The sequence below is a fragment of the Culicoides brevitarsis genome, chromosome 1, assembly GCF_036172545.1.
Source record: "Culicoides brevitarsis isolate CSIRO-B50_1 chromosome 1, AGI_CSIRO_Cbre_v1, whole genome shotgun sequence".
NCBI classification, from domain to species: Eukaryota; Metazoa; Arthropoda; class Insecta; order Diptera; family Ceratopogonidae; genus Culicoides; species Culicoides brevitarsis.
The window spans coordinates 18,220,339-18,464,131 of NC_087085.1; the positions used below are offsets into that span (position 1 = coordinate 18,220,339).

Consider the following 243,793-nt stretch of genomic DNA (forward strand, 5'->3'; position numbering starts at 1 on the left):
AATAAAGCGAGCGTGAAATGACCTTCGAGTCAACTTCTAAGGCAATGACTGTCATCATCGCTAGACGGACAAGTTAGACAGGAAAAGCTCCTCTGAAATCATTTCAAGTCTTATCTATTGAGCATAGCATTCATTGTCTGGCGATCAAATCCACCTACTGAACTACTTTTTTGATGCAATGATTATTTTATTGAAACTATTTCAAATTGGGTTGATTTTAATTTTTTATCATTTGATGGTTGTAAGTATTTAATGAGCAAAAAAATAATGAAAATGTCGCCACTAGTTGAATATGGTAAAACATCGGGAAATCAATAATTTCAATTTTCACGGTAATTTTATTATTACACGTCGATTACACCATGCCAATTTGCGCAAATTTTAATAATAATGAATTAATTTGTTTGATTTCAGGTATGTAACTCGATGGAATTGGATACTTTATGGACATCAAGCGACATGCTGACTATGAGGGATCGTCAATTGTCTAACTGTTGTATTTTCGTTCATGATGTTCTTAATGATAAAATCAATTCTAGTCATATCAATGCATTTGAAATTTAGCCATCGGTCTTCCATCTCAGAAGACAACGAACAAATTCAGTTCTGAATTTTAATTAAAAGAAGTAATTTAAAAACATGTTCCATCATCTTTATGCGAATGCAGTGAGATTCAAACAATGATACATATCGTTAAAGACACACAGATTTTGTATCTTTGAAGGATTATCAAAAAATTACCCCAAAGTTTAACCTTAGACTTATGAAGTTTTTTAATTTTTCTGACAAAAAAAAATCAAACGATAAATAGGTTTATTTTTGCTCCTCGTGAAAATATTTTTGTCAAATTTTTCAAATTTTTTGCTTGGATTGTGCTTGTTTGTATTTCTAATAACTATTTGAGCCAGGCACTTTTGGAAAAGAAATTACTCAGATTTAGAAAAATGCTGAAAATTGTCAAAATTAATTAAATAATAATTAAAAAATGTAATAGAAATTAAAATAAACTTTTTTGAAAAGCTTCGAATTTCTTATAAAAAATTATCAAAAACAACTAAAACAATTATTAGAAGCATAAAAGCACATTCTAAACATTTGAAAACCTTGACCAAAATCGAGATGCCATGAGGAGCAAAATGACTCTCCTTCAAAATTTTTAAAAAATCATAAAAAAAATAATTTTTGTTAAACAAAAAAATCTTAGTCAATATTTTAGTCCTCTATTAACTCCAATAGGTTTCAGAATTGTTAAGAATTTTTTGAAATAATTTTTTGGACCATGTTATCAGAAAATTGAATAACTTGACGATCTCCACTTGTCAGTTTGGGATTTAATTTTTTTTTTTTTTTGACAAACGATAAATGATTCAACCTGTGATATTTTTGACATTTCAAAACATACCTTGAAAAAAAAATTTAAATTTTTGAAAATTTCTTGAAAAAATAATTTTTTGGTATTTTTTGGTCAATTTTGTTGAAATTTTCACTCTTCCAGTCTCCTGTATGATGTCTGAAAGTTTCTTGTGACTCACAAGATATTTTTTAATAGAATGAGTTCATTGACCTTGAGTTTTCTATTTTGAAAAAACTTTTATAATTTTTTCCTAAAATATTTTAATTAATTATTTTAGTTAAATTTTTTTCAATTAAATTGCTTGCTAACATTTTGAGCCTAAAACTGGCCACATTAAGTTGCTACATCTCTGTTTAAACTCACATCAAACATTCATTAAATTACTAGAGGCAAGCAACTAATAAATTTAATTTCAAAATACCACAATTTTCCCGTTAATTATGAGTAATCAGGTGTGAAATTTAATTCGCTATTTACCAATAGTTGAAATTTTATCTTTCATATTTAAATTTTTAGAAAATTCTGTCACTCCAACAGCAAAGGGCAACAATCTATCACGAAAAATCAATTTATTCTAACTTTTTAATTCACCCACCACATACGCGATAATAATTATAATTATTAATTAATGATGAAACACTAACATAATTACATTGAAGTCTCATTATTAACGAACGAACGAACGGTTTTTTTTATCATTTCTCGTGTGTTCGATGATTGCAACATCATAGAGTGTAATGTAATCACAATATAATGATAATAGTTTCGAATGATAATTAAAAGTGTGTCCCTGTAATAATGATGATTACCATGCACATAGCGCGGCGGTGATAATATTATTTTAGGGGTATTGCGTTGAATTTAATCGAACATTATCCAATTTCAGTTGATGTCAACCTAATCGCACTGCAACAGTCCAAAGAGTGTGATAACACGAACGTATCTAAAGCCTATTCATTGATTGGATTGTTGTCATTTTTATCAGCGGAATCAGCAGAAATCTATTTCCTTTGAGACATTTTTTTTTAAATTTCATGTTTTTTGAATGTTTGTCTGTCTAACTTTTGTTTTTTGCTTCAATATCGGTCAGAAAAGCGCTTTATTGATTTTCATGGTCAAGGATAATAATAATTGAATATCTTTGAAAAAGGTCGCCTGCCCGAAATTATCACGCAATTCTAAAAGATTATTATTATATTTTAGGATTAGATAATGACCGTCAATTAATACGCCAAATTTTTGTCATTTTTTTTGGCTTGGTCAGCACCGTCTGTGATAAGATGTTTTTTAGATTAGGTGCCATAAAAATTTTTTTTTTGCTACGTAGTTCAAGAACGTTTGCCAAACAACTTTTTCTCCCCAAGAACTTCCATTAATAAAATTAATGTGTCGTCCCCTTCTCCTCTTTTTTGATTTAAAATTTTTCTAAACGACGAATTTTCAAATTCTTTCATCATCTTTATTGACTATCAAGTAGCTATAAAAGTGCTGTTTTATTGGTTTCGCAGCTACTTTAATGGCCAATTAAAAATGTTGTTGTCGTCGTCGTCGTCGCACTGAAAATTAGCAACTTTGGTAGAGAGAAATTTTGTTGTTCCCAAATTTAATGGAACGAAAAAATAGATTTTAGCAGGTCAGATTTGACGCTGTAATTTCGCTGTAAACAAAACGCAAATAAAATTTTACAAAATAAACAGCTATAAAAAAAAACCAGTTGCTGCTGGCATGCGACAGTAAATTGACGAGTTGCTTAGTTACACCATCCACCGCCAAAATCCAATCGATTTTATGTTTTACTTGAAATTTTATGACACAGAATTCATGGGGAGTTACTATCGCGATTTAATATTTAATTTAATTCTCTTTTAGAAAATACAATATAATCATTGAATGAATGACGCCGGTGTCACCCAGTTCGACCTTTTCCGCAATAAAAGTGTGTCGATATCAGAGAAAAAGGTAATAAACTCGGATTCTTAAATTTTTACTGCTATCACCGGGTTTATTGAAAAATTTTTATTCAATAATGAAATTATTTAAATTAAAGTTAATAAAAAAAAATATTTGATAAGCGTTAGAGAGGAAGAGAGGGAAATTGCCAAAAAACAGTTCATTATCAAGGTTGTTTCGGTACAACGGCGAAGAAGAAGCAAGGTCAGGTATTTATTTATTTTTGTTGTTCTTATGTCCCCCCTAACTACCGTGGGTGTGTATGTCGTCGTCATTTGATTCTCGTTAACGTTAATTCATTTTTATTTATTTATTTATTTTGCGATCGCTCGTTGATGCCGATCGACATGCAGACATGCGACGCGATTTCTCGACGCTTTCTTATCACAAGACACATGAACTTTAGACGCACACTTCAATGCGGACTCAATGCCAAAGTTCTATCGTCGTCATTCGTCTTTGATGCGCGATAGGTAAATAATTATTTTGAATTGCTTCCGGATATTTTTCCGAGAGAAATTGCGAAGAAATTGTTTTTTAATGACACGAAATTGCCAAGAACTGCCAATTAAGATCTTCGTCGAAAAGGCGCTATGGCGAAACGTGTCGTGCATTAATTTCCGTTAAAAAATAAACAAAATTGCAAAATTTTATTTTGCATCTAATTACTCCACATAAACAAATTTATCATCAAAACGACAAACAAATTAAAGGTCAAAAGAGCACGTTCCTTCTATGAACTTTGACAATTTAAAGTAAAGTCTCGCCGCACTGATAACTTAAAGGACTGAGTGTTAAAATGTAAATAGGATTAAACTTGACATTAATTTGTTTGTAATTCGAGATGCCATTACAAGTTCTTTGTTTTTATTCAAGAGTATCACCCCAAGTCGAGTGGCAGGCAGAGTAAAAAGTTTCAAATCCTTTAAGTATACACTACGCTCGAACGGCGCGGCACCACTTACTTAAAATATTAAAATTTTGTTGGGTTTTGTTGTTATGAAGTGTCAGTTACGAACGGAATGCTCGGAGGACGTCATTGTCACAGATTGCATCAAGTGATTGTGAAATTGGCTTACGTAAAAGAAGATTTACGCACATACGAGGGTGCAAGTCTTGGAATGAAAACAAATATTTGAGAAAAGTTTATAGAATTTTTGTTGTTCATTTGGTTCTTTAATCCTTTCAAAATTCATAAGAATTTGTATTGTGAATGATTTGTTTGGTAATTTTTTTCAGATATGATTCATAGGCGGATGTCAAGGAAAAATTCAGATGTGTAAAAATAATAGATTGAAATAACAAATTTCATCATTTTATAAAACGGAGCAAAAATTTTAATCTTTTTTTGTGCGTTAATTTTATAAATTTCTGTTGATTTAAAAAAAAATATTTTTTTTCCATTTTTTTAACGGATTTCAGTTTTTTTTTATAATTCATAATTTTTCTGAATATGAAATTTCTTATGAACTTTTTTAAAAAAGATGTAAAAAAATTTTTCAAAAAATTTTTTTTAAAACGGTAAAATTTCAAAAATAAAAACTAAAAAAAAAGTTTAAGCTTAAGTTTGAGAAAAATTATTAAAAAAAAAATTAACTTAAAAAGTTCTTTAAAAAAATATTCTCATATTTTTAATTAATTTTGGGAAAATTTTTAATTTATTTTATTTTTTATTTTTTTTGATTAATTTTTGGAAAATAATTTTTTGTACTATACTTAACTTAAGTTAATTGACGTAAATTAACAAATTTAAAAAAAAATAAATTATTCTCAGTTTTGAATCAATATTGAATCAATTAAAAATTTCTATTGAATTTGAAAAAAACATTTTAACCGCATTTAAATTAAATTTAAATTTTAATTAAAAATTTCAATTTTAATTAAAAATTTAATTTTTAAAAAAATTAAAAATTTAATATTATTTTGAAATTAAAAAAATTGAATTTAAAAAATTTTATTTTTAATTAAAAATTTAAAGCCTTGAAATTTTGATGATCTTAATAATTTCATCATTTTCAAATTTAACTCTTTCTACGAATTTAAAAAAAAAATCATAAAACTGATACAAAAACTCACATGTTTCACCCATCTCTGCCAAAAAAGACATGAAAATTCGTCATTTGCAAGTCAAAATGTTGATTTTACTTTATTCAAATGTACTTTTCCAGTAAAGCTCACAGAAAAGTTATTGAAAAGTGTACGATGCCATGAATGATGTTTACTTAATTTGTTCATTTTTTGATACAGACAGACAGATAGGTACAAAGTTTATTCAAGAGAAAATGACATGAAAAGATAATTTTGCACAGATTTTTGATTTTCTAATTTTACAGATGCACAAACTTTTTATTTTTTGCTACAAATTCTATTAATGATAACAAAATTGTTTGAAACAGAAAACGACTAACTTGTGCCAATTAGTGACTTGTGCTGAAATGATAGCAGGTGGAAAGTTTTTAATTATATTAAAATTGTAAAATACTGAAACGTAAAATTATTTAAAATTATAATAAATAATTTTCCGGAAATCAAGTTAAAAGTTTTTTGTTTGTGTTTTGATATTTTAAGCATTTATCTGCTTTTCGAATTACAAGGTATCATATCAATGTCGAGATGTCTCTTTTTCCACGAAATCTCGAAGAAATTCAAAAGCAGACAATTAATCGCCAGGGAACCCACATTAGACATTTTTAACCCCGCATGATCTCTTGCATCATCATTTTAATACAAAACGAGAGTTGTTTACCGCGAAATGACATTTTTAGCGTACACTATTTACTTTTTTGCACAAAAAAAAAATTATATTTAATCGCATCGCTTGTTTATTTATGATTATTAAATTATTTGAACAATATTTTTGTTTAGGGATTCTGCGAGCGATCGAGTGATTGACGTCAATATAAACAACAACAAAAACACAAGAAATTGAAGCGGATGGCGAGGAATCCGTGCAAGTGAAGCTCTTATCACTTTCTTCGTTTCGCTCCGAACAAAAATTGAATCATTGACATGTGGGTGTGTAATTGCTGGAAAATTTACTTTTATTTATGCTCGTTTCGAGAAGTCACTTTATCGCATTACCAAAGGAAAAAAAACCGGAGACAAAAAAAAATAAGTACTTGAATATTTATCATGAGAAGTTTTGATCTTCCGTCCAAAACAAAATTATATTCGACCCTTTTTTATTATTTTTCGTTGTCTCTCTCGTATCTTCTCGAATATTCAATCAATCACTTTAACGCCGCACACATAAAAACACTTACACTTATGGTTGTTTTGTTCAAAGGACAGTGACATCCGATCTAGATTTACGTTGAAAGAAATAATTCCGATGAAATAAGAGGAAAAATATTGTGGTTGGAAATAAACTTTCAATCTTGACTTGATAGGATCACTTGACGTAGTAATGCATTTTCCTGCTAAAAAAATGTTGGGTTTCCGAGAATTAATCGCAAAATAAAACAATCGAGAATAAGGTTCGAGCCAGACGAAAGCGACACACGACGCTCATTATTCTGACAACAAGCAACAGCAGCAGCAGCAGCAACAACACACGAAATCAGTGTGAAGTTTTAATTAAAAAAATATTTACTCACTCATCTCTGCTGCAAAAAGAGTATTAAAAGGATGAAAAGTTGCTGACAGCGGAGAGAATGAGGAGTTGATGGTAATGTGTATAAGGCACCTTTGCCACATAGTGGTAAATGTACGTTACGTAGCTTGAGATACGGTGCGAGACGTGAAATATTCACATTTTTTGGTTTTCTATTAAACTTTCTTATGAAAAATAAGCCCTTCAACTATTCAAAAGAAGTTTTTGCAAATTTTAATTTTTTTAAAAATTATTTTCCAAAAATTAAAGAATTTGAAAATCAAAGAATAATATTTAAAAAAAAATTTTAAGAGTTTTGAACAATTTTTAATTCATTTTTTTTTTTATTTTCAATTAATTAAAAACTAAAATTTAAATTTAAAATTAAAATTAAATTTTAAACTTTAAAATTGCCCAAAAATTAATTTGTGGCTTAATTTTTTTGTAAAAAAAATTAAATTTAATTATTTGTCGTTTAATTTAAATCCTTTTTCATCATGAAGCATATTCCCGAGAAAAAATCCTACAACTTGCTCAAATCTTGAATTGGTTATTCGGAAATTAGAAACAACAGTTTTCTATGAAGTTTCAACCAAAAATTCGAGTTTTATGTTTATTTCAATATTATCAATAAAAAATGGTTTGAAATAATCTAAAATTTGAAGAAAAAATTAAAATTTTAAAAATTCTCAAAGAAAATTTATATTTTTTCCCCAAAATATGCAATAATTAGCTAATTAATCAAAAATTTTAATAAAACTGAAATCAAATTTTAAAATTAAAATTAATTAATTAGGAATTCTCGAAAAAATTGATATTTTCATAAATTTCGAGGCACCTCGAAAAATAAAAATTCTTTAATTGCTAAATTTATTTGAATTTTTTTTGGGACTGAACTCCAAAAAACCCAAAAATGTAATTTTAGACATCTCGCATCACGTCTTATGCCGCGTAACGTAGATTTTTTACTGTGAACCATGATTACAGAGCAGATTTAATGTGTGTGTGTGTGAAAAGTGCTTTTTTCCGTAATTGATGATGCTCGAGGTCTGTTGTGCGGTGCAAAAGTGAAGATAAAGAATTTTGCACTTGATTTTTTTTTATAATTGAAAAATAATTTACTATCATCTTTTGTTCTTCTGCTTAATTAGATGAAATTTTACTCACTTTTTTAATAGACGAGACAGCATTCTTGCAACAATAAAACCCGATTGCGGTAACAAAAGTCAAACAGACGTGCACTCTTCCAGCAAATTATTACACTAAAATTGTCATTTAACTGTCCACAAACTTTGAACTTTCTTGATAATGTTGTCCAGAAAGGAGAAACTTGCATGCGAGTGTGTGTCTATGCGTTGATAACTATGTGTCGACTAACGACATCGTCAATGCATAACAATTACTTTTGAAAATCAAATTGTTTGGTTTCACTGCTGTCCACTTCAGAGAACTTGTTCATGGTGCGAGAATATGTTTAATTGCATTACTCGTAGACACATTAAATGTGTCTCTGTGACTTTATTGATTGAACATTATCGTGCGTTTCCTTGTAAATTTCTGCCATTCTAATTAAGGTTTTATGGTAGAATAAGTAATTTAACAATTAATTTTTGTCAGGGTTTTAGTGAAATGGAAAGTATTAAAGAAATTTAAGTTAAGAACATGTTTTTGTTTAAAATTGCTATTTTTATTGCAACAATTAAAATAATTAATTTTTTTATGATTTGATCAAAAATATACATTAAAATTAAATAATAAAGCAACAAAAATCACGCAAAAAAAATATTTTCATTTTTTATTGTTTAAATTAAAAAATTAGCCAAATAAAAAAAAAATTGTAAAAAAAAAATATTTTTTCATTAAATTTAAAAAAATATTTTTAAATTCTACTACTTGACAAAATTATTTAAATTTACTGGTAATTTAATAATTAATTGAATTAAAATATTTATAATTTGAATTATTTATCAACTTAACATTATTTATTATTAAACACTTTTGATTATTATTTAACCATTCAACTAAATTAAATAAACTCACCATTCATTAATGAATTTATTTAAAAAATATTGCGATATAAATTTAAATTAAATTACATCAAAAATGAGGAACTCCATTTAATATTCATTACACCAATAAAAATTACAAAATGTAACAAAAATGATAAATTACAAAAATAAACATTAAAATATTTATTTTGAATTTACATATTTTATTTGTCTTACGCATAATAATCGTAAAAAAAGAGTCCTTTAAAACATTAAAATAAATTCAGTCGTTAAAAATATTTATTTTTCTCTTCTTTATCGCTTTTATAAAACGTGATAAAACGAAATTTTAATCAAAATAAACAAAATGACATATTTACACTTGAACATCCTGCCAAATAAAATAATAATTAATTACAAGCAAATGTTTTTAAACTAATTAATTATGATTGTTCTAATTAAGTAACTAAGGACGCATTGTCCTATAATTAATTGGGGCATGTAATTTAAGATAATTATTACATTAACATATATCTACAATGAACATAAACAGTTATTTAATTATTTTATGTGAAAATGTATCGAATAGCAGGGTTTTCTTGAAAGAATCGTGTTGGCGGAATTTTCTCAAATTACTTTTCGAAAAAGTTTTGTGAAAATGCATAGTTTTGTTATCTTTAAAAGTTTTCTCATACTCGTAATTTGAGTTAAAGAATAAGAAAATCAACATTTAATTTTTTTTTCATTTTTTTAAGTGAATTAAATAATTGAAAAACATAAAAAAAACTCGTTTTTAATTAATTCGTTAAATAAAATGTATTATATTTCAAATTGACACTTTATGTTGCTTAAAATTTTTTTATACAATATTAACGGTCAAATAAATTGAAAAAAATCTGTCGTCACGCCATTAAGTATAATGTGGTAAAATGTTGAACTAACGAGATACTGTAAAATTTCTATAAATGAAGCATAAAAATTTAAATTTATTTTTACCAAATTTTTTAAAATCAATGAAAATCTTGAATTTTTCATAGGAAATTTGTAATTGAAGTTTATTTTAAATATTGAGCTAATTGCTTTGAAATTTTACGTTTTCATCAAAAATTTTCAAAAGTACAAAAATGATGAAAATTTAATAAAATATTTTTAAAAAAATTTCAAAACTTTCAATTCTTCCTCTCTAATGAATGATTTTTAGATAATTATTCTTTTATTTCTATTAAAATAGTTCAAATTATTAAAAATTTCAAATTACTTTGATTGAAATTTCATAATAGAAAATTAATGTGCCCATTTAGAGAATTTTCACTGTACTTGAATTAACGTCAACAAAACAGTCCATTATTTACATTAAAAAATCCTCGAGGAAAATTGAGAAATGCATGTTATTTTGCATTAATTGAGCATTTTTACATTAATCAAAGTACATTTGAACATTTGTGATAGTTTTTAAGTGTTAAAACATGGAAGAAGAGTAAGTATTTCCCCATTTTTTGTGAAATTTATCCATCGTTCTTTGTTACGCGACGTCATTAATATTTTTTGTGTCACCAATTTTGATAAACGAAGTGTGTTTTTGCAAATTTTTACAAATATTTACCTTAAATTCAGTTGAAAAGTCTGACTAATGCATTAATTATTGCAGGGTTTCAGCTGCCGTGGAACAGACATCGATTACTCCAGCTGACGATCCGGTTCCGTCAACGTCGTCATCACCATCGACCACCACTGCAAAGCCCGAAGAGGCTTCCAAAGGCGGATCTTGGGGTTCCTGGGGATGGGGACTCCTCGAAAATGCCAAAACGAAGAGTTTTTCCGTCTTGGAAGCCGTCAAAGCGGATCTCGGTGAGCTGTCGACAGTTATCAAGGAAGAGGCTTCCGTCGCTTCCGAAGTCCTGGGACTCAATCAGGAAGATTCCACGGTAAATGTCATGAAAAAGAGCATCAGTAGTTTCCTCGGACAGGTATCGGATGTGCTTGTGCCTCCGGTCGAAGACGAGGAAGCTGAAGCAATTATGATCACGAAAGACGGCTCCGTTACCTTAACTGGCTTCGCAAAGCATTTGGCTGAGTTGCAAGCGAACGACGCCACGTACGTGCAAGAGCCTGTTGACGAATTGGCACCGCAATACAAACGCTGGCTCGAAATTGTCGAGCAGGAGCAGTTTACGGAGCCTCGTTTAACGAAACAACTCACAAATAGTCAAATTTTGAATGAAAAGTATCTTAGTCTAGTGCCTGATAAAGTGTCACACATGGAGTTTTGGAAGCGGTATTTGTTCAAAAAGGCATTGTTGGAAGATGCGGTTGCCAATGCGGAGGCGGTAGCACGCAAGGCTGAAGCGGAAGCGAGTTCCACGAAACCAACGGTACCCGACACGATTATTGTCCAAACGGAGCAACCAAAAGCACAGCCACCGTTGACTGAGGAAGGTAAGAAATTTTATTTATTGGAAAAATGCCTTTAAAAATTTATTTCATAATTATTTTCTTTAATTTTAAAGTCAGGCAAAAAAAAAAATAAAATCAGAAAATTTAATCAGGCAAAAAAAATTTTTTTAGAAAATTTTTACCATATTTTGAATTTTTAAAAACTTATTGATAATTAATTAAACAAAAATCTTATTGAAACATTTTTTATTAATTTTTTAAATATTTTTATCAAATTTTATTTGTTTACTTAAATATTTTATTTTATTTTATTTATAATTTTTTTTAACTTGAAATGTTCGAAAATCAATTTTTAAAAAAATTTCAAAATATTTAAAAGTCACAAATATTTTTTTTACTCCATTAAAAATTGATTAAATTGTCATTGATTGTCATTTTATAAAATTTTTGCACAAAAAAATTAAAATAAATTTAGAGCGATTTAATTTTCAAAGAAAATTCACTCAAATTTTCACTATTTCAGAGGAACTTCAAAAATGGGAAGAAGACATTTGCGCTGCCAACATTGAGTTGTCCGAAGAAGAGCAAGCTCGACTTCTCGAGGAGTACGAGCAGGAGATAAAAGGTCAACAAAATTCCAAAAAACAAGAAAAAACTTCCAATAACAAGAAAAACCCGACAAAATCCACGCCCGCTAACAACAGCAATGCGTCACAGGCATCGAAATCCAACCGCAAATCGAATAACGGCAACCAAAACAACAAGGGAAACAAGCAAAATGCTACCAATGCAAACAACAAAAACCAGGGAAAGGCTCAAACGACAGGCAAGAAGAAGGAAGTCGATCTGTCATCCACCTCGGACGAGAGCTGGGAGAAAGACTTTGAGTAAATTACAGGACTAATCAACATAATATGACATACAAAAAAAAATAAATTAAAAATTTTCTATTTTTCTCTTTTTTTTCCTTCATAGATATACTAATTAAATTTTAAGCTGAATGTTTTACACATAAAAACACTATAATAACATTACTATGTGAATTATATAGAACGCATGTTATCATTTAATAATTTAGACAAAATAAAACTAAACGAAATATTGCTCTTAAAAAACGTTTGCCACAGCAGCGATAATCTGTACTAGTGACTTGAACCCTTCCGCAACTGCATGACATAATTTTGACACGGAATCTGGTTCTCTTTTGTATTTTTTCGCTCCACGCTTCTCCCGATTCGCGTCTTCGCTCTCGAAAACTACATGGGCCGGTTCATCTTGTGACGCTTTCTCGAAGCAACTTGGCACGAAGGTGAATCTGTTATGCGCGTGATCTTCGGGATCCATGATGCCCATAAGGTAGGTAGAGTTGCCGTGTCCTCGCACAACAAACGGAGCTCCATTTCGATAGACTTGGTTAAGTTCATTTTTGGTATAGAAGTAAACTTTGTCCATGGCGAGAGTGTTATCAGCAGGTTGGTCTGATGGTTTTACGTCGTAGTAGTCGTAAGCGACTTCAGTTCCTGGAAAAATTTTTTTTTTAATTTCGAACTTTTTTTTCTTAAAAATTAAAAAAAAATATTTTAAATTTGATTCGGAACATTTAAATAAAAAGTTTTAAAAAAAAATTAAAAAATTTCAAAAAGCAGTGCTAGAAATAAGTTGAATTAATTCACAAAGTTTGACAACAAATTTAAAAAAAAAAATCTAAAAAATGGTCAACAATCCAAAATTTTAGTGTCTTTCTTAATTTTTAAGGTTAAATCAATAATTTTTTGCTTTTGACTTAAAATTTTTTCAGCTGATAAAAAAAATTAAAACTACAAAAACTTTAAAGTTTTACTAAAAAATCTTAAAAAATTAATTAAGCCCTAAACTTAAACTAAGTTAAGTTAAAAAGATCTTTTAACTTAAGTTTAAGTTCAATATTAAACTGAAATAAGTCATAAACTAATTTTATTTTTAGATTTCCAATCGAATTCTAGGAAAAAAAATATTAAAAATATATGATTTGAAAAAAAATTGTAATATAATTAATTCAACTTAATTTTGACTTAAGTGACTTAATTATTTTATATTAAATTTTATTAAAATAAAATTATTTTTGATTAAAAAAAATGTTAAAAATAATTTTTTTAAAATATTAAATTTTTCAAACCAAAAAAAGTTAATATTTAATGAAATTTTCTGGGTTTTTAACTTTTTTAAATAGAGGTCAAAGGAAGAAAATTTGCAAAAACTTACCATTCCAACTCACGACGAATCCCTCGAGATTTTCCAACTCACTGACAGTGGCAAGCGGATAAATAATTGGCAAAATCGTGTCTTCCCCGAGCTCAAATTCCCGATCTTCTCGCAACTCAAACAACGAAATATCCTCAATCGCCACCACTCGCAATTCCTTTTGTTCATCCTTCGGCGTTTCCGTGAAATCCACTCCTGGCTTGTATTCGTAATGCAAAGTGCGACAATCTTTTTCGTTGTATTCATTCACATATTTAGCGTGGTTATAGCAGATTTCGTAGGTGACATTATGTGCCTTGTCTTTCTCGAAAAATGTACAACTCGGGGCACAAATGACGTTCGTTGGAGTAATCACGGCAACGCTGCATTCTTTCGTTCTGTCGCCACTTTTGGTGCGGATTCTTCCGAGAAAATCGTGTGGCGGAACAGGAGCCTCGGTAACGGTTGGAAGTGGTGTCGTTGGCGCAAAAGTTGTCGTTGGAGCTGAAGTTGTCGTTGGAGCTGAAGTAGGAGTTGTTGGCGGCTCTGAAGAATCTGGCACTGGAGAAGCTGTTTGATTTGCCAAAACAACAAAAATCACACTGAAAAGTACCAACAATGTCTTCATTGTTACTAGAATCACTGAAAAATTTAATTTAAACAGAAATTTTAAGTAACAACTGCTTTTATACCGTTTTTTAGTGTTTTGACAAGGATCACGTAAGACATTTCTTTCATAATTTTTATAATTTTTATTTATATTTTGACTCGCGTTTCTTGCGTTTTTTTTCATTTAGAAAGTTTTTTGTTTATGAAATTCAAGAAGATACGCGCCATTTTCCGTTTTTCAAAAGGGAATTTTTCCACAATGTACCAGAAGTCAACTACTCGCGCACGCTCCATCCTCCATGTTGCATTGAACACTAATATTTTTCGTATGCGATGAAGGACTCGTAGATGCAGCATCTGTCATCTCACATTTAGTACATAATTTTCTTCTCATAGTATATAAGGAAAAATTTTATTGGTTCTGTTTTAAAATTATTTTTAGTGAGAATTCTTTGAAATTTCTATCGAATTTCCATTTGACGGGAAAAGTTACGCGACAAAAAAGGTAAAAACCATTAAATTTTGCCTAAAAACATTTTGGATGTATGAAATTTTGGATTTATTACAGGTGGACAATCCTTCCGCGTACGGAACATATTTGCTGAAAAAAATCGATAAAAGTGAAAATGATGGAAATTTGTAAAAATCTTCTTTTGGAGTTTTAGTTTTGGGTTTTCTCGTATTTCGTATCGATCTAAATGATACGAAATTCTTTAAAAAATAATAATTAAATATCACGCAGACAAAAAGTCTTCCAATAATAATTAAGAAAAATTATTAATTAAGGTTAAGTAAAATTTAAGATTCCAAGAAATCACAAAAGTCTTCCAAAAATAAGAAAAAAAAATCAATAGAGATTAAATCAAAAAACCCGTAAAAATGGCATTTCTCGACAACTTGAAGCAACTGCCCGTGAAAAATGTGCTAAATGTTGCGATGCAAACGGCGGTTCAGCATTTGCCGCACAAATCGAGACAGAGCGAGTACCAACAGCCCGGCGGAAGTGGCGCACCAAACGTTCCGCCAAGGCCGCAGCAAAGTGACGGATTCGCAGAGCAACAACAAGGTGAGTTTGTCGCGTGCGTCTGGTTGTTTGTACGGCTTTTGTACTAAAAAATGTTCTAAAAACTCAGATTATGGAAGTCTTGGCAATGGCGGTTTCGCATCCGAAGGATATCAAGGGACGGAACCGTGCGAGATGAATCCCCTGAATCCCTTTACGAATCCAGCGGCATTCCATGAGCAGGATGGCGTCGAACACCAAACGCAATACCAAACGACGTCATTCGTGGAAAAACAAGGAAGTATCGATTCAGTTGATTCGGATTCCTTTGCTGGCGGAGGCGAAGGCGGGGCACCGGGCATCAAAATTACCGAAATTCAGGCAGCGTGGAATGTTACGAATGCTATTCAAGTAAGGAAATTTCATTATATTTTAGATGAATTCAATAGTTTTGTCCGATACTTAATTTAAAAAATTTAAAAAAATAAAAAAAAAATTAAGAAAAAATAATTTTTACGTCAATTTAACTTTTTTAATAAATTTTTATAAGTTTTTAAAAATATTTAAATTAAATTTATTAAAAAATATTTTTATTTTATTATTAAAAATAAATATTATACTATTTTAATTATTTATTTCTTTTATTATTTTATTTTATTTATTTTTATTTATTTTTTTATTATTTTATTTTTTTATTTTTTTTTTTTTTTTTTTTTTTTTTTTTTTTAAAACATGAAAAAATTTTATTAATTTTTTTTTTTTTTCATTTTTTGTTTTGAATAAAACTAGGTATTGAATTTCATTAATGTCGTTCAAAAAATTTAACAATTTTTGTTTTTTTTTTAAATAGGGAATGTTTATCGTCAATTTACCGTTCGCCGTGTTACGTGGCGGCTATTGGGCTATCATTGCCATGGTTGGAATCGCTTACATTTGTTGTTATACGGGAAAGGTGAGCCTTATTTAAAAAGTTCTATTTAAAAAGTTCTAAAACTAAAAAAAATCTATTTTAGATTCTCGTTGAATGCCTCTACGAACCTGATCCACAAACCGGACAACCAGTAAGAGTTCGCGAAAGTTACGTGGCAATCGCAAAAGTTTGTTTCGGCAAACGAGTTGGTGCTCGAATGGTATTTACCGCGCAAATTATCGAACTTCTCATGACTTGCATCTTGTATGTCGTCGTTTGCGGTGACTTGATGTCAGGTACCTTTTCCGAAGGTGCTCTCGATTCGCGTTCATGGATGTTGCTATGCGGCGCCCTACTCATGCCCCTCGCATTCTTAAAGTCAATTCAAACGGTCTCGGCACTTTCCTTCTGGTGCACCATGTCTCACTTGGTAGTCAATGCCGTATTACTCGCCTACTGCTTACTCGAAATTGGCGACTGGGGATGGTCCAAAGTGAAAATTGGCGTGGATTTGAAGAATTTTCCCATCTCGTTGGGCGTCATTGTCTTCTCGTACACCTCACAAATTTTCCTACCCACCTTGGAGGGCAACATGGAAGACCGATCCAAGTTCAACTGGATGCTTGATTGGTCTCACATTGCAGCGGCGGTCTTCAAAGCTGTCTTTGGCTACGTTTGCTTCCTCACTTTCCAATCGGATACGCAGCAGGTCATCTCGAATAATCTCCATTCGACCGGTTTTAAGGCCATTGTCAATCTTTTCCTCGTCATTAAGGCGATTTTGAGTTACCCCTTGCCGTACTTTGCTGCTCTCGAGCTGCTCGAACGTCAATTATTCCGCGGCAAACCGAAAACTCCGTTCCCGTCGATTTGGGAACTCGATGGCGAATTGAAAGTTTGGGGTCTCGCATGGCGCGTCGGATTGATCACGGGAACGATTCTCATGGCGATCTTCATTCCGCACTTTGCCATTCTCATGGGATTCATTGGCAGCTTCACCGGTACCATGTTAAGCTTCATTTGGCCTTGCTACTTCCACCTGAAACTCAAGGGACATCTTCTTGACCAAAAAACCATCGCCTACGATTATTTCATTATTTTCCTTGGATTGCTGTTTGGCGTTGTGGGCATCTATGATTCGGGATCCGCGATGATTAGTGCTTTCGAAATTGGATTACCGTTTTAAATTGCGACTTTTATCCCCGTATTGGTTTCCTTGTAAGATAACCTTGAATAATGCTTGAAAATAATTATTATTAAAAAAAATCACTGGACTTTAAGAATGCGATGGTAAATTGTTACATTTGAGAAAAAGAGTAGAATTTATAACATATCGATAGAATATACAATGAGGGGCATTTGTGGATGCTGCCGACAGATGAGACACGATTGACATTCCTTTTAGGTTAATGATTTAACGGGTTATTAGCTACAAAATATCGTTAGCTTAAGCTTTTTATGATTGCACATCGACGGCAATCTAACTTATATTACATTAATTATTAATCTAATTATAAATCAAAAGTCTTCCAAAACGACAAACAATTAATAAGAAATCAATTAAAAAATGACAAAAAAACAATAAAAAATAAAATAACGTTAAAATATATATTATAAGGTATACAAAAAAAATATATTACAAAAAAAATGTGCAATGTCTTCCATTTATCATTAAAAAATATACTATAAATTTAAATACTCGAAAAAAAAAACAAAAAAAAACTTTACTGTTAATATTTAATGTTTCAAACAATCGTAGTTAGAAATACAGTTAATGACATACTCCGAACTTTACATGCTTAGGAAAAAAATATAAATATATATCACTACATGCTAACATTTATCCTTATTTTAATCAAAAGACTTATTTATCAAATCTATACAAGAAAAAAAAACTGTTAACCCATAACTACAAAAATAGAAATTATTAGAAAATGACGAAATAGAATAAAATAAAAATTAAAAGTGATATAAATAAACTTACAAAAATATTAGTTGAAAAAAAACAATGTCTTCCAGAAAAAAGCAGATTATATATATATACATAAAGAAAATAGAGAATTATAACAAAATATATATATATACCAAATAAAGTTAAAAGAGTAGTGCAATGTTTGTTCATAAAATTGATTATTTAAAAAAAATAAAAATTATGAAGAAAACAATTAAAGAAAAACTTTAAATATATATATAAAAATTATAAGTTTAGTGCAAAAAAAACAATACAATAAATAAAATAAATTACAAAATTAAACGATATTCATGTAATTAAATAACACTATGACGTTTTGAGTGTCCACAGAGATAATAAAGAAAAATAAAAAAAAATTAATCGAAAATTAAAGAATTTGTTTTTTCTTTTGTTTTGGGAAAAAATAATTAAAAATGATAAATATTGAAAAATTGATTCAAATCAAGATCAAATTTATGCCGCAGATCTTGTCCAGATCAGTATTTGATGAGAACAAGGCTTTTATTTCGAATCGGAAATTGTGATACCTGCAATTGGGACTATTTTTCATTTACGTTGTTTCTACTTGATGGTTGAAGGAATAATGAAATTAAATTTGATATTTTGAGAAAAAACTGTTGAACCCAGATTCCTATGATTAATTTTATTTCGCCGTTAGTTGATCGTTAAACACGTAACAGTATTCCATTTTCAGTCTTGATTAGGAAGTTGTGTATGCGTCTTAATTCTGAAGAGAGACTGTTGAAAAAATTATCCCTTAATGAAAAACACTGTGGCATAACTTATTTGTTCAAGACATTGGTATTTGTAATCCGGATCTACTTCTTGTGTCGTGGTTATATCGGTCCTGAACGATAGGAATTGTAAGATTCGTCCTCAATAAACCCTTTGTCATCTTATATATTGTCATTGTTTGTTCGTATTTAATCATGTCATTCACTTTAAGGATATTATACTTCTTAAACAGCTGAGATGTTGAAGATGAGGTTAAGCAATTCTCGCAAGAACAAAAACTGCCAAATTGCAATGAAAAGAAAAAAGTATTTGAAATAGTACCTAATTGTATTGCATTCTCACCAAAGATTTGGTTCCTAATTTACTGTTTAACTAATTTTGTTTTTCGAAGCTTCAACATACAAGTTTCATTTTTCTACACATCATGATGATTTAGAAGCAAAAAAGATTAAATTTTCTTTTTAAAGGGGTTTTTGAAAGGAATTGAAAACAAAAAAAAAATAAAAAAAAAAATTTTTGTCTTCAGATTCTTAAAAATTTCTGTACATTTATTTTTACCATTTTAAATTAAAAAAATATATTGATCTCTAAAAATCGTTATATGATTCCTAATTAATTTGTATTTTTGATATAAAAATAAAAAAAATTAAAAAGAACAAATTTAAATTTAAAAAATTGTAAATCGGGTTAAATTAAAATTAACAGAATGGCGATTTCAAATATCACTTTCATTCGTCTCAATTTTTACCGCATGTGCCTCGGGTCAGTCACAAATTTCCATTAGTGCACTGGGCATTGCAACATTTTGCCGGCACGACCCCTTATCCTACGTAGTATTCGACGCGCGTTTGTTTTTCTTGTATCCGAGCGAAATTCGTGTGTCGTGTTTTTGCAAAATTAACCCAAAAATATCTCGTTAAACAATCAAAAATCACTGCAAAAGCCACCATTAACACCTTATTCATCCGTGGTAAGTGTTATTTTGTGCGTGCTTTTCGGCTCAACGCGGATTTTGGCAAAAGTTTCGGCGACTGTCGGTACTTTTCTGCTTCTGCAAACGCGATTTCTACGCGATAATCACGGCAAAGTGCTACTATCATGTTGTAATGAAAATGAAAATAATCTGTAATAATCCTGTTAAATGTTGCACAAAAGTGATAATGGTACAAGCAAAAATGTTCCGGGATTGATAATAACTTCAGCGAACTTTGTAAAATGATTTACGGAGAAATAGTAGCTGAATGTGCAAAAAAAAATCACATATATTTCAGTACTGATGAATGTGATATATATGGACATTAAATTGAAAGTTGCAAGACATATATGAATAAAAAATGTGTTCAACTTAATTGACATGTGATGATTATGAAATGGATGTTAATTTCCTGTGTTCTTCGCAAAAGGAAAACGAAAAAATAAAAGGATTAGGAGACGGGGATACAAAAGTGTGCTGCCAAAGTACAGGGTGTGTCGCATATTTTGTGTTGAACAAGGACCCTCTTGCTACTCACATACATCCATACATAGATTTATGCATGCTCATGACAAAATATGCTTTATGATAACAAAGGAGTTATTCCCTTCCTTTCTTCGTCGTCATCGTCATCGTCGATGTAGAGTAGTAATTATATTGCCAGCCAGTGCCAACTTAGTTCAAGGTGATGTAATTTCACGTTATCAGCTTGTTTAAAATTCATTCAATAATATACTCTGAATCAACATTAACTAAGTTTATCTTCATCATCAGTGTGCAGAAGAATAATACGCAAAGAAAACCGAGTAGAGTGTAGAGTAGAGGTAATAATCGTTTTGAACAGTGGAAAATTGCCACAAACTTTTTTTTTATTTTGTTCCTTATCAGACCTCATTAAAATTCTCTTCCACTTCTCATGATGTATAAATGAGTTTATTTTTTCGATATTCGTGCCTCTTGTCGTTTCTACACTTTTTTTCCATCTGGATTAGATGCCATATCTCTATCATTTATATTTATTTATGAAGCAGTCCTTTCATTCATTTCGTGCCATTTCATTCGTCAAGTCATTTATTTCTGAAAAAAAAAATAATTATTTTGGCATTCTTGGCAATAATAAAAAAAATGTCGGGGAAAAGTTTTTTTTTAAATAAAAAAAAATCTTGAATAAATGTTAGAGCTATTTAAACATTGTTTCAAAAAATTTTTTGTTATTATTAAAAATATGTAGAAAAAGATACTTTTCCTTTTCAACCACTTTTTGTCTAAATAAGCCACATAAACATCTTCTTTTATTTTGGTTTTCTCCTTTCTTCCTTTCTTTCTGTTAATTTTTGTTGCTAAACGAAAAACCTTTTTTTTATTCACTTTAATTTAAAGCTGAATTCAATTTCAAACAATATGTAAAATATGTATGGAAAAAAAACATAAAAGAAAAGGGGGAAAAGTCCCAGACATTATCATTATCATTCAATTTGGTCGGGTCTCGTTTGAGAGGATATGCAATAATATACAAATATGTAACAAAACAATTGTCAAAGACATACTTGAATCCTCTACAAAGGCTTATTATTGTAATCGGGGTCAGCCAGTAAAAGCCGCAGTCATAATAATAATTGTGTACTCTCTCGTAACAAAACACTGCTACTGGCACTTGATTGAATGAGTGAGGAAAAAGGATTGAATATTTTATTGTTATCAAGTAGATTATTGTTTAAAATAATCAAGTTTGTTTTTTGCATTTACCGTAAAGTTGATGATTTTAAGAGAAAAAATATTTTTTTGATTTTTTAAAAAAGTATTAATTATTAATTAAATTTTAATTCATTTAAAATTTTAATTTAATGAAAGACATATTTTTTTTTTTATTATTTTAAATAATTTTAATTAAAAATTTTTATTTCTGTAAAAAATTGATGTATTTTGTAAAAATTGATGTAATTTACAAAAAAAAAGAATTTTTTAAATATTTAATAATTTTGTTAATAATTTAATAATTAACAAGAAAATATTCTAAAAAATCTTGATATAAATATTTTTTCTCTAAAATTATCATTATTCGTTAACTTCGTTCTACCCGTCGAATTTTTTATGTAGAAATTTGAGGTATGCAATGAATATTTCACGTCATATTTTGGAGATTTTTCTAATTACCGTAATGTAGATAATTCTTATGGAAAAAAATAATCCATTCTACTAACGAAAATAGGTTTTAAAAGTCGTTCTATTAACATTTTTACGTAAAACTGAATTTTTAACGAAATTTCGAAGTTTTTTAATATTTTCAAGAAAATTTTTGAGAATGAATTTTTATTATTATTATATTTTTTTTTATTTTATGAAAAATAATTTAAAATTTTTCTAAATAATTGCTAAAAAAATCTAAAAATTAATAAAATTAATTAAGATTTTTAATTTCTTTTTATAAAATTTGTAGACATTACGGTACTTTGCAGAAGATAAAATGTATGGAAATACTTGACATTGTTTAGCCAATGAGAATAGATTTTCCACAAGGACGCTCGTTTGTTATATTAAAATAGTTGTCCGTCGCAGATTTGCTAGTCTCAGAAACCTAGCAAGATATAAATGATGATAATCAGAAAAAAAAACTTTTCTCCTTTTCTAACAAAACACTCATCGCATCTCCTTATCATCTCCTGTTATGATAATCGATTTTTTTCTTCATTTCAGCAAAAAATACACGCGAGTAAAATGAAATAAATTCATGTAAATTAAGCGATGATCCCAAAGCACTTGACAAGTATAATTCCGTAAATTAAAAACGTTTTAAAGTGGATTCTGGCATGCTACCTCATAAATTTCTAGGAAACGACACTTTTTCTTCTTTTCTGCGCTTATCTCTTCTTTTTTTGCGTACTCGCTGTTTGTCTTCTTCATCATTTTCTCTTCACTCACTCATTATAATAATAATATTTATGCTGAATGTATTAAAAAAATTCGTGTGTGCTTTCTTCGTCGTGCCTAATGCTAATAATTTGCACGAAAAAAAAACGACAAAGTTGATATAAAAATAGACAGACGTTGAGGAACCGAATTTTTTATTGTTTCATCAACGTCAAGTTAAGAGCGCACAACTGGTTAATTTCACTTAGGAACGAACAGATCTTTTATTGTAAAACTCACCAAAAATATTTTTGCGGATATTTTTAAACTGCTTAGAATGATTTATTATTTTTTGCGGAATGCTCAGCTGGTGAATTTCCATTCCGCCAAGTATTTTTCGCTGAATAAAATATTATTTCAAATTAATTATTAACGACAACACAATAAAACGAGCGCGAATCTCGACAAATTCTTTTTATCCTTTGAAGTGTTTTCTCTTTGTCCTACGGAAAAAAAATTTTTCTAGACAGACAAAGAATATCGCACGACATGAAATATGAATCACGGTAAATTAAATCAATAAATCATATTACGATAGCGCCACGTAGACACAGACGAAAAGTGCTCTCGAAACAATCGAAAATGTCGTCGCTCGTAAATAAAAAGTACTTTAAAGACGAGCGACTAGGACAGGGATGAAAAAACTTTTGACCTTTACTTAAGAAATTTATGGGCTTGAGAAAGTATCAAAAAAATTTCGACTTAATCAGGGTTGGAAAACTTTTAAGTGACTTAATTTGAAAATTTACTTTGCTTGAATTTTTTTTTTTTTGGATTAAAGTCAAAAGTAAAAGTTTAAATTTTAAAAAATTTTAAATTAAAATTTTAATTTACAACTTAATTTAAAATTAATTTATTTTTTAGCAAAAATTTGTAACTAAATAAAAACTGATCGAGTTCTAATATTTTTTCATGCTTAAAGCTCGAAAGCTTTTAATATTGAATTGACCTTTATTTGACCTTCAGATAAAATCAACTTTTTACCGCATTTTTTTATCTTATTTTTCTTAAATTTCAAAACAAGTTCGAAAAAGTAAAAGTTTTTATGTACAATTCAGAAGTTTTTCTTACCCTGTATTTAATTTTAAGTTTAAAAATAAGTCAAAAATCTATAAAGATTTAAAAAAAAAATTTTAAATTTTATGAAAAAAAATTTGCACGAAATTTCAAATTTAATTTGAGTTTTAAACTTAAAGTTTAAGTTAATTAATATTTAAATTTTTACTTTAAAAATATTTTTCCCAACCCTGCCAGGAACTCCTCCTAACAAAATTCACAGTCAGGTATCTTTTCTTCTCACGTATGCACGATTAATGTAAAAGAAACACACGCGACATGATGTCATCTGACACTCTACCGGTCTGGTTAATGTTTGTGTGTTGTTTACATGACATGATGCGATGAGTCTTCTCATTAGTAGTATTTATTTACGAGTCTCTCAGGACCCTTTTTCTTAGACAAAAAAAAAAATTTTTTTTGAGGCCAAGTTCGTACATGATAATAACAATAGTTAATAAATGACTCGAGTCAGCAAAAAAAAATACACCAGTCATCTGTTACTTTATATTATGATCCACCATCTTGACCGAATGCTCGAGCAACCTATTTTTTGTGCGAATTTTTGTACGAGAAAAAAATGTGACCCATCCGAAAACCAAACAAAAAACGAAGAGAATAGACATGTTAATAATAAATAAAAATAAAAAACAATCGGACTGTATTATTTCAATTGTCAGTTTGGTTCCAGTGGTATGGTATACGATCACAAAAATATGCTGATCTAACATGAATAAATAAGTGTATAACTTTTTTTTGCGTCGTCTTCTTTCGTTTTCGCTTTTTATGAATGAAATTTATATATTTTTATTCACAAAGTCAATAAAGTGTAGATAATTGACACACACTCTAACTCACGATTGTCTTTGATGATCTTGAATATTCATAAATTGATTTAATCGGAAATAAGTGTCTTGAAGCATTGACCTTGAAGTTCATCAAAAAAAAAAACTTTGCAATTAATAATATTACACATTTTGGATTAATTAAAGTTTATGAGTGTTCAAATCAAGCCGTAAACATTGTTGATTAAACTTTATTGCATGTCATTGTTAATCTTTGTAACTTGTAAAATATATCTCAATATTAATTATAAGAAATTGGCATATATTTACTAGATACAAGTTAATAAACTTTTGCTATAAAAGGGAATACGGATATTTTCTTTACATTAATTTTTATGTTAGTGTCCATTTTTTTCATACATGATCAATTAATTGCTGTTTTAATTATAAAGCACTTGTACAAGATAATGTTTAATAAAAATAAACTAATATATTAATAATATAAAGTTGTGCTTTTATGTTAAATTTAATTACACTTGAGGAGGTGACACTTTTTGACAAATATTCTTGCCCTTCAGGAGTTTTTCCTGTTTATTTTTATTTTTTTTTTCTTTGTTTTGCTAACTAACTGCTGAGTGTGCATCATTAATAATATTTTTTATATGTCTTTGAAAGAATGGCGACTTATCAAGCTTATAAATTCATTAATAATAATCAACTTATTACAAGATGCAAAAATAAATAAAAAATAATAAACAACGTCAATTCACATTAAAATAAAAAAAAAGAATTTTAAAAATTTATAAAAAACAGATCACACACATTCATCCGCATCTCATCTCTCATCCTTTTATTACATTTATTTTGCATCTTTTTGATAGCCTTCTGTCTGACTTGATTATTTTTTTTATAATATTTGTGATACATATGATGATATGAAGAAAAAAAATATATAATAAATATCATAAAACAGATTTTAGGCTGATTCAATTTTTAAATTATTGCATTTTGCTTCCTTAGATAAAGATAAGTTTTTTTTAAAATTTTTTTAATAATTTTTTTTTAATTTTTTATTTTATTTTATTTAATATTTTTTAATTAAATTGAATAAATTTTTGATAATTATTTTATTTATTAAATATTTTAAAAATATTTTGAAAATTAGTTTAAAATAATCTATAAAAAAGTAATAATTAATTTAAAATAATAATTTTATTCATAATTAATTTTTTTTTAAATATAGAAATTAATTTATTAAATTAAATTAAATTAATTTTATTTAATTCGTCAATGCAATTTTAACAAAAATAATATTGAATAAAATTATTAGAAATTTTTATTCGAAATTGTAATTTTATTATTTAATTTAATTTAATTTATTAAAATTAATTTAAATTAAAAAAAAATGTTTTATAAAATTAAATAAATAAAAACATTTTAAATAACTTTAAAATTAAAATAAAAAGTTATTTTAATTTTTTTTATTTAATTTTTAATTAATTTTTTATTCCACATTTTTTTAATTATAATAATTATAATTTCATTAATTTTAATAAATTAAATTAAATTAAATAATAAAATTATAATTTCGAATAAAAATTTCTAATAATTTTATTCAATATTATTTTTGTTAAAATTTATTATTTAAAACCTAAATCCTATACATTTTGCACTAAAAAAATTTAAAAAAAAAATGAAATTTGCCTCAGCCTTAAAAAAATTATTTTTTTAAAAAATATTTTGACTTCTTACGTCTCATCATCGTGAATTTCGCTTCATAAAACAAATGTGCATCAACATAATAAAAAAAATGAAAAACTTTTACTAATATTTACACCGCACACACACCAGGCAGCATCATCATCATATCATCCCAAAATTTCGTGAATGTTCTTCAGTAGTGCATTAATACAAACATTTAAACGTCGTTTTATGGGAATGATGACATGCCTCACAACAAAAAAAAATCATAATGTGGTCAACATGGCACTCGTGTGTGCGGTTCGAAAAGAAGAAGAGTTCCGAATAAAATTTATAAAATATTTACTGAACGTATGTGTAGAACATTATGTTCTCATAAGAGACTAATTAATTACATCTGGCGAAGGTTTGGGGTTTGTTCAAAAACGACAATAAAGGTCTGTAACATGACAAAATTTTGCATACAATGGAATTTGGGGGGTCCAAGCTTCTTCTTCATCTTCTCGTATTGTTATGATTATTAATATTTATGTGTATTTACATATATTTCTCTGCAACAACGTTTGTTTGAAAAGCAGAAAAAAAGCAAACAATAACATTTCCCTTTTTATGTTGTTGTTCATTTTTCGTACTCATGAGTTACCGCAAAGGAACTCATTTTCTTGTTCATTTTCCGTTTTTCTCAAAACATGCGCCTTTTATTCATTTTCTACCGCACGGAACGCCACATAGAGAAAATCATGTGTTTCACGTGTGCCTGCGTACAGAATGTTTATATTTTTAGTCTTAAGTGCGCCCGGTATCCAGATGCACATATTGATGATGATGCTTTGGTTATGCGCAACACCACACAACTACTGCAGCGAGATGGATTAAAGAAATTTATTTATATATATTTTTTTTTTTTTTATTATATACACAAAGACGATTCAGCTGGAAAATGTGAGTCATGTGCGTTCTTTCTAACTCTTTATAAAACTCTTCTCGGGTAGAAAAAAGTGTATAACACAATTTTTTGTTGTTGCTTTTTATTTTACACTCTCATTCGGTGTCGGTCGTCGTGACAGACACTGCTACGTATCCCATACACAAAAACTTTCGTGCATATGCTCGGAATATATATAATATATATGTTATACTATGCACGTATAAATACACAAAGACATTGTTATTATAGTTGGTGTTCTATCAAAATAAAAAGTACAGCCGCTTTAGTTTATCGCGAGTCTCACAATTGAACGAATCGACGAATATTTTTTTTCTTCCAGTGTGTCGCGTCGTCGTCTTTGTGGAATAGACGAGCGACATTGTTATGATTATTAATAATAATTATTATTATTCGTCCGGAGCGCTCGAAAGTGACATCAGTTATTATTAATATTTATGGTTTCTTCGCGCCGTTGTTGCAAGCTGCACTGCAGTTGTGTGTTACATTTCCAATAAATTGTTGAAAATTAATTAAAATAAATATAAAAGTGTTATAAATAGTGATGATGATTGATAAAAATTAAAAATTAATAAATGATCACAAAAATAGTGGATTAATAAATAATCATAATAATACAAGTTATGTATATTACATCATCATAACACACAAAAATACGTTAAAAACATATGTTTAATATAAAATCAAAATAAAAAATATTCATAATGTAAAAAAATAAAAATATATAATGTGTGAGAATGTGATATCCGATCCGAACAAAAAAATATTTAACTGGATATTTAGCATACAAACGACGTAATAATATTTATAAATATTACAAAAAAATTCAAGGATTTAGGTTTGTTACTATATTATTTTATAAATTCATCATGTGAAAGAGTGGAGATCAAAGATACAAAATTTGCATCAACAAGGAAATTTACAGATTTAATCAATAAATGCATTTGATATGCATCCTGCATATTGAGATTCAATTACTGCGGCACACTTGAAGCCGTCCATTGTCGTCATTTATTACATATTGATTCAATATTGAATGGGATGCATGTTATAATTAAATTGAAACAGGGTGGTTTGATTTCTTTTATAACATATATAATAAAAATATATATGATGGGAAATGTAGTTTTTAATATAAAAATGAACCACAATCATCACCCCCTCTAAATTAATCAACTTTAGCAAATAATCCACAAATGATATAAAATTTTCCATATAGGATATTAAATGTTCAATAAATAACATTAAAATTTAATTTACTTTAAAAATATATTTTATACGGGATAATCGCTTGTGATGAAAGTTTAATCTTATATTTTTATAAACAAGGCCAAATTTTGTTCTTATAAGATTATTTCTGAATAAACATATGTTTTTATTAATATAATAAACACTTCCTCAATGTATATCAAGTACTTTCATTGAAAGTTATGATAAGAAAAAAGAAACATTTTGTACAAAATAATAATAAAAAAAAACTTTAACAAGTTTTGTTGCAACAAAATAATCAATAAAAGCCTACTACAACTACATCTCATTATTATCCCCCTTTTAGAGGTAAAATATGTTCCTTCCAACGCATTCCTTGTAACAAAAACGGCAAATAAAGTAAACATTTCTTGCGTAATAATAAAGACAAAATGAATTTATTGTTATTTTTATTATGATTATCACTTTAGTATTACAAGAATATGGTACGACGATGACGTACCCTCACCGTTACTTTTTCCTAATTCTCGTATTGAACGGAATAGTTAATTTAATTAACACAAATAATAATAATATTATTATATTATTAATGTAACGTATATTTTTATATATAATCATAATAATAAACAGTTATTTTTCTGAATCTATTTATTTTTTGTCGAAATAAGTTTGTTTCATTATTATTTTCTTTCTTTTTGTATTAATTAAAGATAAAAAATTTCTTCCGCGCCACAACGTCTATCACATTCAATCAATTTCAGGTCAACGATTTTGTTTGTTTTAAAATTTATTATTAATTATTAAAATTTTTCCTTAAATGGCTTCAAAAAAATTTTTTGGTGCCAAATTATTTGCACTTCCTTTTTTAAATACTACGCGCTAATTTGTTTGTTCAAAACAACTCCCAAAAAAATTATTCATAATAAAGTTTTTAAAAAAGCAATGCACCGAGAAGAATTTTAAACAAGACGCTCCTTTTCTTCTCACAAACAATCCACATGGGGAATTATAATGATATTTTAATTTTTTTGTTCGTACCGCGTCCAAATTTAAATTATTATTTCTCATTATGAATGGCAGTTTTTTTTATTAATCAAATTATTCATGGTTTTTCATGTTCTCTTCATTTTTCATGCCAAAATAAATAAATAAATAAAATTTCATCCAGAATACTAAACAAAAACATACATTTTGAATTGGGTCATTTTACTGTGATTTTTGTCTCACTTCCAATTTGAGATGCTTAACTCGCCGTAAAATTTCATTTTTGCTCGCACACACGAACGAAAAAATTATAACAATAGATTTTTTTGCGAGAAAGAAACATAAATTTTTGGTGTACAAAAAAAAATAATAATAAAGAAGAAACGATAGTAGCGTTGAGGGAATGCAAAACAGACACATTTATTTTTATTATTTTTTTTTTTTGTGGTAGAATAAAAACTATTTTATTTGTTAAAATATAAAGAAAATTGGCGAGGCAGGTGTACGAAACATATATAACTTTAATGAAACTATTTCCACCGGGACACGACGATGATTTTTTTGTTGAAAAAGGTCGATGAAACAAGCGGAATTTGCCGTATCTTTGACGTAATTTGCGTCCAACTATTGAAATGAAGTCGAATCAAAATTGTAAATTGCTCTGATTTGCTTATCACATCAATGTTATTTATTAATATTGACACGCAAAATACACTGCGAATAATAAATTAGTTTTGTTGTATAATTTAGCAATCATTTATTTGTTCTTTATATGGAAGTCTTTTCATATCAATTAAAGCTAATCTAACAAGCTTATCATCATCATGTTTACTTCCTACATTTTATGCATGTCTCATTGTATTTTTTATGTGAAACTCATTTAATTATTCTTAATTTCTTGTGCAATTTTGTGGCATCATCAGAAAATAAAAATTTTGTTCAGTGGTGGAAACTTCGTTTTTTGGGAAGTTTACAAAAAATTAGAAAAAAAAATTTTTCGAGGAAAAAAAAATAGAAAAATTATGATTTTAAATAATTTTAAACTGTAAAAAAATTTGAAACTTAAAATCTATACAAAATTTTAAACGCAATAACTCAAATTCTGTTTGTAAAATATCTTTAGAGTTTTCTGTAGTGTGTCAGTTTTAGCTAAGAGAAGGTTTAGGTCGAGAAAAATTAGAGAAAAATCGTGGAAATACAAGAAAATTTCGCAAATATGATATGTAATATTCATTGCATACATTGTCACATTATTTTTTATTTTGAAAATTACGTTGATTGCATAGTTTAAGGGTAAATTTCTTTTAAAAAAATAATTAACTGGTCAAACGAAGTTCGCAGGTCCATTTTTACTTTAAAAAATGTATAATTAATTCAAAAATCTTTTACTTCAAAATTAAAAACTTAATTTAAGAAAATTATTTTGGATCCCGATAAATAAAAAAAATCCATCTCTGGTATCAAGTGCTTGATGAAGACAATTAATTTATCTTTCTTGCTATCCGAGAGTTAAACAAAGATTTAATCGCACATGACTTGTACAAATATGAAGAGTAACGAGTAACACTTGGACAGGAAATTCAGACTTCCTTTGAGACGTACACATATCGAATATTATGATAATAAGACAATGCTTCAGTAGTGGACGTACCTCCGAGCATATTTTATGCTAATAATATTCTAACTGTTTCTTTTATTATTTCTCTACTTAAAAAAAATCAACATACAATTATTACTGGAAAGAAGCGTGGCGTATCATATCGAGGAAATGTGATAAAATTAAAAAAAAAATAAGTGAGGGACAGTAAAATAAACGATAAAAATAAAGACGATTGTACGAATGCCTCGCGAAGTAATAAATTAATTTAAATTCAAATCATTTTGTTTTTGTTTTCTCTGTCGTTGTTGTTGCTTTTGATGTACAACACCACACAAACACTCGACGAGCATGTAAAACATCGTGTGGTGTTATAAATAAATAAAATAAAATAAAAAAATAGCGAAAAAAATAGACCAAGAACGAGTAGTGATAAATCTTGTAAGAGAGACCGATGGACTAGTGAACAATTTTTTTCCTCGTCGTCGTTGTTTTGTCTTGCCTGCTGCAATTGAAGAGACAAAGTCACCACACAGAATTTAAATTATTTGACATTAACCATAAAATATACAAGAGAATTTCTGCATTTCAAAGTAACTCGAACGAGTTGTGTTGATGTGCCAACCAGAAAATTTACATGCGAAGAAATGTCATCGGATGGGAGTAGTTTTACTCCAGTTCTTGTAAAATTTTATGCAGGCACATGTGTTTAGCATAGGCACGATGTTGGTGACACAAATTTTCTTGTTGCATTGTGAGAAATTTATGTTTCGCTTTTAAAAATTTTTATTAAAAGCAAGAAATAATATTTGTAAAAAAATTTTTTTTTCGTTTAAATTTAATTTTTCATCGAATTTTGCTAAAATTTTTTTTTTAATTTTTTAAATGTTATTTACAAAAATGAATATTTTAAAATTATAAAAATTTGAATAAAATAAATTGTTATAAAAATACAGAACTAAAATTGATGAAATAAAAAAATAAAATAAAAAAATAAATTAAATTATTTTAATCTTTTGGATCAATTAAAAAATATAATTTAATTTAAATTAATTTGAAAAAATAAAAAATTAAAATCAAAATAAAAAAATAAATTATAAAATTTAATTAAAAAATAAAAATTAAGCTAAAATTGCAGGAAAAATTAATTATTTGAAATTATCATTTATATTTAAAAATATTTATTTAATTTTTTTATTTAATAAATTTTTATTTTATTAAAAAATTTAATTAAAAATTTTATTTTATTTTTTAATTAAATTTAAGTAAAAATTTTATTTTTTAATTGATAAGAAATGCAAAAAATAATATTTTAAAATAAAAAAAATTAATTATTTTTGCACATTTCTCAAATAATGCAAAACACAAATTTCGCACAATACAAATATCGCAAGCAAAACAAGCCAGTAAAGACGTCACTACAACCAGCACTAACTCGCTCGACACTCAACTGAAAATAATGTTAAATTCATACCAGAACATTTCCTGTGTCAGAAGTTTGTCCATTACTATTTCTGCCGCGTTCCTCCTGTATGCGGCAGCGGTGTCTTATTCGTCGTGCCATACCCCATTTAAGGCAATACTTCATTAACATTTTTTCCTTTATTCTTCTTTTTTTTTATTATTAAAAGTATTAAACTTTCGGATTATTAAAATATTAAATTCTACGAAATTTTTCACAATAATCGCCTAAAATGGACGCAATTGTTTAAGTAGTCAGAATCAGCACCCGTCAGAGATTCCATAAGTAATATTTTAATAAAAAAAATCTATATTTACATGCCATGAATAATAAATGTCTCTCTCTTTCTAATAATTGTCTCTAACATATTCTTGTCTGTTCATTGCATGAGATGCATTCAATATGTGGAAGAAAAAAAAGAGACTTTTAAAATAGAATTATTATATTTACGTTCAATGACAGAGAATTTTTTGTTTGAATTTTCTTAGTATGCAAATCAAGATATTCCGTAATAATATTTTTTAATGGACAATGATCGATTGCAACAGCATTATATATTCATTTACTTTGTCTCTCCGTATTTTATTGAAGCAAAATGCGGAAATTAATTTACACTGATGGCAATTTTGTGCCCATATCGAGACTTTAGATGCCCTTATATGCATTTTTTTATAATAAAAAAAATATTTTCTTGTGACCTGCGTGTGTCGTCATGCGATTTTTGTTACATATTTAATAAATATTCATATCTCAATATTAATAATAATAACGAAAATTCCTTTATACAGAACTTTTTGTATACATTGTATAACATTCTGAGTTGATTGATCGATAAATATTGTATACTTAATAAAATAACACTACGGGTCTCATATTTCTCTTGGCTGCTGCTGCCACTGCATTGATAAGTTATTCCAAGTATTTTTAGAACTTACGTCATAGTTTGGATTTTTTTGTGTTAATTTGTAATATATATGCAGATACGAGATGTAACGAAAAAAAGATGAATATCGACACGGGTTAACATAGTTTAACATGTTCTAATAATATCTTTTGTACAAAAAAAAGTGACTAATTTAGTCGTGAAAAAAAAACTTTTATAATGACAACAATTACTCATCCCGTTCACCTCCTCAAATAATTTAACGCAATTACCCAAGCATGACATTATTGGAATTTGCTACTTTTTCTCATACTTCTAATTCACTTAATTTATATATTTTAAACATTACCTATTTATCTCGTTTTTTTATAAATAAAGATCTTAAAAGATGACTCATCAAATTTTCAAATGACTTTAAATTTAAATAAAAAAGTGAAAGAATTGGATTCGCCTTCCGGTTAATAATATTTTTTTTTAATTCTTAACTTGCGTCACATTTTTTTTTGTCATCGTATTTCATAATAATAAAAAAAATTGTATTAATTTAAAATAATTTAAAAAATATAAACTATTTTTGTAAATGTCCAACTGTTCATTTTTTGACCTTTTTCTAGCATAAAAGTCAGCTGTTTGATTGTTTAATTTATTCGTTCAATTTTTTTCTTTACGGAAAAGGGGTAAATTCTTAACAAATGTATAATAAATAAAGTCAATTAGCTTTCTGTAACATCATTTTATCACGAATGTCGTGCACGGCTCAATCAGGATTTCAATCAAGTCGCGCTAATGTTGTTATAATGTACATGAAAAAAGGTACAAAACGGTAGAATTTCTTTGTATTCATTGTTTTTCATGATATTTACTCAAGTTTATACACAAAAACAAAAAAAAAATTACTAAAAAAATTCCTTTCATATATTTTTGTACAAATTATGTACAAATAAACAAGTAACCTGATAGATATATTTCGAAAATTTTTGCAACTTAATATTTTTTCGCATGTAAATATACAAAAAAATTGTTTGTTTTTATTATTTGCGAAAAATCTACTGCATTGTTATGTTAATGTATATAATCTTAAACAAACATACATTATATACAACAATTGAACTAATATAATAATAAATAAATGATTATAATACAAATTATACTCTTATTATTGCTCAAGCTTGTACATTATAATATGGTAATGACTCAATAGGATTAGAATCGGCACTCGAACATTGTTCAATCCTACATATTTATTATGAGAAGCTTGTTAATATTCATGATAATTATGTAAAGATCGCTACTATTTGACTTGTTGTTGCTGATATTTGTGCAAAAATATTGCTCGCTATTATTATTATTCCATTTTGAAAGGAAAATTAATATATTCGATTGACTCTTGATGTAGTGAATGGATTAAAGACCGGTGCTTGCTTATTTATTATGGCACGATATTTCATGACTTCTGTATTTTATTACAAACGTATCTAAGGAGCAGGTGTATTTTATTGGTCTTAACAAAAAAAAAGAATTATTTTTTAAAATATAATGATAGTTTTTAAAGATACATAAAAAAAAAGTTTATCTAGATCATCATTGTTTCATGTTTAAAAAATATTTTAACAAAAAACGATAAAAACGACACGCTTAATTTAATTTAATGCCACGTCAATAACAAAACACTTAAAAAAAGATACAAACAATCATTTTTTTTCGGAAAGAAATAATATTTTGAAAATTAAATTAAATTTTTCCAATCATGCAAATGCGTTTTAAATTCAATTTAATTCTTGATCAAGTGGAAACTTTCTTTTTGACAGGCTTTCTTTTTATTTATTGTTATTAAATATTGTGCAAAATATGGGTTTTTATGGCTAGACAATCGTTATCTCTCGTTCTCGTTGTTTTTCGAGCATTGTTTCAGATTAAATTTCTACATCCATTTATTATATTATTATGACTTGTATTGATATCGCTGGCAAATACACATGCACAATATCTGACCCAATTCAGTTTGCAGACTATTTTATCACCAGCAGCAATAATAATAACAATATAACTGCAGACGTGAGCAAACAAGCAAGCAAACACCGATATTGATTGTATTTGTAGGAAGTGTGCTACTGCCGCATATTCAAAGTTTATTGTTTTTCATACCTCTAAATTCATATATGGTTTGGCACAAAAGGCGGTTGTTTAATAAAAATACAAAAAAAAAATATAAACTATAAGAGTTTTCACATGTTGGATGCAATTTCTCTCTTGCTGTTATTTGCATAAAAGGGAATTTTGTTGAAAATGCACCAAAGTGCACACATGGCTTTGTTTAATTTATTATAAAATATTTTTTTTAATTAAAGTGGACAAAGGATTCTTTTTTCTATTTCTTTCTTTTTATTTTTATGAAAGAAAACGTAATTCAAAAACATTCGCTCGACCTAATTTCTCGTCTATTCCAAGTCACATCTTGACACATATTTGATTTTTTTACGATTCATGGAGATCAAAAAGACATTTTTATTATTATTCTTTAATATTTTTTATAAACAAACTTTTTTTTTCTTCTAAATACTTATTCATCTTGCGCATTATTTTCATTGATAATCACAAAAAAAATAATAATGAATTTCTATAATGGGTCAACGAACGGATATCGAGAGACACACGCGTTGTAAACATATGTCGTCGTCGTCTAATATTCTATCGTTGTTCAAACAGAAAAAAATGTATTTTTAATAAAATATCATGGGAAAATGAGAGATTAGCATCATTTATACATAAAATTTAATAATTATTATCGTACGCGGGAGTGTAGTAAATTTTTGTTTTAACTATAAATATAATTAAAATACGACTTTGAATTTCAGTGGTGTGAAGTTTTTAAATTTTTATTGGATAAATTTTAAAAACATATATTTTGGCAACTATTTTGAAAAATATATCTAAAAATATAAATTTTATAAAAATGAATTAAAAAATTAATAATTAATATAATTTTTTAAAAAATTATTAAACGAATTATTAATATTAATAATTTAATTAAATTTAAATTTTTAAAAATTATTTTAATTAAAAATCATATTAACTTTGATTAAAAAAATTAAAAACAAATTAAGTAAATAATTTAAATTAAATGTAATTAATTACTCAATAAAAAAGTTTATTATAAAAATAAATAATTAAATTAAAAATAATAAAATTAATAAATAAAAATTATTTAATTTTAATAAATTAAAATTGTTAAAAAAAATATTTTAATAAATTAAAAATTATTTTATTTTTTAAAAATTTTTATAATTAAAATTATTAATAAAAAAATCATATTTAGTTTCATAAATGATTTTAATTCAAACTTAACTAGATAATTAATTACTATTAATTACGTATTTTTTACAATTTTTAATAATAGATTTTTAATTTTTTTATTTAAAATAATTTTTTTATATAAAACCTAATTATAATTTTTATTAAAATAAGTATTTTTTAAAAAATATTGAGCCCTGGCCAAAATATTATCAAAAAAAAAAATTACATGAAAATTTCACCAATTTATTTAACTTAACCCACGCCTCTGACTAATTCAAGTTTACGATTCTTTTCATGATGTTACGAAACTTTTCAAAACAAACAACCATATGATGCATATATTGACAAAAAATATTAACGATGTTTTAATTTTTAACTATTTTCAGCATTGGCATGTTGTCAATGTGTGAAAAAATTTTTGTACGAAAAATTAATTTAACGACAGTTTGATCGATTTCACCCAATTGATTGATTGTTCTAGGTCAAATATTAAAATAAATTAGATTTTTTTTGTCATACTTGGTGATAGCGCATCTTCTTTTCGCTCTGCAAAAAAAAACATTGACGCAAATTACGACGACACAAACAGAGAAAAATGTCCAACTATTAATCTGAAGGTATCTCAAGCGGCGGCTGTCACTTGCAATTATTTTAATTAAAATTAAACTGAATTTATTTCTTTCTCGTTGATAACAATTGTAATTCCATCGCGATAATTACGTAAGAATTTATTTTGCATTGTTTTAAATTTTTTGCATCGTGATTCGCTTGGCATTCGAGCGATTCGTCTTGTGTCTAACACAGAATCCTGATTTTTTTTATCAAAAAAATTCATTCAAGTGGAATTTAATAAAATAATAATGTAAAATTTGTCATAAAAACTGATGATAATGGCAAAGCAACGATTCCATTATAGAGATAAATGACACATAAAAATGCATCTCTCGGCTTCCTCCTCCTACTCCGCGACCGACAGAATCTTATTTAAAATTACAGTCTAGAAATACTTTATTTTTATAGACATCGGCATAACTTTCCTTTTAAACGTCTTCTCATGTACTCCATGGAGAAAATGTGTGGGATTCACCAGGAAAATTTCTTAATGTTTTATAAAATGGAAAGAAACGCACGTAACGGAATGTAGTTAAAATATTTTTGTAGTTCAATGTCACATAATTTTTTTTTTTTCAAAGCGACACGAAGAAAAATTACTCAAAAACACACAAAGGCACTGAAAAAGGCGTGAGAACGTTTCACACACAGAAAGAAAGAACCAAAAAGGAATGTCAAGAATGCTCGTGGCACTCATTTTGATGTTTTTTCCCGTCTTTCATGAATCCTTTTTTTGCCGTCAAAGGCACAAATTGAAATGAAAAAAAAAATAAATGACGGAAATCTGAGTTTGAATGAACATAACCTACATTTTTCGCAATGTTTGGTACTCAAAAGGGCTTCATCACATTAAATAAACGGGATTTAAAAGCATTCGTTGAAACAAAATCTAAATCGCATTTTAATAAATTACAATTTTCCGATTTTCCTGGGTTTTCCAAAATTTTCCAACAATTTTCAATTTTTATCTTTCTAACGAGACTCCCACAAATATTTTGAAAATTTTCAAGTTTTTAGAATTGTCTTGAATTCTCCAAAAATGTTTAAAGCTTCCCGATTTTCCACGAATTTCCCGAGTTTTCCTAAATTTTTTTTACAAATTTTTAATTTTTCTATTTCTTAATGAACTTTTCTGAACTTTTTAAACATTTTTTTAAGTTTTCCAAATTTTCCTCGAATTAATTAATTATCAAGTTTTTCCGAATTTTCCCGATTTTCCACAAATTTTTCGAATTTTCCTAAAATTTTCATTCAAATTTTAATTCATTTTAAATTTTTTTTTATAAAATTTCCCCTTTTTTCCGTTTTCAAGAGAATCATCTAAACTTTTTGGGAAATATTTCAAGTTTTCCGATTTTCCTCGAATTTTCCCGAGTTTTCCACGAAGTTTTTATTCCAAATTTTAAGTTTTTCATCGATTGATCGTATTCGAAGTTCTATATATGGATGATACCATAAATGGGTGACGTCATAAATGAATGTCACCATATATTGAATTAGCAAAGGCAAATTTCCTCGTCGTTACGGACAGTCTGACAGACAATGCCGCATTTTATCAAAATAAATTTTGAAATGCTTCAAAAAATAAATTGCAGGAAAGAAGGAGCGATAAGTGACATAAAGGACATAAAAGCACACCACCCGATACTTATGAGCAATAAACATGTTAAACGAAAAATAAAAGGCAACTTATTCACAACTGAATCAACATGAATGATCAAAGAGTGTGAAAAATTGCATTCACTGTGCAACATTGTACACAAATAAATTACCCCGAGGCAACGAAAGTTGATGCAAAAAAAGTGTCTTTGATTGCAAATTCTCTTGCAAATTATTTATTGACATCTAGATGAGTGCTTTTTACGAGTAAAAATCTCTTGTTTCAGGCATTTTACAGTTATCGATCTCTTCGAGTGCGAGAGACAGACAAGACAAGCCCTTATATGCATACAGGAAACCTTTTTTGTGCATTTTGCTAATAAATAGCAACTCCCTCGTTATTTATTAGAGATTCTGTGATAAAAGTGAACAATAGACAAAGTGTTACGTAAATCTCGTTGAAAAATGTGACGACTTTTGTGCAAACATTCGACACAGTGATTACCAAATAAAATATTTGCAGAAAATTTTTTAAATTAAATTTTCCGAGTTGAGCCAAAAAGTGCATAAAAAATAGTTTGTAAGAAAAATTATCATGATGGTAGAAAAAGCTGAAGGTTTTTTATTTAGGAAGCCCGTGTACCAGTATTTTCAATACCTGGAAACGTAAGTACCGAAAATTTTAATTATTTTATTTTATTAATTTATTAAATCAACCACCGGACAAAAAAATGCCGTTCAACGACCTTTTACTTTACTTTTTCTTAATTGAAGCGTAACTGTCATTAAATCTAGATGAACGTAATATGAGTCAGAAACGACTTTTACAACTGCAGTAGTAAACATTTCCTCACAAATCATTAAACAATCAACGTTTTTAATGATTTCTAATAAAAATTTTATTTAAAAAAAGGTTTAAACATAGATATTCTTCAAAATTTAGTTCATAAATAAAAAAAAAACGAGAAACAATAAATATCGGATTAAATTAGTACTATTTCTTTGTTCATTTACTACTAAAACTAACTTTTTACAAAAAAAATCTTTATTATTACTCATTTCTTGGAAAGACAACGACCGACTTCTTTTCTTTATGATAACTGTGAAACAATAAAAATGTCACATTAAATTAGTGCCGGAGTCTTTGTTTGTACTTTGAAAGTCATGGAAAATCTGAAAGAAAGGAAAAGTTTTTTTTTTTGTAATTAAAACAAAAATAAAATCCGTTTAATTTTAACAAAAATAATAAAATGACAACGACCGCACCTCAAATTTCCCTCATCATCAACGAAAATTAGCCTGAGGTAGCTTTTGGTCATTTTTTTTCGGTTTTTTATGGTTTACCGCCAATGCATGGCATAAAAATAAACACACACGAAAAACAATAAAAATTTAACTACTTTTGGGGTTAGGTTACAAAATCATATTATGTTGTTTTTATTATTATTACACATGATTATTATTTTATATATGTTACTAATAATGTTTAAAAATTAAACAAAAATAATGTTTTTATCTATTTTCTTTTATTTTTATATTTTTTCTTGTAGTTAATCATTAATATAAAAATAAAACATAAATTTTAACACTTCTTTAAATAAATAAAAAAAATATTAAATTTGACACACATCTTAGTACAAAGCTATTTAAAACCGATTTTTAACACTTTTTTCTCGTTTAACGTAATTTAGTGAACAAAAGGGACAGTAGTCCAGTCACGCTGATGTGTTTTATGATTTCTTTTCAATTTTTTCGTAACATAATTCAAAATTATAAACATTAGAAGCACGTCCCAATTTTCTATTCTTTTTTAATGTTATACGTATATGTACTATTTTTAACAAAAAAAAAATACAATAAGAAGCATAAAAAATAATTTCACAGCCGAAAAACGACAAAACAAACAAAAAATCTGACATGCTTTCGTTTATGTATACACAAAAAAAATGCACAACAACAAACAAACTCCAACTCTGATATAAAACAGCTGTTTAAAAATGCAGTGCGATGCGATAAAATAACAATCATAAAAGAAATTCATGAATAAAAATTATGTGCGGGGCTCCTACATGTTTTAATATTTTTACATACAAGACACAGTTTTTTTTAAAGGCAAAAGAAAATTTTACGAGAGTGAGAAATTTTGTGTATAACAATATGTTTGTTCTCAAAAAAAAAATACATTTATACATGAAACATTACTCTTGTTATGTTATTACTCCAACTTCACAAAGGAAATTTTTTTATGTAATATATATGCATTTCTCTAACAAGACAAACTCACAGTAAAAAGTACTGCAAGCAATTCTGTGTCGTGTGAGTGAGTGTCTTTATAATAAATAATGTTATTGTTATGTTAGATTATATATGTATTATATATAAAACATGATTATAGCCCGTCATTCGCATGTTTTAAACATGATGTATGAATGATGTTTGTTTTGCCACAAAATAAAAATAAAAAATACTTGATGGGATATTTTGTACAAAAAAATGAGAAAAATGTAAAACAGATAATGGTAGATGATTACACGAAATGATTGGCAGCTCATTATCTGCGATAAGAGAACATTGAAAGTGAAATTTCTTGTACATATTGGAAATTTGTTTTTACATATTTTTTTTACAGTAAGTTAAAAAAAAGTTAAAATATTAAATTAAAATAATGAACTTCATAAATCAAGTGTTTCGCAATGAAACAAGTGTTTTAATTGCATCTCAGTAACAGCATTCGTAAAATTGAATTCTATTAGCGCCACAGATGTATTTTTTTACAGGGTCGAAAAATATATTATTAACTTTTACTTAATAAAACTTGAGCAAAAGAAAATAATATAAAATAACTCAATTTTAATAAAAAGCCATTGAATCAAAAAAAAAAATAAATAAATAAAAAAAATAAAATTATTCGACATTAAATCAAAAAAACAAAAAAAATTATTTTTATTAAAAAAAAATTTGAAAAAACAGAAAAAAATTATTTTTATTTTTAATTTATTAAAATTTATTTTTATTTTTATTAAATAAATTTTTATATAATTATTTTAAATTTTTTTTACTGTGATTTGATTTATTTTTATTTAAAATTATTTATTATTTTTTAATTATTATTTTTTTTAAATTATCACAATATTCAAGGATTTTTTTTTTGAAAAAAAAATATTTTTAAAACAAAAAATCAATAAATTTTATTGAAGTAGTTTGATAAATAAATCAGTAAAAATTCAGTTATTTTAATTTTTGAACTTTAAATCTAAATATAAAACAGGTAAAAAAAAATTAAATTTCGAATCATTTTCAAGCAAAAATATCAAGTAAGTCTCTTAACTCAAAAACTTTTCCAACCCTGACTTTTTTTTAATAAAATATTCATATTTATTATTCTATCTAACAAGTTCCAAGACACATTTATGAAGTGTTACAGACATAAATTTTCTAATTTTTTTGTTTTTATTTTTCAATATATTACTGAAGGAAGTAATTATGATGATTATTAATATTAATTGAAAGTGGGTCAAAGAAAGTCAATAATGCGTCATACTCACGATCTTGACAAAAGAAAAAAAATAAATTGCTCCCGAAAAATTATTTGACTTCCGATAAGAGAAGCTACGGGCATTTCTCCCATATACTGAGAAGTGCACCAGGCAGTAGCATTATCGTTTTAAAAAAATAAAGTGACGTTATTATCATTTTTATTTTTATTAAAACGATCGAAATTCTGTACGATACCGGCATTTGAATGTGATTCAGTTTTTTTTTCACAGACAAAAATGGGGACATTTTGTATTGTATTAAGAGAGGCTGGATGATAATAATGCAGCATAAGTCGCTGTACAACATTATAACACAACAAAAAAAAGTTCAGATAAAGTTTAATGCACTTTTTTATTATTTTTTCCTACGAGATACTAGATTCTGTACCAGACTGTGCTTTTGTTGTTCTTGCTCAATTTATGCTGAGACAACATTTTACTGCCGATCTGACTTCGAAACGATGCATTAACAAGAAGAAGAAGAACATGCAGCGACCAAGGGTAGTTTTCTCGTGATTTATCGTTTCTTAAGTAACATTTGTTCGGTAATGATGTTTAAAAGGTGCCTTCGTGCCAAGGAAAAGCAGCAAGAACAAAAGATTGCAGCAAAAGTTTTCAATTTGATATCCCATGTGAAATTGCCTTTGCTTCTATTGGTGCAATTATCCCGTGTTTTTCGTCTTGTGCCGTCGTTCTAAAAGAACATATAATCTTGAGTTGCAATCAATAAAAACCACACAGAGCATTAAGGGGATTTTCCCTTGTTTTATATTTGACTCCGACTGCCATGACAAATATCCATGACCAATGTTATCTTGATAGCTTGCACGAAACGGACAGTTTTCCAAATCGAAACGGAAATGGAAGAAAAGGAAAAAAGCTAATAAACACAATTTGTGATGAATTTTTCTTCCCTAATCATTTTCTCAAACAAACATCCCGACCCTTGTCTAAATATTATCTAAACAAATGTGAGCTGACATTTCTTCGTTACACTCGATGATAGTTGAATGACCGGAGAATTTGGTCAAAAAAAGAGAATTTTTTTCATGCTGCGTTGAAAAAAACGCTGATAACAAACACTCTTGAACGAAAACCACAAATTTTATCAAGTGCTTTTATGTTACATAGTAAAATTGTAACAATGATACTTCCTATGTATCAAGTGCTCATTCACATCAAAATTCAACGCGACATAAGTTTTGTGGTTTCAGCAAATCCAAAAACATGAGTTACAATTTTTAATTGGATATTTTATTGTTTTGTTACGCACTCACATAAATAAATAAAATTTTACTCCGTGTCTATTTATTATTTACTTCTCTTCGTCGCGCACATAAAAACACGCAATCAACGAAAGGGGCGACGTCAATCTACGCTTAACTCAATATTGGCCAATTGCTCGAGTCATTATTGTGACAAGTGTTGATCATCGGACCAATTGATTTATGGGTCTCATGTCGACAATTCTCTTAACTGAAAAGTAAGTAAGTAATAGAAAGGCCATTAACGAAGATGGTGACTCAGAAAGATTTTTTAAAAATATTTTTATTAAATTTTAAAAAATAGGAAAAAGTCATATTGTGACAACTTAATATATTGACGAACGCACATTCACCACATTTTAAAAACCAGAAATGAAATGGTAATCAATCTATTTTGATTTATTGATCAATATGATAATAAATATTGTTTGATATCATAATCAATTTTTTAAAATGTTTACCTGAATTGCGCTTTAACATATGCGCTGTGAAAAATTTGTGTTTTCATGATAAAAAATTTTTGCGATAAAATTTTTTCAATAAATAAATTTAATTCAACTAATTTATTAAAAACATGAATTTAAATAAAATTTAAAAATTGAACATATTTATAATAAATAATTAAAATTTAAATTAATTATTTGAATAATTCCACAAATTTTATTTAAATATATTTTATTTTTATTTCGATTAAAAATATATTATTTTCAAATTACTTTTTTAAATTCATAACAATATTTAATTTTCTTGTCAATATTTCCATTTTTTGTTTTATAATTTACAATAATTTACGAAATTTCAAAAAATTATAATTTTAAATAATAGTTTCGAAAATACACAAAAACTTCTTTAACATTTGATTTAAAATTATTTTGAAACAATTAATTTAGTTAAAAAAAATATTTTATTTTATTTTTAATTTAATTTATTTTTTTTTAATTAATTAAAAATATTTTTTAAAAATTAATTTAATAAAATTTTTAATTAATTTAATTTAATTTTAATTTTTTTAATTAAAAAATTTTTTTTTTTTAATTTTTTTTTTTTCAAAAAAATAATTTAATAAATTAATTAAATTTAAGTTTATTTAAATCCTTACTTTTTATATCTCGCAATAAATTTAAATAATTTTTTTATCACACAAAACTAAATTTTTCACAGTTACAAGCCTCTAAGACGCATAATAATGCATTTAACAACAAAGACACACCGATGTCATATTTACTGGTGTTTATTACTCACAAATAACAATAATAATTGATTAATTGCATACGAATGCTCCTAGCTAGTCATAGCATTGAACTCGTGATTAATAACAAGTTTGAAAGGACGGATTATCATGTCGTCGTCATCATCGTGCGTTCCCGTCATTGGAAGTTGCCACTGTTTATTATTATCTTGACAAGTCTATCAACCACTGACTTCCTCCTTTGCGATTTTTTTTTCGTAAAAAATTCGTACAACGCATGGTCAAGTGTTATACTATAAAAAAATATTGGACATAAATTAAAAATTTCATGAAAATAGTTAAAAATTTAATGATGCGCAGTAAATTTAACGACGCGTCGGATGTCATAAAAAACCGTCGAAATGCGGTTTGATTAATTATTTTCAGTTATTTATGACAAATAAAAATCGCTCTGCGGAGGTCTGGCTTTTTTTTATTGATCCTTAAAATTTTGGTGTCTGACTGGAATTTGGTAGAGTGACAACTCATGTTGATGTATAACGGCGTTATCATAAAATAAAGTAAACTAATAATCGGTAGTACACTAAGTCGTAAGTAAATTTAAATATTTACTCAGTCTGTTATCAATTTGTCTTTAAACACGCCACAAGTTGTTTCAATTAATGTTTATATTGACAATTATTTACTTTACCTCTTTTAATTCTCTCTTTTTCTTATTCTTGAGATATTTTGACAAGCTTTTAATTAAAATTACTTCACTCCGAGATTTTTCCTCTTTATCTATGAATTGGAATTTGTTTATTTATTAATTGAAACTTGAATCGTCAATGATTTGAATAAAAATGTGTCACTTTGTTATCAATCGACTTTACAAGTTATTTAATTAATTGAGTACAAATATGTATTACCTACTTGAGCAAAAAAAAAATAAATAACTTTTCTGATAACAAAGAGACAACATTTGCACCCAGTTATCATTGGAAATAGTGTCAAGTCGACTTCTGGGTGGGCAAGTCACTGTTTATTCACATTTTTCAGAACCATGAGAAATTTGTAACAGAAGTAAACTTGAATTACTGACAAGAAATTAAACATCGCTTTTAGCTGTTTCTCATCGAATGCATTGATTTAAATGATGATTTGCTAACAAGGTTACAACAAAATCGTTATTTACTGATTTTATTTGTTTTTTTTTTTCAAAATAATTTGTAGAGAAAAAGGTGGAATAAGCGCCTTTTGTTTCTCGAATAAATCCATGTAAAGCGCTCATTTACTCGTTAAACGCCCTTCTATCAAATGAAACAACTTTTCAAGTCAATTGCATATCGTTAAACTACTCCTCCAATTGACGACTGATTGTTTTCTCTTCATCATTTTCAAATTCAATCCACTTCACAAATGTACAAGAGCAACATAATTTACAATGTTTTGGTAAATGTTTATTTTATCGCTTACTTTTACGTTTGTTTATAAAATGACAGACATTACACAATCCGATTGTTTCAATCATGTAATGCCGTGGGGAATGACGACTACGAAAAAATATTTTAAAACAAAAAATCAATAGTCGTGAAATTGATGAAGCCACTTCTCTTTACTATCTCAGCCTAAGGCCGATACAAAAATTAAAAATGTTTACGATTTAAAAAAAAATTCAAATTATTACGAAGGAACCGAATAGGAAGGTATGAGCTTTTTTAATATTTAAACATAATTCTCTCACGAAACATAATAATAAAATTTGGAAAAATTTTCTAGGTACATAAAATTTCCCAGACATTTTGCCTTCACGATTCTTCACATTTTGCTAAGGCCTTATTGTTGAAGTGAACCTTTTATCATTTGTCCCGTTATGTAGAATTAGTATATAAGAAGATGATGTACCTCATATTAAACTTACTCTGTAATAAAATATCATACATATATAGACTTATTAATAGTCGGAAGAAAAATTGAGTTGCATATCAAACATTTATTTCGCTAGATGGCATCGACTTTCGAATTATCGATATTCGTTATTTAAACAAATTAAAGGCAGCATTGAAATATCAGACATACCTCTTGATTCAAAATGAAAAGATTTTCTGGGCAAGTGTTATTATCCTCTGTGACTCATTCTTGGAAAAGTAAAATCAGTTAAACTCTTTCCTAGAAGGCTAGATACCAAAAGTAAAAGTGTTGGCTGACAAAGGCGAGAGTCTTTATATTAATTTTCCAAATGAAGCAAGTGGATAACGAGCTGAATGTATCATGAGTAGGCACGAAACAGGCAAAATAAACGAAAAAGGCTTTTTCTTGAGCTTTATTGTTTAATATTCCCGCATCTTTCAGAGCTTATGAAAAGAGTAATTTTGTCCAACTACTTATCGAATGATAAAATAAACTACTTCTTTTCCTTCAAAATTTTTATTTTAAAGTTAAATATCTTTTCTGAAAATTTTAATAAGTACTAAGTTTTACTTTTTAGACATTGAATATCCCTCCGAAATTATTTAAAAAAATTAAAGAACAGGAAATTAAAAATATAACTGTACTGGCCTTATAATCATGCTTGAAAGAAAGAATTCTTCGATATAATTTAAATTGTTTGGGCAATAAAATTTATGGAAGTTGCACGAATCCAACTGCAAAATTTGTCACGAAAATTGAATTGATTTAGAATTAATGTGTAAACATTGTGATTTTTGCTCAAATTTTCACACGGACTCCCTTAATTTATGTTTAAAACGACAAATGTAGTCGTGAATTTGTAATAAAATGTAAAAACAAAAAAAATATATTTATTGTGATTGTGGAATACATTGACACTTTGAAAGTTAGAGGCAGCAAATATGAGGTGCAAATTACGTGCATTTTATGGAATTTATTCGTGATTCCTATAATCGATAAACTATTCAGGGTTCACGAACTTGAACTATTTATTGTTATTTTTAGCGTCTTCCCTTTCAATTTTAGTTTTTTTTTACATGTGTTCATCGAGCGAAAGAGTCGAGAATGTCTTCACACTTCATTACTGTCACAATCGAATGCGTAACCAGATGGATTTCATCATCGCTCTCTTCTTTCCTACTAAAAGTTCCGTATAAAATTACCACTTATAGCTCTGTCGTCATTATTTTTGCCGCCGCCTGAGTGACGCTCGGTCGCTAACCTGTCCTAAGCAACATTGTAGAGTACTTTTTTACAGGAAGTCACAAAATAAACACGAAATATGTCACAAAAATTTGTAATCACAACGACTTCTAGTTATTTGAAAAAATATTTCTAATAATTTTTTTTTTCAAGAAATTGTTGCGCTTTCCCTTTTTTCATGTATTTTCTTACCTTCAGTAATTCGAGACCGTCATAAAATGTTGTTATTTTTGGAAATAATATCTTGACAAAACATGATCTGAACATCGATCTATAATTACAAAAGCGACATGCCTTAACACTTTCGAGACACAGTCAAGAGAAGAAGAGTTAAATTCTCTTCCGAAAACGGATTTTAAGGTGTGAAGTGACACGGAAATATCTTTAACAGACGTTGGGCTGGTATTGACCCCAATTATCGTCGTCATCTTGTATCTTTCAATAAAAACTTGTAATAATAACGACATTATTTATAAATAAATTAAAACGAAGAAGAATCATTAAAGTGAGGTTCACGCTCTTTGACATAGGACACATTTCACATTTTATTTTTTCTAATAAAAACATCATCTCTCAGAAAATTTATAATATTTTTTTACGCATGAACTATTTATTTACATCTCGTTGCATGGGAATCTAACGAGCGACATTTATCCGTGGGTAGACTAATAACATTCCTTTATCGCTCTAATTAAAGTCGAGATTCCGTTATATAAATATGCATCGTTGGTCGTCATCGTCGTCGTTGCTCATCATCTCATAAGAAAATATAACGAAACGATGCAAATAATGAGATTTCATGCAAATTATGTGAAAATTAGAAAAATATTACCTCAGAAATTTGTTCGAAGAGAAAAGTTTCGCTCAAAATAACTCAAAATTAATTACTTTAATGAAGTGAACATGATCAGCGGAAATGCAATTATGTCTTTGACACTCCTGAACTCACTCAATATTGAAGTGTTTTGTGATTTATTACGTTTAATTATTATTATTACTCCTTCCCCTTCTGCATTTTTACACAAAGAATTTACCAAGTCATGTTCATTAAAAAAATTTAAAAAAACGGTTCACTAGCCTTCAATATTTTTTGATATCAATAATTAGATCTCGAGTAGTACGTGTTCATAATAATGACAAAACACGAAAAAAAAAAAGTGCAAACGTGATCGCAGCAAGTTTGTAAGTAGGCACACAGACACAAAACAAAGTAGATATCTGATTAAACGATAAATATAACTTTTTATAATAATCGCATAAAGATTTTAATTTACATTCAGATCGGACAATGATTTAATTAATTCTCTGTTTGACAAGCCATGGGTGTTAATTTATAAATAAATGAGAGCTTCTATGTGGTGTGTGTGGCTTGCAGTACGTATAATAAAAAGTTTTAAATGCTTTATAATTTTTTAATAATTAATTAGCGTTTTATTTATGTTGCCTGCTTTGCTTGGATATGTTTAAATAAAACATAGAGCAAACAGGAAAGTAATTTATTATTTATTTTTTATGTGTTACTTGTAACACATTTTGTTACTTTTTATGTGTATTATTGCTAACATGCATTAGTAAAAGTAGATTTTTATAATTAAATGAGATATTTTTAATTATTTTCACTTTTTTCTATTAAATATTTTAAAAGTTTTGTAACTTTTTTGTGGAATAATAGAATTGTTAATATGTATTTTTTCCGAAATTAATTTAATTTTATTTTCTATTTAAATAATTAATTTTAAATTTTTTAATTAATATTTTATTAAAGTAAAATTATGAGTTTCATCAAATTTAATTATTAACTAAAAATTAGGTAATAATTTTTTTTTTTAAATTTGACATTTTAATTTTTTATACAAAAAAAAAGATCAAATAAAAGTTCAAAGTTTTCACATAAAAATTAATTTTTATAATAATATTTTCAAATTAAATAAAAATAAAAGCAATTGATAAAAAATAATAATTTTATTTTGAAATAAAAAATGGTCCAATTTTTTTAAAAAAGATCACTTTTAGCTTTTCAAGATCAAGCTTTTTAAAAATTAAAAGAGATGAAATATTTTTAAATTAAATTAAACAAATAAATAAAATAAAAATAAATAATAATTAAAATAAAAAAATACCTATAAATAAATATTTATTTTTTTTTTATTTATAATATTAATTTTTAATATTATTAATTTTATTAATTATTTTTTTTTTCATTTTTTATATTTATTATTTAATTAATTGCTTTTAATTAAACATTTTTTACGACAAAAAAATTATTTTTTTCTATTTGTATATTTTTTCTTATTTATTTTTAAAAGCTTTGTAAATCATTCGTTGAGAAATAAAATAATAATTACCTAATAAAGTGCTAATGACTCACAATTTAAAGTGTGAATATTTTTTTTATCATGTTCAAACGTAATTTGTGTCGTCAATTACTTCATTACAATACAAAAACTAACTTTTAATGTAAATAAAAAAAAAATCGGTTGTCTTCCTTTTATTTTTCTACTCTATAATTTTCGTGCGAATGACAGCATCAAACACAATTAAATGCTAATTCGCTCAATCCGATCTGAAGCGTGCTTTACTTACTCACGCAACTGCAATCAGAGTGTCACATTCACTATTCAGTGTGGTAATGAGAGCACCACACACACAGATGTTCCTCATCTAATTGACATTTGATTTAACAATGCAAAGATCCTCTAAACATTTTTTTTTTTTGCTTTTCCCTACCATGTTATTATTATTTTTATGCACGACTAACAAAAAAAAGCTCGAAAGTTGTAGATTAACTTTGACACGAAACACGATTGTTACAGAAGGAGCTCCGTGCAGGTAGAATAGTTTTGCAGTGATATCATGTCTGTCTGAATAATGACCGGACATGTCGTTACAAATGCCGATTGTCACGTTGTTCATTAAAAACGTATGTTTATCGTTTAATTACGAACAAAAACAATTAATAAAGATCTAATTCTCATGAACTTGTGATAATCTTCTATATTTAATTATGTTTGATAAGCTCAACGCCCAAAAACTACTACAACTACTGTTATTGTATAAATTATAATGGTAACAATATAAGCCCATTAAAATTTAATGTATTCAAATAAATTTTTGGTGATATGAGAGATGCTTTCAACTCTAAGCCAATATCATTATTTATGTACTATGTGTCGTTAATGCTGTGTCATATTTTACAAGTTTATGTTTTTTGATTACCTATCCGATTTTACGCCCTTTTACAATCAATATTAGTTACAAATTTATTTTATAAACTTAACCTTCTCCATGATTTGTACTTTTTTGTTTGTTTATTTATTTTATGAATGAACGAAAAAAAACTAGTTTATAACAAAAATATTTATATATGATAAAAGATATGGGTCTCACTTAAAATTGTGACACTCGATGCTTTGATATGCAAAATACTGGACTACCATAAAAGTTTACTATAAATTTGACAAAATATGTAATTTATTTATTTTACAATAACATAACTAGAGTGAGCTTGTTTTGCAATTCTAATGAGGTGTTTTATTTGTTAAAATTATATGTTTAAAAAATTTATTGTGAGTAATTGACTGGTTTACATATTTATTATTAATTTTTCCTTAGATGTGTAAAAAACTATTAAAGCTTGTTTTTTTCTATGCAATTTTTTATTATGATTTATTATTAAAATTACAAACCTATTTCATGCATAATTTTCAATTAAATTTTTCCAAGAACCTTCATTAAAATGATATAAATATAAAAATAAATCATAGCTCAAGGGTCCGAAAATTTTTTATTATTTATAAAATAATTGAATTTAATCACCTTTACGTCAAAATCTGATTTCCGTGTTAATGAACTCATCAATAATATTTATATTAAAATAATATTTCATATACAAAAGATAAGAAATTTAATGGTATAAAAATAATTTTTTTTTTATTAGTTAGGTATACATAAATAAATAAATATAATTGTATTAATAGCAAAATTATTACTCATGATGATTTCAAAACAATCTTATCAGGTTTCTGCATTTTTTTTATAAATTTATTTATAAATACTCCGTCGCCAAAAGTATTAGATGCCGGCCACTTGATAACCTAATCACGTAAATCGTTTAGTTTCGCTAATTGGCGCTTTATGACGTAAAAGAATTATTCACGAATAATAAAATATATATTTTTGATAAAAAATTACAAATATACCGTTATCATTATGATTTTTTTGTGAAGAGCTTCCGATTCTTGACAAATATGACACCGAAATTGATTTCCTGTAACAAATAATCGTTATCAAGCAACTTCCTTTTTCTTTCAGTATTTATTTTTTTTTTTACAAATATTTACATATATGTTGAGTTTTGTAATATTTTTGCAATTTTTTATAATATATTGATAATAATAAAAAAAATATATTTAAATAAATAATCATTTATGCATCATGACACAGATAAATATAACCAGTAAAAATACAGCTTTTTATGCATTTTATCATCAAAATCCCACGCAAAAAAATCTAGTTTTAATTAAGTTGTAAACGAATATTTTTTTTAAATATATAAATAAAATTCCGTCAAAAGCCAGACATAATCATAATATTGACAGGAATTTTTTTACTTCTTCTTCATCATATATTTTATATATTTTTGTATATTATATATTAGATAAGTAATCTAAACAAGTTATTCTCCTCGTGCATAAGACTCGTTGCACCTCATTAAAAACAAAACTATTAAATGTCAAAATTTATGAAATAATACAATTATATTTATTTATTTGAATAAATGAGAAAGAAAAAAAAACAAGTCGTGAACAATTTACTCTCATTTATATTTATATATAACTAATTATGTTGAAATATTATCCTTTAAAATTGCTGACATTCTAATGCTTTGATATGCAAAATACAATTTGGACTACCATAAAAGTTTACGATAAATTTGACAAAATATGTAATTTATTTATTTTACAATAACATAACTAGAGTGAGATTGTTTTGCAATTCTAATGAGGTGTTTTATTTGTAAAAATTACAAGTTTAAAAAATTTATTGTGAGTAATTGGCTGGTTTACATATTTATTATTAATTTTTCCTTAGATGTGTAAAAAACTATTAAAGGCTTGTTTTTTTATGAAAATTTTTACTATGATTTATTATTAAAATTACAAACTTATTTCATGCATAATTTTCAATTTAATTTTTCCAAGAACCTTCATTAAAATGATATAAATATAAAAATAAATCATAGCTCAAGGGTCCGAAAATTTTTTATTAATAATAAAATAATTGAATTTAATCACCTTTATGTCAAAATCTGATTTCCGTGTTAATGAACTCATCAATAATATTTATATTAAAATAATATTTCATATACAAAAGATAAGAAATTTAATGGTATAAAAATTAATTTTTTATTAGTTATACATAAATAAATAAATATAATTGTATTAATAGCAAAATTATTACTCATGATGATTTCAAAACAATCTTATCAGGTTTCTGCATTTTTTTTTTTATAAATTTATTTATAAATACTTGTCGCCAAAAGTATTAGATGCCGGTCAGTTGATAACCTAATCACGTAAATCGTTTAGTTTCGCTAATTGGCGCTTTATGACGTACAAAAATTATTCACGAATAATAAAATATATATTTTTGATAAAAAAAAAAATAATATTACCGTTATCATTATGATTTTTTTGTGAAGAGCTTCCGATTCTTGACAAATATGACACCGAAATTGATTTCCTGTAACAAATAATCGTTATCAAGCAACTTCCTTTTTCTTTCAGTATTTATTTTTTTTTACAAATATTTACATATATGTTGAGTTTTGTAATATTTTTGCAATTTTTTATAATATATTGATAATAATAAAAAAAAATATATTTAAATAAATAATCATTTATGCATCATGACACAGATAAATATAACCAGTAAAAATACAGCTTTTTATGCATTTTATCATCAAAATCCCACGCAAAAAAATCTAGTTTTAATTAAGTTGTAAACGAATATTTTTTTTTAAATATATAAATAAAATTCCGTCAAAAGCCAGACATAATCATAATATTGACAGGAATTTTTTTACTTCTTCTTCATCATATATTTTATATATTTTTGTATATTATATATTAGATAAGTAATCTAAACAAGTTATTCTCCTCGTGCATAAGACTCGTTGCACCTCATTAAAAACAAAACTATTAAATATCAAAATTTATGAAATAATACAATTATATTTATTTATTTGAATAAATGAGAAAAAGAAAAAAACAAGTCGTGAACAATTTACTCTCATTTATATTTATTATATTAACTCAATTATGTTGAAATTTTAATCCGTGAAGAATAGACGACATGGGCGCTGGCTGCCATTCCTAATAGTAAATAACTCCAAACAATAATATACAACTTACTTATTACCGTAATGTAGATAATTCTAAGAGAATTTAAAAATATATTATATATATTATTTTATGTATTATATATTTATTATATATATATTATTATTATATATTATATTATTTTATTATATTATTATAATATATGTATTATATATAAAATAGAATTGTTACAATTCGTTCTCTTAGCATTTTTTTTTTGTTTCTAGTTCATATTTTTGAAAATTTTTAACTAAGAATTTTAAAGTTTTAACTAATTTTGTATTTTCATGAATTATTAATTTAAAATTATCATTTTAGTATAAAAAAAATTAAAAATATAACAACAAATTATTTTTTAAAAAATATTTAAAAAAACGTCAAAAATTTAATAGAAATTGTGTTTTTTTAACTTAAAATTACCTTTTCTTAAATAATCTACATTTTCCGTTTTATTAGAATTTCAACGTTTTTTTTTTTCTTTTAGCATTATCTACATTACGGTACTATGTAAAGAACATGATTAAAAGACCGATCAAGATTTTACTCACTTTTTCACGATTTTGTGATTTCATTAACGAGATACCTGTTCGCATGACAATGTTAACGAGGAAGGGGCGTAATGTGATCCGAGCCTAAGTCACAATGGGTGCAGAAATATAATGACTGTAAAATTGCTCGTGGACCATCATGTTTCAAAGGTCACACAAGTGGTATCGAGTTCTAACGATTATTTTTATTATTCGCTGTTGTAACACTTTTTAAGCTGTCTGTGATAAATGTTGTTATAATTTTTTGACAAATTATCATTTGATGGCTTTTGAGGTGTCTTTGTGCGAAGTGAAGTGCCTCGCCTTCTAAATTTAATACACTGAACGTACGTTATGTTCGCAATTTAAGTGATTAATGGACGATTTCATCAATTTTTAATAAACATCTAAAAGCAATTTATGTTGAGTGTGTTGATTGAATTTGTGAATATATACAAAAAAAAATCAAAGGAGACTGTAACAGATTGTGCTACTTGAAACGTGTTTGTTTTGCATGTCAAAAAAATTTTAAAATATTTTTTAAAAAATACAATACAAATTTTTTTAAATCCATCCTACAAAAAAAAAACGAAAAAAATTTCTTTTTAAATTGAATTTTCGAATAAAAAGCCGTAAAAATCAAATTATTTACACAAAATAAAAAAAAAAATACAAACAAAGTTAATCGATATTCGTTCGTGCGATACAACACCAGCTAATCGCGAATCAATTTAAAGTTTTTTGATTCCTCTCGTTTTAAATTTTTTTACTTATCAACTCATTCACATTCTTCTTTTATTTACACGAGTGCTAATTAACGTTATATTTTATGCGAAACGGAAGAGCAATGACTTCTTAACCACCACCAAACAACTCTCTTCGTCTTTTTACGCAAAAAAATAATAAAACCGAGAAATGGGTGTGAATAAATAATAATATATAATAATTCAATATTGATCGTTGAGGAGATTGCATGACCTAATCTTGATATTTTTGTAATCGCATCAATGAAATGTGCGAGCGTGTTAAAAATTTTCTACTTTAAAAAGGCATTTTTTTTTGTTGTTTTGTATGAAAAGGTGAGTTTGAGACCCATAAATACTTCTTGTTTATCGAAATCGTGACGAGAATATTACCAGAAACTTTTTTTTTCGTCGATAATAAAGTGATGATAAGAATTCATAATGTTGTTGGACGAATTCGTGTTATATTTATCTGTCATGCGTTTGACATGAAGTTGATTTGATTATTCATCGGCGCGTCGCCTCGGTGCGGTATGGTGCGACATACAGAGGCGGAGATGATGCTTTTGATACAGATTTAATGGGTTACCGATAGCGGAGGCAGAAAGTTAAACGAAGCGTGTCTTGTGATTAAACGATCGGTGTGCCTTGCAGTAGTGAATGACTTCCTTCTTTGTGCAATTTGGATTTCGATTTACGCAAACAAGTTTTAATTTATTTGAAAATTTAAAAATAATTAATTTTGCTGGAAAATTTTGAAAGTTGTTAAGGTAAAAGATCAAATTGCGTTTTCATTATATTTTTTAATTTTTTTTTATTTTCCGAAAGTATCAAAATTTTTAATAAAATCATTAATTTTCACATAAAATATATTTTATAAATAATTTAAAATAATTTGTAATTAATAAATTTAAAAAATTGCCAATTAAGAGAATTTCAAGAGAAAAAAAATTCAAGCAGAAAATTTGAAAAAAATGACTAAACTAAAAATTTTTATATAATTTTTTAAAGCTTTTTCTTGTTATTTCTAAATTTTTTATCTATTCTATTACAAAGTTTTATTACGATTTAACAACAATTTTGTCAATTATATTTAATATTTTATAATATTATGCAATTTAATAAATAAAATTATTTTAAAAATAAAATTAAAAAAAAAAAATAAATTAAAAATATTCTAAAAATTTTTTCAAAAAATTTAAAATGCAAAAAATTAAAAAAAAAATAATTATTTAAAAAAAAATAATAAAATAAATATTATTTTAAAAAATTGAGTGGAAAATGTTTTTAAAAATAATTAAAAAAAAATTAAAAATATTTAAAACATTTTTTTAAAAATATTTAATATTTAAATTTTTTAATTTTTTTTAAATTATTTTTTTAAAATACTAAGGGCTCCTTTTTTTAATTTTTAATACTTTTTTCAAAACAGACAAACTTCCCGTTCAAAACTAATTTTTTCTTTGTAATGCCTTTTAAAAATACTCAATAAGTAAGCAAATAAATCACAAAATATTTAGCTGATGCCTGCCACTTTACAAATTTATTTATTAAAAAAAAATATCGAAACACTTACAGTTCATTTACATTTTTGCAGTTTTACTTTTAAAATCAAACAAAAATGTATTTATAAAGTAATTTTGTGCAGTAAAACAACATTTGGCAAACATCAACAGACACCGCGCCGCGCTGATGTCATGACGAACTAAAATTATCATACATAGGACCTAATTCCTCTCTGCAAATGACTGACATTGTTAATCCAAGAGCAACGCGACACGTTTTTTTTTGTCCCACAACATAATAATATAATATTTTCTTCGTGAAACGACGACAAGACATGCAAATGAACGTCACCCACATTTTCCTACGTTTTATTTCATGCATCATCTTGTATTAGACAAGTTTTTTTTTTCGTCAAAGTCGTTGTCGGTTAATTAAGACCCGATTTATGGGAACGAAATTCTTAAGAATTTTGCAAAAAAATAAAAAAAAAAGATATCCGACCATTTTTTATCGACTGTTATTATTCTTTTTCGTATGAGTTTCCGTTTTTTATAATTTTTTTTCTAATGTAATCGACGAGGCACGGCCAAAACCTACATTTAACTACAGTTTTATTATTATTATAATAACACAAGTAATAACAATATTAATAAAACCAAAATAAAAATCATATTCCTACGTTTGGTGACTTGCCCGTCGTCATCATAATGCACACAACACACATTAACTCGACTTGTGTGTGTTTTTAACAAGACAAAAAAAAGAGACATCAATGAAATTAATTTTGTATGTAATAATTCAGTTCTGGCTCGACTCTTGCTTGTTAAACACCGTGTCACACGTAAACATTTTTAAGTCGTTTCCTTGCAATATTACTCCGTCCGTTCACTCGAATACTCGAACGAATGGTATAAAACCGGCAAAATAATTGTATATGAAGCAATTGAAAGTGAAAATATACAAAAGTATATGAAACGTCTATTTGGTATAAAATTTTAATCATATGTGTTCTTTTGTAAATGCATATGTACAAATACAATGTTGTACACATTCACATATATACGTTCACTTAATGATGATCATACATTTTGTGAGTCGGCAAGTGATCACCGTTTTAGTAACGAAAGAATCATCGACGCGTAAAGAGCTATATCGTGACGGTTTTTTTTTTGTAATTTTGTGTGCGAAAAAAAATAATAAAAAAAAAGTATTTACAAAAAAATAAATAATAATAAAAAAAATAATCATATATATTTTAATAAAAAAAAAAATACAAAAGAAAGAATATGATACAAAAAAAAAATATAAAATAAAATAAAATCGAAAAAATATTAAAATTGTAATAAATTACACAAATAAAAAGGTTAAACTTGATGACACAAGCACGAAAATTTAAGAATCCACAAATAAAAAAGCAACAAAAATGCAACTCGACAAATAATTTGATCTCGTCTTACTCGCGTGTGTGTGTTTATATGCAAAAATATAATAAATACTGCAAGTTAACAATTTATAATCAACTAAAATAAAATGAAACAAGAATAAAAAAAATAAATAAAGATCAAGAAGCACATGTTTCATCAAGAAACATTGTTATTATTATAGTTCAAATGTAAAATTAAACAACAAAAGTGAATTTTTTGCATCTTGTGCACTCGTGATTGTTAAAAAAAAGAATAAAAAATAAATTAAAATAAATAAAAAATCAAGAAAACGATTAATTAATAAGATTAAAAATTGAGCAACAATGATTTATAGTTAAAAATATACATTCGGCACTTATATTGCACTCTTTCACTCTCTTTTTTATGTCTAAGTAGCGATTGTCGTCATTACAAGAGTTTTGTTTATATTAAAATTACTTTCTGACTTTTACAAAAAAAAAAGTTTTTTTGTTAATTGCATTGTTATGCATTTAATTTTGGACTGAAAAGTTAAACAATAATTTGTGAGAAGCAGAAAAATATTTTTAAAAAATAAACAAAGAAGAAAATTTTTTAAATTTTAATAAAAATGTCAAAAAAATATTAATTATTTATTTTAAATACTTGACTACTGCTGGACAAAAGATTTATCAATAAATAGTGAAAGTCATTTTTTTTGTTATTTTATTTTTTTATATTAAAAGATAAAATTGATCCATGTCTCATCAACTTTTGCTTTCAAGCGACACAAGTTATCTAGTTTTTCGAAAACCACATGTCAAGTCTGAAGATTTTTTGTTGTCTGCAAACTCGAGACACATTGTTTACTTTAAATATTGTTATATTAGTTAATCTTCATGTTTATCTCAAACTTTTTTTTTCTTTAATATTGAAATAACATGAATTACCTTCGACTCGTTTCTATCTAATGTCTTCTTCATTTCGTTCGAATAATCTATCAATCATGTTTTGCTCTGTGTATATACGAACGATGTACAAACAGGCAAGATTGTTATCGTTTAAAACATACACAAATAATAAAGTAATGTTGAAGCATATCGTTTTAATATAATATTTGAATAAGTAAACAACTATGCCGATAATAAAATAGTAATATGTGTCATACATACGCATCGATTCGTGGCAATATTAGACAGATAAGCTGCACCTATTACGTCTACTGGCTTTTTTTGATGTAAAAATATTCGATATTTATTATTATTAATATTACAAGTAGTATAATCTTCAAGTTATTTCTCATACATAAACTTAAATATTTATTGAAAAAGCAACGATAAATAATAATAATAGTAATAAAAAATGAAAATAGTAAAAAAAAATTTTTTTTTCTCTTCGATAAAAGCATCAATAATAATAATAAAGTTATAATAAGTGATGATAATATTTTTTTACATTACTTACAAATATTTTTAATAATAATAATATGTATAAAATTGCAGTGTCATTTTAAATATACCGTGCGTTCACTTAATTTTTAAAATTTAATTTACATTTATTATTTTTAAATTTTTCGTAATATTTTTTCGCATTTATTAATTTTTAACATATCTTCGTTCTTTTTTCAAGATTTCTTATTTTTTAATTATTTGTTTTTATTGATTTTTTAAACAATTTTAAATTTAAAATAATTTAATAATTAAAAATAAAATAGGTAATTTATTATAAAAATATTTTATATATATATTTATAAAAATTTTAGAAAAATGTAAAAATACTTTTTGAATAATGTTTTAAAAATTGTATTTATTATATGTAAAAAATTATAATAAAATTTTTTTTTATTAAATTTTTGTTAAAAAAAGTAAAAACTTAACTTAATAAAATTTTAAAAAAATTATTAAATTAAATATTGAAAAAAAAACAATGAAAATTGACAAAAACAAAAAAAAATTTAACTTAAAAAAAAATTTTAAATTAAAAAAAAATAATATACAAGAAAAAGTAGGTATAGAAAAAATTTAATAAACACCCGGTTCATATGAAAGTATTAAATAATAATGCAAAAGCAGTTAATATTTATGAATATTCAAACAATTAATGTGTCACACTTCGCTGATAATAACAATAAAATTATTATTACAGATCTGTTCAATCCATTGATACATATTTGAATCAATTTCAAAGGCAATAATAAAGAAACTTAATACGATTTAACGATAAAATCCACTCAAGCTTCTGTTCCTGTCATCGCGCGCGGCTTTTCTAATGTTTTTTTGTGAAAGCTTTTAATCCAATAAAATATGTCGATGCCGTCACATTTTCCTTCAAGAACACTCGCATTAGTTACACGCCATTCTCTTATCTTGCCAGTACATGTTTTCTTCATCAGCAGTGCTTTACTTGACGTGCCAGCTAAAATATTGCAAATTTATTTAAAGCATTACTAAAAAATAAATAAAAATCAAAACCCACATTACCTATATACGATTATTATTACTACTCCGGACCCAAAGCGATATGCCGTTGTTTATGTCACTAGAAACTCGTCTCGTAGAGCAAACGAAAAAAAAAGTCTCATGGCTCATGACGACATGTGGGTGTCAAAACCGGTGTGTTCCGTCGTATGAGTCAATATTTTTTATTTATTTTCGATATATATATTGGCAAGCAAGTGTGTTGACTGAAAAAATATGCTTTTAATGCTTTTCTCCGCTGTGTTTTTTAACGTTTTACTGTCACCTTATCCGTAGCGGATCGATTTTTAATGTAGCTTTATTGCCATCTTTAGGTGATACGGTAATTCAATAAACAACGAAATTTAACAGAAACATTATGGTGGCCGAAACAAATTTTTAACATACACAAACTTGTAATTTATGAATACTCACAAAGGTTATAAAAACAACTGTTTGCTTAAATATGCGAAATAACTGCATAATATTGCGAGCATGTGCGTTAAATAATAAAAAAAATGTATCATTTTATTAATTTATTCGATGCAGTAACGCTTTATTAAAGAATTCGTAATTTTTATATAAAAACTTGCAAGTATTTAATAAAAATTATGTAAGAATTAACACTGCACGAGTAATTTTAAGACAAGCAAGAGTGAGAGTAAAAGTCATTAGGTCAAGGTAGTTTAAAGGGAAGCTTTAAACGACTCTTATCAGGTCCCAAAATCTATCTTTGAGTGCCATACCGTTTACATTATTATTGTAAATTTTATACATTTGTAACAATAAATGAACACATTTAATCCTATATAAAAATATACTTTTAAAATAGTAATAATTGCGACACATTTAGCCAAAAGTATATGATTATTATTATAATCTGGCTCGGGTTAAGGTATAATAATAAAAAATATTATTAGGCAGGTTTGATTTGAAAAAATGTTTTAATTTTTATCTTTCGTATTTTTTTCAAAAATTAAATATTTTTTTAATTTTTAATATTTTTTAATAAAAATATAATTTTTAAATTTTTTTAAAAAACATATAAATTTTATATACTTAAAATATTAAAATTATAATTATTAATATTCAAGTTAAATTTATTAAAATTTTTGTAAAAAATATAAAAAACTTAAAATTTATATAATGGTTATTTTATGATTTTCGACATTATACAATAGTATAAATACTTAAATTCGACAATTAAAAGTTAAAAAATTTAAAAATAATTTTTTTATTTTTAAATTTAAATAAGATGTTGAAAAACTTTTTATTTTATAGAAAATATTAAGAAAATTTATTTAATTTTTAAATAAATTATTTTAAAAAATAATACTTACTTAAAAAATTATGAAATTAAAAAATGAATTATAAAATTATTAATTATTCTTTATTTTATTAATTTAATTAAATTATTTAAATAAATATATTTAAATTATTAAATATTAATTAATTTAAAATATATAAAAACTCTAAAATTAATTTTTTACTGTTTCTAAAATTAATTATCTAATGTAAAAAAATATAATAATTTAAAATATTTCTCGAAATTGCACTTGCCTAATAATAATCATTGATATAATTTTTTGTCTTTTTTATAAAAAAAAATAATAATCATAAAAATATATATAGAGACATATAAAAATGAAAAAGCAACAATAAATGGTAATTTAATATTGTTGTAAAAATTTAAGAGACCTGTGTGTCCCACTCGAATTTTTCGATTGTCTATTTTTTGCTCGTGTTTAATAAATTACCGATATATGTTTAGCTATACGTTTCTACGTTTGTTGAAAAAATATTTTATTTTAGAATTGTAATTGATGGTTATTTTGATCAACTTAGAATTAAATTTTGTTGAAAAATTTACAATGTTCAAGATCAATGTAATAAAAAAAGTTTTGAATATTCGAATAAATTTTCAACCTTTAACCTCGGTGACCCAAAGTGCTACTACTACAAAACACGTTGAGTCACCATCAAATTGCAATCTTTTTTGCTTTTGTCAAGCTTTGTTTATTATTATATATATTATCATTGTTATTTTTTTATATTTTATTATCTAAAAAAATATAAAAGGTGCGCTTTAACCTGTCTACTCCACGTGCGTTTGACCATCATGCATTATTATGTTCAAATATAAAAGATCTATTATTATGTTCACGTATTCAAAAAAAAATATATTGTATAACTTTTAACAATCATGTTGCTCGATTAGTGGTCTTTTTGTTATTATTTTATTTAAAAAATATTTATTTTATATAGAAATGCTGCAAAAACTGAAAAATTACGTTAGAAAAATGTGACAGTGAATTAAAAATTTAAAATATAAAAAAAAAATTAAGATAAAAAAATCCAAAAATGAACGATTTATATGATAATGTGATCGGAACTAAAGTAAATAATGGCTGTGATATGTTGGAAAAAACGCCAAACGTTATAGATCTTGATAAAAATCGAATTGTATTAAAACGTAGACGTTTAAAATTATGGACACGTCCTCTCAGCAATATTTTTAAGAATCCCTTTGGGAATTTATCGTCCGCACATCTCTTACCTAGCATAAAAAGTACGAAAAACGCCAGTAACGGCCATCATAACAACAATAACGTAAACAATGGTAATCATCTCAGCCAGAAGCCAGAAGTGAAAATCGACATTGCGCTTATTAAAAAGTTAGAAGATGAAATTTACAAACGAGAGAATAATATCCGGAACGGCAGGGAATCGTTCGATGGCGGCGAAAATGATAACAATGTATTGTTTGGCGATGAAAGCGAGGCACGTTTCGTATTTAAAAACGATACGAGTGCCTTCACACGTGGAAATAAGCCCGTTTTGTTGCTCGACACGCGGAAATTGGATCCGCTCCTGTTGAAAAAGACTGTTATTGAGACGCCCGAGCAGCCGGTGTACCAAAATATCGATGAAGCAAGACAGGGAATGTGCGATGACAGCAATAAAAGTGCAAAGAATCCAACAAAATCCATTATTATCGTTGACAATTCCAACTTTTATCCGATTCTCATGCGGTATGACATTAACAACGAAGTGATTGAAAGTCTGAATGGCAATGTCGAAAGATGTTACAAGCAGTTTGAAATGACAAAAGCGTTGAAGACGTCGTCGTCGTCGTTGGCGTCGTCTGTGGAACAACAGAAGCATAAGAATGATTTATATTTAGACACGAATAATTTGGATTTTCCAAGTGAGAAATGCGTGGATGCACCTAAAAATAGCGTCTTGTACCATCATGAGCGCGGCAGTGTCGTTGTCAATGACGACTATAGTGCACCGCTGCCATTGAGTCAACGGCGCAAACGAAAGCACGAGACAAAACCCTTGCATGACGATGCCATGTTGCAACTCTTTCATCGCCTGCCGCTGCTACGTGTCTTAACCGAAGACGACTGTGATGCTTTTCTAGCCAATTTAAAGAATAAAATCTCACCTCAGTTATGCGAGCAATTAAAAGAAATGTTCGGCAGTAAAAACTACAAAAGTCGCTTGAAATTTATGATCTATAAAAAAATCTACCGACATTTCCAAACGATAAAATGTGCGACGCGACGAAAGCGACACAACCATCGCCGATCAACTTCTTTGCTAACTAAAAGTTCGAGTCTACCGAATGTCATCGACGAACACGTTCTTCATAAATATTGTGATAATTGGAGAAATTATTGCTTACACACGGAAAATTCGAAGCAATTACTTAATTGGAGTACGCCAGACTTGATTAACGATCGAATTTATATCACGGGATGTCCGCAGACGTCATCGACTTTTATGCGAACGTCGATGATTGTTGCTCGGAATAATCGTGCCAGCGTATCGACCGAAGGAAATTCAACACTTTCGACGAATATTGGGTCAGCGTCTTCGTCGACGTCGCGGAATTCGAATCGGAATAACAACAAATCGGAAAGTGGTAATGCATTTATTCGGAAATTGCATCCGATTCGACAACGTGCCTCGTTTAGGCTGAAGCGGCATAGTGTTGGATCGACAGATGTGGTCAAGACGTGGGTTTATCGGCGAAGGTAACTTTTCTAAAAAAAATAAAATTAAATATTTTGGAACTTTTAACAAAAATTTCATTCAAAAAAATGAAAAAAAGAAAAAAAAAATTAAAAAGAACTAAAATAATTAAAATTATAAAAACAAGTCCCAAGTTAAATGCGGTAAAAATGAAAAAAAAATTAAAAATTATTTTGGAATTTGCGATTATTTTTTAAATTTTGATCATTTTTCAAATTTACAACTAAGGGTCTTTTGCCAATTTTTATACAAATTTTGAAAAGTACAATCTAAAATTTTTTTAAAAATGCCAAAATTTGGTATTTAAGTTTAATTTTATTTGATTTTTAATTTTATTTTATTTAAAAATTTCAAAAATTTAATTAAATTAAATTAAATTTAATTTAAATAATTAAATTTAATTATTTTACTTAAATTATTTAATGGCTTAATTAACTTAAATATGTAAATTAACTTAAATATGTGAAATTTAGTCAAAAATGAAAAAAATTAGGAAACTCATTCTTGTATAATTTCCAAAAAAAAAAAAAAAAAAAATCATGAAAAATTTTAAATTTTTTAAAAATAAATGGAAATTATAATTTTAAATAATTAAAATTTATCAAATTATATTAAAATGCTCTTATTTCTCCTAAATTTAATTTATTTTCGAATATTTTGGGATGAAAAATTGATAATATTATTTAAGGAAATTATTTTGGATTTCGGAAAAAAAATTTTTTTTTTCATACCTGCCATAAAGTTTGATAATGTAATAATTTTTATCCAAAATTTTTGAAGAAAAAATCCAAAAACTTTAAAAAATTGCGAAAATCTGGTGAAAATAATTGATGTTTATTAAAAATCTTATTCAAATACGTTGAAAAATAGGTTTTGTTTATCGAAAAATGTTAAATATTTATTAAAAGGTCAACTATTTAAGGCTCAAATGACAAAAAAAAATCATGAAACTAAATTCCCTATTAATGAATCAGCTGAATTAAAGTTCTAAAAAAATATTTATTGCCGTATATTTCTTCGTTCCTGCCCATAACTCACCTGTTTCGCTATAAAATATAATTAACGAAAACAAAAAAAAATAACTCGACCACTTTATTATTTTATTAATTTGAATAATTTTCTAAACAACCGAAAATTCCGTCGTGGTGGCGTGAATTTTCGTCTTAATTAACGATGCGAACGATGAAAAGTGTGTCGCCCAGCTGTTTTTCAAAATGACAATAAATTACCTTCAATTTCCAAAACTATTTATAGAGATGTTGGTAATTTATCAAACGGTGATCAACTGATTTTTCTCTCAGATTCACTCTTCCGTGTTTGTTGTTTGTACATTAAATTGTTGTAAAACAAATAACACAAATGACTCACATTAGAAAAAATAGCGTCCAACGACATGCTAGGGAAATGTTTACACGAGAAAAATGTTAAAAACGAAAAAAAAATGTTTTTCTTACCTCTCTTGTTCTGTAAAATTCGTTCGGAGTGGCGATGGAAACGAATCCCTGAGGCAAACTTTACATAAATTCAGCATAAAAACAAGGTTTGAACGTACTTTTGACCTGATTTCGCCTTCAATTTGTCGTTTCTAAGATAAAAAACGGTCCCCAGATCGTAATTATCAGCTACCGATCAATAATTTGTTCACATTAAAAATCTCTGTCGCATATTTTCAAAGTCGTGGTGCGTGGGCGTCGCATAATTACGGTGCCACGATTTTTTTTTCAGCACCTGTACCATTGAAATTCTAAAAGTAAACCAAAACATGTGTAAGAAAAAAAATAAACACACACAAAAAATTCAATAAAAAAATGTAAACATTACCAAATCATTCAATTACCATCAAAAAGAAATACGACTGAATGTTAAATCGTGGGAATTTGCCTTCATCGAAATTTGTAAAAATGTAATTATGGACAAATTATCGTTTCACTTTTATTTTTTTGGGTTGTTTACAAGGAGCTCCTTCATCCACGCTGCTTCATCACTGTCAACATTAGAGAATTGTTTTATTGTCTAAAATCCATAAATGGCACAAAGTTGGTGTCACTTGTTAAATTTATATCATTTTTAATGGACTACAATCAATAATTACCCAAATAAATCCTCCTTGGAACTGACGTTTCGCGGTTTTGCCAAAAAAAAAATAAAACAAAGCATTTTTGGCGCAAATTTTTTGACAAAAGTCGGTCAATTGACGACTTCCAAATATGGACGGTTGAAGTTTAATATACAGACAAACGCCTATTAATGACTGACAACGGCATTAATTGATGTCAAAAAAATATTTTTTCGGTTGATTTGATAAACAGATTATTAGAAAGTTATGCAAAAGGTCACAAATTAATAAATTTATTTTTTTTTAATTTTTTTGCAGTTATGATGGTTCCGGAAATAATGGTGTAAACGATCCGCCATACCGGGGACAGAGTCCTCATCAGTCACCGTCACGATATTCGTATAATAACAATAACAATAATCATAGTAGTAGTCACAACGGCAACAACAACAATTGCAGCAATCAATCGGCAAAGACAGGATTAAATTGGCGCACAAATAGTTTTGGTGCCAGCGACTTTAAACGTGGTAGTCCGGCACGGAGTTCGCACGGAAATAAAATTATGGGTGATTTGAATGTTCCGCGTGGGCATTCGCCGAACTTTAGTCCATCGAGGACGGCTACTGGTGAGTAAAATATTTTTAAAAAATTTTTTGCATAAATTTTAATGAAGAGCGCCTGGTAAATCACTCAACACATTTTTGTTATTTTTTTTCATTGTGATTTTGTGAGAAATTATTACACTATAACTAATTATTATTTAATTATAAAAATTTTTTGGTACAAAATGAGGCAAAATAAAAAAAATAATAAGGCGAATATTTAATATATCCATTTTTTGTCGCCCCCTCCGATTTTGTCAAAAAAATTTCAGGGGAAAAAATAAAAATTAAATTAAAAATTTAAATATTTTTGACATTTTTTGGAATTTTTTAATTGAAAAATTACTGTTTACGTTAAAATCATACAAAAAAACAAAAGAAATTGGCTTTAATCAGACGTTTCCAATTGAAATGTAGAAAAAAAATGTTTTTTAAGTCACGTGACCTAAATTAATTTTTTTGAAAAATGTTTATTTTGTGAGATTTTGTTTGATTTTTCTTTACTTTTGGGTTCAAATTTTGGAAATAATTTAAAGTAAAATTAAATAAATGTTCAGAATCAACGTTTAACGTCTAAAAAGTTAAAAAATTTCAATAAAAAAATTTAAAAATATTTATGCGCTTAATTCGTTTAAAAAAATAAATTTAAAAATGACTTAAATGAGATTTTTTTTAATATTTTTTTTATTTTTTATTTATTTTTTTTTTTTTTTTTTTTGTTTATTTATACCTTTTGAAACATAACTAACAAGATTCATCAAAAAATTAAGGAATTTTTCATTATAAAAAATAATAATTTTTATGAATTTTATTCAAAATTAAAAATTTTACGTTAAATTGAAAATTAAAGATTGAAAAATCTTTATTTTATTATTTTTTTATTAATTGTTTTTATGTCAATTGATTATTCAAACTAAATTTAGCAAACTATTTCTTATTTTTTTTTAATTTTAAATTTTTTGTTTAATTTTTAAACGCTAATTTTTGACATATTTTAGCAATTTTTTAAATAATTTTAATAATTTTATTTTTAAATAAATTTTTAAAGCAAAAAATAAAATGTAAAACTTTTAAAAGTGACCTAAAATCAAATTTCAGTAAAAATTTGCCTTTTTTCAATATATTTTCATAAATAGAATTTTTTCTCAAAAAATAACAGTTTTATCATAGAACAAGTAAATTATAAAAGTCTATATCAATTTATCATTGGATATAATTTCAAAAATAATTAGGTCAACTAAAATTAAAATTAAAGCAAAAATAATGATAAATTATTTAAATAAAATAAAAAATTTAATCAAAATGTTAAAAATTTTAATTTCACCATTTTACTTAAAAAAAACACCTTGACATAATTTTTCCTTAAATTCTTTGAACTTCCGTACAAAATAATAAAATTATAAAAAAAAATAATTTTATGACTACTTAAAAACCGCAATTAGCCTCCCGGAAAGAAAAGTCTCAATAAAAGCTAATAACGAAAAGAAATCATAGTTCAAGATCATTTTCATGTTCAATGGAGAGTAAAACGTTATGCATCTAATTCAATGTTAAATTACGCAAGACAAATACATAACTCAGCTTTGCTCATATGAATAATAATAATAATTTTATAATTAGAGAAACTGTAGACATAAACAAGAAAATTAAAGTTCAATGAAGAAGATCATCATGAATGAGTTTAATTGTTTACCGCAATTTGAACTTACGCTGCCACATGGCACACAATACTTTAATTTTCTACTTTAATGAGTCTCTTTGATCGTATCTTGATTTAATTTTTAATTTTTGCTAAACATAAAAAAAGGCAACGATCAACTTAATCGATCATAAATGAATGATGACAGTAATTAAAATAAAAATGGCAATAAAAAAATCATAATTGTTTCGATAATGGTCGATCCGTGCCATGCCATGTCTAGCCAAGACGTCTAATTGTTTAGTAAGTGTTGTTATAACAATTTACGACAATAGGACTCCAAAAAAGGCGAAACATGAACAAAGTTAATCTTTTTGAATGATCACGTTCGGAAAATAAAAAAAAATTAATGGAGCAGTTGATGACTTTATTAGAAGAAGGCTTGATTTTGACGTGTTTGGTACTCCACTTAGATCGATGCAACACCGAGATTAAAAAGGTTTTTTTTTCGTACTAGACCTTTATTCGTCTTTGTGGCGATGATTCAACAAAAAATTCAGTTTTTCGACTTTTGCAAGAACGCACACGGAAATTATTTATTTTTGGAATATGTTTAGAGAATGTGTTTTGAAGAACAAAATGAACTCAGTCAGACGTTGAATCAACATTTCATTACGGTAGACATGCTTTAAAATTAATATCGCACGTACTTTAACACGAAATGACGATGATGTTGGGGAAAATAAGTGAAATAAGGCCGCTTAAATTTTTTTTAACTTTTTGTTCTCTATTGCATTTGAAAATTGGAAAACCTAAAGGGGAAAAAATAAAAATTTTTTAAAAATTAGATTTTTGGGTTATTTTCATATATATTTTTTTTAATTTTGGAAAATTTTCAATTCAGGAAATAATTTTTTCACAAAATTAGTAAAAATATTTTTTTAATTTAAAAATTATTTTTAAATTAACATAAATATTTTAAGAATAATATTTTTTTAAGTTTTAAATATTTTTAGTCAAAAAGTTTTTTTTTTATTTTGAAAAATTTTTGAAAAAAAATGAGGAAGAGGCAAAATAAAAAAAAATTATGAGAGTATTTTAATTTGATTTTGGTAAAAATTATTTTTAAAAACGATTTTAAAAATTAAAGAAAAGAAAATAAAAAAAAAATAAATAAATAATTTTAAAGAAAATTAAAAAATTAAATTCATAAAAAATCGATTTTTTTCTAATTTTATTATTAAAATTTGGTTCGATTTTATATGAAAGAGGATATTTTCGTATTTTTTACGAATATTAAAATTTATTATTTTTTTTATTTAAATTTTAGTAAAAAATTAAAAATATCTGTTCATTTTGGTCATAATTTGAACATTTTTAAAATTTTTATTTTATTTTTTCCCCCAAAATTAAAAAAAAAATTATGCAAAATTTTTGAAATAAATTTGTATCGCCCTTCAAAATTATAAACTTCGTGTTTGAGTGACAACTGAGGCGTAATAAACGCAACATTTTAATTAAAATTCTCTCTATTCTACTTGTTGCAGCCCCCTCGGACATGCAAACACTGCATGTGCATCTACCGAATCATGGATTCCGCATGATAAAGTTCGATGAAGCCTCGGATGTCCGGCAAATCATAAATCTAATCGTTAATTCCATGTCTCCCGGTCACACAACGAACCCGCAAAGTTATGCATTGCGATTGCGACACATGTTAACCAAAGAGGTGAGATATTATTTTTTTTTTACTGATCGTGGGAAATTTATTTTTTTTTATTTTTTCCTAATTTTTAGGTATTATGGATGCCCCCTGATACGTCAATGACGCAAGTGATGGCGCACATCTTCAATCCATCTTGCTCGAATTCGGATTGTCCGAACATCGATAAAAGTACGTTGGCGAAAAAGATGCAGCAAAAGGTGTCGGGAAACGTGGGACATGCAAATAGTGTGTGGAAAGCAGAACTACGAGTTCGATATATCCCGAAAAGTATCAAAGAGTTGTACGAAAATGATCGTACCACGTGTCACTTTTACTTCGATCAGGTGAAACAGGACTATATCCAGTCGAATATTCCGAATATTGATCAGGATATTGCGGTGCAATTGTGCTGCCTGGGCATCCGTCACTACTACAAAGACGCGAATCAGGCGTCGAAGGAGCAGAAACAGCATCTCGAGTACATCGAGAAGGAGATAGGTTTTAGTAATTTCATACCAAAGTCTGTGATAGATGCTATCAAACAGAAAAATTTGAAGAAACTCATTCAGGCTGGCTATAAAAAGGTCTATAGCTACTCTGAGATGGAATATATGCTCAAATTTTTCGACCTACTTGGCACGCAATACACCTTCGATCAGGAACAATTTATCGTAACGCTTGGCACGGGCTGGAACATTCCCGTGGATCTCATCATAGGTCCGCACATTGGCATCTCGTATCTGACACACCCGCAAGCAACGCCCACAAAAGTCACCGATTTTCTCGAAATTGAGCGCATCACCACCAGCGTGCTGCCCACAAGCTTAACCAAATCCGAACAAAGTAACAGTTCTAAGTCAAACAAGTCCAAGGAATCCGCACCGAGTACCGCTAGTCCCGACAAATCGTCAAGTAAGGATCCAAAGAAGGCAGCTGCTGCTGCTGCCTCCACAGCGACTTGCAACTGCGGCGAGATCAAAACCCAGTTGCGAATTCGTGTCGCGAACAACAGCGAAGATCTGGCAATCACGTGCAACGGCATCAAAACGGCCGAAAGTATTGCGGATCTCGTGGATGGCTATTGTCGCTTGTTCAAGGACACGGACGAGAGTTTGTGGGACCGAACAGCGCCCCAAGCGAAAAATACGCCATGCAGCAGTGCGACAAATTCCCTCGAGAAGCGAAATAATCGCATGACCGAGTCACAAACGAGTGCAAGTGGCGACGAAGCAGTGCAACTACGAAACGGCTCACGATTTGAACCGGATCAACCGCCCCCAATGCTGAGTGAAGACTATGCTGACTTGGCTCTCGCTGACGAAGAAGGGGATTATTCGACGCCAGCAACGCGAAATTACGAATTAGACCGAAATCAGTTGACCCTACAGGACATCATTGGAGTTGGGCAGTTTGGCGATGTTCATATTGGCACGTGTCGCATCAAAAATAAATTAACGCCCTTGAAACCGAACAAGAAACCCGCGAATGCGAATGACATTGATGCTTTGTCGTACGAAAATCAGGATGAAAATAAGACAGTCATTCATGTTGCGGTGAAAACGTGCAAAGCTGATGCGGATTTGGCGACGTCGGAAAAGTTTTTGGAAGAAGCTTGTAAGTTTTTTCAATTTTTTTTAATGAATTTTAACCGAAAATTCATTAAAAATCTTAATTTTTAGACACAATGCAAAAATTCGAACATCCCCACATCATTCGTCTCATTGGAATTTGCAGCGGATCTCCGATTTGGATTGTCATGGAATTAGCTCGGCTTGGAGAGCTTCGAGCTTATTTGAAGAAAAACGGTCCAAAGTGAGTTTTTCTAACGTTTCTTTCCTTTTTTATTCTTTTTTCCTTTCCCTTTCTTGCCTTTTACTTCTTTTTTCTCCTTGCCATTCTTCGATTTTTCACTCGATCTTGCTCTTAACCAGTCAAGCCACTTTTTTAAATCAAAATTAAATTTCTTTGGCGCGCCAAATCCAGCAGGTTCTGCTCGATTTATGAGAAATCTTGGCATTTGACCTGCCACGGGTAACGAAGTCTTCCGTAAACGAGTTCCTGGCAAGAAAGGACCTTTATCCAAACCCGTAGATTTTTCATAAAAAGGTCCCGAACGCCATGAATAAATTATTTTTTCGTCTCTATGTGGCTCTGTAGATGTTTGAGTGCTTTTATAAAGAGACATTTTAATTTTTTTATTTTTTATAGACTCAAGTTGGGAACTTTGTTGCTCTATTCGTATCAACTATCAACGGCACTGAGTTATTTGGAGTCCAAAAAATTTGTTCATCGAGATATCGCTGCCAGAAACGTACTAGTCAGTTCACCAACATGTATTAAGGTGATTTTTTTGAATTTTTGAACTTGAATTTTTTAATTTTTTTTGTCGAATTCGAATTTCATCGCCTACTGAATACTTTTAGCTCGCCGACTTTGGTTTATCAAGGTGGATCGAGGATCAATCTTACTACACATCGAGCAAGGGGATGCTTCCGATCAAGTGGATGGCACCTGAATCGATCAATTTCCGTCGCTTTACCACCGCAAGTGATGTTTGGATGTTCGGTACGTCAAGAAATTCGTTATTTTTTGAGCGCAACTTTCACGAATAATCCATTTTTAGGTGTTTGTACGTGGGAAATATTAATGTTAGGTGTCAAGCCATTCCAAGGTATTAAGAATAGTGATGTCATAGGTAAATTAGAGAACGGCGAACGACTACCGTTGCCGAATAATTGTCCGCCACGCTTGTACTCGCTCATGTCGCAATGTTGGACATATGAACCGCATAAAAGACCCGACTTTAAGACAATTAAGGAAGTGTTATAGTAAGTATTTGGTTGAGATTTGATGTGATTTTTGAATTAAAATGAGATTATTTTGCAGTGAAATCTTGACGGATGAAAGACATTGTGATACGGAGACTATGCGACGTGAAAATCGACGAGTTGCTGCAATGTCTTGGGGTGCCGGAGATGATAATGCGCCTCCAAAGCCTGCTAGACCTAATTTAGGTGAGTTTTTGTTCAAATTTTTGCATTAACAACTAAATTTAAATATTTGACTTTTTTTATTCTTTTAAAATTTTTATTAAAATTAAATTTACCTAATTAAATAATTTTTTTTATTAAATTCTTAATTTTTTGTTATTTACTTTTTTTATTGAATTTATTAAATTTTGACCGTAAATCTATGTTTAACAAAAAAAATAAAAAAAAAATTAATTAAAAAATAATTTTTAGGTAAATAAATAAATTCAACACAAAAATTTAAAAATTCAAAATTGAAAAATTAAGGAAAATGACCAAAAAATATTAATTTAATTATTTCCAATTTAATTTATTTTTATATTTAAGTCAATTTTAAAGTTGATTTCACATTAAATTTAATTTAATTTTAATTTTTTTTTTAATATTTTTTAAGCGAAAAATCCATGAAAACATAATTGAAATTGATTAAAAAAATTTCTTAAAAATTCCATTAAGATAACGTGATAAAAATTGTTTTTCCATCCAAATTTTTAACAGAAATCTAATATGATTTTTATCGATTTTTATAAAATTTTAGATTTTTTTACGGTTTTTCAATCAAAAACCACAGAAAAAAGAAAAAAATTAATTTTTATAAATTTTTTTTTTTTAGAATTTTTTAAATTTTTAGCCAAAATCAAAATTAAAAAAAAAAAACAAAAAGTCAAATAATTAAATTTTGTCACCTAAAAGCAATTAATATCAAATTTTATGAATTTTAGATGGAACTCTCATGCCCTTGAACGAAGGTGACGTCGGAAAGCCTCCCACATCTCCGCAGACCTACATCATTGCTCAAAATCCCGCTGTCCTGGCTCACTTGATGCGCGAAAACGAGAAACGTGGCATAAATGCAGCAATGTACACCGCTCCCGTCACGGTATTTAACACTATAGCTGTAGATATTGATTCACAAACTGGCGAAGCTACAAATGCCCCCACAGCAATACCGGTCGAAAAAGTCGCGGAAGATCTCCCCATGAAAACGGTCCCTCTCCAAACGAAAGAACTCCTCAAACTCGATCCGACAATTGAGGAATTGAGACAAAGCGAGATGGCGGGTACGCCATCGATGCAAAGTCTCGCCTCAACCGCGACCCTCTCCGAAATTAATGACATTAGTTCGACGAGCACCGAAACGCTCGATCGTTACAAGAATCCGCAAGACGCGATTTTAGGTGCGCCGCAGGAACGACCTCCGCCGCCCGAGTATCCGCATCCCTGCGAAATCATCAATGCCCAAACGCAACAAACGCATTCCATGGATCCGATGTACAAGAGTTTGCAACGCAATCAAAATGGCGCCGGTGGCACGGGTCAGTATGACATGGCGAACCAACAAATTCCCATTTCGACATTTGCGGCACCGCAACAGCAATATTTCCAGCAGGGATATGGAACGCAACCGAATCCCTCGTATTTGCCGCCGTATCCGGGTCAAGTACAGGTTCAATCGCCCGGCGATCAGAGTCAAAAATCCCGCAGCTTGGAGCGAAATCAAACGCAGAACATCGTGCAAGCATATGCGGCACGTTTAAATTCACTTGAACGCACAAAAAACACGGATTACGGCAATAAAGTGTCCCGATCGAATTCTCTGACGCGACAATTGAACGCTGGACCGGAAACGCCGCAAATGACAGCTCGTTCGGCAAGTCTTGAACGAGGCCCGGCACCATATGGACCCAAAAGTGGCAGTCTTGAACGCAAACAACATCCGCCAAACGTCGCCGGATACAATCCTCCCGTCTATCCGGGGCCCGCCCAACCTGGCGGAGGCAGTTTGGAACGAAATCAATCGCAAGCCATGGTCATCGAGATGATGAATCGCGGCTTTAGAGGCGGAAGTTTGGAACGAAACCCCCAAGGAGCCTATTTCAATGTCAATCGCAGTTCGAGTCTCGAACGAAATATCCCCTATCAACCGGCATATCGTCCGCCGCAGAAAAAGGAAGAACCATTCCAAGAGGAAATTTACGATTTTGGCGGCGTAAATGTCAAATCGTGTGCCGCAATCGCTCTGAAAAAGAGCGTTGAGAAGGGATTGTTGCCGCCAAGTGCGTTAAATCAACTGAATCAACCGCAACAAGGCCCGCTTTCGCCACAATCGCAGCAAATGCATCAAGAACCGCCGCACTCGATGCCACCAATGTACAGTCATCAGCAGCAGCAACAGCAACAACGTTTGTGGGGACAGCCACAAGGCACTCCGCAACGCATGGGAATGATGGGACTCATGTCGCCCAATTCCTATAACGATCCCCATGGATTTGCACAACAACAGGTGTGAAATTGTTGGCGTTGCGTTTGTTGAATTTCTTTTGTTGCGTTAAAAATTAATTTTATTTAGCGTTTTTTATAGTTTTTTGGAAGAAAATTCCAATTTTGCTTATTCAATTTTTAGATAGAAACTTTGCACGGCCTTCGAAACAGGCCTCAGAAGGTGTTTTTAGTTAATTTTTGCAGGTGTTTGATGTTAATTTGTTTTTTTTTTCGCAGCATGATTTTTTTTTATAATTTTCATCAGTAGCCAGTTTCTGAAAAGAACTTTATTTTTGCATGATTTTAGCTTAAAATTGAAAAAAATTACAAATTTTTAATCAAAACTTTCCTTTTTTTAGAATTCCATGCAAGACACTCAATCGCTGATCGAAGCCAAAATACGTAAGCAACAAGAAGAGAGCAAAATGGACTCGCAGTGGTTGCAACAAGAAGAAATGAACTTCAACAAACGTCTCAGTCTAGTCACGAACAACAGCAATATGGATAACGATGTTTCGGGTCCTTTGTCGGGAAGTTACCACGGCGCCCAAAGCTCGGGCCCGGGAAGCTTAACGGATCACTTTGCGATGATGGGTATCGGCGGAAATGATTTGAGGCCTATGACGCCAGGATCTAACTCGGGCACGTTGTCAAAGTCGATTACGAGATCTATGGAACGGAGTACCACACCGTCGACGTCTGATGGACAGAAAGTAAGAAATTTTTTTAAATGATTTTTATCTTTTGAAGTTTTTTTTTCCATTTAGGCCGTTTCAAATGAAAATCAAAAATAAAATGAGAATAAAAAAAAAGTTTTGAAATATTTTTTTCATAAAAAATGACAAAATTTTAACTACCTATTTTTGAACGTTAAATAATATTTTTTGTTTTTTTTTAACTTCTTAACTGAGATTTACTGTTTTAAAATAGATGTCAGAATTTCACATTAAAAATCAAAGAAAAAAAATTAAAAAATTTGAAAAAATTTTTTTTTTAAATTACACCAAAAAAGAAGAAAATTTATATTTTATTATATTTTATTTTTTTTTAATTTTACTTTTAAAGTAATTATTTTTTTTTATTTTATTTTTTTTTATTTTATTTTTAATTTTCAACTAATTAATTAATTTCATTTATTTAAATTTTCGAATTTTTAAAAGAGTTTCAAAAAAATTTTAATTTTTTTTATTTTTTTATTTTTTCAGAAACCTGAAGTTACCAAGACAATGCCTCTTGATCGCTCAAACGACAACGTGTATGCATGCACGACAGCTGTTGTAAAATCGATCATGGCACTAAGTCAAGGTGTGGAAAAGGCAAAAGCTCTTGAGTATTTGGAGCTGGTCAGAAACGTTGGAATGGAATTACGCAACTTACTTGGATCTGTTGATCAGATTTCGAATTGTTTCCCTGCGCAAGTTCACAAGTGAGTCGAAATTTGATTAAATTTTCATTCAAAATAATATTTTAAAATAATTTTTAGGGAAGTGGAGATGGCTCACAAAGTTTTATCGAAAGATATGTTTGAATTGGTTTCCGCTATGCGTTTGGCACAACAATATTGTGACACTACCTTGGATGCTGACTATAGAAAGTAAGTTTAAAAAAAAAATTTTTTTGAGTCAAACAGGATTTCTAACACTTTTTTTTAACAGGAGCATGCTAGCTTGTGCCCACGTCTTAGCGATGGATGCAAAAAATCTCCTCGACGTCGTGGACTCGATTCGCGTTCGTTATCCGGATCTTGTGCTGCCAGCGCATCTCCAGCCGCAACAACCTCCCTCACCTACCGTACAGCATTTCCAGCAAAATTTGCAACCATCTGGCGCCAGCAACGCAATTCCGTCCACAGTTGCGCCCCAAGTCACCCATTTGCACACGGTGACGCAGTCAATGACGTACCAAACTCAGGTGTTGCCCGACAGCGAAAATCAGTATCAAAATTCGCCGAACGACTGCTACCAGAATGCAACAATTGCGCGACAGCAGCAACAACAATTGCAACACTCGTCGCCGCCAGCATCTCTCACACATTCCTACGTTGCTCCCGCGCCAAATAACGAGGCAGCAGCAGCAGCCCCGCAGCAAATTTACTCCAACCAGCAAGGCATTTACGACAATGAAACAGCCACGAATAGCGCTCCGGCGCCCAATAAGAAACCAGAAACGGCATCAAATGCTGCAGCTCCTGCCCCGCCCGTCAAAGTCAAACCCCCGCCTCCGGTTCGTGCGCCAACAACGGGCCTCGTCTCGAAGATGCGCGCAAACTTCCAAGCAAATGCCGCCGACACGAATAACAAGGGTTTCAAGTCGAACAACAATCAAGACATGGCACTAAATGAACCACTGAAGATTGTCGAGGATCCGAATGAAATGTACTCGAATACTGCCGGAATTCAACTGCCTGAGCCAGTCTCTTGTCAAATTGTCCAAGAAAATCTCACGCCGCAGCAGAAAGTTGCCGGCACGAATTTGGGTAAGTAAGTACTTCACCTTTTTTCGGGGTGAAAATCAAAGAAATTTCCTCCTGTTGGCATTTATTTCACTCAAACACTTTATTAAACGAACAAAAATAGTCCCAATTTAAGCTTAAAACAATCAATAACAGACAGCTCTTTTATACTCTCACTTTTGACTTTTAAAATTTTATATTCTTCCAACATATATGATGAAGTGAAGTGCAAAAATTGCAGTTTTTTTTAAAGAAATTTTGTAGAAAAATTTTCCTAGAACAAATTTACTGAACTTTTGCAGCTAAAACATGAATGAATTAAGAAAATCGAAATAAAACTTATGCAAAATGGCAATGATAAGAGCTTACTACTTGACCTGCTTTTCTACAACATACATATAAAATAAATAAAAATTAAATAAAAAAAATTAAACTTTTCTCTCTGAACCCATCTAAAAAACATAAAAAAAATAACAATACATAAATAAAAGGTTACCTTGTTTAATAAAAAAAAATATGAATAATCATTAAAAAAATTTCTTTCATAAATCATATTGAAAAAAAAACATTAATTATTATATTAAAAGTAATAATAAACATACATTATTATATGATTGTAATAATTAATTATTATTCGAATCAACTTAAAAAAAACTATACTATATAAAAGTATATATTTATATACATTAGAATCTTTGCACTTTTATAAATACACACGCCCTCAATAAATAATATATTTAAAAATTAAAACTTGAACTCATTATGATTGATATTGAACTATTTTTTAAAGATGTATTTTATATTCTTCCACCAATTCTGTTGAATATTTTAGTATTTTTCTACTTTTTATATAATTATTATTATTTTTTATTGTGTTCCAACATACATTCTTAAAATATAATAATAAAAATTAATTAAAATAAACAAGGTTTGCAAGAAAATATGAATATATTATATATAAATATAATTATTAATTAAACAAAAAGTAACAAAAAGTCATTACTATTAATAATAAATATAAAAATAAGTCATAAATTATAAACAAAAATATTATTCGTGTAATTGTTTAATATAATAATAAAAAAAATAAAAATAAAGAAGAAAAAAAAGTGAAAACAGCGATAATTATTTATGAACAATCAAAGTTGAAGGCAAACAAATATAAATAATAATAAACTTAAAAATATGTAATTTATTTCTTTGTGTTCTATTTATCGCAAATTGCTGTAAAGACATGAAGCTAATTTTTTTGAAGTCTGAACAAGAATTTGTGAGAAAAATAAAATTTAGAATTAAATATTAATAACAACAGGATCAATGAATAAAATAATAAAAATTGAGAAATTATGAAAAAAAGTGTTTTTTACATAAATTAATGATATATTGGCACGAAAGTTAGGTAAGTACATTAAAAAAAAAAGAACTAAAATAAAAATTATCCGTTGCTTCTTCATCCGTTGAATCTTCTGCTTCTTATTCTTCAAACTTTTCTTAATCATCGTCCATATCTTCAAATTTCGCCACTAATGGAAGGCAATAAAGTTCGTGAGTACATGGTCGCTTGTTTGATTTAGATTTAGTTCCTTGATGTTTCTAATGAAATAAAATTTTTTGATTATTTTAATTAAATAATATTCAGATATTTACAATAGCGATCAGAAGTTTTTTGCAAGAGCCTTTTTTTAATGCAAAACCTTCAATTTTTGGTCTGTATTAAGTGTATTATATTTTTTAAAAGGTAATTAGTTTTTTGAAAAAAAAAGGATCAAAAATGGCGATTTTGATATAAAAATCGAAATTTGTATCAAATACCTAAACCTTTATATTTATGAAACACATGAAGATAAAATTTTTCGTAAGAACGAAAAATGTTGTCCTAAAGTAGTCCAACAATTAAGTATATGCAACTAAATTTATCAAAAGTAAGGCCGCTCCAAATGAAAATCAAAAATAAAGTCCGATGCCCCATTTTAAAAGTCGAAAATCCAATGGGGCAAAATAAAAAAAAAAAGTTAAAAATTTAACCAAAAATGACCGTTTTTGGTGTATTTTCATAATTTTTCAAGAAAATTTCCAAAAAATTTTTGAAAAATTTTCAATTTATTCTAATTTTTGTTTTGAAATCATATTATACCATAAATTTCGTTCTCTAAAAATATTTTTTATAAAATTATTAATTTTTTTTTTCAAAAAATTTTGACAGAAAAATTTTTTTTTCAACAAATTTTTAAATAAATTTATCGAAAGTAGGTAACTAATATTTTTTACTGAAGCCCAAAATTGAGGGTTTTGCATAAAAAAAGTCTATTGCAAAAAAACTTATGATCGCTACTATAGCTCACCCTTTTTAATTGCATTTTTATCTGAGGGTACTCATCCAAGTAGACGTCCTGATTGCAATATTCGGCTCGTGTAAAAACCTCAGCTCCAATTTTGATGGCAATCAAACAAGACATGCTTTCAAATAAAGACATTTTTTCTGAAAAAGACAAATCTCTGTCATCGGATACAGCTACATAACTCAAGAAACGGCTTTTGGTCTTCGCAATTTCCCATGTTTCCTTTTCAAATACTTTGTTTGGTAACAGTAGTGTTGTCAGTTGGTGCCAGCCCTGCAACATTTCTTGAACCATTTTATCCGAAATTGTGTTATTTGTAGAACAAAAGTTGGAAACGTTTGGACATTGTTGGATTAAATTACGAATTCCATCAGTTTTAAAATTCTTCTAAAAATATAAATGAATAAATATTTCAAAAATTTAAAATTAAATGTACTTACATATCTGCAATTTAAACATAAAGTTTTGAGATTTGGCAAGTAAGAAAACCGTAAAAGACATTTATTTGTTAGACCTGAAGACTCATGTGAAATTTTGTCATAAATCAACAAGTGCTGTAATTTCTTCAATTGTTCAATCGAATACTGAGCATATTGGGAAGAGTCGAAAATGTGTCGAGGAATTCTTCCATGCAATTCCAAATGTTCCAAATCTGGCATATTAGCAAAAATTAGACGGATTTTGTCATCCATTAAATTAACGTTCAGGTCGAGTTTGGTCAAACCAGTGAATGACGATAAAATATTCCTTGTACAAGTATCACAATCCGATGTTTTATAAAAATGCAATTTTAAACTCTTTACATGAGAAAAATCCGGAAATGCTTGCTGATGATTGATAAAACATTCTCTGCTGTGAAACACTGTGAGTTCAATGGATTTTAAGTTTTGCAGCCGAAGCAGGGGTTCGAACGAGATTGAAAGAAATGCATCACAAACTATTCCCGTAATGTCATTCAGATCCAAGCTTTTTTCTTCGAGTATGTTCCAATTATTTTCAAAACCCAGAAAATTCTCTGAATGTGATAGATCATTGTGAATGTTCATTACTGCATCGGAAACTTTCAAACCTTGCGAAAATTCGCTATCTTCGTCCAAATGTAATTTGGAAAATATCAAACTTTTTACATTGACCGCCCCGTTTTCGTGTAGTGAATCCTTGAATTCCTTCAAGTCCTCAAAAAATGTATGACCGTTCACAAATATCTCTTTTAGTGAGGCTGGAAAATATTTCAGTATAGGAATATTCTCCTCACAGTCCAAATTTAATTTTTTTAAATTTGGAAAATTTTTCAAGATATTTTCTCGGAAGTTTCTGTCTTGAGTTTCTGATCCTTTTTCTACCATGCGCGGATAAAAAAAGTCTTCTTTCAATTCTAACACGGTAATTTCACTTCCAAGTCGCATGAAAAAGTTTTTGGCAAATGGAAGTGTCTTGAAACTAACTCTTTCCAATGTAAGATGATCAAAAGTTCGTTTCGAGCGATTACCGGGAGCAAATGTCATTCCAATTCCACAATTGGAAGCCAAATAATCTTCTGAAATCGTCAACTTGAAGAATTTTCTGAACTCTGGACGCAAAGTCAGGTGAAAGAACGTCAAACAAACTTCTGAACAGCGACGAATGCTCCACGAATCCAAATACTCGAAAATTTCCACCAACATCTGAAACAAAAATTATCGGATTTCAACATGGCGAAATGTGAAAATTGTTTAAACTTCAATTTTTTACCTCAACTGGAAGTTTCTCGATCAACGATCGATGTTGGCGGCTTGCCTTGGATCTGGTCTCCATAACTAACACAAATTTGTCTTGATTTCTTGGGTATTTTCACATAAATTTACGAAAAAAACAACAAAGCCAAGCAACTGTTTCGGACTGATTGATGAGGAGATTGAAAATGATAAATCGGAATTTGCCGGCGATCGGAATGAAATCAAAACAACGAAAAAATCTCGACGCGTATCGTTTCGTCTGTTAGTTTTTCCTGATTTTCGTGTTGAAAATCACAAGAATTGCAACAAAATGGCATCAAATATGAACACACGATCACGAAAAAGACGTGAGAGCTACTCGCCTATCGAAAGTCTCCCGGTTGAGGTAAAAAAATGAATTTTAAAAATTTTACATTGTTCGCCATGTTGAAGTCCGATATTTTTGTTTTAGATGTTGCTGGAAATTTTCGAGTATTTGGATTCGTGGAGCATTCGTCGCTGTTCCGAAGTTTGTTTGACGTTCTTTCACCTGACTTTGCGTCCAGAGTTCAGAAAATTCTTCAAGTTGACGATTTCAGAAGATTATTTGGCTGCCAATTGTGGAATCGGAAAGTTGTTTGCACCCGAAAGACGCACAATTCGAACTTTTGATCATCTCACATTGGAAAAAGTGAATTTCAAGACACTTCCGTTTGCTAAAAATTTCTTCATGCGACTTGGAAGAGAAATCACCGAGATAGAATTGCAGAACACATTTTTTCTGCCACTGATGATAGAAAAAGGATCAGACACGCAAGACACATTTTTTCGCAAAAACATCTTGAATAATTTTCCTAATTTAGAAAAATTAGTTTTGGAAAATTTAGACATTGATGACTTGAACTATTATCCCCCTTCTTTGAAGGAGATCCACATAAACAGCAGTGCTTTTTTTGAGGATTTAAAGGAGCACGAGGAGTTCCTCATACACAAAAACGGTCTAGTCAACTTGAAAAAATTGATTTTCACACAAGTGTATCCTTTCGATAATGAAGATTTTCCCGTCAACGTTACAGATGCGGTTAAGACCAATTTAAATGATCTTGAAGAACATCTGTATTATATCAAAAACAATTTCAACATACTCGAAGACACAGTTTTTGATCTAAATCACATCACAGGACTGGTTTTTGAAGAAATTTCTTCCATTTCGTTTGTTCAATTACATCATTTCTCAAATTTGAAGTTACTTGAAATCGAATTCGAGGAAGAAGTCAATTGCTTTACAGATCACGAGAAAGCATTTCCAGACTTTTCTCATGTCAAGGAATTGAAATTGCATATTGATTCCTTTTCAATTTGCGACACTTGCATAACGAATATTTTATCATCTTTTACTGGATTGACCGAACTCGATTTGAAAGCTAATTTGACAGACGCCCAATATCGTCTTATTTATGCAAATATGCCAAAATTAGAGTATCTCGAGTTACATGGAGTGATTCCGCGACACATTTTCGACTCGGCCGAGCATTCTCCGAATTCCATTGAAAAATTGAAGAATTTGCAGCATTTACTGGTGTACGATACCTCAATGAAGAAACTTTCGGGACTTTCAAATAAATGTTTTCTGAAATTCGCCTACTTGCCACATCTCAAAACATTACGTCTTAGTGAAAGTTACAATGAGGTACGTTTTTTTTATTGATAGATTTTAGAGATATTTTTAATATTTCACTTTTAGAATATCATTCAAATCACTGGAATTCGTCATCTTATTCGTCAATGTCCCCAAATTTCATCTTTTTCTATACCAGACAGCCTCGATGATAAAGAGATTAAAGAAATTATTCGCGGATGGCCTCACTTAACTACTTTATTTTTGCCACATGGAGATATTTGCTATCCAAAAACCTGGAATTTGATAAAAGACACTTGCCGTTTCCTAAAGTATTTGTCTGTCGATCATCATCGGCTCTTAGATTTTAAGTTCGTAGAACAATGTTCCTTGTTTAAAAACATCTCAAGTTTGAAATGGTTTAAGAAAGGGGATCGCGTAATCTTTACACGTACTGACTATCACGAAAAAGATGTTTACTTGAAAGAACATGGGGAGCTTCATAGGGATGTTTCTATAAAACGCGTAAGATTTATAAAAAAATTTAAAAAAAAATCCGAAAATACTTAAATTTTTGTCTTTTTTAGAGAAACTCAGCGATTGAATCGATATCCAAAAAGAAACGTTGTTTGTCATACAATGGATACTCTTTTTCTACAATTTCGGAAATAGAAAATGATGATTCCGTTGATGAATATTATCCGGATGAAGTATATAAGAACATGAATTCAGAATTATCATCGGAAGAATCTGGTTGTGAATGCGTATGGGGATATTGTGTCCATGAGTATGGATACTATTAGATAAACTCATTTGATTCTCTTCATAAATGTATTAATTAATTTTCGTAACTAATCTTTATGTAATAAAAAAAAATAATTTTTGTCTACTTTTAAACTGGATTTTGACTAATACATACGGTGCCGTACGAACTCATAATTAATATTTTTAGAAATATATTAATTTTTTTGGGGGAAAAATAAAAATTAAATTAAAAATTTAAATATTTTTGACATTTTTTTGGATATTTTTATTGAAAATGTATATATTTATGAATGTAGAAGAAATTTTTTTAAGGTCACGTGTGCAAAAATTTTTTTTTTAATTTTTGTTTTTGGAAATTTTGCTTGATTTTTCTCCACTTTTTTGTTCAAATTTAAAAAAAAAATATTAACCAAAATTAGATAAATGTTAACAATCAACGTTAAACGTCTAAAAACGTTAAAAAATTACAAACAAAAAATTCAAAAATATTTATTTTTTTTAATTCAAAGTAATATATCTAGTGAGCAAATTTTTTTAAAATAAAATTAGGCCGCTCCAAATGAAACTCAATAGTTTCGTCCAAAACTTTTGAAATAAAAATGGGGGAGCAAAAAAATAAAAAATTTTGAAATACTTTTTTTCATACAAAATGCCAATTTTTTTATTAATTTTTGATTTTTAATGAATATTTTTGTTGTTTTGACTTTTTTACATTGATATTTGTGTAGTAAAAATTGATTTAAATTTTTTTAAATTAAAATTGAAAAAAATGAATTTTAAAAAAATAATTGACAAAATTTTTTTGAAAACAAAAATTTAATAATTTTCATAAAAATTATTTTTAAAAGAAAATTTTATGTTGAAATACGATTTTTAAAAAAAAAATCTTTTAAAATTAATTAATTTTAACTTTTTTTAAATTTGTGGAAAAATTCGAAAGTCTGGAGGAGTTTGAGTCGTTCTTTGAAAAAAAAAAAAAAATTGGAAAAATTCTTTTTTTTTGCTTCATTGGGTTCTTGACTTATTCTATGGGACAAAAAACAAAATTGCATTGAAATTATTGAAAAATTTATTTAGTCTACGCATTTATTGGAAATTATATTGATAACTTCGAAAGATCCAAATGAAAATTGTTCATTGATAATAATTTTAAACTACAGAGCTGACATCATCACATAAGAAGTTTAGAATCTACAAAATAAAAAAAAATCAATTAGTTTCTTCATAATTTTCACAAAAAAATAAAATTCTTACCTTCAGAAACTCCCATGAAATTAGCAATAAATCCAGTTCCAGCGAAATTTCTTGTTGTCTTGAGCTTCACTGCGACAATTGAGGTTTCACTTCGATACACTGCGGGCTCATCCTCTCCGCAATATTGCCGTTTAACCTCCTCCTCACCTGCTGCATTTTTCTCCAATATTTGCACGTAATTTCCGTTGCACGTTGTCTTCGAACCAAAATCAAAAACGGCAAAACGAAGTGCAACTTTTACATTTCGCGGCACATGAATCGTCCACACGCAATCCGTTTCATTCCGATTATTTTGCGGATACAACGGACTCGTAAACATTCCGCCGTAATTGAGTATCGTTCCGCCACATCCGCGACCTTGATCGGTTGCCACATAGGTCAAATCGTAATTTCCCGAGAATTCGTGTTGCGCATTCACGGCAACTTTGACGATATTCGATGTGGAGAAGAAGGGATTTGGTTGCGTGTAACCACAAGCGACGAGAGATGGCGCTGTCGCAGCTTCACCATCGAAAATTTTCAAACCTGATGACGTGCAGTTATCCTCATAGAAATAAAGGCTGTTGAAAAAGACGGAAATTGTGTAGTTTTGCGGCGCTTTGATGAGATAATTGCACGTTTTCACTTGATTCACGTTAATTCTACCCTGAAGCCCGTCATAGTCGTGGCAGGATCCGGCAGGTATGAATTTCAACTTGAAACCTGCGCCTTCTATGTCGCTGTTGGTGGAGATTCGAACATGTACCTTATTCGATGAGGTGTAATAAATTATGTTACTGCTCGATTTTCCGCAAAAAACATGCGGTGCTTGAGGACGATATAACCCCATGTAGAAGGAATATATTTTGCTACCACTTTGTCCCTTGTAAATAACTTCATTACCGAACGTTTGGTCATTGATATAATCTTTCGCCGAGTCGTCTGTGATTTTCAGGAAGTCATTCACACACTCGCCTTTATCATTAGGGTCTTCCATGTCAAGATTTTCCACGATAATCTCGAAATTCGTACTAATTGCCGTCTCCACAGCCCACACACAATGCAAATTTTTCAAATATTTCCCTCCGACTCGCGGCGGCTCCAATGTAAAAGTCTCATTTTTGGTCACATTAACAGCAGCAATCCCACAAACCGACGGAACTCTCTTCAATTCAACATCAATGCCGGAACTAGAATCATTTTGCGAGCTCGTAACAAACCGAATCCACAAGAAATTTGCCGAAGACTGAAATCCAGCGGGAATTTCGTGTCCACAATACTTTCCAATTAATTCCGCAAACGGTCCTCTGCCATTTCGCACCTCCACAAAGCTACACGAACAATTATCTGTCGCATTGTGATTGCATGGCAAGACATGCATTCGATTGAATTTCCCCTGAATCGTGTATCCCAAGTCCGTTTGCACCAAATAATGACAATCCATGCTCGGAACGTAGTTTTGTTGCGTCACCTGGATATTGTGGATCGGACTAACGTCTCTCAAGGTGATTGTTTCGGCACATGGCGTGGTCATGGTAATTCTCGCACGAAAACCTCCCGCATTGTTACTCGAATCGGTTTTCAGTTGAAGCACACCCGTTTGACTATTCAACGAAATCGATCGATCCAAAAAGTCGCCGCATAATTTGGCGGCACGATTCGCCTCTGACATGTTATGCGAACGGTAGACGTTGATGTAGTCATAATTGCATCCCTCACTGTGCTCCAGATCGACTTTTTCGAATCGGATGACGATAATTTTCCCGATGGGCGCTGAAATTCGCCACACGCAGTCGATTCCAGCGGGTAAATTTCCGTCGTCATCTTGTTTGGGCGACTCCAGAATCGTTGATTCGTTAATATCGCCGCCACACCGGTCCAAGTGATACTCAAAGAGAAATCCTGCCTTTTCATGGAACATGTCCGATTGGAATAAAATGACTGCTTTTCCTTTGAGTCGGAGATTTCCGGGACTATCTTTTCGGCAGAACGTCGACATTTTCTCGTAAATGTCCGAATTGTAGGAATATTCGTTGTACTTGTAAATCGTTAAATTATCGTAATTACAACGACGACTAGTCTCCTCGAGCTGGAAGTCCTTGAAGACAATGTTGATATAATCGCTCAAGCTTGGCGCCACAAATGTATAATTACAATTCAAGTTTGGATCGTACGGCTCTGGGTATCTTGGTGAAATCATCGTTTTCACGTCGTCCGTTACGAAAAATATTCCTCCGCATTTTTGTTTCCATTCAAGGGTGAAGCCATCTCCGACATTTGTGGCATCTGTACGCAGTTTCACCTTTACTTTAGAACTTGTTGTGTTAAAAACTGGCGGCAAATGACGTCCGCAGAACTTTCCAAGCGAGGTCCAGGTATCCAAACTCGTCAAAGTCGTGATTTCGACATAATCTTTGCTGCAATCCGGCGCCTCTTCGATGAAAAATCTGTCTTTGAACCACAAATCGATCGTGTAACCGGCATCAGCTCGCAATTCCCACACGCATTCCATGTTATTGAAGTACGTACCGTTCTTACTGGGACTTGAGATGGTGCTAATTGGCATGTGAATGACACCGCCACATGCTGCCCGTGTTGGAACGACGTCAATTCGGAACTCGCTCTGCGGATTAAATGTCTCGGAGTAGTAGAAAAGGTACAAATGGGCACTTTGGGTGTTCAAGGGCTCATCTGGCAACGAATTTCCGCAGTAACGTACGAGATGCGGACTCATCGGGGTAGGTCCGTTATGCAATTGAATGTATTCCTTGTCGCATGTTTGCGTTAATTTCAATTTTTTCACAGCGATATGCATTGTAGTGTCACTTTTTTGACTGATGTAGTAACCGCAACCGATGCTATACGATGGCGTATTGCCAAATGTTGGTTGTTCAATGATCCGGCTTCCGCTAAACTGCCCGCCGCAACTCAAAAGTCTGTAGTTTAGCGTGAAATTCGTGACTCCCATGAAGAAGGTCTGGTACGCACTGATGACAATATCATAAAAAGGCGAAAATAAAGTAACTTCTCGCGTTTCATTGCCGCATAACAGAGCAAAATACGAGTCAACGTCAGCTGGAGCACTTTTCCATTGCACCTCAAGTTTCGACAACGAATACCGACAACCGGGCGTTCTGCGACTTCCTGCTCGGATGTCCTTTAGCTCCAACATCAACGTGCCGCTGGAAAAGTGTCGCGTTCGCTCATATTCGCACGTGTACGACGAATTGCTCTGCGGCGCGTAAATTGTACCGGAATCATCATCCAAAGATCCCTGACACAACGTTGTCTCGTTCGAGCTAAAGACCATTTTGAAGCCGCGATTGTTGGTTTGTTGTCGACTCCATGCGGAAATGAGCATTTTATTGTCGGACGAGCTGATTGTTTGCAGTGGATCGCCTGCGTGGATCGTTTTAATGCGATTTTTCGGCGTAAAACTGTTGTAAAAGGCGATTCGTTGCATATAGGACGAAATACTTGTGGAAAAATCCAAATCCACAATTTCAACGGTGACACGACGACCTTTGGGAACCGTGATACGCCACTCACACATCGTATTAACAATTCGATTCGGATATCCGAAGGACGTAATGACACCCGATTCCGCAGTTATTTCTTGGCGACATCTCCTGTACGAGGCGTTATATCGCAATTGGAATCCCTTGAACGTCGTTTGGGCGGCAAATGTTTTGAATTTTATCACAATGTCATTGGAACCGGCATTTATGTTCGGTGGAAGCACATTTCCGCAATATATCCCGTACAAATCCCTTCCATTACTGTTTTCTTCAAAGGCATAGGATCCGACGTAGATTTCCAGGTGATCAACTTCGCTGCAATTATCGCTTTGTGGCAAATCCATTTGTTTGAAGGACAGCTCGAGATTTCGACCCAAGGGACCACTGATGGTATAAACACATTCAGTATTTGCCGGATAAGCCCCAGGACTGCCGAAACCGTTTGAGGCAATTGTTCCGTCACTGGCCGTATATTTTCCGCCACATGTCGCGATTTTGACCTCAGCTTCGAAGCCACTTCGGGGCTCATCGATATCCGTGAAGAATTTGATGCGAAGTCTATTCGAGGTACTTGTGATGGGATTTGGTGGTCTATTGCCGCAAAATCTGTCGATGACATTTGCACGTTCAGATCCGCCATCCAGCACTTCGATATACTCCTGCGAGCAATCCGAAGCTCGGTACAAGTCAAAATGCGACATGAACGAAAGTGTAATGGCTTCCCCGTTCGGCGCAACGACATTCCAGATGCATTCGGAGTGCGGATGCGGAATATTGGGGAAATTTGGCGTCGAAATTTTCGAAGAATTCATTCGTTCTGTGAGTAAAATTTGTCCGCCGCACTCAACGCCAACTTCGGTGTACTCCAAGGCGTAATTAGCGGATGCGATGTGCGTGAAAACTTTTATAAAAGCATACCGACTCGATGTTTGTGGAATTTCAAAATTTTCATCAACTCCGCAATACTTGCCGTCACCCAGAAGGGGAGCTGTGTCGTCCCGCCCATTCTTGAACATGACATAAGACGCACATTTATCCTGTACTTTGGGCAAATGCAGCGATTTGAACTTGAATTTGATCATTTTGCCGGGACGAACCGTGATATTGTACAAACAAACATCGTTCATGGACATCACAGTTGTATTCATGTTCGAAATTACCCCATTAGGGCCCGTTAGCTCACCGCCACATCTCAAAAAGGCGATTCCTGCAAAGCCAGTGCGGTTTGTTGCGAAATCCGAACGGAAATTCACCCTTAAATACGGCTTTCCGAACGTCGGTCGGTACATTAAGGTGTTCCGGAAATTCACATTGCAGATGCGATCCAGTTTTGTCCATGAAACAGCATCTTTGGACGTCGATAATTGCACGTAATCGCCCAAACAATCAACTGTGTCCTCGAGATCCACTTCGGCAAAGTAGAATGCAGGATGAAATTGAGGATTTGCGCTGTACAAGTTCCATGTGCAGTTCAGATTTGGTGCATATCCGCCATTAGCATATCCGGGCGATGTCACGTTAATGAATTGATCTCTTTTTTCGAGTGTAATGTCACCGCCACAACCGTCGATTAGTGTTGCGTTCGTTATTTTCTTCGGATTTATTGCACGATATCGCATTTTGAACATATTTGCGCGGTGCGAGTTGAAACTGTCGAGCCTGGCGACGATATAAACGACATTTGTGGTTGACGTTACGGCATCTGGGATCTCAAAGCCGCATAATTGATCGACTAATGGTACTGCTGTCTCATCATATCCGTCATAAATCTAAAAAAAAAATATTTTAAAAATTAAGAAAAAATCAATTTTTAACCTACCTTGATGAAAGCCATGCATAATCCATTTAATTTAGAACTGAATGCCAATCGCTCAAAATCGATAGAAATTACTCTTCCAACTTCCACCGTGACTCTGTATGTCATTTCATGATCTCCGAGGAAGTGTCGCGGGAACAAAGGTGACGTAATAACATCAGTCAATGCCGTTAATTCATTGTGTGTGACATAAGAATAATCAGCGATGAATCCCTTTGACGAACCTGGCGTTTGACCACTTTTGAACCGAATCCAGTAAGTATTGATATTTGTGTGATTTTGATCGATAGTTGTGCCACAGTAGACTCCCAAAAGTTGCCCAGCGCCGTTATTTTCACGAATTTCCAAATATTCTGTTATGCAATTTTCGGATTCTTCGATGTCGATATCTCTTAATGTGACGCTCAAACTATTTCCAGGTGAGGCTTTGACGATCCAAATGCATTCCACGTTGGCTGGATACGGAAGTGGCCACGAAGGTGAAGCAAAGCTGCCTGAATAGCTCGTAAGAGTACCGCCACAAGCTGAAAAATTTAAGAGATTTAGGAAAATTTGTCTGAAATTAAAAAAAAAGTCTTACCATTGTCGAATACTGAGTATTGCACAACGATGTCTAAGCCAATGAGTGATTCGCTGAACGTTCTGTTGGCCTCCAAATGTATTGTTAAAGCATTTCCGTTACTGACAATTGTTGGGGGAGCTTTCATTTCGCAAATTTTAGCTCGTTCGGGGCCATCTAAGGATGTTCCATCCAAAATCTAAAAGAAAATTAAATTAATTATTTGTTATTATGCAAGAAATTAATTTAACTTTTGAAAAGTTTTTCAGAATTTAAAATTTTTAATAAATCATTTTTTTTTATTTTTAGATCAAATAATGAGTTTAGGCTATCTAAATATTCATAAATTTGTTCTAAAAATATTTTTCTTCTTTTTATTTTAAATAATTTTTATTTCTTAATCTTAAAATTCAAAATTGAGTCAAGTTAAAATTCATTAAGTTTTTTACGAATTTTGAGTTTTAAAAATTGATTTTTAATTTTTTTCTTTTTTTCAAGCTTTTAAATTAATTTAAATTTATTTTGGATTTTAAAAAATATTTATTTTTAATGTTTTCTAATTTAAAATTTTTCATAAAAATTACGGAAAAAAATAACTTTAAAAAAGTTTAAAAAAATAAAGAAAGTAGGTAGTCGTCTAAAGAACGACATACTATACCGCATTTCGATGTTATATATCTACGCGTTTTTGTACAAAGGTCAAAGGAAATTTTTTTTTCAGTTTCAATTTTTTAGCAGTTTTGAGTTGTAAAATGATTTAAAATGATAAATTAGAGCCCTCTGACAAATTTTTATCCATTTGGAGCAAGATTTGTCAAAAATGGCTTTGACACAGTTTTTGACACAGTTTTTGATTTAGTTTTGCTCTTGATTTAGTTTTCAAAACAAAACTATGTCAAAGAAAATTTTTTTTTCAGTTTCAATTTTTTAGCAGTTTTGAGTTATAAAATGATTTAAAATGATAAATTAGAGCCCTCTGACAAATTTTTATCCATTTGGAGCAAGATTTGTCAAAAATGGCTTTGACACAGTTTTTGATTTAGTTTTCAAAACAAAACTATGTCAAAGAAAAAATTTTTTTTCAGTTTCAATTTTTTAGCAGTTTTGAGTTATAAAATGATTAAAAATGATAAATTAGAGCCCTCTGACAAATTTGTATCCATTTGGAGCAAGATTTGACAAAAATGGCTTTGACACAGTTTTTGATTTAGTTTTCAAAACAAAACTATGTCAAAGAAATTTTTTTTTTCAGTTTCAATTTTTTAGCAGTTTTGAGTTGTAAAATGATTTAAAATGATAAATTAGAGCCCTCTGACAAATTTTTATCCATTTGGAGCAAGATTTGTCAAAAATGGCTTTGACACAGTTTTTGATTTAGTTTTGCTCTTGATTTAGTTTTCAAAACAAAACTATGTCAAAGAAAATTTTTTTTTTCAGTTTCAATTTTTTAGCAGTTTTGAGTTGTAAAATGATTTAAAATGATAAATTAGAGCCCTCTGACAAATTTTTATCCATTTGGAGCAAGATTTGTCAAAAATGGCTTTGACACAGTTTTTGATTTAGTTTTGCTCTTGATTTAGTTTTCAAAACAAAACCATGTCAAAGGAATTTATTTTTTCAATTTCATTTTTTTATGCCCAGAGACGCGGTAAAAATATTTTTTTATAGAAAGAAGTTAATTTTGATAAAATTTTTTACTCGAAATATTCATTTTTAACTTAATCTTCCCATAAAATAAGTATTTGCGATTAATGTGTTTGATTTTTTTTTTTAATTTTTACTACTCACCCTTAAGAAAGTAAAGCAATCCGTGTCACCCGGACGTCCAAAAATGCTCTCAATATGTGTAACGGTCAAGCTCACATGTTGACTCAAATCGTCTGCCTCAATGACCCACGTGCAGTTATAATTCTCGATTCTCGTGATGTCCGACAAATGTATCATGCCACTTTCGTTCGTGCGAATATACGATCCACACGACGTTTTATACTGCAAATTGAATCCCTTGTATTCCTCTTCCGCATCTGTTTTCATGACAACCAGAACATTATTGCCACTCGATGTGAAAGACGTTTGATTTGGCATCGAATTTCCACACGCCTTCAAAAGAATTTTATCCTCGCGCTCAACTTCTCCGTCATAAATGTACAAGATATCATTCGTGCAAAGCATACTTGGCTCCAAATCAAATTCTTTCAGCGAAAGTTCGACTTTGTGTGAGGCATCTACCGTTATTCGCCACTCGCAAGTCTCATTTTTGCCATAAACTTTGGGATAATTTGGCGAATAAATCATTCCCGATGGATTTGTCAGCAAACCACCACATGCCGCATCAATTGTATTGTACGTCGCACTAAAGCCCCGATGATTCAGTGAGCTGTCACTGAAGAAATGGACTCGCATCTGATGCCCATGTGCCACAATTTTCCGCTCAACCCGATCCGAATGACACAATGTCGCCACATCCAGATTCAAATCGCCTCCCGTCGTTATTTTGAGACCATCAAACTTGCAATCATTCGAATTTTCAATGTCGAGATCAGTTATTGTCAATTCGACGGTTTTTCCGAAGTCCACTTGAATGTCCCACACGCACTCCACGTCATGCGGATACGCATTCGGGTAGTTTGGCGTCGTCAAGGTGCCACGTGGCTTTGTTAGGATGCCGCCACACCCTTCGGTGCTCCATTCCAAACGGAAACCCTTACCGCGGCCACTTTGATCCGTGCTCATCAAAATTGACACTTGATTGTCGACACTCGTGAAACTTTTTGGCTTTTCGTCGCAATATTTGTTCATTTGGACCGTCTCGTTTTTCTGGTATTGCGTTACTTTGACGTAATCGTAGGGACAGGTATTTTGGCTCCATCCATGCGACACTTCAAAATCGAAATCTGTGAATTCCACATAGACTTTGTTGCCTTTGTAGGTCTCGATTTTCCATTCGCACTGGAGTTTGTGTGGATATTCTTGCGGGAAATTCGGAGACTCGATGACGCCGTTCCATCCGGTGAGTGTTGTATTGCAAACCGACATGTAATTGAGACTAAATCCGCGATTTTGATTGGAACGATCACTCACAAACCGGACAAATGCATAATTACTGGTCGTTTGCAAGTCCAACGGGTGATTATTCGAATCGCAATATTTGCCCAAAGATTTGGCACTGGCATCCTTTCCATCAAACACCTCCAAATAATCGTAGTTACAATTGGGATCAGCTTCCAAATCGAAATCCGAGAAAACGAGACGAATTTTTGATCCTTGACTCACAATGACGCGCCAAGAGCACAAAGCATTAGCACTGTATTTGTCGGGATATTGAGGACTTGTGATGGTTCCTTTGTAACTTGAAAGTGTTCCGCCGCATCCCGTTGAGGCACTTGTCCATTCAATTTCGAAGCCAGCTTCGCTACGAGACCCATCAGAAACGAATTGCAAGTACAGCTGATTGCCGAATGATCTGATGTTCGGTGGCAAAGTCGTTCCACAAAATGATCCAATTAAGGGAGATGTCTTTTGAGCGCCATTTCGGATCAGAAGCATGTCGAATTTGCAGTCCGTTGATTCTTCGACGCTGAAATTTTTGAAGCTCAGTTGGATTTGATTGTTGCTCGGTACTTGTATGATCCATTCGCAAGCTTTGTTGTTGACGTAGGAATGTGGCCAGCCCGGGCTGCGAATGTAACCGGATTTGGAGAAAAATGTTCCGCCACAATCTAGGGAGAAACGAAATAATTAAAGAACATGAGAAAAACAAAATTTTATCGAGGAGATTTTGATCGAAATCATCTTAAGCATGAATATTTATTCAATTTTAGCTTTGAATCCCATCAAAAGTTGATTAAAACTTCACTTGAAAAATTTCATGACCGTTTTTCTTCTTTTTTGAAAAAACGGTCATGAAAAAATTTTTTTTTATTTCATCAAAAATCGATCAGATATCAATGGAAATCAACTTTAGAATGCATATTTATTAACTTTTAGCTTTAAAACCCATCAAAATTTGGTTGAAAAGTGACTTGAGAAAAAAAGTACGATTTTTGCTCCTCATATGATAAAATCGTACTTTTTTTTATTTGATCAAAAGTCGATCAGGTATCAATGGAAATCAACTTTAGAATGCATATTTATTAACTTTTAGCTTTAAAACCCATCAAAATTTGGTTGAAAAGTGACTTGAGAAAAAAAGTACGATTTTTGCTCCTCATATGATAAAATCGTACTTTTTTTTTTATTTCATCAAAAATCGATCGATCAGGTATCAATGGAAATCAACTTTAGAATGCATATTTATTAACTTTTAGCTTTAAAACCCATCAAAATTTGGTTGAAAAGTGACTTGAGAAAAAAAGTACGATTTTTGCTCCTCATATGATAAAATCGTACTTTTTTTATTTCATCAAAAATCGATCAGATATCAATGGAAATCAACTTTAGAATGCATATTTATTAACTTTTAGCTTTGAAACCCATCAAAATTTGGTTGAAAAGTGACTTGAGAAAAAAAGTACGATTTTTGCTCCTCATATGATAAAATCGTACTTTTTTTTATTTGATCAAAAGTCGATCAGGTATCAATGGAAATCAACTTTAGAATGCATATTTATTAACTTTTAGCTTTAAAACCCATCAAAATTTGGTTGAAAAGTGACTTGAGAAAAAAAGTACGATTTTTGCTCTTCATATGATAAAATCGTACTTTTTTTTATTTGATCAAAAGTCGATCAGGTATCAATGGAAATCAACTTTAGAATGCATATTTATTAACTTTTAGCTTTAAAACCCATCAAAATTTGGTTGAAAAGTGACTTGAGAAAAAAAGTACGATTTTTGCTCCTCATATGATAAAATCGTACTTTTTTAGTACGATTTTTGCTCCTCATATGATAAAATCGTACTTTTTTTATTTCATCAAAAATCGATCAGATATCAATGGAAATCAACTTTAGAATGCATATTTATTAACTTTTAGCTTTGAAACCCATCAAAATTTGGTTGAAAAGTGACTTGATGAAAAAAGTACGATTTTTGCTCCTCATATGATAAAATCGTACTTTTTTTTATTTGATCAAAAGTCGATCAGGTATCAATGGAAATCAACTTTAGAATGCATATTTATTAACTTTTAGCTTTAAAACCCATCAAAATTTGGTTGAAAAGTGACTTGAGAAAAAAAGTACGATTTTTGCTCCTCATATGATAAAATCGTACTTTTTTTATTTCATCAAAAGTCGATCAGGTATCAATGGAAATCAACTTTAGAATGCATATTTATTAACTTTTAGCTTTGAAACCCATCAAAATTTGGTTGAAAAGTGACTTGAGAAAAAAAGTACGATTTTTGCTCCTCATATGATAAAATCGTACTTTTTTTTATTTGATCAAAAGTCGATCAGGTATCAATGGAAATCAACTTTAGAATGCATATTTATTAACTTTTAGCTTTAAAACCCATCAAAATTTGGTTGAAAAGTGACTTGAGAAAAAAGTACGATTTTTGCTCCTCATATGATAAAATCGTACTTTTTTTATTTCATCAAAAATCGATCAGATATCAATAGAAATCAACTTTAGAATGCATATTTATTAACTTTTAGCTTTGAAACCCATCAAAATTTGGTTGAAAAGTGACTTGAGAAAAAAAGTACGATTTTTGCTCCTCATATGGTAAAATCGTACTTTTTTTTATTTGATCAAAAGTCGATCAGGTATCAATGGAAATCAACTTTAGAATGCATATTTATTAACTTTTAGCTTTGAAACCCATCAAAATTTGGTTGAAAAGTGACTTGAGAAAAAAAGTACGATTTTTGCTCCTCATATGATAAAATCGTACTCTTTTTATTTGATCAAAAATCGATCAAATATCAATGGAAATCAACTTTAGAATGCATATTTATTAACTTTTAGCTTTGAAACCCATCAAAATTTGGTTGAAAAGTGACTTGAGAAAAAAAGTACGATTTTTGCTCCTCATATGATAAAATCGTACTTTTTTCTCCTCATATGATAAAATCGTACTTTTTTTTATTTGATCAAAAGTCGATCAGGTATCAATGGAAATCAACTTTAGAATGCATATTTATTAACTTTTAGCTTTGAAACCCATCAAAATTTGGTTGAAAAGTGACTTGAGAAAAAAAGTACGATTTTTGCTCCTCATATGATAAAATCGTACTTTTTTTTATTTAATCAAAAATCGATCAGGTATCAATGGAAATCAACTTTAGAATGCATATTTATTAACTTTTAGCTTTGAAACCCATCAAAATTTGGTTGAAAAGTGACTTGAGAAAAAAAGTACGATTTTTGCTCCTCATATGATAAAATCGTACTTTTTTAGTACGATTTTTGCTCCTCATATGATAAAATCGTACTTTTTTTATTTCATCAAAAGTCGATCAGGTATCAATGGAAATCAACTTTAGAATGCATATTTATTAACTTTTAGCTTTGAAACCCATCAAAATTTGGTTGAAAAGTGACTTGAGGAAAAAAAGTACGATTTTTGCTCCTCATATGATAAAATCGTACTTTTTTTTATTTCATCAAAAGTCGATCAGGTATCAATGGAAATCAACTTTAGAATGCATATTTATTAACTTTTAGCTTTGAAACCCATCAAAATTTGGTTGAAAAGTGACTTGAGAAAAAAAGTACGATTTTTGCTCCTCATATGATAAAATCGTACGATTTTTTTTATGATAAAATCGATCAAAAGTCGATCAGGTATCAATGGAAATCAACTTTAGAATGCATATTTATTAACTTTTAGCTTTGAAACCCATCAAAATTTGGTTGAAAAGTGACTTGAGAAAAAAAGTACGATTTTTGCTCCTCATATGATAAAATCGTACTTTTTTTTATTTGATCAAAAGTCGATCAGGTATCAATGGAAATCAACTTTAGAATGCATATTTATTAACTTTTAGCTTTGAAACCCATCAAAATTTGGTTGAAAAGTGACTTGAGTAAAAAAGTACGATTTTTGCTCCTCATATGATAAAATCGTACTTTTTTTATTTGATCAAAAGTCGATCAGGTATCAATGGAAATCAACTTTAGAATGCATATTTATTAACTTTTAGCTTTAAAACCCATCAAAATTTGGTTGAAAAGTGACTTGAGAAAAAAAGTACGATTTTTGCTCCTCATATGATAAAATCGTACTTTTTTTTATTTGATCAAAAGTCGATCAGGTATCAATGGAAATCAACTTTAGAATGCATATTTATTAACTTTTAGCTTTAAAACCCATCAAAATTTGGTTGAAAAGTGACTTGAGAAAAAAAGTACGATTTTTGCTCCTCATATGATAAAATCGTACTTTTTTTTATTTGATCAAAAGTCGATCAGGTATCAATGGAAATCAACTTTAGAATGCATATTTATTAACTTTTAGCTTTGAAACCCATCAAAATTTGGTTGAAAAGTGACTTGAGAAAAAAAGTACGATTTTTGCTCCTCATATGATAAAATCGTACTTTTTTTTATTTCATCAAAAGTCGATCAGGTATCAATGGAAATCAACTTTAGAATGCATATTTATTAACTTTTAGCTTTAAAACCCATCAAAATTTGGTTGAAAAGTGACTTGAGAAAAAAAGTACGATTTTTGCTCTTCATATGATAAAATCGTACTTTTTTTTATTTGATCAAAAGTCGATCAGGTATCAATGGAAATCAACTTTAGAATGCATATTTATTAACTTTTAGCTTTGAAACCCATCAAAATTTGGTTGAAAAGTGACTTGAGAAAAAAAGTACGATTTTTGCTCCTCATATGATAAAATCGTACTTTTTTTTATTTGATCAAAAGTCGATCAGGTATCAATGGAAATCAACTTTAGAATGCATATTTATTAACTTTTAGCTTTGAAACCCATCAAAATTTGGTTGAAAAGTGACTTGAGAAAAAAAGTACGATTTTTGCTCCTCATATGGTAAAATCGTACTTTTTTTTATTTGATCAAAAGTCGATCAGGTATCAATGGAAATCAACTTTAGAATGCATATTTATTAACTTTTAGCTTTGAAACCCATCAAAATTTGGTTGAAAAGTGACTTGAGAAAAAAAGTACGATTTTTGCTCCTCATATGATAAAATCGTACTTTTTTTTATTTCATCAAAAGTCGATCAGGTATCAATGGAAATCAACTTTAGAATGCATATTTATTAACTTTTAGCTTTAAAACCCATCAAAATTTGGTTGAAAAGTGACTTGAGAAAAAAAGTACGATTTTTGCTCCTCATATGATAAAATCGTACTTTTTTTTATTTGATCAAAAGTCGATCAGGTATCAATGGAAATCAACTTTAGAATGCATATTTATTAACTTTTAGCTTTAAAACCCATCAAAATTTGGTTGAAAAGTGACTTGAGAAAAAAAGTACGATTTTTGCTCCTCATATGATAAAATCGTACTTTTTTTTTATTTGATCAAAAGTCGATCAGGTATCAATGGAAATCAACTTTAGAATGCATATTTATTAACTTTTAGCTTTAAAACCCATCAAAATTTGGTTGAAAAGTGACTTGAGAAAAAAAGTACGATTTTTGCTCCTCATATGATAAAATCGTACGATTTTTTTTTATTTCATCAAAAGTCGATCAGGTATCAATGGAAATCAACTTTAGAATGCATATTTATTAACTTTTAGCTTTGAAACCCATCAAAATTTGGTTGAAAAGTGACTTGAGAAAAAAAGTACGATTTTTGCTCCTCATATGATAAAATCGTACTTTTTTTATTTCATCAAAAATCGATCAGATATCAATGGAAATCAACTTTAGAATGCATATTTATTAACTTTTAGCTTTGAAACCCATCAAAATTTGGTTGAAAAGTGACTTGAGAAAAAAAGTACGATTTTTGCTCCTCATATGATAAAATCGTACTTTTTTTATTTCATCAAAAATCGATCAGATATCAATGGAAATCAACTTTAGAATGCATATTTATTAACTTTTAGCTTTGAAACCCATCAAAATTTGGTTGAAAAGTGACTTGAGAAAAAAGTACGGTTTTTGCTCCTCATATGATAAAATCGTTTTTTTTTATTTCTTCAAAAATCAAGGAGATTTTGATGGAAATCATCTTTAGAATGAATATTTATTCAATTTTAGCTTTAAAATCGATCAAAAATGAGTTAAAAATTAAAAATTAAAAAAAAAATAAATATGAAAAAAACAAACAAAACTTACTTTCTTTAGCATTCATAAAGTCCACCCTCAACGAAAATCCAGCAAGGGCATGTGAAGAATCCGACTTGAAGAACACCGTTGCAATATTTCCCACAGTCGTCATCACTGGCGGTATCGTTTCGCAGAACCTTCCCAGCGAAGCACCGCTTTGCGTCGAGTTGTCAAACACTTCGACATAATCAAAGGTGCAATTTTCATGACCTTCCATCTCGAACGTCACCCAATTCATTTGAATATTGAAGCCTTCCGGTGCCACAATTAACCATTTGCAGGAACAATCATTCTCGTACGTGCCTTCTTGCAACGGAGGCGTGATAATACTTCCATTTGCTTTAACAATTCCACCGCATTTCAAATTGACAAAAGTGTAATTCGCCTTAAAACCTCGTCCATGCATCGTATTGTCCGTTTGAAAGGCAATCGTCAAATAGTTGTAAGTAGAAACGATTCGCGATGGCTTACTAGAACCGCAATATTTCCCAATTGAGGTGTGTCCATCGAAAATTTCAATAAAATCATAACTACATTCTGCATTTTGTTCCATATCCAAGTCCTCAAAGTCAAGTTCGATGGCAGATCCCAAAGGAGCCTCTATCTCATATCGACAATCCGCAGATCCGGGATACTCTTTCGGGTAATAGGGACTCGTGATGATGCCAGATGACTCGGAGAACGTGCCGCCGCATATCGCTTTGTACTTGATGCTAAATCCGCCATGCGCGGTCGACCAATCCGTTTTGAATCTCAACAGCATTTCGTTGCTTTCGGATTTGATGCTTCGCGGAATGGATGTGTGGCAAAAACGACCGATGAGAGGATCACTCGTGCTTTTGCCATCGTAAATCTCGAGATAATCAAAGTTGCAATCGCTACTGTCCTCCAGATGAAATTCCATGATGGTCAATTGAATCTTTACATTTTTCGGTTGTCTAATCAGATAATCGCATTCCACGTTATTTGGGTAAGTTTTGTCCTCATACGAGACAGGCGACGTCAAAAGCCCTTCTTCGGCAGTGTAAAGTCCTCCGCATCCCGGAATTCCTGGCTGAACGTTGTAGGAAATCGTAAAACCCGTGTCTGAGTTGTCGTCATCCGAGTGGAAATGTAAAAGAGCTTCGTTCTTTGGGGTCAATAGCGGTTCCGGATTCGATGAATTACAGAATTTTTCGAGTAACGGAGACTCTTGGTTGTTTCCGTCGTAAACTGCCAAGAAATCGTAGGCACAATCGACATGCGCTTCAATGTGCAACGAATGGAAATTCAATTGGAGCCGTTTTCCCGGAGGTGCTGTCAAACGCCAGTAGCAATCTCGGTTCATGGGATAATTGCCGGGAGATCCAGGAGAACTAATTACGCCATGACTGGTGACTTCAAAATCTCCTCCGCAAACCGGTTGGATGGCTTCCCACGTCAATTCGAAGCCATCGTGCGCCGTGCTGTTGTCCGAACGGAACCACAAATACAAGGCGTTGTGCGTCGAAAGAATATTTCCGCCTTTTGGCAGGGCATTTCCGCAAAAACGACCAATCATGTAGGCAGACGAAGTCGGGCCATCGTGAATTTGCAGCCAATCGAAACGACATTCACCACGAACGGCACCCTCAAAGTCGAACGACTTGAAAGTCACGTTAAGCACCATCGACGAGTTCAACGTTTGAATGATCCAAGCACATCGTGTATTATGTCTGTACTGATCACTGCCCTCGGGATATTTCAAAGTGCCATTATTTTGTCTTAGACGACCGCCGCAACTTCTTTTCGGCGTTTGACAACGAATTCCGGTGAACGATCGCGGACAAGAGCAGTAAAACGATCCATCGCGATCGGTGCAAGTGCCGCCATTGAGACAAGGATTTGTATCGCACATTCGTACCCTGCTGTAACAATTTGGCTCGAGCGTTCCGGGAGGACAACGGCATGCAAACGAGGTGCCGTTTACGTAACATGTGCCCCCATTTTGACAGAAATTACTTGGACATGCACTTGTGTCGTTGGATGGAAGGCAACCTTGGGGTCCGTAGCCAGATCCAGCGTAACCCGGCGGGCAAATGCAATTTACGATGCTATTTTGGTATTCAACGCATCTCGCCAATGGGTGACACAAGTTGTCGTTTGAACAGGCGAATCCCGTTGATGCAACGCAAGTTTTTCCGTCACCCGTGAAGCCATGCGGGCAACTTCCGCATCTCACAGATCCCTGAAATGGAATGAAAAATAATTATTTTTTTTAATTTCAAGCATTTTCAAATGAAACTCAATAATATTGTCCAGAGAACGAGTTATTTCGAAGTTATTTTGACAAAAATTATTTAAAACACTACAAAAAAAAATGTAATTTTTACTTTTTTAGCTTAATTTTAGTAATTTTAATTATTTGCCTTTTTGAAAATCATCCTCTCAGATAAAAATAAAAATTCAGAAAAAATTATATCTTATAAAAATTAATTTTTGACATATTTTAATAAATATTTTTTTACAAAATTTATTTTTGAAACTCAATAGTTTTGTCCAAAATTTTTGAAACAAAAATGGGGGCAAAAAAAAAAATTTTTTTTGAAGTACTTTTTTTCTTACAAAATGCCAATTTTTTTATTAATTTTTGATTTTTAATCAATATTTTTGTTGTTTTGAGTTTTTACATTGATATTTGTGTATTAAAAATTGATTTAAAAAATTTTTAATTAAAATTGAAAAAAATGAATTTTAAAAAAAAACTGTCAAAATTTTTATGAAGACAAAAATTCAATAATTTTTATAAAATTTTTTTTAAAAGAAAATTTTATGTCGAAATAAGATTTTGAATACAAAAGTTAATAAAAATTGAAAAATTTTCTTAAAAATTTTATGAAAAATTATGGAAATACATCAAAAATCGGTAATTTTTGATGAAATTAAATTTTTTGAACTTTTTTTTTTATTTTGCCCCATATAAAATTTTCGAATTTAAAATGGGGCATCGGAATTAAAAATTTTAAAAAAAAATTTTATTTATTTATATTTTTTTTAAATCCAGTGTTTTCAAAATTATTCTTGAAATTTATTTTAATACTAATACACATTGAATTTTGGATGAAATTTTTTTTTTAGTCACGAATCAAAACATATTATTTTATAAAATTTTTAAAATTATCCATTTTAGTAAATTTCAACTACATTTTCTTCATGGGTCAAAAATAATTTAAAATTAATCTTATTTATACCTATTTTTTTATTTAAATTTAAACTTTTTTTATTTATTTATTTAAATACTGTTAGGAAAAATTTTTGAATAAAATTTAATAGCTTAAATTTTTCATATAAAATTTTTGTAAAAAAATTAAAAAAAAAATTAATTCTATAAAAATACTTAATTTTAATAAATAGTATTTTTTTATTTTTCGAAATTTCGTGTTATAAATATTTTTTTTTAATATTGTTCGGTTTAGATATTTTAACATCAAAATTTCTACTTAAAACTTTTTATTTGCCCTTTTTTATTTTTTTTTAGTTTCAGATATTATTTTGAGTTTCATTTAGAAAAAAAACTTACTCTTGTGTTAATGCACTCAACGAACGGTGCTGTGCTACAACCTCCATTATTCGACTCACATTCGTCGACATCAGTGCAATAATATCCGTTTCCCGTGTATCCCGGAGGACATCGCCCACACATGAAGCTTCCCGGCAAATTTATGCAATCCACTTCGGGATCTTTCGAGCAATGCGGCTTATTTTCGAGACACTCATTCACATCAACCGTGCATGCTGGCGTTATATCATTCGTTTTCCACCCTTGATCACAAATACATTTATATCCATTTTGGTTGTTGGCATGCACGCAAACGCCATGTCCGCACAATTCCGCGCCCGATGTGCTGCAATCGTTCGTTCTGCTGGCACAATGTGTCCCAAAGAAGCCCGGAGCGCAACGACACTCGTAACTTCCTTGCATGTTAACGCACGACGCGCCATTCTGACATCCCAAATCTGTGCCAGCGAACAAAGCGCACTCATTAACGTCTTCGCTACATGAACGACCTTGCCAATTTTTGGGACATTGACAAAAGAAGGAGTCGTACATGTCGAAGCAAGTTCCACCATTTTGACATGGATTCGAACGACAATTATCTTCGCGGAGTTTTAGCGTGATTCTGTTGACTCGTGTCTCCAAAACTCGTAAACGACGTCGAATACGATCTAAATTCACGTTATTGCCTCCCGGTCTGACATTTCGTGTGCTAAGTTATTTATTTTTATTAAAAAATTTTTTTTTTTTATTAATTTCAGATAAGAACTTACCGATTTTCTAATCGCTGTATCCGACGAAGGACGCCCCCATTGTTGTACAAAATTCTTCGGATTCGAGCTATTTGGTCTGATAAACCCAATTCGTCAGTCGATTGTGACACGGATTTATTTTGGATGCCATTTAGCATGGGGATGAGATCAATATCGTTGACGACTAAATTTCTTGTCCGGAAAGAGATTGTTTTGTTGTCTCCTACTTCAATTTTTAAATTTCCATTTTGTGATAAAATTCGAGGTCTACGATATTTTTAAAATTTATTTAAAATTCATTTAGAGACGAAAAATTTTTAACTACTCACTGATTCTGACAAAACACCCACAAAAAATTAATTTGCAAGAAAATTATTAAAATATATATTTTTTGCATCATTTTTTTCGCTTTTAGCACATTATTCACTTAAATTTTCAAAGTTTTTTTTAAATAAAAAGTCCAGTTTTTCTTTTGATGATTTTTTTTTTGTAATTTTCTCAATTTTTTCTCAAAAAAAATTATTTTTATCCACCCATTTTTTAAAAATATTTCTTAATATTTTTATTTAATTTTAATTAACACTTTTAACTTTATTTTTATTAGGAACTGTTGAAAAGAACTGAATCACATTGAGCATTTGCAGTGCTTTTATAAGCGTTAAAGAGGGTGGATATCATTTCATCGATTCAAACAAATTTGATGTTAAGCGCTTATCATTTTTAAATATATTTTTAGTAGAAATTTATGGATGGCATCAGCGCATTTAATTTTTTACTTGAATATTTTTTTTTATTTTGGACAAAAATTTTAAAAATTTCTTGAAAATCTATTCTTTCATAATTTTTTTAAGAAATATCTTTTAAAATTATCGATTTCCTGAATAATTTTTACTAAATTTAATATATTAAAATAAATTTTCTTCACTAAAATATTTTTTCATAAAAATGTTTAAACATTTAATGTTTTATTTTTTTAGCTTGAAATCTTCGGAAATAAATTTTAAAATAGAAAGTTTTAATGGAAATAACTTAAGAACAACAAAAGCATATGTTCTATAAAAAATGCTCGGAGAAAAAAGTTTTAAAATTTATTATTTAATTTTTAACAATAAATTTTTATTTTTTAAAAAATTTTTTTAAATCTCGAAAGCATAAAAAAAAAAAATTTTAAATTTTTGGCAATTTATTCAGAAAGTCATTTGAAAAGCTACTTCATTAAAAATTTAAAAAATAACTTCGGAGAAAAGTTAATTCCAGAATTTCAATTTTAGTATCGATAGAGGCCTTTTTCTGAAAAAAAATTGACAAAAGCCTAACAAACACTCGAAAAAAATTTGGAGCTTCTTAAAAAAATAAAAACAATAAATTTTAAAATTCGCAAAAATTTCTTAAAATTTTCAGATTTTATGAAATTTAATAAAAATTTAATTTTTGTTAAATTTTAATTAAATTTAGAAAATTTCAATATCCTTTTAAATACATTTATTTCTCACATAATACCGGACAGACATCAGAACAGATAAAAAAACTCTTTAAAATTAATTTATTACCTTAAACTTCAACTCAGATCCATCAAATGTGATTTTTTTTTTGCAAATTGATAAATATTTAAATATAGACTACCAAAATAGTCACGAGAGCCAACAGATTAAAAAAAAACACAAATTTTGTTGTATTTATAATCTTCTTCATGTTTTCATTTGTTATGCATTTATTTTTTATTTTATTTTACTTTACTTCAGTTGTTTAAGTTTGCTAGTATATTTATTTTCCATTTTTTTTTAAATTTAATAATACAATAAATTTTTCCAAAATAAAAAAAAAGAAAAATGGTTGATGGGAGCCAAGAACTTCTTTTTTATTTAAATCCTCCCCACAATTTTTTTGATACAAAATATTTTTTCATGAGATTGTTCGCTTTTTTTATTACATAAACTTTAAATATTATATTCATTAATAATTAGAAAAAAATGATTTGAAAACATTTTTTCCCCTTTTCAATTACAATTATTTATCTTTAATTTATTACATGTGATATTGACTTAATTTTGTATTTTTTTTTTCAATTATATCAAAGAAAGTCAATGTACGTCTTATCAAAAGTGTGTTTGTGAATTTGTTTTTTTTTTTGTCTATAAATCTAACACCAAAAAGGACAGAAATTGATGATTGTAGTAAGGAAATTAGAAAAGGTAGAACAAAATAAATTATACCACTAAAAATAATTATGTTTCTTCCCCATTTATCGGTATTGGTTGCTTTCCTTGGCTACTGAATGCAATTTGCTAAGCGTAATGATAATAAAAATAATATGTACTAATATAAGTAATGATCTCCGTCTTCTTTTCTTTTCGATTTTCTCTGGTTTCGTCTTGATTTTTCACCATTTCTGCATGTTACAAAAGTTAACGACACATCAACACCCGAAAAAAATTATTTATAAATATATGAATTTGTTGTTGAGAGTGTCTGCACAACTCTACTTGGCTGTTTTACTTGAGTTTGATTGGTATCCAGTGCATCGTAGTCCATAAATCGCCGTATCGTCATCGTTTTTTTGCATTTTTGATTTAGCAGTCAAGGAAATTGGCGGCCATCAATAGTTCCAACGCGATTTCCGGGGCAATCGGGAACTCTGGGATTTCAGTTGAGCTGTTTGTGTAACGAACCTTGTACGTAAAGTACATGCAGACCTTTTGCAAAACGTGGGATCTGCAAAAAAAAATTATTTTTGATGAGTAAGCGAAATTTGCGGGAATTTCACCACACTTACGGTATCTCGCGAAAATTAACTTCGTTCGCTTCGTTCTCGGCAAATTGCCCGGGACCGGATAACATTGCTTTGATCGTTCCCGAGGTTAAGGCATGTTCGCGTTTCACAATAAACTCGTGGCCATCACTCGAAATGAGTTTCACGTACATGGCATCGGGGCCCTCAACACCTCCATATTGTACAGTCTTGTCCATGCTTCACGCGTTTTGCTGTGTTTTTTTGGTTCCAAAGGTCGCGGTGCGAATCCACTTGATGTCTGATTGGCAATCTGTGTGCATCCAGTGACGAACAGAAGCAGCGACGAAAAAAAAACGAAACAAAAACAAAATAAAACGTAGGTGAAAACGAAAGTCATTCTCGGGGACATTGAATTTCGCAATTTCTGGCGCTGTGCTTGGAGAAGCGGGAAAATCTCGATGCGTCTCGCGTGCACGAGCAACCAGAGATGCTTTTACAGGCAAAAACTTACGTGATTGACGGCCGTATCCCGTAGATGATCCAATTTATTGTTCGGAAAAAGAGCAACAAATTTCTCGGACCGAGCAGTGAGTGAAACAAATTCGCCTTTTTTGCTAATTCATGAACCGCCAGAGGGCTACTGTCTTCTTTTGAATAAAATCCATGTGTGTGGTTTGTTTTTCAGCAAAATACAGTAGTGCAAATAATTTGCCGGCTTGCTAATTCAGTTCAATCGTGAAATTTTCAACTGAAAAATGACCGCATCTGAAGTCCCACCACAAGTAAGTCCAAAATTCTCTTATAAAATTAAATTATTTTGCATTTTTACCAGCAACTCAAGTTAATTAAAACCATGAGGAACGAAATTCGAGTGAAAATAGTGCAAAAATCGCAAAAATTCGTACAAAAAAACATCAAAACATTTCGTCAACGCCCAACAAAACGACATTATTTATGTTTATTTTTCAATTAAAAAATTTAAAAAGCTCTTCCGGACTCGATTTTCCATCGTCACATTTAAAAATGTAATAAAAAATGTCATAAAAATTAAAGAAAACCCAGACAAAGACATGCTGGAACTCTGTTTTCCGGAAATTTCTAAAAATAGAAATCCATTCAACTCCGTTAACTTCGTTTTAATTGATATTTAATAGTTTGTTGATACAAAAGAAAATTAAGAAATGCTTGTTCATTGATGTGGAGACAGCTTAATTATTTGTTTGCATTGAGTCAGACATGTTTCGGGTTCATTAATCACTGCTCGACAAATATTTGGGCCATTTATGGTTGGATGAATGCGATGAACTCCCGTACATTGCATCGAAAGATGGAGAGAAACTGCATTCCAATGGAAAATTTATTCAAAATTTTCCGGTTATCACGATTTTGAAAGAGTTCCTGCATTTTTCATTAGAAAAAAAAATGTAAGAGACAGTAACGACCTTCCTCATTGCATATTCTTGTCACATACGACATACAGTAAATATTAAAAAAAAATTCTATTCAACTCTGCATATTGCCCTGAATCACGTAAAGCTCATCAACGACGTACATTGTTTACTTTTACCCTGAATAATACCGAAAAAAAACTTTCTACTGCGACAGAAATTCTTTCAAAAGTAACTCATTTGTTTTGAAACACTTGCAACGAGCAGACAGAACACGATGACGATTTTAATTAACTTGAAGGAGACATTCCATTCGTTCAAAGTTGCTGTTACGGGACAACAAGTTTGTTTGTTTTTGCATTAAATTGCATTTTGTTCTAATTTTTTTGCGTTTTTTTCTGTGTCATTACAGCCCGATAGCGTGCGTCAATTGAAATTGGCGGGTCACGTTGGTTTCGACAGCCTCCCGGACCAGTTGGTGAACAAGAGTGTTCAGAATGGCTTCGCTTTCAACATTTTGTGCATCGGAGAAACGGGCTTGGGCAAGTCTACGTTGATGGATTCGCTGTTCAACACGAGTTTCGAGTCGCATCCGAGTCCCCATTCCCTGCCGAATGTCAAGTTGAAGTCCCAAACTTACGAATTGCAGGAGAGTAGTGTCAGATTGAAGGTAATTTTTGTCCTAAAATTATTTTTAAATGCAATTATTGATGAAAAATTGATGTTTTTTTTAGCTCACAATTTGCGACACTGTCGGTTATGGCGACCAAATCAACAAGGATGACTCGTTCAAGGCCCTCGTCGACTACATCGATCAGCAATTTGAGTGTTTCTTGCAAGAAGAGTTGAAAATCAAGCGTTCACTCACGTCGTTCCACGATAGTCGCATCCACGTTTGCTTGTACTTCATTTGTCCCACGGGACACGGTCTCAAGTCGCTCGATCTCGTGTGCATGAAGAAGCTGGACAAAAAAGTCAACATCATCCCCATCATTGCCAAAGCCGACACCATCTCGAAAGCCGAGCTGCAAAAGTTCAAGGCCAAAATTATGGAAGAAATCAAAAATAACGGCGTCGAAATCTACCAATTCCCCACTGACGACGAGTCTGTTACGGAAATTAACAGCCAGATGAACACCCATGTCCCGTTCGCGGTCGTTGGCAGCACCGAGATGGTCCGTTGCGGCAACAAAAACGTTCGTGCACGCCAATATCCCTGGGGCATCGTGCAAGTGGAGAACGAAAATCACTGCGACTTTGTCAAGTTGCGCGAAATGTTGATTCGCACGAACATGGAGGACATGCGTGAAAAAACGCATACGCGTCACTACGAGCTGTACCGCCAAATGCGCTTGGAACAAATGGGCTTCACGGATGTCGATGGCGAAAATAAGCCGGTTTCGTTCCAGCAAACCTTCGAGGCGAAACGTTCGACGCATTTGGCCGAGTTGCAGGCAAAAGAAGACGAGGTACGTCAAATGTTCGTTGTGCGTGTCAAAGAGAAGGAAGCAGAGCTGAAAGACGCCGAGAAGGATTTGCACGCTAAATTTGACAAGCTCAAGAAGGATCATGCCGAAGAGAAACGCAAACTCGAGGAGGCACGCAAGAAGCTCGAAGACGAATTTGTCGAATTCAATCGTCGCAAGACCCAAATGGCCACTCATCACACCCTCACGCTCGGCAAGAGCAAGAAAAAATGAGGGTCAATTGACTTCCTGAAAGATCTTTTATGAAAATCTCGACAAAGTAACACGGAAGAGCAGCAGCAAAGTAGTCAGCAACCACAACAGCAACAACAACAAAAAACCATCTTTGCCGCTTATTATCACAAAATTGCAAATATTTGGTATAATTATTTCAGAATTAGAACGCAAATCTTGTCGACCACTCGTCGATATCAGAAATAATTCGTTTCCGTCCCAGACTCTCGTCTGGAATTCTTTACTTTTGGAATTGAGATCTTTTTAGGAAATTACTCTGATGATCAAAATTTAGACTATAACAAGCAAAAAAAAAAGCACAAAGAATTTTTTAGTATTTTAAAATATTACAAGTTTAGAAATCAGTTATGTACTATTTAAAAATTTTAAAAATGGAAAAAATTATCCCGCTTTTCCGTGTCTTCGATGTATCTCATTTTCACATGTTGCGATTTTTCACGAATTTTTTTTTTAACATTTATTTTTTTACAAGTATTTATCGATATCATTTATATCACAAGACCCCCCTCTATATATATTATATAAATATTATATTAAATTTAAGATATAAATACTTAAAAGTTGAAAATATTTCGAATCAAACGATGCAATAGTAGTTGCAAATTTTTATGAATTTTTTTTTTCACAAAGACTCACAAATCGTAGTGCAGCTACAGAATGCCAAGAGATTCCAAAGCAAAAATATTCCTATGTATTAATATTATAATTAATTATTATTCTATGTCGTCGAAAATAAATACAATTACTACCTAAATACAATTGAATAAAACAATGAATGGATATAAATTGTATCTTTGCTTCAAATAATTTAATGGAAAATAAATCGAAATATTAGAATTAATAAAAAAATGAAAAGTTTTTCATTCAAATTCATCTTCCGAGCTTGAATCTTCCGAAAACGATAAATTGTGCTCTTCTAATAGAGGATTGTAGGTCAAACAACGTTTTTTGTTGGATGTTGACTTAGTTGCTGATTGTTTCTGAAAAAAAAAATAATTAATTTTTTTCACTTTATGCCCCTCCCGATTTTTTCAAAAAAAAAATTAATTTAAAAAATTTAGTAAGAAAAGAAATTTTCAGTAGATTCTTTTTTGTTTAAAAAACGATAAAAAATAAAAAAATTTAGATGAAAAAATTAAAACCAAAATTAAATAGGGTAATTCTTCAGTGGTGGATAACCTCAGTCGTGAGAGATTTAATTTTGAGTGCTAATTTCTCTTATATTTTGAATGAAAATTTCCAAAAAGTGTATTGAATCACTAAATTTGAAGGTTTTTCTACATAATTGATGCAAAATATTTGGATTTTCTATCATTTTTAACACTTTTTTCATTAATTGAAAATCGCGTGTCGAAAAAACTCACTTTTGCTACTTCTAACTTAAGAGATTTGCTTTTTCGGTATTGGCGTAAATAAGCTTTTTGAGCAAATTAATCTTCAAATTTATACAAAAAGTTGTTATATATGCATTCTTTGTTAATTTTTCTATCGATTTGTTGCTGAATTTGAAGAATTTAGTGCATTTTTAGCCTTAAATATTGATAAATACGAGAGCACTTCCCTACCTCGGTCTATAGTAATTTAACATTTTCATGCAATTTTCTGAACAAAATTTAATATTTTTTTCGAAATTATCATTCTATGCACTTTTACGCACATTTTGATGTATATATCGATATACTTTAAGCCTCATTAGCAATCGAAATTTAAGGAAATGTGCGAAATAAGGGATTCTGATGTAAACGCGCTTGTATCTATAGAAACACGTACGTTCGGTACGTTCTATAGACCGAGGTTTTTATTATCAGAGATAGAAGTAAGTTCTCGGGACTGAATTTTTTGGCTGTTTTTCATTTACTAATTTTATGCAGTAAAAAGTTAAAACTTTTAAATTTTTTTGACTAATATTGTAGAAAATGGTCTAAACTTTCATTCGGTATAAAGATTTTTTCTTAAATTTAAAATTTTCATTCAAAAAATCAATGTTGAAAATATCACTCTAAAACTTCTCACCACTGAAGAATTACCCTAGTAACTAATATTTCTACTTTGAGAAAATTTTAGTTCAATTTTCTTTCAATTTTGATTTAAAATAAAATAACAAATAAAAGGGGAAAAATAAAAAAAAGTTTTGAAATACCTTTTCATACAAAATAACAAAATTTAGACAATTTTCGGTCATTAATGAATATTTTACTTATTTTTATGTTATCTTCATTGAGATTTGATAACTTAAAATTGATCTCAAAGTATTTCAAGTTAAAAATTTAAAAAAAAAATTCCATAAAAATGAAAATTAATAAATTTAAAAAAAAAAATAATTAAAAATTATAAAATTTAAAAATACCCATATTTATAAAAGAAAATTCATGTTTAAATTCGATTTTCATTACATAGGTATTTTTTTGAAAATTTAATATATTTTATTTTTTTTTAAATTTCTTTAAAAAAATAAAAGAAAAGACCAAAAACGGTAAATTTTGATGAAATTTTAATTTTTTTTATTTTGGCCCATTATATTTTCAACTTTAAAAATAGGGCATGGGACAAAAAGTTGAAAAAAATTGTTGTTGTTATTTGTTTTATGTGCTGAAAAGAGATTTTTAAGTTTTTTTTCGCGTCTCTCGTTTTTGGATTTTAAAATGAGGCATCGGACAAAACCTATTGAGTTGACGTTAGGGTTTTTCGAAGCAATCAAAATTCGAAAATTATAAAACTTACACGTTTAAGAGACACATCTAAGTGACGCTCGGCATATTTTTCCAAGTAAACATCTTGTTCATAAAATTCGGAACGTGTGAAGCGTTTTTGTCCTTTTTCAAAAACTTTCAAACTAAAAATGCTCTTAAACAAAGAACACTGCTCTGCGAACGATAAATTCACTTGATTTCGATGAACAGACAAATATTTTAAGCAACGACAAGTATTTTTTATCATGTCCCAGGTGCTTTTTTGCAAAATTTGTGCCTTTGGTAATTGCAAAAGGCTTAAGCGAGGCCATCCATGGATCATTTCTTTAATCATTGCATCATTTATTGATTTATCTGCGAAATAAAAGTCTTCTATGTTGGGACATTGTCGGATGAGATGACGAATTCCACTAATTTTACTGGTTTTCTGAAAGAAAATTCTCAAATAATTCTCAAATCTCAAAAATATTTATGTCAGGAAACAAAACTAACTTACTTTTCTATAAGGTTGACTGATGCACAGTGTTTCGAGTTTCGGCAGAAACGAGAATTTCAGTAAAGACTCATTTGAAAGAAGAGATCCTGTGTCATGCAGCAACAAATGCTGCAAATTCTTCAATTGCTCAACGGAATTTGGAGTATGATTGGCCGAGTCAAATAGATTTCGTGGAATTTCTCCACGTAGCTCGAGACTTTTCAATTTTGGCATATTAGCAAAAATTAGACGATATTTTTGTTCTCTCCAATTTCCTGTCAACTTGAGTTCTGTTAAGCCCGTAAAAGACGATAAAATATTCGTAATACAAATGCCACAACTAGATACTTCCTGAAGATCAAAACGCAAGTTTAAATTATCGACATGCGAAAAATCGGGAAATGGTTGACCATGGTATGAGGAACAATTGTAGCCGTCCTTCAAAGAGAGTGAAAGAGTTTTCAAGTTTGGTAAAGCATGTAAGCCATTAAATGAAATTTTATCCAGCCAATTGAGTGAAACTCCTGTGATGTGCGTAACATTAAGAACCGCATGCTTGAGTATGTCAAATGAGACATCCAAATGTTCTAAAAATCCAGAAATTGCTTCAATATTTTCTATAATTTTCTCAGCATAATTTGTGATTTTCCAACCTGCGGAATTTTCCTCAGTATGAATATCGTATAAGTTTGAGACAGACAATTTTTTCAAATTAGCGGCGCCTTTTTTGTTTATGACAGAATTTTTGACGTCATTAAGTTTTCTGAAACAAACCAAATCATTCACATAAACCTCCTTTAAAGAGAGTGGAAAGAAGCTTAATTGATGAATAAAATACTGTTGAATTGTTAATCTCTCTAAATGCGGAAAGTTTTGCAAGATATTTAGACGAAAATTTTTATCTTGAGTTTCTGATCCTTTTTCTATCATGAGTGGCAGAAAAAACGTGTTTTGCAATTCTATCTCGGTGACTTCTCTTCCAAGTCGCATGAAAAAGTTCTTGGCAAATGGAAGTGTCTTGAAATTAACTTTTTCCAATGTAAGATGATCAAAAGTTCGAATTGTGCGTCTTTCGGGTGCAAACAACTCTTAGATTCCACAATTGGCAGCCAAATAATCTTCTGAAATCGTCAACTTGAAGAATTTTCTGAATTCTGAACGCAAAGTCAAGTGAAAGAACGTCAAACCAACTTCTGAACAGCGACGAATGCTCCACGAATCCAAATACTCGAAAATTTCCACCAAAATCTGAAACAATAAATATCGGATTTCGACATGGCGTAATGTAAAAATTTTTAAAACTCATTTTTTTACCTCAACCGGGAGACTTTCGATGGGCGATGAGCTTTTTCGTGATCGTGTGCTCATATTTGATGCCATTTTGTTGCAATTCTTGTGAGTTTTAACACGAAAATCGGGAAAAACTAACAGACGAAACGATACGCGTCGAGATTTTTTCGTTGTTTCGATTTCATTCCGATTGCCGGCAAATTCCGATTTATCAGTTTCGATCTCCTCATCAATCAGTCCGAAACAGGTGTTTGGCTTTGTTGTTTTTTTCGTAAATTCATATGAAAACTCTCAAGAAAACAAATTTGTGTTAGTCATGGAGACCAGATCCAAGGCAAGCCGCCAACATCGATCGTTGATCGAGAAACTTCCAGATGAGGTAAAAAATTGAAGTTTTGACATTTTTCACATTTCGCCATGTTGAAATCCGATATTTATTGTTTCAGGTGTTGGTGGAAATTTTCAAGTATTTGGATTCGTGGAGCATTCGTCGCTGTTCAGAAGTTTGTTTGGCGTTCTTTCACTTGACTTTGCGTCCAGAATTCAGAAAATTCTTTAAGTTGACGATTTCAGAAGATTATTTGGCTTCCAATTGTGGAATCGGAGAGTTGTTTGCACCCGAAAGACGCACAATTCGAACTTTTGATCATCTCACATTGGAAAACGCAAGTTTCAAGACACTTCCATTTGCCAAAAACTTTTTCAAAAGACTAGGAGAAGAAATTCGGAAAATACAGATTTCTGAAAGTTTTTTCTCTCCAGTAATTTTTCAAGAGGAAACAAAGGCGCTTGAAGAAAATTTGCGTGAGAATATTCTGATAAATTTCCCAAATTTAGAAGAGTTAAGTGTGGATTTAAACCAAACTCTTGAAAAAATCCAACACTTTCCGCCGACATTGAAAACAATTTCTGTCAACAGAACGATTTATTGGGAGAATCAAAAGAATTATAAGGAATTTTTGGCGGTCCAAAAGGGATTGTCTCATCTGGAACAACTTAAATTTGCATTTTTGGGTAGAAAATTGAACTTCCGGGCACACAGAATAGAGATTTACGAACATTTGGAAATGTCAGATGCAGTAAACAGCATCAATAACATCAGTCTAAGTTGGGACTTACAAATAAATTGCAATCTTCTTGAGCATTCAATCATCGAACCAAGTTGCATTACCGGATTTTATATTTTCGAAAACTTTAATTTTCCATACCGTCCATTGAAAAAATTTCCCAATTTGGAGGAAGTTTCATTACTTTTACCCGCAGATGATCCGTGCCTTGGTGAACATCACGAAACTTTAGATTTGTCGCATGTTAGAAAGTTAGATGTGACTTCTGCACGTAAAACAAAATGTGATATTTGCATTTTGCAAATGATATCGTCCTTCTCAGGCTTAACTAAACTATCGTTTCATGGAAACTTGACAGAACATCAAGTTCGTTTGATATTTAATGACCTGCCGAAACTGCAAAATTTTGAATTAGTCGGGCGCATTCCAAAAAATATCTTCGATTCATCTAAATTCAATTCACATTCAATTGAAAAATTGAAAAATCTGCAGGAATTGTTCATCATTGACGTTACTTCGTTTTCAGAAACAGCTCTTTCGAACGATTGTCTTCTGAAATTTGCTTTTTTACCAAATCTCAAGTCTTTGCGACTTAGCGGCAGTAATGAAAATGTGAGTAAAAATCTAATTTTTTAGAAAATTTTAAGTTTTTATTTCTTTAGGATGAATTTGAGATCGATGGAATCCGGAATTTGGTTCGACAATGTCCGAACCTATCCAGCTTTTGCTCGACAGACGATGCATTTACTGGTGAAATGGTTCGAGAAATGTTGAGTGGATGGTGTCAGTTGGATACTTTGATGTTGCGAAATATTGTCTTTGACCAGGAAACTTGGAACTTCGCAAAGGCCAATTGTCGATTCTTGAGATATTTGTCTGTATCTGGTGGATATTTACAAAGACGGTCAATTTTTAAAAATATTCCTTGTTTAAAAGTCATGAAAATTAACGGGACATTTTACTCTCGTGCTGAATATGATCATCAAGATGGCAAGGTAAGTGATCAAATATCAATTTTATTTCAAATGTTGAAATACAACAATATTTAAGTGAACACTGTGACTTAAGAAAAAAATGACTTAAGCTTTAGTAACTTAAGTCACTTAAGTTTGATTCAAGTAAAAAATTTTTATTTAATTTTTTTCGAAAATATTTTTAGATAAGAAAATAAATGTTAAAATTCGTTTTTTTTTACAAAAATTCTTGAATATTGAAAATTTTTGAAAATTTCTTGAAAAAATATGGAAAAAGATCAAAAAATGGTCAATTTTGATGAAATTTTTAACATTTTTTTTATTTTACCCTATTGGATTTTCGACTCCAAAATGGGGCAGGGGACATAGAAAACATAGAAAAAAAATTTGGAGCGGCCTTAATTGTTTTTTTTAAATTTATTTTGATTGAGCTTAAGTCAAAAGCAGGGCTGCAAAAACTTACAACTTAAGATCCGATTAAAATTATTTACTTAAAATTTCAACTTTAACTTCAGTGTTAGTCAGAAGAATATTTTGACTTAACCGACTTTTGACAATAGCTTAAGTTCAGTTTGTGAAAAAGTTAACTTAAGTCGAATTTAAACCAAGTTTTAGGGAAAAAGAGCAATTTTTTTTGAAAATTTTTTGATCAATTTGGTAAATTAGGGCAATTAATTTGACTTAAGTCAAACTTAAGTGACTTTTACTCAAACTTAAGTCATAAGTTATATATTATTTACTTTTGACTTAATAAGTTTGATAACCCTGGTCAAAAATCTTAATTTTTGTAATCTTTAACTTATGTTAAGTTCGAAGAAATTTAAAAAAAAATTGACTTTTTTTTGAAAAATCTCCTTAATTTGACTTAAATCAAATTATTTGACAAGATTCAAATATTTAAAAATTAATTAAAAAAAAAATTAAAAATTTTCAAAAAGTCAAAAGCCTATTGAATTTTGACTTATTCAAAAAACTTGAGCAAAAAATCTTTGTAGCCCTTAATTTTTTTTTTTTAAGTTTAAGTTTAAGTCAAATATATTTTCAACCATGATTATAGGATTTTAAACTTTTTTTTCAAAAATTTTTTAAGTTTTTTACAATATTTATTTTTTTTAGCCCAACTCAGAAACTGGATCTTGGACTCTTCAATATTCTGCTGCTGCTTACAAATTTATTTCTCGAGAAGATGAAGATTTTGGATATTTAAGAACAGACAGTGAATTTTCAGAGGACGAATATTCAACGGATGAAGAAGAATAAAGAAGACAAAAGTTAAAAAATCACCGCGATTAATTTCAACCCAAACATTTTCTAATAGAATATATATTTATTTTTTTTTTGCCATTAAAACTGTAGATAATCACAATTCTCGTTTTAATCCTCTGTGAAATGGATAAGCGAACGGGTGCTAAAATATTCAAAAAATAATTCAAGTACAACGAGAAACAACAAAATTACACAAAAACACTCCCAAAGCCAATCCTATTCTGCTTCGGGATTTTCAGCGGTGTCCGTTTCGTCATCTTCCGAAATTCCGCTTGATTCTTGAGTCTGAGGCTCATTAGCTGATGCCGACGCCGCTGCACGACGATTTCGATTTCTTTGGCGCAAATTCTGGATCAAATTTTGGTATCGCGGCGTTGCGTTCGACGCTGCCGGGCGATTTCGCGACAACGACGACAACAAAAGAATCATAAAACTCGCGGGAACGGTGATTGTGTCACGGGTCTCTCGTAACATCACATCATTCCGTTTCATGAGTTCTTCGGCTGCGGTTTCGTCAAAGTTGCTCTGTTCATCGGTCGGTGTCCAAATCTTGATGTCGTAATCAATTCCGGAGGTAGCGACAATATTTAACGTGGGATGCGGTTGAATGCAGTTCACGACATGCTTGTCGCCTTGCAAAACGTTAACCAGACGGGCGGTTTGTTTGTTCCAGACAAAAATATGACCGCAATCCGAGCCTGACATCACATAGTTGTTGCCGTAAAAGGACGATTCTTTGATCATGGTGCGAGAATTTCGGTGTCCCGTGTACTTTTGCTTGATAAAAGAGTAATCCAGATCAGATTTTTCAAAATTTTCTTGCGGATTTGAGGATTCGGCTTCCATTTCATGCTCATTGGTGTCATCTTCATCATGAGAACGGTCATCCGCAAGGTTTTGTAAAGTATTTACAATGTCAATGTCGTGTTCGTGTGGTAACTCGTGTCCCCGATTTGAGTCTGAGAGCATTCGGGAGAGAACTTCCGTCATCCGAGACATCACAGCAGAAGGAGATCGTCCATCATTCGTGTTATTCGCCTCTTGCGTTTCCATCGAAGGACGAGATTCGGGTCCAGTATCGGTCCAATCGCCTCGCAAACGAAGACGTCTCACCGGAGGCGGCGAATCAAGATTTCCCGGCTTTTTCGCGTTACGCTTATTCTTTTCCATGAGACTTGCCTTCGTCGAAAGCCCCTCCTGCGTCGCATCGAACAGATATAAATGTTCCGAGCTGTAACTCGTCAATATTTCGCTCTCGTCGGCGCTGTAACCGACCGAAGTAATTCTATAAGCGCGTTTTTCGACCGCTGGAATCGAAAAAGCCTTCACAGGTACGGTAAATTTCGTGTCTACGCCTTCCTCGAAATCGACAACACCCAAAAATCGTCTGTCATAAACCCGTACAAAGCCATCCGAAGACCCAATGGCGAGATAAAACATTGAAATCGGCGCAACATCCATCGTGGTAACTGCCGCTGGACTACTGATCAGCACATTTTCCTTGCATTTACTTTTGTGACATTTCGATTCCTTCCGTAGGTCATACAAACGAACTGTGGCATCTTCGCCGCATGACATGAAAATATCCGGTTCATTCGGCACCGACATCACCTCGTAAGACGTCGTGCTGCCGTGACAATTGAAGTAATCCGCTTGAATTTCTTCCGGCGACGACAAATCCGTAAAAGCAACCATCCCGTCGCCACTGCAGGAAATTATCCGACGATCATTTCCGCCTGGAAGAAATTTCGCGGAGAAAATATTCGCGCGATGCAGACTCTTGTGACGCACCTGAACCTTGCCCGAAAAGGGATCCGTGAGAACAAAGTGAATGTCGTCGCTGCCCGAGAGCAATAATTGACCGGATTTGTTCCAAAAAACGGTATTTACACAGCCATTGTGGACTTTCAGCACCGACGATTGAGCAAGTCGTTGAACGTAATCCAAACTATCTAAAAATATTTTTTTTTTAGAATTTCTCTTTTGAAAAAGAAATCGTAAAAATCACCTTTTGCACTATTGAGCAGTCTATTTCGTTGCACCTCGTCCCCGTATTGCGATCGATAGTAGACATCTCGAAAGACACTTCCTGACTTTGTTCCATTGCTTGTTCTCCTCATCTTATCGCTAATTATAGATTTGATTATGAACTTTTTATTTTGATTTTTTTTGTATCGACGTAAATTAGTTTATTTCATTGATTCCACTCATAATTATTGATGTTAGACAAAAACTGTGCTCGATAATGGTCTCGGGAACCTTTTACGAATTAAATTTTTAATACTTTTCTGGTAAAATCATCACAAAAATACTAAATTTCTTCATTCACAAATTTTATTTTGAATGAAAATTTGATATAAATAACAATAGGTCGTTACAACTTTTCAATTTATCTCAATTTTTTTATTTTGCTCATTTTTGATAAAATCTGATATTTTTTAATTTTTAAATATTTAAACAAATAAAATTTAATTTAATTTTAATTATTTTTCAGATTTTTTGAACATTTTTTTTTTTTGAAGAAATAAAATAATGATGGGAATTATAATTCCAAATTTAAATAAAACAGCTGATTCTACGTGCTTTATCACGGGCTTCAAGCTGATTTTATGTTAGTCTCGTTTGATATTCTTTGCAGATGCTATCGTTACTGATTCCAGGAGAGTGTTTTTCTACGCCACCTTCACCTGTTATTGTAAGAAATTTAAAATTTTTGGAATACTATTAAATATAACTCAAGAATTATAAAAAAAAAATTAGAAAATATCTAAAAAGAAAAATTAAATAAAAATTAATTTAATTTTATTTTATTCAACAAATTAATAATTAAAAAAATTTTTTTTTAAATAAAATAAAATTTATTATTTAATTTTTTACTTAATTTTTAATTATTTCCAAATTTAATTTAATTTTAAATTTAATTTTTTTTTTTTTTAAATTTATAATTTATTAAAGTAGAAAAATTAAGTAAAAAATGCTTTTGAAATTAATTAAATAAATTTGAATATTTTTTTTCAGTTTCTTTAATATTTTATAAATAATTAAAAAAAAATCATAATAATTCTCAAAAGTTAATTTAAAAAAAATACGAAGGAAAATTTAGTAAAATGTGCCGAAAATACCTTCAATACCGATAATTTTCTTATTTTTGAGTTTTATCTGGCTTAAAATTTCTTTTTAATTAAATTTCCTTCATTTTCAGATGGACGACATAAAAAACATTCAATACGAACCAATTCCATCGGATTCTCCCTTTGCCTGTCCTCGTCGAATGATTTACACGCAAAATGGCATCGAAAAATATTGGGATTTTTTACAAGTGCACGACATCGTAGTTGTCGTACTTTTCAACATAACTCGCAAAAAACTCATTTTAGTGAGACAATTTCGACCAGCCGTTTACCATGGAGTACTTATGAAAGCCAAAAATGATTTGAAAACAATCGATTTTGATAAATTTCCGCCGCAAATGGGAATCACAACGGAACTTTGTGCGGGAATAGTTGATAAAAACCTGTCAAAGGCTGAAACCGCAAAAGCTGAAATTTTAGAAGAATGCGGATATGAAATAGAACTTGAGCAGTTGGAGCAAATTTTTGAATACAAATCAGATGTGGCTTCCAGTAGTGGCATGCAAACACTTTTTTACTGCGAAGTGACAGACGATCAGAAAATAGGCAAGGGCGGGGGAGTGGAAGATGAAATAATAGAAATTGTTGAAATGACGATCGATGAAATGCGAGAAAAAATGAGTAACGGCACCAGTCATGTCTCGCCTCCGAATTCGATGATGGGGATTTTGTGGTTTTTGGCAAACAAAGCACCAAAATTTGAAGATAAATAATTTTTTAAAAGTTTTATCTACAGATAAAAATGTCACAAGATTTATTTAGAGTGATTAATTATTTTATTTGCCTTTCTAGAATAATTTTTTTGAAAAAAGGCCATTCCAACTTCATATAACGGTTCAACGGAAAATGACATTTGAACGAACAGCTGATCAAATAAACAAAAACAGACAAAAAATTGCTAAAAAAATATTTGATTTAAAATTTTAGCTTTAATTTCTATTGAGAAACGTAGTTCCAGTGAAACGTTTGTGTCTTTGTAGGAAAACAGAAACGAGGTAATTCATACGTGACGATGTCAACTTTTCAATCAAAGAGATTTACAATGCAAAGAGCTGCAATTTCGTTGATAACGTCACTCACTTTGTAATTTTTAGTCTCGATTCGGCGGCCCTCGCCCTTGAGTTTATTATTCTTGGTATTATGTAACGTTGCTTAGATACGAATTCGCTCTGTGGAATGTTAAGAGTGCAAATATTACTAAATTTTCACAAAGAGTGTCACTTGCGAAATATTTTTGCCATTTTTAGTGTAAAATTTTTCTTTTAAATTTTTTTTCAAATTTTAATCTTTTTTTTTTTGTTTTTTAGCTTCCTTTCTGCTCCCACAAAGCCAAAAAGATGGAAGATGTGAAGAATATTCGTTATGGTCCTTTGCCAGCGGACTCTCCTTACGTTAAACCCTTCCGTTTGTACTACACGCAAAACGGCGTCGAGAAAAATTGGGATTGTCTCAAAGTGCACGATAGCGTTGCGATAATAATTTTCAATGTAACGCGCAAAAAATTGGTTCTCGTAAAGCAATTTCGACCTGCCGTTTATTACGGAATTGTTTCAGCGGACGACCCAAATAATATTGACTACAAAAAGTATCCTCCAAGCATTGGGGTGACAGTTGAGCTGTGCGCCGGCATCATTGACAAACCGGAAAAAAGCGTCAAAGAAATTGCGCAGGAGGAAATTTTGGAGGAATGTGGTTACAACGTGCCTTTGGACAAAATTGAGGAAGTTTTGGTTTATCGATCGGGCGTTGGAGTGTCAAGTGCTGTGCAGACGCTGTACTTTTGCGAAGTGACAGATGACCAAAAAGCGAATCAGGGAGGCGGCGTCGATGATGAACTCATCGAAATTGCGGAATACTCGATTGAGGAAATTGAGGAACGAATGAAGCCGGGAAATGTTCACACAAGTCCGCCGTCATTTTTATTCGGAATTATGTGGTTTTTGACCAAAAAGGCGCCGCTCTATCGTTAGTTTTGTTGTTAACCAGGGTTTAGAAAACTTTTTAATTAATTTTAAAATTTAATTTTACTTTTAGTAAAATTTTTGAATTCAAATTTTTTGTTTATAATTTTTAATTAAAAAAAAAAATTTTACGAAAATTAAAAATTTAAATAAAATTAAAAGCAAATTTCCAGAAAATTACAAAAAAAAATCATAAAACTCTGTACCTACAAGAAATTTGATAATTAAGAAAATGATAAATATTTTTGTCGTCAACTTTTTTATCATTTTCTTCAGAAAAAAAAAATTAAAAATTTAATTTTTTTAACGGATTTTTTATCATTTTAAAAAAATTTTCACACAAAAATTTGAATATTTTCTTAAAAATTAATTTTTTTTACATGAATTTTTCACAAAAAAAATTATTTTTTTAAAATCAAAAAATTTTTAACTCCAAATTTTGACCTTATTAAAAGTATTTTTTTAAACCCTGGTTGTCACACCTTCATTCCTTACGTACCACAAGTAATTTTTAATGCACGAATTTATTAAAATTTTTAGCAAAATATTTTTTTTCTGACCAATTTGTTGTAAAAAAGTACGAAATAGATGTCAATAAACAAGAAAAGACACAAAAAATGCATTTAACGAGGACACATTGCATGTCTGCCCCCATCCACAGGCACACTAGCTCCCGTAATGAAGCTACTTTGCTCACTCGCCAAGAACAAAATGGCATTTGCAACTTCATCAGCTTGCCCAGCACGACCCAAGGCATGTGTCGTCTTCGTATGTTCCAAGAATTTCTTGTAGGTTTCCTCATCCATGCCGCCTCGTTTATGCAAATTTGTCACCGTTACACCGGGATTGACGCAATTCACACGAACCCCCTTCGGAGCTAGCTCCAGAGCAACACATCGCGTGAACTGATCAACGCATGCTTTGGACAAATTGTATGCCAAGACCCCGGGGAACGAACGAATTCCATTGACACTCGATACATTCACGATATTTCCCTTGCTTTGCACCAAATGCGGCACTGCCAACATCGACAAATGGTAAATTGACCGAATATTGGTGTTCATGACGCGATCATATTGCTCCATGGATGTCGTTTCGATGGTGCCGGTTTCAATAATTCCCGCATTGTTCACCAAAACATCGAGTTTTCCGTATTTCTTCAGTGTTTCGTCGATAATTTTCACGTTATCCGCTTCTTTTGTGATGTCTCCTTGAATTACGTGAGCTTTGGAGCCATTTTTCGCGCATTCTTCCGCGACTTGGTTCAAGTTTTCAAGCTTTCGACCAATTAAACTCAAGCTGGCACCAAGTTTGGAAAATTGCACAGCAGCGGAAGCACCAATACCACTACTTGCACCTGTTAAAATGACATTTTGCATATTAAGTGCCGTCGTATATGGAAGAAAAGCAAATAATTTACCTGTAATCAAAACGACCTTGCCAGCAAAATTCATCTTTTTTCTCTTTATAAACGATCAAAAAGTGCCGATTACGTAACAATCCGGACCAGCTGTTTGTTTTTTTGGCTGTTTGAGCAGCAATAACAATGTTAAATTGTCGTAAATGAATTTTTGTTGTGTGTTGATAAGGCGAAATTTTTGTATTCTTGACTCAGAGTGAGAGGAATTCTCATTCGATGCCGGCTGCAGTTGACACTTAGTAATAAATTTGAACGTGAATTCTTATAAAATTCGTTAAAATATGGGAGTAACGGACCAGGTGACTCCACATGGCACGCGATTCGGGACACCTTAAAATAACTAACCTACTTTTGTTTATGGAAATCTCTTTAATTGATCCATAAAAGTCAACTTATTATCTAATAATAATGATTTTATCTCTCAAACATAATAAAATCATCCTCCATTTTAATGATTTCATGAATATTGTTTGAGTGATTAATTTTTATTCGTAAAATATTTAAAACTATTTGGATCATTTTTTTTGTTGTTTTTTTGTCATCGACTCTGTTGCGATCTCGGAAATGCCTTTTTAAATAGCTTTATTTAAAGAAATATTTTATTTTTTGAAGATTTTTAGGTGTTAACATTAATTGTTGGTGATAAAATCTATAATTTAGGTATATTTTTAAGCATAAATTTTTTATGAGATTAATTTTTTTTTTGAACATACGTAAAAAAATTAATAATATTTTAAATATAATATTAGGGAATTCATATTAAAAATATTTTTTTATTAAATAATTTTTATTATGTATTATTTTTTATTATAAAAAAATTATTAGATATTTAACAATAATATTTTAATCTATTAAAAAAAAATCAGGAAAAATATTATATGATTTTTTGGTTACGTTGAAAAATTATTTCTTGTAATATTTTACATTTTGTTATTAATATAACAATTAATATTTTTCTTAATTAATATAATTCTTTTAAATATTTAATTATTTATTTACAAGATTTTAATTAAAATGTAATATAAAAATGAATTAATTTAATTTGATTAAGAAAAGATTTATTTTATAAAAAAAATCAGAAAAATATGTTAAAAGACATTCTTTTTTTTAAGATACTTAAGAAAATATTTTTGTTTTATTTATTTAATTATTTTTTTTTAATTTAAATTTTAGAATTTTTTTTTAATTTATTGGATAAGATATGATAAGATAATTTTACAATTTTTTCATAATATTAGGAAACCTATAAAAATTAATTTAATTTTATTTTATAAAAAAAAATATTTTAATACTAATAAAATTTTAAAATATTTTTTTCAGGAAAAAAGTGCTAAAATTTTTATTGATATTTAAATTTTTATTTATTTTTATTAAAATTTCAATACAAAAAAAATAATTTTAATTTTTTTCTTCACTTTTATCCGAAACATCATAATTTTCCATAAATATTATTAATTACCTTTTATTTAGAAACCGCCAAAAATTTGTATTGTAAATTATCGCTACAAAAAGTGACACATCCTTGACCTCCAAAGAGAAAGGAAAGATAAATAGATGATGTTCAAGGTCACAAAAATGTAACGCCGACGTAAAAAAAAAAATTTTCGATCTATTACAGGTAAGAGATCGATGCGCATCCTTGTCATGTATGGCATTTTTATTTGGTAACAAATGAAATCTCGATGCAAAAAAATGATAAATTATCCAAAATTTTGTCAGGTGTGCCCATAAAGAACAATTTATTGCCATAAAAAGAGAAAATCCTATTCTATATTTCTTCCGTGACAGCTTTTTTTTTAAAGTTTTTATAAAAAAATTAAAATATAGTGCAACTTTTGGCTTTTACGAAACAAAGCAGGAAGCCTTATTTGTGAACGAGACAGACAGGTGTGTCGAAAACCTCTTAAAAAAAATCAAACCAAATAATTTGTCACCTACTTTATTGCGGCAAAAAATTTTATTTAAAATGCACTTAAACAGACCGTCACGTGTCACGTGCACAAACAAACAAATTGACGATCTGCGGTAAATTATTGTCTTTTTAATGTTGTCTGTCGGAATAAAATAAACATAAAATATTTGTCAACTATATCATTTTACTTCGAAACGAAACGAAATAAAGAAAAAAAAATGTTAAGGTCATTCATGAGATATATTTCAAATATCGCTTAGATGCGTATCTGCCTTTCTATGGTCGTCCATCATGTAAAAACAAAATGTAAAGTTATGTTAAATATCTTTTTTTTTCTGTATGTACGTTTGGCGAGATGGGCCATAAAATAGACGACATTATAAATTACATTTATAGAGATACTCAAAAAAAAAAATGACTGACAGACTTTGCTCACAATCGATCATAAATCTTCGTTTTGTCAGAAATTTTAGCATTGATCTATATCTCGCGATGAATAATTTTGCATAAATTTTGAGGCGGGACATCAAGTGTTTTTTTTTTCGTTGTAAGAATTCGTTAAAGAGCGATTATTATCTAACAAATTAATTTAATACAAAATTTAGGACAATTTTTTGTTCGTTAATAATTTCATTCATAAATGCTCATTACTATGCAAATGTATCATCTCGACGACGCCGCTTCAAAACCTCCTTTGACTTAAATTAGATGATTAAAAAAAATTGACATACCTGTGTTTTTAATACTTTTACACAACATATAATGGAGTTGCAGCTAACACGCCCATACCTACACACTCGATCGTCATCGGCGTCGCGTCTCCCTCCGCATCAGTTTTTTTTTTCAAATTTTCTTAAAATGGTTTTTATCTGCATTCGGACCAATACGCGACACTAAAAAGGTATAAAAGCCCAAACATTTTGATAAAAAATCATCAGTACGTTTGAATACATTGTCCGGATCAGACAAAAATACCAAAAATAATAAAAATGAAATATTTAATTGTAAGTTGTGGTGAAAAAAATAAATTATTTGAACAAATATCAATAAAAAAATGGAATAAAGTGCATAAAAAAATTAAATGAAATAATAAAAAAAAAAAATATAAAATGTGAAAAAAAATTATAAAAAGGAAAATTTTCTAATTTTAGGCTCTTGCATTGTGCCTCTCAGTGGTTGTCGCTGACATTTCCCTCAAAAATCAAGTGCCCGCTGAGGATTTCAACGTTGAAGTCAATCCCGATGGCACATATTCATACAACTTTGCTGCCGCCAATGGCATTAGTGTCGATGAAAATGGCAAGGGAGGCGAATATGCTCAAGGTAGCTTCACATGGACATCACCTGAAGGCGAAACTTTCAACGTTAAATACAGTAAGTCATAAAATTTTAACGAAATTTCATCAGAATTTACTTAAAAAAAATGTTAAAAAATTAACAGCTGCCGATGAAAATGGATTCCAACCCGAAGGTGATCACTTGCCAACTCCCCCACCTGTTCCAGAACTCATCCAAAAAGCTCTTGCCTACATCGAAGCTAACCCTGGTCCAGACTCCAATCCCGGAAGACGCTAATTTCTTTCTTAACTGAGAATTTCTCGATCTTTCTATGACTTTTACTACTTTTTTCTTGACTTATTCTGACTTTATGAAAATCCTTTGTACATAAAATTATTTCAATTATTCTGAAATCTAGTCGAAATTTCTACATCTAATTTTCAATATTTTCATTAATTTAATTTCTTTCTTATTAAAAGTCTTATTTAATCCTCAATCACCACCTGAATACTCCCTTTTATAGTCATTTTTATACAATTATGTTATATAAATGTTTATAGAAAAAATAAAATATAAGATTTTTATCACAAAAAAATTTAAGAAAATTCGTATTTTTTATAAAAAATATTTAAAAGAAAATTCTTTAAAATTTAAAAAAAAAAATAATCTAACGAATAACAAAATTTTTTTTTTTAAAAAAAAAAATAAATAATTTTTTTTTAAATTTAAAATTTTAAGAAAATTCTTTTAAAAAAATTGAAATAATGACTGGAAAAAAAATTAAAAATTTTGATTTTTTATAAAAAAAAAAATAATTTAGAAGAAAGTTCTTTAAAAATTGAAAAATTAAATTTAAAAAATTTGTAATCTGACTTAAATTCTTAATTTTTATAAATATTTTAAAAACATTTAAATTTTTAAGAAAATTCTAAAAAAAAGGAAAATTATTTGATGAGTAGAGAAAAAAAGCTTTTTTATAAAAAAATTTTGAAAAATATTTAAAATTTAAAGAATTTTTCCTCTAAATTTACAAAAAATCTAAAATTACAAGTAAACATTTGTCTTTATTTTATCGTTAATTCTAGAAAAAATTCGTGTAGGAATGAGATTTTTCACAGTTTAGCTTAGCTATTACTATAAACTCTGTATTTCAGTTCGAGATCTCGTATTGTTAGAATGTCTTCCTTCAGTTTCTGCTTCAGCACCTCGTAATAAATGGCATTTCTGTGCTCGTTATTGTGAATTCCCATCCGATACAACGAATCGTCGGTCATCCGGAGCAAAGTTCTTCCCGTGATATCATTGTCGGCAAAGAGTTTTGCATATTCTTCCACGGGAAAGGCAGCTCCAGAGGCTCCCGAGTCACCGCAATGGCGTCGAAACCATTTCTGCACATCACTTACTGTCCATAAAAATACCGATCTGGGACGTGCTCGAGACTAAAATGAAAATTTTTTGTTAAAAAAGCAAAAAAAGTAAATTTCAAAGATTTTACCTTGTTTGATTTGTTCGTTCCGGCAGTTTCTTCCACCATTCTGTCTTGTTCTGTCTTTGTGATGTTCGGAAAAGGATTATTTGTGCATTTAAAGATGGATTTAGGAGAAAATTAAAGGAAAATTTAATTTTTTTTTATTTGTTTTGTTTCGTTTTCCGGTCCGATTTCAGCTTATCAATTCCATACGACTCAAAATTAGTTCAAAATGTCGCCGCACTTCCGTTTTGGTGGCGCCAAATAGCTACTTGAATTAGCAAGATGGCGATTTTTTATACGTACCCTGTATACACGTGCAGCCTGTGTGTAGCTGTCAGTTGGCTGTCATTTCCAATTCACGTAATCAGAGAAAAAAAACACCTTTTGCGATATTTTTCTTTAAAATAAACTGCCAAAAAGATGGCAAATGCTCTTCGATTCGCTCGCGGCCTTAGCACCGTGCGCAATGCCCTCACTACGAGCTCCCGCAATGTCCGCTTGATCTCGACAACGCCGAAAAAACAGGATACCCTTGCTGCTGATACGGCTCCAAAGACCGTCGAGGATTTCGCGAATCCGTCAAAAACAAAGAATTGGGTCTCCTTTGGATTCGACACGAAAGACCAGGAATTCGATAAAAATACGATGCATGCCTCCTTCTTCTTTTCCGTGACGCTTTGTTTGGTATTTGGAGCCTTCGTTTGGGCCTACGCTCCAGATCCCTTGCTTCGTGATTGGGCACAACGGGAAGCCTTCTTGGAGTTGCGAAGACGCGAAGCAGCCGGCTTGGAACCTGTGTCACCGGACTACGTTGATGTCTCTAAAATCCACTTGCCGAGCGACGAGGAGTTGGGCGCCATGGATATCATCATTTAAAAAAAAAATATTTTATCATTTATCAGGTGAATTCGTAAAAAATAACAATAAAAAAATGTAGAAAATCCGAATAAATCGAGGTTTTATTGCGAATAAGCTTTATTTTTCGTATTATCTCGTTTTTAACCAATTAAATGCTCGTTAATTGTACAAAACATACTTTTTTCTTAAAACAAAAGTTAATATATATTTTTTTAGTGAATATTTCTGATAAACATAAGTATGACATAGAACAAAAATATAAATTTTGTAACATTTTTTAACTCGATATGGACCGAGATCACTCTAAATTTTTAATTGCCTTAATTAAGATACACTTGAAGTTGCATGGCGGACTGCAACAAACTCTTGACGCCGGGCATGAAGCTGGCAATTGTCGAGAAATCCGGTCCCGAAGCCATCTGTGTGTGCAAATGAAGTCCATTGACGTAGTCTCCCGTTTGCATCAATTGAACCATTTGATTGAGTTGAGCCAATGTGTTCGGTGACAGCTAAAAAAAAATTTTTTAAATTAAATTTAAGAATTTTTTTTTTGATTTTTTTTTAAATTTACTCTATTTTCACGTAATAAGTCATACAAAAGCTCCAGGCGCTTGGCGACATCTTCAAGTTTTCGTTTGGATTGCTAAAAATAATTTAAAAAAAGATTAAAAATTTGTCAAAAAAGGTTTAGAAAAAAATAATTAATTACCGGATTGCTCGTTGCCTTAATGCACATCGTCCGTAACTCCTCGAATACTGTCTGTAGATAAATATACTCTTCAGGTAAGGGAGCTTTTTGTGGCTCTGGCGCTACTTGAGGCGGCGGAGGTGCGGCAACATTGGCCTGCTGCTGCTGCTGTTGCTGCGGTTGTTGGAAATTTTGTTGAAATTGCACTTGTGGCGGAAATCCTTGGTTGAAATTCTGTTGAACGGGCGCCGGAACGCTAGCTGGCTGCATTACGGGTTGCATGGGTTGTTGCATGCCAAAATTTTGTTGCATTGGATTTTGCATGCCGTACGTCTGGGGTTGCAAATCCTGTTGCATGTACCCGTTTTGACCTTGATTGGTATCGGCGACACCGAAAAGTGGATGAGTAATTGGAGCAGCGGGCGTAATTTCGGGCTTGACCTGTAAAAATATTTTTTTTTAATTTTTTGTAAAATAAATTTTTGATGAAAATTAACGAAAAAGCAACACAGGAACGCTTTTGATCTCATAACCTGTCCAAATTGTGAGATTTTTCATGCTTGAAATCAAGGGTAATGAAAAAGTTTGTTATTAACGAACAATAGAAAAACCAAAAAAACCGATCGAATGAGTAAAAAAGTAAAAGCAGCATCAGACTTGGTGCGAATGAATAAAAAAATGAATCTACGGTTGGCGTGTGATCAGTAAATACCTGACAGTCTTTACGAGAATTTTCATCGGAAGCGACTTTCGAATGAGATCCAATAATTTGGCCCCATTTCCGTGTGCCTGCATGGACAGCGGACATTTCGCTTCGCGTGTTGAACTTTTATACACAATTAACGGTAAGTATCGTTTTTTGTAAAAATTATATAAAAATCAAAAATGTTTTCGATTTCGTAGATTTTTTTTTAAAAAGGAAGTTTTTCTTGTATCGAGCAGCATAAAAATTTCTATTTTTATTAGAATTTTTAAATATTTTATATTAATTTCGGAATTATTTCACTAAAAATTGATTTCAAAAGGGTTTAAAAAGTAAAAAATTCAATCGCACTATAAAAAAATGAAAATTTCTCCAAAAATGTTCATTTTGAGGTATTTTTTATAAAATTTTTTCAAAGTTAAAAGCTTTTAAATAATTTTTTCAATGAAATAATTGTAATTTAGTTTGGATTTTCTCTTCTAAATTTTTTAAAAATTGAGTTTTCGATTGATTTTTAAAATATTTTCACATTAATTTTTAAAATTTTTTCTTTTAAATAATTTAAATGAAAACTTTTAGGAAAAATTTAAGTTGGAATTTAAAAAAAAATATGATAAAAATTAATTTTTCAAAAATTTTTAAAATAAGGTTTTTATATTAAAATTGTCACAAATATAGAGAAGAAAATTCACATTGAACTATTAATTTTTATTTAAAAAAAAAAAATGTTTTAAAAAATTATGAATGAATTTTTCAACATGAGATAAGAGATAAGAATTAGAAAAAAATGGAGCGATCTTAATTTTTTTTTGTGACAAAAAGTTTGAAATTAATTATAAAAATGATATTTTTTCATTAAGGGTGTTCCAAAACCGTTTCCTGTTTCGCGTTACATGCTTGAAAAAAATCCATGGGGGATGGGGGATATAGAAATTTTATATAGATTTTCGTTTTTAGTACTGTTTAGTATGGAAAAGTAATAAAATTGTTCAATTTTGAGTTATTTTCTATGATATTGTTATAAAATTAGCGTTTTGACTTAATTTTTCCTTTCCAAAAACTATTTTGAAAAATTTTTCTAAAAAAATAATCTAATCTAAAAAAGTTTTCAAAATGGCTTTGACACAGTTTTTGACACAGTTTTTGATTTAGTTTTGCTCTTGATTTAGTTTTCAAAACAAAACTATGTCAAAAAAATTTTTTTTTCAGTTTCAATTTTTTGGCAGTTTTGAGTTATAAAATGATTTAAAATGATAAATTAGAGCCCTCTGACAAATTTTTATCCATTTGGAGCAAGATTTGACAAAAATGGCTTTGACACAGTTTTTGATCGTTATTTTTTGTAAAAAAAAATTAATTCTTGGTTTCTTAATCGAAATAACATCTTAATAACCTCTTAAATAGTGCAAAATGTCAAACTTGTTGAAAAACAGCTTATCAGTTTCAATTTTTAAGTCAGTTTTAGTTAAAAAATTAAAAATGATAAAATTAAAAAAATTTTAGCTTTGACACAGTTTCTGATCGTTATTTTTCTGAAAATTATTATTTGATAAAAAACATTCCTTCCTTTGCTCAATTAAAAATTTAAAAAATCGTAGAACGAAATCGAAAACATTTTTGATAATTATCTTAGCCCGAATTGCATTAAATACTCACTTGTGGCTTCGCTCGTGCAAGCGCTCTCATCGAAAGTGGTGGCGGATCATTCCATCCTGGCGGCGGCGTCGGATTCTTTTGCGGATTAATGAGAGCTGGTTGTCCCATTTCAACGGGTGGCAACATCGTGTTCGACTGCATCGGCATCGAATTAAATCCCGAAAATTGTCCCATGGGCTGCGCCTGAATTGGGTTCGTATTGAAAGTTGTTGGCGCTGGCGGAATTGGTCCTTGCGTGTATGCGGGAACAGCAGGTTGAGACACATTTCCTCCGAACAAACCGCTGGGACTGCCATAAACATTTGAGCCCGATTGCACCGATGGATCGACGACGTATTTGCGTCCCAATGCCGAATTACGGGACGAGGGACGTGGAAGTTCGCCGGATGTTGGCGGTTTTGTCAAGGGAGGCGCCGCTGGCGGGGGAATTGGAGCAGCAGGTTGTTGCTGATTGAAAGTCGAGGGATTTGTGTTCCAAGTTTGCATGGGAACGGGCGGGATTTGCGCTACGGGCGGCGTTGGGGGAGGCGCAAAGAAGTTCGAGACAGTCGGTTGAACGGGAGTTGCGTTGAATTGCTGTTGCAAGGGCACAACGGGCGGCAAATTGCTGCTAATTGATGAGGAACGGGATTGAGGTAAGCGTTGAATGCCGTAAATATTTTGTTGTTGTTGCTGCTGCTGTTGCTGGGGAGCTCGTTGAGTTTGTTGTTGTTGTTTGTGACCTAAGGCGTAGTACAAGCGATCTTTCAGTTCAACCAATTCCGGATCGACTGACGGTCCCAAATAGGTCAAGGCAGATTGAAGGGATCCTTGAGCAGCCAATAATCCAGCGTATTTGGACAAAACATCGGCAACTTTTCCCACAACTTCGACATTTTTTCCTTGCATTTCCCCGGCTTTTTGCAGAATCATGATAATCTCCACCAAATCTTGGATATTTTTGGTCTTGGCACTTCCCTTGGCAGGACTTGAAGTATTTGACGATTGAACAATATTCCAACTTTCGACCAATTTCTCCATGCTACCTGAGCACAAATAGCACAAAATCGCATTTTTAGCTAAACCTGGATCCATTCGCGACTCTTGGAGCAATCTTTCGCCAATTGCTTCACACAACTGAGGCAATTGATCTTGACTATGGGTCAAAGCCGCAACAAGAGCTTCTTTCCACGAGTCAATTGAGCAGCGAGAAATCACCTCGTTCCAGTCATGTGTTACCAATGCCGAAATTACGTTTGATATGTAGTTGTCGTTATCGCGCAAATAACGATATTGCGTTCGGGCAAGCAGTTCCGAGCCGCCCGTCATTGCCAAAATAATGGCATCTGTGTGACGCCCAGCATCCATGCACAAATCGACAGCTGCTTCGATATTTCCCGTCAAAAGTGCGCCACAAATCAGTCCTTCGCTGTCATTTCCGGTGTTTAATTTGAATTGTTTTTCCTTCTTTGGACTGCTGATGCCATTTTGTTGCCCAAATGTATCGAAAAGGTTATTTGGGTCTGTTGACAATTGCGAGACTTGCTCCGTGAGGCCCGTTACTGAATCGTCCTTTTTGATGAATTGACTGTATTTGGCGGAAATCTCTTCCGGCGCGTATCCCAAGAGATTCAACATTTCTGCGCGAGGGTTTTGCTCGAAATTCGCCTTTAAAAAGTACCACAAGTAACGGGAATGCTGATCTGTGGTCTCGTCAGCCTTTTGGCGACAGTATTCGGAGAAATTTCCTTGCGCCAAGACATTTTCCAGTTCGTTGGAGCGTTTTACGAGATCTTCATCTGTCACTACTTGACTAACGGTGACAACTTTTGAGTTGTCTTTGTTGTTGAATGTGTATAATTTGCCTCCGAACTAAAAAAAAAGTAAAAAAAATTCTTAAATATTTTTTTTCACAAGAATTTAGGCTGCTATAAATTTTTTTTGAACTTTTTGTCCTATGCCCAAAATTCAATGATAGTTTTTTGGTCTATTTTTATAATTTTTCAAGGAATTTAAAAAAAAACTTAAAATAAACAATTTATTTTTTTTTAAATTTTGTATTGAAAACGATATTTTGAAAGAATTTTCTCTAAAAATATTTTTTCGAAAATCATTAAAATTATGATTTCAAAATTTTTGAAAGTTTTTTTTATGAAAAATTTTTTTTTCAATTTTTTTTTTTGTTAAATTTCTTTGAAATTAATTTTAAATAAGAAATTCTAAATGTAAATACATTAAAAAACAACAAAAACATTAATCAACGTTCAAAAATTCATTGAATATTTATCATTTTGTATGAAAAAGTATTTCAAAAAAAATTTTTTTTGAAAAAAGTTTTTGGGACAAAAAGTTCAAAAAAAAAAAATTGGTATGGCCTTTTTGAAAAAAACTTACCCCAAATCGTGCTCCAACAGGTCTCTTCAACCATTTCGGCGGTTTTCGCAAGTCATTTGCTTCATTATGAACGTTTGTTTGTTGAACAGGCGCCACCATCTGATGCGGATCCATGCCAGGGAAGGAATCGGCAATTTTGCTCGTTGTTTGAGTCGCTGCCACACTTCCTCCGAACAGAGAATACAATGAAACTGTCCCATCAAAACTGCATCCAGCTACAATTCCGGGATTTCGTGGACACCACGACACATCAAAGCACCATTGATTCGTTGTTGCAATTTCCGACAAGATTTCGCCCTCCTGTGACTCCGAATTGGGATTCCAACAAAGAATTTTGTTGTCTTTGCCACAGCTGATCATCAAATCCGTGTCTTTGGCGCACCACGTCAGTCCCAAAACGCCACGTTGATGAATTTGAATGGATTTTGCCGGTGCCGTGGCATATCTCAAGTCCCACAGCTGCATCGTGGGTGACGAATCTTCCTCACTACCCAGCCAGAGTTGCGTCGGCACCTCCGGGTTCCATTGTTGGGCACGCCATCGCACACGTGACTGCGTATCGTGCAGCTTGATGATCGGTTCGTTCTTCCGCAAGTCCCAGATGACACATTTGGAGCTGAAAACTGTCGCGAGAATGTGTTGCACTTGTTTGTTCCAGTTCACGTTGAGGACATCTTCGTTCGGCGTGATTTTTGTGCCGGGCGTCATGGGTGTCGTGATGTTGTTCAAGTCCCAAATGAAAATTTCCGAGTCAGAAGCGCCCGTTGCCAACAAATTCGCTTGGAACGGATTGAAATCGATCGCAAGCACAGATCCCGAATGTTTGCCCTGTTGACCGATGAGCGCATCTTCGCCTTGTAACAACTTTGAGGCGGAATAAACTTGCACGACGCCATTTTCGCAGGCACCAACTATCAAACCGTTCGGATGATGCGCACCGAATCCATGATGACTCCACACAACTTTGTTAAATCTAAAATTAGAAGGTCAGTGACCTTTTTTATCAACAAAAACGTCGAAAATTCTTACCGATGTTGACTCGCAGTCGCTCCCTGCAACTCTAACTCGAATCCCGGATCCGATAAATTAATTGAGTAAATTTCCAACGACGCATTTGTACTGAAGGAGGCATCTAATTGCTGGGCGGACGTGCCAGCAGCCAACAAAATCGGGTTCTGTTGTGCTGGAGACCAAGCAATGTTGACTGTCTTTTGTAATTCCTTGATCTTCATCCTGTTTCCGTTTTATCAAACAGTTAGAGACACAGACTGGAACAAGATAAAAAAATGTAAATAAATAAAAGATAACAAATTCGGAGATTCTGATGATGTCAGCTAATTTTTGTATGCAACCCATTCCCCGGAAACTATTGGAATCATTAATTTCGTGTAAAAGTGACACGTTTTGGACTGTTAATTAGGTCACTAATTGTTTCTTATCAGAAAAAACTCCGGAATAATTAAATTAGAATCAAAGTTGTTGGTGGGGCGAAGTTTTGCCGAAATTATTTCACAATTGCATCATTATTGGAAAAGTCTCCGGATAAATTTCAGCGTTCTCGGATGGCAAGGCACTTCAATTAACGTTGGAGATTGTTTATTTTACTCACCAGTAGCTAGTTTTTACACAAATTTAACAATAATATTTTAAATTTCAATCAATCAAATTACGTGGCTACCGAATTAGCGTAAAGGCGAATTAATTAAATGGACTTTCATTCGGGGGAAAACAGTAAATCTTGAATTAAAGGGTGGCAAATTTATTTTTAACGAATTTTTTTGAATGGATTCAAGTTTTTTGTGCAAGTTTACGATCAAAGTTTTTGAATTTTCCTGAGTTTTCCGGATTTTTTTTTTTTGATTTTTTATGATTTGTAGTGCTTACGAGACTCTAATAAATTTGTTATTTTTCTTGAGTTTTAAAAATTTTCCAAATTTATTTGGGTTTTCCACGATTTTTTCCGAAATTTCCCATGATTTTTCCAATATTTTCTTGAGTTTTCCGGATTTTCTTCAGATTTTTTTTTATCTTTACTACTTACCTACTTCTTTAATTTTGTTTTTTTGTTTTAAAAAATTTAAAATTTTTTACGGGTTTCCCATGATTTTTCCGAAATTTTCAACGAATTTATATGATTTTACAAGAACCCGATTTTACAGAATTTTTAATAAATTCTCAAGTTTTTCCATAATTTTCTTAAAATATCTTAAACTTTTGATATATGAAATTTTTAAACTTTTAAAATGATTTTAAGTAGAATTTTTGGAAAAATTTTATTCTTTTTCCAGAATTTTACAAATTTTCGGAAAAATTTCAGTTCTTTTTTCTGAAAAATGGCACAAATTAGACTAAAATCGTAGTTTTCATTGAAGGAAATTTTTGAAAATTTATTATTTTGTCGTAAAAAGCCATTTTTTAAAGCAAATTTTGTGAAAAAGAAGCCTTTTTTGATTTAATTTAAAGTTTTCAAGTTTTGTTTTACTCTTTTTAGTACGTGAAGTTTATTTCGGAATGTAATTTGTTAAAGTAAGTGTCTTCAAAGATTACTTTTGGAGCTGCAATTAAATAAAAATGAAAAATTATTAAAAGTTTCTATTGAAAAAAATTTTCTCTCACCTCATAGCTTCGAATCATGCTTTGGCGATATTTTTCTGCCAGCAATTTCTCCTGATTCTCAACTTCCTCCGGATAAAGTTTCATAAACATGTCGTTCTTCCAGGATTTTGTGTACAACGCTTTACGAGCGTTGATCAAATAGCGCAAATCTTTCATCTCAAGGTCCTTTGGATGCTTCGTGGCAACTCGTTCGTGTTCCTGCAAGGCCTTTTCGTAACGCGGATCATCGGAAATTTGTACAACAAATTGCGGTACAACCGCTTGCTCTTCGTCGTCTATGATAATTACGTCCGTCGGCTTGGAATTGGAAGCCTTGTTGTTGTTATTTTGGTCATTTGCTATCTCGGCGGGAGTTGGATCTACGTCCATTTGTTCTTCCACGTCGATCGAAGGCGTCTCTTTTGGAAGTTCTTTGGATTTGTGAGTGACTGGAAGCGAATTTTCATTGTGTTTGGCAAAAGGAGTCTAAAAAACATCAAAAAATTTACTTCAACAAAATTTATTTTGATTTTTAGGTTATTTTTTACCTTTTTCTTCGCCTCGCCATTTTTGGTTTCCGCCAACCGAATAAGGATCTGTTCGCCCTTTTTGAAGACATGGAAGTACTCAGATGCTCGTAAGAAGCGGGCACAATCGCGAAATCCAACTTCGGTGGCGATTTTCTTGAGGTTGATGTCGGACAAATCCAGATAATCAGCAACGAGAGTATCTACGAGCATTTCCGGATTTTCCTCATCTTGCAACAACAAAATTCCACGACAATCACTGTAGATTGTTAAAATGTCGTCTTTTGAGATCATTTTAGTGAAGGTGAAGTGGATTGAAGGCACTTTTGGAACGAAAAGTCGCTGATGCCGAAGCGTCGAGACCAATCTGATGTATGCGAAATGGCTCGTTGAACAAGGGACTTGGATGGAATTTTAGTATGCGACCCGATTTTCATCAAAGTTGAATCCGAGGCTTGGATGGGGGACTTGGATTGGAGACTTGGATCCATCCATCCAACTTTGATGAAAATCGGGTCGCATACTAAAATCCATCCAAGTCTCCCATCCAAGCCTCCCATGCAACTTGAAACGATGCATGGATGGGAAATTTAATAATTTTTTTTTCCTAAAATTGAATAAATATTCATTCTAAAGATGATTTCTGATCATATTGGGTCGATATTTGACGTAACAAAAAAATCAGAGTTTGGAGGTTCAAACTCTGATTTTTTTTGCAAGTCATTTTTTGACCAGTTTTAAGCCTAAAATTGCATAAATATTCATTCTAAAGATGATTTCTGATTTCTGAGTTTGAAGGATCAAACTCTGATTTTTTTTGCAAGTCATTTTTTGACCAGTTTTAAGCCTAAAATTGAATAAATATTCATTCTAAAGATGATTTCTGATCATATTGGGGCGATATTTGACGAAACAAAAAAATCAGCATTTTGAACTTCTTTATTGCATGAAAAACGACCCCTTTTAAATTCTTCTCAACTGATATTTTTCAAAAAATAAAAAAAAATCAAATTTCTTTGAATTTAATGTCAAAAACTTGTTTCTACGATGGAAATTTCATACTCCAGTTACCTTCTTGACACCAATATGCTGGTGTTCCTTGTCATCTTATGGATTATTATTAACATTTTCTTCTATAATTTTGGCCAAAACCGTGGAATACGGGGAGTTGTAGAAATCAAAGAAGAGACATCCCAATGAGACTCGAGGATTTCAATCCAATTTTGAACTCAACGGTCATTTCCCAGTCAGAGAATCAATCAGAAAATGTTAACGAATTAGCTGCTGGAAGCAGTCATTCCGTAAAAGTTACTTCCAATCCTTGGGTCAACTTTTTACAACATTTTCGCAGAACGGCAAGTGGAATAAATAATACGGAAATTATGCATAAAGCATCCGAGGCATGGCGAAATATGACGGATGAGCAAAAGGAAGCATTTCGTAGAAATGAAAGACGATCAAAGACACCTTTAGGAGACACGGGAAACAATTCTGATGACGAATAATTTTGTTTTTTTTAATTTTTTGAGCCTTCAATCGGATTCCAGGACTGAAAAATTTGATTTTATTTTGATTTTTATTCTTTATTTTACAGAATTTTTAAATTATAATCATATAATAATGCGTATCAGTCTTGTTAGAAAACAAAAATAAATGAAAATTTTTATTTTATGACTAAATTATATTATGAGAGTTTTGTGTTAAGGAAAAAATTAGTGCCTATAATGACTGAAATCTTTGTTAAATGAGGGTTAAAAGTTAGTTTTAATTTTTTTTTATTCAAAGAACTTTTACAACGCTGTGCGTTTCTCGAAAAAAAACTAGATTTCACTTTTGGTCACGTGACCTCTTAACGACTTTCAGCTTTCTTGTATTTTTTTAGTTTTTCTTTAAATATTAAAATTACTAGTAGGAGTTAATTTTTTTTTGTTTAAAATTAAATTTTATTCAATTGCAATTCTCTTGACGCCGCAATCCATGCAAAATTTGGCAGATGAGACTTTGAATCTCGAGCCACATTCGTGACAAAATTTCGAAAGTTTACATTCACTAGCGCTACTGTTGATAAGATTTGACTGTTTTTCGCTGTGCGGATGCAATTCCATCTTTTGCGTTTTCAAGTTGGAATTGATCGGCGGCAATGACGACTCGGAACCACTGCTACTCATGCTGAGATTATTTTCGCGCGGACGAAGTTGGTGACGTTGCATCGGCGTTTTGTTCTGTTGGATGTCGGGCATGCGAAGCATATCGGTGAGACCCACGGCGCGTGCCTTGTTTCGTCGGTTTGTGGTACGTTCTGGCGGCGATTGACGCGACAAGCTGCTGAATGGAAAGTTTATTAAGGTTTTAGAAAAAAATTAATTATTTTAAATTTATTTTAAGATTTTTGACTTATTTGAAAAATCGAAAATCCAAAAACTCAAAATAAATAATAAAAAATTAATTATCAATAACAATTTTTGTCATAAAAAAAATATTTTTATTTTCAGAAAATTTTTTTCTCAAAATGAATTTAAAAAAAAATTAGAAATTTTTTATGAATTTTTTTTAATAATTTTTTGATTTTTAATTTTTTTTTTAAATTTTTTTTTATAAAAATTGAATTTTAAAAAAATATCTATAAATAAACAGGTCAAAATTAAATACAAAATTACAATTTAGACAATTTTTCTTCGAGGAAAAATTTTTAAGGAATTTTTGAAAATTTTTTAATTCATTTTTTTTGCCAAAATTTGTATTTTTACATGAATTTGCATTTCTCAAAAATTCAAAAAATGCTAAACTTAATTTTTATTTTTTTTAACTTGAAATGTTTTAAAATCAGTTTCCTAAATCAAAAATTCTTTAAAATATAACATTTTCTATGAAAAAGTATTTCAAAACCTTTTTTTTTTTATTTTGCCCCCATTTCGAAAATAATTTTTGAGACAAAAAAATTAAATTAAATTTTTTTTCAAAAGAAATTACCTTCCATACGCCGAATCTGCACTCATTTTACTGCCCGCTTGTTTCCGCAACGGAAACCCATCGATGCTGGAAAGGTCATCCGAATCCACTGGATACGTACTTTGACTGCACATGTCATTCAGCTCACTCACACTCTTCAGCAAATCCTTCTCCGTCGGCGACAACTCATCCAAATTGACTTTCAAGCCAGCTGGCACCTTTAATTCCTTCTCGCCCACATGCATTGCGGTATTTGACGAGCTATTGCGCGGCGTCTGCCTGCCCTGACTCCCAAAATCCGTGTCCATTTCCGATCTGGCAGCAATATTCTTACTATCACTTATCGTGCGACTCAGCAAAATATTTTTGTAGTCTTTGAAAATCGGGTAATTCTCGTCGTCCTCGAACGACGAAATGAATTCCTCAAAGTCAAAGTCGTCAAAAATGGATTCCAAGTCCGCCGAGTCGGCATTGTTGCTCAAGTTGCGCTTGAAATGCGGATTATTGTCGCGTTCCGCTTCGAGTTGCGAAATTTTCTGGTCACACTCCTCGGAATATGGGTCGGAGTCGGGCGAAAAGTCGTAAAGGATGCTGTCTTTACTCAATTTCACCTGTCGCCGAAGCACATTTCGACCGGAACCGCGATTAGGAATGAATTTTTCGGGTGTATCGTCGCGCTTTGAGGAGCTTTTTGCCGATGCGGAGCTCGAACTGCCGCTGGAACTGTTGTCCGAGTCGGAGAGTTTGGTGACTTTTAGTCCGAGTGCGTCGCAGATCAAGTCGTTGTTGTTGTTAAATGGTTTGTTGTTGTTGTTATTGTTGTTATTTGTGATGAGCTGATTTTTCGTGATGGGCTCCAACTTTAGAAGAGGCGAGATGCGATTGTTATTCGGTGTCGCCGGAGCCGATGGAGGCGTCTTGTTGACTATTTCCGGAAGACGTTCCACATTTTCGACAATATTCTCTTTGGATTCGTTTATCAGGGACGATCGCTTGCTCAAACAACTGTTACTCTTGTCCTTCAAATCCTTCTCCGTCAAACACGTGCTGCTGTCTTTCAAATCTTTCTCATATTTCAAAAAGACAGCGAGCGAATCGGTTTTCGACACCGAAAAATCCGGCGCATTCGGATTCGTCAGCTCCAATTTCAGGTTTTTACGCAAGTCGGCAGAGTTGTTACGTCTCAAAATCGGCGTGTCATCGAATGACGGAGTTTTTGGCGGTGTCGCCCTTATCGGAGTCGATGACTTACTGGGCGTACCCATCGGTTTATTGGCATGCAATGCATTATAAGCCGATTTAATAGGAATTTCATCGTATTCGTTGGCTCGCACGAAATGCGGAGACACAGGCCCGTCATCCGGAGACAAGCCGCGCTGGATATTCGATCGAGTATTTTGGGAGAAAAGTGGCTTGGAGACCTTCTTAGAGAGCCGCAGCGACGACGTTCGACGGAAACTCGAACGACTCGGGATAGAAGACGTCGGTGTCGATGGCTTTACGATCGGCGTCACTTTCATGCTGCTCGTCATGAGACTATTACTGCAATTATTCTTCGAAGTCGTTTTATTCGATGTGTTTGTCGTGGGCGTCGTTGTTGTTGTAGTATTGTTATTTTTCGATGTGCTGGTCGATGTTCCCGTCGTCGGCGAAAAAAGCTCCTCCAGTTGTCGCTTCGCTGACATGAACGGGTCGTAGTTGCGGTCGGAAAGTCCACTAAAAAGAAAGAAAAAAACGAAAAATTACCTCAATGTATAAGTACTTCCCGAATCTATCGTATAAGTGCCGCTCGAAATGAAACTTTTCCCGGAACTGCACAAGTCAAAGTCGCTCGTGGAAAGTTTCTCCGTGAGAAAATTTATGTTAAAATATTGCTCTTCATACTTTTCCGTGCTGCAAGGCACTTCGGCGCGAGGTTTGTCCTGGAAACTGTTCTCGAAAATGGCTTCGGGGTCATAAAATGGGGGCGGTTGGTCATCAAAGACTTGAGTTTTGGTCCTTGCGAATGCTTTTGGGACGTATTTGTTTAAATTCGTCTTCGAAGTTGATGCAATAGGTTCAATGTAGGGAATTGGAGGCACGTCATCGAACAAAGAGATTTCAAAACTGGTATTTGCATAAGTCGACCTCGAAGGTCTTATTGGGATTTCATCATGATTTAAATTTTTTTGAGCCTTTTTAATGGTTTTGACGTTTGTTTGACGACAAATCACCGGTCTAAATTCAAAAATGACTAAGAATTTAAAAAAAATCGAATTTTTTAGGGAAAATCTACCTTGGATTCGGTTTGACATTACATTTAGCTTTCGCAAGAGAACTTGGACCTTCATTAAAATGCTTTTGTTCGACTTTAACTGAACTTTCACTCTTTGTTTTGCTCAGCGGAAAGGCAAATTCATTAATTTTGACACGATTTCCAGGCTTGTGAGGGATTTTCGAGACAGTTACCAAGTCAGATAAATTTTCATTTGGATTTTTTTGCTCTTTAGTGCCTTCGTGAAAAGCTTTTTTGGCAGAATTTTTGTTATTTTTTGACGCGTCAAGTTTTTTTCTGAGCGAAATTCGCGTGAAAAGTTTTTTTTGTTAAAATTTGATTATTTTTTTTTTTACCTTTCACTGGTCATGGACGACGTCATCGAGTTGGCCATTGAAAAACTATTCTTTTTATCACTTTTTCCAAAGTCCTTCTGTTTGAACATCGGAATTCCGAGGTCATTTAAGCTGTTTGTGGATCCGCTACAACTGAGACTTCCTCCGGAATATTTTTCGCGGGTTTGTTGTCGTTTTGTTCTAAAAAAATTTTAATTTTATTAATTATTTTTTTTTAATTTCAGGATTTTTCTTACTTTAAGGAAGGTGCTTTGTATTTAATTCTTGCCTGAAGACGTTCTTTCGCTGCGGAAACTGTTTCTTTGTTATTACTACTCATTTGTTTCAGGAGTGCCTTTTCCTTGCACCACTCAACGTGTCTGTCGTACGCTTTGAAGCCGAACGTTCGTTCGCAATAGGGACACATTTCACTTTGGGCTTGCACGGGCACGCGTTTTGCATTTGATGACATCTTTGATGTGGCTGAAGACGTTGTTATGCTCTCTTGTCGCATCGTATTCCTGTCAAGACTGGGAGTTCTCTCGAATTTTCGTGGAAGTGGTGTCTGTTTGGCAGTAAAAATGAGAATAAATGAAAATTTTTTAACTTTTTGTCGTAAAAAATACAAATTAAATTATGTCATTCGTGTGACATAAAACGCAAAAGCAACTTTTAAAAACGGGATTAACACACTTACCGTCTTCGGTGGCGTCACCTTGCTCATCGACATTTGGCTATTGTCGATGCTGTTGTGCCGCGACTGCATGCCCGGCAATGGAGGCGGTCGGTAACTCGCTAATTCTGTTCCCTCGATGCGTTGTCGTGACGAATCGAAGACTTTGCGCTTCTTCATGGCCATCTTTTCGCAAATGCCAACGTGCTTCGTGAGAGATTCCGGCACGAATTTTCGCGTGCAAATGGGACACGGCACGAGTTCTAGTTGGATGTCGTTCGATGGAATTACGTCGAGTTTTTCGATAAGTTGTTCGAATTCAACAGGTTCTGGCGTTTGTGGAAGAAGGCTGCGTGGCTCGGGTGTTGGTGAATTAAATTCTGCAAAAAAGAAAAAAATAGGATATTTAATTTAATGAATTCAATTTTTATCTGATTTTGTTGAAAAAATTCAGGAAATAATGAAATATTTTAAATTTTTGACAATTTTCGATTAAAAAATTAATTTTTATTAAAATTATTCAAATTCTTACTTAAAAATCTAAATAAATTTGCTTTAATCTTATTGAAAATTTTAATAAAAAATTAAAGTCACGTGACCAAATTTAATTTTTGCCTTACTTAATAAAAAATATTTTTTAAAATTTTTAATTTAAATTTTTTCTTCAATTTTTTGATCAAATTTGAAAAAAAAATAATTTATTTAAATTTAATGTAAAAAAATCATAGAATTTTATATTAAAAAAAATAAAGTCAAAATTATTTTTTATTAAAATCTATTAAAAAAAATTAATTTAAAATTTTCTAAATTTTTTTTTTAAATTTTATTTTTTTATTTTATTTTTTATTTAAAAAAAATAATTAAAATTAATGTAAAAAATCGTCGTTTAACGCCTAAAAAATAATTTTTATATTCCACATTTAAAACCTAATGGACAAAAAAAAAGAAAATATTAAAATTATTTGCCCAATTCAGTCTAATTAAATCACGACATTGACCTTCGAATTAATTTTGGCGAAGAAATTATCGATTTTCAGATCTTTTGACGTCGATAAGACTGAAATTTTACGAAAAGCACGCATTTGATGACCTTACTCGTGTATGTGTCGCGCGTGTAGGAGCGAAAGAATATTCGTTCCAAATGATATGTTGCTCGAAATACGTTGCACGCGAGCAAAACTACCACGATTTTATGATAACACAACACTACACACCTCAATTAAGCGACATGTGGGTCGAAAGTATTTATTTGTTAGGCGTAGCAAGTGGAATATTGGAATTTTTACGATGCAATTTGCTCATTCATCAATCAATATGATCACTTTGACGGCATTTCGCATCAAAAATTGCTCAAATAGTCAATTAAGATGAGAAGATTTTTCGTTTATGGCGATTTTGTGGTAATTTTTGCTCAAATTTTGTAAGAAAAATGTATTATGTAACGTTTAATGACAAAATTTTCTTTTAATTGATCTGTGAAAGCAATTCTAATGCACTCAACATGCATTACGAAACTCACGAAATTCGATCGTATCTTGCAAAACTTGTCGTTTGATCATTAACCAGGCAAAACATTCCATGCATAGTATCGAAAAAATCAAAACAACTCGTAAAAACAACATTTTATTCGAAAAATCAATGTTAATAGCATGTAACGATCAATATCTTTTTTAACTCCATTTGAAAGAATCTTGTCATCGAATATCAATTTCGAACGAGTTCGAAGCCAAAGGTGTCAAATATCAAAGAAAATTAATATTTTACGATCGAAATAATTAAAAATGGCACGTTTCGTCAACAATAACAAAAACAATTAATTGCATGAATCAAAAATTTTTATTGACAAAGTGATTGTAAATTCCAGGAAACGCAGTAAAAGTTCACTCGAGTGTCGAAAGTGACAAATTTCATTGAATTCACGGTACTTGAGTTGCATTCGTATGCAAAATAAAAAATTTTTCGTCTTACATGATCGAAGACAAATGGTGCATTACTTGCGAATATGTATCATGAGAAGTGAACAATCTCAACTTTTGTCATGGAATTTCCGAGAAAATAAAAATATAAACCATAAAACAACAAATAAAGTCCTCAAATGTCAAATTTGTGACATGCAAAACCAAGTTGTCCATTAGAGACTAAACACCACAATGTTTTTTATTGTCTTCACACATTTTTTGTTTTTTTTTGCTGAGTAAATATAAAGCATATAATATGGGTGTGAATTGTCATGTTTGTTATTTTTTGTGGAACATTAGCGATTTTTTGGTTTCATTTCATTCCAAAAACATGATAAATTGTTGTTTGAGGCGTCTGAATTTAAAAATAATAATTTTAAATAATTTGATACCTGTAAAAATTGCAATTTTAATGAATTTAAATTTATTTGTCATAAAAAAATTTTGATACATTAAGATTATTTTTTTGAAATAAAATATTTTTAAATAAGTCTGATTAAATTAAATAACTCTAATTAGACTTCTAATTGAATTAAAATTTTATAAATAAAATAAATAAATAAATAAAAGAATTAACTTTTTAGGAAAATAAAAATAAAGAATTAAATAAGACGGATTTCATTCAAAAATTAAATGAAAAATTTAATTAATTTAAAAAAAAATAAAAATCATTAATAATTTTTTTTAAATAAAAATAAATAATCGAATCAAAAAATGTAAGAAAAATATTTAATTAATTTTTAAGGACTAAGAATTAATTTTTTTAATTTTTTTATTTTTAAAAATTAAATTAAGATCGATTAAAATTAAAAAATGTTAAAATAAAGAAAAAATTTAAATAAAATTTATTAATAATTCATTCAAATCAGAAAATTTATGTCAATTTTTTAAAAATAATTTCCTAAATAAAAAATATTATGAAATTATTAAAATAAATTAAAATTTCTCGTTTTCGTCGTTTAAATAATAAATTTATTAAATACAAATAGTTTATTTTTATATGAATTAAATAATTTAATAAATAAAAAAATTATTAATAAAACCATAAAACAGAAAAAAATAATTATCAATAATAATTATAATTATTTATAATTATAATAAAATTAATTTAAATTAAATAATTTTTAAGAAATAAAATAAAAACTAGGAAAATTTTGGTAAAAATTAGAAAAAAATCTATAATAATAAAAAAACTAAAAAGACAACTTTTTACCATAAAATTTCATGAATTTACTCCTAATAAATGCCCAAAACCCTCGTAATTAAATTAAACTCATTGTTGTCTACAAAAAGTTATAGAGTGAGACACGAAATGATATCATTTAGAAAAGACCACACCTGACCTACTCTCCATTTTTATTCGTAATTCACGTGTTCCTCATACATTGACCTAGGCTTGTTTCGCTTGAAATTTATTACAAAATGGCACAAAGCACCGGTAATTCATCCGTGTGTGTTTGTTTGTTCAATTAAGCTAATTAAAAGATGTAAAACCGGGCTAACAAGCGATTAAAAGTGTCAAGAGGGAAGACTTTCAAGTCAAAAGTGCAGCACGACTCGAATATTCAAAGCAAAACGTTCAAACACACCTCGCGATATTTTTTTTCGTGTCTGAAATTCTCTGTCTGAACTCTAATGACGCATTTATAATTACAGATTAACATTAATTAATTTTAAAATATCATAAATTCTATAAACCGGACTGTGTCGTTGTTTGTTTTTTTGGTCGTTGTTCACACATCTTCCAAAAAAACTTAAAATTTGAGTGAGTGACAATAAAATTAAGTAAAGAAACACACTTTTGTGAGATTATATAACGAAATTTAGAACAAAAATCCGTTGAAAATCAAAAAATCACGATTTTTGTTAAATAAAAAACAATTTTTTCCTCGGTAGATGTTTTTTTGAGTTTCTGTTACAAAATGCATGCATACCTAATAGCTTAGAAATGCAATGTTTCACGCACTAATGACTTATTAAGACATAGACGTTCAATGCACTCAACTTTTTTTTCGAGTTTTTGAGGTGAATGGATGTTTCAATTGTTGTCGGTCCAAAATATTTACCTGCGGATCCCACTCTGAACGTGCTGAAGGAGGTCAAATGTCGATCATGTCGCTCATCACAATCGCGTTGCGGCACATTTATCGCGTTACTCATGGCAAATTCCCGATAAACTTGCATATTTTCCGTTTTTTCCTCTAATTTTGCGGCATTTTCTTTCTGGAGTTTTTTCGAGTTGGCAGAACTACTGGCACTGTGTGCCCTCTTCAGCGTTACGCGTTTTAATGCACTCGTAAATTTGTTACTTTTGGCGTTGTCATGACTGCTGGCGTTGCTGCTGCCGCTACTGTTGACGTCGGATAATTCACCGGCGGGACCGTCGGATGTTGCCGTCGTACTGAGCTGTGATTTCGCTGATTTACTTTTGAATAGTTTGTGCCACATTTTGAGTGTTTCTTTTTTTTCGGCTTGATTAATGTTGCATTTAGAGACGAAGATGATGCCTCAAACTACGATATAGGCCCAAATCTAGTTATTTTTAGCGTAATGTGTGAGTGACTCAGATCTTTTTAGCGTGCGACATGGAAGAGACGATGCACTTTACACGTAAAAATAAATGTAAATATAGAAGAGAATTTTCACTACCGGTTCTGATTTTAATTGCTTGTCGCTCCCTTTTGTTTATTTTGTTGTCTTTCTTCTTCTTGACGAAACGCAGGAATTGGCGTTAATTAAGCGTTTATGGTCCAATTGCGATGCGCAGAAACAATTGTTGAAATTTTAATAATTTTTTCAAGTATTTTGCAGATTCGCTTTTTTTATCTTCTTTTTTAAAAGTATTTCAAATAATTCTTTTTTAATGTGAGTCATTGAAGTGAATATTCGCAATAAAGACGACCCACATAGATTTTGAAATCTTTTTATTCAATTAAGCGATTGTGAGTTGCGGTTGTCTGTCTTTAACCGAACAAAAAATAAAAAAAATAGGAAAATATTGCAGACAAATATTTTTTCACTTCTTATCTGGAGTAATTTGTTCGAGCAACTAAAGATCGTCTTTCCTCCTTCGTGAAATTAAATCATCATCATCAAGAGTTGGAGAGCAATTTGATACTTATTTTCACTTCATTTGTAGTTAAATTGTGAGAAACTATTTTTTTGCAACGTTAAAATTTTTGCGAAAAGCGATTCAAACTGAATTGTTATTAATTATAAATTTAAAAAAATATAATCTTCAAAATAAATTAAAATAATTTTTAAATAAATAAAAAATAAAATTATTTTAATTTTAAATAATATAAAAAAAAAATAATTTTAATTTTAAATAATTAAAATATATTTTTTTTAATTATTTTAAAAATTATTATTTATTTTAAATATTTTTTTTTAAATTTAATTTTTTTTTAAAATAAATAATTTAATTAAAAATAATTTTTAAATAAAATTTTGAAAATATGTAGTTTTTGATAATGAAATTTTTTTAAAATTTTTTTAAATAAATTTAATATTTTTTTTTAATTTAACATTAAAATATTTATAAAAAATTTAGAAAATTTTTTAGAAAATTCTTTTTTTTATTTTTTTAAAATAAATTTAACTTATTTTAAATTTATATTGATTATTATTTATAAATAACCAGGGCAATATTTAATAAAATAAATTAAATTAATTATACATTAATTTAAAATTTATCGGCATAAAAATATAAATTTAGCAAAAAAACGTTGATAATTTTGTTTGTAAACATCATAAAAATTCCTAAAAACCTGTTCTTTTTGAACGTCCTTGAAATTAATTTTTATCAATTTTTGCTAAATTTTTATAATAAAAAACTTTGATTTTTGAAAAAATTCTTTAATTTTTACAAAATTAATCTTAAATTTTAAAAAATATAAAAAATTGCGAAAATGTAATTTCTCACAATCTAAAAACAACAACATTCTTCTCTAAATTGTGAGTTAAACTGCAAGCTAAAAGTTAGCATGCATGACGAAAAAAAAAACGAACGATCATCGACTCAAATTTTTTTAATACACATTTTTATAATAAATTTATGTAGTACTGTTATTAGAAGATTGTTGCAATATTTCATTATAATAATAATGAAATAACTAGCCGGTTTCTGTTAGACAGATGGATGTATTTGCATGGAATCCGATGCCGATGCGTGCGCTAATAGAGTCGGCAAACGTGGATTTATGGAAAGATGCTCAAACAAAAGGAAAATTTTTTCCATGCACTCGACTTTTTAGCTAAAGTTGCGTATCTCTGGTCTATTTTGCATGTTAATTGAAACCATTCGCTCGCTTACGTTAACCGACACGTTTTATAATATTTATTTTTTTACGATAATCAATTAGTGGCAAATTTGCGAAATTTTTTTTTGAGATTAACAAATATTTTTGAGAGAGCAACAGTTGATAAGAAGAGGCAGAGGCCAAATTTATTTTCAAGGCAATTAAAATTTGAACCGGCATTTTTTTTTATTTTTTTTTTTTTGATTTGATGTGAAATGAAAGCCGTGAAAAAAAATTAATTTTTATTGCTGATGCATTTAACAGCATCATGCATGTTGTTGATAATCCCCCTGACTTTCATTGTTCTCACAAAAAAAAAAAAAATTAAAAAAAGTAACAAGCGACAATCAAAACTTTTCTTCCGTCTTTCCATAAAAAGATTGTTAAAAAAAAGGTTCACACACTTTTCCTTTGTTTGTTTCACTTTAAATAAACACAAAAAATGCACTTCAATCAATATATATGAGACTAATTAATATTAACAGATGACATCGTTGATGGCTGTCTTAATGCCATATTTGTCTCACACATTCATGAAATTCACACAAAAAAACGAAAAATGTTTTTTTTTTGCAGTTTTCAAGACACGTCCGAGCAGCTAAGCGGCTGTTACTTCACTAACTGAAGTTTCTTGAGTTTTTTTGTTGTTTGTTATTATTTTAACATGAATGGATTTTTACTCATAAAGTCTCTCGTTGTCGGTTTCTTCTTCTATGTTGTACGATTTTTGTTTATTTTTAAATTTACCAGTACGCGATCTTCGAGCGGCGAAGCGGTGCCTCTCACAATGTTGCACGAAACCGAGCGCGTGTATTACTTAATATTTATGTTTTTCCATTTATTTTATCTTCTTCCAATATGCGATGAGATTCTCTCTCGTCAGTTTGGTACTCAACATTGGAAATAAACATCGTCATTCACGACCACAACAAAAACAAGACGAATCATAATAATAATAATGAAATAATAAAAACACTTTTGATTTTCAATGGAAATGATCCGGCGATGCAGCGTGCAGACGAACGACATGTGGGAGTATTTTTAGACATTTTTTTCTTCTTTTTCTTCAAACAAACGATGGATGACGATAAAATAAAATGAAATAAAAAAATGTTACTCCGTTTGATATTTATTGTCACTCACATCGAATCACATGTAACGAATCGTATTGTTTGGAAGATATTTATTTTTGTTATTTTGTGTAAAAATAACATAAAATGGAATGGAACAAAAGAAAATAAGTGATCAGCATAAAAATTATTATTATATATCGAGAGTTGGTATGAAATGCAGTCTCTGTGGAAGTTGTAATAAAAAGTGATATTTTATTTGATATCATTTCATTTTTTTTATTTATTATGTAATGATTATGTTTGTTCGATAAGAGAATTATTTATATTTTGAGCGTTAAATAAGGTATTTTATTGGATTACTTTTTTCTTTTTTGTTTTGTTATAGGTTCGTACAATTGTTGTGACGATGGTTATATAACAAGCAAGTGACATTGAAATGGAAATATTAAAGGTAAGTTAAGATTCTTGTTTATTTATGAAAAAAGAGAGAAGGAAAGTGTGTCGTTAACCTTTTTTTATAGAAAATGTGAATCAAAATTTGTTTATTTTAATTTTTAGATTTTTTTAATGATTTTTTTTTTATAAAATTTTTAAATTAACTTCAACTAAAATAAAATAAAAAATTATAAAATTAAGTTTTTTTAACGATTTTTAATGTTTTTGTAAATATTTTATATATTTATAAAATATATATTATATATTATATTACGGATAATTTAATTCAAGAAATTATTTAAAAATTTTTAAAATTATAAAAAATATTTTTTTACAATCTTTCAAAATTCTAATTTTCTTACAAGTTTTCTACTTTTATTTTTTTATTTCTTTTCAAATTTAAAAAAATATTAAATATAAAAACTAAGAATTTATTTTAATTATTTTTATTTTGTAAGATATTTTTTTTATTTCTCTTCAAAATTTTTAAAAAACAAAGAAATAAAAAAATTGAAGCCAAAAAAAGTTACTTTAAAATTTTTAAAATTTAATCTATTTTTTTTATTTTTTAGTTTAAAAAAATTATTTGAATTTTCATTAATAAAATCATATATATTTAAATTTAATTATTTTCTTGAAAAAATAGCGAAATTTTAGCGTAAAAATAAAGAAAAAACTGTTAAAAATCGGAGAAAAAACTTGATTTTTATTTTTTTTCTTTTGAAGTTATTTTTTCTGAAATTAAAAAAAATGTTTGCTTTTTTTTTATAAAATTTTGTTCAACATTAAAAATTAATTTTTTAGCGACAAAAATTTAGTTTTTAAAAATTTATTGTTTTTTTTTGCTTAATTTTGACTAGATTTGTCTTTGGGAGCATTTTCTCTTGTTTTTCTTCGTGACTTTTATGGATTAAAAAGATTTTTCATAAATTTAAGGCTAATTAGCTTAAGTTACTGTGTGGCACTTTAAATCTTTAAAAAGCATAATTCCTCTTCCGTTTAAAAAAATTTACAAAAAAAAAAGGAATTTCACTCATCACCTTTTCCCGTTCCACTATACATCACTAATTAACTTCAATCATTATTATTTTACATAAACAATCTACTTTTTCCGTATTTTTCTTCTATTTTAAACAATTTGTCACACAGTTACTTCCTGTCCCCGTTAAGAAAATGAATTTCCTCCATCATATTTTTTTATGTTCTTGGAAAATTGGCAGGCTGTTTGTTTAAGAAAAAGGTACAATGACACCGTTGAAGAAGAAAAAATTCTCCAATAACATTGTCACACCCTTTTAATTGTTCATCGAGACGAGATTGTCGTTTCATTGCACTAACAAACGGTCTCAAGGTGTCATTCTAGCGTTATATTGAAAAATTTATTTAAAAAAAATTATTTGCATAGATTAGCTTTTTAACGAAAGACGTTTATGAACAAAGAACTTTTCGATGTAAATTTATTCGTGCCTTACCTGACACACACACACACAAACTCTTAATTGACTCTTGACGTGGTACAGCTGTTGTTACCTTTTATTATTCAATGAAGTGAAGTTGTAATTTTTTCTGTGTGCAAAAATGATCTAAACGCCTCTGCAATAATATTTAATTTTTTGTTCCATTTCTTTGCACTCGATTTCCTTTCTGGTGAGAGAAACTTCGTAAAAATAATTTTTTTTTCACATTAAATTTTGAATTAAACCACAAAACGACAGAATGGACGCGAGATGACTGCTTTTCTGCTCTAATTTTGTCACATGTGCTACCGTACTATTAATTTTCTTGCGTATCGTGCGGCGACGAGACGAAATCTCGCTCAGCTGTGGATGCGTTATTATGCAATTCTCGGTTAATATGTTCTATTTTTGATGCAAAAATAACGAAAAAAAAATTAAAAATAAAAAAAAACAGAACAGAAAATAAAATCTGAAAATTACTGTTTGGGTTAATGTTGTAATGGTTGTGTGTGTTTGCGATAAAAAACAGTGATATTTTCTATTTTTACTCGTTTTCTATGCAAAAGAAAAAAAGTTATATGGCAGGCAATTAGATTATTACAACTTTGTGCCATTTGGATGGTTGACACGACGCCTTGCGAAGAAAATGCTCGCGAAAAAGGTAAAATATTGGAACAATTTGACATGCATGTGGCCCTAATGAACAATGAAAAGCGTGGAATTATAAAAATATTAACCTACAAAATTTATCAAAGTTTCGGAATCACCTTCAACGGTGGTAGTTGGCACCTTTTCTTCCGTCGACATGCAAAAAACACAAAAACGGAAATAAAACTTATCAAACATTGTCTCGCCTCGCATGCTAGTTCTTGTCAAAAAAAAAAAAAAAAATGAAACGTGATGCGAATTTAAAGTTTCATTGTTCAAGTACAAAAAAAAATATTAAAAAAAAGTTTTGATTGCCAAGTGAACAAGTAGTTGAAAAATTCATAAAGTTCCTCCGGTGATCCAAAAATAAATGATTGAGAAGCTAATAATAGTGAATAATATTTTTTTTATTTGTTGTTAATTTGAAGTTTAATGAGGCAATAGACAATTGAAGAGGTGTGAAGGTTAAATTTGGGCATGATTCACCGACAGACGAATTTTTATTTAATATTTTATGATTAAAACGTGATTTTTATTTCTAAGAAGCAGAGCGACGTTGATTGAGTTTACAGTTAATTTCGTAGAAAAAAATTTCAATTCCATAGAATTTTGAAAAATTTCTCAATTATACGACCAAACACACTTTTTCATAGCGTTTAAGAGTAAAATTTCCACATATCCATCATAAACTTTTCTTTTTACACTTTTTTCTGATATTAATGATGTTTTCTTCAACATCACTCAAGACATGCATGAATCATTATTATTATTACCAGTTACATTTTGTATAACAAATAAAAAAAATGAACATTCATAAAATCTAATTATAACAAAGTATATGATGACTGTTGGATGGAGAAGAAATGTGCTTGATGAAATTTAATATTTTTCTTCATTTAAAAGTCAGAGGCGGAAAATGAAGAAAGTTGCGAGATTGACGTTGCATCTCCTTGAAAACTGAGAAAAAAAGCCGACAATGAAAATAAAATAAAAAGGTTTTTCCTTTGAAGCACTTGTGTTTTCGTTATTATTACAACTATTAATATGTAATGTGTTGAAAATGTTTTTAGTTCATTTTTTGATTTAAAAAAATTCAAAAATTGTCTGTCTGTTGAAGTTAGAAAATTTTTTTGGAATTGAGATAAGGAAATTTTTCGAAGCGGCTCTTCAATCAATGTTTGAATTGCTAAGTTTTATTTTGTTTAATCAAAGCTTATCAATGAATTGTGGGAATTTATAAAAGTTACAAAGTTGATAAATTGAAAAAGAAGATAATTTTTAGATCGTTTTTGATAGTGACGAACGAGCTATAAATAGAATCGGATGAATTTCCATAAAACATAAGAAAAATTTTGTGATGATTGGCCGTTAATCCGTTCTGTAAAAGCAAAGAACATCTTCATATCCCATATTGTCTAGTGGTTAGGATATCCGGCTCTCACCCGGAAGGCCCGGGTTCGATTCCCGGTATGGGAAATAAATTTTTTGATATTTTTTTTCTTCCGTAAGTTTACTTATTATTTTTTTTAAATTTATTAATTTTTATTTTTTTAATTTAACTTGAATTTTATATATTTTTAAGGACTTAAAAACTAAATAAGGCCGCTCCAAATTTTTTCGAACTTATTGTCCCAAAAGACTTTTTTCATCAAAATGGGGGGCAAAATAATAAAAAAATTTTGAAAAACTTTTTCATACAAAATGACAAAAATTCAAACAATTTTTGTTCATTAATGAATATTTAAGTTTTTTTTTATTTAAAAAATATTGAGATTTGATAATTTAAAATTGATCTCAGAATTTTTCAAGTTAAAAAATTTAAACAAAAAAAATTCATCAAAAAACCTGTCAAAAAATTTTAAAAGAAATTTCTTGTAAAAATGTCATTTTTAATACAAAAGTTTAAAATTATAAAAAAAATAGAAAATTTTTAAAATTTTCTTGAAAATTTTAAAAATAGACCAAAAAACGGTGATTTTTGATGAAATTTTTTTTTGCCCCATTTGATTTTCGTTTTTTCAAATAGGGCATGGAACAAAAAGTTCAACAAAAATTGGAGCGGCCTAAACAATTAATTAAATATTAATTAATTTAATTAAATAAATAAAAAGAAATTTAGAAATAAGAATAAATTAGTTAAGAATCAAACAATTAAATTTAATTTAATTTAATAAAAAAATTAAATTTAATTACCATTTGGGATTCGGGATTTTGGGAATTTGTTATAAATAGCTGAAAGAATGTGATATTTATGTATTTAATTTAGATACATTTATTAATTAATTCACAGAAAAATCTTAAGCATCACATGCTTTCTAATCGCTTTCTAAAAAATCTGCGGGATCATTAACAACTCCTGCAAACATCATGAAATTGTTCAATACCAACATGAACATAAAAGGGTGATCAGCGACAAAGGGACGATAAGTTGGCGAAGGACCACCTCCACAAAGGATAATACGGACAGCTGCAGCTGCTTCGGTTCCAGCTTCGTCAACTTTAATGAAGGCTTTATGCACAATTTTCGATACAAAGAAAGTCTCATCGTCGTTCGGATCCTTCAAATGCCGAAAATCTGCCAGATCTTCCTCGAAAGCTGCTTTCATTCCAAGGCTTTTGAGAACTTTTTCCAAATCTTGCGTGAACTCAAACTTGAATTTAGGTAAATAAAGCGCGACGTGGTCTTTTTGCATTTGACTACGAACAAAATCCAAATCGAGTTTTTTCAAGCCATCTTCAAGAATTTTCAAGCCGTCCTTTTTGTTAGGCAAAAAAATCATCATTGACACATCCGATTGATTATACTGCAATTCTATGACTGTGACATCGAGTTTCTCCAAGGTTCCATAAGCGAAGCGGTTGCGCTGGACCATCATATCCACGTCAGAATATTCAGTTGTTGTTGTCCAAAAAGGCATTTTGCGAGTGGAATATACGTCAAACGGTTTGCGCCAAGCTCCTTTGAAGTAAATTGTGTTCACAGCGAGTGCTCGGGTAAATTCTTTGATGTCTTCTGACGAAACAACGTCTTTAATCGCGCCATTTGTGTTATTTTCGACATATTTATTGATCTCTTCCACAGCCGAATCTTTGTTGTTGAAATCGATTTTGGTGACACGAGCATCGAAACAATTTTTGGTGATGTTGAGAAAAGCCGCATGTAAATTGTATCCACGTTGAACAAAAATTTCGTTGTTAATCATTAAGCCGCCTTCCTTTTTGATTTGCAGCATCATTTCGTGAAACTGATAAGCGACTTGGGCTTTCTTGCAATTCTTTCCGTATTTCAAAACGACTCCAATTTCTTCAAAAGTTTTGCCTACAGCTCCCATGAGAATCGTCGACAACGCAATTTGGACCAAAAACGGCGAAAAAACAATGTTTTGCGGGTAGTTATCGTCATCTGAGATGAAATTTTCGTACAATTCGATCCCAAAACGGTACGAAGTCTTTGAAAATCGATTTAAAGCCATGATTTTGCGATAAATTGACGACACACGAGGATTACAAAATGGAGGTCAAGACTAAAATGAGGCAAAAGTGAGACGACTTTGCTTAGGCCAAAACAATAATCCTAAATGTTTCAGGTTTCATAGGCCTTCTGAACACTAGGGCGTCATTCATTAATGGCGTCGGCAAAAATAGGGCATTTTTTGACCCCCACCCCCTATAATCGTAAACCGTCGAAATTCAACGTGTTTCAATTTACGACGTGTTTTTTAACATGACCCCCCCTCCCCCTCACTGAAAAGGATTTTTTTAGTAACAGTTCAAATTTCAATGAAAGCTCGTGAAAAATTTGAAAAAAAAAACTCAAATTAATGAAAATTTGAAAAAAAAAGATTACAAATTATTTTAAATAATTCAAAACGAAAATTTTTTAAATCGTGAATATGGCATATTTTTACGACGTCGTACATTTCTGTTTACCCCCCACCCCCCTCGTCGAAATCCGTCGTAAATTTTAGAAGCTCCATTTTTTCACCAAATTAAATTTACTCAAAGAGTAAAATTAAAATAATTTAATTAAATTAATTTTTTGAATTATTCTTAAATAAATAATTAATAATAAATAATGAATTAGATTAAATAAAATTAAATAAATTAATTATTTAAGAATTATTCAAAAAATTATTATTTCGAATTAAATTTTAAAATATTCCAAAATACGCTCAAGTCTTGAATATTATTTTTTTGCAAAATTAATTAATTTCACAAACTCTTCTTTCTCATAAAAGGATTGTCATCGCAGACGTCTCACGAATCACTTTCAATGTCTGTCAAACATGAAGCGTGACAAACTCTTAAATCATGTGCACTTTAGGAAAAAATCTGGAAATGTTCCGGCCCATAAAAAATGTCACAGAACTTGACTTTCTTTTTAATTAAGACACCATAGAAGTGCACTAATTGATACATTTGTCATGTGTTTCTTATAAAAACCTTCTTCAAAAACGTCATGTTCCAATATTGTTTATTAATTTAAAAATCAAGATCAACTCTTTTTTTTTCGTTCGAGATATTTATTTGATACAAAACGACTTAGAAAAGAAAAACAACATTTATAAATAGATCAAGCGCGTAAAGAAATAATGATAAATGTTGCATTTGTGTTGCGTTTTTTTAATTTATCTCGAGAACAAACGACACGAGATTCAAAATGTCACGACTAATGTCTTTAATATCTCGTAAAATAACACAGCTCGGAGATAAATTGAATGGATTTTTAATTGAAAACGCGCTGCAGTGACAAGCCCTTCAGCGAAATTTTGTTATTAATTACTTAATTAGTGTTGACAGTTCTCTCATGTCAGACATCGCATCGGGTTGCAGCAACAAAGGACGACAAAAGCGCAAAAATGACATAAGTGAAGCAGGAAATAATAAATATTTTGTTAGCGATAGAAAATGTGGCACGCAAATAAATGGCAAAAGTGCAATCTCTTGTAAGCGATCACCCTGACCCGTTGCATGCTTGAGCAGTTTACATAATTGACCTTTTGTGCCTCTTTTACATCTCTGTTTTGAATGAAAATGAAATTATTTTTGCAATTTATATTTGAATTATTCGTGAAGAATGATAAAAATTACCATTTTATGCCTCTCCCATGGAAATTTTTATTTTTTTTTATTGGATCAAGGAAGTCAAGGAGATTCGTATTTGCGACTGACTCATCAAATGTTTAATCACGTAGTTACACTTGTGTCGCTAAAAATGCCTCTCATTGTATCATCATCACTCTACATTCGTTTTAAGGTCATACAAACATAAATATTGTCATTATGTGGGTACGCGATAAAAAAAATATTTGTCGAGCCCTCATAACTAAAGTGATTAATACACCTTTGAAATTATTATTTACATCTAAAAAATAGTAAGGCTGCTCCAATTTAACTTTATAAAAAGCCGAAAGTCCAATGGGGTATAAAAGGTTAAAATTTTATTAAAAATATATATTTTTTACCTTTTTTTGTAATTATGAAAATAAATATATTAAAAAATAAATAAAAATTAAAAAATAAATTAAATTATATTGAATAAATAAATAAAATAAATTAAATGGATTTTATTCTCTAAAAAATATTAAAATAATTAATTTATTTTTTTAAATGAATAAATAAAAAATAATAAATTTCTGAAAACATAAATAAATTATTTTAATATTTTTTAGAGAATAAAATCCATTTAATTTATTTTATTTTATTTATTTATTCAATTTAATTTATTTATTTTTTAATTAATTTTTTTTTTTTTTTTATTTATTTAATTTATTTTATTGATTAATTTATTTATTTTAATTTAATTTTTTTTTATTTTTAGAATTTTTATTTTTCGTTTTAATTTTTTAATTTAAAAATTATTTTTTTAAAAAAAATTCAAAATATTTGAATTTTAAGCGGCCTAAGTAAACATCGAAAAAATAAAATTGAAGCAAAACAACAAGGCTTTGTGATCTACGTTCATTTGCCGCCATCGAACACATGTTACGCTTATTTTTTATTGTTTTTCCATTGATGATGTGTGTGGCAATTGAGCACGCGCATAGGCGTATCAAGTGTTCAATTCTGCCTTTTAATTTTTGTACTTTAAATTTTTTTTATGTTTTAGGCAAGAAAACGTGAATGTCGGAACGCGATAAGGTCCCGGTGAACCAAAATTGCCATCACAATGGTCGTGTTTTGATCATTATTGCGCTTAAAAAAATGAACAATAACGTTGGTGGCATACATTTCGTCGTAGTCCGTTATTACACTTACAAATAAATGTAAAAAAAAATCGAATAAATGCAATTTAATTTGCATTAAAATTTGGCTAGTACGAGAAGTGGTTCATGGAAGGTCAATTTATTCTTTTTGTGTGACAGAAAAAAAAATAAATTGTAGAAAGTTGAATTTATTGGTGACAAATTTAATTTTTTGTTTGCATTAGTACCGTTCGAAACTTTCTTAAATCAATAAAATCCTAGATTTTTGGTCATGTGAATAGATTAAAAAAATAAAAAAAAACTCCCACGAATTAATCTGCGAATTAATTTTTTGCAACAAATTTCTTTTTCGTCTCATATTTTTTGTTTTGGATATTCAAATTAACAATAAAAGTGTCACGGTACACTTGTAAACACACACTCTTTCTTGTACGAATGTGAGATTCGAGTTTCGTTTGCAAATAATTTGCATCCTACACGAATAACTGTGTGATCGAAGGTATAAAAAGTTGGATCGCGAAGAGTTTGGAGTCTTGTTTAATTTTATTTAAATGATTTTTTGAGACTTAAATTATTTTTTTATGAACTTTTTCTAATATTTTATAATTTTAGACAAAAAAAGACATATTTGAAGTTAATACAATGGCAAAATTAAAAATTTTAATTAAAAGTTTAGAAAAATTATTTTTTATTTAATTGATTTCTATTTTAACTTAAAATTTTTATTTAAAAAAAATAGTTTTTAATTTAAATTTAATTATTTCAAAAAAATTTATTTTTGAAAACATCTTAATTTTTATTTTTTATAATTAATTAATTAAGGCTTAATCAAGGCTAAGTCCTTTAATTTTCTAAAACTTTAGAAATTATTGATTCAAAAAAAAAATGCAAAAATTAATTTAAAAAAAATGTTTTTCATTTGGATTTTCATTTAACTTTTATTTTTTAATAAATCAAAATAATTTTTAAAAAACTCTTTTGTCCTAAATAGAGTCTAAAATAATTAATTTTTTAAAAATCTCATTAAAAAAAACTTTCTCGTCGTGGCTATTTAAAAAATATCACTTCCATTGATATTTTAAAAATTCTCACTCACAAGAAATAACGCAGCAATAATTACAGAAAATTCAAAATTGGCAAGACCAGTTTTGAGATTTCATGCTTACATTATTTATTTTTTTAATAATACAAAATTTATTCATCTCGTTTGTTTGCTTGTGAAAACATGTCAGTCTGAGGTACACATTACCGTTTATTGTCGTCGTCGAATCAATCCGAGTCGAGTGTCCATTCAATGTCAAAGTGTTTCGATTTTTTTTCGTGTGCTTCTAACAAGATGACCGTAATCTGTTATTTTAACAAATTAAATTATAATTATTGTTGAATTGAATTTCTAACTTGTTGTTTGGCATCGATGTCTCGACGCGGAGTTGGTTATTATAGCGAAACAGGATAATATTTATAAATAATAGATTGTTATTAAAAAGTAATTAATATCCCACGCGACACACATTTTTTTTTTATCATGATAGCTCTTTGTTCGTTCTTGTTGATTTTTTTGTGGTGTAGGTCAGGTAAGAAAGAAAACTGCCAATTATCTCCCAAACACATGGACCATGCGGGAATTGTGGGCGTAATTTACGGAAATTAAACATGACTTCATTAAATTTTAGTGAAAAAAAAACAGAAGCAGGTTTTTGGTCCATATGTTTGAACTTCGCCACGTTTCATGCCGAAATTATTTATTGGAATAATCGTAAAACAAGGTGTTTAACGCGGTTTGTTTGTGTAAATAATAATTTACAATAACGGTGAAGTGAAGGTATGTTAAACAGTCGTTAAATGGTTTTTATTGTATTTAAAATGCATTTAAATGCGGTAAAAATTGGAATTAAAAAGATTTTTGCTAAAAGTCTTCTAAAAAAATTAAAATTAAGGAATTTAAGGAGTGAAATTAATTTTATAACTAATTAAAATTTATTATTTAATTAATTATTTTAATTTTTAATTAAATAATTAATTAATAATAAATTAACTAAACGAATAAATAATATTTTATTCCTATTTTAATTAAAAAAAATAATTTTATTTTATTTAAATATTTTTTTATAAAATTTTATTTAGGTATTTACTTAAAAATTTTATTACAAAAAATCGACTGTAAATTCACAACAGGTGACATAAAAATTTTAAAAGTGAATAAAAACTACGAAACTTTATCAAATTTCTTTTACAGGTTTAAACGATTTATAAAAAATTCGGTCCCTTTAAAATTTTTAAGCCCTCTTTAGCCCACATTTCATCGAAAGTAAGACGATTAAAAGATAATTTTCTCTCACACTTTGGTACTTATTTCATTCAATCGTCACTTCTTATGCAACACAAGAACGATCGAGAAATGACTTTATCTTCTCAAAGAAATAAAAAAAATTCCTCGAAAAACAAAAAAGAAGACAAAATTATTTTAATGAGGTTATTGCCTTGATTTGATAAAAAAACGAAAAAATTTCAAACTTTATCGTTCTTCTCTGAACATTTAAAAGTGCAAGCTCATAAAAATATTCTGAAGGCCCCAACCAAATTAAATCAACGTTAAATGCAGTTCAATCAATCATCAAATCAATTATTTTCGTAATAGCGCCGATTTAATTATTATTACAAGTAAAGTACAATGAAAAAAATCGTAAAAGGTAACAAACAAATTTATTAAATTAGATTTCTTTATTACTACATGAGCTACTAACGATTTCATTTGAAAAAAAAAGAAAGAAAAGAAATAAAAACTTTGTTTTGTATAAAAAGTAATAATGAGCTTCATGCATGTAAGTCCAGTGAGTGAGTGTTTTGAAATTGTAATAATAAGACTTTGGAGAGAAAAACTAAAAATCAATCGTCATTCATGTCAAGGTTGGTCGTCCATATATTCGAAAAAGCAAAAGTTTTTTAGTACAATGAAAGAAATGGCCCGACATATGTGGTGCAGTTGTGCAAGTATTTATGAACTCAAATTTACGCGTGATTTATGGCAAAATTAAAAGGAAGTCGAAATTTAACGGAATATGAAAGGAAAAAAAATATAACAGAGCCTTGAACTAAACGTTTGTAAATACAACAAGTTTCGGAAGATCCAAATATTTCTGTGTGGGGTTAATCCGTTTAGAAGAATGTCAGAGAGAGAACAGGTAAAACTGGTTTAGAATGTGTTTTATAATTTATAAAATCTTACGTCGTCGATGATTTTCTGTTATCTGTAAAAAGTAATGCTGAAGAAGTCTGGTAATCATCAGGTGTTTAATGGAGTTGGTCAAGATATTTAAAATTGCTACTGGAATGTAAGTGACGAAAGCGGATTTTATAATATTTTTTAAAAATTATTTTAAATTTAAAATATTTAAAAAATTTTTTTTGACATTTTTGATGATATATTAAAAATAATTTTCCTATTTAAGATATTTAAGCTAAGAAATTTTGAAGAAAAAATAATTTTAACAAAAATTTAAATTTTTTTTTAATAAAATCAAAAGACTAATTGTTTTAATAAAAATTTATTTTCAATTCGTTTAAATTCAAAAAATAAAAATGTGACATTTTTCATTATTTTTTTTTTCTTCTTTTGAAAATATTTTTTTTTATAAAATTTTCTTGATTTTAAAGCGAAAATTAAGTTAAAATAATTTTTACAATAATTATTTTTGCAATCAAAAATCAATAATTTTGGAAAATTTAGAAATTTGTAAGTAAATTTTAAAAGTATCATTTAATTAAACCATTTAAATTATGAAAAAAAAAAAATAAATTAGGATTTAAGAAAAAAATTAAAAACTGAAGGCCAAAAATTGAAAATTTAATTAAATTAATTTTAAAAATATAATTTTCCTTACAATTTTTTTAAAAATTTAAATTTCATATTTTTTTTTTAATTTCAAAAATGTCTTTTTTCAGAATATTTAACGATTTTTTATTAAATTAATAAATTTAATTAAAATATCAATTTAAGAAAAAATGAATTAAAATATTTATTTAAATAAAATAAAAATTTTTTTTTCTAAAATCGAAAATAAAAAATACCTAAGTTTAAGCCAAAAGTAAAGTTTTTTTTTATATTTCAAAAAGTCAAAAGTTTTTGCACTTTTTAGAATTTGGTATAAATTGAAATATTTTTCTTTCTTATATTGCAAATTTTATCAATTTCAATAGGATTTTACAAAAAAAAAATGAATTTTTTTTATTGAAAAGTCTTCTCTTCAAACGAATTTGCTTTTGCAGACACAGACAGACAAAGAAAAAAAAACAAATTTCTTCTTTAACAATCCTTCGCAAAACAATTTTTATAAAGAAAAAAAAAACAATAAACGACAATAAAAATAAATAAAAGGAATTCCATTTGTTTCGAAACCGAAAGTTGTTTTTTTTTGCTTTAGATTTTATATTTATTTATCGACAGACACGTCACTTTTGTCAGAACCACCACATTACACGCTCCATCCAATTTCAACCGCAAATGATATCTTTTCTATTTACTTGCTAGGTAAGTAAGTGTCTTGACGCCGGTCTTATCACTTTTTTTTTGTTATTTGTACCTAATGGCTTCTTAATGACTCACTCACTCGCACACTCATCCAATTAATTAGCCAAAAATAGTTTTTTTTTCGTAATAGTTAACTTAATGAACGAGCTAAGAAGTCGTTAACATTTTTTTTTGTTGTTGTTGTAACTTATCGCTCGAAATCAGCAGTCGCTATTTTTTTTCTTGAATCAAATTGACCTTCAAGGCCGTTTCACGTACGAACATGCAAAGGTAAATATTGCTTGTAACAGAGTAAATATACATCTTCATTCATTAAAGACTTCTTAGGCCACGACAACGAGTTGTTACTGAACAAACATTGATAAATACATGAAAATAAAGATAAAAAAAAATTAAAACAAATATTGATGACGATAAGATCGTTTTGCTCGAAAATGATCCGCAACAAGATAAAAAAATTACACGGATTTTTTTTTTGAGATGACAAAATGTCTCGTTAACTTTTTTTTTCTTTTGGTGCGTGATTTTAATCAAAAAATCTCGTTAAAAAGCGATAAATTATAAAAATAAAAATAGTTCAAGTCAAAGAAAAAAGGCAAAAGAGATCATTTATTCCATTTTATTAATATCATTATTCGCCAATTATTGCTCATGTCTCTTGATTTTTGTTTTTTTTTTCGTCAATATGGTAAATGGAATGTCTCAGCCTCCCCCACACATACGGTTGAACGGCATTGTCATATTTGGTGCAAACAACTTTTTTTTTGTCGTTGACGTAAAAAAAATACAGGGCTCGAGCTTCATTAAATTGCCGTTCAACTTGATTTTGTCACAACATTAAATGGACTTGTTTTTATTTTAAAAAATTTTTAAATGTTGATAATAAAAAGAATTTTTTGCTGATTTTTTTTCTCAGTTCAATTTGTTGTACTTGTATCGCTTATTTTTTTTTTCTTTTTAATATTCTGGTTTCATATTTTGTGTCTATATAAGAAATTTTTATTATTGAAATTCGTGATGACATCATGTCAAGTTGTTTTTGTTCAGAGATGAGATGCTGGGTTACTTGCAAAAAATATAAAAATTTTATTTATAATCGAGTTTTGTGAAGAAAAAGGCTTGGGGCAGTTTATTTTTTGTTCCCAGTCACAAGGGGGAATCCTCATAACACTTGTCTCGTTGCATGTTTTGATGAAATTAAAATTTTTTTTTGTTGTCTAGTATCCTCATGCGAGTAATTCTCGAAGTATCTGCATGTCATAATTTTTTTTCCAGTGCTTAGACAAGAGAGTTAGTTGTCTGTAGTACCGGATATCTGAATGTGCTTGCAATTTTAAACATTTTCACATTATTCATGTGACAAAAAATTTAAATAATAAATATTCAAAAGAGACAACGGCGACCACTCATAACTCGTTACTTCTTAAAAGATACGATAACAAACGATAGAAAGCTCATATATAATTAATAATATTATTTTTTGTATTAAATAAACAATAAAAATCGAGAAATTTGTACGTGCGCCGAGAGAGAGAAGATAAAAAAATTTTACTTGCAAATAAGCACTTTTTAAACTTTATTCACACACAAACACACAAGTTTTGCGAATTAATCGTGATATTCGTGTAACTTAACAACAAACGAGTAACTGCAACTTTAACAATTTATCATTCAAATTTTTTTTTCATATTTTTCCACATCGCTTGATCAAACAATTGAGTAAGAAGGGTGATGATATAATTAAAATGCAACAATTATTACGTTTTATCCAGTAATCAATCTCTCACTCAATTGTCTTGCACTGAAAACATGATCGTTCTTCTTACATGATTTTTTAATTAAAATGTAATTTTTCTGTTTTTCAAATGATAATAGAAGAATAATGAGCTCTCGATGGATTTATGTGAGAATCATTTGACTTTTTCTCATATCACTCGTGGTTAAGTGGCATATTTTTGCTCGGAAGTGTTTTAAAAGATCATTTTAGGTTGGAGTAATTAAGAAAAATGTTTCAAGTTATTTTTCAAAATTTTTTTTCTAAAATTTATTTTTAAAATTTATTTAATTAATTAACTAATTAATTTATTTATAAAAGATAAAAAATTAAAAAAAATACGAAATTTTTTGAAAAAATAATATTTTTTTGAAAAATTAATAAATTTTTTAAAGCAAAACTTGTTAAAAAAATCATAAAATTTAAAAAAAAAAATTAACTATTTTAAAAAAAAATTAAATTAAATTTAAAAAAAATAATTATTAAATTAATTCAAAAATTTTTTTTTAATTTCTTTAAAAATTAAAATCAAAAAAATTTTTGCAAAAATTTCAAATTTAAATTTTTATAATTAAAAATCAAATAAATTCCAAAATTTTTAGAATTAAAATTTAAAAGAATATTTTCAAAATTAATCTCAAAAGAAAATTTACAAATTTATAATTAAAATATAAATATTTTAAGAATTTTTTTAATGAGTTTATCAAATGATATCACGAACATTTAAAAGTAAATTCAAAATTTTTTTTTAAAATTAAAATTTTTAAAGAACATTTCCAAAATTAAAATAAATTTTAAAATTTTTTATTTAATAATAATTTAATTTAATTTAAAATTGTTCTAATTTTTTTTAATTTTAAATTTTTATTATTTTATAAAAAATAATTTCAATATAAATTCTGATAAAAACATGAAACATTTTAACAAATTTCTCCCCCCTTACCAATAAATATTTGCGCCTCTAAATTAGTTTTATCCATTAGAAGAAAATTCAAAACTCGCATTACAAAGACAAATATTTGCATTGTCGATAACAAATATTTGAATCTGCTAAAAAATTCAGTTTGCGCTCGAAACTTTGCATAAATTATAATCAACTTTGTAGAAAAAATCACTTTTATTTTGTTTCCAGAAAACTTCCGAAAAATACTTTAAGACAACTTTGACACGTAAAACTATCGAAAAAAAAAATAGGTGAACCCATAAATATTTTTAAACATTCCTCATGCAACTTTTGTTTGTTCGATAAAATATTTTTTACGCGTTTCCTGAATTTTCTCAAAAAAAAAAAGAACTCGACTCACCTGCATCTATCTCCGCTTGAGTCATGTACTCGTGTTGCATTTCCGCTTCTGTCTCTTCCATCGTTGTGTCCATCGTTGCAATTTTTGATTTGAAATTTCACACTGAATTACACGAAAAAAATTTTCTCAATAAAAATGGGAGGCACGTGAAAAATTATTGAATCAACAATGACTGCTTTTGTGCGTAATTGGATTTAATGGTAGCGATTGGTAGGTCATTAATCCTAATTTTTATCGATTTAACGGTAATATTCACTATTTTCTGGATTTTTTATTATTTATTTTTCTTCCTTTATTTTTTTTTAGGTGGTTGCATGTACGTTATTTTTTCCAGAATTTCCCTTATCGATTTAATAATTTTAAACGGTTGCGAAGCTATCCTGTTCTATTTTTAACGCGGTAAGTCACTCAAAATCACAGAACTTTGTTATTTTTGATAAAATAAAATAATGAAAAATTGATAAAACATTCGCAGAGGCACTTCTTTCATCACGTTTCTTATTTATTTTTTTTTATTTATTTCAGATTTTTTTATGAGACCACATATTTAAGCAATTACGTGTGTGAGTAGCGTAGAATTTTGTACAATATGACTTCATTTGTTGGAACAACACTGCGAATTGCGATGATAAATTGACGCTTTACTCATGCATCTGACAATATTTTATCGATTTTCTCGCGTATCTTCCACTTAATTTTTCACTAAATTTTAGCACCTTGATGTTACGGATGTAAATAAATGAACTGATTGAAGAAAATCATCTGACTAGTAATCCACAGACTGCTTATTGACACAAAATTCAATTTTTTTTTCTAATTTTTGTTTGTCGCGCGTACTTAAAATAACTTACAACTTAGAGCACAAGGTGAGTTTGTATTACTTTATAGATCGATGTGTGTAGAGTAAATTTACGCGGCGCGAATGTATTTTTTTTATATTTCTATAAAATAGTCGTGGAGTAGTTTTCAGTGTCGCGGCCAGGCAAGAAATAAACATTATTAATGTTTTTACCTGTGCCACAAGTTACATGGGGCTCGTATTTCGTAGTATTTGTGTGTAGCTGTAGTAGACACGAAAACTGAACAAAAAAATACAACAAACAAAACTTTTGTAGCAGTTTTGTGTAAGCGAGCGCACAAACTGACACTGACATACCAAGACGACGACGACGACGCGACGAGCAGTAGGTCTGTGGAACGGCGTTAGATTGGGCGTTTTTTCGTGCTCGTTTCGTGTGAAATTGACGTCGTGTCCACTTGATTAGCTGTCCATCCTAACATGTACCGAAAATGAAGTTGAAAAGTATGCGGTGAAGCTTAGTCGCATTTTTAATTTTGAATTTTAAATTTTGGTTATTGTTGAAACTTTTTAACAGAAAATATTTCAAGTTTTCCGAATTTTTTCATATTTTTTTATAATTTTTTTCTCTCACTAAATTTTAAGATATTGAGGTGTTTTCAATTTTTCCGAGCTTTTCAAAATTTCCACATTTTTTCCGAATTTTCACTAATTTTCCATATTTTTTCAAAGTTTTCATTTTTTTAATCGACGAATTTTTCTTTAAATGTTTTTACAAGAAATTTTACAGTTTTAAATTTTTTAAAAAATATTTTGCTATTTTTTATGAGTTTTACAGTTTTTTTTACAAATTTCCCTTTTTGAACATTGCAACGAATTTTCATTTTGCTCCCGAGAGTTAATAAAAGTATTAACATTTGAAAATATTGAATCTTAGTTTTATTTATTTTTTTAATTTTCTGATTTTTCTCAAGTTTTTCATTTTATGATCGAAAGACTAATTTAAAGTTTAAAAGACATTGCAAATTTTATTATTTTTTTATATTTTCCACGAGTAGCTCGGGAAACTCGTTTTTGATGTTTTAAAATTTTTCCGAGTTTTCCGAAAGTTTTTTTCAACGAATTTTCCTTTTCATGTTTCTCAAAAGAATTTTGTTAACTTTTTGGGTTTTTTAAATTTTTTTACGAGTTTTTCCGAAATTTTTCATGAATTTTCCACGAATTTTCCCAAAGTTTTCATAATTTTTCCGTATTTCTAAAAGTTTTCTGGGTTTACCCAAAGTTAAAAAAAAAATTAATGTTCTTCACGAGACTCTTTAAATGTTTTTAAATTTTCAATTTTATACCTTTACGAGTTTTTTTAAAATTCAATTTAAATTTTCCTCAAATTTCCCAATTTTTTCCGAGATTTTCCAAGAGTTTTAATTTTCTACGAGACTTCTTTTAAAAATTTTAAATTTTCATCAATTAATCGATTTCTTTTTTTTATATGAATAGATGACGCTGTGTCTTGAATTAGCAAAGGCAAATTTTAATGACATGACGGGCAAACGGACAGACATTTCGGAAGGACATAAAACTGCATTTTTTCGAATTAAATTTTGAAATGCGATAAAAAATAATAACAATATGTGTACGCACGACGATGTAACTATGGCAATACAATACAAAACTCCACTCGTCGTGGGCTGAGACATATACAAAGGCAGCGGCGTTAGAGACACACAAAAAATGATCATTCATTCACAAATTGCAGCTATTAAACACTAAACTAGACGGAATTCGTTCTGATCTTGATGTGATATGACACACACATACTCAGACAGACTGCTTGTAGTATAATAACGTCATCATCATTGATTAACGATTTTTTTTATTCGGCATGATTCAACCTACTCACAAATAAATCGTATAATTGCTTAACCGACTTGTCGCAAGTCAGATGTTCAATTATTATTGTTTCTATCTTGATGGCAAGATTTTCTGTGCGCAAATTTTGCATAGATATCACAAAAGATTGTCGCTCATCTCAACGGGTGGTCGTCGTGGTAATTAATAAAAATTAATAATAAACCAGAATTTATGGAACGCCTTGGATTTTTCCAGTCTTTGTAACGTAAGCTACCACGAAAGAGATGAAAACTGTACGAAGAAATGCAAAAAGTGTTGCTGATCATAAATAAAGTACCTCTAGATAACACGACATAAAACATGAGCAATTTATTTCTACAGCTGTTGCGAATCGCGGATAGTTTTTTTTTATATAAAAAAAGTTTAATAAAAATTGTTATTAAGTGCCACTGGCTATTCATTCATTGATAAATGTCTTGAAATTATTTCTGTAAGTAGTAAAACGGTATAAAGAAGTATTTTTAAAAATTTATCACGCAACGGCAGAATTGCGAGATTTTTGTAAGGAGATGCATTTTGTACTTACTTTGTTAGATAATTCGTTGTAGTTACTTGCTTATTTGGTAAAGTGGTGATAATTGTGAGATGTCATTGAATAACGAGCATCAATGATTGCTTCCTAGTTTTTATTTTATTTTATTGAATGCCAATTACAATTATTTTTAAGATAATTAAATAAATTTATAATAAATTTTTTTAAAAAATTAGTTAATTTTTAATTTAAAAATAATAAAAAAATTTAAATAAAAATAAACTAAAAAATAGTTTAAATTTTAGTTTAACGAAATAATTTTTATTTTAAATAAATTTTATTTTTAATAAAAATAAAAAAAAATAATAATTAATGTTGAAATTTAAAAGAAACTCAAACAAATATTTTATGTTTTTAAAAACTTTATTTTAGCATAAAAAAAATTTAAAAAAACTTACAAAAAAAAAATCTTAAATGAATCAAAATTGAGTCATTTTGTCAAAAATTAATATTTTTTAATTGATAATATTGAAAAAAAAATACACAGATTTTACTACATGCATTTTCAATGAATTTTGTTACATTTAATTTCAATATTAAAATTATTAAAAATAAATTTTTCATTAAATTTATAAAAAGAAGCACACATATTGAAATTTTTGAAAATTTAAAAAAAAATTAAGTAGGTGTAAAGAAATTCTTAATTTAAAGTAATAATAAAAATGTTTAAAAAAATTAAATTTTAACGGTCAATGAATTTAAAACCATTCAAACGTTTTTTTAAATTGAATTTTCACTCAGATTTGGTCACTCATGGCAACTCACGGTCACTCATACCGCTCAAATAACTCAACCCTAGTTGCAAAAATAAATTTCCGACAAAATCCCAGTGTAAAAAAAATAATTTTAAAATGAACAAAAATGAACAAAAAATGAACTGTGACCTTGGAAATCATCTGTTGCATGTTTATTTTTTGATATTAGCCGGTGTTTTTCGAGAAATTTCATTAAATTTAATTGTAAAAATGTTTGCCAGAGTGATAAAAAGTGCAATTACGAGTCCAAGACTTGTCTTAATTGTAAATTTTATTTAAATTTTAAATATTTTGAATTTTTTTTAAAAGCTAAAAATTATTTTCAGTCCACAAGAAATTGTTCAGCATTTACTCAAGTGACGGAAAAAGATGGAATTCGTGAAATTAGACTCAATAACGAGAAAACCAAGTAAAATTTACCTCATTTTCTATCAAATTTAGTTTTGATTTGAAAATAAATTACCTCCACAGAAACTCCCTTTCGCTCCAAATGATGAACAATCTCATCTCCGACATCACTCGTGACGAAAACAACGAAACTTTACGTGCCATCGTTCTCTCATCCACGGGAAATGTCTTTTCCGCCGGTCACAACTTGAAAGAACTTACCAAAGAATCCGGACCAGAACATCACAAAGCAGTTTTTACACGTTGTGCGGATTTAATGCTCGCCATAATGAATTCACCGGTGCCAATAATCGCCAAAGTCGATGGTCTCGCAACGGCAGCTGGATGTCAACTTGTAGCAACTTGTGACATTGTTGTCTGTTCGGAACGCAGCAAATTCTCGACGCCTGGTGCGAATTTCGGGATTTTCTGTTCGACACCGGGAATTGCCTTGGCTCGGGCAGTGCCACGTATGCAAGCGAGTTACATGTTGCTAACGGGACTGCCGATTGATGCGAAAGAAGCCAAAAACAGTGGATTAGTGACGGATGTTGTGCCAAAGGAAGAGCTGGATGCGAGAGTTGAGGAGATTTGTGAAGCAATTAAGCACAAAAGTCGATCTGTGGTTGAATTGGGAAAGAAATTCTTTTATGCGCAGTTGAATTTTGACGTGAAAACCGCGTATGACTTGGGCGCGCAAACGATGGTGTCGAATTTGAAGATGAAAGACGGGGCAGAGGGCATTCAGAGCTTTGTGGAGAAGAGAAAGCCCAAGTGGAGTCATAAAAATTAATAAGAGGGGTAACGGGAAAAAAGACAGAAGAAGCATTTATTTTTAGCAGAATAAATTTTTTACTTTGAAAATTTGACGAAAATTTAATTTTTTTTGTTTGAAATTTTTAAATGTAAGAAAATTTTTGTTCTTAGGCCTCTAAATTTATCTAATTCAATTTTTGTCACTCTTCTTCTTCTTCAAAAAAAAAAAAAAAAAAAATAGCAAGAAAAAGAAAATTTTTGGCATCAAAACTATACAAAAAATTATAAGTCGTAACCAAAATTTGACATTTTTATTTAGTCAAAAGATTCAAGAGGAAAAATTTTAAAAAATAAATATTAAATGGGAACAGTTCTGAAAATTTTTGAATAAATTCTACAAAAAACAAAATAAATTTTAAAAATTATACAAAAAACGAAGTAAATTTTTTAGTTGAATTTATTTAATTTTTTTTTAAATTTTTATTTTCAAATTAAAAATTTTTTTTTTAAATTTTTTATTTTGAAGAATTTTAATTTTAAAAAATTTAAAAATAATTTTAATTTTTTTTTTCATATCTATGATAAAAAGAATTTTAAATGATTTTTTTTTTTATTTTTAAAAGTAAAAAATATTTTAAAAATTTTAAAAATTATAAAATATTCATTGAAAAAAATTTTTTTGACCAACTTACAGGCAAAAGAAATTATTAGAGGTAAATAGTTATGGTAGCTTCTCTTAGACAAATTTGAAAAATTAAAAGAAAAGAATAGAAAATGCATAAAATAGTTCGAGAAATTAATATATTTTTTTATCTTAAAAAATTTTTTTACATTGAAAATTTGAGGAAAATGAACTTTATTTTTGCTAATTGTTATAAAAAGTATGAAAAACGTTCGTTTTGTTAGTAGAAGATATAGAATAAGTCAACTCAGTAAGCAGTTCGTGATACTTAATAATTATTCATTGTTTTCATTTTTAAAAAAGCCCAGTTTCTCATAAAATTTCTTCATCAAAAAAGTGAATCGGACAGCAGTTCACCATTAAGCTTTTTTTTATTTCAAAATAAAAATCGTTGTTGTTATTATTGTAGATGTTGCAAGTGTTCTTAAGTATTTTTTTTGTAAAAAATGTTTAAACTTCAGTAATTGGACGTTTCCTAATGTAAGCGGCGACATTTTCATTTCCCAATACGCCAGTAACGACATTTCTCAAGTGCTCGTAGTCACTGAGTAAATCCTTCTTGGTCAAGTAGTTGAGGTAGTCTAAAATTCCGGCGAAATAAACGTCGGCCCATGTTGCCTGTGAAAAAAATTTATTTTGAAAAAAATTTTTTTTTTTCAGGAAAATCGGTGACTTACTCGTCCCAATGCCAAATGATCGTTATTTTCCTTAGCAATCACATTCAATTTGCTCAAGTAGAAGGGAATCACTTCATTATTCAATGTAATGAGTTTCTTCTCTTTGACAACATCATCAGGCTCATAAGCTACGATGGCAACCTCTGTCAAAAAAAAATTATTTTTTAAATAAAAAATAAGTAAAATTATGTGAGAAAGATACTCACTCAAGCGAAAATCGTTAATTGTATCGACAATTGAGTCAATTTGTAAATCTTCGATCGCATCATTACCAGCTAAATTAATTTGTTTGGCAACGTAACGGCACATGGCAAGACTTTGATGTACCCTTCGGCCATCAACTTCAAGACAGGGCATTTGTCCCATTGGCATTGCTGGAAAAGAAAAATTTATTTGGATATTTTGTTCTTTTCCTTGACTAAAAATATAAATCATGTGTGAAAAAAAAATTCTTAAAAAAATTTCGTTGAGCACCGCCAGCAGTCTGTCATCATCAGAAGTAGCTTATTTCATTGCTGATTGACGAATCTTACCCCGAAAAATTAGTTTTTTTTTGACAAAAACGGACAAAAATACGACAAAACATGCATCATACCAATCAATCCGGAGAAGTGACAGAGAAGGAGGGCCAAAACCACTCAAAGTCCGGTTGCAGGGGCTAGAAAAGAATTCAAAAAACGTGTCCTTTTTGTCTTTTTTTCAATCAGGGGTAGCTAATTGGTTTATTATTATTTTTTTTGTTCCATTATAATATTGAAAAAAATATGTGCCATTAATTCTTAATTCCTAACATCTCGAGTGAGTACAATTTTAATCCTATTGTGTGTAACTGATGAACTCTTAATAAATTGTAGTTAATTAAAATATAAAACTTGTGTGTAAAAAAGGTATTTAGTGTAACTGTTGTTGTTGTTGTAATTAAAAAATTGCAGAAAATTAAAAAAAAAAACACATTAAAAAATTATTAATTGAATTGACATGAAAATTATTTATAAAAAATTGAATAAAAAATTAAAAAAAACTGTTTAGCATTCGGTTTTTGGTCTCTTTTCAATCCAAGATTTAATACTTTCTTGTTCCAAAACGTGATTGACGACGGCCTTCAAGTTATCATGTTGGGCAATCAAGTCAGTTTTGGTCAAGTAGTTCAAGTAGTCGAGGATTGCGGTGAAGTAGAAGTCGGCCCATGTGAGCTAAAAAATTTAAAATAATTTAATTTTAATTATTTTCAATAAATTAAAGAAAAATTTACTTTTCCAAGAGCAAGATGTCCGCCATTTTCCTTGTTTCAAACTTACTCAAACGGAAGTCATTGACGGTATCGACAACGGTGTCAATTTGCAAATCTTCCCATGCATCAGCACCAACAAGACCAACTTGTTTTGCTAAATACCGGCACATGGCCAATGATTGATGAACACGCTTGCCATCAACTTCCAAAATAGGCATTTGTCCCATTGGCATGGCTGTAAGGAAAAGTTTAGAAATTTTTTTTTGGTTTTTGCTTTGGAATTCATTCTATTTCATTATTTTTAAGATAGATAGATAGCATTAGCGAAGCATTGTGAGAAAAAGCAATAAAACAAGCTACTTTTGAAGTGAAAGCAGTGCCGTAAGAGAAAAGTAAGCTGAAAATTTAAAAGAATTGAAAAAGAAAAAAAAATCGTCAGTGACAAAAATCACACGAAATCAATTAAAATTAGATCAAATTAGCAACAATGTAAAAAAAAACATTTAAATTCACAAAAAATCAACAATTTAAAAGTGTTACTAAGTCGCATTTTTTTTTAAATATTTTTTTTTTTATAAAAAATCACAACCCACACTAATGCTTAGTAATTAGAGAATAGAAAAGTACAGAACAGATTTGTTACTTTGTATTTTTGCTCGTTTCTATACTTACAGGGTTTTAGTGCTGGCCATTCTTCACGTGTGACTCTGATATCCTCGAAGGGGAGTCCGCCATAGGACAACAAGAAACGCAATGGCTCACCCAAGGCCTTAACATTGAAATACCAAACTTTGTATTCTGGCATGTTGGTGCTGCAAAAGAATGAAAAAAAAAATCTAAATTTCCGGTCGTTCAAAAGAAAAAAAATATAATTGAGGTGTCAGTCTTGCAAAAGTTCAAGGACGGCATCGGATCAGTCATGTGTGAGATCGCAGTCATTGTTGGGTCCATTTAAATGAGAGCCATGTGTGTGAATTTTAATTTTTGAATTACAATGGAATAAAAAGAATCAATTATGTTCATGATTTTTTGAATGTAATTTGATGTAAGAACATTAACATGGTCGGGAGAACATCAACTACAACATTTTAAAAGCTTGATTTTAATTTTTCTAGTTTATATTTTTTGAAGGTCGTTGGGTAATTATGATTTTTAAACATGATGAATTTATGTTTGAAATTTAAAAGAACTTTCGTTATAGACTTTTGATGAGTTTTAAAAATTAAATAAAAAAGTTGAAAATTTTAAAAAATAAAGGAAATTGAATAAAAATATTTTTTATCATTTTTGTGATTTTTATTGCAATTCTTTATTTGGCAATTCTTCACTTAATTTTTTTTTTATTTTTTTTCTATTTATATTTAAAATTTTGAACATATTTGGGCAGTAAGTAAGTAAAAATAGAAAAAAATCAATAAATCAATATTTTGCCTTTTTAAATTTTAAGTATCCACCTCTGCCTAAAAAATTCATGAAAAAATTTAAAAATAAAAGAGATAAGGCCGGTACAAAAATAAAAAAAAATTTTGGCTAATAATTTTGGCTTTCGAAGAAGGAGGAATATCAAGTATTTAACTTGAATTAATTATTGAAATTAAATTAAATTAATTATTTTAAAATACTCTACAGTTAAAAAAGTACAAGAATTTCAAAAAATTTGAATTTTTTATTGCTAAATTTTAAAATAATGAAAAAGATAAACAAATTTGAACAATTTTCTCAAGGAAATATTTTTAAGGAAATTTTTAAATTTAAAAAAATATTTGCCAAAAACATACGAAAAGTTGATCATTTTCTTTAACTTTAAATATTCGATTAAAGTTCCTTAAAAAATTTTGAACATTTCTTACATTTAAAATTTACATTTTTTGCAAATTCGATATTTTTTCAGAAAATTATTTTAAAAAAATGAATAAGTAGGTGTAAACCGAAAAACTTTTTTTTATCATTTTAGCCTTAATGATCAAATTTTTAAGAATTTTGCCAAATTTCGCAATACTGACATTTTTTTAACCTTAATTTAAATTCTTCTTGTCTTGCGAAATATTTAGATGAATCATAACACTTATATCATCAATCATTATTTTAAACTAATTTAATTTTCATGATGATTTTAATTTCATTAATGGACTCGCATTTATTTGATATTTCAAACTTGAGACTTTTCGCAAGTCATCATGAACAGCAACTTTCGTACGATGACTGCATACATTGTTTTCTCAATGTTGTTGAGAGGATTTCCATATCTTATCGCAAAGTTTGTTTATTTTTTTCCAGGTTAACGTATCTTTAATCAGTAAATTGAACAAACATCATAAAGTTACGAAACTGGTAGCAAGAAATTTCTAGAAAAATTTTCTGTTTAAGAATTTTTTTAAAAATTGACATTTTCGCATAAATAATTAATGAACCATCACATTAAAAAAAAATATGAATCAATCTGTGAGACAAAAACCTAGGTGGGTGCCATTTTTTTAGTTTCGCATCAATTGCACTTCTTGCATTCGCATTTGACACAAAATTGCATTGCAGAAAAAAAAATTCATTCAACTCAATGAACCAAATAATTTGAATTGTTGTCTGTGAGTTTTTTTTTCGTGTTTATTGTAATCTCGCATCGTATGTTGTTTTAATGCTCGTCGATACGCAATTGATCCACATTTGCAACAAAAACAACATTTGTGAGATATTTTTAATGTGATCGAGATATATGTAATAAAATAAAATTAATGAACGAAAGAGTCGCGATTGATTGTTGTCGTAAAAATAAAACTAAAACGATTTGTTTAAAAATAAATCAATCATCGATAATTGAGTCATTAATGTAGCGACCATTGACCCACATGGCGATGATAAATTAAATATTTATTATATAATTAATTATTTTAAAATTATTTATCAAAAAAGTGATAAGAAAAAATTTAAAAAAAAATAATAAAATAAATTTTAATTAAATTAGTTTAAATTAAAAAAATTATTTAATAAAAAAAAATTAATTAAAAAAAAATTTAAATAAAATTAGCAAAAGAGACCACACAAGTGTCACGACCCAACCTCAACCCACATTCAACCACAAACGAAATTTGATCCAGAATTCTAAATATCTCATTATGTTGTCCTAAATTCAAGAAGCCTGACATTGACTTCTGCACATAATGACATAACTTTAAAGTTAAGTTAAAATGACACAAAAAAATTAAAAGAAAAAAAATCGATCAAGTCCATTCCAGAATCTCCAGCCAACTATGCTTGTATGTTGATGTCAACGGACCCAAGAACATAACGAAATTGTCTGTTAGATCTCACACATGAAAAAAATGTCTGTATCCGGTTTTTAATCATTTATGTCTGATCATCCGATTTCACACTAATTTAATTTAACTTAAATTATGTTCGTTATTCTTGAATTCTTGGAAAAGGAAACCATTTTCAAAAAATTATTTTTTTTTTAATTTTTTTTTGAGTGTCACCATAAATGGACTCACTTAAATTTTTTAGATTCGATTGATCACTTTTTTTTTATCGATTATGTAATTTTCTTGTTAAATTTTATTTTTTTAATTATTTTTTTTATTTAATTTATTATTTTTTATTTTTTTTTGTTCATCAGTTTTTTGGTTTCCATTAATTTTTAAATATTTTTTTAATTTTAAATTTTTCACTTAAAAAATTCATTTTTATCGATTCACAAGTGGTCGTGTTCCCTTACCTGTTCTGATATTATTTCACTTCACACGTTTTTTGTTCTTCTGTGTTTAAACAGTTTCAGAGTTTTAGAAAAACTAAAGTCGTTCACTCTGTTGCGTGTGGTTTTTATAGGTTGCGATGCGGCGATCGTTCATGATGATTTCGTGTGAAAAACCGAATAAAGACGATGCGCATCGTGCCCGAAGCTCTGATAATGAATTTCATGACGAGCAAGTTGTTGTTGCTGCTTTTTTAATGCGGTAAACACGAAATGCCGGCTGAATTCATTCCATTTTTTTTGTCATTTACTGGAATTGTTGACATTTTACCGACTGAATTTCGGAGCTTAACAGCTGAAATTGACCGATGACACGTCTCTGTGCCAAAAAAAAAAATTAACTAATTTTCCGCGTAATCTATCCCCAGAATGGAACAAAGATAAGATTGCCCTTAACACAAAAAAAAAAATATTGAAGATAATTTCCAGTATCGTTCTTGAACTTGAACTTGAGGCATGTCCCTCAAATTTTACTACATTTTTGAGTCGGCCGAGTACCGAGAGGTGATTCTCACGGCGGACCAGTTAAATGTCGAAGTAATGACCCACAAAAATAGCATGTCACTGGGCGATAATTTTAAAGCGCAATTTTTGCGGTACAAGCCACAAGAGCTCCCGCCAACTTTTTACGATCACACAATCGGACAGGCGTTGTGGGAGACAAAAGCGATCATTATCTACTTGGCTGAGAAGTACGACAGTCAAAATTGTGATTTATATCCGGCAGATCCGCTTTTCAAAGCGCGCATCAACGAAATACTCTTCTTCGACGAAACAATTCTCAAAAAAAGTTTCAAGGATTTTTGGTATCCGCAAGTTTTCGAAGGCAAGCCGGGTTCTTTTGAGAAACTCAGTCAAATGGAACGCGCGTTGGAGCATCTAGACACCTTATTGGCACGAGATAAATGGGCAGCTGGTCCCCATTTGACCTTGGCGGACTTGGTATTACAAGCAAGCATCGCGAACTTTTGCGTTATCGGACAAAAGGACATTGGACGGTACGAAAACATCGAACGGTGGCACCGAAACTGCGAAAAATGGGTCAAGGGCTTCAAGAAAAACATCACTGGCGCACTAGAATGCAAAAAATTGTTTGATTTGTTGAAATAAATTGTTACATTGGTCGCTTATCAGTGTTATCAGTGAATTTTGTGTCCCCTTATCTTTGGCGATATGACAAGATTTCGTGGCTTCGATAAGCGTTGAATATAAAAAAAAATGCGTTTTGTTGCGCCAAAAGTCTTTGTTTGACTGAATGGTGATTCGCAAAAGTGATTCCCGTTCAAGACTCGAAAGAGCAGCGATAACACCAATCTTATCAATAAAACACGCGCCCAGCTGCGTGATAAGAAATGGAACAGTAATTGCTGATTTTGATGTCGAACCGTGAATCAGTGTTGATTGCGGGTTTTTTGAGTGACGATTAAAAAAATGGCTCAAAATTCGCAAGATGAGCAAAATACAATTGCGCCGCCACAAAATGTGACGTACGTTGCGACATTGGAGTCGGGAGGACAGCAAAATGCAGTGGTTTCACATCGGCGGACAATTTCGATCGTTAGTCAGTCAACGTTGAGTGCCGATGTGTTTCTTACGCCACAAAGTGTTCGTCACGAGGATTTTGTGAAAAAATCATGGCTGGAGAATGCTCATAAGCGGAGTGCGAGTGCGTCGAGCTTTTTTAGTGTCGTTTCTGAAAAGGAAAAACAAAAAAGTGAAATGACAAATATGGTTACCGTTAATGGATTTGCTAATCCTGGATATCTCGATGAACCGGATTTCACAAATAAAGGACAAAATGGAACTTTGAAGTGAGAATTTTTCAGAATTTTAGCCATTTTGAATTTATTTTAAACTTTTTGTCCTAAAAAATATTTTAAAAATTAAAAAAAAAATTCTTTTTAATGGAGCACTCAAAAAAATTTTTTTGAGGTACTTCTTCATAAAATATTACTGAATTATTTTTTTTTTTATTTAAAATAGAAGAAAAAAAATTTAAATTTCATAAAAAATAACATCTTTAAGAATTTTTTTCATATTTTTTTAAAAAATATGTTCAAAATTTTTCTTGAATTTTTTTGAATCAAAATTTCTATTTTAATTTGAATTTTCTTTTTTTTAAAAAAATAACTTAAAATTTTTTTTACTGAATTTGTTTTTAAAATTTTTGAAAGTCAATTTTTGAAAAGTTCTAAAATCAATTCAAAAAATGTTTAAAAAAATTTCAATAATTTTCCCTATCAGGTAAATTTTTTTTTTTAGAGAAGAAAATTAATTTTTAAATACTTAGGCGAATAAATTTAATATTTTCATTTTTTGTCCCATGAGGATTTTCTCGAGGGGGGGGGGGGGTAAATAAAAAAATAAATATTTTTGAATTTTTTGTTTGTAATTTTTAACGTTTTTAGACGTAAAGCGATGATTCTTAACATTTATATAATTAAATAATATAATTTTAAAATTTAAACTTAAAAGAAAAGGAAAATCAAACAAAATCTCCGAAAAAAAATTTTTTTTGAAAAAAGTAAATTTGGTCACGTGACTTTCAAAAAAATGTTTTTCAATATTTCAAAAGAAAATGTCTTAATTAAGCGAATTTCTTTGGTTTTTTGTATGATTTTACCATAAACATTACTTTTTCATGATTTTTTAATATAAAAATTCCAAAAAGTGTCAAAAATATTTGTATTTTATATTAAATTTTTATTTTTCCCCCTGAATTTTTTCAACAAAATCGGAGGGGGGAGGTGACAAAAAATGGATATATTAAATTTATTCGCCTTATAAATTAATTCTAGCACTTCTTCTTCTCCCTTGCTTTATTTGAATCATATGAGCTAAATATACAATTCAATTTCTCATTTCATGTTTCAAAATTGAAACCATGAGGTCAAGCAGGCTAAAACATATTCTTGTCATTTGGAGGTGTTGTTGTTGACTTTTTTTATTCTAACACAAATTTTTAAAAATTAATTTTCTTATTTATTTTTTTTTTTTTTGAAAAATTAATTATAAAAAACCAAAAAATCTGATTTTTTTCATAGATTTTTAATTTTTAAAGGACAAAAAGTGAAAAAAATTTCTAACGACTTTTTTTTATTTTTTGGAAATTAATTTAATTTTTTAGATATCCCGTTCGTGAGCAATATTGGACTTGCACAACACTCTCGTCACGAGAAAGGATCTTCGTAGGTGTTATCATCGTCCTCACTTTAATCGTAATTACCCTGATGACGATCCTCCTGTACAAACACTTTTGCCCCGATAAAGACATTGAGAAATATTTGCCACCGTGGATTCAAGGTCGCAGCACCGATGAGCGATAACGACAAAATTTTATCAGTAAATTAAGTTTATTTTTAAAAAATATTATTATTTTATAGCAAAAAATCAGATAAATGCATGTTAGTTTTAATGATCGTACAACTCTGGGTTCATTTGCATCACAAATGTTCTAATTTGCATGGGTTTCAACGTGATTTCGTAATCCAACCCGTATTTTCTGAAACTAAGTTCTTCCGTATCGCGCTCCGGATCAACTTCGTTATCACTTGTCGCTTTTTGGTACGGATTAATGCGATAATCGTATCGTTGATTAACATTATCGAAGCGAATTTCCTTTGGATCTGGCGTGAATTTGAATCGTTTTGCGTCTGCGAGCCATTGATTGCCAGCCAAGGTGGTTTCTTTCAACTCGGCGATGTCAAAACCACGGAAAACGTCTTGGAGGTTGAACGTAACGGGCTTTGAGTACTCGGGATCTTCATCTTTTTCCAACAGATGTTCGAAACGGAGCAAATACGAGTCGCCGTTCAATTTATCACGACGCCATGGCTCGAAAGTGAGCAAGTGGATGTTCATTGGAAGGGACACAGATAGTGCGGAGTACTAAAAAAATCAAATTAATTGAAATTTATCGGAGATTTTAGTTACTTACGATGTTGGAATAGGATTTCATCCAGTCACCATATTCGAATTTGCTGGCATCGCTGAAGAAAAGCCAATTCGGGAGCAATTTCTGGTTTTGCAAGAAACGTTCACGAGCGTAAATTGTTGGGCTTGGTGTTGATTTCTTGCCAATTACGAGCCAATGTTTGCCACGAGCTACAAGTCCTTTGCCATCAACTCCTTTTTCGTTGAGAGCCTCAGCAACTCCAAATGCGTCATCGTGAAGTAAGCGACGATGTACCTAAAAAAATTATTTTTTAAAAAAAATTTCTTAACATTTTTCTTAAATTTTTTACCATTAATTCCAATGATCCATCGAACAAACTCGTGCCTCCTTGCGCGCGATCCGTCAACATTGCAAATCGTGTCTCTTCATCCTCAATCGCAAGTCTTGTCGTAACTGGATAATAATTTCCCGCAATTTTCTCCTCCAACATGACTTTCCATGTGTCACGATGATTCCTTTCGCGGCGAAGCATTTCGCGCCCATTTGAATCAGTGAAAAATGTTCCGTTGCTTTGGACGGAACTATAAAAACGTGAAACAACTTCCTTGCCAAGACCGTCGTCCGTGGGGATTCCTCCGATCATCCATTCGAATTCGACGAAATTTTCTTCGCGATAAACGCGAACGACTTGACTCACCCAGTCGTTGAACACTTGACGAACTTCCTCGACATGCAAACCGCGAACGACTTGGAGTTCTGCCTTTTTGGAGACAAGTTGCTCCGTGTTGTTGGGACGGAAGATGTAAGCACCCGAGGAACGATTCAAATATTCCATGTTATTGCCGACTGCTCCTTGATACCAGACAAAGTATTGAGTGAGGTTGTGAGTGACGCCTTCCGTTGTCACAGATTCGAGGAAACCGTCTTCGCCGAAGGAGAGGTTGAGGTACTGTGGATAGTAAAAAAGGTTTTTTGTCATTAATTTATTTTTAGAATTACACAAAATAAATTTGAATTTTGGCTTAGAGATAAAAAAACCAAAATTCATTTTTTAAAGTAAAAATTAAATAATATTTTATGTTTAAAATAATTCTCGAAGGTAAGAATAAAAATTTATTTTACGATTTTTTATGAAAAAAATAATATTTTTGGTCTGAATAAGTTTTTAATTTTGACTTAATTCACTTATTCTCAAGCAAAAGCATTAAGTTTTTTTAAGTATTTTAGACCCTGATTTTTATTTATTTTTTAAACGAAAATTTTTTAAATTGTCAAATTTTAAAAAATTTTAAAAAATTTTAAATTTTAAATTTTTTTTTTAAATTTAAAAAATTAAAAAAAAAATATTTTAATTTAAAAAAAATTTTGTTCTAGTTTTTGCTTAAATTTTTGTACTCGTTCAATTAAATTTTTTCAAAAAAAAAAAAATAAAATTTTCTATTTTTTTTAATAAAAATTAATTAATTTAATTTTTGAATAAAATTTTTAACAAAAAAAAAAAAAAAAAAAAAATAAAATAATTATATTTTTTTAATTTTTTAAAAAATAAAATTAAAATAATTTAATTAATTTTTTAAAATAAAATTCTCAATTTTTCAACTTTTTTTTTTTGAAATTCAAAATTTTTTTCTGGAATTCTTTCTTAATAACTACATTTTTTAAATTTTAAATAAAGAACTTTGGATATTTTCTTGGTTTCCTTCGAAAAAAAATAATAAAAATTAAATATTTTACCTTATTTCCGATTGTCACTCGTCCCTCTTCCGATGTCGATGGGAAGCTATCCTTCAATTGGACTTGTTCCTTTGTTTCTGAAGCATTTGAGTCTTTATTCTTGAGTCGAGTCTAAAAAATTTTCAAGTTAAAATTTCCTTTTTTCTCATAAAAAAAAAAAATTAAAAAAAAACTTACAACAAAGAAACTCTTATAACCCAATGGAGGCAATTCCGGAGCCAAAAACACCAATTCATACGTCGAATTACTTTCTCTAAAGTCCAATCGTTTCACGGCATCCGGAACCGAAACAACTTGATGCTTAATTTCCACATTTCTATAATCCTGCACCAAATAATTGTCACCTTGAACTGGCACTCGAATATATTCAAAGACGGAATGCGCCAACGGATTATATGCCGTCACAATAAATTTCTCCGTCGTTTCTGTCACATCGCACATGCTGACGTTCAATCTCGTGCAAGAACTGAACGAAAATTCACTTTTCTTCGTTTTATCCGTGTCTTTCGTCGTGAGTTGATTCAAGGCCGTTTTCACATTCGCATTGCAGGCTTGCATTCCGCGATACAAAATTCTCGCATAATCGAAGGCAACTTTTTGCTTTTCTGTGCCGGTAATGGCGTCATGATGTTGCATCACTCCCATCGCTTCACGCAAAGCAGTTAAATGTGCATCATAATGGTCCGCAGGAACGGGCGAGAAAGAAGAAAGTTGCTTACAAACTTGCAAAAAATGATTTCCGACACGTTCAAATCGCTTCACAGTCGGGCGTGAGGTGAAATATCCCGTCCAAAAGGCATGCGGATCAGAAGAATATGGGAAAAAGTCGTCGGATTTCTCGGGCCAGGTGAGTTCAGACTCATATAATGCCTTCAAATAGCATGAAGGTGTCGAATAAAAGAGATTTATGTCGGAATTGTTCTTTTGACGCTCGTTGCCGTACCTAAAAATATTAAATTTTATTAAAATTTATGTGAAAAATGACAAAAATAGACATACTTTATGAGTTTGTCCATATTTTTGTACCACATATTGGCATCCTGGTAGTTAAAGTCCTCGCCCATCGTTACGAGAACGTTGTTAGAACGATACATAACCGCCATGACATTCACATACGCGAAAAATTCATCAATCTTTTAATAAAATTATAGATTTTAGTTGATTTTTAGTCATAAACTCATGAGCGATGGACATTTACTTCTCCCGGATGCCAATGTGTGAATGAAAAATCATGCGAAAAATTGTAATTTTTTGTCTTACCTTATTAATTTGTCCAAATTTTTATAATAGACATTGGCATCCATGTAAGTAAAGTCACCTCCCATTGTCATGATGATATTATTAGTGCGGTAATGTTTCGCTTGTTGCTCAACAAATGCGAAAAATTCATCCACCTTCATATTTTTTTTAGAATTTAATATTTAAGATCGCTTTTAATTTAATTAAAAATTTTTTGTCCCACAAATATTTATTTATTATAATTATTTTTTTAATACAAAATTTTGATTTGAATTTCGAGGGGGGGGGAAAAATAAAAAAATAAAGAATATCGAGGAGAAGGGAAAAATTTTGAATTTTTTGGACAAAAAAATTTTAAATATTTAATTTTTTAATACAAAAGAAAAAATAAAATAAAAAAAATAATTTTTAATTTTTTCAATTTTCAAAATTAATTGAAAATTTTTTATAATTTTTAAAAAAATTTTTTAAATTTTATGTCAAAAAATTTGTAAATAAAAATTTTTAATTTTTTAAACTTAAAAAAAAATAAATAAATAAAATCAAGTTAAAAAAAAAAAAGGAATAATAAAATAATAAATAAAAAAAAAATCAAGTGATAAAAAATAAAAAAAAAAAAAAAAAATTAAAATAAAATTTATAAAAATTAAAAAAAAAATCATGAGAATAACTATCAAAAAATTCCGAAAAAAATCCTTCAGAAATTTCGTGATAAATATTTTTAACAAATAAATATTCTTATTTATTTTGCCCGGGATTTAAAAAAAATATTTTTAAAAATTTTAAGATTTCAGACTTGGAAAATTGGGAAAAAAAATTATTTTGCCTCATTCAGATTTGGACAAAAAGGACAAAAAATTAAAATTAAATTTTGAGCGATCAAAAATATATAAAAAAAAAATATTTTTCCTTACCCTTTGTTGCACATTATAATCCGGGCTGAACCTATCATCATTAATTGGCTCATCATCACACAACACATCCCAACAAAAACCTGGCGGAGGTCCATAATTATTAAACAACACTCCAGTGAACAAATCGCTACTTTCTCCCAAATTCGCACTTCCATGCCAAATCATCTCCGCGGTTTGAGTTTTCAAGCGATTTTGCTTGTCCTGCCAATCCAATCGTCCGAAAAACAAACCATCGTAACCCATTTGAGCAAACATCGATGCTTGTTCACGCGAATGTCCAAAGGGATCGATTTGCCAACCGACTTTTGGTCTGCCGCATTCCCCAAAGGTATCATTCAATCTTCGTAATCCCCAGGTGAATTGATCAACGACACTGTTGTAATGTGTGTCGGCTTCGTCATTCATGCTCCAAGCCTTTTATGATAAAAAAATAGAAAAATACGCAATTTTTAAAATTTTTTATTAAAAACTTACACCTCCGATGAACTCTAAACGTCCTTCGTTCACGAGCATTTTTACTTTTTCTTGCAGTTCGGGAGTTTGTTCGTCATACCATTTGAAGAAAAAGGCAGATTCGACATAAATAAACTTCTTTGCGGGATCATTTAAGAGAGCTTGTACCACAGAATCCAAAATATACTGAACGCCAGCTTTTTGGATGCCACTGCGACTTCCGTAGTAGTACTGATCGACGGTTTTGAGCCAACCAACGTCGTCATGGGTGTGCGGGACAAGATGTACATTCAGCTTATTTTTCTGCGGCTTTGGGCAAGACTGTAAACAAAAATTTGTTGATGTTTGCTATTAATCGAATTTATTTTATTTTCATCATTTACGTGATTAGAGAGTGGAATGACCGAATAATTGCTTGAATGAGGATTTTATGTAATAAATTTTGAAGTAATTTATAAAAAATGTTAGAAAAGGGCACCTTGACAACCGAATTTTGATTTAATATTGAGAACCTTTATAACAATAGAGTAATTTTTCTTCACTATTTGTACTGTAAATTTTATTATTATCATAACTGCTTTTATTTATAAACTTTTTTTTCCACTTATTCATTCCATTAGTCCGAAGATTAGCGAGTTATTTTTATTTACCGGTAATGATAATAAAATAATCATCGTTCACTTACAAACGAGAGATTTTTGAGAAGCTTAAATAATTTTTCTTTTTTTTTTCTTATAACTGGATCGCCGTATTCTGGTTCATTCATTAAAATTTATCAGTTAATTTTTTTATGTGAATTTAAAAAAATCACGAAAATCACATTAAAAGCACTTTAAATGGAGATACTCTAACTTACATCATATCCACACTTAGCTCCTTCGTCTTTGACGGCATATTTGAGCAGTTCTTCATTCGAATCGTCTTGCAATCGAATGATTTTAATACGCAAATTACTGTCAAAATTTTGATTAGGACGTGCTTGAATTACGCTAATGAATAGCGTCACGGCAAATATTTGGATGAACCTCATTTTCTAAGAGCTTTTAATATTTTTTTTACATTACTTTAAAAATTCCTTCAAATTCTTTGTTAATTTTTCAAGAGTTAAATTTTTCACGTCTTTCTACCTTGACCGCTTCACCGAGACTGACGACAATAGATGGACGAGTGAGAGAAGTTTCTTTTGTATATGAATGCACTTTCGTTCGTGTTCGAAGAGATATGTGACAAGAAAAAAAAATCGTATATTTAAAGAAGAATCAGAGAGAAAGAGAGTCCGGTTGATAATCGCATTATGTATGGTCGTGTCATGTTTCATTCATAAATATTGTTTGTTTACTCTTTTTGTTCTGATCATGTTCTTCAAGCGATCGGTCTACGTCAAGGGAGAAGGTTTCGTGTTTTTCGTTGATTGGAATATCAAGTACTTTTTTAATTCATGAGCAAGAAGAGAAAATTGTAAGTCATGATTTATGGTAAGAATGAAATTAAAAGGGACTTTCTTCTTTACTTTCAAAAAGATTTACAAGATTGGTTTCGATTACACGAAAAAAAGTAACAACCTGTTCTTATTGACTTATAAGGAAGATCAATCAACGTTTAGTTAATATCGATGATCAACTATCGCTTTAATGTAGAATATAAAGTTGGTAGTAGAAGGTACAAAAGACATTAATTAATGCTTTTACTACTGGCGTGATTTATGTGTTAGTTGGGTGGGTAGATTTATCGTTCATTTAATTTTAAAACGCCTCTTTTTTAAATGATGTTGTCCAATCAGCTTTAAAAATGCAATCAGTGTTTTGGTATTCTATGGTCATTTTTTTTGTCACTCTGTAAGTTACAAAACAAAACAAAAAAGTTTGAAGCGCTTAAATAGTGCGACGACGTCGTAAAATTCCATCGGATTTCACATACATTTTCAAGTTTTCTATAAATTCTATTGAGTCAGTCAAAAGGGATCTACTCGTCAGATAGTTTGGCAATCTAAAATCTTTTATTCTTCGAAGGACCTTCGCTCACTTTTGTTAATCTTTCCGTCAAGTATTCCGGGAGCAGATCATTTTTGGCTTTGTCGATAAGTTTCATAGCGTTAAAGTAAACTCTTTGCTTCACGTCAAGTAACTCCGGGTGGTTCAGCATACTCTCCACATTCGCATATCTGTCTTTGATGAGGACAAGGCTTTTATTTGAACTGTGAACTTGAAGCAATTGGTATACCTGGAAAGGGGGCACTGAATTATACTATTTTTATCTACGTTTGTTCCACTTGATGGTTGAAGAAGGAATGAATTTAATTTTGATATTCCAAGAAAAAACTGTTAAACACGGATTTCTATGATTAGTTTCCTTTTTTTTCTCATAACCCCGTTAACGTTGATCATTAACACGTAACAATCTTTAAGTAGTACCGCTCACAGTGTTTTGTTGCAGAACTTTTGTATCGGATTCATATTGATGATTTTTCAAATTATTTTCAATCACAATTCGTCTCATCCTACCTGTAAAAAAAGAAGAAAATAAGATGAATGGCAGACACAAAAGAGTACATAAACAAGTTCATTTTCTAATAATTTTTTTTTCTCTTTATGTGGTATAAATGTGTTTATGTGTTCTTTTAAATTACTTTATGTGTTATCAATCTGAAAGAGAATGAATTAACTTAGCGATCAAGTTTCTCTCTCTCTTTGAAATTATGTTTTGACCTGACCTTACACATTTTTTCGGAGGCACGTGTAATGAATCAGACAAAAACAAATACTTGATAAGCTCTTAATTGAATTCAAGTTCAGTCTAGTTTCGAATTTCGAAGATCAAAGAAGTCTTGCTTTCTTCTATTAAAGAAATATTTAAAAAAAAAATCATGGATACCGAAAATTTGTGTGAAAATTTAACTACTTACATGAAGTTTTCTCATAACACGTTGTTAGAAAATGTAACAGAGACGAAATTCTTCCTTTACATCATTTTTGGACTCCTTTCTGTTCTAGGATTTGTTGCCATTGGTGCTGTTTATTACATCTACAAGCTCTACAAAAATTTAACAATTGTTAGAGTTCAATACCAACGTCTCATGGAAGAGAAATTTCAAGAAAAGGACTGTTTTTGCAACATAAACGATAAAGGCCAGACACGAAATTGACGTTATTTGATCAAATATTGAAAGAGATCAACGCTCTTTTAGTAGTCACCACACCAAGAAGGAAATTTTTAGAAGATTCAATGAAAGTTTTTGAACGGCCTTGACTTTCTTCTGTGGATTTCTTCCTCTTTTCGTGTTTGCAAAAAAAATTGATAAATCGATATCAGTTGTACACAAAATTGTATAAATAACTGATCCACTCAAAAAAATGTTTCAAATGTAATTTTGTTGCATTTGAGCTAACGCCGTGTTTTAATGTTAATCGATTAAAATAAATTATAATCTTAAGTGATTTGTACCACATTTCACAGAAATAATAAAAATACTTGCTAAACAAACTATGTTTTGATCGAAAAAAAAAATCATCAACACAAAATATAAAAGAACTCAACATGAAGAAGCTGATTTTCTTGATTTTTATAACGGGCTGTTTTTTTGCCGAAGCTCGACCAAATTTAAAGAAGTTTTCTGAAATAAAAGAACGCGTTTGTGGCTATGCTGTAAGTAAAAGTGAAAAAAAAGAAATATTTTGTATAAATCCGGCCCATGAACTACTTAAAATGTAATAAAAAATTGAATTAGGGCATGAAATCTATGAAGATAAGACATTTTTTGGTAGCAAATAGTAAAATAACAACGAAATACTTACCATTTGTTTAGGGATGTCCTGTTCCAAAGCCTGGAATGATCAATGTTCACATGGTACCTCACACGCATGACGATGCCGGATGGTTAAAGACCGTGGATCAGTATTACTCTGGCAGCAAAAATACAATTCAGAAGGCGGGGGTGCAGTACATTATTGATTCTGTGACTCAGGAATTGCTTAAGATGTTAAAGGCGCTCACCTGTGATGTCATTGGTTTTTTTTTATTTTTGCCTGGATGTGATTTTTCCGTTCCTTCGTTAGGTGAAGGTAACCGTTTTTGTATCGGTAGAGTGCATATTGAGCCGAAACTCAATGGTCCCTCGAAAGGTTTTCTACCGAAGGCACTGAATTATACTATTTTTACCTACGTTTGTTTCACTTGATGGTTGAAGAAGGAAAGAATTTAATTTTGATATTCCAAGAAAAAAACTGTTAAACACGGGTTCCTATGATTAGTTTCCTTTTTTCAGATTTTTTGTATCGAGCTCATATTAATAATTTTTTTTTGAATCACAATTCGTCCCATCCTACCTGTAAAAAAAAGAAGAAAATAAGATGAATGGCAGACACAAAAGAGTACATAAACAAGTTCATTTTCTAATAATTTTTTTCTCGTTCATCAGCATTTGAGTCATCTTTCATCGCTGCTCTACCATAAATTTAACACCATCTTCAAACGACAATTCAACAACTTTTTCTTTTATTTACGCAAGCATCAATCTTGTCGTCTGTAATTTTCCTGCCTTTTTTTCTTGCACTCTTGCAACAATTATAAAATAACATCGAAGAATGTCACATCACATTCTCCTTCACTCATCACGATCTTACTTCATCTGCTTCTTATATCGGTAGTTACGCATTATTATCACAACGTAATGTCGGTTAATATGTCGCCAATTCTCAACTTTCAATGTTGCGGACAAGTAAAGTGCTCCAAGTAAATAGTAACGGAAATGTGTGTGTGATTTATTGAATATGACGCGGAACTTGTTCTCTTTTATTTGTTTATTTATTAATTTTTCTCCTATTTTAAATTACTTTATGTGTTATCAATCCGAAAGAGAATGAATCAACGAAGAAGACCACTTAGCGATCAAGTTTCTCTCTCTCTTTGAAATTATGTTTTGACCTGACCTTACACATTTTTTCGGAGGCACGTGTAATGAATCAGACAAAAACAAATACTTGATAAGCTCTTAATTGAATTCAAGTTCAGTCTAGTTTCGAATTTCGAAGATCAAAGAAGTCTTGCTTTCTTCTATTAAAGAAATATTTAAAAAAAAAATCATGGATACCGAAAATTTGTGTGAAAATTTAACTACTTACATGAAATTTTCTCATAACACGTTGTTAGAAAATGTAACAGAGACGAAATTCTTCCTTTACATCATTTTTGGACTCCTTTCTATTTTAGGATTTGTTGCTATTGGTGCTGTTTATTACATCTACAAGCTCTACAAAAATTTATCAATCGTTAGAGTTCAGTATCAACGTCTCATGGAAGAGAAATTTCACGAAAAGGACTGTTTTTGCAACATAAATGATAAAGGCCAGACACGAAATTGACGTTATTTGATCAAATACGAAAAAGATCAACGCTCTTTTAAAAGTCACCACACCAAGAAGGAAATCCTAAGAAGATTCAGTGAAAGTTATTGAACGGCCTTGACTTTTTTCTGGGGGTTTCTTCCTCTTTACGTGTTTGCATACAAATACTCGCCTTATATTTACATTAATTTAATCAAATAGTAGCGCAAACGACCGGACAATTATCTGTATTCATACCTTATCAACGTAGAAGTTTTAATTCAGATTATCGACGATAGGAAGGTAGTCAATAATAAAAATATAAAATTAAAAAAATTGATAAATCGATATCAGTTGATAACGATAATTCAATACAAATATTTTTTTCTCGAATTGTACACAAAATTGTATAAATAACCGATCCACACAAAAAAATCTTTCAAATGTTATTTTGTTGCACTTGAGCTAACGTCGTGTTTTAATGTTAATCGATTAAAATAAATTATAATTATAAGTGATTTGTACCACATTTCACAGAAATAATAAAAATACTTGCTAAACAAACTATGTTTTGATCGAAAAAAAATCATCAACACAGAATAGAAAAGAACTCAACATGAAGAAGCTGATTTTCTTGATTTTTATAACGGGCTTAAGCTTTTTTGCCGAAGCTCGACCAAATTTAAAGAAGTTTTCTGAAACAAAAGAACGCGTTTGTGGCTATGATGTAAGTAAAAGTGAAAAAAAAAGAAATATTCTGTAAAAATCCGGCCCATGAACTACTTTTAACGTTTGTCACAAAGGTCATTCCTATCAAAAAATCGATAATAAATGTGAACTAAAAAAATATCGAGTGATAAAATGTAATAAACAATTGAATTAGGGCATGAAATCTATGAAGATAAGACATTTTTGGTAGCAAATAGTTGAATAACACCGAAATACTTACCATTTTTTAGGGATGCCCTGTTCCAAAGCCTGGAATGATCAATGTTCACATGGTACCTCACACCCATGATGATGCTGGATGGTTGAAGACAGTGGATCAGTATTACTATGGCAGCAAAAATACAATTCAGAAGGCTGGAGTGCAGTACATTATTGATTCTGTGATTCAGGAATTGCTTAAGGATCCGGAAAAGAGATTCATTTATGTTGAATCTGCTTTCTTTTCGATGTGGTGGAAGGAACAAACGCCTGAATTGCAGGAGCAAGTTAAGGAACTTGTGAATGAAGGGCGGCTTGAGTTTATTGGAGGTGCCTGGAGTATGAATGTAAGTCATTAATTAATTTTAATATGAGGCAAGTGCAATTTTTAAAGGTTAAAAAATACGAAAAATGACGAAAATTTGTAAAAATTTAAAATTTTTTGAAATAATTTGTAATTTTTAAAAATACAAAAAAATGACCAAAATTTGTAAAAAAAATTTTTTTGTAAAAATTTTTGGCATTTAAAAGTAAAAAAAATATTTTTAAAAAATTTTCATTTTCAAAAATTCGAAAATTTTTAAAAGACTTTTTAATTAAATTAAATTAAAAAAAATATGAATATTGAAGAAATAGAAAAAATTCAAAAATATTTTTTTAACAAAATTTAACAGTTTCTTTAAAAATTTAAGATCCAAAATGAAACATTTTTTTGGAATTAAAAATACTAATTTTTTATAAATATTTTGTCACATAATTTGATCAAAAATTTAAAAAAATATAATTTAATTTTTTCTAAAAATTTTCTAATTTAAAAAAACTGTAGGAAAATTTTTATTTTATTTTTTTTTTGTTAAAAAATTGTTTTAAATTTAAAAAAAAGCTTTACATTTAATGACATTTAAATAAGAAATATTTTTTTAGCAAAATATAAACAGAAAACTTTTTTTTTTTTGAATTATAAATATTTATTTTTTAAATATTGTTATAAAAATTTTTATTTTTAAACTATATTTACCTTAAAACATTTTCAGGACGAAGCTGGTGTCCATTACAACAGCGTAATCGACCATTTCACGCACGGCCTGAAATTCCTCAGTGACAATTTCGGCACCTGTGGTCGTCCCCGCATCGGATGGCAAATTGATCCCTTTGGTCATTCGCGTGAACAAGCCTCACTTTTCGCTCAAATGGGCTACGACGGCATGTTCTTCGGTCGCATCGATTACCAGGACAAAGAACTCCGCCTGGCAAACAAGGAAATGGAGATGATTTGGCACGCCAGCAAAGATCTCGGCGAATCCAGTGACATTTTTGCCGGTGTCTTACATAACTTGTACCAACCGCCAAGTGGCTTTTGCTTCGATATCTTGTGCGATAACGAGCCAATCATCGATAACCCCAAAAGTGCGGATTACAATGTCATTGAACGCGTCGATACGTGGTTCGAGTTTGTGCGAAACCAATCGGAGAGTTATCGCACAAACAACATCATCATGACGATGGGTGGCGATTTCACGTACATGGATGCTGGCGCATACTACAAGAACATGGACAAGTTGATCAAGTACGCAAATGAACGCAATGAGAATATCAACATGTTCTATTCGACTCCATCGTGTTACTTGAAAGCACTTCACGATGCTGATGTCACGTGGCCCGAAAAATCCGACGATTTCTTCCCTTATGCCTCGGATTTGCATTCCTATTGGACGGGATATTTCACTTCACGTCCCACCCAGAAACGGTATGAACGCATGGGAAATCATCTTTTGCAGGTTTGTAAGCAACTTTCGTCCTTTGCCTTGAAACACAACGACGAATTTATCCCGCATTTGAACGAATTGCGTGAAATTATGGGAGTTATGCAGCATCACGATGCCATCACGGGAACGGAAAAGCAAAAAGTTGCCCAAGATTATGCTCGTTCAATGGCAAGAGGCATCGAATCGTGCAGTTCGAACATTAAAAATGTCTTGAATCAACTTACCACGCGTCAAACGGATCGTCCTGAACCAGCACCTTTTGGTTTCACAATGTGTCCTAATTTGAATATTAGCAGTTGTGAAGTTACAGAAAGATCGAAGGAATTTATCGTCACTGTCTATAATCCATTGGCCCATTCTGCCTTTGAATATATTCGAGTTCCAGTTGTGGGAGACAAATTTTTAGTCAAAGATTACAGAAATGTTGAGATTCGTCATCAAATGGTCCCGATCCCAGCTACGGTGAGAAATTATGACATGAGATCGAGTGAAGCTACGCACGAACTTGTCTTTATGGCGCCAGAAATTCCAGCATTGGGATTCAAAGGATTTTATGTTGTAAGTTTTTTAATCGAATTTTTTTCATTTTTCACATTTTTTTATTTTAAAAGTCAAACATCCTGTGTTTTTTTAAAAAAGTTCAAATTTTCAAAAAAATTGTGCGTTTATTTAAGATTTTTTTTTTCAAAATTTTTCAAAAAATATTAATTTTTAACAATTTTTTTTTCTCTTAAAACTTTTTTTATTAAGCCTCTAAAATTATTAAAAATACCTTATTATGATTTTTTTTTCAAATTTTCACTAAATTTTCTAAATTTAATTTTAAATCGCTAATTTGATCACTAAGATGTCTTTAAAATCACAAATCCAGCATAAAATGCTTATATTTAGTCGACTAGTCATTTTATGTCAAAATATATTTCAAAACTAATTTTTTTTCGAAAAATATATTTTAGACAAAAATTTGAAATAAATTTGAAAAAAATTAAAAATAAAAAAAAAACATTTAAAAAAATTTTTTAAAATTTTCTTGGATAAGAAAATTTGAAATCTTTTTCGGAAATTAAGGCCGTTCCAAATTTTTTTTGAAAATTTTCCAATGCTTTGGGGCAAAATATTTTTTTTATTTTTGTTATAATTATTTTATTTTAAGTTAAAAATGTCATCATAATCGTCCTGTTTTTGGACTTTTTTCATAATTTTTCAAGAAATTTTCAAAAATTTTTAAAAAAAAATTCCACTGATTTTTTCTAAAAATCAAATTTTAAATAAATTGTTTTAAAATTACTGAATTTATTGTTTACAATTTTTTGACATTTATTTTTTATGAAATTTTTTTTCTTTAATTTTTAAAATGAAACATTCTTAAATCTAATTTAAATTAGCAAATCTTAAAGTAAAAATTTAAAAAAAACGCAAAAAATATTCAAAAAATTATAATTGTTAAAATTTTGTATTTTTATGAAAATAATTTAACTTTTTTTTTTCCCCCATTTTATTTTCAAAAATTTTGGACTTTATTTTTGATTTTCATTTGGATCGGCCTAAGAAAGAAAAAAAATTTAAATTGAAAAAAATAAAAATTTTTCTCACAATTTTCATTTTAGACAAAATTAGAAGAAGATCAAGTTGAGGAATTACCAAAGACTGATCCCCAAGAAAACTTAATTGTTGAGGAAATGTCAGCTGATGAACCAGAAAAGGCTGAAAAAGTCACCATCGGAAACAATTTCTTCACTTTATCCTTCGACGAATACGGATTACTCGAGTCTCTCACCACCGTTGAAGGCGAAGAACATCGTCTCGCTCAAAACTTCTTCTACTACCAAGGTTACCTCGGAAACAATTGGATCCCCAAAAATCGTTCCTCGGGTGCTTACATCTTCCGTCCCAACGGCACTGAAAAATTCGTCGCCTCTCGTGCCTCAATCGAAGTCGTTCGTGGCTTGCATGTCGAGGAAGTTCGTCAAGTCTTCAACGATTGGGTCTCGCAAGTGATCCGCGTTTATCGCGACGAAAATCACATCGAGTTCGAATGGATGGTTGGACCAATTCCCGTTGAAGATGGCATCGGCAAGGAAGTTGTGTCGCGTTTTTATTCCACTGTGCATAACGATGATGTCTTCTACACGGATGCGAATGGTCGCCAAATGGTTAAACGCGTGAGAAATTATCGCGAAACGTGGCCCGTTAACATTGGAGAAAGCGTTGCTGGAAATTATTATCCTGTAACGGCTAAAATTATGATAGAAGATGATGAAAATCGGTTTGCAGTGTTGAATGATCGCGCTCAAGGTGGCAGTAGTTTGTTCGATGGATCCATTGAACTCATGGTTCATCGTAGATTACTCAAAGACGATGCGTTTGGGGTTGAAGAAGCCTTGAACGAAACGGAATCCAACTCCAAAGGAATTGTCGCACGTGGAAAACACTGGGTTGTCATCGGTAAAAAGACAAATACCAACAAATTGGGATGGACAGCAGCAGCACGAGAGCGATTCTTACAAAATGAGAAACTTTTACCGCCAGTTCCGTTCTTCAGTGATGCTTCAAACACGAATTACACACATTGGATGCAACGTTATTCGAACATTGTAAGTTCAAAACTTCAGAAATTTTCAATTTTTCTAATTTTTTTTTATTTTTAGTGGTCCGTGATGGCACTTCCCCTCCCCCGAAACCTGCACATGTTAACTTTTGAGCCATGGAATCAAGATAAACTCTACGGTCATCAATACATCGTCCGTTTCGAGCATCTTTTTGAAAGCGACGAAGATCCAGAGTACTCGAAACCCATCAGATTCAACTTCCAAGATGCCTTCCGTGATTTGGATGTTCAATGGATCAAAGAAACTACGTTGGCTGGCAATCAATGGATCAATGAAGCAACTCGTTTCAAATTCAGACCAGATTCGGAGAAAGATTCGAGCAAAGAATTCTCTAAATATGAGTCGATGATGCGAAAAGTCACAAATTTGGAAGATTTTGTCGATGCGAAGTCATTTGGAGGTGAAGTCGAAAAAATGGAAAGAAATGCAAGAAGCGTCGCCTTCGACTATGAAATCACGTTGGAGCCAATGCAGATTCGTACGTTCATTGTAAAGATGAATCCAGAAATTTATGATAAATAAAAAATTTAATTGATTCGACGCAGTACTAAAATTAGAAGAAATAAATGAAAATTTTTAGAAAATTTGTTAGTTTTTTTTTTTATTAGATTTTTAGTCGATTTTAAAAAATCGAGTTTAGAAAAATTTTCAGAATTATGAAAATAATCAATTTTTACAGTTTTCTTAGAACTTTTTACTAAGTTTTCTAAAGTTTTTTAAATATTCGAACTCAATTAATTTTATTTTTTCATATGGTCGCAAATCATCGAATAAGGAAAAATTTTTTATTTAAAAATTTTATCTCAAAAATTTATTGTTTCATAAAAAATTAAAAAATCCTTTTTTTTTGACTAAAATTTTTACTTGAAATTTTTTGAATCCTAATTTTTTTCAAAAATTTTTGATTTAAATTATTTAATTTTACTTGGAGCAGTTAAGAAAATAAAAAAAAATATTTTTAAAAAAAAAAAACTAATTTAAAATAATCTACTGACAAATCCTCATCTAATGAAAAAGCAAACTCTTATGTAAATTCCAATTGAAAAATCGTCCTTCAACTGAGTTCCTAACAAATCCATGTTGATTACTGACATTTCTAGAAGTTAGGCAAGCACTTAATCAGATTAAAATCTTATCAAAGATGATAAAAATTAGCCGAAGATAAGTACTGAACTTATAAAAAGCCATTCGAGAAGCTTGACCGATTCAGTTGTTTTTCAAATTTTGTCAAAGAAGGAGTAACGTAAAGAATTTAAAGAAGAAATTAATCCTTTGATAAGGAAAATGAGAGGCATTGTGATATTTTCATGCCTGCTACTGATTGTAGCGTTTGCAGAAGCTAAACCAAGTTTTCCATGGCCATCACGGAAAAAGTGTGGATATGATGTAAGTTTAAAAAAAATTATAATCAATAAATTTTTTAAATTTTAAATTCGAAGTTCGTAATTTTGCAATAAATTTATCAAAAAAATATTAATCATTATCAAAATATAAAAAATATGGGAGTGAGTAATAAAAATTATCTGATAAATTTATAACTCATTGTGAAAAAAAATATCAGATTAAACTCATTCACAAACGTAGCTTGACTAATTTAGATCTTATCGATTTATTTTTATCAATAAAGCACTAAATTGCACTAAAAACGGAAATTAATTCTTTTATTTCTAGCGCTGCACTGATGCCGTTCCAGATAAGTTAAATGTCCATATCGTGGCACACACGCACGATGACGTTGGATGGCTCAAAACCGTAGATCAGTACTATTACGGACACCGAAACACAATTCAGAAGGCTGGCGTACAGTACATTTTGGATTCGGTAGTCACGGAATTGCTCAGAGATAAAAATCGTAGATTTATTTACGTTGAATCTGCGTTCTTTTCGAAATGGTGGGACGAACAAACGGAGGAAATGAAGAAAGATGTGAAGAAGTTGGTTGATGAGGGTCGCTTGGAGTTCATTGGTGGCGCATGGTCGATGAATGTAAGGCTCCGATGGTTCAATTTTGATAACTTACAAAAATTATTTCCTTAATTTTTTTTTCAGGACGAAGCAGCTGTGCATTATCACAGCGTTATCGACCAATTTTCATTGGGATTGAAGTAAGTTACTTACCTTTGTTGATGTTCTTTATTTAATTTTTCCAAATTTCGAAGATTCTTAAATGACACTTTTGGAGAATGTGGACGTCCTCATATCGGATGGCAAATTGATCCTTTTGGGCATTCGCGTGAACAAGCTTCGATGTTTGCTCAAATGGGTTACGATGGAATGTTCTTTGCGCGTCTCGATTATCAAGACAAAGGTAATCGCATGAGAACCAAAACTCCGGAAATGATTTGGCATGGAAGTGAAAATTTGAGTCCTGATCAGTCGGATATTCTTACGGGTGTTTTGTACAATCATTATAGTCCTCCGCCAGGCTTTTGCTGGGATTTGTTGTGCAATGATGATCCAATTATCGATGATCCACATAGTTTTGACTATAATGTACCTGAAAAAGTAAGAGATTTATTTTAGTGAGGTCGCTTTAATTTTTTTTTTTATTTTTTAGGCCGCTTAAAATTTAATTTGAACTTTTTGTCCCAAAAACTTTTTTTTATCAAAATAGGGCGAAAAAAAATGTTTTTGAAATACTTTTTCATACAAATACAAAATGACAAGTTTTCAATGAATTTTTGATCGTTGATCAATTTTTTCGTTGTTCTTATTGTATCTAAGCTACATTAAGAATTTCTTGTTTAAAATTGATATCAGCGCAATTCTGCGTAAAAAAATGAAAAAAAAAATTTTTCATAAAAAAAAATTTAAAAAATGTTGAAAATCTAAGTTTAATGATTTTCGAAAAAATATTTTTAGAGAAAAAAATTCATATAAAAATATAATTTTTAATACAAAAGAATACAATACTAATTAAAAAAATTGTAATTTTTGATGAAAAAAAAAAAATTGGGGCGAAAAAAAATTTTTTTGAAAGACTTTTTCATACAAAATGACAAATTTTATGTTGATATTTTGTTGAAAATTTCTTGAAAAATCATAAAAATATGCCAAAAAATTGTAATTTTGAGAAAATATTAATTTTTTTTTTTTACCTAATTTTTTTTAAATTTTTGTTTAATATTTTTTTTTTTAAATTTTGTGAATATTTTATAATTTTTTTTCATTTTGCCTTACTGGATTTTCGACTTTTAACTTAAGGGACAAAAAGTTCAAAAAAATTTTTGGAGCGCCCTAAAAACTTTAATTTTTTAAAAAATTTTTAATAAAAAAATAATTTTGCAGATGAAAGCTTTTGTAGATTTCGCTAAAAAGGCAGCCAGCAATTACCGTACTAACAACATTTTGATCACAATGGGTGACGATTTCAGTTATCAAGATGCCAGCATGTGGTTCAAAAATATCGATAAACTTTTGACGTAAGTTTTTGATAATTTTTCCCTTAAATTTCTCTTAAAATCTCCTTTTTCACCTTCAGTTACGCCAACGACCTATACGGCGACGAAGTAAATATTTTCTATTCAACTCCAACTTGCTACCTCAAAGCCTTACATGACGCCAACATCACTTGGCCCGAAAAATCTGACGATTTCTTCCCCTATGCTAACGACCCATACACCTACTGGACCGGCTACTACACTTCTCGTCCCACCCAGAAGCGTTACGAGCGCGTTGGCAACCAATTTTTACAAGTTTGCAAACAAGTGACTGCAATTGCACCAAGTCAGGAACCCGAATACGAGGAAAATTTGAAGGAATTACAATCGGCAATTGGCGTTATGCAACATCACGATGCCATTACGGGCACAGAAAAGCAACATGTCGCTGATGATTACGCTAGAATGTTGCATCAGGCCTTCGAGGCATGCGAAAGTAACGTTCGTAATGTTTTCAATACCTTCAATGACGACGCCTTGAACTATGAAAATTGTTTGCACTTGAATGTCAGTGCGTGCGAAGTCACCGAAGCATCGGAAGCTGTCTATCTCGTGACTTTGTACAATCCAACGGGTCAACCAAAGCAGGAATTTGTTCGTGTTCCGATGAGTAATGACAAATATTTCGTCGTTGATGTCGCCAATGATCCTTTGGAATATCAAATTGTCCCAATTCCTGAAAGTGTGTTGAACATCAAAGGTCGCAATAGTTCAGCAACGCACGAAATTGTCTTCCGTACTCCAGAAATCCCTCCAATGGGGGTCGGACATGCTTTTTTGATCTTTAACGATAATGACGCCGCCATTCCAGATTTGAACAAATATTATTGGAAAAAACCTGCAAGTGGCGAAGGATTTAGCATCAAAAACGAATTTGTCGAGTTAAAATTCGACTCGAATGGTCTCGTTTCGCATTTGGAAAGTGGTGACTTTAGCGAGTCCTTTGCACAGAATTTTGTGTGGTACGAAGGTGCAAACGGCGATAATCGTGAATTTAAAAATCGCTCGTCAGGTGCTTACATTTTCCGTCCCAACAATACAGAACGTCTTTTGACCCAAAGAGTCAAAGTTGAAGTAGTCGAAGGTCCCTTGGTACAAGAAGTGCATCAAATTTTCAACGATTGGGTCTCGCAAGTGATCCGAGTGTACCGCGGACAATCGCATGTCGAATTTGAATGGCTTGCTGGACCAATTCCCTTCGAAGATGGTTTGGGAAAGGAACTTGTGTCACGTTTTTACACGAAAATCAAGAATGACGGAGTTTTTTACACAGATTCCAATGGTCGTGAAATGCTAAAACGCGTTCGGGATCACCGTGATACCTGGAATGTGGAAATTTATGAGAAGGAAGCGGGAAATTATTATCCAGTAACGTCGAAAATCGCAATTGAAGACGAGAAACATCGATTGGCGGTTCTTAATGATCGTGCCCAAGGTGGCAGTAGCTTGTTTGATGGCGTTGTTGAGCTCATGGTTCATCGTAGATTGTTACGAGATGATGCTTTTGGTGTTGGAGAGGCTTTGAATGAGACAACAGTCGCTCGAGGACGTCATTATGTCTTCTTTGGACCTAAAAAGGGACAAGAACCAAGTCAAGTTGCAAGGGAGAGACTCTTACAATCGGATTTAATTACAAGTGTTTGGCCAATGTTTGCTGATATTCGTCCACTTTTGCAGGAAAAGTCACTTGCTGAGATTCAAGCTCAATTAAATGAGGTAATTTTCTTGTTAGAAATTCAAAAAACAAAAAATTCTTGATAAATTTTAATTTTTTACAGGTTTCGTTCATGGCTAATTCCTTACCAGACAACGTAAAACTTTTAACTTTCGAGCCTTTGAACTTTAATGATACTTTCTTGTTGCGTCTTGAGCACATCTTTGAGTTCGGAGAAGATCCATGGTACTCAAAACCGGTCGAAGTCAATCTTCTTGAAGTTTTTGATCAATTTGAATTTACAATTCGTGAGACAACATTAGATGGCAATCAATGGTTGGATGAGACAGTACGTTTAAAGTTCAATGCCGACTCACAAGGCGTTCAATCGAAGCGTTTCCAGAAAATTGAAAAGGCTAATTACGATAATTACGTTATCATGCTTACTCCGATGGAAATTAGAACGTTCGTGATGACTGTCACCAATAATACGATGGTTTAGTAAAAGAAAAATAAAAATTTAAGTAAAATCATTTTTTTTTCGCAAAATTTATGAAATTTAATTTTTTAACGTTTTCACGGAATTCGGATAAAATATTTAACTTTTTATAAGGAAAATTGAAGTCGTTTTAATAATGATATAATTTTTAATAAAGGCCGCTCCAATTTTTTTTTAACTTTTTGTCTCATGCCCCATTTCAAACTTCGAAAATTCAATAGGGCAAAATAAAAAAAAAATTGAAAATTTCATCAATATTGACCGTCCTGGAAAAAGTGCAGGAACCTGGGAACCTCGTTCCCGGGAAATTTACAAAAATCTTAAAGAAATTTTGAATTTTCAAGAAAAAAATGGGGAAATTTTGTAATTTAAAAAATTAAAATATGTGGAACTGCTTCAAAAAAAAGTATAAAATTGACTTAATTTAGGATTTTTTCATTATCTTGGGGTAAATATAATTTTGGGAAATGAGTTTGGTTCCCGGGAAAAAATAAACTTCATCTTCTGTTTTGGTTTTTTTCTTATATATTTTCAAGAAATTTCTTAAAATTTAAAAAAAAATCAATTTTCAAGAATTTTTGTATTAAAAATCGTATTTTAATATGAATTTTCTTCTTTAATTTTTTTTTTAAATAATTTTTAACATTTTTTGACAGTAATTTTTGTGATTTTTTTTTTTTAATTTTTAACTTGAAATACTCTGTCATTAATTATAAATTATCAATGTCAATGTAGATACCTTGAAATCAACTAAATTATTGATTAATGACAAAAAATTGTTAAAATTTTGTCATTTTATATGCACGGAAAAAAAATTTAAATTTATGCGGTTTAAAAGTTAAATTTGGTCAGTTAATTGTTTAATTTGTTCAGTTAATTGTTAAACTCTGACAGTTTAACATTTAAACTAAATTAATTAAATGTTTAACAATTAACCGAACAAATTAAAAATTAACTGACCAAATTTAACTTTTAAACCGTATAAATTTAAATTTTTTTCCGTGAGATCATTATTCGCCGGAACACAATACCTATTTGTTTTGAGACGAATGAAAGTGATAATATTGCTTGCATATCAATTTTGTAAGCAATTTAATTTCAAAATCAAAAATTCGTTATTTTTATTTTTTTTATTGAGTCTTTTTGTTTGTATTTTTATAGGATTTAAAATAAAATGATGTAAACAAGTACAAATTGAACATCGTTTCAGCCATTATGAAGGTAATGATGTACAAATTAAAGTTTTTGCCACACATACAAACCGCAACCAGGATATATAAAATAATTATGACGAATTGCGTGATTTGCAAGAGAGTCAAATAACTCTTCCACCACAAATATTTCCGATAAGCGGGACCCAAAGCGGCAATAAAGTAATAAAAGTACATGACGGTGTGGACAATCGTATTGCAAAATCCGACAATGCCTCCATCGATGCCCGGATAATATTTGGCAATGAACCACAAGAACGAGACCATCAAGGAATGATGATGCACATGAAGAAAAGTGACGTGACTCTGCTTTTTGGTCAACACAAAGAAGACTGTGTCAAGTAAATCCAAGATCTTATTGAATGTGTAGTGCCAAAATCCTCGAGCAAGTTCCGCCATTAAAAGAGACGTATCAACTTCATCTAAGGCGGGAGTACATCCAAAACTCTTTAGCATGTCCCAAACGTAAATGGTCCTTACTGATTCTTGTACCATCCAGGCGTTGTAACACACTTGCATCAAATTGTAAGCCAGAATGACGTATTTCAAGTTGAAAGGCTGCCGATTTTGCATCCATTTTGGACCGTAATGCAAGACGAAGCTCATGTAAGTCGCCATTATCGCAATTGGGATCAACGGAGTACTGAATAAGAAGAGGCTATCCAATTCTGGACCTAAAAATAAAAAAAAAATTAATTTTTTTTTTTAAATTTCTTTTGGATTCAAGATGAAATTATTCTTACGTGCTCCAGAATTGAGTTTTTGAAGAAATTCCAGCATTTTTTGATGGTCTTTTCACTTGAGAGTTTAGAAACTTTCTGCGAGATCGTAGTCGAGTGATGTGAAAAAGTAAGTTATTTTGGAAAAAAGTTAAATCACGTTCGTTAAAACGCTGGAAAGTGTTAAGTAATTCATGGCTGGTGTTGGAAAAAAGGCACGTAGCTGGAAATGTTTTGACCAAAAAAATGACAAAATATCACAATACATAATTTGTGTATATTTTTTTTTAGAAATTTTATTGTTTTTGAGATGTCTTTCCTTGGTATGAAATAATTTTTTTTTCGTGGAATTACATTTATTTTCCTGCACGCATTTACAGAAAATTGTGAAGGAATTCGGTAAAATATGGGTTATTTCCAAGTCCACGGGTAAGAATTTTTGCTTTTATGATATTCCGGGAACTTTTTCGATAATTTTTTTTAATAAGCTTTAATATTCAATTTTTTTTGAATAAATATGATTGACTAGAAAAATGGAGTTTTATAAAGGAATATAGCTAATAATGAAATTTTTTTAATAAGGCCAATTGAGCAATTAATGAAATTATAAAAAATATTTTTTTTCTGAATTAAAAAGAGTGACAAAAAAAAAACAATAATATGGATGAAATAAATAATAAATAAATAATTATTAAAAATAATAATAATAAATTATTATTATAAAAATAATTGTGACAAAAAATAAATAAAAATTATAAAATAAAATTAAATTGAAAATAATCTTTTAAAATCTTTTGGATTATTTTATATGAAAAAGTAAAAAAAAACTTAAATTTAAAAAAAATCTTTGGGAATGGGAAATTTAGGAAAAAGTGCTAAGATCGGTACAGCAGAGGTGAGAAATTTGAAGTAAAATAATCAATTGATTCTGAAAGAACAAATTCAAAAAATAAATAATTTAATAAATATTAATACATAATTAACATGTTTCGAGAGAATTTTTTTGGAAGAATTTTAATCTAAACATATTTCACAAAATTAGATAAAAAAAATTACATTAAAAAATGAATAAATCCTAAATTAAGTCAATTTTATACGTAAAGTAATTTAAACTTCATTTTGTAAATTTTCGAAAAATTTTCTAAATTTTTTTTATGAATTTTGTAAATTTCCAGGGAACGAGATTCCCTTAATAAAATATACATATTTAGTAATTTTTTTTTTGATATTTTGTCTCAATTGATTTTTTCAATGGACAAAAATTGGACTGAGAACGGCCTAAAATAAAACAAATAGATAAATTTATAAAAAAAAACTTTAAAAAGGACCCTTTAAAACAAAATAGCGCCAAACTATCTTCACTTTAATATTTTATCGATGTCCTAAAGTAACAGGTCATCTGTTTTTTTTCGTATTTTGCATGTTTATTCTGTACAACGTCTGGTTAACACATGTTACATGCAAATATTTACTATGAAATGGTCGTCATTAATATTTTGTTTACGTTTTTTTAAGTAGATTATTTCGTAGACAAAAAGAGAGAAAATATCCAGAGAGAAACAGAAACTCACAGTACAAATTATAACGTCAGGTGATAGAATTAATAATTTATTAAGAAAAAATAATTTTTTAAAAAATTTCTTCAGAAAACAAAATAAAATCTGATTAATTTCTCGATTTCAGCTGATCGATCATGACCTTTTTTTTATTGCAACAACAATTTTTTACAACTTCATATAAAAAATTCTGATAAGAAAAAAAAATACCGTTCAGCGAGTATTTCCATGAATAAAACCGAAGCTCTCTTTTCAAGTTTTTTACTTTACTTTACAAAGAGACACAAAGCACACACTAACACATGCTCGTAACATTGATTCATTCGTTCATAATTACAATAAGTAGACATCATATGTTCGCTCATTTTGCTTCCATGCAGAGAATTGAGTCAGTAGTACACAAGCCGCGATCGATGCAAGTCGTTTTCCGTAGAAAAAATATTTTTTGTTATAGAAAAAAAACCTCTGTACTCTATTTATATACATTTTAATAACGAGCGCGCTGCGTAGATATTCTATCCAGATAATGTGATGGGTTAATACCAAACTTAATTATTTATTATATTTTTTCGATTGTGTCGTCGAAAACAAACAAAACACGAATAGAAGTGACATCAAAACAAATAAAAAAAATTTCTATTGTCGATCGAAAAGTAAAATCGTGTCAATGTCGCTGGAGGAAAGAGAAAACTCAGCTGACGTCGATGCTGTCGAGGCGTTAATCGCTGAAAATGTGGAAATAATCGATGCTAGTCAAGATGAAATAACAAAAGTCGCCTCTAACAACAACAACGAAGACACCGTCGATGACGAATCAGCTGAAAAGAAGGAAATGACTGTGACAAATTTGAAAGTAACGTTCGAGCATTTATCGCAAATCTCGCCGGACGCCAAGGAAAAGCCCAATTGGTGGATCCGGCAAAACGAAAAGGGCGAATATATTTTATACAAATCGAAGGAAAAACCGTGTGGCAGTAAATTGTATCACAAATTGTCCGATCCGAAGGAATTTCTCGCGAAAGCTCAGGCGCAACAAGTTCGTGTCGTGTCGAGTGACGGGATTGAAGTGCCAAGCGATAAGATAACGAACGAATTGTGCGGCGACGATAAAGAGACTGACACTACGAGGCAAGTATTTTACGCATTTTTTTTAGTTTTTGATGAAAATTAGTGACGGTAATTCCCAATTAAACCGAAACTTTAGAAGACCTTCAGACTGAAGGGTTTTTTTTCGAGTGGCGTGTTTGTTCACCTGAAACCCCAACAATGCCTCGCAACAATTGATTGTTCAATTAAACGCATTTGTAATGAAATAATTATTTACGTTTGAACATAAGAAACATTAGAAACTCGCTCGTTACTTTATTGAGAAACATGAAAAATCATTAGATTCACTTGGATGACTTCGACGACGACGACGTCTTATGGGTGTTCCCTTTCGGGTCAAATTTCCGCTAATAATGTCCTCCGTTGTTGTCAATACGTCAAAGGCTATTTTTTGTCATAATTATCAGTTCTTTGTTACTCCAATTAGCGACTGCATGTGTAAAATGTAACAGGAAGTGTTCTTTGTTTTTCTATCGTTACCTGCCTGCGTTTAAATTATTTTTTTTGCTTTGTTTCAAGGGTGCTAGATTAGAAATAAAAAATATTTTAATTTAAAAATTTACAAGGAACGATGTCAGCAAGACATTTTTGCGTTTGTATAAATTTACTCACGCAATCTTATCTTATCTGTTTACCTGTGTGATAACAGAAGTAAGTGACTTATGAAGGAATTCTTGGAAAAAAGTGACGTTTAAGGCGTGCAAATATTACAAACACATTTTTTTTTGATTCAAAATAAAAATCATGAATGAACGAGAAGAAGAACATTTAATCATGTTAGCGGCAAAATTATTCTGTTTTTATTATTTAGGCGAAAAAAAATTATTGTTTTTATTTTTTGTTGTTTCCCCTTCGATTTTGTGGAAAAAAAATTAGAGCGAAAATATGAAAATGATTGTCAAGAGGAAATTTTCTGACATATTTTGATTAAAAAATTCTGAAAAAGGCCAGTTTACATTAAAAATAAATAAAAATGGACTAAACTTGCTCTAATAACACACTTTCTGTTAAAATTTTAAAGGAAATATTAATTACGTGACCGAAATTTGATTTATTTTTTTTTCAATTTCAATTAGATAGATTTTTTTTGAAACTTTTTTAATTAAAAATTTTGATTTAATTTTTTTTTATTTATTTATTTTTTTATATTTATTTTTTTGATTTATTTTTTTATTTAAAAAAATTTTTTGAATTTTCTTTTGTAAATTTTTTTTTATCTCTTTAATTTAAATTTGAAGCTTTAATTGAATTTTTAGTTATTAGCAAAAATGTCAAAATTATGTCAAATAATATAGTTTAATTTTGAATAATTTTTCAAAAAATTTCAAAAATAAAACAAATCTAAATTAAATTAAATAATTAATAAAATTTAGACAAGTTTTTAAATTTTTAGCCTTTTAAATTAATTGATTTTTGTTATTTCAACTAAAGTTAAAGTCATAAATTTTTCCAGTTATTTGAGCTCGAAAATAAAATAATTCAAAAATACATGTAAAAAAATAAATATGCTTATTAAAGTAATAATTTTTATGTTAAAAATGTTAACAAATTTTACTAAATAGCAAAAAATTAAATTATTTTATTTTCTTCCCCCTTCGCAAAAAATCTTATGCGACAAAAAAGTGAAAAAAATAATTTTATTCGCCTTAAAAAAATTCAAAAATAATATTTTTTTCGTGTATTTGATCATTATCATATATTTAAAAGTGACGCGTCGTCTTTTGAACTAACAACCAGAACCACAATAACAACAATAAAAAATGATACACAAATCAACAGACCGGCAATCGTTCAAGGCCTTTCATAATTTATTTATGTGTTTAGTTACAAACTATTATCATGCATCGCTTTTTTCTGTTCATTTTCATCTATTTTACTTCATGAAATGGTAGAATATGCATTTTGTGCTGTAAAAGCTCTCTCGGTTATCATTAACCATAATAATAATGGTGATATCACTCGCAAGCAGACTACTTTATTTAATTTAATCTAAGTAGTGTGATTGTGTTGTGATTTGTTTAATGATTTTATAAACATAAAAAGACTGATGTGTGTGGTGCAAGTACGACAATTGTGGGTGATAAAATTTTATTTTTTTTATTTACTGTTGGGGAATGGAATGTCCATTTAAATTAAAATAATAACTTTTAATGGAGGTGGAACAACGAGAAAGAGAGAATTTCTTTGTTTACATTTGAACGTTGCAAAACTAAGGTTTATTTTATTGTTTTGTAGTGTGATGAAGCACATACCTACGAATTGGATGGTGAAGTGATGAAGATGTTTTTGATCTCTAAAATTATAAACAAAGGCGGATTGAGATCAGAAATGATCATTTTTTAATAAATCTTTTATTAAATTCAATTACTTGTGAAACACGATCAAAAGCATTAACCTTTGTTAGATTGCGTTAATATAACAAATGCTTGTTAAAAAATTGTTGGAAATTTCGCGTAATGCATTTGAAGCATAATGCAATGAAATGTTGATTGAAATATTTATACGATTTCAATTGAAGTTCAGTTGTTGAAATATGTGTTATTTTTGCCGATTGCTTAGTTTTTCATCATTTTCATTTCAACATTTTCAAATTTTATTCTATCATCAATCAAATTTTAATTTTGTTAAAATAAATGTTTGAAGCTATTAAAACGAAATTTGAAATTTACGAATTTTTTTAAATATCTTTAATTAAAAAACTAAATTAGAATTAATTTTACTCAAATTGCTTTAATTTATATAAATAAAATGTGACAAAATAAATTGCTTTTAAATTTGTTTGCCATTTTGCAAAAATTTGATAAAAATTTGATAAAAATTTATTAAATTTTCCCTCTCAAACTTTTGAAGTTGAATTTATCTTAAAATTAGACTGCTTAAACAAAAAAAAAATAAAATAAAAGGTTTTTTTCATAATTTTTAAAAATAATGAAGTTAAATTAGTAAAATTAATAAATTTATTAAAACATAAAAAATAAAATTGGATTTTATTCGTTATTAATTTAAATTTTTTTAATTTTTTAACAGTAACAATTTTTTGAATTCTGCCATTTTTATGTAAAAAAAATATTTAATTTTTTTTTCTTTTCGATTCTATAAAAAAAAATCGAATTTTAAGATTCATATTCAAAATTTGAACAAGAAATAACCACTTAAAAACTTAAAATTTCCCTAGAAGCATTTAAAGAATTTTTTTAATGTTAAAAGTCACAATTTTTTGAAAAATTTTTAAAAAATTCACTTGAAAAAAAAAAAAAGACATAAAAAGACGATGAAATTTTAAAAATTTTTACATATTTCTTTTAAAATATTTCTCAAAATAAACCTGGATTTTATTCTAAATGAAAAACAGAATTTTTTTTTTAATTTTTTCAAATAAAAAATTTTAAAATTATTTTTACATTAAAAAGGTTAAAAACTTTTTTTCTCCAACTTCAAGATAATTTAATTTTAATTTTAAAAAGAAAAAGAGATAAAAATAAAAGAGAAAAAGAAATAATTCTTTGTAAGTCCAAAAGCAAGATCATCCCACATGAAAAAAATACTAAGTAGGATGATTTTAAGCACTAAAATTTGCAACTTTGCTTATGCAAATTAGATTTATTCAAAAAATGACTTCAATTACAATCCAGCTTTGCAAAGGCGTTTTTTCAATTAGAAAAATTCTAAAAATTATTCAAAGCCTTGTGACGTTTCCTTTCAAATGACCTTTTCATAAATCACTAATCTAACAAATTCCAACCGCTGTAATGAACCTTTCAACTTGTATCAATCATTTCCTCTCAAAGTACAAAACGTGTGGTTGACTTAACGTGCGGTAGAGAGAGAAAACTACGATGATTCATAATACAATAATGGCAATATAACTGTGTGCAGTAATAACAATAATAATAATGATATAAGAGCAAATGTACAGTGCGAGTGCACGACCAACAATAAAAAACGACAGATAGAGTGATACGGGCAATAATAAAATAAAAATGTACACAACCAGATGATGATTAGAATAAATGACATATCGAGACTGCTTATTTCGTTCTGGACTGAAAGACTGATTTTTTCTTCGTCTAAGCAAAACTTTCGTCTCTGTGCTGGCTTCTGCAATAAAAAGTAATAATTTTGTTATGATCGTGTAAATTTATGAATGTTATTTATAGACGACATGTGGATTATTAAAGTGATATAAAATTTTTCCTTTATGGTTTGTTCACTTCTTTTACGCGCGCATTGCGGATTTTGTACTGCTACTGCACTTTTATTACATGAGCCAGAACTTGCTTCTTGTTATTTATGTGTGCGAGACTTGTTGCATGATGTGAACAGTAACTTTTGATAAGAAGAAACTTGGATGGAAAAAAATGTGGATCAACTAACGGATGCTTTTTTTTACTCAGTTCCGCTCACGTTTGCTTACTTTGTTTCTTTCCCGTTCTTTTTAAAATTTTTATATTGCACTTGCCTTTGAATTTTTGAAGCTAATGGATAATCTCCAAAATGGTGCGTTTCCGAGGATAGGTTCCATGGAGAAAAATAATGGTTTTGACGTCCTGAATGTCTTTAAGAAAAAAAATTAGAATTTTTCTTTTATCGGTTTTGTCATTTTTTTCATTAAATTTTAATTGATTTACTTAAAATGAGTAAATTTTTATACTTTTTGTTTAAAGAATCATAAAAATTAAATTTTTTTTTAAATAAAAAATCATAGAAACTTTTTTTTAATAAAAATTTAAAAAAAAATGTAGAAAAAAAATTGAAATTTGGATAAAAAAAATTAGGCAAACTCGTTAAAAAAAATTTTAAATATTTATTCTGTTAAATTTGGAAATCAAAGTTCGATTTTTCTTTAATTTTGAAATATAAAAAAAATAAAATTCAATTGACTGAATGTACAAAATAATCTATTCTAAAATAATCCAAAAACGTTCATTAAATGGAAAAATTCTCTTAATTAAAGTTCTGACAATTTTTTTAAATTAAATTATTCGCCTAAACAATTAAAAAAAAATAAAAATTTTTTTTCAAATTTTTCAAATAAAATAAATGTTTTTTTTTTCAAATTTTATAAAATATTTTATAATTTTTTAAAATAATATTTAAAAAAATAATAAAATAATTTTTTAAATTAATTTTTTTCAGTGACGCACACGAAATCAGCACGGCAGAGTCTTCCTCCTCTACTGAAGATGACAGATCTCTTGATGACACCAAAGAAATCCCACCTTCAGATGAAAGTCCTGAAATTACTGTCACCGAAGTTGATGATGCACAAGAAGTAGACGAATTATATGAAGCTGATTCCCGCCCAACAATCAACAAAAATGAGATTTTGTCAATTATCAAACGTTCATCGAGTCAAAGTACGTCAAATGTTGAAGCACTTACAGAAAAAAATCAACGGTAAGATCAAAATTTTCATAAAAAAATAAATTTTCAATAAAAAATTTCATTTTAGACAACTTTCCAACGTAGTCCAAGAACTAATCCAAACGGAAAAAAGTTACGTCGAAGGTCTCGAACGCGGAATCAGTATTTATGTGACGCCTCTCGATCGGTATGCGCGAAATTATCCCGCGCTCCTGGGCAAAAAGTACCACATTTTCGGCAACATCGAGCGTTTGTACGCGTTTCACAAGGAAGAATTACTGCCAGCGCTTCTTGCATGCAACGATGACGTCATTGCCATCGCGACACTCTTCTACACCTACATCACAAAAGACTTTTTTTACGGCTACGTACTTTTCGGACTGAACAAGCCGCGTGCCGAGAAGCTAACGCACGAGTACAAGGAATTTTTCGATGGCATCACGAAAGAATCGGAAGACAAACTCGGCGTCAATAGTTTCTTGCTGAAGCCGATTCAGTTGCTGCCGCGTTACAAATTGCTGTTTGGCGAAATTATTAAAGTGAGTGTGTGAAAAATGTTTTTTTTTTCGCGATGAGAAATGATTTATTATTCGTTCTTTGTTTCTTTTGTGTGCATCGTAGGCACTGGCGAACGATCTGGATGGCATTAAAAACGTCAAAGACATCATCAGCGTGTGTTGCATTGCGGAAAAGCAAATACAGCGGTTATTGGATAACGTTAATGAGGCACTTAGTCTGAACGACATTGAAGAGGTTCATGAGGTAAGATGAATTTTAAGTAAATTTTTTGCATAAATGTGCATTTGTTTGTGCTCAGCTTTCTATATTTCTCAAATAATTTTCCGTTCATCACTAAAAATCGCACGATTCGTAGCCAAGACACTCGTTTTTCGATCTGGCACTTTTCGGGGTGTCACCGAATTTAGGAAATCTAATACCCGTTTTAGATGATTTGGATTTTCGCTTGCAACTGAAATGCGGAATTGTGAGTGTGTTACCTTCTTTTGTGTAGTTCGTGTTGTTGCTAACATTGTAGAAAATATTTTTATTGATTAACTTGCATGCAACTTTTTTTTTAAGGTCTTGGAAAAATTCTAATATTTATTTTTTTTTTCTTTTAACAGTTTGACTTGCTGGAACAAGGAAAATTCAAGAAAATGAATGAATTTACGGTGATAGATTTCGATGCGAATAATCGATTTCGGGGCAAAACATTCCTGTTTGAGCAGACGATTTTGTGCACGGAGCTGATCGAGAAGACGTCAAAACTGCAATATCGCACGCATGTCGTCTTGGATGATGTGATGTTCATTGATACGGACAACAAAGGAGGATTTAAGATTGTGACTGCGAGTAATCGGGAGATTGATTTCATTTCGAACGGGAAATATCCGATGCTTGTGATACAGGAATGGATTAAGCTGTTGACTTCGATGACGGCAGGAGGTGAGTTTTCTGTCTTTTGAACCACAAAAAATAGTTTTAAATTTGTTCATTAGGGTAACATTATTTTTTTAAGGATGGCTTCAAATTTATACAAATTTTTTTTTTCAATTTTTTTTCGAACGAATTGGGCAAAAAAAAATTCAAATACAAAATGACTGGTTTTAAATAATTTTTGAGCGAATATCAATTTTTTTTCTTATATTATAGGATTCGTAATTTTAAATTTAATTTTAATCAAAAATTAAGAAAAAAAAATTTAAAAAAACTATCAAAAATATTTTCAGAGAAGAAAGTCAATTTTAAGATGCAAAATTAAAAAATAACCGATTAACAAAAATTTTAAGATTTTTTAAGAAGAATATTTACTTTGAAAAGTCTTAGAAAGTTATCAAAAGTCATAACTCTTACAGGTTTGGGACTTTTTTTATGTTTTTTTTTTTTAGAAATTTTCATAAATTAAAAAAAAATCAAATTTTCATTTTTTTTAAATTAAAATTTGCTCAAATATTTTAAAAATTTTTTTGTTTCTTTTTTTATTTTCAAAAAAATTTCAATTTTTTAAAATTTTTCAAAAATTTTAAATGTTTTAAAAATAGGTATTTTTTTTCAACTCGAAAATTCTGAAATTAATTTTAAATTAGAAAATTTTAATGAAAGTTCAAAAAAACCTTTAAGACAAATTTTAAATTAGAACTAAATTTTTAAAAAAAATTTATTTATTTTAAAACTTTATTATTTTAAAAATTGCAAAAATTTTTTGATTTAAATTTGAAGCAGCCTTTTTTATGTTTTAATAAATACATATGATTTTGGTAATAAATTAAAAATTTTAATTTTTTTTAGATGATATTTTACGTTCCATCAAAGTACGCAACTGCAACACCTTATCACGCAACAACAGTATTTTCTCTGCGATATCCTCCAGTGAGATCAGTCACAAATCCTTTAGACGTAGCAAATTGACATCAAATACCGTGAGAATTACAAAGCGCGAGAAATCGCTTTCAGATCACCCACCGCGAGTCGAAAGTCTCATCAGCAGCAATCGTTCCAGCAGTAATCGCTCAAGCAGTTCTAGTCGTAAGTTCTTCAAATTTTCAACAAAATCTTCAGTTTTAATTGTTTTTTCTTCCACAGAAGACTCATACGACCTCGGAGGCACAATATGGTATGTGAGCTTGGAAGATTATTCTTCGTCGCCAGCAGTAAAAACATCGTAATTAGATGCTTATCTGAAAGAAAAAAAAAATGTTTTTTTTTTCTGTTTTGTCTGCCTTAATTATGAGTTCCTCCTATCTGTGTTAAAGTTTTAATGCCTTAGACTTTCTTAAAAAAAAAAAAAATGTACCAAAGATGGAAAAATATTTAAGGAAAAAAAAAGAAAAATGTTAAATCTGTGTTATTCGAATATAAAAAGTTTTTGTCCAGACTTGATGTTTTTTATTCGGCTATGATAGGTGATGGATTTGTGAGTGTCTATCAATATTGAAATCGGTGTGGCTTTGCATTTTTTTCGTGGAAAATCAGCATGTTGAAGAATTTTTCCAACAGGGATCATCGAAAATATCTGGAAACCTTGCGAAATATCGAAAAGCACTACATCCTGCTACTGATGATCCACAAACAAGGCTATGTCGGGAACATTCCGAGCTATATAATGGTCAATGTTCGTGAATTTATGAGCGTTTTCAATGCAATTTTGGAGTATCATACCAGAAATATTTATCCCGTGTTGCAAATCAATGGCATGGATATCGTTGTTGTTTGTAATTTGTTCAAAAAGTGTTTGCAGGTGAGTTTTTTAAAAGAAAATTTATATCTTGGGCGACTAAATTTAATTATTTATTTTTTTTGATTAAAAAAAAAATCAGGCAAAAAATAAATTTATTTGTGATATTTTTCTATTTTTTTTTTAATAAAAAAAAGATAAAAATTAAAAAAAAATGAACTTAAAATTTTGAAAATAAAATTTTAAATTAAGTTAAATAAATTTAAAATAAAAATAATAAATTCAAAATAAATTAAATTATATTAAAAAAATAAAATTAATTTATAAATTTTAAATTCATAAATTTTTAATGAAAATTATTTTTTTAATAAAATTTCCATTTTTACGATTTTTGCTACATTTTCTTCTAAAAAATAATAATAAAAAATATAAAAAAATAATAATTGAATTTAATAAAGAAATAATTAAAAAATTAAGTAAAAATTAGTTTAAAAAAACATAAAAAATTATTTAATTTAAAAATTAATCTTTAATTTAATTTTAAATTAAAATTTAATTCAAAAAAGTTAAAAAAAGCGAAAAAAAGTCAAATAATTAAATTTAGTCTCCTAACTTAACCTTACCTTAAAAATTTTTTTAGGATCCAATCTTCAACCATCAATACCAAAAATATGCGATTCTGGGACCGACAGCTTATGACACCCTCAACTCCTACTACATCAATGCCGGAACCAAGCCGGGAACCCATATAGACCTCATTGATCAACTTTTGTTGCAAGACATGAAAAAGTTCATTGAACTTCCCTTCCAACAACTACGAAAGTACACAAAGCTCTTCCAGAGTTTGATGAAAGTCATGGTTGAGACACTTGAGGACCATACCGAGCATATTCCTGTTGAAGTGACACGAATTGTCGCAAATACCTTCGTTGAGTTGGAACATTTTGAGAAACTTGTCACTGATAATTACAAAATTCATTCGAAATCTTCCTTTTCGGTATGAAATTTTTTATTTTTCTTAAAAAAAAATATTAATTTTTAATTTTTTTCGTAGATTAATGTCAAGGAATTGGGCCTAATTCTCTATTCAGACACAGTTGTTATGGAATATGACGATCCGAATGTTCCGAGACACAAAATTTTCCTCATGGAAAGCGCAATATTGGCGGTTCGTGTCAAAAATGATGCAAATGTAAGATTTTTTATTCGATTTTTCATACAAAAAATTAATTTTTTGTTCATTTTTGATCCCAGGATACCAGTAATGAAATTTTTGACGCCTTTATTTGGTCCTTGCCGTATGACTTGGTGATGTTCAGACACAGCGTTAAAGTTCCGGAACGAATAAAAGTGTTCTCTAAGACGTCCAAGTATCAGCAGTACTCGATAATCTTTCGATCCAACGACAAAAAACGTCAATTTCTTGATAAATTGGAGGAAATATTGGAAGAGAAGCACACAAATTTTACGAGTTTTATCGAAAATTGATTTCAGATGACTAAAAATATTCAAATATTTTTATTGTTACAGCATTTCATATCAAATTAAAGAGAAAAATTCAACAAAAATTAGAATTTTGGATCTTTTTTCAACGGATTCATATTTTTCAATTCCTCGATGGAGTAACGAACGACTTTTTTCTTCTTCTTCGGAAGTTCCTGCAACGTTAATTCCTTCATTATGCCCGTTAACGATGTGAAATTCTTGCAATCGTATTCCGGGAATTGTTTTGCCTTCAAAATTGGACGTCCTTTTGGCTTCTCCATGAAATCAGTTTCTTTGATCGCTGGCAATTGGGTCACAATAACCGGTTGATTGACATCCAAAGAGAACAAAGCGCGTCTTGTGGTGGTTTTTGGTTCGACAAATTCGCATGGAACGTCATTTTCCTTCGTATTGCTGCGTTGCATGATCGCCAATTTTCGTTGTTCCGCTAATTTAATGGCTTCAATGGCAATTCGTCGCTTTTGTTCCAGCTTCCGGTCAAAGGAGGACTTTTCCTTGTTCGTTTCCGTGGATTTTTGGTCGGTCCAAATGTCAAAAGTTACCTTTTTCTTTGGTTTTATTTCGTGATTTTCGCTCGAAAAGCCGGCAGAGAACGTTTTGATGCCTTTCGAGTGGGGTTTTGGAATGCGAGAAGTATTTTTAGGCTTTTTGCTGACCGCTCCACGAGGCTTTTCGAATTGACGAACGTCCATTTTTATGTAATTTTAGATTTTTTATACGATTTTTTTGAATTAAATTTAGGACTGTTACAATTCGCGTTGCAATGCCGTTTGATTTTTTTTTGCTCTGTGAATGTCAAACGAATTTTTTCTCAAGGCTGCTATGATTCTACGTGAAAAAAATGTTACTTTTGATACTGATAAAATCTATTTTCACAGAAATTTTGAGACTTATAAGGAAAAATATTTAACTATTGCTCTCGAGATTTTTGAGAAATTCTTTCATTTTCTCAATTGTTCGGAATGTGACTGCTTGTTCGGCTACTTTTACGGTTTTGGATGACAATTTTAGGCGTTTGTTGACTTTTGTGCTTGTACGGATGTTGATACCGTCTGTCGGTATTTTCCATAGAATACTGTCGAATATTTCGTTGTCGTCATCTTTCCCGATCGAACGAAGTTTAACGGCTAAGACACAATCTCCCATCAAAAAAAGACGATTTTTCAAGGGACTCACACTGTCCAAGGTCACTAAATCTGTGAAATAAATCATTCCGAGCTCTTGTGGTTGGTTTGCCTAAAAAAAATTAATTTAAAAAAAATCTAATTAAAAAAAAAAATTAAAAATTTACCACACTCGTCTCCAATAAATGCAATTTGTAATGATTTAAAACCATTTTCTCGTATTTATTTATTTCCACTTGAACATTAGCGACTGTCAGCACGAGTTCCTTTGGCACTTCCGTGTCGTTGAACAAAACTCTCACCATTTTGCTGAAAAACTTTTTATATCGACTCAGGTGATTTATCGGCGTCTCGATGAATTTTATAAACTGATCCAAGTCGCCGAGACCTTTGAACATGCTTTTTGCCGTTTTGTAGGATTTTGGAGCAAGAACCGCGTATTTTTTGTAAATCTGGAAGACGGGATCCTGCAACACGGTTTTGAAGAATTCGCAAACTTTGGTGATGGTAAGATCACGTTGCTCGAGGACAGGAAGAATTTTCTGCGAATGGAAGACTAGAAGGGTGTCTGTGAGGGCGATGAGGTCACTGAGGTTTGGCAAGGATTTTGCTTCGAATAAGTGATTTTGTTTGTACAGGTTGAGATGTAAAATATAGTGTTTTTCGATTTTACGGAGAATTTTCAGGTATTGATCTTCGTCCCTGAAGGAAAAAAAAAATTAAATGAATTTAAATTTTAAAGAATTTATGGGAATTTCTTACCATGTGGAGCTGCCTAGTACGGATGAATCTACAAAAAAAAAAAAAAAAAAAAAAAAAAAAATTTTTTGTAAGATCAAGCTCAAAGTAAATTTTTAACCAGCAGTAAAAAAAAAAAAAAAAATTTTATTAAATTTTTAATTTTTTACTGAAAATCAAAAAAAAAAAATCCGAACTAATTTAAAGTTTGAATTTTCTTGAAAATTGTTAAAAAAATTTTTAAAAATGGCCTGAAAACTAAAATGAATAAAAATTTCACATTTTTGTAATATAATTTTTTTTCTTTTAACATTTGATATTTAATTTTTGAGCATTTTAAGTGAAAATATTAAAAAAAATTAAAATATAATAAAAAATTAAAAAAGAAATTTCTTTTGGAAAAAAAAAAATTATTTGCAAAAAAGTGTTAAAAAGCATTAAATAGGGCAAAAACTTAAAAAAAAAAAAAATGAAAAATTTTATCTGAAAAAGATGTGATAAAATTATGATTTTTTTCGTGAATTAAAAATTTAATATTTTTCGAAAAATCTTCTTTTGTAAAAAAAAATTAATGCAAAAATCGCAAAAATTTACTTAAAAAATGATTTTAATTAAAGAAAAAATAATTATAAAAATTTCAAATTTTTTTATAAAAATAATACAAAAATCGCAAAAATTTACTTAAATTGACATGTTGAATAATTTTTAAAAATTTTAATTGCCTAAACAAAAAAAAAAAAATTGAAGAAAAAAACTTACTTCGATCATCGGTGCGTGTCAACAAATCAATCCACTCATCAATGGTCGCTTTTTTCCCCATAAAATCCACTTCCTTATCGTCCAAGTTGATTCTGAACATTCCCGGTTTATCGGCATCGATATACAAAATGTCATTCAACTCCACATGCGTACGATAATAAAATAATCGCTGAGTTTCATTCCATTCCGTGCAAAGTAACGCTCCTTCAAACAAAAAAGCTTTCCCTTTAAACGTCAATCCTTGCGCCGAATTAAACATCTCAAAGTCAGCTGCCTTTTTGAACTTTCCATGCTCAAAAATATTAAACTATCGAAAAAAAATTGAGTGACTTATCACTTAAAAAAAACATAAACAAAGAGCGAAAACTTACTTGCTTACTCTCCGCAAACTGATTCAAGTTGAGTGCCTCGTTAACGGTATTAAGCAGTGACAAAATGTCTCTCTCGGCAATTCGACACGCTCTCTGTATGTCTTTGATAGCATCATCGTCATCGACAGATATCGCCTGGCAAACAAGCAAGATAATATAATTGAAGCTTACTCATAAGAACAAATAATCACCCCGAAAACAAAAAAATGATAAGTAAATATTCACCTTAATTATCTCCGCGAACAGCAATTTGTAGCGAGGCAATCTTTGGATGGGTTCATGCAAGAAACTGTTGATGCCGAGTTTGTCATTCGAGCCCAAATTATTGAAAATTTCCGTGTGACTTGCAATAAAAGCTTCTAGCTTGGGCTTTCGCATGGCGTAAAAAATGTAGTCAAAAAAACCGTCTTTGTGGATGAGACGATGGATCAAGTTGGCAACGTCAAAGATACTCGCGTGATGCTCCCGCAGTGCTGGAAGGAACTCTGTGTGATGAAAATTGTAAATGCGTTCGATGTCGTAGAATTCTTCGTTGTATTTGTCTTGCAGCAGCTCGTCCAAGGGAGCGGCGTATGTTTTTAAGCCGTTTTCCAGCTTCGTGACGTAATTCTCTTCAGTCTTTAGTAATTCATCTAAGGCACACTTGAGTTTGCTGCAAAGACAAAAAAAAACAAACATTAGAAAAAATTCACGTTTTGTCTTTAAAAATTTTTTTGAGATTAAAAAAAATTAAATTTTTAGCTTTTCTGAAGGTTTTGTTGAACAATCATAGAAAATTTTCAAAAAATTCACTTTTTTTTTTCGATTTTTTGCATTTTTTTAGATCGAAATTTATTGAACTTTCTTATTGAGTAAGATTATTTGTTATTTATTTTTTTCAAGTTTTTCTTCAGAAAAGACAAAATAAATAATTTTGCGGGACGTAGATTCGTTTAGGGTGCATTTCAGAACAAAAATTGAGGTCATCTTGTGTAAAAAATACGTTTAACAGCATATTTTTGGCTTTTTGGAAGCAATTTTAGGTTTGTGAATGCAAAGTTCATGGTGAAAAATGATCTTTTTGAGACAAAAAATAATTCTAGTGAAAAATTGATTTCAAAAAATTTCACCCAACCTTCGATTTTTATAGAATTTTTAAGCAATTTTGGGACTTTTTCAATTTTTGAAGGTTTAGGTCGAAATTTTTGTACGGATTTTTTTCCAAAAATTCGACTTAATCCTTAAAAAATTTAAAAAGTCCCAAAAAACTCATAAAAATGGATAAAAATCGAAGGTAAGGTGAATTTTTTTGAATAAATTTTTTTTTTGTCGTCTCAAGAAGATCATTTTTCATCTTGTAACATATTCACAAACCCTGAATTGCTTCAAAACATCCAAAAATGTGATGTCACGAGACGCGAAACGTAAATTTTTTTACTACAAAACACCGGATGACCTCAATGTTTGTTCCGAAATGCATGGCGATGCTTATCAACGAGTCTTGGCGAATGCGTCAAACATTTTATCTTGCCGTGATAAGCTTCGAGGAAATTAAAAATATTTACATTTGATTCTTTTCAGGCAGATATTCGATGCCCAGCGTCGTCCAATTGAGCAAAACCAAGTCATTGATGATCGTTTGCGGGTACAGCAATACTTTTAATACGAAATTAAAGGCACTTTTTACGTATTCCATCAACATTTTTACTTAATTAAATGTGTTTTCACTTCACTTGCTTTATCAAATATTTATATTTCTCAATCTATTTTAATATTACAAAAAAAAAATGTTAAACATAGAAAAAACATCAACAACGAAAAAATATTTATTTAGCTTTAAATCACATTATTATTCACAATGCCGCTACTTATATGTTTAAATTAAGACGCTTACATACCGACTGAGGCTAAGTCACTGCCTGACTGAGTGCCGAACGGAATGAGCGAGCTGGCGAGCAAGTGTGCGTTCCACACATGCAAACGACAAAATAATATTGGGAATTAACAACACACTATTATTCGCTATCTTTTGCACGGAGGTTCGGAGATGTGCGAACACAAAAGATAAGAATAATTACTCGAAGAGTGACATCATTGATCGCGCATTGAGAGTTCAATTTTTTTTTTGAAAGGTAATTTTATTTTTGCATTGCAGTGAGTAATGAACCAAGTTCAATGTGTACGATTTTTATTTACAGTTACAGACATTCAATATTCAAAGCAAGTAAATTAGAAGGTTAATGTTGCGAGTGTTGCTCGGGTATCGTACAACAAGTGTTAATGACGTAATCTCTCTCGCGACACATTGTTTTGCCGTTTGTTGTTGTTTGTTTTTTTCGAATAAAAATGTGAATAAAATCGAGATTAATTAGCGAGTGAGTGATGAGGAAGGGCGAGAATGAGTGACGGCGGAGCAATTTTAAATGCAAAAAGATATTTATTTAAAGAAATTTTTAGACGAGCAAGAAATTTTTCGTTTGATGCATCGAGAATTTATGTGGATTTTATTGCGAAATTTATGAGTTTTGGTAGTAATAAATATTTAAAGTCAAATAATAAAATAAAACTAATGAAAAATAAAATAGACAAAAATGTATAAAGTGCTCTTAAAATTTTATGAATGAAAAAATAAAAAAAAATATTTTGTATCTATTTTTATCATGCTTAGAACAAAAAAAAAACAGCAAAATATATTTGTTCTTTTATAAAAATTAAATTTAATTAATAAAATAAGAGCTAAATTTGGACAAAAATACAAAAAAAAATATTTCTTCAAAAATCAAGGAAATTTTGATGGAAATCATCTTTAGAATGAATATTTATTCAATTTTAGCTTTGAAATCCATCAAAAGTTGATTAAAACTTGACTTGAAAAATTTCAAGACCGTTTTCTTTTTTTTCGAATAAAACGGTCATGAAAAATTTTTTTTTTATTTCTTCAAAAATCAAGGAGATTTTGATGGAAATTATCTTTAGAATGAATATTTATTCAATTTTAGCTTTGAAACCCATCAAAAGTTGATTAAAACTTGACTTGAAAAATTTCAAGACCGTTTTTCTTTTTTTTCGAAAAAACGGTCATGAAAAAAATTTTTTTTTTGATAAATTCTTAAAAATGAATGTATGGAATTGTGAAATAAATGCATTTCAAAGGAAAAAGTCTGTAGGAAAATTGAAATGAGGAGTATTGTAAAGTGAGGACTACAATAAAAAGTAGGTTTGTAATATCGAAATGCGGTATAGTATATCGTTCATTAGACGGCTACTTTTTCTATTTTTTTGTTATTATATTATATTATATTGACTATTGACCTCAAAGCTATAATTTAATAAAAAAAATATGTAAATAAATTTTTAAAATTTTGCGAGTTTTTTTCTGTAAAAATTGTTTTTTGTTACTTTTTATAATTTTTTTTATTCTTTTTAAAGATTGAAAAATAATTGGAGTTTCTTTGAAAAATTCCTGTTAGATGAAGACCGTTGAAGACTTTCCCATAAACACACTTTTTGTTTTGTTTTTTCATTCTTGACAACTTTGTATCATTTGCCGATATAAATTAGGCAATAAAGTGGGAATCCATTCAATTGCAAACTTTGTCACGTACGTGGTGTTTAACAATCATTTATTATATTATTTTGTTTGTCCTTCTCTTTATAGCGCAGCAAATGTCGGAAAAACATCACAATACAATCTAAAATGGAAATAGTAATACGAGAAAAAGTCGTCTTATATGTCATTATTTGTGCTGCCACTATCATCATTACTCTTATCGCTACGTGTATATTTGCGAGAGGAATTTCCATTTTCCTTCATTTGACATCGTCGATGGCATATCGACTTGATTGATATTCATTATTGGTTCGTATTTTTACATCAAATCAAATCAAATAAATAAAAGCCCGAGTTCTTTTTTAGCATTCAACACGTGCAATACGTTTCATTTGTTGCATGCAGGAATTTTCATTTTACTCTGACGAAATGTTTATTACGGTGCCGATGTTTTGTGATGCCGTGTGATGTGGCGGTACATGATGACTTGATGATTTCATTGTTTTTCTATTTATTAGTGTTTTATCATATATTTTTCTCTCATTATTGGATTGATGGCTTTTTTTGGAGAGCATTTTTAGAAAATTTTATCGAAATCAAAGAAAAATTTTTTAAAAGACCAGAAGCAAAAAACTTTTTGTGACTTTTCTTAAACGTAAATTTTTAAAGAATCTTTTCACTTGATTGACTGGAAAAACTTTAACTTAAGTTTTAACTTATAAAAAATTTGCAATTAACTTATAAGTGTTTATACTTAAACTTAAATCTTACTTTGATTTTTTTATAATTTGCAGAGAATTGAAAATTTTAAAAATTTGACTAAAGCTGACTTTTTAAAAATTATACCTAAAGTATTTTTAATCAAATCAAATCAAATAAATAAAATTGAAGAAAAGTCAACACGTAAATTTTCAAGACTTAAGGAAATTCTTAATTTTTCAATGTTTTTGATGCTAAAAAATGTTCGATACGCATTTGAAATCAATTTTTTTAATTAAAAATGTTTTTTTTTTGGAATTTCTTAAAAATTAAAAAAAAACTTAACTTTTAAAACATTACTTAAAAAAAATTTCAAAGCTCAAAAAGTACGTATCGAAATTTTTTTAAAATTTACCTAAGTTTAAAAAATTCCAAAAGTTGTAATTAAAATAGTCAATTATCGAAAATGTTTTCAAATTTTTTTTGTAAAAAGTTGAAATGAAAGAAAAAGTTCAATTTTTTGTATATTAAAAAAATATATCTTAAAAATATCAAAATTTACGTTTGAAAAAATATCAAAGTTCAGTAAGCTTTAATATTTTATTTTTTTTAAATGAAATTTTTAATTTAAAAATTAATTAGGAAAAAAAATTATCTCTCAAGATTTGGAAAATTAATTACAAATTTTAATTTATTAATAATTAATTTTTAATTCAATTTTATTTTTTAAAAAAATAAAGTATTGTTAAAATAAAAATAATTTAAATTTATTTTAAAAAATTAATTTATTACTTTAATTTAATTTAATTAATTTCAAAAATTAAAACATGTATGATAATTTATTTTTTGAAAAAGTTTCCTTCAATATTGGAGAATTTTTTTAAATGAGAAAATGTTAATGAAAATTAATTTTTGTTTTAATATTTCAATTTTAAAGACATAAAATTGCTCAAAAAAAAATATTCAAAATTTAGTCAAAGCTTCCATTTATCGTATTTTGTGTAATCAAAAAATAAGAAAAAATTAGCAAAAAAATTAGATTTACTGTTAATAAATTTTTGCCACCTAAAAAATATTTTAATCACATTTCGCCATATCTATTAGCACTCCTATCAAAGGTTCATGACTCAATGAATAGTCAAGAGGGAGTAAATCTAATTTTTTTCTCTCTGTATGCCTAATAATTCAATTTAACGCCAAGAAAGTAACAACATTCTTTTCTTTTAATATTTATTTATTATTAAATAACATAAACATGGATTAAATGTATCACTGAAAGACAACGAACGACACGATATAATAATAGGCATTTTTTTTCTCTTTTAGGTTTTTCTTTTTCTGTGTTTGGTACAAATGAGTGCGTGCAAAATTACGACAAGAAGACGGAAGAAAAAATAATAAAGTTAAGAGGAAAAACCCATGATGTTGATGATGCATCTCCTCCCCCACCACTTGTTGTTGTCTTCTTTTTTGTGTTACGGCATGACATGTACTTTTAACAATGTTTGTTTCTTTTATTATCAACGGGAATTTGGGGTGATTGTTCAATTAAGGAGGCACGACTGCCATGCATCTGTCGTGACGAACATGCGAAAAAAACAGAAAAAAGTGACTCTGGAAATTCATAATTTTATGGTGGCTGGCTTTCGGTGAGAGTTTTGTTCCTCTTCAGCGCTGAAACTCACCTTTCCCATTAATAATAACACAAAAAATTCTTTATCTATTCAATTTTTTTTTTCGAGTTATGTATTCGTTTACATTTGCACGTGCCTTCATTTATCCCATTAATACACTGCTACGGCTGTCAAAAGAAAACGAGAGAAAAAAAATACATAATACATGGAGAAATAAGATGTCTTTTGTGAAAATACGTGAGCCAAATATAAAGTTTGGGCCAAGAAAAAAAATTCGAGCAACGAAAATTTCCGAGGCACATGGAAAAAGGTAAATTTTTTTCATGTCCATCCTACAAAATGAGTCTTAAAAACTTATTTATATTTTTTTCCATTCTTAACGCGATACAAGCCAAAAATAATGAGATAATTTTGGGAAGGAAATATTTCTTTTTGAATAATTTTTATTTTATTAGATCAAATTTTATCCTTAAAAAATTAAAAATCTTCAAAGAAAATTCTCCAAAGATTAACTTTTGACCATTTCCAAAAAGATTTCGTCAAGCGAGGAAAAAAGACACGAGGCACAATGTAATTTAAATTCAAATTCTTGCACAATTCCCATGACATAATTATCACTTCAAAACGGAAAATTTACATTATAATATTAGTTTCGATATAATAAATGCAAGATACGACATCTTATTATAATACTCTTGATTACAAAAATATGTTTATCTAGCGTCGGATTACGACGACAGTGACATTATACAATGCGAAACGAAAGAAAATCTGGGAATACAATTTGATTACTTTTGAAAAAAAAGAAGACACAAGACGACGAAGAAAATGAAACCAATAACTTTCTCTCTGTTCAGTGAGACTCATAAGATATTCCCAATGAAAATAAAATTACAATATTATTATATTTTAACGTTGAATAACTTTGCTTATGGTTGAAGAAGTGGTGACAAGAACGTGCATTTTAATGTTAACAATATTTTAATGAAAATGTTATCTTTTGTGAGGATTTATTTTTCTCTCACTTTCTTTTGATTTTTGTGCGTTTTGAAGGGAAAAATGCTACATTGTCTGTCTGTTTTTAATATTTTTTAAAAAATTAATATTTAATTTTTCTTTTTTAATTTATCTGAATTTTTGATTTTATTTTTAATTAAAAAAAAAATATTTGATGATTATAAATTATATTAACAAATTTACATTAAATTTAATTAAAAACAAATTTTAATGAAATTAACTTTAAAATTTTTTAAATTTAAAAAAAAATTAATTAAATTTAAAATAATTAAATATTTTTTTTAATGATTTTAGTGAAAAGAATAATTCGAGAAATTTTTTAATTTACATCACATTTTTGCACTAAAAATCCTAAAATTTATTTTTTAGAATCATAAATTATGTAGTTCAATATTGTTTAGATTTTATCTAGGTATCAAAAATCTTATCAAAAAGTTTGATTTTAGTCACGTAAAAATAAACTTTAAAACTTTGAACAATAAATATAAACGATAAAGTGATTCCACGAATTAACCAAAATAAAAAAAAATATGATTTCTGAGAATTTTTATGTTTTGCTAATCAAACCAATCTTCTTCGAATTGTTTTTATCTTTTTTACAAGAAAAAAAACTACAAAAAAACCTTTTCAATAACAGAATTTAAATTTATTATTAGGTATAGCCGAGTATAGCTTAAAATAAAAAAAATAAAAAAAAAACAAAAAAATTAAAATTATTTTTTTTATTGAAAATATTTTTTAACAGAAATTTTATGAAAATTTTTAAAAGAATATTTTGTTATTTTAATTAATTGATTTTTAAAATTAATTAAAATTCTTAAAAATATGAATTTTATAATAAAAATGTTTAAAACATGAAGATTTTTTTTAAAAAATTAATTCTTTAAAAATATAAAATTAAAAAAATAAAACTTAAAATTAATAAAACTTTAATTTTAAATCTTTTAAATAAATTTAAATTCATTTAAAAAATTCAAAAATAAAACTTAAAAATTCACATTTATATTTTTTGCAGATCAAATTATTTTGATTGGCATAACTTTTTAAAACATTTTTTTTTGTTTTAAATTTTTAATATTATTCACCAAATTATTTAAATTAATTATGCAACAAAAAATACGCTCAAGCCTATTTCAATCCCAAAGAAAAAAAAAATATTTTTTTTTTGCTTTGTCAGTATTGAATTATTGTAATCAGCACAAAAAAAAAGAAATCTGATTGTCAGTCGTGTGTGTGTTTTGCAAAAATTGGCACAAATATGAGAAGAAAACAATAATCATAAACTACCTGTGAAAATCTGTTCCAAATTTACATTTAATGTTCGCCGAATTAGGGAGTGAAGTCACTTTCATGTTTTTATTTTGGGGAGTCAGATGTCAAAAAGTCACCTTTAGACAAAAATTTTTATTTTACGTTCACAAATTACTTTGAATTTAAATTCGGAAAAAATCAGTTGAACGAACAGAAAGAAAAATCAAGTCAGATGGGATTAAAGATCATCTAAACATTCTAAACAACGAAAAAATAAAAAAAAAATACAAAAAAAAATATTTTCCTCCACTATTGTATTAAATGATTTTTATCTAAATCCTAAGTTATTATGTAACTTAAGGCGTAGATTACATTTTTATTATTCCTCCGTCGTTTTTTTTTTCAGCGTCGGAATGGCATTTTACGCACACGTGTATCTTAGCACACGCATAAGAACAATAATATGGAAATTATTCCGCTCATAAACAACGGTCAAATGCGGGAGATTTCCTGCTTGAGTCGAAAATGATGAGAAAATACGAGGTAGAGACGGCTGCTGCTGGTTGCTTTCGGTACAAATCAAAATCTGATATTTTTTTCGTAAGTTATGACGGAACACAGTTGCAAAAGATGAGGATTCGAGACTAAAACTGAAATGATAAAAAAAAATATTGTTTACGACGAAATCGTGTTTTGTATCGAGAAAGGAAACAAGCGCTGAGTCACCTGATGTTTTTTTTTCGTTTGACTTTGAAAATTTCTCTTTGATTGACACGATTTTGTAAATATTTTGACACAATATTTCAATTACATGCGACAAGATGCGCGATAAGAAGATAATTTTTTCCCTATAAAAAGCGATTTTGAACTTTTTTTGAGTGTAGTGTACTTTAAACGTTCAAGAAAAATTAAATAATTTTATATTTTTAGGAAAAAATTAGAAAATGAGATTTTTTGTTCTCATTGTGTGCGTTTTTGGACTCGCACAAGCCTTGCCCCGCAACGAAGAGGAGCCAGAATTCAAGGAAGCCGAGTTATGTCAACCTTGGCTTTGTCGTGCGCCGGATTGTAAATGCACGAGTACCGAATCTGGAGGCAGTTTTCCAGTAGAAAAGACTCCTCAGGTGAGATTTTGTTTAAAAAATTTAATTTTTTTTAATAAAAATTATTTTTTTAGTTGGTAATGGTGACTTTCGATGACGCCGTGACAGCATTAAACTACGAATACATCGAAAAATCTTTGAATAAACTCAGTAATCCCGATGGATGTCCAGCTCAAGCCACGTTTTATGTCTCGCACGAGTACACGGATTACTCCAAAGTTCACGAATTGCATGCCGCAGGACACGAAATTGCCTTACACTCAATTACGTAAGTTAATGGCGACTTATTTTTGGGACGTAATTATTTAATGGATTTTTTTTTGCTTCTTAGACATTCGCCGTACAATAGTTACTGGCGCAACATTAGTGTGGAAAAATTATTAATGGAATTCGGAGATCAAAAGGATATGATAGCGCACTTTGCAAACATCCCCGCTGACGATATTCATGGCATGCGAATGCCTTTGTTCCAATTATCTGGAGATAATTCGTACATTGCAATGGTCAAAGCTGGTTTGAAGTACGATTCGAGTTGGCCAACGCAGAAATACACGAAACCAGGATTGTGGCCCTATACTTTGGATTATCTCTCGACGCAGGATTGCTCGATTGGGGATTGTCCCACAGCTTCTATTCCGGGTGCTTGGTTGCAACCGATTCTTAACTGGGAAGATGCCGCTGGAACGCCTTGCGCTATGGTTGATGCCTGTATGAATGTGTGAGTAAAATTTATTAATTAATGATTTTGATTGAAAATGAGTCAAAAATAGTTGAATTTTGGGTTTAAGTTAAAAATAAAAGAAACTTAAGCCTTAAGTCAACACTTAATGGATCATTGAACGAACTTAAGGATTTTAAGTCAAGTTTTGAACAATTAAAGTACCGTAAAAAAATTTAAAAAAGCTATTTTTTGCTTTTTTATATTTTTTGCTGCTTTTTGAAACTCCAATTTACTCATTACTTAACTCAAAATCCTTACGTTCAAACATAAAATGTCTTAAAGCCCTTAAGTCAAACTTATAAAATTTATTTTTCTTAAGTAAAAACTTTAATTTTTAAAATTATTTTTTTTCTTCAAAAAATAATCATTAATTCAGGGCTATTTTTCAAAATTATTTGACTTAAGCTTATGTAAATGTTAGCTAAATTTGACTTAAGCCAACTTAAAAAATAGTTCATAAAATTTTGAAGAAAATTATATATTTTTTTTTATAAAATTTGGTCTAAAAGTTGATTTTTTGTTAATTTTTTAAGGTAAACTTACGTTAAAAGCTATTTAATTCTGTAATTTTTACTTAATCTTTAACCTTACGTCAAAGCCTCGCAATTAACAAAAATTAATTCAAAACTAATTTATTTTGATTTTTTTTCATGTTTAGCTAAAAATTTAAAAGCTTTAAATAAGAACTTAATTTGATTTTATGTCTTTTACGTAACATTAAGTCAAATTTTTTTTTCACTTCCTTTGCTTAAGTCTAAAATTAATCTCCATTAAGTCAAAAATTTTAATTAAAAGTCAAAAATTTTTTCGAACCTAATTAACTAAGTTACCAAACATTATTTTTCTTTAAATTTCAGTCCCGATTACGACGTCGACTTGCTCCTCGAATGGATGAAATCCAACTTCCATCGCGTTTATGACTCAAACCGTGCTCCCTTCGGCGTTCACTTGCACGCTGCTTGGTTCCAACGTGGCGACAACAATTTCGCCGCATTCAAAAAGTTCATGGAATACTTGGTTTCTCACGATGACGTCTATTTAGTTGGCACAAACCGTGTCATCGAATACACGAAGAATCCTGTTCCAGTTGAGGACTTTGAAGCTTGTGCCGAAAAGAAAAAACCATCTTGCATGCCTCGTTTGTGCGTTTTGAAGAAGGAAACTGCATCCGGTCCCGATGATCGTTACATGACAATTTGCACCAAATGCCCGGAAGCTTATCCCTGGCTCGGAAATCCTTTTGGCGAGAAAACATCCGAAGAAGTGAAATCGTCTGAAGAAGCTTAGATGACGTGAAATTCCTTTTCAACAAGCTTAATAAGATAAATTTTCATGAAAATGTTGAAAATTTTTGCAACACAATCCTCTTGTGATTTAAATAAGCGAAAAAGATGAATTACAATTCCCGTATAAATACATGCACAGAAAAATCCACTAAAAATCCAAGTTTTGATCTTTTGAACGTTATTTTGCATCAAAATAACACACAAAGCACATAAAAATGATAGACGATGCAAACACATATCGCATTGTTATTGCATTTTATATTATTCTTGTACTCTTACACATGCAAACTCAGTAGTTCGAAATGGCATTTTTAAGGCTCTGAAGGTTTATAATTTTTTCAGGATAATTTTCCGTATTAATTTTTTGAGATTTTTTTTTTTTTGTTTAAACTAATGGAAAAATTATTTTGTTGATTTTTAAAAAATTTTCCAAATTATTATTTTTTTTAAAGGTTTAAAAAGGAAAGCATCAAAAATTAAAATTTAGAAAATTTTTTTAGCAAGGCTCTTCAAATTTTTAAATTTTCAAATAAATTGTTTCTAATTTTTATTTTTTTGAAAATTTTAAAACAAGTATTTTTCACAAAAAAAAAAATAAATTTTAAACAAATTTCCCAAGCACTTCGCTTCAAATATGTATTAATTTTTTAAAAAATATCTTCATAAATTAATTAAAAATAATAAAAAATTTTTCATGAGAATAAATTTATTTTTTTTTTAATTGAAAAAAATTTTTTTTCTATAATAATTTTAATGAACCTTTTCATGAGAATTTTTTTTTAATTTTATTTTTTTTCTTAATTGTTTTTTCCAAAAATAAATAAAAATTTGAAAAACTTTTATAAATCCCTTAAATTTTTTTAGGATTTTTTTTTGAAAAAAATTAAAAATTTGAAAAATTTTCTACCCAGGAAAATTTTGATTTTTAAGCCCACAGAGTCTTAAAAAAGTAATTTCGTTCCACTGGGCAAGATTTGCAAAAAAATGTATTCCCTTCTTAACTTTTACATACTTTTGTGCATTTCTTCAGACAATTTTTTTTCTGTGTGAGCCCAAATACACGAAAGCATGACACACGAAGCAAAAAAAAAGAAGATGAAAAACGCTGACAAGATAAATACATCTTGAAAAGAATTGCATTTTCACACAACGAGTGAGCGACGAGTGTGTGTGTCTGTGTTATCATCACAATCATCTTTCATTTTGTGTGTTGCACCAATTTTTTCATCGCACACAATTTTCGCCTTTGTTATACAATGAAGCAGATAAAATATGAAAATTGCATCATTTATCTGCACTAAAGGTGTCTCTGCATGAAATTTTGCTAACTTTTTGACTTTTTTTTTTCAGGTGTGAAAATAAAAGAAATGCCAGGAAACAAAAACGCATTCACATGAGACTCGATCTCTCGCTCTCTCTCTCTGTGATTTATGTGTGACACCGAAATTTGAATGCATTTATCTTGCAGGCGAAAGAAATGAGTTGGTCTTTGTGTCGCCGCGCGCCAGTAAATGGCACAAAAACCATAAATTTCGTGAGTGTGTGAGTGTTTGCGAGGAAATCTGTGGCGACAATTAGTTCCGTCTATTTGACGCCATTTGTTCAATTCAATTTAGTAATTAGGTCATGCGAGTTAAAAGCAAATTAACAAAAGTTTGAAACATTTTTCGTGTTTGGAAAATTGCAAAAGGCTACAAGGAATGGGAGTACTTCTAATGATTGTTTTTAAATTTCAAACAAAAGTTTCATGACTCAACTGATTAAAATTGCTTGTTTTGATGACGAGAGTGGACTTTTAGTAGGTGACTCACTAATAAAATGGCGGCTATTTCAATATAGTGATAAATTTTATTTTATATCTTCATGATATACAAGAATTTATTAAATTTTCTGTTTTATTGTCAAAAATATATAAAAACAAATATTTAACCATAAACATAATTTAAAAATATTGACTCAAAATTTTCATTGGTTTGGTATTTGATTAAATTTGTCACAAGAACTCGAAAAAAATATTTTAAAGTTTAAAATTAAAAAAAATTCATACTTTTAACTTTCAAAAACTGTTCAAAAGCTCAATTTTTATTATTTAACTTTTAAAATAAACAATTCTGCAAAATATAAAAAAAAATTAAATACTTTTGCATACAAAATGATAAATTTTTAACAATTTTTGGTCCTCAATAAATATTTTTATTGTTTTTATGCTATATACATTGAGATTTGATAATTTCAAATTCACTCATCAGAGTATTTCAAGTTAAAAATTCGTAAAAATAAATTTCAAAAAATTTTGAAAAATAAGTTTTTTGAAAAAAAATAAGACGAAAATTTATGTTGAAATACGATTTTTAATACAAAAATTCTTAAAAATTAAAAATTTTTTAAAAAATTTTGGAAAATTCCTTGAAAAAATATGAAAAAAGACGAAAAAACGCTCAACTTTGATGATATTTTCATTTTTTTTTATTTTTTTGACTTTTGAAATGGTCTGAAATCAATTTTAAATACAAAAAATCAATGAAGATACTTATCAAAAAACGAAATAATTCCATGAAATCATCGGTCAAAAATTTCCAAAATTTTTTGAAAAAGTATTTCAAATTTTTTTTTATTTAAAAGAATTGAATGTTAACTTGTGAATAAAAATTAAGAACAAAAAAACTATCAAACACATCAAAAATTAGCACCTGAATTTTAATGAAAATTTTATTGAAAAGTTATTTTTTTTGTCTTTCTAATTGAAAAATATTTAAAAATATTTGAAAAATATCAATTTTTCCATTTCTGAATCGATTAATTTTTTGGTCTCTAAAATCGAGTGAGCCACAAAAATAATATGACGACGCAATAAAATTATTTATATTTCAATTATACTTAAAGCCTTATTCCTCTAAACGAAAAAAACAAAAAAATCCTTTCTTGTCTAACTCAAAATTGTTCCGAAATTATAACGGCGCCATTTTATCACCAAATCAAATTTTTATAACCTGTCACACATAAAGGCTTCGCACAACGTACACAACAAGTAAAGAGTGCGCATTATAAAAGTCAAGAGCCATTAGGATTATGGCCTTATAAAAGGAAACAACAATAAAGCGAGTGAGTGTATGACTCCATAAAAGACGAATGAATATTAAAACATATTGTATTTTAATATTTCAATCAAAAATTTATTACGCAAGCGAGTGAAACAATAAATAAATGTTTAAGTAATGCGACATTATAAATTATGTGGAAGCGGATTAAATGTCAAGTCAAGAGATCTCCCCCAAGCTTCTTGCTTTCACATGTGAAAAGAGGGAGTTTAAAACACGCGTGATTATTATGATAATTGTTAGGTAATCGCTTTTTATTACGTTTTTCCATTTTAAAAATTAAAAAACGGCATAATCGTTGTTTGCTCATATCACATGCGTTTGTGCAATAAAAATGCATTTTTTCGTCATGTTACATTTTCGACCGCCGTATGCGAATTCAGGAACGTGCAGAAACCTTCAATCAACTGCCAATCTGTGGACACCCCCGGCATCACGGAACCACTCAAGCCGAAAGTGAACAAAAACATTTGTGTGCAAATTCACGTCAATATATGCAAAACTGCTGCCAATTCGTTTCCCGTGTTGCATTTTTTGTTTTCGTTCGTCGAAAGTAATTGTTAAACAACATGCCATTGTTCCGCACACAACTGTCAATTTTTGTAAAAGGGTGCGAACTTTTTTCCAAGAAAACCAATACACAAACCGCAATTATTTCAATTACAATTTTTTTTTGAGCAATTTTAACCGAACACCTGAACTCGGCACCCTCGTTTTCGAAGATTTTTTGGTTTTCGCCGGAAAATTGGAATGTTTTCCGCAAAAATGTTACTTTTCTGGTAAATTGCATGTTTGGGAATTGAATGACGGTCGCCTTGACGCACTTAAAAATCATAACATAAGTGCGTCTCATGTCACAAAAATTCGTCGTAAATTACAGTTAGACGCTACCGATGCTTTTGAATTATTAATCAGGCTGAGTTTGTTCCGTGCAGTATCAAAAATTCATGTGTCGCAAGCCAAAATTTCTGCGAGACGTGAACATTAGGTTCAAACCAATAAAAATTCAAACCAAAACAAAGATTTTAGAAATGTGCATTGGTGCAAGATTTCCAAATAACATTTGGGGCAAAATTTTGTAATGTGCATTGGGATATCAATTTAGAATGTTCATTGGGGCTATAGAATATGCATTGGGGCAAAAGTTTAAAATATATAATTTCAGAATGCAAATTGGGACAAAATTTTACATACAGTGGGACTTGTACACATTATCCCAATGCACATTCTAAAATTTTGTCCCAATTCACATTCTGAAATTATATCCTAAACTTTTGCCCTAACACATATTCTATAGCCCCAATGAACATTCTAAATTGATATCCCAATGCACGTTACAAAATTTTGCCCCAAATCTTATTTCGAAATTTTGCCCCAATGCACATTTTAAAATATTTTCCCAATGCACATTTCTAAAATCTTGCCCCAATGCACAAAATTTTTGTTAGTTTAAACCTAATCTTCACGTCTCGCAGAAATTTTAACTTGCGAAAAAAATATTTTTATAGATTGTAAAGATGTGCAGTCACGAGACACGTGTAACGAGGATGCCGCTTCTCCATCGTGTACTTTTGTGGTTAAAAAGCATCCTAGTCCGCAACATTTTATTGCTCTTCACAACAAATTATGGTTATTGGAGTTGTCTTTATTGATGCGGATGAAAATATTTATTACATGTGTGCTCCACATGTTATTGATACATTTTATGTTTCCACTGGATCAGGAACATCCTCTTTTTCTTTCCTTTGCGAAAAATGTCGTTACTCATAAAATTTTTTTTTTGACTACAAATTATGGTCATTCTGCTTTTCATGACTTGTAATTTCGAGCCGAGAACAAACAAACATCAAGGCTTGAGTCTGTAATTTTTTATTATTACAAAGCTAGACATAATTTTTGTTGATGTGAGTTTTCGTGAGCTTGTCATTGAGAGTTTACCTGAAAATAGATGGAAAAATTATATGAGACTCTAAATTTTTACGGGAAAGACACCTGCATCAAAAATTTTTATTAGTTTATTTGATGGTCGTCTAGTTTTTCTGGTCAAATAGCTAACGGGAAAGAGGAACAAAAGTAGTAAAAATTTATAATCAAGTGACTTTTATGAGAAAAATGAACAAGAAGATAAATTTTGAAGCATAAAAGCCAATTTTGAGTCATTATTTTATTTTTGGCACAAGAAAAATTTAATTTGAAAAAAAAATTTCATATTGCCTTCCTTTAAAATTTTTTTGTCAAAATTAAAAATAATTAAAAAAAATAATAAAAAAATAAAAAAAAATTATAAAATAATTATTTTTTAAATCAAGAAGTGATGAACGAACCATTGACGAATTTTCTCATAAAATCCTGACTTTTTCATTAAATTTACATTGAAATTCGATGATTTTCAGATGAAATCAATCCAATTGTGCCCTCAAGATTTTTTTTATAAAAATAAATAAAAAACCAATATTTTCCCAAAAAAGCCGGTTATTATTCTTTATCAATCTAATAACTATATTAAATATCATTATTACCATCAAAAAGTTATTTTGCCAACATTAATACTTATGATAATCGTCTGTCTACCAGATGCAAGCAAATCTTGTTATTATACTTTTTTTTCAACAATATGTTATAATAATAATAATATTTGCTGATATTAATTCTGTATTTATCTTCGGAGCCTACACGCTACACACAGACATCCACAAAATCTGCACGAAACCCAGAGAAAAACGAAAAAAGATAAATAGAATCGTTTATCTTATTTGTCCAAAAGTTTTTTTTTCGTTTATTTTCATTTATTTTGTATCGTATTTTGTGCGAGAAATCATACAAGAACGAAAGAAAAAAAAACTAAATGTGTATTTAAAATTCCGCTCAAGTATTCAATATAAATTAGGATCAATAATGGACAAAAAATACTGTGAGATTGTGACTTGTGAGTTAAACAAACAATGCGGGAGCAAAAAAAAAGCAGAGAGGAAAAATTAGAGAAATCGAATTAGGTGACTTTTGACATAGTATAGTGCAACGAAACTTACAGGAAAATTAATTTAGTTGGTCCAGCAAATGATTTTCTGGATCATTACGTGATGACACATGAGTTTTTTTCTGTTTAATGGGTAAGTCCATATTAAATATTTTTAACTGAAATACAAAAAATTTTAAGTAAAAGTCTTAAATTTTAAATTAAATCAAATATAAAAATTAGTTTTCAAAATTTTTTTTTTTGTTAAGTATGAGGTTAATAAACGTTTAATTTTATTAATTTTGCTAAAAATATATTTTTTTTTCTATTTGATGAATCTTCCAATTAATATTTCAAAATAAAAAAAATAGCATGCATTGAAAAAAAGTAAAATGAGAAACTTTGACGTTTGAAAAATTTAAGGAATTTTACAGGCACTTTTTATATAAAGAAAATTTTAAAAATTAAAGAATTTATTTAAAATAGAATTACGTCTTAATTTATTTATTACCGTAACGTAGATAATTCTTATGGAAAAAATCCGTTACAAATTCAAAAAATGCTAATAATTAATGGAACATCAATTTTGAAGTTAATAGAACAATAATTTTTCATTAATTTTTTGATTTTTTTAGCAAATATTTAGAAAAAATTGAAATTATTTCTCATAAAATAAAAAAATAAATTAATTAATATTCATCAAAATTATAAATTCTCAAAAATTTTGTTAAAAATATTGAAAAATTCAAAATTTCGTTAAAAATTCAAAAGTTTAACGTAAAAATGTTAATAAAACGAATTTTTAAACCTATTTTCGTTAATAGAACGGATTATTTTTTTTCATAAGAATTATCTATATAAAGGTAATATTTAAAAAAAATTAAATTAAAATTATACATCATTGAAAATGTTGCAAAATTTATAACAATTTTTAATGAATATAAATTTTTGTACCCAAAAAAATCAAAAATTTTCAAACTCAAGGCTCATATCTCCATAATAAATTTAATTTAATTTTTTAATTTTTTTTTCAATTTAATGTTTATTTTAAATATTTAAAAAAAATTAATTAAATTTTAATTTAAAAAAATTTATTTTTTTTTACTTTAAAATGTATTTATAATTTTTTAAGTTTAAGTCTAAAATGCATCTAAGAAAATTTTTTTTTATAATCTATTATTAATTAAAACTAAGAAAATTTGTGACATTTAAAAGTTAAAAAAATAAAAATAATTTTTAAATCTTCTCCATCAAAAATTTCCAAGCATCACGAAAGTTCTTTCCTCAACTTTCACTTTTTCTGTCATTTTCTGTTTTAATTACCACTCATTTCGGTGATGATTTGAATGCTCGCAGTGACGCGAAGTCATCACATAAAAAATTCACAAGTCCCATCAAAAAAGCAGAAAGAAAGTTATAAACTTCATGACATGCATCCTTAATTGATGACATGACATTTTCCTTTCTTAGGCTGTCGTTGGCATCTTCGTGTCCACCATCACGTTTCCCATTTATGTACTTCTCGTGGCAAAGCCTAACTTTTTGTTTTATGTGCCATCTTCGTCGTTGATTACTCTCGCAATGTTACAATGTTCCATTACTGCCGTAGCTCCGTGGACGTAAAAAGGGACTCATACATTATGTAATGCTTTTATTTAGTTATTGGGCTTTAAAAAGTACGAAATAGGAAATAAATAACGCATTTTCGCGCACATTCAAATCACGCATTTGTCCGTGGCAGGAAAAAAAAATAAAAAAAAAGTTCCGCCTCTCATCACTCACTTTTCACAAAAGATAAAAAGGCGTTCCTAATTATTCTACATAACAACAGCAACAACACCGAGATGACAACACGTACAAAAGGTGGCTTGACTTTGGTTTTTACACGCGTTTTGTTGCCACTCACGCACCGAAACGGCAGGCGCATAAAACGGAAATAAATAAAGTGCGTATCGTACGACGGAGCTTTAAGCTTTATGGCATCGTTTCGCAAGAAAAAAAAACGAGAAAAGAAGGAAATATAAAACACGTGCCGTGATATGTAGCGTACAGACACGGAGGAAAAATCGTCTCCTTGAATGATGCGATCGGATGTTAACGGAAACGAGAAGAAAAAGGCAACAAAGAATACATAACTCATGTTCATCGTTCGCTTTGTGTGTGTGTGCCGCATGTACATTATGTAATAAATAATATAGACAAGTAGCTTTCTTGTGCTGCTACCCAATTGGTTCGCATCTATCACACACAAGAAATGTATCTTAAAATGTTATTGGTGCTATTTGCACAACCGATGTAATCTCTTTATTCGTCTTGTGTGTATTAACTAAATGACATTATTTCCCTTTTTGCCTTTTACTTTGGCAGCTAAGAGCCCATAAATTTTCCCGGAAGATTGAATTCGGTGATTTGCAGTAAATTTTCATTTGAAAATTTTCCTGAAAAATATGAAAATGTAGAGCAATTAACGACGAATGTAATTTAAAACACGGAAAGTTAATTGTTTTATCGACTTAATTTTCGTGTAAACAGCCGCCTGGTACTTACTTTTGCTTCTAGTTTCTCCGGCGCAAAAAACGGTGTGTCTTACCACATTTTATTGTTTTATGGTTTACCCCAATTTCTTGATGTTTTTGTTGTAAAAAACAAAGTGCTGCTTACCTGAAATGAAACACATAAAAAAAAAACTAAAATCAATTTCAATTCATTTCATTTGAAACAACTGTGCGGCTTTTTGTGTCTATATCATCGCGTTTTGTAATAAAAATTTCATTCTAGTTTTTTGTTCGTAAATAAATGTTTTGCGATGAGTTTCTATTTCGGGCTGTACATTTTGAGATCAATAAAAAACAATAAAGTTTTTATGTCTGATCTATTTTTATCAATTTTTTTTTTCTGAAGGAGTTTGAGTGATAGTTTTGCGGTTAAGTTTGAAGTTTTGATAAAGTTTGGTGGTTGAAAGCAATCAAAATGGATAACTTTTGATTTATGGATTTAAAGATAGCTTCAGTTCTACTTATGAGATTTATTTATTTTAATGATTTAAAATTTATTGTTTATTTATGAGATTTGAAATTTTATTGTGATCTTTCAATTTTAGTTCGTGGAATGGCCACAATCATTAATGGCGTCATATTGAATAGAAAATTCTCCTAATTTTCTTTTTGAAAAAGATTTTCTTCCTTTTAAAAACATGTTTCAACCAAATCAACAAAATGTAGCTCAAAATTG

General features: G+C 29.8%; 30 protein-coding genes, 1 long non-coding RNA gene and 1 other non-coding gene across 42 annotated transcripts; 18 read left to right on the forward strand and 14 right to left on the reverse strand.

The window, feature by feature from the left end:
- Nucleotides 1-10,221: 10,221 nt before the first annotated feature.
- On the forward strand, nt 10,222-12,393 carry LOC134836460 (BSD domain-containing protein 1-A-like). The gene is made up of 3 exons (XM_063851665.1): nt 10,222-10,361; nt 10,533-11,320; nt 11,802-12,393. Exons 1-3 carry the CDS (start codon nt 10,351-10,353, stop codon nt 12,167-12,169), a joined length of 1,167 nt encoding a protein of 388 aa, XP_063707735.1. The 5' UTR covers nt 10,222-10,350; the 3' UTR covers nt 12,170-12,393.
- Nucleotides 12,394-14,495: 2,102 nt separating this feature from the next.
- LOC134826958 (vesicular inhibitory amino acid transporter) lies at nt 14,496-17,511 on the forward strand. The gene is made up of 5 exons (XM_063839472.1): nt 14,496-14,612; nt 14,676-15,173; nt 15,241-15,521; nt 15,961-16,062; nt 16,124-17,511. The coding sequence occupies exons 2-5, from the start codon at nt 14,987-14,989 to the stop codon at nt 17,204-17,206; spliced, it is 1,653 nt and encodes a 550-aa protein (XP_063695542.1). The 5' UTR covers nt 14,496-14,612; nt 14,676-14,986; the 3' UTR covers nt 17,207-17,511.
- A 21,781-nt stretch (nt 17,512-39,292) lies between these two features.
- LOC134836712 (focal adhesion kinase 1) lies at nt 39,293-79,036 on the forward strand. Of its 3 annotated transcripts, none has more exons than XM_063851924.1 (15): nt 39,293-39,401; nt 67,267-67,574; nt 70,737-70,918; nt 70,987-72,508; nt 72,574-72,706; nt 73,103-73,235; nt 73,318-73,459; nt 73,518-73,722; nt 73,781-73,908; nt 74,646-74,803; nt 76,545-76,898; nt 77,391-77,611; nt 77,669-77,779; nt 77,841-78,665; nt 78,940-79,036. In XM_063851924.1, the coding sequence occupies exons 1-15, from the start codon at nt 39,331-39,333 to the stop codon at nt 78,941-78,943; spliced, it is 4,497 nt and encodes a 1,498-aa protein (XP_063707994.1). In that variant the 5' UTR covers nt 39,293-39,330; the 3' UTR covers nt 78,944-79,036. The 3 variants fall into 3 exon arrangements, with proteins under 3 accessions (XP_063707994.1, XP_063707985.1, XP_063707976.1); XM_063851915.1 differs by having other exon boundaries at nt 77,841-78,661; nt 78,940-78,965; XM_063851906.1 differs by lacking the exon at nt 78,940-79,036 and adding an exon at nt 78,902-78,930 and having other exon boundaries at nt 77,841-78,661.
- Nucleotides 79,037-80,009: 973 nt separating this feature from the next.
- LOC134831574 (uncharacterized) lies at nt 80,010-82,861 on the reverse strand. 2 transcript variants are annotated; one of them, XM_063845341.1, is made up of 4 exons: nt 82,708-82,861; nt 81,417-82,640; nt 80,980-81,360; nt 80,010-80,230 (listed from the first exon to the last, which is right to left on the reverse strand). In XM_063845341.1, the coding sequence occupies exons 1-4, from the start codon at nt 82,768-82,770 to the stop codon at nt 80,129-80,131; spliced, it is 1,770 nt and encodes a 589-aa protein (XP_063701411.1). In that variant the 5' UTR covers nt 82,771-82,861; the 3' UTR covers nt 80,010-80,128. The 2 variants fall into 2 exon arrangements, with proteins under 2 accessions (XP_063701411.1, XP_063701403.1); XM_063845333.1 differs by having other exon boundaries at nt 80,980-81,363.
- Nucleotides 82,862-82,927: 66 nt separating this feature from the next.
- LOC134831780 (uncharacterized) lies at nt 82,928-85,184 on the forward strand. Its single transcript, XM_063845598.1, has 4 exons — nt 82,928-83,076; nt 83,143-84,360; nt 84,415-84,813; nt 84,876-85,184. The coding sequence occupies exons 1-4, from the start codon at nt 83,002-83,004 to the stop codon at nt 85,089-85,091; spliced, it is 1,908 nt and encodes a 635-aa protein (XP_063701668.1). The 5' UTR covers nt 82,928-83,001; the 3' UTR covers nt 85,092-85,184.
- A 920-nt stretch (nt 85,185-86,104) lies between these two features.
- Nucleotides 86,105-106,113, reverse strand: LOC134827908 (cubilin homolog). Its single transcript, XM_063840780.1, has 9 exons — nt 105,975-106,113; nt 105,667-105,912; nt 104,918-105,605; nt 101,389-103,585; nt 93,968-95,898; nt 92,201-92,378; nt 91,624-92,144; nt 86,308-91,573; nt 86,105-86,244 (listed from the first exon to the last, which is right to left on the reverse strand). Exons 1-9 carry the CDS (start codon nt 106,043-106,045, stop codon nt 86,225-86,227), a joined length of 11,118 nt encoding a protein of 3,705 aa, XP_063696850.1. The 5' UTR covers nt 106,046-106,113; the 3' UTR covers nt 86,105-86,224.
- A 1,602-nt stretch (nt 106,114-107,715) lies between these two features.
- Nucleotides 107,716-108,998, reverse strand: LOC134828163 (elongin-C). Its single transcript, XM_063841156.1, has 3 exons — nt 108,888-108,998; nt 108,419-108,686; nt 107,716-108,357 (listed from the first exon to the last, which is right to left on the reverse strand). Exons 2-3 carry the CDS (start codon nt 108,610-108,612, stop codon nt 108,216-108,218), a joined length of 336 nt encoding a protein of 111 aa, XP_063697226.1. The 5' UTR covers nt 108,613-108,686; nt 108,888-108,998; the 3' UTR covers nt 107,716-108,215.
- Nucleotides 108,999-109,066: 68 nt separating this feature from the next.
- LOC134827364 (septin-2-like) lies at nt 109,067-112,230 on the forward strand. 2 transcript variants are annotated; one of them, XM_063840080.1, is made up of 3 exons: nt 109,067-109,158; nt 110,177-110,434; nt 110,499-112,230. In XM_063840080.1, the coding sequence occupies exons 1-3, from the start codon at nt 109,132-109,134 to the stop codon at nt 111,462-111,464; spliced, it is 1,251 nt and encodes a 416-aa protein (XP_063696150.1). In that variant the 5' UTR covers nt 109,067-109,131; the 3' UTR covers nt 111,465-112,230. The 2 variants fall into 2 exon arrangements, with proteins under 2 accessions (XP_063696150.1, XP_063696072.1); XM_063840002.1 differs by lacking the exon at nt 109,067-109,158 and adding an exon at nt 110,027-110,107.
- A 3,940-nt stretch (nt 112,231-116,170) lies between these two features.
- LOC134836744 (uncharacterized) lies at nt 116,171-119,341 on the forward strand. Its single transcript, XM_063851948.1, has 4 exons — nt 116,171-116,319; nt 116,387-117,619; nt 117,670-118,002; nt 119,098-119,341. Exons 1-4 carry the CDS (start codon nt 116,257-116,259, stop codon nt 119,239-119,241), a joined length of 1,773 nt encoding a protein of 590 aa, XP_063708018.1. The 5' UTR covers nt 116,171-116,256; the 3' UTR covers nt 119,242-119,341.
- On the reverse strand, nt 119,326-121,579 carry LOC134836743 (DDB1- and CUL4-associated factor 6-like). Its single transcript, XM_063851946.1, has 2 exons — nt 121,256-121,579; nt 119,326-121,199 (listed from the first exon to the last, which is right to left on the reverse strand). The coding sequence occupies exons 1-2, from the start codon at nt 121,365-121,367 to the stop codon at nt 119,464-119,466; spliced, it is 1,848 nt and encodes a 615-aa protein (XP_063708016.1). The 5' UTR covers nt 121,368-121,579; the 3' UTR covers nt 119,326-119,463.
- Nucleotides 121,580-121,880: 301 nt separating this feature from the next.
- LOC134828003 (uridine diphosphate glucose pyrophosphatase NUDT14-like) lies at nt 121,881-124,425 on the forward strand. 3 transcript variants are annotated; one of them, XM_063840933.1, is made up of 3 exons: nt 121,884-121,942; nt 122,450-123,373; nt 123,686-124,425. In XM_063840933.1, exon 3 carries the CDS (start codon nt 123,716-123,718, stop codon nt 124,346-124,348), a length of 633 nt encoding a protein of 210 aa, XP_063697003.1. In that variant the 5' UTR covers nt 121,884-121,942; nt 122,450-123,373; nt 123,686-123,715; the 3' UTR covers nt 124,349-124,425. The 3 variants fall into 3 exon arrangements, with proteins under 3 accessions (XP_063697002.1, XP_063697003.1, XP_063697001.1); XM_063840932.1 differs by lacking the exon at nt 123,686-124,425 and having other exon boundaries at nt 121,881-121,942; nt 122,450-123,367; XM_063840931.1 differs by lacking the exons at nt 121,884-121,942; nt 122,450-123,373 and adding an exon at nt 123,464-123,626.
- Nucleotides 124,426-124,844: 419 nt separating this feature from the next.
- LOC134828002 (uncharacterized oxidoreductase TM_0325-like) lies at nt 124,845-125,972 on the reverse strand. The gene is made up of 2 exons (XM_063840930.1): nt 125,760-125,972; nt 124,845-125,696 (listed from the first exon to the last, which is right to left on the reverse strand). The coding sequence occupies exons 1-2, from the start codon at nt 125,791-125,793 to the stop codon at nt 124,963-124,965; spliced, it is 768 nt and encodes a 255-aa protein (XP_063697000.1). The 5' UTR covers nt 125,794-125,972; the 3' UTR covers nt 124,845-124,962.
- Nucleotides 125,973-128,660: 2,688 nt separating this feature from the next.
- On the forward strand, nt 128,661-129,246 carry LOC134837383 (endocuticle structural glycoprotein SgAbd-2-like). The gene is made up of 3 exons (XM_063852754.1): nt 128,661-128,675; nt 128,823-129,045; nt 129,113-129,246. Exons 1-3 carry the CDS (start codon nt 128,661-128,663, stop codon nt 129,244-129,246), a joined length of 372 nt encoding a protein of 123 aa, XP_063708824.1.
- A 715-nt stretch (nt 129,247-129,961) lies between these two features.
- On the reverse strand, nt 129,962-130,618 carry LOC134838533 (protein aveugle). Its single transcript, XM_063854078.1, has 2 exons — nt 130,445-130,618; nt 129,962-130,388 (listed from the first exon to the last, which is right to left on the reverse strand). Exons 1-2 carry the CDS (start codon nt 130,481-130,483, stop codon nt 130,074-130,076), a joined length of 354 nt encoding a protein of 117 aa, XP_063710148.1. The 5' UTR covers nt 130,484-130,618; the 3' UTR covers nt 129,962-130,073.
- A 123-nt stretch (nt 130,619-130,741) lies between these two features.
- LOC134827311 (NADH dehydrogenase [ubiquinone] 1 beta subcomplex subunit 11, mitochondrial) lies at nt 130,742-131,395 on the forward strand. The gene has a single exon (XM_063839909.1). The coding sequence runs from the start codon at nt 130,841-130,843 to the stop codon at nt 131,294-131,296; it is 456 nt and encodes a 151-aa protein (XP_063695979.1). The 5' UTR covers nt 130,742-130,840; the 3' UTR covers nt 131,297-131,395.
- Nucleotides 131,379-138,385, reverse strand: LOC134827304 (protein transport protein Sec31A). Its single transcript, XM_063839894.1, has 7 exons — nt 138,308-138,385; nt 137,728-137,966; nt 136,699-137,671; nt 134,326-136,176; nt 131,988-132,407; nt 131,850-131,921; nt 131,379-131,787 (listed from the first exon to the last, which is right to left on the reverse strand). Exons 2-7 carry the CDS (start codon nt 137,928-137,930, stop codon nt 131,599-131,601), a joined length of 3,708 nt encoding a protein of 1,235 aa, XP_063695964.1. The 5' UTR covers nt 137,931-137,966; nt 138,308-138,385; the 3' UTR covers nt 131,379-131,598.
- A 731-nt stretch (nt 138,386-139,116) lies between these two features.
- LOC134837748 (uncharacterized) lies at nt 139,117-140,187 on the reverse strand. The gene is made up of 3 exons (XM_063853135.1): nt 139,842-140,187; nt 139,315-139,779; nt 139,117-139,253 (listed from the first exon to the last, which is right to left on the reverse strand). The coding sequence occupies exons 1-3, from the start codon at nt 140,112-140,114 to the stop codon at nt 139,242-139,244; spliced, it is 750 nt and encodes a 249-aa protein (XP_063709205.1). The 5' UTR covers nt 140,115-140,187; the 3' UTR covers nt 139,117-139,241.
- Nucleotides 140,188-141,448: 1,261 nt separating this feature from the next.
- Nucleotides 141,449-170,309, reverse strand: LOC134836868 (serine/threonine-protein kinase pakD). Of its 3 annotated transcripts, none has more exons than XM_063852137.1 (6): nt 169,716-170,309; nt 146,056-146,411; nt 145,616-145,923; nt 145,380-145,559; nt 142,791-144,485; nt 141,449-142,145 (listed from the first exon to the last, which is right to left on the reverse strand). In XM_063852137.1, exons 1-6 carry the CDS (start codon nt 169,786-169,788, stop codon nt 141,764-141,766), a joined length of 2,994 nt encoding a protein of 997 aa, XP_063708207.1. In that variant the 5' UTR covers nt 169,789-170,309; the 3' UTR covers nt 141,449-141,763. The 3 variants fall into 3 exon arrangements, with proteins under 3 accessions (XP_063708207.1, XP_063708206.1, XP_063708205.1); XM_063852136.1 differs by lacking the exon at nt 169,716-170,309 and adding an exon at nt 150,056-150,364 and having other exon boundaries at nt 141,449-142,142; XM_063852135.1 differs by lacking the exon at nt 169,716-170,309 and adding an exon at nt 150,056-150,364.
- Nucleotides 157,308-157,379, forward strand: Trnae-cuc (transfer RNA glutamic acid (anticodon CUC)). The gene has a single exon. It is a non-coding gene; the product is annotated as a tRNA-Glu (tRNA).
- Nucleotides 158,178-159,414, reverse strand: LOC134836770 (serpin B3-like). The gene has a single exon (XM_063851985.1). It carries the CDS (start codon nt 159,374-159,376, stop codon nt 158,219-158,221), a length of 1,158 nt encoding a protein of 385 aa, XP_063708055.1. The 5' UTR covers nt 159,377-159,414; the 3' UTR covers nt 158,178-158,218.
- A 3,543-nt stretch (nt 170,310-173,852) lies between the features above and the next one.
- Nucleotides 173,853-174,992, forward strand: LOC134838370 (enoyl-CoA hydratase domain-containing protein 3, mitochondrial). Its single transcript, XM_063853886.1, has 3 exons — nt 173,853-173,976; nt 174,039-174,121; nt 174,184-174,992. Exons 1-3 carry the CDS (start codon nt 173,923-173,925, stop codon nt 174,890-174,892), a joined length of 846 nt encoding a protein of 281 aa, XP_063709956.1. The 5' UTR covers nt 173,853-173,922; the 3' UTR covers nt 174,893-174,992.
- A 980-nt stretch (nt 174,993-175,972) lies between these two features.
- LOC134827312 (glutathione S-transferase) lies at nt 175,973-181,222 on the reverse strand. Its single transcript, XM_063839910.1, has 5 exons — nt 181,155-181,222; nt 178,118-178,257; nt 177,513-177,680; nt 176,215-176,357; nt 175,973-176,155 (listed from the first exon to the last, which is right to left on the reverse strand). Exons 2-5 carry the CDS (start codon nt 178,248-178,250, stop codon nt 175,988-175,990), a joined length of 612 nt encoding a protein of 203 aa, XP_063695980.1. The 5' UTR covers nt 178,251-178,257; nt 181,155-181,222; the 3' UTR covers nt 175,973-175,987.
- Nucleotides 181,223-181,454: 232 nt separating this feature from the next.
- LOC134838113 (glutathione S-transferase 2-like) lies at nt 181,455-182,345 on the forward strand. The gene has a single exon (XM_063853574.1). It carries the CDS (start codon nt 181,647-181,649, stop codon nt 182,298-182,300), a length of 654 nt encoding a protein of 217 aa, XP_063709644.1. The 5' UTR covers nt 181,455-181,646; the 3' UTR covers nt 182,301-182,345.
- Nucleotides 182,346-182,581: 236 nt separating this feature from the next.
- Nucleotides 182,582-184,516, forward strand: LOC134838086 (uncharacterized). The gene is made up of 2 exons (XM_063853539.1): nt 182,582-183,001; nt 184,318-184,516. The coding sequence occupies exons 1-2, from the start codon at nt 182,622-182,624 to the stop codon at nt 184,514-184,516; spliced, it is 579 nt and encodes a 192-aa protein (XP_063709609.1). The 5' UTR covers nt 182,582-182,621.
- Nucleotides 184,517-184,601: 85 nt separating this feature from the next.
- Nucleotides 184,602-190,531, reverse strand: LOC134838085 (lysosomal alpha-mannosidase-like). Of its 2 annotated transcripts, none has more exons than XM_063853537.1 (9): nt 190,282-190,531; nt 189,447-189,746; nt 188,973-189,386; nt 187,819-187,952; nt 186,997-187,762; nt 186,820-186,930; nt 185,435-186,034; nt 185,128-185,379; nt 184,602-185,078 (listed from the first exon to the last, which is right to left on the reverse strand). In XM_063853537.1, exons 1-9 carry the CDS (start codon nt 190,453-190,455, stop codon nt 184,602-184,604), a joined length of 3,228 nt encoding a protein of 1,075 aa, XP_063709607.1. In that variant the 5' UTR covers nt 190,456-190,531. The 2 variants fall into 2 exon arrangements, with proteins under 2 accessions (XP_063709607.1, XP_063709608.1); XM_063853538.1 differs by lacking the exon at nt 187,819-187,952 and adding an exon at nt 188,080-188,213.
- A 4,828-nt stretch (nt 190,532-195,359) lies between these two features.
- LOC134837384 (lysosomal alpha-mannosidase-like) lies at nt 195,360-200,567 on the forward strand. The gene is made up of 5 exons (XM_063852755.1): nt 195,360-195,470; nt 195,703-196,017; nt 196,705-197,994; nt 199,044-200,030; nt 200,085-200,567. The coding sequence occupies exons 1-5, from the start codon at nt 195,360-195,362 to the stop codon at nt 200,565-200,567; spliced, it is 3,186 nt and encodes a 1,061-aa protein (XP_063708825.1).
- Nucleotides 200,568-201,329: 762 nt separating this feature from the next.
- LOC134837038 (lysosomal alpha-mannosidase-like) lies at nt 201,330-205,641 on the forward strand. Its single transcript, XM_063852349.1, has 7 exons — nt 201,330-201,431; nt 201,717-202,031; nt 202,095-202,150; nt 202,205-202,550; nt 203,334-203,467; nt 203,527-205,201; nt 205,264-205,641. Exons 1-7 carry the CDS (start codon nt 201,330-201,332, stop codon nt 205,639-205,641), a joined length of 3,006 nt encoding a protein of 1,001 aa, XP_063708419.1.
- A 1,127-nt stretch (nt 205,642-206,768) lies between these two features.
- On the reverse strand, nt 206,769-207,629 carry LOC134837385 (very long chain fatty acid elongase 7-like). The gene is made up of 2 exons (XM_063852756.1): nt 207,593-207,629; nt 206,769-207,523 (listed from the first exon to the last, which is right to left on the reverse strand). Exons 1-2 carry the CDS (start codon nt 207,627-207,629, stop codon nt 206,769-206,771), a joined length of 792 nt encoding a protein of 263 aa, XP_063708826.1.
- A 1,934-nt stretch (nt 207,630-209,563) lies between these two features.
- Nucleotides 209,564-220,327, forward strand: LOC134836635 (uncharacterized). Of its 2 annotated transcripts, XM_063851822.1 has the most exons (12): nt 209,564-210,252; nt 215,368-215,628; nt 215,684-216,134; nt 216,217-216,357; nt 216,470-216,580; nt 216,720-217,041; nt 217,885-218,121; nt 218,179-218,209; nt 218,593-218,833; nt 219,411-219,767; nt 219,825-219,962; nt 220,025-220,327. In XM_063851822.1, exons 1-12 carry the CDS (start codon nt 209,792-209,794, stop codon nt 220,256-220,258), a joined length of 2,985 nt encoding a protein of 994 aa, XP_063707892.1. In that variant the 5' UTR covers nt 209,564-209,791; the 3' UTR covers nt 220,259-220,327. The 2 variants fall into 2 exon arrangements, with proteins under 2 accessions (XP_063707892.1, XP_063707894.1); XM_063851824.1 differs by lacking the exon at nt 216,470-216,580.
- An 855-nt stretch (nt 220,328-221,182) lies between these two features.
- LOC134836652 (uncharacterized) lies at nt 221,183-225,093 on the reverse strand. The gene is made up of 7 exons (XM_063851834.1): nt 224,813-225,093; nt 223,494-223,920; nt 223,269-223,403; nt 222,898-223,204; nt 222,163-222,190; nt 221,568-222,102; nt 221,183-221,512 (listed from the first exon to the last, which is right to left on the reverse strand). Exons 1-7 carry the CDS (start codon nt 224,947-224,949, stop codon nt 221,183-221,185), a joined length of 1,899 nt encoding a protein of 632 aa, XP_063707904.1. The 5' UTR covers nt 224,950-225,093.
- A 318-nt stretch (nt 225,094-225,411) lies between these two features.
- On the forward strand, nt 225,412-227,187 carry LOC134827712 (uncharacterized). The gene is made up of 3 exons (XR_010161811.1): nt 225,412-225,471; nt 226,906-227,106; nt 227,164-227,187. It is a non-coding gene; the product is annotated as an uncharacterized LOC134827712 (long non-coding RNA).
- A 5,155-nt stretch (nt 227,188-232,342) lies between these two features.
- Nucleotides 232,343-234,509, forward strand: LOC134837386 (chitin deacetylase 7). Its single transcript, XM_063852757.1, has 4 exons — nt 232,343-232,522; nt 232,576-232,769; nt 232,833-233,219; nt 234,080-234,509. The coding sequence occupies exons 1-4, from the start codon at nt 232,343-232,345 to the stop codon at nt 234,507-234,509; spliced, it is 1,191 nt and encodes a 396-aa protein (XP_063708827.1).
- Nucleotides 234,510-243,793: the final 9,284 nt, after the last annotated feature.

What these genes read in the sequence shown, in the direction of transcription:
- LOC134836868 (XM_063852135.1), bottom strand. Translation starts at nt 150,173, where the DNA reads ATGCAAGTTTATCGGGAATTTGCCATGAGTAACGCGATAAATGTGCCG. An exon ending in GTTCAGAGTGGGATCCGCAG is followed by an intron (nt 146,412 to 150,055) that starts GTAAATATTTTG and finishes TCTTTTTTGCAG; the next exon opens with AATTTAATTCACCAACACCC. An exon ending in TCGTCCATGACCAGTGAAAG is followed by an intron (nt 144,486 to 145,379) that starts GTAAAAAAAAAA and finishes CTTTCTTTTTAG; the next exon opens with TGGACTTTCCGACCGCAACT.
- LOC134838086 (XM_063853539.1), top strand. Translation starts at nt 182,622, where the DNA reads ATGGCTCAAAATTCGCAAGATGAGCAAAATACAATTGCGCCGCCACAA. An exon ending in GGACAAAATGGAACTTTGAA is followed by an intron (nt 183,002 to 184,317) that starts GTGAGAATTTTT and finishes TTAATTTTTTAG; the next exon opens with ATATCCCGTTCGTGAGCAAT.
- LOC134831574 (XM_063845333.1), bottom strand. Translation starts at nt 82,770, where the DNA reads ATGGAGACCAGATCCAAGGCAAGCCGCCAACATCGATCGTTGATCGAG. An exon ending in TATGTTTAAATTGCAGATAT is followed by an intron (nt 81,364 to 81,416) that starts GTAAGTACATTT and finishes TTATATTTTTAG; the next exon opens with AAGAATTTTAAAACTGATGG. An exon ending in TAAAAATGCAATTAAAAAGG is followed by an intron (nt 80,231 to 80,979) that starts GTGAGCTATAGT and finishes TTATTTCATTAG; the next exon opens with AAACATCAAGGAACTAAATC.
- LOC134836635 (XM_063851822.1), top strand. Translation starts at nt 209,792, where the DNA reads ATGTCGCTGGAGGAAAGAGAAAACTCAGCTGACGTCGATGCTGTCGAG. An exon ending in TGCAACTGAAATGCGGAATT is followed by an intron (nt 216,581 to 216,719) that starts GTGAGTGTGTTA and finishes TTCTTTTAACAG; the next exon opens with TTTGACTTGCTGGAACAAGG. An exon ending in ATTCGAAATCTTCCTTTTCG is followed by an intron (nt 219,768 to 219,824) that starts GTATGAAATTTT and finishes TTTTTTTCGTAG; the next exon opens with ATTAATGTCAAGGAATTGGG.
- LOC134838533 (XM_063854078.1), bottom strand. Translation starts at nt 130,483, where the DNA reads ATGGTGGAAGAAACTGCCGGAACGAACAAATCAAACAAG. An exon ending in GAACGAACAAATCAAACAAG is followed by an intron (nt 130,389 to 130,444) that starts GTAAAATCTTTG and finishes TTTTCATTTTAG; the next exon opens with TCTCGAGCACGTCCCAGATC.
- LOC134836652 (XM_063851834.1), bottom strand. Translation starts at nt 224,949, where the DNA reads ATGTTGATGGAATACGTAAAAAGTGCCTTTAATTTCGTATTAAAAGTA. An exon ending in GACACGCACCGATGATCGAA is followed by an intron (nt 222,191 to 222,897) that starts GTAAGTTTTTTT and finishes TTTTTTTTGTAG; the next exon opens with ATTCATCCGTACTAGGCAGC. An exon ending in ATTTATTGGAGACGAGTGTG is followed by an intron (nt 221,513 to 221,567) that starts GTAAATTTTTAA and finishes AATTTTTTTTAG; the next exon opens with GCAAACCAACCACAAGAGCT.
- LOC134837384 (XM_063852755.1), top strand. Translation starts at nt 195,360, where the DNA reads ATGAAGAAGCTGATTTTCTTGATTTTTATAACGGGCTTAAGCTTTTTT. An exon ending in GATTCAAAGGATTTTATGTT is followed by an intron (nt 197,995 to 199,043) that starts GTAAGTTTTTTA and finishes TTTTCATTTTAG; the next exon opens with ACAAAATTAGAAGAAGATCA. An exon ending in TGCAACGTTATTCGAACATT is followed by an intron (nt 200,031 to 200,084) that starts GTAAGTTCAAAA and finishes TTTTATTTTTAG; the next exon opens with TGGTCCGTGATGGCACTTCC.
- LOC134837383 (XM_063852754.1), top strand. An exon ending in AACTTTCAACGTTAAATACA is followed by an intron (nt 129,046 to 129,112) that starts GTAAGTCATAAA and finishes AAAAATTAACAG; the next exon opens with CTGCCGATGAAAATGGATTC.
- LOC134837386 (XM_063852757.1), top strand. Translation starts at nt 232,343, where the DNA reads ATGAGATTTTTTGTTCTCATTGTGTGCGTTTTTGGACTCGCACAAGCC. An exon ending in ATTGCCTTACACTCAATTAC is followed by an intron (nt 232,770 to 232,832) that starts GTAAGTTAATGG and finishes TTTGCTTCTTAG; the next exon opens with ACATTCGCCGTACAATAGTT. An exon ending in GTTGATGCCTGTATGAATGT is followed by an intron (nt 233,220 to 234,079) that starts GTGAGTAAAATT and finishes TTTAAATTTCAG; the next exon opens with TCCCGATTACGACGTCGACT.
- LOC134828163 (XM_063841156.1), bottom strand. Translation starts at nt 108,612, where the DNA reads ATGGACAAGACTGTACAATATGGAGGTGTTGAGGGCCCCGATGCCATG. An exon ending in GTTAATTTTCGCGAGATACC is followed by an intron (nt 108,358 to 108,418) that starts GTAAGTGTGGTG and finishes TTTTTTTTGCAG; the next exon opens with ATCCCACGTTTTGCAAAAGG.
- LOC134837038 (XM_063852349.1), top strand. Translation starts at nt 201,330, where the DNA reads ATGAGAGGCATTGTGATATTTTCATGCCTGCTACTGATTGTAGCGTTT. An exon ending in ACTATAATGTACCTGAAAAA is followed by an intron (nt 202,551 to 203,333) that starts GTAAGAGATTTA and finishes ATAATTTTGCAG; the next exon opens with ATGAAAGCTTTTGTAGATTT. An exon ending in TTCAAGCTCAATTAAATGAG is followed by an intron (nt 205,202 to 205,263) that starts GTAATTTTCTTG and finishes AATTTTTTACAG; the next exon opens with GTTTCGTTCATGGCTAATTC.
- LOC134836770 (XM_063851985.1), bottom strand. Translation starts at nt 159,376, where the DNA reads ATGGCTTTAAATCGATTTTCAAAGACTTCGTACCGTTTTGGGATCGAA.
- LOC134828002 (XM_063840930.1), bottom strand. Translation starts at nt 125,793, where the DNA reads ATGAATTTTGCTGGCAAGGTCGTTTTGATTACAG. An exon ending in CAAGGTCGTTTTGATTACAG is followed by an intron (nt 125,697 to 125,759) that starts GTAAATTATTTG and finishes TCATTTTAACAG; the next exon opens with GTGCAAGTAGTGGTATTGGT.
- LOC134827312 (XM_063839910.1), bottom strand. Translation starts at nt 178,250, where the DNA reads ATGCCAGAATACAAAGTTTGGTATTTCAATGTTAAGGCCTTGGGTGAG. An exon ending in ATGGCCAGCACTAAAACCCT is followed by an intron (nt 177,681 to 178,117) that starts GTAAGTATAGAA and finishes TTTTCCTTACAG; the next exon opens with CCATGCCAATGGGACAAATG. An exon ending in CGTCAATGACTTCCGTTTGA is followed by an intron (nt 176,358 to 177,512) that starts GTAAGTTTGAAA and finishes TTTTTTTGACAG; the next exon opens with AGGTTGCCATCGTAGCTTAT.
- LOC134827311 (XM_063839909.1), top strand. Translation starts at nt 130,841, where the DNA reads ATGGCAAATGCTCTTCGATTCGCTCGCGGCCTTAGCACCGTGCGCAAT.
- LOC134836712 (XM_063851906.1), top strand. Translation starts at nt 39,331, where the DNA reads ATGATGGTAGAAAAAGCTGAAGGTTTTTTATTTAGGAAGCCCGTGTAC. An exon ending in AAGTGATGTTTGGATGTTCG is followed by an intron (nt 73,460 to 73,517) that starts GTACGTCAAGAA and finishes ATCCATTTTTAG; the next exon opens with GTGTTTGTACGTGGGAAATA. An exon ending in GCCTGCTAGACCTAATTTAG is followed by an intron (nt 73,909 to 74,645) that starts GTGAGTTTTTGT and finishes TATGAATTTTAG; the next exon opens with ATGGAACTCTCATGCCCTTG.
- LOC134838085 (XM_063853537.1), bottom strand. Translation starts at nt 190,455, where the DNA reads ATGAGGTTCATCCAAATATTTGCCGTGACGCTATTCATTAGCGTAATT. An exon ending in GTTATAAGAGTTTCTTTGTT is followed by an intron (nt 186,931 to 186,996) that starts GTAAGTTTTTTT and finishes AAAATTTTTTAG; the next exon opens with ACTCGACTCAAGAATAAAGA. An exon ending in ATGGATCATTGGAATTAATG is followed by an intron (nt 185,380 to 185,434) that starts GTAAAAAATTTA and finishes TAATTTTTTTAG; the next exon opens with GTACATCGTCGCTTACTTCA.
- LOC134836743 (XM_063851946.1), bottom strand. Translation starts at nt 121,367, where the DNA reads ATGAGGAGAACAAGCAATGGAACAAAGTCAGGAAGTGTCTTTCGAGAT. An exon ending in ACTGCTCAATAGTGCAAAAG is followed by an intron (nt 121,200 to 121,255) that starts GTGATTTTTACG and finishes AAATATTTTTAG; the next exon opens with ATAGTTTGGATTACGTTCAA.
- LOC134836744 (XM_063851948.1), top strand. Translation starts at nt 116,257, where the DNA reads ATGGAGACCAGATCCAAGGCAAGCCGCCAACATCGATCGTTGATCGAG. An exon ending in TCGAGAAACTTCCAGATGAG is followed by an intron (nt 116,320 to 116,386) that starts GTAAAAAATTGA and finishes TTATTGTTTCAG; the next exon opens with GTGTTGGTGGAAATTTTCAA. An exon ending in TTAGCGGCAGTAATGAAAAT is followed by an intron (nt 117,620 to 117,669) that starts GTGAGTAAAAAT and finishes TTATTTCTTTAG; the next exon opens with GATGAATTTGAGATCGATGG.
- LOC134826958 (XM_063839472.1), top strand. Translation starts at nt 14,987, where the DNA reads ATGGCATTTCTCGACAACTTGAAGCAACTGCCCGTGAAAAATGTGCTA. An exon ending in ATGTTACGAATGCTATTCAA is followed by an intron (nt 15,522 to 15,960) that starts GTAAGGAAATTT and finishes TTTTTTAAATAG; the next exon opens with GGAATGTTTATCGTCAATTT. An exon ending in TTTGTTGTTATACGGGAAAG is followed by an intron (nt 16,063 to 16,123) that starts GTGAGCCTTATT and finishes AATCTATTTTAG; the next exon opens with ATTCTCGTTGAATGCCTCTA.
- LOC134837385 (XM_063852756.1), bottom strand. Translation starts at nt 207,629, where the DNA reads ATGCTGGAATTTCTTCAAAAACTCAATTCTGGAGCAC. An exon ending in AAAACTCAATTCTGGAGCAC is followed by an intron (nt 207,524 to 207,592) that starts GTAAGAATAATT and finishes TTTTATTTTTAG; the next exon opens with GTCCAGAATTGGATAGCCTC.
- LOC134838113 (XM_063853574.1), top strand. Translation starts at nt 181,647, where the DNA reads ATGTCCCTCAAATTTTACTACATTTTTGAGTCGGCCGAGTACCGAGAG.
- LOC134836460 (XM_063851665.1), top strand. An exon ending in GCCACCGTTGACTGAGGAAG is followed by an intron (nt 11,321 to 11,801) that starts GTAAGAAATTTT and finishes TCACTATTTCAG; the next exon opens with AGGAACTTCAAAAATGGGAA.
- LOC134831780 (XM_063845598.1), top strand. Translation starts at nt 83,002, where the DNA reads ATGGCATCAAATATGAACACACGATCACGAAAAAGACGTGAGAGCTAC. An exon ending in TCGAAAGTCTCCCGGTTGAG is followed by an intron (nt 83,077 to 83,142) that starts GTAAAAAAATGA and finishes TTTTTGTTTTAG; the next exon opens with ATGTTGCTGGAAATTTTCGA. An exon ending in TTAGTGAAAGTTACAATGAG is followed by an intron (nt 84,361 to 84,414) that starts GTACGTTTTTTT and finishes TTTCACTTTTAG; the next exon opens with AATATCATTCAAATCACTGG.
- LOC134827364 (XM_063840002.1), top strand. Translation starts at nt 110,042, where the DNA reads ATGACGATTTTAATTAACTTGAAGGAGACATTCCATTCGTTCAAAGTT. An exon ending in TTGCTGTTACGGGACAACAA is followed by an intron (nt 110,108 to 110,176) that starts GTTTGTTTGTTT and finishes GTGTCATTACAG; the next exon opens with CCCGATAGCGTGCGTCAATT. An exon ending in AGAGTAGTGTCAGATTGAAG is followed by an intron (nt 110,435 to 110,498) that starts GTAATTTTTGTC and finishes TGTTTTTTTTAG; the next exon opens with CTCACAATTTGCGACACTGT.
- LOC134828003 (XM_063840931.1), top strand. Translation starts at nt 123,555, where the DNA reads ATGTTAAGAGTGCAAATATTACTAAATTTTCACAAAGAGTGTCACTTG. An exon ending in ATATTTTTGCCATTTTTAGT is followed by an intron (nt 123,627 to 123,685) that starts GTAAAATTTTTC and finishes TTTGTTTTTTAG; the next exon opens with CTTCCTTTCTGCTCCCACAA.
- LOC134838370 (XM_063853886.1), top strand. Translation starts at nt 173,923, where the DNA reads ATGTTTGCCAGAGTGATAAAAAGTGCAATTACGAGTCCAAGACTTGTC. An exon ending in GTCCAAGACTTGTCTTAATT is followed by an intron (nt 173,977 to 174,038) that starts GTAAATTTTATT and finishes AATTATTTTCAG; the next exon opens with TCCACAAGAAATTGTTCAGC. An exon ending in CTCAATAACGAGAAAACCAA is followed by an intron (nt 174,122 to 174,183) that starts GTAAAATTTACC and finishes TTACCTCCACAG; the next exon opens with AAACTCCCTTTCGCTCCAAA.
- LOC134827304 (XM_063839894.1), bottom strand. Translation starts at nt 137,930, where the DNA reads ATGAAGATCAAGGAATTACAAAAGACAGTCAACATTGCTTGGTCTCCA. An exon ending in TTGCACGAGCGAAGCCACAA is followed by an intron (nt 132,408 to 134,325) that starts GTGAGTATTTAA and finishes ATATTTTTACAG; the next exon opens with GTCAAGCCCGAAATTACGCC. An exon ending in TTAAGGCAACGAGCAATCCG is followed by an intron (nt 131,922 to 131,987) that starts GTAATTAATTAT and finishes AATTATTTTTAG; the next exon opens with CAATCCAAACGAAAACTTGA.
- LOC134837748 (XM_063853135.1), bottom strand. Translation starts at nt 140,114, where the DNA reads ATGATCTCAAAAGACGACATTTTAACAATCTACAGTGATTGTCGTGGA. An exon ending in ATGGCGAGGCGAAGAAAAAG is followed by an intron (nt 139,780 to 139,841) that starts GTAAAAAATAAC and finishes GATGTTTTTTAG; the next exon opens with ACTCCTTTTGCCAAACACAA.
- LOC134827908 (XM_063840780.1), bottom strand. Translation starts at nt 106,045, where the DNA reads ATGATGCAAAAAATATATATTTTAATAATTTTCTTGCAAATTAATTTT. An exon ending in ATACAGCGATTAGAAAATCG is followed by an intron (nt 105,606 to 105,666) that starts GTAAGTTCTTAT and finishes TAAATAACTTAG; the next exon opens with CACACGAAATGTCAGACCGG. An exon ending in CTTTATGAATGCTAAAGAAA is followed by an intron (nt 95,899 to 101,388) that starts GTAAGTTTTGTT and finishes GTTTCTCCCTAG; the next exon opens with ATTGTGGCGGAACATTTTTC.